This window comes from Lissotriton vulgaris, chromosome 2_1 (genome assembly GCF_964263255.1).
Source record: "Lissotriton vulgaris chromosome 2_1, aLisVul1.2, whole genome shotgun sequence".
Lineage (NCBI taxonomy): Eukaryota > Metazoa > Chordata > Amphibia > Caudata > Salamandridae > Lissotriton > Lissotriton vulgaris.
The window spans coordinates 1,099,177,442-1,099,465,799 of NC_141687.1; the positions used below are offsets into that span (position 1 = coordinate 1,099,177,442).

General features: G+C 45.3%; 1 protein-coding gene and 1 pseudogene across 2 annotated transcripts; one reads left to right on the forward strand and one right to left on the reverse strand.

The window, feature by feature from the left end:
- Positions 1–9,855: 9,855 nt before the first annotated feature.
- On the forward strand, positions 9,856–243,130 carry TBCEL (tubulin folding cofactor E like). Of its 2 annotated transcripts, none has more exons than XM_086956794.1 (8): positions 9,856–9,996; positions 178,344–178,485; positions 182,453–182,592; positions 184,558–184,739; positions 191,681–191,937; positions 199,689–199,815; positions 209,732–209,848; positions 241,280–243,130. In XM_086956794.1, exons 2-8 carry the CDS (start codon positions 178,353–178,355, stop codon positions 241,596–241,598), a joined length of 1,275 nt encoding a protein of 424 aa, XP_086812920.1. In that variant the 5' UTR covers positions 9,856–9,996; positions 178,344–178,352; the 3' UTR covers positions 241,599–243,130. The 2 variants fall into 2 exon arrangements, with proteins under 2 accessions (XP_086812920.1, XP_086812919.1); XM_086956793.1 differs by lacking the exon at positions 9,856–9,996 and adding an exon at positions 168,632–168,878.
- Positions 120,250–121,449, reverse strand: LOC147731653 (metal transporter CNNM3-like; annotated as a pseudogene).
- Positions 243,131–288,358: the final 45,228 nt, after the last annotated feature.

Here is a 288,358-nt window from a genome sequence, read left to right on the forward strand (position 1 = left end):
TTATCCTTCAATGTGCTGACGGGCACTATGTCCATACGATTCTCCCCAAGTACCAACAAACTCTGTGACTCCCTGTTCCTGGGCAGACCATCCCTGTGTGATCCCTCAAAGCCCTGTGTCACCACTAGCCGCATTTGTCCAATCCCTTCCAATGTACACCTTTCCCAGTTGCCAAGCTACATCACAAGTTGCTGTCCTTCAAAAGGCCTCTAGAAGCTCAACAGGAACTGTGAGTCCGAGCCCAAAATGCCCCTCCATGTCCACATCACCAGGCTGCCTCCCCCGCCCCTTAGATCACCCAAGCTCCAAATGCCACCACAAAAAGTCACTAGACTAAACTGCTCCCTCAAGACCCCACAATCAATTCAAGTATTCACAAATTGTGGCCACCAATCTAAGTACTTTTAAGTGGCCCAAGGCCCCCACATGCACCTCTCCATCTGTCTTCAGTGATTCCAAATGCATCACTCCCTTTGTCCAACAAACCCAATTGCACCTTCAACTGCGCTAGCCTGAAATATTTCCTCCCTACATCTGGAGGTGCTGTATTCTCGTAAGACGAAGGAGCGTTGCTCCCTACCCCTTCCAACTGCTCCAGTACTGCCCTTTTGAGCTCTCCAAGCTGCAGTAATCATGGCCCACATAGAACCCCTCCTTGTGTCCTCGTGGCTACAAAGCACTACGCCATTTGGTAGACAAGTGTCATTAGTTACTTTATAGAACCCCTTGTCCCAATTACCACATGTTCTATTTTCCCACAACCCCCTTATAGTACCACCAAGTGCCCCAGCTCCTAATGCTCATTTCAGAATGCTCCAAGCTTTACCTACTCCTTCCAATTAGTGCCAGGATATTGAGTGACCTACAAAGAACTTGTCACTGTCAGACCCAGCTGGCCATTCATCATTTCCAAAAATGCAGAGCTTACACCAGCCCCACGCAAGTATCCCTATACATTGACCGACTACCACGAGGCCATACTCCATCTGTGCCTCAGCTGGACCCGCTCTATACAACCTATTTACAGCTCCCAGGATCTCCAAGTTTCTCTCTGTTTCCCATCTTGGTCTGTCGCTCCTTTTGTGTCCCTCAACTCCTGCTTACCCTTCCAAATCGCTTAGGCCCCTGATGCTCCCTCAATGCGATCCAAGTTCTGAGTCCTCATAGCTCTCTTGGAGCACCACCAGCAATTGTGTTTCCATCTTCCTGCTGCTTCAAGCCAACACTTCTTGAATGATCCGCCTAGGTCTCCCTCACTTACCAGCCTCCAATTATCACCATGAGCAGTATTACCCGAAGACCCTTTTATACCCGCCTTGTGCTGAGTCCATATGCCCAGCTTACCCTGATGTACTCCACGCTGTAGGCCCCTGTTGCCCTGCTTCAAAGCTCTAGGTGCTTCTCCAAGTGTTCATAGGCTTCCTGTATGTGGTGCTCATTTGATCGAGCTCTCTCTTTTCTACCCAGCTGTCCCTACTGTCCTTTGCTGGCCATGAGCCTCTAAAGGGAGACTTCTTGCTTGAGAACTAGGAAAACAACGACTTGTCTGAGCTCTGGCTCTGCCGTCAGCTTTATCCAGTGCTTTAAATGGGCCGGTACTCACCGGTACGGAGTACCGGCACTTCTTAGATTTGTCACTCTGAGTACAGCCACTTCTCTTCTGCCGAGGAGAGTACTGGTACTCATGAAAAGGGAGGGAGGCTCACTGACAGAGTGCGAATGAGCAGGAGGGGAACGTGTCTGTCAGCCAAGGTGCCACTTCTGTAGCCCCCATCTGAGCCCCTGCTGAGCTAATCAGCAGGGCTCATTTGAATAATGTGAGGTGCTCACTGTCACACTGTGCTTGACAAAGCAGGGTGGAGATTCATTTTACCTGCTAGTGTGCACGTGTGATTTTCAAAGCGCAGCACTACAGGTAGTGAAAAGTCAGTGCAGGGTAATACTTTAATCATATACATTTTAGCAGGGACAAGGGCGGCAAATTCTCACACTTCCCTTACTTTCTCTGGATCGGAGGGTTAATGCCCAGACAATGCGATGGAAGAGGCTCCTTGAGCGCTAATCTAACAGCTTTCTGCATTGAGGCACATACCTTCCTAAAACATGCCTCAATTACCCGGTCTGTACATAGGTTTTCTCTGATGAGACACCGCAGCAGGGCCGCTGTCTGACTCTGAAGAAGAGACAGGCTAGGGATCCCCGTGGTGCCAGGCCAGCAGCTCCTCTAGGTGGATCAATCTGACAGCTGTAAAGAGATTCAGCTAAGTCAGATATTAATTTAATAATCTCCTGCTGCTAACATTTAAAATGTTTGTTACGGAAATTATCAGGGGGCTCCAGCATGGCAGAGGGCCTTGCAAATGGGCACACTAGAGTTTTCCATCTGTGCTGAAAATGCGCTACGTTCTGTCTAAACTAGCAGTTTTGCTGATTTATTAGTTGTGCAAAGTGTTTAACATCCCAGCTTGACAGTGACACTACGAAGCAGCACCCTTTATTTTCTCAACACAGTTAGACGTGCCAAGTCAGAGATAAGCAATGTGATTATTGTTCCCGCTGGAGTGACGTCAGAATTCTCTCTACTGGCAGTTTTCACTCTCACCATTGAGTACCGTAGAGGGTTAATATGCCTCCTTCAAAAAAGCATATTGTATGTGGATAGCTCAGTGAGTTGCTGTTTTTTTCACAGAGATCCCTTTGTTACATGTGGTTTGGCCGCACCTGAAGCTGAGGTTGGGGTGGAGGGTGCTGATTTTATTTTAGGAATTAAATAATAACTTCAAAAGCACCTGCTGCAGAGTTTGACTTTCTTGTTGCTCAAACGAGTGTGATTTCTGATATTTGTCTATTTCCATTGACTTCATTTTATGATTTGGTCGCAAGAATGTGCCACTCTAAGTGTTGCACATCTAGATGTTAAAACCAACATCCCGCAAGATGACACTATCAAAATGTTGGAGGGCCTCTTGTGCACAGGCACCGGTGACTTAGAAGCCCATGAAAGGTTCATAATAGAATGTACTGACATCATTCTCAAAAATAACATCTTTCTTTTTAAAAAAGACCTATATAAACAGATCAAGGGCACCAGTATGGGAGCCACATGTGCTCCCAGCCTGGCATGCCTGTATGTAGCCAATTTTGAAGATAAACATATCTACAACAGTGCAGCACCTTTCTTTGAAAATTTAATTTCTTGGTCTAGGTTCATTGATGATATTTTTTTCATTTGGACAGGAACTGAAGAAACCTTGATAGATTTTATCACGTGGCTGAACCTGGGCGATCCAAACCTACGGTTCACGAGCAAATACAGTAAGGAGACAATAGAGTTTTTAGACATTAATATTAGAAATAATAATGGAATCCTAGAGGTAACACTATACACAAAACCCACGGATCGCAATACTCTTTTGCACTACAGCAGTAACCATCCAAAAAGCCAGAGAGATAACATCCCCTTTGGGCAATATTTACGTATCAGGCGAAACTGCACCAACTTACATGACTTCAATAAGCATGCTGACGATTTGTCAAAAGAACTTAGAGACAGAGGGTATCCAAATCACCTAATAAAAAAAGCATACAAGAGAGCCAGGTACTATAACAGAGATTCCCTCTTTAACACAAACAATGAGGAAACCAAGAAAACCAATGAAAAATTGATATTTGTCACGAATTACACCGTTGTGAGCAACAAAATCAAAAACATAATTAATAGGAACTGGTCATTGCTAGAAGACAAAGACGGCACTAAACCTGAGAAACCAATGTTCAGTTTCAGGCGAAACAAAACAGTAAGAAATTGCTTAGTGCACACATACAAGGAAGAAAGAAGCAATAACCAAACTACAATAGACAGAAATCCACTACCCACGGGAAATTTTCCCTGTAATATGTGCACAAACTGTGATGCCATGATGAAGGTCAACAAAATATCCCATAACAACGTAACACATAACATAAAGAGTTTCATCAATTGCAGAACAAAAAATTTAATCTATCTGATATCATGCCCATGTCAAAAAGTATATGTAGGCGAAACCTCCAGAGAATTAAAAACCCGAATTACAGAACACAAATCCGCAATCAGGACAAAAAAGAAAACCGCACCCCTTGTAGACCACTGGGTGACCCATAACCATGACGACCTAAAGTGGTGTGGGTTAGAAGTAGTACATCAAAGCCTGAGAGGAGGGAATACCCAAACGAAAAGAAAAAAGAGAGAACAGTTCTTCATGTCCCTGTTTAATAGTTTCAGAACAGGCTTAAATAATAAGGAGGACTGGGAAAGACTACTCTAAGACAGAATGTTAAGAATCATTGTATGCAAAGCAGACACTCTTTACAGCAACCAGAAATGAACTGCATGTAATGACAACAATAAGATGTGCCTATGCAACAATTTAAAATAAGTCAACCACTAGAGTATATATTGACTGTACCAAATGCGCTCATATAACAATGCGAAATGTTTTTCTATAGAACATGGATAACATACTGAATAATATATTGATTGTACGAAATGCGCTTATATAACAATGCGAAATGTTTTTCTATAGAATACGTATAGCATACTGAATAATCATGATGTTAATATGCAGAATATGGAACTGTAAATTGTACTGTATTATGGTGAGTCAATATGTTATGAAATGTAATATTCCAGTTACAGTTGCCTATGCGGTGTAATGGTTAAGTGCAAAAGCTCCTCCTATAGCCTAAAAATGAGGTAGTAATCATAAAACACTATGTGTAAAGACCAGGCACCCACAATTGAGAAATACGCTCCATATAGCATTAGTATCACTGGTTAAAAAAATTTTTTTCTTTCTCATTTAACACTAAAGCGATACGGTGCTGGGAGACAAATAGACCGCTTAGGACCCGTGACTGAGCAAGAAGTAGTTTAGTGTAAAAATCCTTCAACAGCGGTAATTGACTATATGAGAACCGCATCCCAATCTAAAATGACGGCCGGAGTCTAACAAAAACGGCGATCGCAAATAGAAGGAACTATGGAGAACGCAATGTGGGCCTTTTAAATACCGAAAATCAACATGTATCTGCAAGTGACCCCTTTTTTCAGCCCAAATAACAAATACACTTTTTTATATTCTTGTCCGGCAAAAATCTACGAGTCGGTTTTTCTATCACTAGAATAGCAAGCAAACGAATTTAAAACGTTGCAAAACAATAATTTTTTTAATTAAGGGCACCTATGAATACTTATAACATCTAGCAATATAAGTCGGGATTAAAATATGCCCGCAATGCACTTCCGGGTTAGCGAGATCAGAGGCAGCATAAAACCGGAAGCAGAGGACCTTTCCATCATTATCGATGGAAACCCGGTGGCAGAGGAGCAGGGAGGCCGTATTTTTAAGCCCAGGTATGTCAAACAATGGCGTCCCGTTTGTCTTTTTGAATCCAAAGGCCGTAAATTGCCGCGTAACGAGCGGGAGCCTCGTAAATTTAGTGGGGAATTTTTCAGAAAGAATAATAAGTATTTCATGTTATGGCAGGGGCTTTATAATTAATTGACAGTGGGGTAGGATCCTCGACCTAATAATAATTGACGAAGGTCATAACACCACAACCCATTATACGGGGGTCCCGTAGTCCAAGAGGACTCTTGTAAAATAAAACCAATTGGATCCCCATGAGGGGGAGAGTCACATCTCGGGGCATACTACTTAATGATGCCATGAGACATATTGTTTGGCAAACGAGACTAAACTAAAAGCACTAGAGGCTTACATAGTAAAAAAAAGCCCAGAATATCTAAAAAATGTAAATAAGGTATGAACCATGGGCCTAAAAATCCTTGTAATACGCTTTATATATTTACCCAACAGAGAGAAAAAATCTCCAAACAAGTGACCCTTAGAGCATCCAACTGAAGAGGGTACTAAATGGAGTAATAAATTGCTTCCTTTCTGGTAAGTAATTTATACTACACTACATAGGCGGAAAATCATGATAAACAGCCTAGATACATAGCCAGTATCATTTTTTCCTTTTAAGATTCCAATTGAAAAAAGGAATCACAGAAAAGCCGCAACAGTGAATATTCTATGATACCAAGTAACGGTGGCTCCTCTGCACCAATTGAAAAGGATTAAGCAAGCAAATGAAGGTAATCACACAGAGTCTGTTAATCACCATCAGATATAGCAAATCTCCAGTACAATTTTATACAATTACTAGCATTTGGTGTCCTTTAATTTTTCCATAAGGTCCTGCTCCAATTTTTTTAACGGATGCTTATCAGAACAAGGCACTATTATCACAGAGCGTCTTGGCAGCATTGAAGTCTTCGACCTGAAGGTACACAAAGTACGTGTAGGTGAAAGTTAAATAAATAGGCTGCATGAGTACATTCAGAGCCTTTCTAAATGTAAGAACAAGCTTGGAGACAGCGCTAAGCAGGGTAAAGAATGTATTTGTAACTTATATTAAGAGTCTCAGTTGACAAAACAAAATGGCAGATATATAACTATAGAGTAGGTAGATAATGAATTTTTAACAATGCACAGGAATAAGTATCTAAAATATGTCGTTCTGTTTGCAGATTTTGGTGTACCCTAGTCAAAAAACGTCCTGAAGAAGGTGAAAACTATTGTAGCAATCACCGAAACGCCGCATCGACTTTTTTCCTTTTTGACTTCTTGTGATTATGTATACTATGTTATGTGCAATTTATAAATTCACTGTTTTTATTGTTTTTAAGGTTTTTAATTTTAGAGTGTAACCCTGTATGGGAGGTACCCAATAAATTTCTCTATATATTTTTATAACACATTTTAGTTTTATTTGTTTTTTCCTGTGCCATTTAAGACCATGAAGTTTAGAATCAATGCATAGATACCCCTGTCTCCTTTAAGAGTTTACCCGGAACTCTCATAGACTGTCGCAAACATTTAATTTGAGGGTCAAATTATGTTGACCATCTAACACACAGGGTTTTGTTAAACTTTTTTGGTATTCGCTCCCCTCCCTGTCACTGAACCAGGGGAACCTTCCAACTTATTTTCCAGCACATCTAGATGTTGCCTGACTCTCGTAAATCCACTGAATATATGAAAATGTCACACATAAGCAATCTGAAACATTAGCTGCTAAACTCAAATGAGTGTCATTTCTGATATTTATATGATTCCCTAGTCTTCATTGCTTAATTTTGCTCGCGGGAAAGTGTCACTCATACTTGTTTAAATGTCACTCATAATTACAATGAAAATGTCACACATAAGCAATTTGAACCCTTGGCAGCTCTGGGGTCCATTCAGGCCCCGTGCTGTTAACCACATTCACACTATACTCTGCATTTGCGCAAACACGGGAATCATGGCTGTCCTCTGACAGTGGCAATTTAAAAAAGCAATGATGAAGAGTATAACATGGCTTTTAACATACCTGAGTATTTTGTGTGTCTGCTTAGGTTTGTGCGTTTGCCTGCATTTGTATGACTGGTTTTTGTAAGAAAAACGCGAGAGAGTGAATCAAAACATCTCAGGAGGTATTTTAAAGAAAATGGGTAGCACTTTGTGTGTACATGTCTGTGGCGACCAAGGTTCATGAATAACGTAGTAGGGAGGGTTGGTGGGTGAGTGAGTGAGTGGATGAGTGGATGGATGAGTGAGCAAGGGTGGATGGATGAGTGAATGGATGGATGGGTGAAAGAGGGTGGATGATTGGATAAAAGGGCGGATAATGGGTGTATAAGTGAAAGGATGGATGGATGAAAGGGAGGGAGGATGGATGAAAGGGTGGATGGTGGGTGAGTGAGAGGGATTGAGTGAAAGGGTGGATGGTGTAAAGGAGTGAAAGGATTGATGGATGAGTGAAAAGGTGGATAAAGAGATGGATGAGTGAAAGGATTAATGGGTAGGTTTAAAGATGGATGGATATGTTTGGATATGAAGGGTGGACAGACGGAATGGTGAAAAACTGAATGATGGATGGAAAACTGAATAGACGACAGAATGTAAAGGGTAAATGGTGGACATCAGCAGGTAAATGGTAGGATGAAAGGATAGATCAATGGAAGAGACAAGAAATATCTTCTGGGGAGGGGCGTGATGATTTGCTTCATTTGCTTGTTGCCATAAGAGCTTTCGTTTGTTGTGGGGGGATTTTCAGTTTCTTCCTACTCACGTGCTCAAAAATATACAGTATTGTGCCAAACAACATCAATTAACAGTATGGCATTAAGAAGGTGCAACTATTGCAAAAAAAGAAAAGTTAACGTATTATCACATTTCTCTTTCATTTTGTGTAATGAGTTAACCGGCTTTGTTTATATAAACACATTTATCATGCGTTTTGGTGTGTGCTGCAACTATTATGGAAGTTGTTAAGTATCATTATGTCTTACGCTTAGCCCCGCCCACTCACTACAACTCTAGCTCATTTTAATGAGTACCTGCACTTATTTTTCCTCATTTAAAGCACTGGCTTTATCCACAATTAATTGAGTAGTCACAACATACTTCCAGATTAAAGCCCATCACCGTGGTTATCACACAGTAATCTAACTAAATAATTGTAAGAATTGTCATGAGTCAGCATGGCCACCTCTAATTAATACTTGGACTAATCCCACCTGTGTCAATGTTCCTAACTAGGGGACTAACAGGCACACACACCATCCTCCAGCTATTAATAACACTTGCTTCTAAACTTACATGAGAAACCAGTCTAAACCGCTTACCCCTAACCTGGAATAACGTGATAATCCTCTTTTGTGACTAGGAATAGCTAACACTGGTACCTTTGAATAGAGTGCTGCCCACATGGGAAAGAAATCAGCGCCTCGACAGGCGCTGTGGCTGCTACATAAATGCCACTACAGTAGAATACAATCCTGACGAGAAGAGAAGCTGTCAAGCCTAATAACTCCTTTCCCTACCTCTAATACTGATTGAACAATCGCTTAACAACTCTCCTTCACAAGGACAAGCTCCTAGTAGCACCTCTTGCCTGCTCAGATGTTGCAGCTGTCACTTGGTGACCATAATTCTAAAGCTAAAATTCGGGACATTTCACAAAAATAGAAGGACTACAACTTAATTTACAGCGAGCCCACAGAATGACAGCGTTCCTCGACAGAGAATTACAAAATAGGCAGTTATAACATACATAAAATGCAATTTTTAAACCCAGTAGCTTGCCTGTTAATTACATTACTTTCTTGAAACAACTGCTAACCATCCCTGCTTTGTAAAACATAAAAAGAACCTCGCGCCGTTTTCAGTCGACCCTCTCTAAAAACGGGGATATGCGCTATATTTACTGAAATCCGCCGGGACAGCTGGTAAGAAAAATACCGACCCGCCTGGCAAATTCGGGAAGCCTGGTCACCCTACTCTAAAGGCAAGTAGACCTTCAAAACACTTGAAAGCCCAAACTAGCCCCCGAGAAGCAGTGCGAGTTGTGACACATAAGGCCCCATCCCCGTCTCCGATGATTATTGGGCGCACAGCCCTGTTGCTGTTCACTGTAGGAGAGGTGCAACACGTCATAGACGCCGTCTTCGCGGAGGGACCAGGACGTCACACTCAATGTGCTTACGGCGGCGTGTACACAAACCACTTTCTCACACAGGATGGGGAGGTTCAGGGACTGGAGGGAAAACATGCGCCCGTGACGCAGGAGCAGGCGGCTCTGTACTATCGGAGCCGCAGAGAGCTGGAGCAACCACAACAAGCATCCACGGGCTGGCGCGTGACGAGTGTATAAGCCGAATGCCTCGCGTCGACGGACTTCTCATAACAACTGCAGCGCACGGGGGTCTTTTGCAGATGGAGCACCGGAAGCTACGCGCTGATGATGAAGGGTACGGCCCGGGTGGCTTTCGTTGACGGAAGTTTACTAACATCAACACAACAGTTGCGTTCGCATGGGTCACAGGGATCTTGCAGGTGCTTCTAGTCCGGATGCTGCTCACTGAGAGAGACGGAAAGGGAGAACGCGCAGCCGCAGCAGCAGCAGGTACTGTCTGTTCAGTGGTGCCTCTGTAATTGTATCTGTTTGGATTTTTAGAACCCAGTGGGAACCCCGGCCGTTCCCAGACACACCACGGGAACCTGCGGCCTTATCCTCTTACCTACTCTACGGCAGGCTAGACCCGGGCAGCGATTTCATAGAAGTGCCCGAGTCATCCAGCCTTTCGCAGGGCAGAGCCGAAATATCAGTGTCACGCATGGACCGCACTGACAGCTCAGTGGCACAGGCCCAGGTCTGACAATGTGTCGGTGACATGATAAACGTGTGTCATCGCGGTCCGTAGAATAAAAGCACGTTTACATATGGGATTGCTCAGAGTAACCGTTTTCCATATACATTTACTTTTAGCACATTCGCCGATATCTAGAATCTGATGGGCTGCATTTCCATCAAAGAAAGCAAAAGGAGAGTTTTTCTGCACCGTCTGCCTGACCGTCAGTTGGCGGTCTCCGTGTGCCAAATGATTTGCAGTCGTGGGATTTCTCGCTCAGAATGCGTGATAACCAGGCTGGCCCCTTCAATGGCTGTACCCTTGCTACTAGGGTGAAGCGGGGAGGGCCTTACTCTATATTCCTGTAGGCTGAAAAATCCGATTGCATCGACGTGCGGATATTAGTTATGTAATGAAAAATAAGTCCGTATTCATGAAGGTAAACAACCAGTAGGCCACAGAAGTTCCCGTTATTAGTAAAAAGCCACAGAAGTGCCAGTTATTTGTAAACAAAAAAGACACACAGTTGATGGACGGAATGAAGAACAAATAAAACATTCACCCAGTCAATAGATCTGGGTTAAATGCATAGTTCTTTTGCTCACCATGCCACCACCCCAGTTTAGACCCAACCATATTCAATCAGTCTTTACCCTGTGCCTCATGGGAACAGTCCAGACCGAACTGCCAAGCCAGGTCCTTCCTGGACTGGAAACAAGCATCCTGGGACTGGTTTCGGGCCATCACCCCTCATCAGCCAGGCTAGCTTGAATCCAGTGGCACAGTGAGCCCAAGACCCACTTCTGGGCACTTGGGGCAAGGAGGACCTAGGATGGCAGTTCGGGCTGAACTGTTCCCATTGGGTGCAGGGTCAAGACTGATTTGCATATGGCTGGGTTCAAACTGGAATGGCATGGGGAGCAAAAAAACAATGGATTTAGGCCAAGATCTCTGTACTGGGGTGCATGTATGACATTTGTCTGCATTCTGTCCATCAATTGTTCTCTTTTCATTTGTCACCCTAAGTGTGACGGGTATGCCCAGACGTGGGTCCCGTGCTCTCCATGCCACTAAAGTCAAGCTATCTTGGCTGATGAGCGGTGAAACCCCAAAACCAATTCATTGTCATTTCCCCTTTCTTCTTCTTATTTGTGATCAGCACCCCCATCACCTAACTAATGCAAATTATTTGATTGCCTCTAGGTGCCCCCTTCCCCTCTTTTAATCATTTGTCCTGATGAAGACCCCATAATATGGATTTAATCACCTGCATGACGTATAGGGGTCGAAATCTCGACGTTTTTTCACACTACCTTTCAAGCAATGACAACAAAGAATAATTCTCTGAGCCCAGATATTGCTATGTTTGTTTTGTATTAATTTGCCATCGGTAGGCTGGATAGTTTGCAGCTATATCTGATGTGTGTATATATATATATAGTGCACATTGCCTTTCCTTTCCTACAAGCCTCACTAGCAGGTACTTCCTCCTGAGCACTCTATTCCCCTCTTCGAGCACCATTTTAACTAAATGTGCAGACAATCGTGCTGCCTATAATAATCATGTGATGATGAATAGAATAAAATCGCATTAATTTTCAACTCATGGTGATTTTTGAAAAATGTATATCTTTTGTACCATACAAATTTGGCTTCCACTGTGACCATTCTATTTTGTACTGTATGCTACCCGGGTCCAGTGGTATTTCGGGTTACCCCATTGTTATCTAACACTGCTGTGGGTTGGGCACTTGCGAATGGACTGTCTTTCTTTTCCCAGTGTCTCTCCTGGAGTAGCTCAAAGGCACACATCAATAGAGATTCCAAGCGCTCATGTTAAAGGACCTAGCTGTTTTTTCAAAACAATGCATTTTTTTTCTCCTTCCACATTTTATTTGAATTATTAGGCAGTACATTTCATAAGAATTAGTAATTTCCTGCTGTAAAGAGTGATCTGTATCTTGAATGTCTGCTTGTCTCAGTTGACACAGGAGCCATTTAGGTTAATCTCCAAATCATTGGAGGGGTGGGCACAGGGGGAGTGGGTTCCCTTGAATTGACATCTCAGAGAGATTATGAAGTGAGATGACTGACTTATTTCACTGTAGGTTACAGTTATGATGTGTATATTTAATCGTTTTTCTATTGATCTGTATCTTGAATGTCTGCTTGTCTCAGTTGACACAGGAGCCATTTAGGTTCATCTCCAGATCATTGGAGGGGTGGGCACAGGGGGAGTGGGTTCCCTTGAATTGACATCTCAGAGAGATTATGAAGTGAGATGACTGACTTATTTCACTGAAGGTTACAGTTATGATGTGTATATTTAATCGTTTTTCTCTTTTGCTTGTGTCTGCTGTTCATTTGTGTTTCATAGTTTATTTTAAACAATTAGCTTGATTCTCCATTATTAGCACCTAGATGGTGAATGAACTTTGGGAATTGTTCATCATATTTATTTCATTAATGCTGGCTATGGTACATAATTTTGAATATGAATATTTTTTAATCAGCATGGTTAGGATCTTTATTTTTTATATGCCTCACAGCTGTGATGTATTGGATGGTGCTACACTCACCCACTTTTGCATTCAGTGTGTGTTTAATATATTAGAAAAATAAATCTTCCTCTTACATTGCCATCCTTTCACATTGTGGTCCCCGTGCAGAAGTTTGAAGCAGCTGGGGTGCATGTAGTTATACAGGCACCCAACATGCCAGAACTTCCCTCTCTTCCCTATTCTTCATTACACTTCCCTTCCTCTCCACCACTTGAATGTAGATGTATGATGACTTACTTGTTATACAAACATCACAAATACCCTGTCATTCCCTTTTTAGGCCACAGCATAGCTGTAAGGTTTACCAAAGTCATCTTAGGCACATTCGAAAGTTGACCTAGTAATGCATACTGCCCGTTGCTTACCATTGGTTTTGTAGTTTGTAGCTCACATTTTCTGGCTTTCTATTTGCGTTAGGCGGTTCAGCTTGAGTTCGTCCTCCCCGTTGCTGAAAAACCTGGTTTACTGCATTCTTCCACAAACTCGCTTTCTGTAAACCTGACTTTAAATCTTGTTCTTATTTTGTCACATTTGCTGTGCATTCAAAGATGGTGGACAAATGTCGGGCTATGTATTCCAGGGAGCTTGGTGTTTATTTTACTTTCTCTGACTTCAAAGTGAGATGATTTATGTGACAATCATGCTGGCAACTGGAGGCCTGCTTGAGGAAGGCTGTACAATGTTATTTTTTTTCTAGAACACAGCAAGAATTAAATGTCTGTAAATGAACTGTGCTGGTAATCAAATCAATGCATTGGGTGATGACATTTCCACACATTTTCCTTTGTGTGCTGTATATCAGTAAAACTGTATGTGAGTGCAAATGTAATGTTCATTTCAGTTGAAGATGTGTTGTCTGTAATGGCAGTACACTACCATACCATGCGTACTCCACAATAACCCAACCCACTCTACTTTGCACCACGTCACTGCACTCTACTCTACACCATTCCACACTATGCCACTCCACTCTTCTGTGTTCAACTACACTCTATGCCTTTGTACTCTACCCCACACTACTTTACTGTCCACCACTGCGCTCTTAGCCACTGCACTCCACACCACTGTATCAATCAATCATAGCATTTGTAAAGTGCACTACATACCCGTGAGGGTCTCAAGGCACGGGGGGGGCGCTGCTACTGTTCAAAGAGCCAGGTCTTGAGGAATCTCCTGAAGGTCAGGAGGTCTTCGGTCTGCCATAGGCTGATGGGGAGGGTGTTCCACGTCTTGGCGGTGAGGTGGGAGAATGATCTGCCGCCTGCAGTCACTCTTCGGATGCGGGGGACGGTGGCGAGGGCGCGGTCTGCGGAGCGGAGCTGGCGGGCGGGGGTGTAGAGGCTGAGTCTGCTGTTGAGGTACGCTGGTCCGGTGTTGTGGAGTGCCTTGTGTGCATGGGTGAGGAGCTTGAAGGTTATCCTCTTGTTGATGGGGAGCCAGTGCAGGTCTCTCAGGTTGTGTGTGATGTAGCTGCGGCGGGGGATGTTGAGGCTCAGGCGTGCAGAGGCGTTCTCGATGCGTTGGAGCCGTTTCAGCAGTTTGGCCGGGGCTCCTGCGTAGACTGCGTTTCCGTAGTCCAGTCTGCTGCTGACGAGGGCCTGGGTGACTGTCCTTCTAGTTTCGGTGGGGATCCTCTTGAAGATCCTGCAAAGCATGCAGAGGGTGTTGAAGCAGGAGGAGGAGATGGCATTGACCTACTTTGTCATGGAGAGTGTGGATTCAAGGATGACCCCTAGGTTTCGTTCGTGGTCGGTGGGTGTAGGGGGTGCTCCTAGTGCCGTTGGCCACCAAGAGTCTGCCGAGGATGAGGACCACCGTCTTGTACGAGTTCAGTTTCAGTCGGCTGTTCCTCATCCAGTCGGCGATGGCCTTCATACCTTCATGGTGGTTGGTTTTGGCGGTGTGGGCGTCCTTGGTGAGTGAGAGGATCAGCTGGGTGTTGTCGGTGTAGGAGATGATGTTTAGGTTGTGCAGTCGGGCGACGTGGGCGAGTGGTGCCATGTAGACGTTGAACAACGTTGGGCTGAGCCTTGGGGTACGCCGTAGATGATCTCGGTGGCTTTGGAGCGGAAGGGGGGGGGAGTCGGACGCTCTGGGTTCTTCCGGAGAGGAAGGAGGTGGTCCAGTCCAGGGTCTTCTCTTGGATTCCGGTGTCGTGGAGGTGTGCTCTTACTGTGCGGCGGCAGACTGTGTCGGAAGCTGTTGACAGGTTGTAGGCGTGGGAGGGGGGCTGGGGACACTCTCGGTGGTGACAACAGGTGACTCAACAGAAACTTGACCAGTATATCTCTTCAAACTCGGTTTTATTTTTATGGTACGTTTTGTACGGAACGTTAGTCTCTCCCTCGCAAACTCGAGGTTATCCGTGGTGGTGGTCTTCGGTGCACGCGGGGCAACAAGCGCTGAAAGTTCTTTAGGCTTCCAGGGGGATGCAGGATGATCCTAGTAGTCGGGTCTCTAGGTGCAGCGTCGCGGATACCCCAGGCAAGGTACGGTATCAGGATTCAATATCCCCGGTGCAGCAGCATGGAAGAAAGAAGACGGACAGAGGGAGGCCGTTAGTCGATATATCCGACAAGCGTATGCACCCAAGGGGATCCCGTGGTTGTGAGGGGCACCGGTGTAGTTTACAAGCATGCTAGTGATTGGTGTTCGTACTGGTAGGGAGAGTGAGGGAAAGAGGGATAGGTACGGCACGGGTATCGGGTAACGGAAAGGGGGGGGTCGGGAAGCACAGAGGAAAAAGAAAACACACAGGGGACTCTTTACATTATTCACAAGGGGCACTCTTTCTCCCAACCCAAGCCGCCCAACGCCGCCGTACCTGGCTAAGCCACACTCCTCCCTCTGGAGCGTGGCACGGCGGAACACAGGGTCGTTGGCCTCCTGGCTTTCCTTCGTTTTCCCGTCTTCCGTTTTCTCCTCCGTTCGGTGTTCCTCGCGTTCTCTGCTCTCCTCCGTTCGGTGTTCCTCGCTTTCTCTGTCCCTCGGCTCGCCGATGACGTCACACGCCGCGTACAGGGCTTCCCCTGTTTTCAACCATCCAGGAGTGTCGATGTCGGTAGTAGGTGGGGCCTCACTGCAGTCATCATACGCCCACTTAAAGGGGGCTGTGGACGTTTCTTCGGTCTGATCCACGTCCCATTCATCCCTCGGAGTTGCAGTCTGTAGAGCAGAAGGGGCACAATCAGGGATCCACCAGTCTTCCCGGCATCCCGCCCGACCCCGTTACACAGGTCCAGGAGCATGAGGGCCGCGGTTTCTCCATTGTCGAGCAGGATCCTGATGTCGTTGGTGGCGGCGATGAGGGCAGTTTCGGTGCTGTGGTTATGCCACCTTACTCTGCACCACTGCACTTTACACTGAAACAATGTGCTCTCCGCCGCTGCACACTGTGCCACTGCACTCCACGGTACTCCACTCTTCACCAATGCACTCTGCTCCTCTGCACTGTACACCACTCTACTCTACGCCACAGCACACTACTCTTCGCCACTGCACTCAACTCTATTGTACTCTGTCACTGCACTCTACGCACTCTGTTCTACTCTACGGTCCGCCCTGCACTCTACGCCACTCTATTCTACGCCACTCCTCTCTACGCCACTGCACTCTATGGCGCTGCACTCTATGCCACTCTGCGTCACTCTACTCTGCTCCACTGCACTCTATGCCATTTTACTATACACCACTGCATTCTACGAGAGTATACTCGGCAACACAGCACTCTCGTCCACTTTACTTTTTGCCATTCTACGCCACTGCAATCTACGCCAATCCACTATATGCCAATCCACTATAAGGCACTCTAATCTACTGTACTCTGACTGCGCTCTATGCCACTTCACTCTACTTTGAAACCTTCTAATATATGCCACTGCAGTCTGACACTCTTTTGAACACTGCGCAACTTCACACCACGCCACTGCATTCTACACTACAACAATCTACGCCAATGCACTCTACCCCACTTTACTCAAAACCAATACACGCTATGGCAATCTACTCCGCAGCACTGTACTGTAAGCCACTATACTCTACTCTGCCACTGCACTCTACGCCACTCTACTATACTTCATTGCACTCTGTCACTTTACTCTACCCCACTGTAAGCCACTGCCCTCTACACCAATGCACTCTGCCACTCTACTCTATATCACTGCATTCTACAACATTTTACTTAGCAGCACTGAACTCTGTCTCCGAACTCTGACACCCCATTTTGCGTAGCTCTACTCTGCTTTAATCTACACTTCACCCCTCTATTCTGCTCCACTTTACTCTCTGCCACTGCACTCTACTCTGCACCACTCTACACCACTCTACTGTACGCCACTCTAATCTACTGTGCACCACTGCACTCTTCTCTGCCAGTGCACTCTACCCCTCTCTACTATGCAATACTGCACTCTTTGCCATTGCATTCTACAACACCCTTCAACACTGCACTCTACTCTGAAGAAACAATCTACTCTATGCCACTGCACTAGGTGCCAAACTGCTCTGCAGCACTGCACACCACTATGCTCTACGCTATTCTACTACACACTATATAGCACTCCGTTAATTTACCCTCACACTGTATGCCACTGCATTCTAAACCAATGCACTCCACACCATTTTACTATACAGAATTGCATTCTGGCATTCTATTCAGCAGTACTGAACTCTTTGCCACTCAACTCTACTTTACTCTATGCCACTGCACTCTACTCTGCACCATTCTACTGTAAGTCACGCCAATGCACTTTACGCCACTCTAATCTACTGTGCAGCAATGTATTCTGACACTACACTATACTCTACTAAACTCTACACCTCTCTACTCTGCATCACTCTACTTTATGCCAGTGTACCATACCCCACTCTACTATGCACCACTCCACTCTGCAACACTGCACTCTATACTACTTCACTCTACTCTGAAACTATCTACTCTACGCTACTGCACTTTACGCCACTCTACTCCATCGCAGTCAACGCTTCGCCACTCTAATCAACGCCACTATATGCCAATTCACTCTACCCTAGACCAATGTACTCTACCATGTACCACTCCACTTCACTCTACTCTGAACTAATTTACTCTATGCTGTTGCACTTTATGCCACTACACCACTCTACTCTGCACCACTTAACTCTACGTCACTGCTCTCTGCACCACCCTACGACACTGCACTCTGTGACGCTCTGCTCTGCATGAGTGCACTCTACGCCACATCACTCTATGCCACTCTACTTGACTCTGACACTGCTCCCTATACCATTCTACTGCTCTCAATGCCACTGCACTCTGCCACTGCACTCTATGCCACTCTACAGCACTGTACTGTGCTGCACTCTGTGCTACTGCACTATATGCCTCTGCACCACTCCATGCCAGTGCAGTCTACACCACTCTGCATCACTACTCTTTTATGCCACTGCTTTCTACCCTGCACCAGTCCACTCCACTCTGTGCTACGTCACTCTACACTGCAACACTGCTCTCTTCCACTACTCAACTCTACGCCACTGTACTCTGCATCGCTCCACTCTACGCCACTGTACTCTTCACCTATCCAATCCACTCTATTCTAATCTGCACCACAGCACTCAGACACTCTACTTTATACAACTGCACTCAACACCACTTCACTCTACTCTGAAACAATATGTTCTGTGCCAGTGTAGTCTATGCCACATTATTCCACACTACGCCACTCCATTCTACACTGCTGCACTCTGTCACTGCACTCTACACCAGTGTTCTCTGCACCACTTTACTCAATCAATACACTCTACGCCACTGCACTCTGCACCACTCTACTTTACTCCACTCCACTATGAAGCAAGGAACTCTGTGCCACTCTACTCTACTCACTTTACTCTATGCCACTGCACTCTTCTCTGCACCACTCTACTGCACTCCATGCCACTTTAATCTACTGTGCACCACTGCAAGGTGGCATTGCACTCTACACCACTCCACACTGCACCACTCCACTCCGCGCCACTCTACTTTGCATCACTGCACTCTGCTACACTCTACATCACTGCACGCTGTGCTGTGCCACTCTACGCCTTTGCAGTCTGTTGTGTCACCGTATTCTAAACCACTGCACTCCACTTCAATGCACTCTATGCCACTTTACTCAAAACTAGTGCCCCCTATGCCACTGCACCCACTCCAGCTACTTTGCACGTCAGCAGTTTGCACCACTATACTATACAATATTCTACTCCATGCCTCTACATCACTATACTCTACATCACTACACTCTATGCTACTCTATTTTACTCTGGTATGGGGAACTTGAGGAGGCCAGTGGACTGGATATTTCTCCAGATACTAGCATGCTCTCTTCGCCGACAGTGGCTACGGAGGTGGGGGCATCCTATGCCATGGTGGTTAAGAGGGCAGCCGAGGTCCTTGGACTGGAGCTGCCCTCGGTGCAGGTCAGGACTAATCTCTTGACTCGGGTGCTTCAACCTGGGGCTTCCACGTCCGAACCCCTGTTGCACTTTAATGAGGCAATTATAGATGTGCTTCTAGGAACATGGTCCAAACCTAGCACAGGGGCTCCTGTGAATAGGATGTTTGCATGTCGCCATCGCCTATCTCCAGGCAACCCAAAATTCCTCAGCCAACACCTCACCCTAGAGAGTTCTCGGGCGATGTCCAAGCCAATTTGATGGACATTCCCTTTGACTGAACCCGCCGTTTTGGGGAAAAGCCAGACTCTGACCTGGTCAGGTTCAAGGACTCTCGATCTACGGACAGATTCTTGGGCCTCTGCTCCACCTGTGGCCAATCTTCCTTCCGTGGCAATGGAAGGGGTTTCCGGCCGCATCAGCCATATCCCAGCCACCGTCCAGCACAGACTACCCAAGCCGTGCTAGGCTGTGGTGTAATCTGATCTCTGAATGGAGGCCAGAAGTCATTGACCACACTGCCCCGAGCAGCCGCAGCCTCCAAGCAATCCTAGGCTGATTCTGCAGGACCATACTACTCCAGAGAAGTCATCATCTCCCCCACTGCAGATCCATAACATTGGACAAGTGGGTCTTGCAGGTAGTCCAGATGGTCTATTCCCTACCTTTTCTTTGTTTGCCTTCTCCGCCCAATCAGGAACGGCTGACGGAGGATCATTTAAAGTTGCTCCAAGAGGAAGTTACGGCTCTCTTAGCCAAGGGAGCTATAGAAAGGGTCCCAATTTTAGAAGTAGGCAGTGGCTGTTATTTCCGCTACTTTCTGATTCCGAAGACAAACAAGGGGCTACGGCGCATTTCATATCTTTGGACCGTCAATCTTTCCTCAAATAGGAGAAATTCAAAAAGCTTACTCTGGCTCAGGTCTTGTCTGCCCTAGACCAAGAAGACTGGATGGTAGCGTTGGATTTGCAGGACGCATACTTTCATATTCCCATCCTGTCAGGACACAGGCATTACCTGTCGTTCAAAGTACGCCGGAAGCACTTTCAGTTTACTGTGCTCCCTTTTGGCCTTACCAGTGCCTCTCGGGTGTTCACCAAGGTGATGGCGATGGTTGCAACTCATCTGCGCAGGTTAGGGGTGTCAGTCTTTCCCTACCTCTACGACTGGCTGTTGAAGGGGTTCTTCCCCCCTGTCTGTCGTCTCCCACCTTTGGTCTATGGCGAACCTTCTGCATTCGCTGGGGTTCTCTATAAACGTGTTGAAGTCACACCTGGCTCCTTCTCAGATGCTCCCTTTCATCAGAGTTGTTCTGGATACTGTGCAGTTTCGGGCTTATCCTCCCGAGCAGCGAGTCCAGGATATTCAGGGTATGATTCTGATATTGCAGCCTCTATCCTGGATTTTGGTGAGACTGACTCTGAGGCTGTTGGGCCTCATGGTCTCCTGCATTCTGTTGGTAAGACATGCCAGATGGCGTATGCAGGCTCTGCAATGGGACTTGAAGTTCTAATGGGCACAGCATCAGGGAAATCTCACCGACAGGGTTCAGATCTCAGAAGGAACTGCGAAGGACCTGCAGTGGTGGTTAACGAACCGCGATTGAGTCATCGGCAGACCCCTCTCCCTTCCACAACTAGATCTCACAGTCATGACCGATGCGTAACTTCTGGGATGGGTCGGCTACCTGGGAGAGGTGGAGATCAGGGGACACTGGTCTCCAGCAGAGAAGGGGCTCCACATAAATTTGTTGGAGCTCCGAGCGATTCGGTTGGCATTGAAAGCATTCCTTCCCTCTGGCAAGGGGACGTTTGTGCAGGTGTTCACAGACAACATCAACGCCATGTGGTATTGCAACAAGCAGGGTGGGGTGGGGTTGTCGACCCTTTGTCGACAGGCCTTGCGTCTCTGGACATGGCAGGAACAGCAGGGCATAACCCTGTAGGTTTAACACCTGGCAGGTTCACTGAATGCCAGGGCGGACGAGCTCAGCCATCGATGCCTAGCAGATCATGAGTGGTGTCTCCAGTTGGTGGTGGTGCAAGGTCTCTTTCATAAGTGGCGAGAACCTTGGTTAGAATTGTTTGCCTCCGAAGAGAATGTGCAGTGTCAGCGGTACTGCACCACTCCTGCTCAGGGTTCTGAAGAAGATCAGAAGCGACCGAGCCCAAGTCATTCTTGTGGCTCCGGACTGGGCGAGGAGAGTCTGGTATTCAGAGCTTCTGAGAATGAGTATCGATCCTTCGATCAGACGGCCCCTTCAGGAGGATCTTCTGTCGGAGCAGCAAGGAAGGGTTCTCCACCCGAACTTGTCCACTCTGTGCCTCCATGAGTGGAGATTGAGCTGCAACAGTTGAAAGCCTTTGACCTTCCTCCTGACGCTGTAATGTTATTCTAGCAGCCAGGCGGACCTCCACTAGGACTGTATACGCCTGCTGTCTGCAGAAATTTGTATTGTACTATACAGAAAGGTCCACTCATCTTCTTCTTTCTGCTCCTCTTTCTACTCTCCTTTTATTTTTTCTAACCCTTGCTCAACAGGGCTCTGCCTTGGGAACTCTCAAGGGTTACCTTTCTGCTCTGTCTGCCTTTTTGCGGCTGCCAGACCAGTCCTCTCTCTTCAAGTCTCTATGGTGAATAGATTTTTAAAAGGGCTGGCTCACTTATTTCCACCCACGCCCTTTATGCCACAGTGGGATCTTAATTTTGTCATTACCTATCTAATGTGTGCTTCCTTTGGGCCTTTGCACATTTATTCCATCCGGCTGTTGACCATCAAAACAGGCTTCTTAGTGGGGATTACATCTGCCCAGAGGGTGAGTGAGGTGCAGACATTATCATGCTCGCCTCCTTATCTTATCTCCTTTCCAGACAAGCTGGTGCTTCCCACCAGGGAATCCTTTTTGCCGAAGGTTGTGACCTCTTTCTCTCTGGGTCAGTCCATCACTTTGGCCCACCTTCTTTGCTCCCCCGCATTCCTAAGGAAGAGCAGCGTCTCCACTGACAGGACACAAAAAGAGCATTGTCGTTCTACCATGACTGCACAAAAGCGTTCCGAGTGGATGACCAACTCTTTGTGGGAGCAAAGAAGTGAAGGGCAGTGCAGAAAAGGACCATCTCTCGCTGGGTCATTCTCTGCATCAAGATTTGTTATGCCTTGGCTAAGAAGCAGCCGCCTGAGGGATTACGAGCCCCTTCCACCAGGGGAAAGGCTGCGACTATTCCTTGGTCGGGGTATCCCAGTCCAAGACATCTGTCAGGCAGTGACGTGGACATCTTTGCACAAGTTAGCAAAACATTACTGCCTTGATGGGCAAGGGTGCAGGGACGGACATTTTGTCTGTTCAGTCCTGCAAGACTTTTTAGTTTAGGATGTGAGTCCGCAACCCACCGCCAGGATGGTATGGCTCGGGTATCTGATTCAAAGGTAAGGAATCTGCAGCTAGAAGTCTCTATCAGATAAACAAGTTACTTGCCTTCGGAAATGCATTATCTGGTAGAGACTCTATCTAGCTGCAGATTCCCTACAGCCCCACCCATGACTCCCCGCTTTGCCTACTGATATTGTAGAGCTAGGGTTACTCCCCTTTTCAGGGCCATAGTTTTGCACATGACTAAGTCAGTTACTTAGTGGCTCTGCACTTCTGGCGTGGAAAAAACGAAAAGTACTGACATCTGTGTGCCTGGTAACACCTATTTAGTCATGTGACGTCATAACCGATGCCGATGACGTCACGAGGAGCCGAATGGAGCCACCCGATGTTGCGCTTAAGGGGTATTGCTCAGCAAACGTTTCTGGATCCAGCCTGATGCCTGGGAAATTAAACAATAAGGAATATGTAGCTAGATATTCTCTACCAGATAATGCGTTACCTAAGGTAAGTAACTTATTCATCAGTGATACAATCACACTAGAAAACACCTCAAAGTGGCTACAACATACACCTACATTTTTATTAAACTGCACAATTTTCCTCTGATTTCCAAACAACTCTATAGAGTGGTACTCACCACTAACTTTGATAGGTCATGCATTAATCACAGTATCTGCATATTGGAACCAAGACTGTTGAAGGTGAGCCCAAAAGCTGCATCACATGCCATTCAAGCGCTACACACAAGACTTTCATACGACCAGCCAATGGGCCCAATCCAACACATCAGTACACTCACATCAACATATCGCCGCAATCTAAAGCCCTATCATATTTATATGCTACAGGATGGTATCCTCAATTAAGCCACCTCTCATCCAGTTATCATCCAACTTGCACACAAACACACTACGGGCAAACCTGTACACACACATGATAAAAAAGGAAACCTGCAGTGCAAACGCTGGTTCCCCTGTTGGCACCAATGCTCAAGATTCACCCAACATGCTCCTGCAGCACCACACAAGCTTCCTCAGGGAAGTTTGCACAGTACTGTAGGAGTATGGGGTAGAGGTTTGAGTAGCGAGTACTGCAGTAACTGCAAAAAAGTAAAAACAATAAATAATTTAAAAAAACGGAATGTGGGTTGGGTGTCTGTAGGGTTTGGGCGAAGGGATGGCTAAGGGCTGTGTGCAGCAGGGTTGGCTGCCTGCGAGAATGGGAGTTGACTGTCCATGGGGGATTGGTCGCAGGCTGATGGGTGTGTGCAGTGGCGTAGTTGGCTGAATATTATGAAAAATTAGAAAAAACAGTCATAGTTATGCATACTATAGTTAGTTTAAAAAAATAACGTTTTAGACATCCCCCCCCCCAAAAAAAAAATGTGTCACTAATTATATTTTCTTGTACTAACTATAACATGACCCAAACATCCCTGGCATGCATTACTTATGACCTTGCATATTACATCGCTCATGACATTTTAAATGACATCCTTGATGACATCTCAACTTATATAATTGATTACATTATTCATTTGCCCAGCAGGCTTGTTTGACCTAGAGAGGAAACTGTTGCGCCCGGTTTTAAAGGTATCAAAATCTAAGCTTTCACTAAGGATCTGCTTCAATAGGTAAAGAAGCCAAATAAAATTGGTGATTAGCAAGGTGACTAATTTTGTCTTTTCAAAAGCTCTCAAGTGCTCTTTAACTTTACAGTATGTGCTCTGGTTGAATTAGCTTTTTCCCAATGATTTCTCAATACTTTACTATTGAACTACTATCTTCGAAAGAGTCTTTGTTGATCAATGTTTTATTCATCAGCTATTTGAAATTTGGATGCAGTCTGCATGTTTTCACCTTAGATTATTTATCAGATTTTTCCTAAGTGAACTTTTTTCACTTTGTTGCTTAGGTCAGATCACAATGAAAATCCAGTTTTTTTCCTCTTTTACTTTCATATTTAAGTATATAGTAAATAGCCTTTTAAAACTGTGGAATATATTATAATTGGTACAGTTTTTAGGTCTCGCATAGGGTTGCAGCGCAGCGCTCTGCTTGCTTTGTGAGGCATGCAGTATACACCATAGTAGGGGGAAGCTCCGTCCACTTTCTAGCCAATATTTTGATTGGCGTCAATGATAAATTCTGCATTGTGATTGGTTTGTGGCTTGTTAGTCCCGCCTCCTGACACCCATGTCCTCATTTTTGTTCTTCCGAGGCTATCAGCCCCTTTACTTGAAAAACAGTTTTGTTTCCCTTCCTCTCCCAGTTTCCTCCTGCAGTCCATAACTTCTTGGACCACAAACACCCCCCACTCCCTCCCGTTTGTGCCTTCTTTCACGCCCGCACTTCCATTTAAAATGCAATAGGTCTCGCGTAAATACGAGTCCTATTGCATTTGTAAATGCTTGTTTTCTCCTGTGATTGGCTGAGTGACTTCGCACTCTATTTTGCCTGACCTGTCTGTAGTAGGGGGCCTCAGCAAGGCCTACCCTTCTCCCTTTGCTGCACAGAGACCTCAGACCTATAGGAAGAAGTTGGCACAGAAGCTGGAATAGAAAATACAGAATTTATTAAACCTCATGAGGTGGAACTATATTCACACAGCACCCTTCGGTAATGTATGAAGTAGCACACTGAATGGATGGAGCTTGGTCCTTTTATACCCTCACAGAGGCTCAAATGAAGGCGGTACAAGTACAAAATGCCTGTTTTAGGTACATATAAGGTCATACAGAAAATGCACAGTCAACAAGTGGGAGGAGCCAACAGTTGCTAATTCTGGTGAACACATCCTGACAGTTACAGACTGGGGACAGCTGCAAGGACAGCTGCAAGCTCAACTGAGCATGTGCGAAGCAGAAAAGGCTAAATATATCTCGTCTCTAGGCAGATTTCAAGAGCAGTTAACAGGAAGGTAGGACAGAGCACATGGCGAGCACATGGTAGCACATGGCAAACAAAATGGCTGACAGAAATACAAAATGGATTCCACAAAACGGACAAGATAGTCTCTAAATACAGGATGGCTTCTGCTAATGCTAACCTAATCGCTGCCAAATTACGACATGTCCAGTCTCTCGTTTGTGTCGTGACACGGGTCTGTTACCCGGAAGCGGAACCGGCTGTGAGAAGGGTCAATGTCAGCAGCATGGCGACTGTGATGCTAATGCACATCCTGCGGTGCGCTTTACCGAGGGCAAGCAGGAGCCTCAGCCTACGGACAAAGGGGATCAGGGAAGATATGTGCAGCCTGTGTCTCAGACTAAACTCAACACTTTACTTTCACACTACGTCGTCGTGATGTGCGCTTTGAGGACACCCCCCTGCTCCGGAGCAAGCCCAGCCCCTGGGATGCATTCATTTTCCTGACTTCGTGTTTTTTATTTTTTCCCACCCTCCCGCAGTCTGTGCCGTCTCGCCGCACACTGCCCACTCTTTCTTTACTCCCAGTAAATCCCTCCTTTTTAGTTTTAATTGTTCTTGCTCTGCCCTCCTTTGGCGCCCTAGTACTGTTTTACATACCCGACCCCCTCCCACGCCCACTTAGGGCGCCCTCACACACACCCTGTCTGTTTATAAGACTGAATGTACCTTACCCTAACCGGGACAGGACTGGGAATCCCCCGCCCCAAATAGCATATGCTTTTGATATTAATTGTTAGAGTGCCAAGGTACAATCAGTCTTATAAGCACTTGACGACGAGTCCTCTGGAACTCTCGTTAATCCAACATCCGTCGTAGTGGGATGTTACTGTTACCTTGAGGGGCACCAGAACTACAAGAAAACGAATGTGTTTGTAAAACAACTATTGCAATCTAGAAATCCTATGTTGAATTGTAGGTGCGATTGTCAAAACCACCGCTACCTTTGCTGTGTTATTGTGACACCCTGTCTGTTATTTCTCCCTGGCTGTCCTTTCTGCTCCCGTGCTGTCCTGTCTGCTACCTCCTTCTCCGTGACCCAGGATGGCACATAATACAATTTTATCGACATCAGGGAGAAATGTTTTATTATTTTCAGCTGCCGTTCACAGAAACTAGTTGTGCGAGTTTCTCTTTCAGTTAAGTTTGGTAGTGTTTTTCAATTTCTGGGGAATATGTGAAGTAAAGAACTAATATGACATTGTTTGAGTGCCCTACCTCGACCATCACAAACACACAGATTTAAATTTGAAAATGTCTGGCTTGACGTGCATAAGCACGCGCGTCACTGTGGCAATCTTAGGGAAGATGTATGCACTGGGTGCCTAGTCTAAAAGCAGGACAGCTTAACTTGTGGACTTCTTCCGACGGCATTTATTGTGTAGGCTCCCAGTGAGTAAATTTTCCCTAAGAATGCCACAACTTCATTCGAGATGCGAGCTGCATTGGTTTTTCTCCTCCATGCCAAAGCAATGAAAGTGCTCTGGTAGTGTAGTATGTTCTTTGAAGAGGTGATATTTCACGTTAATGGCATCCTCGATTTTAAACTGCACCAACAACCCCTAAAACACAGTTTGAAAACAAGCTTTATGTAGGGCAGCACTCCGTTGCGCAGAATGTGTACTCTCAAGAAGTTCTCTACCTCGAAGCATTTGCAAAATTCAAACTCATGATCAAAACATTCGCAGATGTCAGCGGAGATCGTTTAACTCTTGGACTTCTTCCTACGGTATTTGTTTTAAAAGAACAAAGTACAACTTGAGCCTAATGCGTTAGGCCAGCCCTGCAGTTTGTGGATGTAAACGTGCCACAAATCACAGGTGTAAATTGAGGTGTGTGCAGTCCCCTGTGTAAATTGCATATAACATAATTATCATTTCAGGGAGGTGCAACTCGGAGTTCGGTGTAATTTACACATTTGTTATATAACTACGGGCTAGTGGTGTTTAAAAAGTGCTACATTTTCAACCTGAAATTTTAAGCCCTCTTTTTATTTTTTACGAATTATTTATTTTCCTTCATTTTATTGTTGTATGTTTCATTTTTAGTACTTTAAAATGTAATCTATGCTTGACAGAAATGTATAACTGCCCTAACATTTTGCCGCTTGATAACAGCCCACCACCCTCATTAAACAGGTGGAAGGGATGGTTGAGAAATGTAATGCAGAGATCGGCATTCTTTTCCTGGGAAAGGTGCCCAGTCTTCACTCAGCAACCCAAGGCATGTGAGGGAAAAAACTAAAATAAATTGGCATAATTGATAATCGCCATAAAACCCGCCATGGCTTCAAAAAGAACCACTCACTTCATACTCTGAAAATGTTTAAACCCCCGTACGCAATGCCTCGCACTGTAAAAATGTTCAACCCACTCAGTGCACAAATGTAAAACCTGAGCCTCCCACAATTCTTTTCATTCGTTTAATTTTTAAAACCAGAAACAGAGCGCCAGCTTCTTCACATGGAGGTAGGTGATTTCATTTAAAGGTCCCAGTGTACATCACGACAATGTTGTCGATACAGGCGCCATGAGCTTGCGGCACATTACTAAAGATCCCTAAAACTGCATTTAAAGTGCAGCCTATTGGATGTATCTGTCATGTTTTTTCTCTATGCTTGAATTTTTACAAAAATTCAATAAAAAGATTTTGAAATAAAAAGTGCAGCCTTAATAATTAATGGCCTACGGCTGGATGCAGTACTTTACACAAGGTACAAAAGAATTAAAACACTTGTGTTAAAATTTTAAATGCACACGAACAGAGCTGTATGTGTTTATTATTTAATACTAAAAAGGGCATAGATAGTGTATAATAAGGGAGGCTTTCTGTACACATGCTTCTATTGCAGAAATTCATTTTTTACTGATTGGTCACACTTTACAAAATAAATACCTGTTTTCTTTAAAGCTTGGTTTCGCTGTTGTTGCAGTTTATATGAGTTCTAACTAGCAGGTCGTTCAGTTTGTCAACCCTAGAAGGACGAATAGCCGAGTAGTCCCACTCGAGATGCCAAACAAGTTGGGCTCAGATTGGAGTAGAAGGAGCCATTGCTTCAGTTGCATCTACCTTTAAAAGAACAAGCATTTGCAATGCAATAGGTCTCGCATTATTAAAGTTAGAGCTATTGGCATTGTAAATGGCAATGCCTTTTATTTATGTTTTTGCTTTTAAAACATAAATAAAAGGCATTGTCATTCTATGCTAATAGCTTAAACTTTCGCAAAAGTGAGACCTATTGCATTGCAAATGCTTGTTTAAAGGACGCCCTAGACACTTCTTCCCCCAACCTACCAACCTTCAGCGATAGGACAAAAATGCAAGCTTATCTTAGCAAGTCCATACCTGAATACAGCGTGCTTCGAAGAGCAGCACATGCGCTGCTCAGGATCGACGTCTCTGTTTTAATAGCATTATACAATATGCTCGGGTATACAGGAAAGAGCTGGCAGTGTTGGATAGTTGTCAGGGGCTATTCATTTGTTTTTGTGTTAAGCGCTATACATGGAACATTGTTTAATGTAATTGATACCTAGTGTTAATTTGTCCTTTTTTTTTTCAGTGACTTTGTGCGCATGCGTGCGTGTGCATATATGTATGTGTGTGTGCGTGTGTTTATGTGTTTGGGTTTGTTTGTGTGTGTTTGTATGTACGTGTGTGTGTGTGTATGTATGTGTGTGTATGTATGTGTGTATGTATGTATGTATGTGTGTGTGTTTCTGTGTGCAGATTATAGGTTCACATCTCTGCTGGGCAGCCTCTGCCTTTCATCCTTTGGTAACCATTAAGAAAATGGAGAACCCATAAGGCATGGACCTGGGTATATATTGATATAAACAGACAATGGTCCTGAACCTATAGATTATAGTGATTAACTTAATCAATTATTAATCAATACTTTATGTGGAGCAACCCTACGCAGTCTGCTCTATAATACTCAATTGCTTAGTATAATGAGGTAGACCTACACCACGGTTAAAGAAAAATATTTTCTGTTTTATTTTTAAGTTTTCCTCATTTTGTTAGTAGTTCATATTTTACACAATATATCTTTTCAAGAATACCAATTATTTGACACCTTGTATATAGTGCAAAAAAACATCTAGGATACGTATGCTTATGTGTTACAATGTTCTGATTGCAATAACGTTTAAAAAAAAGTTTTGGCCAGGTACTCAATACGGCAAATCATATGTCCGATATTGTTTGTTAAATAAATGTGAATAATTTTTGTCCACTACTGTGCATTTCCTTTTTGCTCACTTGTTTCACCTTTCTGATCACGCCTTTTCTTTGCACGCTCTTCTTGGGGCAACCACCTTGTTTTTATCTATTCTTGAAAAGATATATTGTGTAAAATATGAACTACTAACTAATATGTCCTCCATACACAACATCTACAGCACAGCTGCTTTGCAAGCCTCCTCACACGCGGGGCGCAGTACTACAGCACAGACAGCAGTGAGTGACGCAGTTTCCCTTTAATAAGAAAAATAGAGGTACCCCCCCCCCCCGAACGTACTCACACGCCCTTCCCTCTAGCTGTATTGAATTGCCCCTTTGTACTCACACACCCCTCTGGCTGTACTCATATGCCCCCTTGTACTCACAGGCACCCTGCGTGTACACTCACATGTACCTCTGGCTGTACTCACATGCAGCTCTGGGTGTACTCACAAGCTTCCTAGCTGTACTGGCATGGCATGCCCCTTTTACTCACACGCCCCTCCGGCTGTAGTCATTTCAGCCCATGTACTCACACACACCTATGCCGGTTGTACTCACATGCACCCCTGGGATACTCACACACCTCTCCGGCTGTACACACATGCCCCTTATACTCACACGCCCGTATCCCCATTGTACTCACATGCCCCTCTGGCTGTACTCACAAGTCCCTTATACTCACACGCCCCTTTGGTGGTACTCACACGCCCCTTTGGTGGTACCCACACGCCCCCTCTTAGTAACAACTTATTCCAGAGGACTGGGGAAGTAAAACAAATTCAGAGGTCCCTCCTTCATGAACATTTATGAGCTTGCAGAAGGACACGGGGAAACGGTGGCCAACGAAAGCGCCTCCCGTCTAAAAAGGAACGTAAAGCAGAGGGAACGTGCACAGCCCTGAGGCGGCCAAGCAGACCAGTTAAAGCTCTGCTTATGAAACGGCATACCGGCCCGAAGCGTGTTGGCTACACACAAAACCGTTACGTGGCAATAGCCCTCTGGTTTTAATTAAATCTGATGTACTCCGAATCTCGGTTCCATTTTAGCCCCGAGGCATCATATTTCCGACCACCAGTTGGCGGTGGAATGTTTGGAAGTTGGCGCGCGTTCAGGGATTTCGGAGTAAAATGATCGGCATTTGTTGCTGCCATTTAAAAGCAGACTTGATTTCTTCAGCCATCTCCCACTGCCTTTCTGATGCCTATTTGCATGTTTTTTTTTTTTTAATTTGTTTTTATTGCAGAATTAGAAACCACAGAATACAAAGGTTCAACCAGTCCACTCGCAATGTCCCCCCGTTCAAGCATCAAAACATATTACCTACACAGCCATTCAGCCCGCATCCCGGAGGCCGGGCGGCGTAGTACCTTAAATAGCAGGAAGGCATCACGGTGGGCGTCCCTTAGGGACAATGGTCGATAGGTCATTTTACGTATCCGCATTTTACCCCCCCGCCCACAACAAAGAACACCGTCAGCCATCCCACATACGCAGGCAATGCTACCAGCCGCTTCCCGCCCCGCCCCGTGCACTGCAGGGTCCCCCATAACTCACCTGTGCTCCTGCACCACCTCCCTCTCATCACCCACATTCCATAGGTCCTCACAGCTCAGTGTCGCCAACGCGATCAACCAATCTCCTGGCTTCCGACCCACCCCAAACACCCACTAAACAACCCCCCAGTGCCCCCCCCCCGGCAGCTGCTAATGGTGTGTGTCCCGTCCGTAAGTATAGTATGGATCCCGCTACAGTGTCAATGACGACTCCGAGTTAGTACGCCTCGCGGTGTCCACAGGTCCCTTTCACTCAGTCTTCATCCTCCACTAAAGAGTCACGCAAGGCTTGCACCACCAATTCCCACGCACGCGCTGCATCCAAGGCTTTCTCATTACCAAGCTTGACAGCCTGTTTCATTCGGAGCACACTCTCACAATCAGACCACCGCAAAAATTCATTCTTCCACCTCCTCGCCGATGGCCCACTCCTGGACTTCCAATGCCATGAGATCTCCCTTTGTGCCAGTATCAAACCCAAATCAATGAATTTGCTCGTCACCTTAGTGTGTTTGGTATGCGGGAACCAGAGTAGCAGGCACGCCGCCATGTCGAAGTCCACCTCCCTGTCGGTTACTTCGTTTAGAAGGTCCCCCACCTCTGCCCAATAGGTCTCCAAATGCGGACAACCCCAAAACAAATGATCCATGTCCGCTGCCGGAGACGAGCACCTCGGGCACCGTGCGTCCTGCACCTGAAAGTACCGCCGCAGTTTTTCCGGAGTCAGATAGGCTCTATGTAGCACAAAGAAATGCACTTGTTGGAAACTCGCATTCCTCGTGCCTTTCCATGTGCGCCGAAGAATGTGGCTCCACACCGTGTCTGGAATGGGTCTGCCCACACTCTCCTCCCATTTAGCTTTGAGCCCCTGGAGCGGTTCCAGTCCCTCGTTCAGCATCCTGTTATGGAGGCAGGTCACAGCCTTAAAGGTGCCTGCTGCCATCACCACATACTGGCAAGCCATAGTGGTATCCGATTCTATGAGCCCTCCCTTCCAAGGCTTCTATATAGCCGCTACCACCGCCGCATGTAGCAGAAACCCCCCGTCTGACAGCCCGAACTGCTCCTGAAGCACACCGAAGGGCACCAAGGTACCGTGGACATACAGGTCTCCCACCACCTGAAGCCCAGCCTCCTCCCATTCCAACAATGGGGACCAATCACCCCCATGCGGCAGGGCCGTGAGCATGCCTATCGGAATTTCCGGCGCATAAGGTCGAGTTGCCTTCGCTCTCCTGAGACTCCTCTGCCAGCATAGCCTGAGCGTCCGTTCCTCCATAGTGAGGCCCCGCAGCTCCAGCTTTTGCTGCATGACGATGTAAGACAGTACATGGCGTGGTATCCCCAGCTCACGGTCACCTTCCGGTCCCCTAAACACCCGGGCTACATGTTGCGTGAGGATCTGAAGCTGCGCCGCCAAGTAATACAGTTCAAAATCAGGAACAGCCATCCCCCCCTCAATCTTGGGGCGCAGCAACGTGGTCAGCGCCACTCTTCGGCGGCCATGTCCCCACAGGAAACCAATTATCATTGTCCTCAGATCCCTAAAGATCCTCTGAGGAATCCAGATGGGTAGCGTCCGGAAGTAGTACAGGAGGCAGGGAAGTGCCACCATTTTCAAGAGAGCAATCCTACCCAGCACCGTCAGCGGGAGGGTCGACCAAAAGGACATACTGCCCCTCAGCGCCCGGATGCACCGACCAATGTTGCCTTCCAATAGGTCCGCAGTCACGTGGTAGATGCGGACTCCCAGATAAGTAAAACAAGATGGCTCCCAGATTACCCCTAAGTCACGAGCTGGGCCGGGTGTCTCCGCTCTCAGCGGGAACACGCAGGTCTTCGCCCAGTTGACCCTGAGGCCCGACAACTGGCCGAATTCTGATAACAAGTCCATCGATCCTTCCAGGGCCTGCTCCGTGTCGTCTAGGTATAGCAACAGGTCGTCCGCATATAGCGAGATGTGATGTAGCCGCCCGCCGCTATTTATCCCCGCGTATCTGTCACCTGACCTAGCGTGTACCGCCAAGGGTTCCATCGCCAGAGCGAACAGGAGGGGGGAAAGGGAGCACCCCTGTCTCGTGCCCCTACCCACCAGGTACGCCGCCGACACCAATCCACCCAAACGTACCCGCGCCGTCGCTGAGGAGTTTAAGACCTTCGTCCAGCGGCGGAACCCGTCACCTATGCCAAACCTCTCCAGCACCCCATCCAGAAAAGCCCATTCCAAACTATCAAACGCTTTCTCTATGTCCACGGACAAGACCGCTTGGGTCCCATCCACGTCCAAAATGGCGTCCATAATCCCAACCAGACGACGGATATTCATCGCTGTGTTCCTTGTAGGGATAAACCCCGCCTGATCTCTATGTACCAGGCCCGTCATGTGTGGGGCCAGCCTGGCGGCCAGAATCCGGCTCAGGATTTTGTAGTCCACCGTCAGCATGGACAACGGGCGATAGGACCTCACATCTGTTGCATCCCTGCCAGGCTTCAAGAGCGGCACAATCAAGGCTTCCCTCATGGACCCAGGCAAGCCCCCTGACTCATAAGCCTCCGTGTAAACCACCAGCAGTCTGGGCGCCAAGCTGTCTACAAACTGCTGGTAGAATTCTACTGGCAACCCGTCCACCCCTGGCGTCTTGTTCCGAGCCATATTTTTAATGGCCACCCGTATTTCCGTAAGCGTGATCGGGCTGCCCAACTCTTTCGCGTCTTCCTCATCAAGGACCGGAAGCTGCCTCGCCCCTAGATACTCCGCAATTTCCTGAGCCTCCACTCCCAACTGACTCTGGTACAATTCCTCGTAATACACCCGAAAGCATTCCAACACCGCCGCCTGAGAATACACCGTCTCCCCCAGTGCGTTGTTAATGCTAAGGACCGGGCAGCCCCTAAGTTCAGGCGTAGCGAGTCTGGCCAAGAGCGTGCCCACCTTATCTCGTTCAGCATGCGCTCTGATTGCGTATTGCCTGTAATCGTAGCACCTCAGCCGTACCGTTTCGGTAGCGACCACCTCCTTCGCTTCCAACAACCGGGCCTGTAAGTCTGGCCTGGCTGGCCTGCGCCGCTCCAAGTCTCTCAGTTTCTCCTCCGCTTTCGCAAGAGCATTCAATACAGTCGTACGAACATTCGAAAACCGGCCCAGACACACCCCTCTCACCACCACTTTCATCGCATCCCATTCAGTGGACCTACACGTGGCCGTACCCTCGTTCTCGCCAAAGTAATTATCGATACCCTGTTGGATAGCGTCACTAAACACTGAGTCCTCCAGCGTGTCTGGCCGGAGCCGCCATGTTGGAATCGCTGAACGCTCCCGCTGCCACTGGATATGTACCAATAGGGGATTGTGATCCGAGATGGTTCTAGCCAAGTATTCTGTGTGTGAAATCAATGGGGCCAGGGATCCGCCACAGAGCACTGAATCTATCCTCACATGTAGTGCATGGAGAGCTGAGTAAAAGGAATAGCCCCTGGTGTCCCTGTGCTGTTCCCGCCACACATCCAGCAACCCCCACCTGCCCTGCCAGTCCTTCCTATGCAAGGCCAACTTACGTACCGGGGAATCGACAAGGGGGGGTGAGACCTATCCAATACCACATCCGTAATCGAGTTAAAATCCCCCCCCAGTACCACCGGGCCCGCTTGGAAAGAGTCCAAGGACCCAGAAAGGCCGTCGAAGAATCGGGCCTGGTCAGTATTCGGCGCGTACACACAACAGAGAACCACATCTCTACCATACAGCCTCCCCTCCACCGCCACAAACCTGCCATCAAGGTCCACCACTTGGTTCAGCACCTGGAACGTATCCCCGCCCTCACCCAAATCAATACCCCCCTGGCATATGCTGAGTAAGTGGTGCCGAACACCTGGCCCCGCCATCTTTTCTGCAACGCCGCACACTCCTTTTTCGTCAGATGGGTCTCTTGCAACATAGCAATCTGCACCCCCCTTCTCACCAGATATGCGTGCACCTTGTGGCGCTTAACCATGGTACGTAGCCCCCGGACATTCCACGTTAGGCATTTTAAGCTAGGTAACGTCCCCATACCAGCTGCAATTAGTCCAGATCAAACCACGCCAGTTCACATCCCCCCAAAAGCAGTTGCCCCCCCAAAACAAACTCTAAAAAGAAAAACACCCCAAACCCCACTCCCCAGGACAGAGCCCACAAACCCAGTGTCAGCCCCAATCCAAACCTCAGTCCAACCACACATTCCCCTAACCTGTGGTCTCCACCACAGAAGGCCTTAAGGGCCCGAGGGGGGTGAGTTATCGCCGACCCCAGCTAGCGGAGTCCACGCCCCGCGCTCCCATCCCATCCTGCCGACGTGGCACCCCATCCGGCAACCCACCCATCGCCAAAAGGATACCGCCCTACCATCAGGTCTTGTCCAAGTCCCAGCACAGTCTCAACCATGAAATATCCCATCAGAAGTCTGGGGGGTCACCACCGGCCCCTTCGAGCTTTCCGATTCCGAAAGGTCCTCTCCTGTCCTGCTGCCTTCTCCGCCGGATTCCGTCTCCACCTGTTCACTGTCCTGCTGCGACCCCGTGATGGCCGCCGTCGCTGCAAGCGCATCTCTCTTTTCCGCAGCCATTTGAGCCTCCCGTTTCTCCCGCTGGCGCCTATTACGGGACCGGATGCGTTGCGATTTTCTGACCTGAGGCTGTGTAGACCGGTCTCGCCTACTTTTGTGGGACCGATCCGTCCCCGCTCTATATGACTCCAGCCACTGCCATGCCTCATCCGGGGTCTGAAAGAAGTGCGTAGTCTCATCCAGGATAACCCGCAGCTTGGCCGGGAAGAGCAGGGAGTACTGAATGCTCTCTTCTTGCAGCTCCTTCTTCACCGCCAGGAACGATGCTCTGCTTTTCTGGACCGCCTGGGTGTAGTCCGGGAAGATTGTAACCCTACTGTTCTCCACCTCAAACGCGCCCGACATCCGAGCCTTCTGAATGAGGAGGTCCCGGTCCTTATAATGGAGGAGCCGCACCACCATCGGTCGGGGGGGCGGCCAAGCCCCGGCGGGCGAGCAGGCACCCTGTGGGCTCGTTCCAACGTAAAGAAAGGAGTAAGCCCCTCCGGCGCCACCACAGTCCGAAACCAGTCCTCCATGTAGGCCACCGCATCCTCCCCCTCAATTCGTTCCGGCAGGCCTACGACCTGCACGTTGTTCCTCCTATTGCGGCCTTCGGCATCCTCCGCACGCTGTTCCAGCGAGTCCAGCCGGGCCAGGATGTCCGTAATTTTATGTTCCGCGGTCACTACCGACGGTTTCAGGTCCAAAAGCACCTGTTCATGATCCTTGACCTTATCCGCCAGCTTCGCATGATCTGCTCGCAGTAGCCCCAGCCCCGTGGCCACTTGCGCAATGTCCTGCTGCAACGCCTCCTTGGTCGAGGTAATTGCATCTAGTATGGCATCCAGGCGTCGATTCAGTCGCTGCTCCTGGTCCAACTCCTTCGGGGGGGTCTCGCCCACCTGGGATGGCGCCGCCAGGTCCCCCTGTCCGCGCTCCCCGGCCACCGGTCCTCCCTTGGCCGCCATCTTAGGGTACTGCATCACAGGCCAGAAGGCCCGTCCGGTCTCGGCACGTGAGCCGGGGCAACCCTCCCAATATTGAACAGGATCAAATGCCACTGCCGGTGCCCGTAGTACCAAGGGCCAAACGGGTGAGCCCCGTCAGACCCGACCCCCGTGAGCTCGGAGAAGAAGGGGAGGGGGGAGGGTAGCGGCCGGCAAGTGTCCTCGAGGCCCGAGCGGGGTCGAGTCCTCTGTCCCCCGGTCTTCAGGACTGTCACCGCAGTCCCCACCGCCTCGATTTCTCAGCTTCAGATCCTTCCGCCAGTGGGCACCAAGGCAGCTCAATGTCGCCGTCCGGAGTTGCCCGGCTGCTCCGCCGCCATTTTCTTCTCACTCTCGGCGACACCTCAGCCGTCGCCCAACTGGGTCTCCACGGGGCCAGCAGTCCCCCGACCACCTTCCATCAATGCCCAGTGGACCCCCTACACTTCGTAGGGCAGGAGCGTCGACCACGGGTCGCCCAGGGTGCTGAAATCAGGAAAATTAGCGGGATTCCGCGCGGAGCTGCGAGCTCACGCCGCCATCCCGATCGGCGTCCAAGCCACGCCCCCCGCCTATTTGCATGTTAAGGTCACAGAACAACCTCCGCCTGTCTGCACCAAATACCTTAATAAGGGTAATCTGACCGGGCAAAGTGCTACTGAACGCGGCTTTAGCACAGATTGGCATCGGGACCTTCCAAGCTAAAATAGCAGCAGCTTTTTATTTCTTACCCTCGAAGACCCTAAAACAAACACACAATGCAAATCAACATCGTTAACGAGTTTCAAAAATTAATCCAACGTCCTCTGAAAATGTTAGAATCTGGTCAAAATTAAATTGCAATGCAAAAATAACACACGCGAAGAACGAACGGCCCACCCACCTTCACCACTCGCTTCCCAACACCACGCAAGTATTCACAACAAATATGATCTATCCATTCCAATCCAATCCACCCTCACGCTTATGCACTCACCCATGCTGCCTCGGTTACTGCTGGCGCACTGGGGAATTTGCTACACATCTCCTTTCGTTAGGAAACTGATATGTAGAAGACCAGGAAAGCCCGGACATTCTAGATGTTTCATTATTCGTTCTTCTGTAGGTCAGTCGGTAATACATGTCTCGTCACTGCGCATGCATGGGATCAAGTACACCCACCCTCACCAAGCTAAAGCAATTCCAAATCAAACCACAGGAATTCCACTACAAACAACGTACATCCACTACACTACAAACAAATAAACATAAATAACAAACAAGATCATTCACAATGCCAAAAACTCAAACTTTCACAAATGCGAGACCGATTGCATTGCAAATGCTTGGTCATATAGCTCCTCACTAACCCACTTATTCGAAATCCTGGCTAAAGCCCAATGTTTTAAATTTCTTACAGAATGCCAGTTGCTCTCTTTTTTCGCTTCGTTGCTTGAGGTTATGTGTGTAGTGGCAAATCCTAGTGTTAATTTTGGCATTCAGTGGATAAGATTTTTTCAGAACATAGTATTTAAAAGATAGATTCTTAGTTAAGGTAGAAAGTAGGAGTACATACTTCACAGTGTGAACAAATAGTATATCTAACACTGATTGTAGGGAAGCAACAGGTTTTCCTTGTCGCATTGGCATTTATGTCCCGGACCATCTTCCATAAGATGCATGACCACTTATTCTAGTAGATGCATTTCTTCATTTACGGTTTTCTAGAGAATTTATTTTACTTTAAGCAGAATTTTTTTTTTTTTAAACAGACTATTGTTGCTGTAATGTAAATTCCAAACTGGCATTATTGTCTGTAAATGACACAAGTTCTTTATGTATAACAAGATCCCTCTTCAAAATTAGACCATTAGGCCCGTATGCGTGCCCCAGTGACTGTGTGATGATCTAGATAAAACTGTAAACAGTCTTGTACTTCAATGAGTTAATCAACATATACCACTGAGTTGTAGCCTTGAATCCCAACCTATCTTGCGGAAGATGAAATGTGTATCATTAAGTTGGGTAAAATATTAATTATCTGCCAATAGCACCAAGTGAAGCTGCACTCTGCAAATTCACATCATGGGTTAATTCACCATGATTTGGTATTGTTTACTCCATGATATGCTTATCAGTGATGTTCTGAATTAGCTAGTGCATGAGTCAAAAGCCCTAGAAATGGCGCTAGAGGTTTTGCTACTGGCACAATTACAGGCAGGGCCTTAGGAAAGGTCTAGCGGCAGGCAGCGGTTGGGACTTACTCCTCAGAAGACACAACAAACTGTACGAGTTCAGCCAAACCTGCTAGCTTTGTTGAGAGCATTACGTTTGAGAAAAGGGTCGAGGTAGTATTTGTAAATTTCAACATATAATCCACCACAACAATATTTCTTGTTATGTTCGTCAAGAGCATAGATTTATTATACTTCGTGACACATTCGTTAGATGTTTTTTAATTCAAAACATAAATATGTATTCACTCGAATATTTCATTTGTGTGTACATACAATAAATGCTTTTCAAATTAAGACATTTGACTTATTTCATGTATACACTTTTATATGCTTCCAATATGTGAAATATTTACAGTGCTCACAGTGTGATAGAAAGAATGTTTGGTGGGAAGAATGGGGGTGATTGGATAGGTGAGGGATAGGGTAAAGGTGTTGTGACAAGCACAATGACAAATATTTACAATAGAACCTTTACGGCCTTGGAAAGGTCCTTAATTCTCCTAGTATCATAATGCATAGGACATAATCAATGTATTTATTTCATTCCCATGTGTTTGACGATATGTAGAAGTCAACGTTTCGACCCCTATGTGATTAAGGGCTATTAGTTTCTCATTGTGGGGTCTTCATCAGGACAGGCGATGGTGAGGAGCACCTGAAAATAATAATTGAATTGTCATGTGGCAGAATGAGAGGGCATGGTAGGTAACGATTGGTACCTACTTGAAGGAAGAGCTATGAATGGACCCTCCTTGTGTGGCAGCAAACCGCTCCTTAGGATCTGTAAAGAGATGAGCAAAGTATTAAATAAGGGTCAGTCACTCATTTTTCATACTGTGGAGCAAGCACAGGAATTCATAGCCTCCCTTCACAAAGCATAAACAAGGGGTGCAGGGAGGAACTAGTTTAATGCCATATTGCTGTAATGCGTTTGTATACTTGTACAGTCCCCACCCCACGATCGGGATCTAGCCACAGTTGCATGTCTTTGCCACCACTGGGACAGTGTAGTGGGTATGTCCCACAAGTACAGGTGTAGATAAGTAGACACCGTAGACCAATTCAGGTACTTGTAGTTGATGTTTATTAGCATAAGTCAAGGTCAAGATTACAGCCCCATTAGGAGCAGCCCACTGGCCGCTCAGCCCATCCTTAACTGACACTCTGATGCATCCAACATTCCACACAGACTAGGATTCCAATAAGAATACACACACACAGGGCTGAGCAGCTGGATACAAGTACATATACATTACATGAGAATACTACATTATCCTCTCCCTTTAATAATTTAAAACAAAAGAACAGAAGAGAAAACAAAGAGAAACAATGCACAAGAAAAATATACAACTTCCAAGAAATCTGTGACCCAGGGATGAATATGAAAAAGCTTCACGAGAGGGAAAACAGAAATCTAAATTATTAAAGAAGGAAGAAAGCGAAAATAAATAAATAAACTGACACCATCCTCCTCCTTCAATAATTAACAAATTGAAAATAGAAAGGAATACATTAATGGCTCACAAAAGCCCACGACATTTAGTAAACTTAAGGGGACAACAAGACCCCAAACAAATTCATAATGAGAGAAACAAAATCATGGAAAATACTACTAGCATTAGAAGAATGTGGCAAAAATTAACTAAATACGCCACACCTCTAGTAAAGAAACACTGTTGGACTAAGACCAACGTGCAAAACTGTTCGCGACTAAAACCCAAAAGTCACGACAAACAAAACCTCCTCACTAAAAAGATAAAATCCCAAAGTAGGGATTACAAACTTCATGTGGTAATGGGACTGTAACCCACACCAAAATGAAAAGCAATAGTTAAGGAAAAGTGGGACTCGGAACCCACACCCATCCCAAGACAAGACAGGGATAACCTAATAATAAGGAGAAGCAATGGGACTGAGACCCATACCTAAAATTAACGCGTAAACATAGGAACATGGGACTTGGAACCCACACCCATCCCAAGACAAGACTGGGATAATCTAACTACATGAAGAGAACATGGGACTCAAACCCACACCAAAATGCAGCGCAAGAACATGGGTCATGGGACTGAAACCCACCCTAAAAAACTAGCGGGACTTGAAACCCACCTCACAGGGTAATGGGACTAATAACCCACTCCCAAAGTCATGGGACTGATAACCCACTCCTTAAAGTAGCAATAACCTATGGAGAAAACATAATGCCAACTGGCATACAGGGATGATGGGACTTAAAACCCTCTCCCACACTAGGAAAAATAAATCATGTTTTCTAATAGGAAATAGGACTAATATAACCCATTCCCAAAGCCCAGAAAAACAACTAGTGAACACTATTGACTAAGTAGGCATGCTGTCAAACCAGATAAAACTGTAAAGTATTCTTTTACATAAGAAAACATTTCATCAATAACTGTAAAATGAGGCGTGAATACCATTTTAAGACATATGATGGCAGTGTAACATAGATCTTAGCATTGAGTGCAGAAAAATGTGTAGATGAGAGCACACTAAAATGAACTTTTGCAGAGCCTCGCTATTTTTCTGTTTAAAGAAAAAAAAATGTCACTGAAGTGCCCTCCACATAAATAAAAAGGTATGCGTGAGCCATATGCGTGAGCCAACTTATGAAACATCTCTTAGACCTGCAATAAAAACAGACAAACGAAAAGTGCTTTATATTTGATCCCAGAAAGATGCTGAAAAATGTAAGAACTTGCCGACGATTACATGTCCCCCGACGATAGAGAATCAAATGAACACACCGGAGACACACCCAAGTTTTTCTAGATATGTCATTGTCCTCTGTGGATTATTTGCACTGAAAAACAGCATGGTGCTCTTACGTCAGAAAAATCGTTCCAGGAGCGTTGAAACCCCACAATAATACACACAATGTCAAGGATGAAAATACCGGTGCCGCTTTCACTGGAAACATGCTGCCAAGGACTTAGTCCAAAAATGAACAATCATACCGGTGCCGCTTATCAGCTACTTAACCACACAAAGTCGAGGAGGAAAATACCGGTACCGCTTATCAGTTTGTGTCCGGTGCCGCTTATCAGCTTGTCTCCAGTGCTGCTTATCAGCTTGTCTCCTCATAGTGCGTCTTCACAACTTGCCACCACACAGCACGTCTTTGCAGCTTGTCTCCTCGCAGCAAGTCGCACTAATCTGCTCCGCAATAAACCAACATGGCGGTACGTTAAGATTACGCTTGCCGAGTGGTTCACGGCACGTTACTGCTCTAAAGCGTAGATCATCAGCATCGACATTTGGATGATAACGTCACAGATGGTTGCTGATGTTTCCGCGTGATACTGCACATGAGGTAAATTCCACGCGCCGCTTCAAGTTTAAACATTAGCTCAACTGTCTTTTTCTTTTAATACGTGCTAAACGATGTTACTCCATACAACAAATTAACCATTTTTTTATTAAATCATTAGTCCCAAAATCGCTCTTGATACACATTCCTCAGCTGCTCGATCGCTACAGTTGAAAATAACCACAACTCTTTTTAACTGTTTCTGCCAAAAAAATCACAAGCCTTCTGTAAAATTCAGTTCCTTTTTAGTAGAATCTTCTTATCTTTCACACACTGTTTATAGTCCTTGAAACCGCCTCTTACTACAAGCACTAATTAGCCTCTCTCCTTTGGGAAATCATTCTTTTAGACAGTCAGGGAGTGCCATTCCAAGACACTCCTCTAAAGGGGTGAGGAGAGGCAGAGGAAGGAATGTGGGAGATAGTAGGATAGGCATGATGTAGTGGGAGGCACATAGGTAAGATGGAGGATGGGTGCTGCACTCGGGAAATCAAGGTGGGATGGGCCCTGAGGAAGAGGGAGCAGGGGGGAGGGTAGGAAGGGCACCGGCAAAGGGTGGATTAGGGAAAGGTTAAGAGGGGGTGAAAGGGCAAAAACAAAAGAAATTCAGCCACACAGCTAGGTTAGTGTGTTCATTTAGAAGTAGAAGAGTAGTCCATTTTCGTTTATTTCAGTTTAATCCATGGCCCATAGGCAGTTTAAAAATATATATATTTTATTTATTGATTTTCACAGTATAACGACCATAAAAAAACATCAGCCTTTGCACATTGTTACAGAATACACAGCAGCAAATTGATACAGCGTCACTCAGTTCTGGAATGATAGGGAAACATATATCATGGTAGGGACATGTAGTAGGTGTATTAACATCATATAGAATGCCATTAGTCACCCGTTTTAGTCAACATATATTCAGTGAATGGACCCCAAATGTCACGTGGCCGTGAGGCACTAGGCAGTTCTTCAGCATAACAGGTAAGTTGGTCCCGACAATATGCTATATCCCTTAACCAAAGAACTTGTTTAGGCGCAGGTCTGCCACTCCAGTGAAGGGAGACCCTGTGTTTCGCCAGGATTAACGCTATGGCCACTAATTGTTGATTGACCGCTTTAATTTGAGCACATTTCCTAACCAACAAATGTTCATATGACATTCTATTCGTTCACCCGCCATTTCTGTTAATGCAACCGTGACCTTCCCCCAGAAGTGTAGTAAAAAAATGTTGCGTTAATTTAATGGGAATAGTCACAAATAAATAAAAGAATTTTGGGAGGACTACCATTTTGATTAAAGCAACTCTATCAGCAAATGTTAACGGTTTCCGGATACATTGGGATATTTGCTCCTCAAGTCGAGATATTGCTGTGCCATAATTTGTCCGTTTACCGACCTGCGGGTCTTTATGAATCCAAATACACAAGTATTTTACTTGATCTGTACTCCATTCTAGTGGATATTCTAATTCAACCTGCATGGTGCATTCTGTCAAAGAGAGCACAACCAACATATTCCAATTGATTCCAAGACCCGAATGCCACTCAAACCGGACATACTCCCTAAAGAGCTGTTCTAGATACACCGCTGGCTCGCGAACATACACAATCATGTCGTCTGCGGACATGGATACCGCCAGTGGCCGCTGGTGGAAATGCAGTGCCGCCTGTGCATGTCGTTACCTCAAAATACAGGCCAGCGGCTCCAACACCCCTGCAAATAATAAAGGCGAGAGGGGCAACCCTGCCTAATCCCATTCCGTATTTGGAATGTGTCAGACGTGTGCCCGTTAATACGCACACGTGCCACTGGATCCATGTACAACAACTTGATCCAATTGGTATTAATGTATGGCACTCCTATACAGTGTAGCACTGCGAACGTATACCTCCGAGAAATATAATCCAATGCCTTTGCGGCGTCCAGTCGGAACGCCGCTGCCGGTAGTGAAGGTTCTAGAAGGTGCATTACTCCAAAGAGCGTCCTAAGATTATGTGCCGTGGAGCGAGTTGGGATAAACCGCGAGTGGTCGGGTAGCACCATGACAGGCAACAGCAATCGCAGCCTGGTTGCCAGTACTTTTGCTAAAATCTTTATGTCTGTGTTCATGAGTGACAGAGGCCTATAAGATTCGCAGCTATCTGGCGCCTTCCCTGGTTTCAGTAGGGCTATAATCAGCGCTTCACGAACGTGTCTGGAAGTCGTTGCTGTTCGTATGCTTCCTTGTACATTTAGTGGAGATAGGGCACCAGTATGCCGATGTACTCTTTGTAAAATTCCGCTGGTAGTCCATCTGTACCTGTAGTCTTGCCATTAGGCAGAGCAATTATGGCGTCACGTATTTCATCTACCGTAAGTGGGTGCATCAGGAAATCTTGTTATCCTTGCGACAACCACACCAAGGCTATATCTTCTCAGTATTGTGCTATGTCTTCGTCTGCTGCTGTTTTTCTACTGCTATACATGGTTTTGTAGTGTTGCACAAACGAATGAAGAATGCCTGGCGTGTCGAAATGAATAGTATAACCCTCTGCAATAGATGCGCTGTTCCGCCTCCGTTAAACGAATGCCTTGCTTGTCTAGTTTTGCTGTCAGAGTATCCATGCGTAGATTTAGGTTATCGATTTTGCTGTCGATTGTATGTAGGTTTTGTTGCATGACCAGCATCATACATTCCAGTTTGCTGCTGCTGCCAGCTTCTAGGTCCGTCTCAGTGTCTGATGCAGCCTGCGTCTGCGACTTTTTTTAGTCGTTTGGAGTCAAACCAGAGCTTGGACTGTAGCTGTTTGTCCGGCTTGCCCATCTTCACACCCTGTGTTTACAGCTGAGCTCCACACTACACCGCTATCCCTGGTTGTCAGGAGGGGAGCTCCAACTACGATCATGCTACCCCCGCAAGTGTTAGGGGTCAGGTAGGCGATGTTCAGCGTGTTCTCTTCGCGTTGTGACAAGAATATTCTACTTAACCTCAGCTGGCTCAGGATTATGCAACGCTTCCAGAAGCTAAAGGGCCTCCCTACATTGCGTTCCATCTGCAGCCTTGCGTCACTTTGCTCTGATATCCGTTATACGTTGGCAACAGATCGTCGAGCATTAACTCCTCGCCAATCAGGGCACCTGTCTTAGGCTCGTTATGTCCAGAGGGTTTTGCAGGATATGGGCGCAGTGTCCTCACACCACGCGCCCAACATGCGTATCAGTCATAATTCCCCAAGTCGCCAACATTCACAGCCAAATCCGCAATTGCCTGGGCGCCGTTAGGGCTCTTTCACTGCACATTAGTGGACTGTCCGCTCCTCACATCACCTGTGTCATTACGCAAGTATTTCAAGCGCACCCTCACGCTGGAGATATCACAGGCCCAAATGGCGGGTGCTCTCAATGCATAGATTATCCAGGCCACAGCCCATCAGCCACCCGTTGTGCAGCTCAACGTTTAGGGACTGAGAGGCTTGCAGACAGTCAATTGTGTTAGTATCAGCGCTCCTGTGACACACAAAATCTGGTTTGCGCAGCTGATAACTGGCACCCGGCAATGGCCTGCACTATCCCCACACCTCCAACGTGCTCCCCTACCTGGGCCGCAGGGGCGGGCAGTTAGCCGATGCTGGCGTTTGGCACACACAACGGTTTCATGCACTGTCCCAAATGCATAGCGGATGAAGCGACTACCTGCGCTTCGACGCCTTGCGACTATCGTCTCGGCAGTTCCATTGGGCGCTCCTGACGCAACTTTGTTTGGACTCTGAACACGCAGTATCCTTCACCAGGTTATGGACACTGCGCTTTGCCGGTCGATGCATACCTCCGCTGAAACGTACCTCCTGTAACACTCGGCGCCTACGTCCTGTTGCTGTGCCGGCAGCTTTTACCTCCGACAGGCTCTGCGTTTGATCAGCAGTCCTTGAGAGCTGCTTTTTGTCGCTGGTTTGTTAATACTTGCGTTCTGGGTCTAAAATATCCGCTATTGCGGCTGCACTCACATCGTCGTATTCAGTTCATTCAGGGGGTCCGAAATCGCAGTTTCATGTCACAGGATGGCTAGGAGAAATGTAGGATTTTGATCGGATATGGGCCCCGACCAGCAGACCTGCACTAACGTGCGGCCGTTTAGCTTCGGGGTCACTAGCGCCGGCCCATAAGCAGTTGAAAATTCTTTTATTGAATGTCACTGGCTTCAATACCAGAGAGACGCAGTGGGGGGAATGCTCACATAGTTTGATTTGCTTCAGACGAATATAACTTTTTTTTTACAAGATCCGCATTATAAAAATGGAGCTTCTCCGGGGAAAGTTCCTGTGTACATTAAACATGAATTTTATGCTTCGTCAAATGCTGCTATTAGAATGTGGCCATTCTGGCGGTAAAAGATTTTCAATGCAAAACAGTTACAGCCCACAGAGATTTTAGTGTGAGATGGATTTAGGTCTAAAGGAGGATTTTTACCGAACTGATGAACTTTGTGAGCTTTTATGGCCCAATAGAGGGTTCTCCTGAGACTCTAAAATCTCTATGATTTTGCGAGGATTGAGTCTGGTTTCTCTGTAATAGAGGGTGTTTGTGATATTCATCCCAATCTGGCTTTAGACTCCTCTTGGGGCAACAAAATACAGGAGAAATTGAAATCAAGTAAATTGCTACATATTCTGATTCTGGAGTTCGCTTTTATAGATTTTTTGGCGAAGTGGTCATCCAAAGAACCTGATATATACCTGAAGTTCTGAAAGATTTCATTTATTTTCTCAACTTGATTTTTTTGCTGCTTTCACGTGCTCTCTTATGAGCTCGTTCAGAAATAATAGCAAACCCTTTCTCAGACATGCTGTCATTACGGTAAGCTACTCTTTTCTGACCAGCAACTTGGTCAGACGAGATGGACTATAGACAGATCTTTAATCACTAATGAGCAATGGATGTCATATATGACAGGCTTTAGAGGACTTTCTAGAGCGCAGTATAGACATGGCCTCTAGGTTTGACGTATGGGGTGCGCTTAAAGCTTTTTTTTTTTTCTTGAGAGGCGATAGCCTTTTGATCCAACTAGAGGAAGTGGGGAAAAAATTAAAATCGACAGTTATAATTAACATATAATCAGGCAATAGCAATGTATTTAATCTCCCCTACGAGAAAGTCCAAGCCTGACCTGGCCCAAGCTAAATACAATCTGCAGAACCACTTTACTTCTCGAGAGATCTTAATTCACAACTCAGTCCTACAGAAGAGATACACAGAGAATGAACACATAGGTAAATACCTAGCATGCTCAACAAAAGGGATAGCCAACACAAATTGCATTGAGCTGATCCACGACTCCACTTTGGCCAAACTGGTATCTCTTCCACAAGAGATAGCTGATGTATTTTTCAATCACTATACAAGACTACCGAGATTCACAAAATACATCTACTGACACGGTTAAAAGATGACTAGAAGGGTTTAACATGTGCTCCATAACAGCAGAGCAGGGGACGCATTGGTTGGTCCAATTACCTTAGCAGAAGTTGCTCAGGCTGTAAAGGGATCTCCTGTGGTGAAAGCTTGTGGGACCAATGTGATTTCCGCAGAAATGTATAAGTGGTTAGCACCCCAATTGAGTACATTTCCAGTTGCTCTATATAATAATATCTTAGAAGGGTTACTCAACTCAGACTGTTCATTTTGTTTTTCAAGATCTTGGCAAATAGACTCGGACAAGTGGTTCCTATTGTCATACATCGGGATTAGAATGAATTTCTTCAAGGGAGCAGTATATCTATAAACACACACTACTTAATTCAAGCGATGAACGTTCTCACTGTGTATAAGACTAAAGCAGCAACCCTAATTTTAGATGCATAGTTGGCCTTCAATAGGGCCCAGTGAAATGTGCTAACCAAATTTGCCTATCGCCTAAATTTATATAGGTAATAATGAATTATGTTTCAATGCCAATGCATCCACAATAGTTTATAGAGAGTGAGGAGGGTCAATTTCGATTAGCAGTGGGATTCTCCAGGGCTGTCCCCTATTATATTTTTATTATTTATAGAACTCCTGGCTTGTGCCCTCAGACATGAGCAGACTATTTGAGGCCCTGTAGCAGAAGCAGTGAAGTTTAAGCTTTTCACAAATTAGATGGCCCTTTGTTTGGCAGCAGACAAAACCAATATTGCACGCGATTTTGCTCAAATTAGTGAATACACGGAAATTGGAGGGTATAAGATCAATTACGCAAAAACAGTGGCTCTACTTCTTAATTGTTCCCCAGAGGTACTACCAGTATCCATTAACCACATAAGCGCGGCGCGAATTTTTGCTCTGTGCTGAACGTTCTTAAGAACGGGCGTGGTCATGACGGAACTGCTCCGTCATGAGCGTCGAAGGGGTTAAGGTACATTGTTCCATCACACCAATAAGGTGTCTTAAGTATTTTCGTGACATCTAAAATAGAGGATTTATGTCAGCTTTATTTTAAGACAACTTTTTACAAAGTGCGTAAACTTTTAAATCAATGGCAAAATCTTCCTTTATCTAATATGGGTCAAGTGGCTCTTATCAAAATGTGTATCCTCCCTCTATTTCTTTTCATATTTGTGAATATTTTGCTTAAGGTTGCACAGACTTTCTTTGAAGCAGTTAATATAGAAATAAGACTTTTTACATAAGCATGAGTAAAGACCCAGACTGAAAATCCAAGCCCTGCAGTTAGATTAGGTGGAGGGGGTTTAGCCCTTCTGAATATAAAAATGTACTATAATGGGTCTTTACTCGACTACCTATCTAAATCATTCTCCGCAAGCTCACATTAAGCCAATTTATATTTGCAGGTCGTGTAAAGGAATCGGAGATAAGGATTACACCCTTTCTAAAGATCCCGAGGCTACTCAAAAAATCTAGATACAAGCCTCCCCATGTTAATTTAGATCGGTTTCATAAAGTATGGGAGGAATACAAGATCTCATGGTTTTATCCCTAGTTGAAATCGGCAGACTGTACCCACCTGGGTCTACGCTTGTCTGTTGGTAATTGTTCTTAGTATTCACGTTTGGGACTCTGTAGGCTGGCAGATTTTTTTCCACAGCAGTGAATTTGTGCAATGGCAGAGATTAGCGAATTTTTACACCAATCTTAATGCCTCTTTATTCAGCTTCGCACAAATCAAACACTTCTGCTCTGTATATGTAATGGGAAAAGAAATCCTAGCAGATAGTCTGGGGAAAGCTTATTTTAGCTCCAGAGTACAAGGGGTAGGGAATAGGTATAGATTACTTCATCCAAATAACGAGGCAATGGTTGCTCATCTTGTACGGTCAATAGAAGCCTCTACAAGTTGCTGCTTAGATTTTACCCAGTGGATGTTATATAATCGAGTGTGTTATAAGGGTACCAGAGCGGTAACTTGAGAAGGATGGCGCATCTACACCAAACGGATACTATACTATAACCCAGCAAAAATCCTTAAAATGTATCCAGGGGTAGAACCAACTTGCTTCAGATGTAAGCAGTCTAATGGGGATTGGCTGTATGTTATGTTTACATACGCCCTTTTAAAAAAAAAAAAAAAAATCTGGAAGCATATTTTCTGTTGAGATCAGCCAAAAGCTACAGCATAATCTCCCTCCCGATTTCTGTGTGGCTGTATTTGGTATTATGATATCCACTGGTGAAACGACCATTAGGCAACGTCAGATGGTTTTTATTTCCAGTTTGGTTGGTGATACTGGCCAACTAGAAGTCTGATGTGGTTCCCAAAGTTTCCCAATGGATCCAAAAGATGCATAGGGTATGCGCCAGAAAGGTTCTATAGACAAACTGAGTGGTTCTACAGCTAGAGTAAACAGGATATGCAAAAATTAGGAGTAAAATCTATCAACCTTGGATGATGTTGGGGAGAACAGCGCTATCAATGGTAGATAAACAATGTAGGACTTAAAGGTATGTAGGTGTTACAAATTTTCTTTTGGCACTTTAAAATAGATTTAAAATATAAATAATCATTTATGAATGTGATTAAACTAGAAGAATCTGAAGTAGAGTAAAAGAAAGGGGGAAAGTCATTTTTGTCCATTTTTTTGTTTGTTTATTTAAAAAAAAGGGCGGGGTGTGGACATAACAATGAATTTTCTTCGATTTGGTGGTATTGAAATAATGACATGTGGTTTATATGAGGTATATGCTGTTTGTGCTGCTACATTGGTATAATTTTTTTAAGAAGACTATGCACGCTGCTGCCAAATTGGGAAGTGTCCGTTAATGTTTGCTAAATGTTATTCAGTCAGACAGCACCTCCCACAAATGTAACACCTTAGCTATGTTCCTAAGGTAAAATGCTGATATTTATAATGTGTACTACTTTATCTCTGAATGCTGTGGAGTGCTCAGAGTGTATACAAGCATTTGCAATGCAATAGGTCTCGCATTAATTAAGTTTGAGCTATTGACATTGATAAATATTGCAACACCAATTGCAACCAAAGTCTATAAATTGTAGGCCAAAACAATGTGTGTTTTTTTTGTAGCAATGGTGGCCTGCTGCGCTTTATTTGAATATGTTTAAAAGTAAAGTGCGCCGTACTGCGATTGCTACAATAGTTAATTGTGGATGCGTTAACAATTGATGTGTGCACTGATGGCTGGTGGTGTGTGTGCCTGGTGGAAGTGCGCACTGCCGGCTGGTGGTGTGTGCCTGGTGGAAGTGTGCACTGCTGGCTGATGGTGTGTGTGCCTGATGGAAGCGTGCACTGACGGCTAGTGGTGTGTGTGCCTGGTGAAAGCGTGCACTGACGGCTGGTGGTGAGTACCTGGTGAAAGCGTGCCCTGACGGCTGGTGGTGTGTGTGTGCCTGGTGAAAGCGTGCACTGACGGCTGGTGGTGTGTGTGTACCTGGTGAAAGCGTGCACTGACTTCTGGTGGTGTGTGCCCGGTGAAAGCGTTTACTGACGGCTGGTGTTGTTTGTGCCTGGTGAAAGCGTGCACTTATGACTGATGGTGTCAGTGCCCGGTGAAAGTGTGCACGGATGGTGTGGTTGTGTGTGTGGTTGGGTGTGGTTGTGTGTAGTTGTGGTTGTGGTTGTGTTTGTGTGGTTGTGGTTGTGGTTGTATGTGTGCTTGTGTGTGGTTGTGTGTTTGTGTGTGTGTGGCTGTGTGTAGTTGTGTGTGTGTGTGGCTGTGTGTAGTTGTGTGGCTGTGTGTAGTTGTGTGGCTGTGTGTAGTTGTGTGTGTATGGCTGTGTGTAGTTGTGTGTGTAGTTGTGTGTGTGGTTGTGTGTGGTGTGTGGGTGCAGTTGTGTGTGGATGGGTGTGGTTGTGTGTGTGGGTTGTATGTGTGGTTGTACTCACGAACATACTGTGACTATTCACAGCAGTGTTTCAGTACTCCTAGAGACAGCAGTGAAGGTGTTCAGATTAGGCACTGCCATGCTCGTGAATGCCTTACCATGCATAGCAGAAGTCAAAAGTGCTTCGGCACTGCACACTGCCACCACCACATCACCAGTATTGGAGGCCTGAAAGGGAGCAAAGGGGTCCTTGTATTATACCACAGTCAAGCTAAAAGCACCAGTGAAGGTCTTACTGTAATCAGCAGGAGTCAATGGTGCTTCTGCACTGCACACCACACACTACCCCCACCATGCCACCAGTGCTGGAGGCCTGGAAGGCAGCAAGAGGTCCTTGTATCATAATAAAAGCACCAATGAATGACTTACCGTCCATAGCAGGAATCAATGGTGCTTCGGCAATACACACCAAAGAAAGCGAGATAATGCATGTGTGCGTGAGTGCCTGTGTGTGTGCGCGAGGGCGAGAGAGAAAGTGCGTGTGCATGGGTGTGTATATGTCTGTGTGTGAGAGAGCGAGAGAGCGTTCATGTGTGTGCATGCGTGTGAGAGAGCGAGAGCGCGCATGTGTCCGTGCATGGGTGTGTGTGTGTGTGTGTGTGTGTGTGTGTGTGTGTGAAAGAGAGAGAGAGTGCATGTGTTTGTGCGCGTGTGTGTGTGAGAGAGAGAGAGAATGTGCATGTGTGCGTGCCTATGAGTGTGTGTGAGAGAGAGAGTGCATGTGTATGAGAGGGGAGAGAAAGAGAGCAGAGCCTGCATGTGTGAGTATGCGTGTGTGTGAGAGAGAGAGAGAGCGTGCATGTGTGCGGGCATGCGTGTGTGAAAGAGAGGGAGAGAGGGAGCTTGTGTGCGTGAAAGAGAGAGAGAGTTGTAGGGAGAGCGGGTATATCCAATCAATGAGAGGAAAGGCGCCCCGAGGCACCGGTTCTCATGCAATCTTTTTGTGTTTTAGGTATTTCAAATGCTGCGTTTTTCGGGCTTCTGTAATATACACACGAGGGACAAGCGGGAGTAGAGCAGGAGAAGGTGCGAGGGAACGCACACACACCACCCTAGCCTTTCACAACCGCTCCCACTGCTGACTCCGCAGCTGCAGGAGAATCATTAACAGGCACCAGCCCTGAGCAGCTGGAATGAATGATGCACCACCACAGCTGGAGACTTGACAGGGAGCAAAGGCCTGCCTGCTGTCAAGCCATGGCCCTATTGAAAGCAGTGAGCACCAATGAATGCCTTACCATGCATAGCAGAAGTCAAAAGTGCTTCGGCACTGCACACTGCCACCACCACGCCACCAGTGCTGGAGGCCTGAAAGGGAGCAAAGGGGTCCTTGTATCATACCACAGTGAAGCTAAAAGCACCAGTGAAGGTCTTACTGTAACTACCCCAGTGCTTTAAATGGGCCGGCACTCACCGGTACTGAGTACCGGCACTTCCTAAATTTATCACTTTGAGTACCGACACTTCTCTACTGCCCGAGGAGAGTACCGGTACTCATGAAAAGGTCTGCTCGTGGCTGTGCTGTTGAGCCGGAGTGGGACATGTCACTGTCAGCCGAGTCTCCGCTTCTGCAGCCCCCTCCCGCCCATCAGAGCCCCAGCTGAGCTATTCAGCAGGGCTCTTTTAAATAATGTCCGATGCTCGCCGTCATGCTGTGCTTGACAGAGCTGTGTGGAGATTCATTTTACCTGCTAGTGTGCGCGCGTGTGATTTTCAAAGCGCAGCACTTCAGGTAGTGAAAAGTGAAAAGTCAGTGCAGGGGAACACATTGAACATAAGAAATGTTATCATAAAAAAGGGCGGCGGAATTTCACACGTCCTTTCTCTTGATCTGAGGGTTAATGCCCAGACAATGCAATCGAAGAGGCCCCTGGAGCACTAATCTAACTGTTTTCTGCACTGAGGCGCCCACCTTCCTAACGCCAAATGCCTCAAGGTCTGTTTCTTATATGCCCAGGCTGTGGCAGAATATTGCCTTTCCTGCCTGCCAGCCGGTGAGTGCCAGTGCACCCATTAAAATCCCCTGCTGCATGGAGTTGAAGGAGGAGGCCGGTGTTCGAGAATCCATCACCTGCACACCTCCTCCTGACCTCTGCCCCAGACTCACCACGCCATTGTGAGTCTCATGGTGGCAGCAGAGGGCAGAGACACTGCAGCAGGACTCCCTGAAGAAGAGACAGGCTAGAGATACATGCGGTGCCAGGTCAGCAGCTCCTCGGTGGATCGTTCTGACAGCTGTAAAGAGATAATTTCATATTCTCCTGCAGCTGACATTTAAAATGTTTGTTACGAAAATGATTATGGGGCTCCAGCACGGCAGGGGGCCTTGCAAATGGGCACACTAGAGTTGTCTGTCTGGGCGGAATATGCGCTACGTTTTGTCTAAACTAGCAGTTTTGCTGATTTATTAGTAGTGCAAAGTGTTTACCATCTCTGCTTGACAGTGACACTACAAAGCAGCACCCTTTATTTTCTCAGCACAGTTAGACTTGCTAAATCAGAGATAACTCATGGGATTATTGTTGCCGCTGTCGAGAAGTCAGAGTTTTCTCTACTGACAGTTTGCACTATGACCATTAAGTAGCGTTGATGGTTAAAGTGCCTTCAAAAAGGCATATTGTATTGTACTGTATTGTATGTAGATAGCTCAGTGAGTTGCTGTTTTTGTCACAGAGATCCCTTTGTTATATGTGGTTTGGCCGCACCTGAAGCTGAGGTTGGGGTGGAGGGTGCTGATTTTTATTGAAATTAAATAATAGCTTCAAAAGCACCAGCTGCCGAGTTTGACTTCCTTGTTGCTCAAATCAGTGCAATTTCTGATATTTGTCTACTTCCATTGACTTCATACCATGGTTATGCTCGCTATAATGTGCCCCTCTAAGTGTTACACATCTAGTTGTTGCCTGACTCTCGTAAATCCACTGAATCGATGAAAAATTCACACATACGCAATCAGAAACATTAGCAGCTCGACTCAAATGTGCCATTTTTTTATATTTATACGATTCCCTCATTTTGCTAGTGAGAAAGTGTCACTCATATCATTGTAATGTCACTCATTATTACAATGAAAATGTCACACATAGCAATCTGAAACCTTGGCAGCTCTGGGGTCCATTCTGGCCCTGTGCTGTCAACACATTCACACTATCCTCTGCATTTGCGTGAACAAAGGAATCCTGGCAATCCCCTGGCAGTGGCAATTAAAAATGCCATACTGAAGAGTATAACATGGCTTTTAACATATCGAAATCTTTTGTGTGTCTGCTTATGTTTGTCTGTTTGCCTGCATTTGTAAGCCTGTTTTTTTAAAGAAAAAAATGAGAGAGAAAGAATCAAGAAACTCTCTGGAGGTATTTTAAAGAAAATGGGTGGCCCTTTGTGTGTACATGTCTGCTCTGCGACAAAGGTTCATAAATAGCGTAGTAGGGAGGGTTGGTGAAGGAGTGAGTGGATGGGTGGATGTGTGAGCCAGGGTGGATGTGCAGATGAATGGATTGATGAGTGAATGGATGGGTGAAAGAGGGTGGATGATTGGATATAAGGGCCGATGATGGGTGGATAAGTTAAATATTGGATGGATGAATGAAAGGTAGAGGATGGATGAAAGGGTGGATGATGGATGAGTGAAAGGATGGATTGGGTGAAAGGGTGGATGGAATGAAAGGGTGGATGGTATTAAGGAGTGAAAGGGTTGATGGATAGATGAGCGAAAGGATTGATGGATGAGTGAAAAGGTGGATAAAGAGATGGATGAGTGAAAAGATTAATGGATAGGTTTAAGGAAGGATGGATAGGTTTGGATATGAAGGGTGGACAGACGGAATGGTGAAAATCAACTGAATAATGGATGAAAAACTGAATAGACAACAGAATGTAAACGGTAAATGGTGAACATCAGCAGGTAAATGGTTGGATGAAAGGATGAATGGATAGATCGATGGAAGAGACTAGAAATATCTTCTGTGGAGGGTCATGATGATTTGCTTGGCGCCATAAGAGCTTTGGTTCGAAGTGGGGATATTTTCAGTTTCTTCCTACTCACTTGCTAAAAAATATATAGTATTGTGCTAAACAACAGCAAATAACAGTATGGCATTAAGAAGGTGCAACTATTGCAAAAAAAGGAAATGTTAATCTATTATTGCCTTTCTCTTTCATTTTGTGTAATGAGTTAACCTGCTTAGTTTATATAAACCCATTTATCATGTGTTTTGGTGTGTGCTGCAACTAATATAGAAGTCGTTAAGTATCATCATGTCCTGCCCTTAGCCCCGCCCCAAGCTCCGCCCACTCACTACACCGCTTGCACATTTTAATGAGTACCTGCACTTATTTTTTCCCATTTAAAGCACTGAACTACCCCCACCACGCCACCAGTGCTGGAGGCCTGGCAGGGACCAAGGGGTCCTTGTAAAATAATAAAAGCACCAATGAATTACTTACAGCGCGTAGCAGGAATCGATGGTGCCTCGGCACTACACACCAAAGAAAGGGAGAGAATGCATGTGTGCGTGAGTGCCTGTGTGTGTGTGTGTGCGCGAGAGAGAGGGGGAGAGAGAGAAAGATCGTGTGCGTGTGTATGTGTGAGAGAGGGAGAGAGCGTGCATGTGTGCATGGGTGTGTGTGAAAGAGAGAGAGAGAGTGTATGTGTTTGTGCGTGCGTGTGAGTGAGAGAATGTGCGTGTCTGTGTGTGTGTGTGTGTGTGTGTGAGAGAGCGTGCATGTGAGTGAGAGAGGGGGGAGAGAGAGAAAGCAGAGAGCCTGCATGTGTGAGTATGCGTGTGTGTGAGTGCGAGAGAGCGTGCCTGTGAGAAAGGGAGAGCGTGCATGCCTGTGTGTGTGTGTGAGAGAGAGAGAGAGAGGAGGAGAGGGAGACAGAGAGAGAGCGCGTGCATGTGTGCGTGCATGCATGTGTGAGAGAGGGAGAGAGCGCGTTGGTGCGTGAGAGAGAGAGTGAGTTGATGCTGCATGGCAGAACATGTTGGGGATCCCACAGCAACCCTCGAACCCCTGTAGGCATGCATGTGTTTCGTGGAAAACATGAATTATATGAGTCCAACTCGAGGTTTGGAGGCGTGTGTAGGGCACCCTGCCATTCCAGAACAGTAGACTGGGTGTTAACTCTGATACCGGTACGAGGAGCAGATACCAAATGTTATTCACGTATTTATTAATGGAGTTTTATAAAGCGCTAAGTGATGGTATTAAGGTGACTTCCGCGTAGTTCGTGGTAATTATGGCACATAATCTGGTCAGACCACAAGCTACAGAAGGATGCGAGTTCCACTAAGCCCTCGGTGCCCTAAAAAGGGGTATTAACCCCCGTCCCAAATTAAATTTTAATTTAACTGTTTTTGAAAGTTAAGAACGTACACAGTATCAAATGGCTGGCCGAGAAGGGAGGGGGCAATGCGAGGAGCCAAAATGAAACTGACAACAAACAGTAAGGTCAGTGCATTTAAATCCAGATTTTGGCTAGCATCTCATTAACAAGGAACTCTCAGAACTTCGATTTCGACAGTGAATGCTACATCAAACTTAAGGCGGTATAAGGTTTCTGTGTGCAGAGTAGGTGAATTAAAAAAAAAGTGGTTGCTTTTGTCAGTGCTTGTTTATTATTTCCTTTCAGTTGAAAGAAGCAAAAAATTGTTTTTCTAACTAATGCTGGGTTAAAAACGTCTTAACCGAGTTGTGGCACTGATGTGCTGTGAAATCACTTATCCACAACTTTTAACGGAAGTGCCGATTAATCATACTCATGACAGCACCCAAATGTTTTAGCATCCGGTGGTCATGGCAAACCACTAAAGACACACCATTTGATGGGTGATTATGAAGATTATGAAATAGACAAGGTGCTGTCATTCTTCATTCAGTTCCACGGGGAGGAACAGACTGAAGGGGATTTGCATCTCAAACACATGCATTTAGGCGCTGCTCCTAAGGAACAGGACCTATGCTTAATCCACCCTATGTGATGTTAAGAGATACAAAGGTGTCACCCCCCACGCCCCTCCCACGTCCTGTTTGCATTTGAGAAGCACCTCGTCCGTCTGCCTGTCTTGGGTTTGATTGATGTACTGGCTCGAGATTAGATGCACAGCTGAAGCTCCAAAGATAATTGTTTGCCTCTCTGTCAATCATATGGAAAATAGGACGGCAACGCGTTCTTTGTAGTTTGGAGTGCAGAAGTGATTTAAAGCGCATAGAAGATGTGTACCGTATATTAGAGAAGATGCTTGAACAGTACCATCTCTCCTCACCACAAAACTTACCTCGGATATTCAAGGTGTTTGTAAATTAGGGTCCGTATAGCGCTTGAAACTACTGGTGTAGCTCCGCCACAAAACCTACCAGTGTTATTCAAGATGTTTGTAAATTAGCATTCGTATAGCGCTTGAAACTACTGGGGGTGGCTCCGCTACAAAACCTAGCCCTGTTTTTGAAGGTGTTTGCAAATTAGCGTTCGTATAGCGCTTCAAACTACGGGTGTCGCTCCGCCACAAAACCCACCTCTGGTATTCAGGTGTGTTTTTTTAATATAGCAGTTGTATAGCGCTTTATACTTTAGAGCACTGTGCTGTTGAGGCTATCCAGGCTCTATGTATGCTTTGGTGTACTAACTCTGGAAGTGTGTGTGTGTGTGTGTGTGTTTTTGCTCCTGTTGTATCACTGCAGGATTGCTGCGCTTTGACACGAGTATGGCTCAGTAGGGTGCTTGGAATTATAGTGATGACATATTGTATTTGTAGGCACAAAGACCCCTATAGACCCACATGGCATCTCTGTAGAGATGAAGATAAAGTTGACTAATACTTTGGGTGCCCACCTGGTAAAGTCCGTAACTAGTGGTTGCTCTTTAACTTCCGCTAAGTAGACTGGTGACTGACGCTGGGAGAAACCAGTAAAAACGAGCCTAACCGGGGCAGAAAAAACGCAGCCGCGAAATGAAAGTAAATAAACGCGGCTGCGAAATGAAAGCCTTTGATGCAGCAGGGAGCGGAGCGGATCCCTTTGAAGTGAAGCTGCTGGCGGCACCATGCTGGGGAAGCAACAGATGGCTGGCTTTGATGTGGTGATGCGAGGCAGGCAGACGAATAGAAGCGCGTGCACGGCAGGCGCGCAACACCCATTGAACTCACTGGGCTTCAGCCCCCCCCGTCGTGTGTGGCAGCCCGGGATGAGACAGATCCCGGGCACACACAGAGCCGCACCCGAACGTTTCACAGGTCGTTACAAGACCATTTAAATGTTAATTAGGCCTTGCAGTTGTTTCACCCCTTCTAAGAGCCCCTGCAGCCCCACGCTGCCTACTAATGAAAGGTTCAGCCCCCCCGAAATTTTTTATTAGCCCCCCCCGAAATTTGGCTCTAGTTGCGCCTCTGGTGCATGGGACGCATGCACTTCTGGAAATCCGCATTTTTGAGAGCTTAATTTAGCTCTTAGCTTTGCCTCAATAGTCTCGTCCTAGGACGAGACCTAAAAAATAGCAGTGGCACAGTAGCCTTTCCTACCCAGCAACCTGGTAGGGCATGGCCGGGCTAAACGCGGTGGAATGTTTTTGTGAAAAATTGATTCAGGGATACAGCTTCTTCAACATTAGTCCTTGTCTATCTCAACAAAGCTCTCCATTTTCTTTTCCTTATTTTGTCCTCCTCTCCATTGCTGTCTCTGCTTATCTGTGGGGTTTAAACCTTCTTCCATCTCCATCACATTCTCTTGCCTCACCTGACTCTCCTTGGCCGTCATCATTCTACCCTCACATATCTACATCTTTTTCCGCAGCTCCTGTCCTCTCTTTTAAACTCCTGTCTCTCCTCGGTTCATCATGCGTCGCCGTAATCCTCTATGCTTCCCTTGTCCCTTTCCCTTCAGCTTCCCGTCTCCCTCCGCTTTTCTTATATCCTTCCTTGGCCATCTTCTCGGCACCCCCGTCTCTGTCTTCAGACTATCTCCTCCCTTCTCATTTTGCACTTTTTCCATCCTTGGCTTTGCCCCACAGCTCAAATGTTCATCCCTCCTCGACCTTCCCTTCAACCTCCCCTGTCCTTCTCCGCCTATCTCTGTATTTATTTTAGTTTTTTTCTAAACGAGATGACCCTGGTGCGACAGGTATACACTGATGTGGGTCTTGTGCTCGCTGTACCATAGGACTGGCGATGCACCTCATGGAGTATCCCAACAAAGCCAACACCTCTCTGCGGTTGATTCTGATCCCGTCTAGAGAAGGCATAGCCTGGAATTTCTGTCGGGGCTGTTCTAGTCAGGGCAGTACTAAGTCAGATTTCTATATGGCTGTTCTACGTGTGGAGAGGCTAATGGGCTAAATAAGGTGAGTTAGAAGGCGCGTGATTAATTCAAGCATATGACTCAACATTTTTTTTGTGGATCATTGTTTACCATCAATCCCCCCCAGCCCCTGCTTCCCCAATAGTGAGTGCCCTCATCTCCCTTCTTATCCATTCATCATTCCCCACTCTCACCTCTGCTTTCCTTTTTATTTCCTCAGCTTCCACGTCTTTTTCGCTTTCCGCGCTGTCTCTTCTTGTGGTTTTACTTCTGCATCTTTGTCTCTTCAGTTTTCAAGTGTCCTTGTTAATATTCCATTCGTCTTTCGCAGTTCCTGGCTCCCGCCTCTTTTCTCGTCTTACCCATCTCTTCCCCCGTGCAGAGTGCGGGAACTGTGTCCCCGTGGTTTATGTTAGTGTTTTACTTTTACATAACAACCTTTCCAGTTTCCACGTTAGTAATTTGCTCGTTATCCCCTGGAGCCTGAGACGGAACCTTTCCAAATTAGTAATGTGTATATTGTCACCCGAATCCTGAGAGGGATGGTGTCTTGATGCTGTGGAAAGGAAATGTAAATACGTGGTATGATGACGTAATACATTGCCCCCCCCCAAAAAAAAAACTGGCCCCAAAATAGCAGTAAAACAAAAACAAAGTAAGACATTCCAAGAAAACCGGTAAGTGTGAGTAAGTGGTTACGTTTAAACCGAGGAGTGACGGGTACAATGATACATAATACATATATATTAATATACGTAGCTTTGTATATATTTCTAGAAAAATGTAAATAATATATATATTATATTTGAAAGAGAAAGGAATTTGAATTAATGGGGCGGTTGGCCCGCCCACCAATTGAAGCGCAAAGGTAAAACAAGTTAAGGGATGAAGTGGAGGGTAGTTAGAGGACGGCTCCCCTTAAAAAATATATTTTAACCCCATGGCTGCTAGGCGTTTTCCCGTCCTGCGCTGGGTTTTATTATTCTTCATTATTTTATGACGAGCTGGCCTTGTCATCCGCGCACGGCAGGTAAGCGCCATGTCGAGCCCAGCTCGTCATTAGCCTCGAAGGGGTTAAAAAAAAATAGGTGAAGCAACGCTGCCATCTACTGGTTACAAAACAGAAAACCTTCTTACCTTAAAATATCAATGAGGTATTTTTTTCCAAACGAAATAAATCGGATCGAGAAATTAATTACTCCTTTATTAATTCCAGAGATGTTATGTTATGTTATGTTAGTTGCATTTTAATGCGCACAGCTGCTCCAGCGAAGGAGCGTCCTGGCGCAGGGAAAGGTAAACACAACACAACACTAGGTCCGGTAACAAAAAGCAAACAGTAAAAGCTAGAAACAATTAAAACAGGAAGGTTTTCAGGGCCCTACGGAAAGACATTAGGTCATTCGAAAGGCGGATTTCCAAGGGGAGCGCATTCCAAAGGGTTGCGGCTTTCACGCGGAAGGAGCGACCCCCCATCCGACTAAGTCTGAAGCGGGGGACGACCACCAAGGACTGTCCAAGGGATCGTAGTGAGCGGGTAGGAACATAGGGAGAGATCAGTGTATTCAGTATTCCGGGTGCCAACTCTCTCAGAATTTTAAAAACCAGGCAGAGAGCCTTGAATTGGATACGCTTGCATATCGGGAGCCAGTGCAAGGACCGCAGGGTGTTAGAGGTGGGGCAGGTTCGAGGCAGACCAACCACCGCCCTAGCCGCCGCGTTCTGGACTCGTTGTAAACGGAGAATCTCGGCTTGGTTCGCTCCTAAAAGGAGAGAACTGGCGTAATCCAACCGCGAGATGATCATTGCTTGAATGACCAGCTGTCTTGTAGGAGCATCGAAGAATCGCAGCAGGGGTCTTAGCCCGCGTAGTACTCCAAAACAGCAGGCCGCCACTCTCTTTGTATGAGTCACAAAGCTTAGCGTGTGGTCAAGCCATACTCCGAGATTCCTGAGTTCCAGGACAGGGGCCGGCGCTGATCCCAGCTCTGGAGGCCACCATTCGTCCCCCCAGTGGTCCGCTTCCCTTCCAACGATCATCACCTCTGTTTTTGACGCGTTCAGCTGGAGACAGTTGTTATTCATCCAGCTGGCCACCTCTCTCAGTCCACTTCGGAACCTGAGGGCATCCTGCTTGGCATCCCCGCTGATCGTAACCGCCAACTGAGTGTCGTCAGCATAGGAGACCATGGTAAGGCCCCATTGCCTGACGACCTCAGCCAGCGGCTGCACGTACAGATTAAAAAGCGTGGGACTCAGCGAGGAGCCCTGAGGGACCCCCAGGTCCAAAGGATGGTACTTGGACTGAAAAGGAGGGGTGGCAACGCAGAAGGAGCGATCACTGAGGAAGGAGCGGAACCACTGCAGAGCTGAACCACAAATGCCAATGTCCTGCAGGCGGTGTAGCAAGATGCGATGGGAGACAGTGTCAAAGGCAGCGCTCAGGTCTAGTAAAATAAGCGCTGCCGTTTGACCTGCATCGAGCACACTTCGCAAATGCTCAACCATTGCCAGAAGGGCCGTCTCGGTGCTGTGGCCAGCACGAAACCCATTCTGCGTGGGATCCAGGACATTCACAAGGGTCATATGCTCCGTGAGGGCCCGATTTACATGGGCCTCCATAACCTTGGCCGGCCAAGGGAGCAAAGATATAGGGCGGTAGTTTTCAGGTCTCGATGGATCCAAAGATGGTTTTTTTAGGATCGGGGAAACCACCGCTTGCTTCCATTTGGCAGGGACCAGGCCAGAGGTTAGGGAGAGGTTAATCAGGGAGCACACTGCTGTGCGGCCCTGAAAAGCAACGTCCCTGAAAAGAGCAGATCTTACCGGGTCTGCAGGCGATCCAGACTTGACTCGCAGGGCCCACTTTGCGAACTCCTCATTGGAGATGGTAGGAAGGGAGTGCAGCGATGGACAGCTGCTAGAGCCGCTCCAGGGAATCGCAGGAGACAGTGTGCTTGGAAACGCCAGATAGATCTTCCTGACTTTATCCAAAAAGAAGGTGGCTAGGGCTTCACAGTGGGCAGTGGAACTGTCCAACTGTGGGGGAACTCTCTTTGCCATTAAGTCTTTTATGGTCTTAAAGATGGTTTTAGTCGGGTTAAGGCTATTTCGAAATTCGGCTGCGTAAAACGCCGCCCGGGCCCTGCATATAGCTCGATGGTAAAGCTTAACTAAGGCCAGGTAGATGGATTTCTTGTCGGCATCGTACGACTTACGCCACACCCTTTCCGCCCGTCTGCAAGAGGACTTCATTGCACGCAGCGCGCTGTCATACCAAGGGCTAGCCTGCCGGGGACTGGACTTGCTGGGGATGATGGGTACCAGGACGTCCAGCGCCCTGGTAATCCAGTTACAGAACCGGTCATAGCCCGAGGTGGTATTCAGCAGGGGACCTAATGGCTCAGCACCCAAAATGCGGTGAAGGTCCTCTAACCTAAGTTTGTTCCAGTGACGCCGGGGTATCCGCAAAGGAGGCGGTATAGTGGGATTAGCAGGGAGGGGAAGCCAAGCAGACACCAGATAGTGGTCAGACCATATCACAGGATCAACCGCCACAATCCGAACATCAGAGAGAGTGGTAAAAAACGGATCAAGGGTGTGGCCGGCCACGTGTGTAGGCTGAGAAATAAGCTGGGTCAACTGCAAAGCCTCTAAATCGGCCAAAAAACCACTGATGGCCAGAGACTCTAACCTATCAAAGTGGAGATTTAGGTCGATAATAATAAGGGACCACAATTTGGAGCCCTATTTAATAGGGCGACTAGCAAAGTTATTGGTGAGACACTGCACTTGAGGCAATGCTCCTCTATTTTGGTTGGCTTTTCACCCCAGCCTGTATTTTATACTTATTTCATAACACACAACTTGCAGCTAGATGGATGCTTGAGGGCGTTTATTGTGTTCAGTGCTATCTACTGATCTTTAGGGCGATCCACGTGCAAATTTCACTTTGTTTAACAAAGTTGAAGAAGGTTCTACTCACCTTGTTCCAACACGTCGCTCAATATCAACCTGACATCTTCCTCTCTCAACAGAATGGCACCTTTTTAATCTGAAAGGTCATAGGGTGAAAAAATCTGGAACTTTGATAATGGTGACAAAAAATAATATTTAGGAGGCATGGAAGGTAAATTGATGGAAACCACATGATTTTCCAGTAACATACTGAAAACTAAAAGAGCAACTTGCAAGAAAAGAAAGCATGCTGTCCAAAGCTATTCACTTCCGTAACCTCTGGAGAGGCAAGGATCCTGCTCCTTATCTTCTTTAGATACTCCTGACATTACTGTAACCTAGAAAACTTTTGGTCTAATTTCAATATAGTTATAGATGATTTTCTCAAAGATACCATCAAACAAAACCCCCCAGCCATGCTGCAGACACATCAGTAATTCAGCCAATTTCTTTGGCTTTCAACTACAATGAATCATTACAGGAGCGGCCACTCGTATTGCAAAGTGGTGGAGCGGGGGGAGGGGAGGAAAAAAAGAATTACAAAGAAAAATGCACTGATCTGCACAGACAGCCGGTGCCTTCCTCCCGACCATCGTCGCCCGAATGTCCAGGAACTGCTGCACACTGCGCTGGCTCCCAGCTCCCGATATTATTCTCAACATGTGTGCAGTGCTGGGATTGGTCTGAGCTCCTCGGTTCTGCGCTCCGACATAGACAGGGAGTCTGTGTTGGTTTCTCCACCCCGCTGTACAACGCATATAGGTGGAGAAAGGCCAAGTGCGCATGACTGGTTGGCCGTCATCAGAGGGACGGCAAACTGTCATGAGCCCTTGGTAAAGCACACCACTCCCTAGTTCTTCAACTGCAGCGTTAGTGTAGGTGGCCACGCCCTCCCTCAGCTCGCTGTTCCAGCCTTCGGGACAAAAAAATAAAATTGTAAAAATGTTTTATTATCATTTTATTTTTGGCATTTGCCTATGCTGGGTTTCAGCAGGGGTGGGGGCGACTCTCCTCCATCATTACGATGGAGCCGCCCCAGCGACATTTGAACACGGTTGTGTGCCTGACCTACTGAAAATTGGACATGTGAAACTTCTCATTTAAAGAAAAAAACTGCTGATGCAAACTGCCATTATCGGGCTACCAGTTCTCCTGATAAATAATGGAAAACTGTGTTGTATCTCATCTCAAGAATGATCTGCAAGAAAACCATTTTGTTGGTGACTACCAGTCAGGGTTCAGTGAGGACCAGAACATTGAAACATCAGTGTTGGGTGTGATAGACCACACCCTAAAAATCTTCAAAAATTGATAGTTACCTTCTGATTCCTTCGGAAGTGGCCTTGGTCTCCGAAACACTGGATCATAAAATTCTCTTCTATACCCAAATCAAGGTTTAAAATGTTGTCTTGGTACTAAAATTATTTTGAATCCCATCTTTCAGACAGACATCAATGTGTTAAGATTACGGCGTCTCTTTCTAAACTGACCCGCGTGTCCTGTGGGTAACTCCAATGCTTAATAGGTGTCATTGACAATTATCACCGAAAATAATCAGAGATCACAGAGAGCTGTGCTGAGCTGTGCTGGAGGACGCGCGCGCTGGGAGGCAGTTATGCTTGCCACGGCTTTGACCGTCTTCGGCCCCTCCGCCTCTCCCCTGGTGCGAGCTGTTTTCTGGTGGTGACTTGCTCATTCCCTGCCCCCCCCCGTGGAATGCAGAGCGTGGGCGCCGGGGTCGTCAGAAGTCGCTGAGATCTCCAGTCTCTCCGGCAGCGGCACAGTCCGCAGCCACACTACCACAAGAGACCGCGGCGGGTAAAAAGCGGGAGCGGCCCGGTAGCGGTTGGAGCCGCTGCGAGGCTCTCTGCAGCGGCAGGCAGGAGCCGCGGGAGCACTCGGACAGCTCGGGAACAGCCCGGAAGCGGCGGGGATCCGAGCGAGGTCCCCTACAGCGTCAGGGGTATTCCAGGAGCATTTCTCCTTGCTTACATACACTTTGCACAGTACTGGTGGGCTGCAAAGTCCGTCCTCTCAAACACTGGTAGTAGAATTTAGATTGTTTGGATGTGTAGTGCTGTATCCCCTGACCATAGAGTGGACCATAGCGTTTCCTGTTCCGGAGTGCCGCACTGCAGAGTGGAGCGAAGTGAGTGGACGCGCTGAGTGGACGCGCTGGGGCCACCGCTCTGACCAGCCTTGATCTCCTCGTCTCCCCCCTCTGCAACTTGGGCGAAGCGGCTCCCTGGCTGGCGTCTGGTGTCTTGCTCGCTTCCCGCCCCCTCCCCCCCCTGCTACCCGCGGAGTGCCTGGAGTACGGAGCGGGAACACAGGGCAGGGCGGAGTACCGCAGCGCCCCAAAAAGCGGGAACGGCCGGGTAGCGGCGGGAGCCTAGTAGCGGCAGGAGCCGCTGGGAGGCATCTCGGGAGCATCCCGGGGGTCAAGCACAGGCACGGCAGTGGCAACGGGCAGGACCCTCCATATACACCACTGTCCAATCAGTTGCAGCAGCAGACGCGGGAATTGGGGAGCCAGCAAAGCAAAAGTGGACACTCTGCCTCAGCCCGCCCCAGCGCCAGCCAAGCCCCTTCCATGAGTTGTGAGTAGCGGTTGGACCTGCGGTTGCCATTCAGTGCGGCAGGAGGCGAGCGGCGGCCGGGAGAGGTGTAGGAGCAACTTGTGCTTCCGTGTGAGGGATAGCTGTAGCTTCTCATCGCTGGAGTCGTAGGACACTGTCCAGTGCAGTGAGTGGATATTTGCGGACAACCTGTGAGCAGGTCTTTTGTGGGGCATGACTGCTCTTAGCAATTTTAGTGACTTTAGCGCCTAATTAAAGCACTGTGAGCACTGTTAGTGAAAGTGAGTCACAAGGCGCAAGCAACTTAAGCAGCATAACCCACAGCAGCCTACAAAGCCCACAAAAGCCCCTAAAACGCCGCTGATCATGCATAAAGATAAAGAAAAATACCGTAAACACCTTAAACTGTACAACATAGTCTAAAATTTAAAAGAGATCGAACAGTCCGAAAAATTCTCCCCAAAAAAACTTGAAGCATGAGATCAGGACGTGTACGCGGGGGTCCCAAAGAAGCTGCGAACAAAACTGTGAGGCGGAAAAGGAAGTTGAAGACCCCGGATGGCATAGAGGGACAACCACAGGTCAAGTCGTGACCTGTTACACAGGAGGATAACACCATAATTGAAATTCTATATGACTTTGTGAGGCTAAGCAATCCAGCACCAGGGACTCAAACAGCAAAACGCCATCTATTCCAGCCAAAAATTGATACTAAATTCTGTTTTCTTAAAAATGCAGGTGACACCCTGCTCTCATGTCCCATGGCACCTGAGGGTCTACCAACACCTCTCCTGCCCTCAAGACAAGAGGATCGTTGTAAGGAGGAAGGGATTGAAGGGTCTACCGCCCAAGGAGGAAAGAGGGAAAGGCAAGGGTCAGACAGCCCAACAACAACTACATACGGCCCAGCAGTCGCCGTAAAATGGAATTTCAAAACCCCAGAGAGAGAGCTCACTGAACCGCACTCCGAGGATTTACCAACATGTGCGCAAGACAGGGGAAACGGGATTGAGATCTATGGAGCAAGGGAAGAACAAGTAAATAATAGTGAAGTATCAAGTAACAACAACCGCAACCCTGCGAAAGCCCACAACAACACAATGGCCTCAACACACAGGCCCACCAACCAACATAAAAAAAACGGTGGAAATTGCGCATCACTAGAGCCATTAGCCATCTGTGAACTAGACAACCCAACAGTAATCTTACGGTCTGGACTCAAACCCGATCCTGCAGAGGGAACCCTGGAAGCAAACACGGATGACCTAAAGGCAGAAAGGGGACCTTCTGAGAGCTTAAGGGACAAGCAAGGCTCAGAAGATGGAGCTTGCTACATCTCAACACAACAACAACGCGACCCGGCGATGCCCCAAATCAGTATATCGAATGACAAAGAAGAACCAGATCAACAATCTTACCTAGACGAGGACGGGTGGGAGGCACTGCTTGCAAACCAAGGAGAGATACCAACAACAGACACAAGCGGCAAAATCAGCAACGAGGCTGGAAGCCCTAAAGTGGATATGCAAGGCACCGATCACAGCAATGCTTGGGCAAGCTTACTTAAAACTGTGAAACTCCTATTGGAGGCCCTGCAATATCAGACTGATAAAATGGACTTGCAACGAACCCTTCTGAACACGCTGGCTGTCTATGTTGTAGCAATTGACGGCAAGCTGGGGAATCTGAATAAAACGCTGGAGAGCACTCTTGATCATACGTCAGTAGAGCATCGAACCTGCGGGTGCAGCCCAATTGTGGACAAATTAGCAACTCTCCCGGCCATGCTGACGGATTTATGCTTACAAATCAAAAAGGCATCAAACAACGTCCACACCCGGCCCACCGAAGAGCAGACCATGCCTAGCCACTGGGAAGACACAGCAAGCAACCAGCCGGGGGAGGCCGGCAAGGAGCACACACTGATTACAACCAACAAATTGGGAACCACTACCAAAAATAACAACAAACCACAACCTACAGTACCTTCTCCTAGCCACAGCCATTTGCCACCACAGGCAGAGGCACAAATCTTTGAACTGAAATTAAATGCAAAACAAAGACGCGCACAACAACGAAAAGGTCGGAAACATAAGCAAAGTCCCACTAGGAATGTCTTCCAAAGACTCTTTGGGGCATCTTCACTGCAAGGAGGGACAAAGCTACACTCCAATGGGTAATCATCAGCTCTCGAAGGAACAACGCAACAGAACACTCCCACACCCTGAAATAACCGCCACTAAGAACACTACAAACATGACTAGTGGCGCCCAAGACTTCTTCAGCAGAAAGAAAGAAAACCGCATACTCGAGGATGCCCGAGGGGAGGCGGGAGCCAACCCTTCCCAGTCCCCTCGAGTTGGAAACCCTATCACTAACCAAATCAACATCAGAACGGAAGAAGACAAAGGGACGAGAATCCACATTAAAACGATAAACCAGGGCACTAGACACACCGACAACGCCAGAGTTACATTTTCAAACAATAACATCGCTGCGGCGGGGTACACAAACCAGGGGAGTCTGAACATCCAACTCAGCGAACAAACAGCTAAAGGGGAAAATGGAAAGCTCAGAACAGTCAGCTTCTGCCCATAGACGCAGCAGCCACACAACAATTGGCCAATAAGCACCAGACACCTCAATAATTAAATCTCCTGATACCCCAATAACAAATTAAAACCAGCCAGAGTTCAAACTGGCAAAGAAACTCATGCCACATAGAAGGAATCCAAATGACATTGAATAGCGTACTGAACGAGGCCAGTAGGCCAATTCCTCAAAACCAATTCGGTGTCTGCAACTGAGCAGGGGCAAGGGACACTAATGCAATAAGGTTCATACCTGAATACACCTCTAAAGGGAGGTATGGCATCTTGAACCGAGGTAACATACTGCGGTTACTATCCCACATATCGCAACTAGCAGATGTAAAAACAACAGACTTGGAGTCAATAGAATTTATTAATTGCGGTGACGTAAAGGCAGGCGAAAAAACAAGAGCTACATGGACCACTGTAACAACAGCACTTAAAATACTCTCAGAAAGGGACATCCTAAAATCCTGGGGGATAACCATCGCCCCGTATTATAAACCAGGTTACCCAGATCTGTTAAACCCAGCCCCACCGAGAGTTCTGTGACAGCATCTACTAGACCAACTACATCAGTTCTGAGAGGAGCCTCCGGGTATTGCAACATGGACATGAGGCAACAAGCAGAGCAACTAAAGAGCCACAACCATCACCTGCAAGCTCAGGAAGGAGACACACGATGGTTCGCCAGAACCATCAACAATACAAAAGATTGATGCAATCTTCGCTCACTATATATATGGGAAAAGAAAAAATGGACACTGTACGGATCTGCTCATGGAACATAAACGGCCTCGTCAACAAAGTAACTGATGTCGACTTTGTCACCTACGTCAGGGACTTCGACATTGTGGCACTACAAGAAACATGGGCAGAAGATCCGCCCCACCTTCAAGGATTCTTGCGCTTCCACACAAATGCCATCAGGGGGGCAAAATATGGCCATCTGCAAGGAGGGTTGGTCATATATGTGGCGAACACAATTGCTTGTTCTGTTTGCATCTTTGGCCCTCCACTGCAATCATCACTAGCAGTTACTATAATTCTCGCAAACCTCGACAAACAAAAGGGACATGAGTATCATGATTAATAAACGTGTACATTCAACCGAAATTAAAAACCAAACTAATTAAGGAAATGTACAAGTTTGCGGAAACATGCCTAAGAGAGGGTCCCACAACCGATCTTATTTTAACCGGGGACTTCAAATTATTATCTAAATGGGATCCTCGTCGAAAGAAGTGTTGTTGCATAACGCAAACTGGAATATCCCGCTGCAAGGGAAACCGGAAACGTGTAAGCAAACCAAGATCGGAAAAACGATCTTGGAGGATTTAGAACATCATAACCTGAGGGCTCTAAATGGCAGACTGCCAGAAGATAATCCTCCTGTTGCCACACACAACTCTACAAAAACCAACTCATTTCTGGACTACACTTTTGTCTCTTTTTTTACATTTTTTATTTTTTGAAAACCTTTATTGTGCAGATAGTAGCATACAAATACGGGCCTACAACCACTTAGGCCGGCCACGGAGCATTCTGATAAGCACATAAATCAATAAAGGGGTTTCACGGCAGTCACCCAGTATATTGCGAACAAGTAGTCCAATCGTAGAGGAGCTGAGAGTGACCATCGGATGCAGGATCAAAGATGGTTGAGTTTATAATAGAAATTATAGCAGGATCAGGTACAGTTTAATCATCTGAGTGCCCGTTGCGGGCCACGAGTCCAGCAGCAAAACACTAAGGCATCAATAAAAACGGTTATCAGCAATAGTCTACAGCAAGCAGAATAGAGATGCCGTATTGCCAATCAGTACCCATCGTAGCCGGCCACGTGCACACAGACCACCAATTTATCATACTTATACATAATTGAATAACCAGAATGGCAAAAGGAGTTAGTCATTCTCTATACTGACCCAGAAGATAAGAAAAGGGGGGAACGCTGAAAAAGAAGGAACGCCGTGCTGCTATACGCGCCCCCCACAGCGATAAGGGCAAGCAAAATGACGGGACTACGTTAATGGGGGTGGGGCGCTCAAGTCAGGATATCTGTACAATCAATATCGTATAAAGTAAGAATACCTCATCCCCCCCCCCCCCCCCCACAAGCAATCACACCGTGGGAAACACGCGCAGCCACGGCGTCCTAAGAAAGGGACACAAAAGAGCCGTAGAAACTAAAAAAGCAGTCAGAAAAAGACCCCAACCCACCCACCCCACCCTGCATCCCTGCTGAAGGCTACAGCCTACCCCCCCAGCAGCGTGCCTGTCGCCCTAATTAAGAAACCCGAAATATAGGAAAAGGTAGAGAGAGGGAAAGGGAAACAAAGGAGACAAAAAGGAAAAATAACCAGGGGAGAGGAGAGCCATCAATCGAGTCATTCGGCCCCTACCCCCCGCCATCACACACATTAATGCAACATCAAAACGAAATCGACATAGTCTCGGGTATCATAAACTTTCGAAGGAATCGTCCGTAGCACCATGGTAGAGGGCACCCATCTTCTCCATCCACCAACCATTAGTCCTCCGGGTCCAGAACCAGCTCACCCCTGTCCTTTTCTAGCCATCGCTACCACGCGTGGTAGAGCAGTGGGCAGCAAACAAATCAAAGTGAAGAGGCCGTATGGTCGAAGCAGGACAGACCATGGGAGCAAACCAGAGGCCTCCAGCAACCAGAGGCCAGGCAAGAACTTTTTGCAGCAGTCTAGACGTTTCAGCACCGACAACTGGAGCGACAAACAGTGTGGCTACAGTCTCACCGCCCAGGAAAGTAGAGTCGTCCCCGCAGGATAACACTGAGGTCTCGCCGGGGCAGTTCGAATCGGCAATCTACGATGTCCCCGATCAGTCGGGCAGGAGCGGGCTCTGACGTGGTGACCACGCCCGCGCCCGCCATGATCAAGGCGACCCCGGGATCAGGGGCTGCTGGTGCATAATCTTGCCGATGCACAGTGACAGCACTCCTCACGGCCACAGAAGGGGACGAAACAGCACACACTCGGAGTCGAGCCGCGTCCATGAGGGACGGCCCGACAGCAATGGCGGCCGTCCTTCTCTCCAGCACAAGGGCGTCGAGGGCCAGGGTCGCGCGCAAAGTCTTTAAGGCATCAAGAACATCACCAAGCGTGGGCTCCCGCTCACACAACCAGACCCTCGTACCCTTCAGCGACACAAATTCCCCGCCCTGGTTCAGTCCTAAACTCAGGGCGTCGGCCGCCATCTTGCAGATCCAGCCGCGTCCCCTTGCGCCTCAACTTCTGGAGCGGGCTCTCAAGCAAGGCCACCGCGGCAGCCCCGGCTAGCCCCAGGAATGACAATCTGGGTGCAGAAAGGAGAGCCACCAATAGGGGGACCGCCAGCGTCACCGCCCCGCGGGCGCCACACTCCGACTCTGGGCGCAGGGCTTCAAGATGGCCGGACAAGGCAGCAAAGGGGGGAGCCTCCTACACGGTCTTCCCCCATCCACGGGGTGCCTCACCTCACCACGGGGCCCTCCGGCTCCTGGACCGGGGCCGATCCGTTGCAATCGGCATAACCGCACCACGGCCTTCCCCAGCCAACCTCTCCTCTCCACCAGGGGCCGCTGTCGACACCATCTCGCCGGCTGACCTCCAGAGGCAAATCCCCGGTCTCTACGCCGCGGAGGCCCCTGATCAAGCAGGGGCGTAACTTCGGATCCGCCGCTCGCAGGGGCTCCCGGGACAGATGGTGAGTACAAGCCTTCCTTCGTCTTTCCGTTTCTTCCCGAGTATGTCGTCTCGGGGCAGGATGTGTTGCAGGATATATGTGTTGGGCAGGAAGGCTGGCGGAGCCGAGCTACAGTGCGGCCATCACGGTCGCAGGCTTGGCTCCTAAAGCACCTTTGTTTCTTTAAGCCTGTTCCACCAAATCACATCTTTCCAGATGGGCAATAAAGGTGACGGCAATCACCGGCCCCAAGAAATAGCTCTGAGAATAGCGACCTCAACATTTGAACGCTGCCGGGAGCCTCAAGGAATAACAACTACCATCGACCTAAGACGAATTAAATTCAAATTAGCAGCAAGCAGCGCGATGCTAGAAAATGCAAAACAACTTTTTTTCTGAAAGGGTCGGAAACGGAGAAGTCGAGAAATGGAAAAACTTCTTATCTGGGATGGAATCATACGCTACCAAGGTTAAACCACCAAACCAGCAAAGATTCAGTGGCACAATGCCCATGTCACACATGGCAAAACAAGGAATTAAGTATGCAAAAAAAAGGATTAACCAACTTCTGAGATACCTTCGGGACAGACCCAGTGATAAAACTCGACTGAAAGCATTACAGAATCAAAGGGCAGCCCTTAAAAAACTGAAAAGGAACGCAAACAGAGCTAAGGAGGAAGATCTCTGGGCCAAATTACACGCCGACGTCAAACACAACAACAGGTCCAGATTTTGGATGACCATAAATCAATTCATCAATAACAATCATGATGGAATCTGCTCCTACATCTCTGAGGAAGTCTGGGCAAACTACCTCAGGTCCCATTTCCACCGAGGCAGTGACCAGAGAGACCATGATCAAGCAGATCGAAACGAAGTAGATTGCCAAAAGACACACAAGTCCTGGGCGGAAAACAACCTCGCCGACTCTGAGAACTCAGGAACAGTCACATCTTCCTAGGACCCCCAAACCATCCATATAGATGCCATCAAACGGCAGATAGGAAAAGGGAGAAGAGAAGGCGCCCCTGGCCCAAATGGGCTGCCACCAGCATTGTATAAACAGGAGGCAACCTTCTGGGCAGAAGCCCTGGATCCACTTTTCAGAGAAATTAGAACACTGAATACCCTGCGTAGCTCATGGAGAGGTTCAATCATCTCCCCCATCTATAAATCCGTCAAGAAGTCGGACCCACAAAACTACAGACTAGTGGCATTATTAGACCACAAAGCTAAATTTTTTGCTGGTTTGCTATTGGAGGATCTCCATGCCTGGGCAGAAGAAAAATCCATAATTCCCCTACAACAGACTGGCTTCATAAAATCGGTTGGGACAACGACAAACATACTAAGCATGGCCATGCTTATGGACAAGGCTGAGGCCACACGGTCGTCTCTATTTTTATGTTTTATTGATTATAAAGCCGCCTTCGATCATGTCAACCGCACCAGACTGTGGTCCAAACTACACAGCTGGGGGCTGCCACAGCCTTTACTCAAATTTACATACGAATACGTGGCTACAGGTGAAGCTGGGAAACTGAACGCATCTATCAAGGCGCATACCGACGGAAAAAGGGCTAAAGCAGGGTTGCGTCTTAACACCCACACTTTTTAATCTGTACAGTGCCGATTTAGTCCCGCTACTAACCAGCTGCAACTCTCATGCCCCGAAATTAGGGGATATTTCATTACCTTGTCTCCTCTACGCAGATGACATAGTCCTCATCAGCAAAACAAAAGTAGGGCTACAACATCTCTTAAACACAACGCAGGATTTTTCCCAAGCAAATGACCTGATCATTAACCTTGGCAAAACAAGAACAATGATAGTCAGGAGGAAAAGACGTCAAACTGCTGCCTGGTTCTGGGTTGAGACCAGAATAGAGGACACAATGGAATACAAATATCTAGGCGTGAAGTTGGATACAGGCGTCCGGTTTGTGGCACAGAAGAACAGCAAAAACCACAAAGGTCTAGCTCTGTCAAGTACCCTAAAAACACTAAACTCTAAATTAACAGGCCCATCGATCCTACCACTCGTTGAGGTTGCTCAGGCAAAACTCCTGCCAACAATCACCTATGGCAGTGACGTACAGAAAGGGAAGGATGCAAAAATACTGGATGCCACAGTAACAACGGCATATAGGGTCATCTTTGGGCTGCCGAAATACACCTCACCTGCCCAAATCAGACTCGAATTTGGCATTCTGAAACAATCACTTGCTAGACAAGGGGCCTTTATCATCACTTGGGACAAAGTGCGAACGTTGGCACGCTAAACGAACAGTTGTGGAAGGAGCTACAATCGCACCCCGCATTACCAGCTGCGGAATATCTACACAGCAGCCTTCATAATTTGAGGCTAAACCAGCTCTGGGAGATACCGACAACCACCCCTACTTTTAAAAAATTAGTGTGGAAAACTGTGAAACTCCTTTCATGGCTGGAGTACAAGGATGCACTATCAAAGAGATCCCACGGCTGGATGACCCTGAACACATACACGAAGCCGGGCATACAAAACAACTTCAACTTGGGTTATGATAAAAACATAAAAATTGCTTTTATGAGATATAGGCTCGGACTGCTCCCTTGGGCCGAGCATCTCCCTCCCTGGCTTCGGATCCAAGCTGGCTCTGCGTTCCGCCTATGTGGATCGGCTCTGGAAGACATGCTGCACCTACTATGCTCCTGTAAAGAACTTACAAAGGAACAAGTTAAATTTCTCAAACAACCTTTCAATCAATGAGGGATCCGTACCAGGAGGCAAGCTTTGCTAGCATATTTTGAACCAAGCGACCCACAATTGAACTGTAGAACAGTAAAATATCTGAGACTGTGTGGCAGCAAGATGCCAGAATTAATGACAATAGGAACCGAACCAGAAATAGCACTTGCATAAACGCAAGGGGTCTGTGAACACGGAGTATATGATTCTGGAATCCAGACAATACGGCTATTTAGATACAAGAGTTTTAATTATGTACATGACAGTTCTTAAATGAGTATATTTTTGTACTGCAATGGTTTTAATTAACTATGCAAATAAAGTAAACTTGAACAATGCTTAATAGTGGCACCCTTACTTTTCAACATTTCTATTGGTCAATAGTAAAACAAGTGGTTCAATTCAGTGTCATCTCTATGTCAATGATACTCAGTTATACTCTATTCAAAACCTGACTTGCAACAAATCAAACGTGGATTAATGTGATCCCACCTGCAGACTTTCATTCACAAATCTTGCATCAGCCAAATCCGTATGGATCATTTTAGCTAAACTGGTTTTGTTTGCGTTTATTTGTAATCAAACACAATATATTTTTCTTAGATAGCAAAACATTTAATAAATTTTGTCTGCATGTACATTTTCAGGGCACAGACCTAATACACAGGACTCTACCAGACTACTCATCTCCAGTTTATTTAAGCAGTCCTTGAAATCCTTCTTTCTCAAGAAATACCTTTTGACGTGATATCCCTTATTATCAATCTAATAGACGTCTCCAGGCAAATACCACAAAATTGAGGAGTATCTTTTAGAAAGACTCCATTTTGATAACTGTATCCTGTGCCTTTTTTTCTGTTCTTGAAATCGTTGAGGTGATACAGCAAGCTAACTGTATCTCACATGTATTTTTTGTTTTGCAACATGTGGAACAATTCTGTTTATTGCCATATTTTATATAGACTGCTTTATAAACTGTATAAATGTGATGCCTCTGGTGCAATGTTCACGCATATATAAAACTTCCTAAAATAAATAATCCGGTATGCCCGGGTAAGGGCACAAGTTTGACTTCTATGTTGTTTCCTGGTTTTGGTAAGGAAGGACTGGATTGTTTGATCATGTCATATGATAGAGCGCGCAGGTCACCCGAATATAAATTTTACCAATATTCACCTGGGCCCATAATTCAATTATACCTTTTATTCAATCAGGTATCCTTGGCTCTACTATCAGTTTATTGTATTCCACTAGGTCCTATACCATTGACTTGTTACTGGCACCTGTAAACCTCTTGGATAAATTAGGTAGCCAATAACATTTGCACTCAATTCAATTCAAATAACTTTATTTCGATTCCACAAGGAAATCATAAAAGTATACATCAATTTAAAAGCACTTGAACTACCATAAAATCACAATACATATTTACATGATTCTATAATAAAACCACAGTACATAATTACAAAAGTCTGATTTTCGAGAACGTTCAATATCGGTTTCTGATCACCAGAGCTGATCTAATAAAATTCAATACAGCATTACAGGGGTTTGCAGTTGAAAAAGATAACAAAAATTCATAACCTTCTTTATAATAACACGTTCCAAGAGATAATAGTAATGGTCTAATAAAGGTATTTCTTGGGACCTTATACAAAGTGCAAAAAAGAATAAGGTGCAGAGTGTTTTGCGAAACCTTATTATTACAGGGGCAACAAGGTAACTTCTCCCACCAACCCCCCTGCTTTGGAATAGCAAAGAGGAAGTGTAAAGTGCCAAGGCAAAACCTTGTGAGATAAAAACGCCATTGCGTGTTCATAATATATGATAAATAAAAGGGTCGAACTAGCCTTCCCCGAACACGTAATACATAATCATTCTTCTTTAAGGAACTCAGATTAACACTATAGGCATTTTTGATGATTTCCTTAGTATCCTTACTAAGCATGCCAGGATTTGTAAACATGTTGCCTAACCCTATTTTATAAAAGGTATCCCTGACATATCGGAGCCATGGGATTTCCCTGTAATGCTCAAGTTTAAGGCAATCTTGAAGGATATCTTTTGTCAATTTCAGTTCATCAGATTGCCAAACTTTAGACCATAATACTAAAGGTGCAACGTGAATGATATCACTTACAAACTCAATTCCAACCTCTCTGTGGCAGAATATATTTGATGTGCCCAATGGGACAGATAGTAAGCGTTTTAGAAACTTATTCTCCATAATCTGTATTTTTTCACAATTTTGTGACCCCCAAACACCAGCACCATAGGTCAAAGCAGAAACACATTTAGCTTTATACAAAGATGTTATTTCAGCTATACGTCGTTGTCCTAATTTACTTGCAAAGCGAAAGAGAGCTTCAATTGACTGTGTAACCTTTCGAACCCGGGCTGACATCAAAGGTTCCCAGTTCAATTTTTTATTAAAATGGTTTCCCAGATAATTGAAGTTATCAACTTTCTCTATATTAGAATTCCTCACCCTGTATTTGCGGATTTTTACACTTTTCAAACCGCAAGTCATGGCAAAAGATTTAGTAAAGTTGACCCCCAGATCTAATTTTCCCATAAACATATCAAAAGCATTCAGACAAATCTGCATGCTATTGGGAGTAAGGGCCATTAGGACAATGTCATCTGCATATGACAACATTGGAATTCTTTTACCATTTATCTTCGGAAAATCAGCACCAGTTTCTAATAGAAAACCCTCTAAACCATTTGTATAAACCAGAAATAAAAAAGGGGCTAAAATACATCCCTGACGGACGCCTTCAGTGGATAATATAGGTCTAGTTTTCTCTCCTCCCGGGCCATATCTAATTCTGACCATTGTGGCAGTGTGCAACCTGCGGAGCAGAGTGACCAAAGGCTCCTCGAACCCCATAGACTCCATCATACGCCACAATTTATCCCTACATACTGTATCAAAGGCGCTGGACAAGTCCATGAATGCCAAGTGAATAGAACTATTCTTGGCACCCATGTACTTGCCCATGATCAGTGCTAGGTTCAAGCACTGCTCAGTAGTTCCTTTCCCTCTTCTAAAACCATATTGGGATTCTACAATAACCCCCCGCTGACTCTGCCCATGTTTCAAGACGAGCCAATATCACCCTACCCATTAATTTGCTTGACGCGTCTATTAATGATATTGGCCTATAGCAACGTGGGTCAGACTTGTCCCCCTTTTTAAAAATAGGCACCACAACTGCCTCTTTCCAGGAGGTCGGAATGGGCCCCAGCACTAATGCCTTAAAAACGTTCAAGAGTAATGGGGACCAGACCTCCAAATTATGTTTAAAAAGGTCTAAGGGTACTGCATCAGGGCCAGGGGCCTTTAGAGCCGCCCCCTTAGTCAAAGCTAGCTCCACGTCCGAAAGCGTTAATGAATCACTGAGTATCTTTGCTGATTCCATGTTAACATTACTATATTCATCCTCTCCTGTGGTAGCAGTCTGTAGTTTCTCATTGAGATTCAAGATTTTACTATAATGAGCTACCCAGGAGTCTTCAGGTATATGCACTCTGATGGTATTATCTTCCCCTGTTTTTAGAAAAGGCCTATTTATTATTTCCCAAAAAAGTCTATTATCCCTTAGATCAACCGCTTTATCCAGGTCTTCCCATGCTTTGGTCCTCAAATCATTTTTCCTCTTTCTAACTGCCTCCCTATATCTTTTCCTGGTCAATCTAACCATGGCCCACATGCATCATTGTGTCATTTTGCATTTCTTAATTTGCGAAAAATAAGGAATCGCAAATTAAGAAGTGCAAAATGCTATGCATCATTTTTTTCGGTATTTCTTTGTGATTCGGTAAAAATCGCAATTTTTACCGAATCCCAAAGAAATACCGAATTCTTAAGTTAATTTTCGCAATTCCCATTGATTCCTATGGGCCAAAAGGCCCATAGGAGTCAATGCAAATTGCGAGTGGCACTTAGAAAATTTCATGGGTGCAGGGGGGGGGTCCAAAGGACCCCCCCATGCACCCCTGAAATGTATTTTTCGCATCATGTTGCACACACACATGTCCTAAGGACATGTGTGTCCGTAACATGAATGTTGAAAAAAAAGCATTTTCAACATTTTAAACACTTTTTCCAAATTTACCGAGTGGTTCAACCACTCGGTAAATTTGGAACCCTAATTGCGAATTTCCACTTCTAAAAGTAATGATGCATTGCTTTTAAGAAGTCGCACATCTGCGACTTCTTAAAAGCACCCGCAATTTTAGAACTCGCAACAATGTTGTGAATTCTAAAATTGCTTCATGCATCCCAAAAAGCACTTTTGCATTCGCAAACGGCCGATTTTAAGGAATCGCACCGTTTGCGAATGAAAAAGTGCTTGATGCATGTGGGCCCATGTCTCTATCTCGTGGGTCTCAGCGTAGTGCCCTTGTTAAGTGTGTTTGAGCAGAAGAACATTCAGCATCAAACCATTTAGGCCCTTGATGTTGATTCCTACCCCCTATCTTTACAAGAAGATCTGTGGCGACATGACCCATTAATATTTCGAAACTCTTAATTATGTAATCTGGATCGGATATAGGTGACAAACAAGTTTCTATCTGATCCGCATTTTCCTTAAAAATATCTATTTCCAGTTGCCTCACAGGTACTTTATCCCACCTTAAAGTTACACCCTGATTATGACTGTATACTATAGGTTATTCCGGACACAGTTTTCTTTCGAGAGCCATATTAAAACTCAGGATTAGGGGATTATGGTCACTAGCTGGGTTCGCCTCAATTTTAAAGTCTTTCAAGAAATGGAAAAACCCCTTAGAAACGATGGCAAAATCGATTGTACTCATTCTGCCCCCTGTACCTTGAAAGGTAGGTATATTCACTGCACCCGAAAAACTGGGCATATCGAAGATACATAGATTATTATTCATGACGATACTATTTAGAGCCTCCCCTTGTTTAGTATGGATAAAATGGGCCATTGGTTGGTCAGTTAGATCCATCAGACCACACACCCTGGACCCACTAAATTTACATAACTCGCAATTAAAATCGCCTAACCATATGATGGAAAGAGGGAAGACCCTATTTGCCACCTTAACAATCTCTTCCTGTAGGTTATCAATAATTACGGTTTCATGGGGGGTCAAATATATTATAGTACCAATTTATGAGAAGAAGAGTTTCGGGAAATAAATCCTTGATCATGAGTAATTGGTACCAAGGTGATTCTACCACTCTGCACACATGTCTTAAATTATGCTTTACAGAGATCGCTGTCATAAGCCCACCCTTAGCTCTCCCTGATTGCGATGGTATTGCAGGAACATTAAACATTTGAAAACCATCCAGGCTCTGATCCACAGAACTCCATGTCTCCTGTAAGCAGACTATGTCAAAAGAATCAACATAATCTACCCAAACCGGATCCTCTAATCTTTGCCCAAGGCCCGCTATATTCCAAGAAATTAAACGAAAACAGCTAGCCTCCTCTCGATTACCTTCTTTTACCAGTTGTGTTTTCATTATAGGATGGGCTGGATTGGTGACGGTACAACGCGTACCGTCACAACGCGTGCTGTTACAACGCGTCCCTTACAACGCAAGTCGTTACCACGACTTGCGTTGGGGGCGCGGATATCGAATAGTATAATTTACTATTCTAACAGCAGTCCCCGTGGACACTAGGGAAGGTGTTGGAATAGTAAATTTACTATTTTTAATCTTCTAGCGCCCTCCAGCGCAAGTCGTGGTAACGACTTGCGTTGTTACGGACGCGTCGTAACAGCACCGCGTTGAAACATCCGCGTTGTAACGGATGTTTCCCGATGGGCTGGCTCACACCCCTCTACCATATTTCTTGTACCATTAATTCCCAAATCAACGTCATCATGAGTATTTATATCACTAATTCCCACATCAACGTCATCATGAGTATTTATATCACTAATTCCCACATCAACATCATCATGAGTATTTATATCTCTAAGAGTACACATGCTATCCCCACACCATTGGTCTGAATGAGAATTGAGATTTGATTTATACAAAGATCCCATATTTCCTTGAACAATATCATTCCCATCACTACCATAGTTTACACGATCGTTATTTTCTTCAAAGTGGGTTTGGAAACTTTCACTAGCCCAAAAATTCTCTACATGATTTATATTATCATTAGTTATTATTTTCATATCACTGCAGAGGGTAAAATGGTGTTGGGACACCGACATAGGCATAGCATCCGCAGCCAGAGAAGAAAAGGTAGACTTATTGTCCCAGGCTAATATTTTTTGTTGTAGAATTGGATTCAGTCAATCATTTAAATTCATAGGAGTCAGCGGATGGAACATATTTGATAATGGAATATTCCAAGAGTCCTTTGGATTTGTAGGAAGGTCATTATTTGGCCTAGGGTACATATTAGGGTGATTTAGCGAAGGGAAGAAGTTAACATTTCTATTAGGGTAGGTAGAAATAGGTTGTTTCCTAAGTTGTTTTCGATGGTAAGGGAAGTCCAAACCATATCTATTCCGGGGTTTATTCGAAGAGAACATCATGTTTTCCGGATAGAAATATGTCCGATTCCGAGTTGACACTCCTCCATCATTACTACCCAAAAACCAATCGCTTATATAAGATACCACCCTATGGTCCCTAAAATTGACTATGATCAAGTCACCCTCTATATCCTTAGGACGTATGCCCACCCATTGACACCTTCTGAGACAATGTCTCCATTCAAATGAACAGGTAGTGGCCTATTCAAACGTAACCAGTGAATCACTTTGTTTTTTAAACTAATATTCGATTCCACAGTTCCCTCTGGGACAGCAGGAACGCCTGTTAAAATGATGACAAAATCAAAAGACTCCGGCGGCAAATCTACTGTATCTTTATAATTTAATTTACCTCTATTAGGATAATTTGTTTGGGAAGAAGGTATTTTATTGATATGAACATGCTTCGAAACCACTGAAGGAGTATTTTCTTTACTTGTGGTTTTCGAAGCTGTAATCGCAGATATGCCTGCTGCAGTAGTGGGGTTTTTATTAGCAGGTACATTATTTGATTTCTTAGAGGGATTGTGTTGTCTGATTTGGTTATTTTCAGATTGTTTAGTTGTGGTTTTGTTTTCAGTTACGGTGGCTGGGGTGGTTAAAGTTGGGTTCTCTGGGGGCGTAGGCTGTGGTAAAAGGCAATCCAGTTTTTTATCCAGCCTTTTAAGCCTTTCGACAAGAGGAAGAATAAGAGCCTTTAAGAGTTTTTCAACAGCCTCCAGAAGCCCATTATTAGGAATGATTTTATGTCCCATGTCTACATTCCTTTGTATTACTTCTGTCACCTCTGTAAGTTTTGCACTCGTATAATAACCACAGACTCAGGACATTTTTAAAATATTATCTAATCATCAATAAAGGTCATGATCCACAGATTGAAAGCAATAAGACTATCAATAATCAAAATCAGATATAGTGTATAACTGCAAAAGATGTATTATGCCAATCATTTAGCAAAAGAATAACGGGAAGGTAAGAATAATCAACAAGCTATTTAATTAATCAGACTTCACATAATTTTCTAAGGGTGGGTAAAGAATAAAGAACATACTAAAACACAGCTTTCGCAATTATCAACGGTTGGGGAAAAAGGAACACAATGTGCAATTATGAAACCAAATTTTATCATATAACTATAGGAAAGGTAAAAATGGAACACGCTATTAAATCAAAGAACCACGTTTAATTACTTTAAAGGGAGGGTGAAGAAAAAGGAAACATTTATGCAATCACGAATAACGTTTTGGCATTTAACTACAAGGATGGTAAGAAAAATGGAACATACTATTAATTCAGTAAACACGACTTTATCATTTATCCAAGGAAGGGTACGAAAAGGAACATATGCAATCAAAGCTTTAGCACCTTAGGGATAGTAAAGAAAAGGACGCAAATTATACTGACAATTACCCACACAGATTTATATTTACCTAGAATGGTGTGAATACCAACCCTGGCCACGGGTCAGTTGAAAGGACAGAAGAACCCCAAAGGCTGCAGTGCCAGTAGGCCAGCAGGTGCAGTTCAGAAATCAGGACAGGAAACCCCAGATTTGGATCAGGACCGGACCACCAAAGGTTAAGACCAGCACCCACACTTCAGTTGCACCGCCTGCGCTACTCCCTCTCTGCAAGTAATCCGCCAAAACCCCGATTGGGTTACAGCATTCACCAGCAAAGTGCTTCGCCAGCACTTCAGCTTCCCTGAACCCCGAATGGGTCAGCAAATCCTCTGACAGAGTGCTCCGCAGCCCTCTGCTCTTAATCACCTATTGAGTGCGTTGGGTCAGTGACAGGTCAGCTATTCGGGCAAGTAGGACAAATTAACTTGCTAAGCCTACTCTAGTTATACTATTTTCCAGGTCAGTGTACCACCCCCCAATGTTGCAAGTGTGAGGATCCCCAATTTCGTTTGGACAAAGGAGGAGGACAGGTCCTCACACCACCTAAATTTTAGACTTTTACCGTCTCCTATTCAAATTTCGTTCCCGCCCATCAAATTTCAGGTTCTCATGACATTTTATTCCACCCAACAATGGATGTTATATTGACCAATACATTGTTTAACATTGTATAAACTTGGGTTCAGTAGGGCGCTTTCCCAGGAGCATCTTCTAGTCAGTCAGCTCCTTGGCTATAGTCCAAATGTCACTGTTCCTGAGACTTGAGAATTTCGCGCAGCCTCAGTTTCAACAAAGATTGAGTACAACGGTACAAGCCAGGCCAGTTTTCAAAGTGTAACATGAAATGGAAAAGAAACCGTTTTAGAACACAGAAATAAAGGAATACACTGTATACCGTGTATTTCTACACTATACCCATTACTTAATAATAGACTGTAGCATTAGGATTAGGCAGAACAAACAGCTTAGCAAAAGCAGCAGTGCAAGCTTCTCGCATGTGAGAACACAGAGCAGCCATATTAGCACTAGTGCGCAGAAGCCACAGTTTCCCTCCAAAGCTGCGAGTACGTCATGTCACGTGAGTATGACAGACGCATGCGCAGTAGAAAATCCAGCGTAGCAGCAGCCATTTTAAATGCAAGCGTATTATGGTTAGTAAACACATAAGCAAGATTCACTCGGACACCCGATATCAATGTAAAAGGTCTAAAATTAGTAAAACAAACATGTTGGTTACATAGTTAACGTTATTCAAGGTTCATGAGTACGAGCAAGTCGCTTCGCGTGCGAATCCTTGCTCCATCAATCCCCTCTTTGATGAAATTTTATATTCTCACTAATTAATGAAACAGATGCCAACTTTTCACATTTCACCCAATTCAATCTCTTCAAACTTTCTATTTTGCTTCTTCTCATTATTATTATGAGAGTTTTTCATTTTCTTGTAGATTCTACTATTCATTTCCTCTAATTCAAGTTCGTCAATATTTCTTTTTACTCCTCGCCTATCTACGGAATATTTCTTTTTAAGTTTTCGACATTTGCAACAAATTATTATTCCTAAAACTAATAAACCTATTCCCGCCATTGGCATCCGTATTTTACTCACAAGACTTTTACTTAGATTAGAAAACCAACTACCTACTGAGGAGAGACCATCAGTAAGCCTCTTCCATGAATTATCAACCTCTAGTGGTTTGAGCTCTTTTTCCAAATTTGTAATATTTCTCACATATCTCTTAATTTTAACACTTTTGTCTGGTATGTAAGTGCAACAATGTTGTGCTTTCAACATTCTACAGACTCCGCCCTCCTTTGCGAATAACGTGTCAAGAGCAAGTCGATTTTGTAAAACCATAGATCTGATTTCAACCAATTCGGTATTGACCATCAAGAAACCTCCAGCAGTGTCAGTTGATAACTGATCCACTACTGTTGACAATTTGCAGATTCTGTGTGTATTCAGAGCCACTCCCACTGTTGGTATCAATGCACTAAATATATCACCTACTTCTTCACCAAAACTAGCTTTTTTACTGTGTACTAATCCTTTTGTTTCTTTATTGTTTTCAGTGATTTTATCCACATGATGTATCTTTGGGAAAACTATTCCAAAATAACAGCTCCCATACCAGTGATCTGGTAATTTGTAATAAGCCTTTTTCCTACATATATAATAAACTCCGGGAAACACAAGTTCAGTTCCATCATTGAAACCCCAACCCCCAATTACCTTATAATTTAGTTCACATTCATTGGAACCAATGAATGCATTGTTATAATAACTAGTCTTTTCTCTGTGAAGACAGAGTTTCCCCTTCTTTTTGAAATCCAGCAACATAGCAGCATTAGCTCCGCCATTTGAGGTGTTCCCTATACTTTCAGCCCATTTAGGAATTTTATGATTCTTATCATTCGCCTTTCTTTGGAAAGTCTCTCTACTTTTCTCAGCCATATTCAAAAATATATTTTCTTTTTCTTGTAATAAACATGTTAGATTATTTTTGTGTGCGCCAGCTATATCTATTGTACCTATAGTTAGGAAATATTCACTCATGTAACGTGCTACATTTCTAGTTGTATGTACAGGATTTAGGTTTCTTCGTATAGGAAGTTCAGAAAATATCACATCTAGATTAGAATAATAATACCGTAGAGGTCGTTTCTTATAGAATAAACTAGCTAAAATACTACATGAAATTCTATGGCAGGACCGGAGGCGAGGATTATGCTTTTCTTTCTCCGCCATTTATTAAAATACAAAAACACAGCAGCCCAAGAAAAGCTCTTATTGGAACAAAAATCATCTTTTCCAAGAAAAACTTGTGAAAAAACCACCAAGTATCATAAATTTAGTGCAAACGTCTCAGACTTAAACTACAAGTCCCAGTACTCCAACTTGTAAGGACCCGAGGGTAGTCCTTTCACAGTGTCCATTATCCCTAGATAGGAAGTCCCCTCTCTCTGTCCTTCCTCTTTCTTCGCTGCTCACGCAGCCAGTTAAGTGTTTCTCTTTTGCTCTTGGGTTTTTTGTTGGGTTTGCCTCAGGTTTGGGGTTTTCTTGTTAATCTTTTGGGGTCTGTTGAAGCGGTTTGGCAGCTTTTTCTTTACAGAGCCCCGAGGGTGTCGCGGGAGCGGTTTTCAGCTTCCTTCGCGACCTTTATTCCCATTGTTGTTGCGCGGCGTGTATCGGCCGCTAGAGGGCACTGCGGCATCTCGTTGGTCTTCAGCGCGGTTTTCTCCTCAGAGGAGCCGCGCTGAGGAGACCAACGAACGCAGAGCCTTGCCCTCGTGCCCCCTCAATTACGTCTGGTTCTGTCTGGGTCTGTAGCCCTGATTTTAGTGATTGTGTTCACTTCTACGCCCTGCTGAGGGTCTGTATTGCGTTTTTACCGCGTTTATGCCGGTGGTGCCGGTTTGAGCACTCCTTAGCTCCTGGTGTGGTAGCGCGCTGTGGGGGGGGCAGACCTGGTCCCTTGTGGTGGGTCAGCGTGCTGTGAGGGGTCTGAGTGCGCCCTAATTGCGGTCAGTCCCTGACGCCCAAAAGCTGTGCAGTCCTTTGGTCTGTCTGAATACCTGTTGACCTCCACTTCGCTGGGGCAGTGTTTGGGAGCCCTTTGGGTGTCTCTAGGTCACGTTAACGGGGGGATTGTCTCTCAGGGTGACTTTAGTCATGGAGGAGGAGTACTATGAAGAGTCCCATTCATACCTGAATGATGATGAGTTCTATCAAGCGGTTGATAGTTCTATTTACAGGTGTGTGACTGAGGTGGTTGGCCCTATGGAGGACCGCCTTTCAGCGCGCATTGTAGAGGAGTGCGCCAAGTTGGCACGTGCTGACCTTCCAGGCCCTTCAGGGGAGGGTCCCCCAGCCCTGAAGAAGCCTTGCAGGGAAGGGCCTTCGGAGTGTGCCCAAGGGGTGGATAAGGGCGCCTTTGAGCGTTTTCGGGACGCATTCTTAGCTAAGGCGACCGCGCCCCCCGCGGAGCAGCCCTCTGCCCCTGTCCCGGTGGCACCTTATGAGGTTGTCCCTTCTTCTCCTGACAGAGATTCCCCGGATTCGGATGAGGATGGTGAGTCGGAGCGTTTCTGGCGTCCTTCGGGCTCGGTTGCTGAGTTGCCTCGGATAGCTCGGGCATGCTGGACCCGGATGAAATTATTCATCCGCGGTCAGCTGCGTGGGCCCCGGGCGACAAGGTAGCCAAGTTTGTTGCGAGCAGGCTGCGCAAACCGCTGCAAAAGGAGGCCAGAGGATGTTTACGGGGGGAATGCCCTAGACCATCTTTAGAAGGCAAAGTGGCCATGACTCCAGACCTTGATGCCAAGATGGCGACATTTTTGGCAAAGGTCATGAAGGACCCGCGCAAGGGCATAGACCGTTCTTGGCGGTCCTAACAAGATAAGTTGTTGGACGCGGTGGGTCTGATCACTAAAATACTGGATATGCGGAGGAGGCAAAGGTCACGGGTGCAACCATTTCCCTTGAGGTGCTGTCTAATTGGACGCAGAGGGTGGTTATTTTCTTGGGTAACGCCAACTGCGCCCTATGGACAGAACGCCGACGGTCCTTTTTAATTAAGCTTGACCCGAAGCTAGGGGACCTAGCCTCTTCGGAGGCGGGGGCTGTGGCCCAAGGGGGTCTCTTTGGCGAGCCCTTCATTAAGGAGTTGGGCAAATTCGTCTCCACCTTTACCTCGCTGGACAAGGCACAATCCAGCATTAAACGCGTTTTCCAACAGCGTTTTTCCTCCGGGGCTGGCCGCAGCAGGGGCTGTGCGACCGGCCGTGGTGGGCAGAATACCGGCAACAGAGGGCAAGGCTCCGGACGAGGGCAGTATAATACATCTGCCAACTATACAAACTTCTATCCCACCAGAGGACAGCGCTTTGGAGGTCGCGGCCTCAGGAAAGGTGCCGGAAACAACTCCGCTACCGGTGAGTGTAATTCCTGCTGACCAGGTTCGCGTTGGCGGCCGATTAGCGGCCTTCTGGGGGGAGTGGGCACATCTCACTGCGGACGCGTGGGTGTTACAAACCGTCCGCGGTTTCCATATAGAATTCTACGATCAGCCTTTTCAGGTGAGTGCACCTCCGATGGTGTTCTCAGAGTCCGATGCGTTGTTGATAGACGAAGAGGTCGCGGACTTGCTTCGCAAAGGGGCCGTTCGTCGTTCGACACGTCATCCCTCGGGGTTCATCAGTAACCTATTTCTTTTGGACAAGGCCGGCGGAGGCCGTCGCCCAGTCATCAATCTCAGAGAGTTCAACGGGTGGCTGGTGTATCGCCACTTCAAGATGGAGGGGATCCATCTTTTGCGCAATATTCTTCTCTCACAGGACTGGTTGGTGCGGTTGGATTTAAAGGACGCTTATCTGGTGGTTCCCATTCATCCCCGCACCGTTGTTTCCTGAAGTTTGTCTGGAAGGGTCAGGTGTTCGAGTTCGTGGCCCTTCCTTTCGGACTATCTTCCGCTCCGTGGTGCCTCACAAAAGTGTTGCACCCGGTGATAGAGTTTTTGCGCGGTCAAGGCATTCAACTCATCGTCTACTTGGACGACATTTTGCTTTTAGACCAATGCCCTCAGAGGTTGCGAATGCAGTTACAGCTGACAGTGTCACTTTTACAGAGGCTGGGGTTCATTATCAACGAGGCCAAGTCGGTTCTTGTTCCCTCTCAAAGGATAGAGTTCTTGGGTTTCATCATCGACTCTGTCGAGGCCATCCTCAGTCTTCCAGCTCGCAAATTGTCCAAGATCCGGCATGTGTTGCGACAGACAGTGGGGAGATCCCACACGTCTTTGAGACAGATCGCCAGAGTGGTGGGCCTTTTGTCGATTTTCCCATGGCCGCTTCATTACAGGGCCCTCCAACGCCTCAAAGCCTTTCACTTGCGCAGAGGTTTGTCTTACCATCAAGTAGTTCCTCTCTCGGAAGAGGTGAAGGAGGAGATGATGTGGTGGCTTTCACACATGGAGGCCTAGAATGGTCGGGCGATTTTTGGGTCGGTCCCGGATTTGGTTATCGAATCTGATGCCAGCAGAGCCGGTTGGGGCGCACGCTGCGGAGAGTTTTCCACAGGCGGTGCCTGGTCGCCGGAGGAGCAGAGGTTGCACATCAACTGTCTGGAACTCTTGGCGGGGTCCTTTGCCGTTCGTTGCTGGACGAAGGATTCGGTGCAGTCGTGCGTCCTGCTGAAGATGGACAATGTCTCAGCCGTGCGTTATGTAAACCATCTGGGAGGTTCTCGGTCTCGTGCGCTAGCAAATCTAGCGAAGGAGTTTTGGACCTATTGCCTGGACAATCATGTGTCCGTACAGGCAGAGTACTTACCGGGCCAGTCCAATCAGGTGGCGGACTGGCACTCCAGATATCTTCGGGATTTTAGTCGGTGGAAGCTGGATGTTCAGGTTTTTCAATGGCTGAACGGCCTTTGGGGTCCTTTTCGATCGACCTCTTTGCCTCTCGGTTGGACCATCAACTTCCGAGGTTCTTCAGTTGGAGGCCGGATCCGGCGGCGGAAGCCACGGACGTGTTTCTTCAGGACTGGAGCCTGGAGTCCCCTTATGCGTTTCCTCCCTTCTCCATGGTAACGAGAATGGCGGCTCAGCTTCGCCGCCAAGGGGGAGAGCTGGTCCTAGTGACACAGTTCTGGAGGTCTCAAGTGTGGTTTCCAGTTCTACTGGAACTTTCTTGGGATTCTCCAATCCTACTCCCCCAGTTTCCTCACCTGCTTCTCAGTCCGGATCAGGACCCTTATCACCTCCTCGTGCAGGGTTCTCTCCACCTCATGGTATGGAGGCTTTCAGGGGACGCTGGTCGCTCCCAGGGCTTTCGCGACCGGCTGAAGGACTTTTGTCAAAAGCCTGGGCTCCCAGTACGTCGAGGCGCTACAAATCCGCTTGGACTAAGTGGGTGCGTTGGTGTCTTCGACGAGGTCGGGATCCCTTGGTCGCATCCTAAATTTTCTAGCTGAATTGGCTACGGCGGGTTTAGCATATCGCACAATTAATGCCATGCGTTCAGCGATTTCTGCTGCGCATCTTCCGGTGGACGGTTCCCCTGTGGGTGAACATCCTTTTGTATGCAGGCTTTTACGAGGAATCCGGTTGTCCTTGCCGCCGGAACCTCGTTACTCCGTCCTCTGGGACGTGAATGTAGTGTTGAACTTGTTTCTGTCCTGGCAGGCTAATAGATACTTGTCGTTAAAGGAGCTTTCGGCCAAATTGGCCATGCTGTTATGCTTGGTGTCGTGTCGCAGAGTGTCAGATGTTCGAGCACTGGATGTGTCCGCACGGGTGTTTTCGCCTGAGGGCGTCACCTTTACGGTTGGCCGCCGCACGAAATCTGGCTCCAGGACGATTACGTATCCTGCTTTTGTGGATGTTCCAAAATTGTGTGTTGTGCACTGCTTGAACGCGTATGAGGACATCACTTGGGATCTCCGCCCTCCGGGCGAGAGTCAGTTGTTGATTGCCTTGCGAAAGCCACACCATGCAGTCTCTTCCCCCACCATTGCCAGGTGGGTGCGCTGGGTCATGCAGGAAGCGGGCATAGATACTAAACGTTTCGGAGCTCATTCTGTCAGAGGGGCCATGGCCTCTAAGGCTTTTGCAGTAGGCGCACGATTGGAAGACTTGATGCGGGCAGCGGATTGGTCTTCAGAGTCCACTTATAAGAAGTTTTACTTCAAACCAGTGGTGGATATTGCCCGTTTGGTGGTGAGTAAGCTTTAAACTAGCATAATCCGAGCCTCCGGTCCTGCCATAGAATCGAAATTTGCCTAGCTAGTGTAACGGTAAGTTTCAATTCTATTAAGGACACGGAGGCGAGGATTATCCCACCCAGATCTTCCACAGGTGACGTCCCACCCGTATTTCAGTAAGTACGTAGATTTCCAGTTTTCGGTACTGTTGAATTCATGCCTGAATTTGTCTCTGCTTATTTTTGCTGGCATGCATCTTGTTGTACAAAGCTGACGCAGATGTGTTTTCTCACTAGGAAATGATGGTGCCAAGCAGGACCAGTGAAGATGAAGCGTAATTCGCGAAGAAAGAGGAAGGACAGAGAGAGGGGACTTCCTATCTAGGGATAATGGACACTGTGAAAGGACTACCCTCGGGTCCTTAGAAGTTGGAGTACTGGGACTTGTAGTTTAAGTCTGAGACGTTTGCACTAAATTTATGATACTTGGTGGTTTTTTCACAAGTTTTTCTTGGAAAAGATGATTTTTGTTCCAATAAGAGCTTTTCTTGGGCTGCTGTGTTTTTGTATTTTAATAAATGGCGGAGAAAGAAAAGCATAATCCTCGCCTCCGTGTCCTTAATAGAATTGAAACTTACCGTTACACTAGCTAGGCAAATTTCGATTCCATATGTTAGCGGCAAATGGTGGTACGTCACACCTTCAGCTACCGAAGTGGCAGGTTCATACAAACATAGCAGTCTTCTATTTCCATTGCTTCTACATAGTGTACTAATAGGTTTGCAAATACATTTAAATGTGTTCTGTTTTTGATTCTATTATATGCAGTCCTTCCTCATCTGGTGCTTCTAAGTCTACTTTTCGTTGTTTAATGCTAAGTGCTTTCTCTTGTGTATCTACTCCTTTTGGTGTATCTAATGTCTGTAGTTCGTCTGTATCTATTGGCAACTGTCCATTAATGTCATTCTTTGTCTCTTTACTCATCATGTAAGGAATAGCTATTGTTAGTTCTATCCAAAGTATAAGTACTATTGCTATACTACATAAACATACTCTGCAGCATGTTTTTAAACAATTTCTTTTCGGTCTTCCATTAACAGTATGATCAGCCATTTTTTGACTAAAGGAGATTCAACCTCTCTTTGTAACTTTTACACAGCTTTTACCCTGTGCAAATTTTCAGGTGGGTCTCACTTCTTCGTCAGTTTGATCCGTAATCAATTCTTCATCATTTTCGTCACTTATTTCCAGGTTTTCAAAATCTTCCAAAACAATTTAGGTCCACTCAGGGCCTTTGTATTTATTGATTAGTCTCTTTAGTCATGGATTTCTCCTTCTTGGTTGTATTACAGGTTGATCAGTTTGACTTGTAACTTTGTTTACTTGTTCAGGTTCTTCATTAATTGTCTTTAAACGTAGTCTAAGTCTTTTGACAAATCTAGGCCACTTGTCTCCTTTTCTGAGTCTTTTAGCTGGCACTGTGCTTTGCCCCTCTTCAAATGTTTTTATTTTCATTCAGTTGTGGCACATCTATTTCAATGCTGTCTTCCGTTTTCCTCTCTGTCGGACTAGATCCAGGTCTTATTTCTGTTTCTTCGGCCTGGTCACTAAGCTGGCCTTGTTCAGGAATCTGTTGAATTTGACTTTTGTTTGTTTCACCTTCTTCGTCCTGAACACTATTGTCTACTCCTGTCTGCTCCTGCTCAAGCTCTTCGAACCCTTGATATTATTCCGCTTGAGCCTTCGCCCTAATTTCTATGTGTCCCTTTTCAGACTCTGGAGTTCTTGGTGGAGTGTCGATTACTGGATCTTTTCCTATCTGGTCCTCCTCAGAATCACTTTTGACTTGTATTTCTAAGATCGAAGTACCTTCTTCTACACCTGTCTCGTCCTCACTATCACTCTGTCTATCTTGATAAGCTTGACTTCTGGTTCTCACATATTCTGCAGGTATGTCGACTGCTGGAATCCAATCATCTTGACTGGTGCTCGGTTGTTCTTCTTCAGCTACTCCAGGATCGATATCTTGAGACCCCTCAGCTGCGCAACCTTCAGCCTCAGTTTCATCAGGTTCAGTCACCTTTTTCGTATGACTGGCATGAGTCCAGTGTGGAACTCCTGCACATTTTACAGCTGTGGTGGTAACCAAAATCACTTGTGGTTTTCCCCACCTTGGTGCAAGGCAAGATGTTCGAGTATGTTTCTTAAGCACTACCCAATCACCTGGGTTCAGGTCATGTGCTAGTGTTGCTGGTCTGGCAACAGCGTCTTCCCCAACATGATGAGAGATAGAACGCACTTGGTCAGCCATTTCTTTGCAGTACTCCAGTACTAAATCATCAGATATACTTAGCAGCTTGTGTCCTGGCACCCATGCTTGCCTCATTGCTCTTCCCATCAGTATTTCATGGGGACTTAATCCTGTGTTCCGGTCTGGAATACTTTTAAGTCCCATCAGAACAAGTGGCAAAGCATCTGGCCACTCCAATCGAGTAGACTCATGAATTTTTCCCAGTCTTGATTTGATTGTGCCATTCAATTGTTCTACCACTCCCAAAGCCTCTGGACGATATGCACGGCGCAATTTAATTTTTGTTTTTTAAAGGTTTTATAAATAAAATTTTATTAAAGAAAAACAGAGCATATCAAGCAATAAATGGACAAAAGGATACAAAAGACATAAGATACAATTCGGCCACATATATGTCGAAGCTGGAGGATCTTTAAAGAGCAGCCCTCACCCTAACTATCCCATGACAACAAAAAATATCAAACAATATATGAATACACAAGGACAAAAAATGAAATACATTTCAGCCACATGTATGTCTATTTCGAAAGATCCCTAGGGGGCAGACCTCGCCCTATGCATCGCCATGTCTGCAGTAGGAGAACTGCAGATCTCGCCTCTGTATATGTTCCACGGCCCCCACTTCTTGTCCCACTTTTTGGGGCAGCCTCTTAATTTATACATGGTTTTCTCGGCCAACAAAGCCCTGTCCATCTCTGCCACCCATCGGATCACAAGCGGGCGGTCAGGAGAGCCCCAGTGCATTGCTATGGAACGTTTAATTAGGAGGCAACCTAGGGCCAACCACTGGTGTTCTATGTCAGTCAGGTCAGTCGCCTCCCAAACATTGAGGATCCCTCCCCGGGGAGTGAGTGGAATGTGTTTCCCCAATGCCTCCGTCATTATCTCAACAGCCCCTTACCATAGGCGTTGGATCACCGGGCAGTCCCATAAGGTGTGATAAAAAGTACCTGTCATGCCGCAGCCACTCAAACAGTTGGCATCGGGGTGTCTGCCCAATTTAGCTAGTAACGGGCTGGACATGTAAGTTCTGTGGAGTATTTTAAGCTGAATCAAGCGGAAGCGGTGGCAGATGGCAGATTCCCGTGGGGACATCAGCGCCGCCAACCAGTCAGTATCCTCTAAGTCGCCCACGTCGCCCACCCACTTGAGGCGCAGAGCTGGAAAGGAATCAGGTAAATTGTTACAGAGCTTGCGGTAGGTACAGGAAATCGCCTTAGTCAGAAGGGGTTCAGAAAGCAATCTGTCCTCTAAGGGTGAGGCTTCTGGGAGGGAGGAGAGGTCGGGTATGTTTGTCTAGATAGCCTTCCCTGTGTGAGAGTGTGGGCTTCTGTTGCAATTCTGGGAAGGATAGAAGTTTCCCTTTGTGCATCAAATCCCCAACGGTGGCTATGCCAATAGTATCCCATCTGTCAAATCCCGGCTGGAAACATAGGAGGCCGAGACTCTGCGAAGACCAAAAGGCTGTCGCCCTAGTGAACCTGTTGGATCAACCAAGGCTCTTAGTAGCGCGACGCCATATGGCCACCGTCTGTTGCATGGGACCTACATAGCGATTACGCTGTGGTCTGCTGTATAAAGCCCCCAGGTAACCCTCACGTCCTGTCTGATAGCGTTCGAGATGGAATGCCGGGTCCGTGGGTGTACCGTGGATCCACTGATTAGTGGCCACCAGTTGGGATGCCCAGTAATACAGGCGCATATCAGGTAGAGCAATGCCGCCATCGTACCAACCCTTAGTGAGTTTACGGAGGGCGATGCGAGGTGCCTTGTTGTCCCACAGCAGTAGGCGAATTTCTCCCTCAAGAGTGGAGAAAAAGGAATCTGCAATCAGAAATGGGCAGTTCTGGAGGACATATAAGAAGTGGGGAAGCGCCAGCATTTTAAATAAGGCAGCTCGGCCAGGGAGGGACAGAGGCAGAGATCTCCAATGGGAGATGTCGTTATGTAATCTCTGCAGGGGGCCTTTAAGATTGCGTTCATAAAAAAGTTGGGGATCCAGGGTGACAAAAATGCCGCGGTACTTAAAACCCTCAACCGCCAGAGGAACGGAATATCCTCTGGGTAACGTAGGCGGTGGGCCATGCAACACACACAGTGCAATTTTTGCTTAATTTTGAATGCTTCACAAATTAGACCCATTATTTCACTATTAAAATGTTTTCCTCTATCTGATTCAATTGTTACTGGAAAACTGAAACGTGGTATCAGCTCTCTAAGTAGAAGTTTGGCTACAGTAATGCTATCTTTCCTGCGTGTGGGGTAAGCCTCCACCCATTTTGAAAACAAGCAGACCATGACAAGTACGTATTTTAGTCCTCGACAAGTTGGGTAACTGAAGGAAATCAATCTGCAAACGTATAAAGGGGCCTTCTGCCTTCCATATCTTTCCTGGTAACACTACTGTTTTCTTCCCTGGATTCATTTGTTGACAAACCAAACACCTCTGGCAGAGTGCCTCTGCCATGTTCCTGAATTTCGTATTAAACCATGACTGTCTGAACAGACGTATCATAGCATCTCTTCCCAAATGAGAATCTCCGTGAATCAGCCTAGCCATAGGAGCAAGCAGACAGTCGGGAAACACTGGCATTTCATCAAGATAAACAATAACACCATCCTCATCACTTCTCCGACAGCCTAGCTTCCTCCATTCTTCCCTTTCCTTTGGTTCTGCTGAATTCTGCAAATCTCTCACTTCTTCCCACATATTCACACCTTCTAGCAACATAAGTTGGCAGCTGTTTTCGCCCACCTCAACTTTCTTTTTAACAGCCATTTTATATTTTGCACAATGATGGGCTAACTGGCCAGCATATCGATTACCAGCTGTCACTTTGTCATTGCCAGATTTATGCGCAGCACACTTGACCACAGCCACTTCTTTTGGCAACTGGATTGCTTCCAGTAAATCCTTCACATATTAACCTTTTCTGATTGGAGTACCTGAAGAAGTCAGAAACTCCCTTTGCAGCCATAATTGCCATAGTCATGCACAACCCCGTAACCATACTGGCTGTCAGTGTATATGGTTACTTTCCAATTTTTCCCAAAAATGCAGGCCTTGGCCACGGCAACCAATTCGGCTACTTGTGCAGATTTGACTCCAGGCAAGTGGTATGCTTCCACTGGACCTCCCAAAGTGCACACCGCATAAGCAGCGCTCAGGCCTCGTTCCTCATGTCTCATACTGAGCCATCCACAAATAGCTCATAGTCTGAGTCAATTAATGGCTCTTCTCTTATGTCTGGTCGTGGTTTTGTACTATACTCGGTTAGATCAATACAGTCATGCTCAACTTCTCCCTTCACTTCTGCAGCAGTATGTGAATTAGAAAGTAGTGTTGCTGAGTTCAGAATATTACACCTAGCAATGGTTACATTTGCTGCCCGTACAAGGATTCTCTCATACTTAGTCAGCCGACTAGGTGTGAGATACTGAGTTTTAGTCCTGGTTAGCAAACTTACAACTGCATGTGGAACATACACAGTTACAGGGTGTCCCATAATAATGGATTCACTTTGCTCTAGGCTCATGCAAGTTGTGGAGAAGTGTGGCTCACTGCTTAGAAGCGGCAGACCCTGAAGCAGAGGTCGGTCCGGGACCAGGGTTCAATTCCCGACGCGTCAGGGTCTTGGGTCAATGTCGGCGGACTCAATAATTCTAGCCTAGGTGCCTACGCTAACCAGGGGTCCCACTCTGCAACTCTGGGCAATAGCTTGCTTAATCTCCACAACGGCCCCAGCAGCGCTGGGGATGCCTGGCTTCACCTTGGGGGTGCCCTCTCACAGGGAAAGCCAGGACGGGTTCCCCAGTGGTATACAGCGCCAGGACGCCACGTAACGAGGTAACAGTGCGCTTTACAAGTTTACATACATACATACATACAAGTTGCAGCTACTGCTTTCAGACATCCAGGCAATGCAGCTGCCACTGGGTCTAATGTTGAAGAAAAATATGCCACAGGACGTCTTACCAAACCATGAATCTGAGTCAAAACTGAAAGTGCACAATTATCTTGTGTGTCACAGAAAAGTGCAAAATCCTTTGAATAGTCAGGAATCCCTAGTGCTGGAGCTGTACACAGGCATTCTCGTAATTTTACAAAAGCAGTCATGCTTTCGTCATCCCACTCTACTGGGTCCTTGGCTCTTTTCTTTGTCATTTGTATCAATGGCTTTGCTAGGACTGCAAATCCTACAATCCATTGCCTGAAGTATCCTACAACTCCAAGAAACATTATAATCTCTTTTTGGGTCTGAGGCAAATTAATATTTCTAATGATTCTGATTCTTTCTGAGGTAACTCTTCTGACACCCTTTTCTATCTGTTGCCCCAGATATTTCACTGACGTATTACAGAATTGCAATTTTTCTGGTGACACTTAATGTCCTCCTTCACCTAAATGATTCAGTAAGGCAATGGTGTCAACAACACAGTCATTCTGAGTTTTAGATGCCACCAATAGGTCATCGATATACTGGACCAAGACTGATTGTCCAGGCAGTACCAATGACTCAAGGCACCTTTTTAAAATCTGATTAAAAATCGAGGGACTTTCTGTGTACCCCTGAGGGACACGATTCCAAACGTAAACATGACTGTCGAATTCAAATGAGAAAAGAAATTTGCTATCTAGATGCAGTGGAATCGAGAAAAATGCGTGACACAGGTCTATGACAGTGAACAATCCAGCCTCCCACGGTATCTGATACAGAATCACTGCAGGATTTGTCACGACTGGACAGCAAGGTACAACAATCTTATTAATTTTGCAGAGGTCTTGTACAACCCTGTACTTGCCACTCGGTTTCTTCATACCAATTATGGGTGAGTTGCATGGACTGCTCATTATTTCCTGTAAAATGCCTGTTTCAACCAAACGCTTTATTTCTACTGCAACACCTGCTTTTATTTCTGCACTCATTTTACACTGTTGAGTATTTGGGTAAACTGCATCTTCTTTAATAGTCACTTTTATTGGGTCAACATTTACCATTAATCCTACATCTTTTCCAGTAAAGTCCCATACCTCTGGTTTTACCGTCTGTTGCAGTTCTTCGGGTAAGTCCTTTATGGTCAGTCTTTTAATTTCTGTCTCTTGTTTGGCTAACATTAATTTGTAAATTCCATCTTCGTCTGGGGTTTGAATTTCAACACCACTTGGAGTGCAAAAGATGGTGCAATTTATGTTGCACAACAAGTCTCCTCCTAACAGGTTTACCGGACTTGAATCGCAGACAACAAATCTATGCATTTCTTTAAAGTTACCTATTCTGACTTCCATAGGTTCTGTAACTGAGGTACTAATTTGTTTATTAGAAACACCCACTACTTGGATTGCTTCTCCCGAGAGGGGTAGGTTTGGAATGTCTGCTGTTCTCACAGTAGAACGGGTAGCACCAGTGTCCAACAGAAAGGTGACATCCTTTCCTTCAACCTTTCCTTCAATGTATGGCCCTGACTGGTCTACCGGCAAGGAGGCACCAAGCACGCACTCCTCGTCCTCCCCCTCAGGCACCGTCAGTAGGGTTCATCACAAAAGAATGTATCACTCAGAAGAAATTGTGAAGTTGCTGTATCTCTTTTTTTCCCTTCCTTCCCAATTTGCAGTATCTACACTCTGTTGTGCTTTGCTCCTGTAATTTGGCATAGGTGCTGAGGGTACCTGGTTTTGCTGGGTCTTCCGTGGCACCTCATTCTGCGTCTGTGGATAGAGTTGTCAGCGCCGGGACGCCCCGTTGGGGCCGCTGTGCGCTCTACAAAATACTCAAATAAATAAATAAATTGCCACTCTGCACAGCCTTACACTCGTTCTTCCAGTGCCCCAACTTGCCACACCTGTGACAAGGAAATTTCCGTTTTGCCTCATCTCTATTGTATTTTCCCCTGGGCTTTCCTCCACTTCCATCACCCTGATTCTGGTTATTATTCATCTGATTCAACTGTTGTTCCTGTTGCTCTGCTAATTTTACTTGTGCCCACATGACATTTTCTTTTAACTCTTTTTGTTTATTTTCTAGCTCATCTTCACAATATTTAGCATATTTATGGACTTGGTCCATGGGCTTAGCCTGCCAACAAATGTTATTGTCTTTAATCAATTGTGAAATTTCTGGTCTTAATCCTAACACAAATCGATAAATGAAATGCGTCATATCCTTCATGTCTATATTATCCAATCCAATGTACTGTTCGAATATTTGTAATAAATGTTCATAATGTGCATACACTGACTCGTCTTTATTCTGGGTGGTTCTATCTATTTTCATCCAGTCTGTTTCCTTTGCAGGCACCTTCCCTTTAAGGTAAAGTATTACCTGATTATATTTCTTCATGACCTCCTCGGAAGGTGCCCCTGTCTTTGGGTCTCTAGGGTACTCCTCACTAGGCCAATCAACAGCAATTTTGCATTCCGTCCACAAATCTAATGGAACCACAATGTCAAATAATCCATCTAAGTCTTTCAAAAGACACTTTGAAACTTTTACAAATCTCTCAACCTGTCTGTACCATTCTACAGGTTTTTTACGAAGTTTTGGGAAATCATTCGTAAATGACAAAATATCCTGTCGGGACCAGGGAACATGCACATAGCCTCCACCTGGTACCTCTCGCAAGGGACATCATTTTCCCACTTTTTCTGCTTCCTTTAAAACATACTCTGAAGTCATTTGTTTTGATCGAACCTCTTCTTTTTTCATTTCCCATCTGGCTTTCCATTTGTCTAGTTCTGCCCATTTTTGCAATAATGTCATCAACTCTCTTATCTGCACCTTTCTTCCTGACACATTCATGTTTTCTAAATTCTTGTCAGAAAATTCTGCTCGATATGGTTTCTGCAATACTTTAGATTTACCAATGTCAATTCCCATGCTAGCTGCAGTGTCCATTAGTTTTTCATGATACACCCTTGTATTTCTTTTACAAATGAATAATAATTCATCTTCACTAAGAGTATTTAACCTGTCCAATCCCACATTCCCAGCCATCAATTCCTCCAATTCAATTCTCAATTTATATACATCTAATGGCTTTGGCTGTGTTTTTGGTTTCTCTACTTCTCTGGTCCATCTGTCTATCTCTTCAGGAGTTACTACAGTGGCACTTCTCGTACCGGAAGATGTCTCTATCTGTACTTCTCTCGAATTTAAAGGAGTGGTTTTCCTTATTGAACTACCTTCTGGTTCTCTTATTGGTAAACCCATTAAGGAGATTACTGACTCACATTCACTTGCCTGATCATCTATTATCAATGGTTCTTTCCTTGGCTATACTACCGATGTAGTTATAACCGGAGCTTTTGGACTAGCTTGCTTATCTCCATACAAAGGAACAACTGGGCTGATAGTTACTGGGATTGTCTATGCTTCGGGACTTGTATTTAATTGAAAGATTTTCAGAATTCACTTCTCTGTTTATTTAAAGCTTCTCTTTCTCTTTCTTGTAATACCCTTTCGATGGAGGTCTCATGTACCACTGGCGGAATTAAAGGAGGTTTTAAAAATGGGGCGTTCGGATTTACTGTACTTGGTTCCTCATTTTAAGGTAGTGGATTTTTCATTAATAAATCTTCCATATATTCATCATCTGAATCACCACTAGTCATTAAATGTTTGGTTTTCTCTGTCCTTTTACTTCCTGTGGGCTCTTCTAAAGTTAATACAGGATTTAACCCCTCCACTAACATGTTCTGTCTCCATTGTTTCATTTGTTTATCTTTGGATTCCCATGGAACTTTAGGGTAGGACTTACTCAATCCTTTGTCAATTCGGGGTCTGTCTCGCTCAAAAGCCTCAATCTCCCATTCTTCTAGTGCTTCATATTGCGTTAATCTAGGTCTAGGATGTAAATCATTCATTAACTCCTTAAATTTAACAAAATTCTGCCATTAAATGTGCCATCTAAGGGAAATGCCAAAATTCCTTCATCTTTAGTGTATTCCACCCAGTTCTCTAACCATACACAAGTGTGGTAACCCCTGTCAAACATCATAAATGATGTGGGAGTATTCGGTGGTGGAATAATAACTCCTTCTCTAGTTTTGATTGGTTTATCTTTTTTAAAGAAATTCTTAACTCTGTTTACAAGCAAAATTTTTCTCTCACTTCCGTACATTTTGTAAGGTCAGCCTCTTAGCATCTGTTCTCTAGGAAACCCTAAGTATCTTCTATCAGGTCGAGTTTCTGGATTAGTTGGATACCACATATATTTTGCAAAAATTCAAATCGTGCGATAATACTTAATTCTGTTTACTAAATGCCTCCAATACTCGTGCGTCTTTTATTGACCAATCAACAATACGGTTTCAAATAATTTCAACCAATGAGTGCGCGGCCTTTCTCGTGGGACGAGTTCCCACGCTCCTGTGCACACCCCTCCTTTACAATACCATCTCAGCTTACACGCCTGCTGTCTCGGCCAATACCAGCACGGCTCTGAGTGACGTCCGTGCAGTTCCGCAACTGACTCCCTCCTTCACAAGGTAATGCGAAAACTAAATTCTCTTATTTTAAAGTGCAATTCTATTATTCAACAACGTAAAAACATTTGTTACTGTACCCGAGTGACTTGAAAGGAAAGATATATTTCACTGCAAGTAAATCCCTTCCGTTTACTTTTCATATACTACGAGTAGATCCCTTCTGCCTACCCTTCACACAAGCATTAGAGAACCTGCTACTCCTTCGGTCTCATCCACTCCAGGATATATACTAAGATCAAACTTTCACCAGCGAACCCCTTTGCTATCAATCAAGCTCAGACGAACCTGCTACTCCTTCCGTGTGACCCTTTCTAAGTGATATCACAACAAAGGTTTTGCTAGAGAACTCTTTCCTATCATTTATTCACACATGCATACAGGAACCCTAAATAGTGCTTCCGCTTTACCTAACCATGCACTAACTTCATACAGGTAAGTGACCTCACTGTGATGTGGCTTCCATTTGCCACCCGCTATTCGGCACCCAGGGATTCCAAACAAACATATAACCGGTACGAACGATTTTGGTTAGTACATAAAATTCAATATAGCAGCATCAAAATCAATAAAATTTCAAAACATTTCAAATATCACATTTGATCAATGGACATAATCTCATAACCAACTAACTAACTACCTTTTTTTAACTAATCCCTAACCATAACTCTGTTACCAAAGAAATATACTGATAGAGCGCGCAGGTCACCCAAATATAAATTTTACCAATACTCACCTGGGCCCATAATTCAATTATACATTTTATTCAATCAGGTAACCTTCGCTCTACTATCAGTTTATTTTATAACACTAGGTCCTATACCATTGATTTACCAATCCTTGTCACTGGTACCTGTAAACCTCTTGGATCAGGGAGTTAGATTAAATTAGGTAGCCAATAACATTTGCAATCATATAATAACCACAGACTCGGAAATTTTTTAAATATCTAATCATAATCAAAGGTCATGATCCACAGATTAGAAGCAATAAGACTATCAATAATCAAAATCAGAAATAGTGTATAACTGTGCAAAAGATATATTATGCCAATCATTTAGCAAAAGAATAACGGGAAGGTAAGAATAAGGAACAAGCTATTTAATTAATCAGAAGTCACATAATTTTCTAAGGGTGGGTAAAGAATAAGGAACATACTAAAACAACATAGCTTTCGCAATTATCAACAGTTGGGGAAAAAGGAACACAATATGCAATAACGAAACCAAATTTTTGCATATAACTATAGGAAAGGTAAAAATGGAACACGCTATTAAATCAAATAACCACGTTTAATTACTTTAAAGGGAGGGTGAAGAAAAAGGAAACCTTTATGCAATCATGAATAACCTTTTGGCATTTAACTACAAGGATGGTAAGAAAAATGGAACATACTATTAATTCAGTAAACACGACTTTATCATTTATCCAAGGAAGGGTACGAAAAGGAACATATGCAATCAAAGCTTTAGCACCTTAGGGATGGTAAAGAAAAGGACGCAAATTATACTGACAATTATCCACACGGATTTATATTTACCTAGAATGGTGTGAAGACCAACCCTGGCCATGGGTCAGTTGAAAGGACAGAAGAACCCCAAAGGTTGCAGTGCCAGTAGGCCAGCAGGTGCAGATCAGAAATCAGGACAGGAAACCCCAGATTTGGATCAGGACCGGACCACCAAAGGTTAAGACCAGCCCCCGCAGTTCAGTTGCAACGCCTGCGCTACTTCCTCTCTGCAAGGAATCAGCCAAAACCCTGATTGGGTTACAGCATTCACCAGCAAAGTGCTTCACCAGCACTTCAGCTTCCCAGAACCCCAAATGGGTCAGCAAATCCTCTGACCGAGTGCTCTGCAGCCCTCTGCTCTTAATCACCTATTGAGGGCGTTGGGTCAGAGACAGGTCAGCTATTCGGACAAGTGGGACAAATTAACTAGCTAAGCCTACTCTAGTTATACTATTTTCCAGGTCAGTGTACCACCCCCCAATGTTGCAAGTGGGAGGATCCCCAATTTCGATTGGACAAAGGAGGAGGACAGGTCATCACACCACCTAAAATTTAGACTTTTACCGTCTCCTATTCAAATTTCATCTCCGCCCATTAAATTTCAGGTTCTCATGACGTTTTATTCCACCCAACAATGGATGTTCTATTGACCAAAACATTGTTTAACATTGTATAAACTTGGGATCAATAGGGAGCTTTCCCAGGAGCATCTTCTAGTCAGTCAGCTCCTTGGCTATAGTACAAAGGTCACTGTTCTCGAGACTTGAGAATTTCGGCTGCCTCAGTTTCAATAAAGATGGAGTACAAGGGTACAAGCCAGGCCAGTTTTCAAAGTGTAACAGGAAAGGGAAAAGAAACAGTTTTAGAACACAGAAATAAATGAATACACTGTATACCATGTATTTCTACACCATATCCATTAATTTATAATAGACTATAGCATTAGGATTAGGCAGAACGAACAGTTTAGCAAAAGCAGTAGTGCAAGCTTCTCGCATGTGAGCACACAGAGCAGCCATATAACCACTAGTGCGCAGAAGCAACAGTTTCCCTCCAAAGCTGCGAGTACGTCATATCACGTGAGCATGACAGACGCATGTGCAGTAGAAAATCCCGCTTAGCAGCAGCCATTTAAAATGCAAGCATATTATGGTTAGTAAACACATCAGCAAGCTTCACTCGGACCCCCGATATCAATGTAAAAGGTGTAAAATTAGTAAAACAAACATGTTGGTTACATAGTTAACGTTATTCGAGGTTCATGAGTACAAGCAAGTCGCTTCTCGTGCGAATCCTTGCTCCATCAATATGTGAATTCATTTGGTGATGTAACTTCAGTTCCCAATGTAAAGTGGTTATGAAAATCATAGTCTCACCCCTAGGCACCATGGTACCCTTATTGGCAGCCAGAGCAGAAAAGTATTAAACTGAATGAGTATTCAGTCGGAGCGTTCGGTTTAACCTGCAATGGCGCGATGGACAGTTGGCCTAACATTGATTTTCGCATCCTTTGGTCCTCACCTCTAGTAATGAGAAGATGCTCATCTGCAGCTATTGTGATCGAATCTTGCATTGTTGCTGCCCATGCTGTTCGTGTGAGGGAAGCTTAAGTTGATGCTTTTTTAACTGTTCTTGTTTGTTGTCTGAGGGAAGCTTGCAAAACTGTTGCCAAAACAACACATCTTTATGTGTGGAGGACATCAAAGGAGTGAAATGGGACAATTAAAATGTTAAGATCAAATATACAGAAATACATAGACTTTTATGTCTAGGCTCATGTGTAATATGCAAGTCAATTGCTGCACTACATGTCAGATTAGTGGGCTAATAGACTGCAGAGATGGGGTGGAACCTGCATGTCTCAAATTCTAATGACAGCCTGTAAACTTAATGGTTATTTGCACCTAGTGCAGATATCTGTATATATCATTCTTTCCTTAGATTTTGGTCCTAATGAGAAGGTGTCAGTGTGTTAATGCACTAAGTGCAGTGATTTTTGTGTGGCGTAATAACCACAGGATCCAAACATAGTATACAGAATAGTGGGTTCATTACTCTTCAACAGAGATCTTTGAGAACCCATGCGCCATAGGTTCAAGTCTTATTGAGATCTGTTATGTTTTGTAATTAAAAATGGTACGCTTCTCATATTTTACAGGTGCTTGAATGCCAACCAGTGGCATAACGAAACTTGAGGGGGCCCCTGCAAAGTACATGTAGGGGCCTACCACGCTGTGGAACCATTTAGGAGCTCTCGGCCCGGGGCCGGCCACTCCTACGCAGTGCTGGAGGGGGCCCTCTGGAGCTTGGGTCCCACCACACCACTGGGTGTGAGAGGGCTATTGTTTTGTCACTGGTTAGAGGATAGGTGAATGAGGGGGTCTGGTAGCTCAGTGGACTAATCTGTCAACTGTAGGGGCATGTGTTTCACCTCATACTCACAGATTCAAATCGTAGCAGGTCCACTCAGACTTTCATCCTTCTGGTGTCGATAAAATGAATACCATTGAATGGGTATTAATAAACATCTGTAATTCAATGCCAAGATACCCTTCTTCTTGAACGTGTATTTTACAAATAGATATGTTATATGAGAGGATAGATACATGGGTGGATGAAAGGATGGCAGAGTAAAGGGACATTTTTGAGGATGGATGGATGGCAGAGTTAATGGAAATCTGAGGAAGGGTGATTAGATGGTGGAGTAAATGAAAATCTTAGAGGATGGATGTATGGATAAAATGGCCAATGGATGGAATGGTGAACGATTGAACATTGGATGAAATAATGAATGGATGACAGAATGTAAAGGTGAAATGATTGATAGCAGAAGGTGTATGGGAGGAAGAAAGGATGAATGAACAGTTGCGTGGATGGAAGAGACAGAGGAGCACTTCTAGGGTGTTTTGGACTCACTTGCTTGGTGCAGTCAGAGCTTTCGTTCAAAGTGGTAGGATATTCTAATTTTCTGGCTACTCCGTTACACACAGGCATGCCTCTCACTCTGCATTTACCCAGCTGTTCCTCTTCCCATGCATTCAGACTGACGTGCCTCTCACCCTGCATTCACATTCACACACTCCCCCTGAACTCACATGACTCACCCTCTACTTAAGCGAGCACACCTCCCACTTTGCACTCACGTGAGCACACCACTCAACCAATACTCACACAGGCACACCACTCACCCTGCACACACACACTGACGTGACTCACTCTCTGCTCACATAGGCACCCCTCTCACTCTGCACTCACATGGGTAGACCACTACTCACTCACAGAGGCACACCCCTCCTTGTGGACTCACATGGGAACATCCTCCCCCGTGCACTCACCAAGGTTTATCTGTCATTGTGCATTTACAAGAGCTCAAATATCCCCCTGCATTCTCCTTGATGCCCATGCATTTACAAGAGCTCAGATCTCACCATGCACTCACATAGGCTCACCTCTCACCATGCACTGTCACACACTCACCTTTTCCCAAGCACTGATATAGGTACGCCTCTTACCCTTCATCCACACAGACTACTCTTGCACATAGGCATGCCACTTACCCTGCATGAACCTCAGCTCATGTCTCAACTGGCACTCACAGAGGCACACCCTGCATTCACAAGGTCTGTAGTGCATCAACAGAGGCCCCCCTTTCACACTATTCACACGGCTCAGCTGTCATTCTGCTCTCACATGGGCTCAAACTTCACTCGGCGCTCAGACAGGTATATCCAGGGCTTTTGGTGGTTCTCGTCTCACCGGTGCTGAGCACCGGCAGTTTTTCAAAGAAAGCCTCGAAATGGGTCTCTGTCGTGTTCTGGCCTGGGGCAGGCGGGCTGCAGTGACAGCAGGCACATCTATGTGTGCGTGCTCACACTGCTCACTTCTCACAAGTGGAGAAGTTATGGCTGGGTGCTTTAAGTGGGATGAAAAAACTGGTGGGTCTCTCAAAGGGGCTTGGGCAATGTAATGTAACACGTATGCTAAAAATCTGTTCTTAGCATAGTGTGTCGCCCGACTTGTATTTTGCTGTGTCTGTCGTTGCATCCAGATATGACACAACAAGTAACATCATACCTACAACAAGTCAGGCCTATTGCCTTTGTCAGTGTTTGTTAGTTGCTTAAGATAAATAAGCAACAATATCGCAGGGGGAACCCATTAAACCAAGAGGCATCTGGAATAAAACGCTAAATACACAAATGATGCCTATGTTATTATTTGGCAGTAATTCTTTAGGAGGACCGATACCATTAATTATCTATCCTTAGAGCTATTCTACTCAATGAACTAAATCAATCTAGAAATATGGTTTTACCCTCATTCATCTAATTTCCATCAATAAAATTCAATAAATAAAAAAACAAAGAACAAAAGTTGGTTTGCAAAATTCATTTAGTAAACCATATCTTTTTTATAAAGAAAATCAATTCTCTTTTTTCTTATTCTTCTCTTAACACATATATATATGCACACATTTAACATGTATGTCTATGCATATCTACAATATCTATATACATAGAAACACAAGCAAATGGAAAAACATGACAGTGAAACATTATCTTGAACCTTTTTGGTGGTTCTTATGCCCAATTATTCGAAAAAGGAAATTATGGCAATTAATTACAAAACCTCATTCCTTATACTTAGATCACCACATCCACATATGATAGAGCATTTGAAGGTACAATCCTTTATCCTTCTTTTATATTTTAGCTCCTATCCAATGTTTTTTTTATATCTTCCACATTCTATGGTGGTGCCTTTGCAACAAGAGTCGACGCGTTTCAGCCTTTCGTTAATTCAGGCATCTTCAGGACTTTGGGCAACAAAAACACTCTTCCTGCATCCATGTACAGTCAGGAATACCTTATATTCCTCTGTCCGACATCATGCCGGCCCGCGAAGTGGAGTGCGGGACTTCTTATTGTTCCATATGGCCAAAGACACAAATTCTCAGGGAAATCTGCGTCTTGTTTTATTCTCTCTGCAGCCACAATAACGCTGTGCTGGTTAACAGCGCACCGCGGCACACCCACAGCGCGACTCCGGAATTCAAAGGGACTCACAGTCTTGTTTCTTCATGCGCTTTCAGCCTCAATACCGCGGTGTGCGTGTAAAGGCAACAGATTTTTAGCATACGTCCTTTTACGAAAATAACAACCATTGACAAAGCCAATAGTCCAGACCTTTTGTAGGTATGATGTGACTTGTAACATATATCTGGATGCAATGACAGAAACAGCAAAATACAAGTCAGGCGGCACACTATGCTAAGCACAGATTTTTAAGCCACGCTATTAATTACATTGGACATGCTCCTTTGAGAGACCTCCCCAGTTTTATCATCCCACTTAAAGCCCTGGGTATATCAGTCACCCTCCGCTCAGACGATCTAATCTCTCACGCTGAAAACACAACTTCAGGTCTCACCATACACTCACAGTGCCACATATCTCAATCTGCACTCGCAGTCACACCTCTCACACTGCATTCAGTCACATCTCTCCGAGCGCTCACGTGCGCATACATGCCTCCACAGACTCTTCTGCCAGGTGGAAGAAAGGGTTTGGATCGTTGGTGTAGGTGGGACTTTCCATGCAGAGCTCAGGCTCGGAGCAGCTTCGCAATTCCAGAAAAAAAAGCACAGGAAGTGTTTGCAAATTTAGCAGAAAAACTATTCTGTTTGGTTTATGGAAAAAAAGTTGGACATCTTGCGTTGTGGCGAGTAGAGCGAGAGTGCATTAGCGTCTCGTTTCAGGCTTGCCATTGCTAACATAGTAGTTTCAGCTAAAACGAAGGATATCAATGTCTTTCTTGACATGTGACCTGCCTGCTACACAGTGGTTGAGTTGCAAAAAATAACTCGCCATGAGGCTACTTCGACGGAGGGCCCCATTGCGCTATGTGCTGATGGAGCCCCTCACACTTACACCAGTAGGGGCTGAGGGGGCCCCCTCCAGTCTGTGTAAACTGGGGCCCCCTGATGCCAACAATATATGCTTTGGAAAATAAAGCAAACATGTTATGTCTTAATTAAGTGTGCTTGTGGGGCAGAAATTTTATATGCGGTTACCTATAGTTGAGGCACAAATAATTAATTACAGGAAGTTTTACTCTTTTTATTCAGGCCCTTGCTCTGCTATACTGACCACAACCTCTGTGTTGCACTCAAGATCACATAACTCCAGCATTCGTGCCACTTCCACTCATTCCACGAAATCGCTAGGGACCACACCTTTATTCGCGGGGGAAATTACCCTGCTTTTTTATTGCTCCTTTTTAAAAATGACCATGTCTGATTTTCAACCGAGGCATCGGATGTGAAGCCCGTGATCAGTGTCGATACCTAGAGCACCCATAATGCCCTACTTGCAATAATTGACCTGGCAATGCCCCTCATCTACTTGCATTGGCGAGGCGCCAACCATCTAGCTAGGATTCAGTGTGTTTTTTTTTCTCTGTCCCCCATCTTTAGTGCTTGTTTTCCCCTGTATTCTCATCTGCGGCTTTGCTTGTTTCTTGTAGCACTTCATAAGAGTGCCTGTGTTTCCAGCTCCTCGCCCTCGGCCCCACAGTGCCATATTTTGCACGAAGGGATTACAAGGGGCAGGTGCTGGCTGGCACTAGGCACACTGGGCCAGCTGCAGCATTGAGAGCAGGTCTGCATGTGATGTGCCGAGGCAATGAAGAGAATGCAGGTGAGAATGCAGGTGAGCCTGCTAAGAAATAGATGCTGCTAGTGACAAAACGAAACCCAGTGGTTCAGGACTGTGCTGTGGTGCAACAACCAGGCTTTTGCGCTTGGCTGCCTGTGATCTGAAGTCGCATCAGTCACCCTTGTTATGTCCAAATGTCACCTAAAGAGCACAACTGCTGATTAGCCTGTTTCAGGGCTATGTGGTGTGCACGCCACTCAATGCAAGGCGTAGCACCTTATGGACATGGTTATCAGGTTACATGAAATGGCAGAGATACTTACCGATTTGTTTTCTTCCATTTTCAGTTTTTTTTTATTACTTATAGAAAAATGTTTAAAGAAAAAAACTTGTAAACCAAATCTCTTCCAAACGCGCTGGAATTTTGGCAAACCATGAAATCATCGAGGCCGAGTGAAGTAATGCTCTAATGTTTCACGCACAGGAACACACCATTTCCTCGAATAGTGGTGAGGGATGCCTTTGGCTCTGAAGTCTGCCACTTACACTCGAGACCTCATCTTCTCCACACTTGTTAGATATTTACTATAGGTAATTTCCCTTTTCTTGACATTTTCCTGTTTCACTGCATTAAGAATGCAAAATATTTAGGGGCAGGTGGGAAAATGGTTTGTGCCCCGCTTCATTATAATTTTTTTTCTTGGCATAATCTTTTGTTTTGGTGTGCTACTTAAAAACCCAGTCTATTTTTAAGAACTGTAAATAACCAATGTTACCATTACCCACTTTCTTAATGGGCACTGCACATCAACCGTTCAAGGCTGAAGGGCTGAGTTGACCCTCCTGGGACTCTAAACTGTTGCCTCAAAGTCATAGCAGATGTAAGTAGCGAGTGATTAATCTAAAAGGATGTGGCATTATTGCTAGAGCTGCCAACTTAGGAACTGGGAAACCAGGTTTGAGTCCTGGTGTCTGCTCAATATTATTTGATTCTGGGCAAATCACTTAATCACCCTGTGCCTATTAAAATGAATCAGACAGGTGTTCATGTAAAGCGCTCCCATACCTTTGGCCCAAGATTGCAATATATAAAACTGCCAAACAAGAACAAGCTGCCTTGTCACCATTACTACCACCAACACCAGCCCCCTAACCACAACCACTCTACCATAATCACTAACCTTATTTGCCAGTCCAATTTGGATCAGTAAATAGAACGAAAAAAAAAAGTTTTCACATAATTTGTTGGCGCGTGGGTGTGTCCTGCACACGTCTGCAAAATTACATGGCCTTTTTGGCGTAGCTCATAGTTTTCCTCTTTAGCCATGCTGTTCACCATCACTAAAAACTTTCAGCAAAGGTGATAGTTGCCAAAGGCAAGAACAATTGACTTTGCCAATGCTTGTTGGTAAACGCCAGCACTATTATGTGTATTTGTGAAGCACACCGCCTGTGAGGGTAATCTGCCGCTGAGTAGATGTGTGTGCCTAGCCCCGACTACAGTAGGTTGATTCATTGAAAAGCCAGGTCTTCACCTTCTTGTGGAATTCAAGAAAAGAGGAGGGTCTCTGATGTGGAGGAGGAGGCCACCCCACATTTTGGGAGCAATGCCAGAGAACGCCAGTCTTCCTGATCTAGTTCTGTGTATTTGTGGAATATGTGCGAGTAGGAGCCCTACAGAGCAAAGGTCTCTAGGTGGCTGTTGGAAGGAGATGCAAGTATGCAGGTAGATGGGGGCCTTAGTTGTGTAGTGTCTTGAATATGTGTGTGTGATGAGTTTGAAGTTAGCCTGTTTGTGTATCGGGAGCCAGTTGTGCTACCTGAGGTGTAGTGTAAGGCAAGTTCTGTGTGGAAGGTTGAAGATTATTCTAGCTGCCAAGCTCTGGATGTTTGTAATCTTCTAGTGAGTGCTTGGTGTTCCTGGCGTATGGAGTATTCCCTTAGTCCAACTTGCTGGTTACTAGGCCATGAGGGACAGTTTTTCTAGCATTGTGTGGGAACCATTTGAACACCTTCCTCGGCATCTTCAGGGTGTGGAAGCAGAATGCAGTGATGTCTTTGACTTGTGCGGTCATGTTCAGTTTGCTGTTGATGATTATTCCGAGGTTCCTGGCATGGGTGCTGGTTGTGGGTCTGAGTTTGGCCGGCCGCCAATAAAAGACACATGGTGAGTTGTTCTTGCAGAAGATCACTACTTTTGTCTTGAGGGTGTTGAGCTCAAGACAATTGACTTTCATGAAGTTATCAACTTTTGTCAAGCAGGTGGTGTTGTTTGAGATGGAGGGGGTCTTGACCAAGAGGGTGAGTATGAGCTGTGTGTCTGCATAGGAGAGGATGTTGATGTTGTGTGCATGGATGACATTTGCCAGAGGGATTATGTATGCGTTGAAGATTGTGGGACTGAGCGATGAACCTTGAAACACTCTGCAGATGAGTTTGAAGGCTTGAGAGTGGGTTTTTGGTTGCCACTCTAGTTCATGTGCCTGATGAGGATGGGGATGAACGACTGTGTTGATATTACCTTATTGTGTCTGTTGGTTCATTGTTGAGTTCTGAGCTCTTATCCTCACACTGTCTCCTTGAGAGGCCTGTGACCACATGCCCTTACTGCCCTGACAGTCAGAAAGGGTTGTACTTGGCTCATCTGCAGATTATAGCCATTGTAAGAAGGGCCCCAGGAACCACTAGCAATTGGTTTAACCATCATGGCGGGAGCCTAGTAACCCCTGCCTACTCTGCACAACACCTTTCCCCACCCAGTCCATACGAGGTTTGACAATCTCACTCCACTCTGCTCCCCTGGTTCCTTCTGAGCACTCCCGTTGTCTAAACGATCCTCTTATCTTTCTTCAGATTAATTTTCACACTCTTTTACTTACCTTGCCCTCTCCCTACAACTTCTCTGCTTCTCCACCAAGCCCTTTGTCTCTCCTAAGGCCCCCACCCAAATCTGGCCCATCTCTCTTCCTCGTAACGTTCACACCTTAGCTTCTGCCTCTCTACTTTTTCCTCACAGCCCCTCCCCGACACATCTCTCTATCTCCTCTCCCAGCACCTCGACTCAATCAAGCCCGTCTTCTGTTTGTCTCTCATCGGCAGTGTATTGGTTTTGGGCCAGCTTTAGTTCCTTTAATCTCATGGTTTATTAATTTCTCCCTCCTCCAACTAAGGGAGAAATTAGAGCATGCGAGTGGGACAAAACGCGAAAATGAACGAACTTGTTTGAATCAGTACGTACATTTTCACTGAAGGCCTGTGAGCTGAAAGCTAAAAATAAATAAAAAAAATCCTGTTGCTATTTGAACCAGGAACAGTAAATAGAATGATATGACGTGGGTAAAATCCAGAAACTGAAGTGTACCGAGTGTACTAAACCTCTTCAGACTCTATATCGTTTAAGCACCCTTTTTGTCAGGTGTTGGTGGCAGCACCTTAGAAGTACTCTGCTTTTAGCAGTCACGCTATGCTCTGTATGAAAAGGTCGGCACCAAAAATAGATTTTTTTTAGCTCTAGTGTGTCTGTTCTGGTTCATAGAGTTTTTTTCAGTTTAGTGTTTGTCGGTTTAGGAACCTGTTTATCCGCTTGCTCCTGCCCACGGGTGACAGACAGCGGGCTATTCACGGGCTTCTGTGGATGAAGTTGGCACAGTAACAGACGCGACATCTCCTTAAGACGCCAACATAGCAGAAGGAAGAAAAACTGTCATTACCTAGACAACCCAACTGCTCTGCCTGAGTGCATTCTGTACACGAACTGGCTTCCTTTTTGGTAAAAAAAGCGGGCCCGCGTGTTGCTTTAAAAAAAAATCAATATATGGCCTGTGATCTCTAAGGCACGAGGTCTCTGCCGCGCCAACAATTGCCACAATAAGTTCAGTTATAGGAAACCCTGAGCCAGCTGCCTGCACATGCCGTTTTCCAGACCTTCTAAAGATCATCCTTCTTTTCGGTGTCACTGGGAAACTGAAGGTTGTTGATGTTTTTGAGCAGAATGCAAGAATTCAGTAGGAATTGACATAACCTAACTACTGTCCCAGTACTGACCAATGAAGTGCGAGAATTGACTTGATGACTTTTGTGGCAGATTGCAGTGTCTTTTGGCTCATCACTTCCTCAGAGATGTGTAGTTTCCAGTATTAATAAGGAATGCCTTCTGTATTTAACCAAAATCCATAAACATAGGTTGCCTTACACTGCGAGTGACAGCATTTTTACAGCACCTAAATAAAACAAGCATTTGCAATGCAATTGGCCTCTCATTACCAAAAGTTTGAGATATTGGTGTTGCAAATAATATCATAGTGTAGAGCGGTGCAGAGTGGAGTGGTGCAGATAGATTACAATGGTATGGAGTATTGTGGCATAAAGTGCAGGTCATAGATTGTTTCAGAGTAGAGTGAAGTAGCATAGAGTGAAGTGGTGCAGGGTAGAGTGCAGTGGCATAGAGTGCAGTGGAGCAGAGTAGATTAGAGTAGCATAGAGAGGATTGGAATAGAGTACACTGGTGCAGAATGGAGTGGTACAGATTAGAGTGCAGTGTTGCAGAGTGGAGTGGCATAGAGTGGAGTGGTGCACAGTAAAGTGGAGAGGCCTAGAATGGAATGGTGTAGCGTGCTTGTGCTTGGAGTGATGTACAGTGGAATGGAGGGCATTGGCATAGAGTAGAGTGGTGCAGATTAGAGTGGTGCAAAGTGGAGTGAAGGGGCTTGGAGTGGTGTAGATTGGAAAACCGAAATCGAACCCTGGTGAAAGGATAGGGTCACTGGAGGTACAAACTCTAGCTGGACACTCTGAAACAAATTAAGTCAGGATCCAATCATATGTGACTTACAAACAACAAAGTGCAAGCCCGCTGTTGGTCACGAGGCACCCAGGCCTCGAGGCACGAGAGGAGCGGCTGGAGGAGGGGCCACACAGAGGATGGCGCCTGCTAGCTGTGGTGCGCGGCAGAACAAGAAGCTATTGTACTGACCATCTCTTGACAGGGCACAGTCACAGTCGGAGGTGTGCCGTGAGCCCGTTTAAGACTGCTGTATTGCGAGGGCTGGCCGCCTCTGCCTCAGACGACTTCCCGCCGGAGACGTTGGCCCAGTGCAAGGTAATGTTTGTTATATACAAGGGAACCCCATGCAGTTGAACCTGGGGTGGAAAGATAATTTTATAGAACAATGGTTCGGAGTAGGCCTTATGTGGTCCTTAAAGGAAAACAGGGTAACAGCGAGTATTTAATAAATCGCTAGGGAGCATTGGTAGTAGGAAAAATGAGTTATTTATTTTTACTCTTTTCTTATATCAAAACACAAAATATTAAAAAATATATATACACTGTATTTCAGGTGCTCAGGTGAGTAGTACGGTGCAGGACGTGACATAAGTGAACAAAGTGAACGAACTGTCACACTCAACAAGGATAAACACACACAACAATTATCTACAATGATACACGTGAAATTCCTTGGGTAGGTCGACGGCGTTTCGATCTATATTATTTTAGATCTTCATCAGGACAGTTGAGCCTCCTGAAACTACAGAAATTTCGATTATACTCTCTTTCTTATATGTATTTTACTGGTTTTCCTACAATTTTAAGTATAGCATTGTTTTTGGTGCTCCCAGAGAAAATTAAAAATAAAATTAAACATAACAATGAATTCTCAAGCATGCACATGTTCAAGTTAACAAGCATGCATTTGCGAGATGGAATAGTTGGGGGGCTCCCAGTTAAATTGCCTAAAGTACTGCGTGATCAGGCATTCCACGCATGCACTCAGCCAAGACACTAACCAGGAACACATGCGTAGAGCAACCCCCACCGCGCATGCTCGGCCCGGACACGCTTCCTTGTCTGCGCGCGCACCGCCCCCGGCACGCTTGTAATGGAGTCCGGGACGCTCACTCAGTTGTGAGCTGCTAGGAAGAGGTACTCTGACCCCCCGCCTGCTGCACCGTCCTGATAAAATTAAGTAAGTGAATCACCCACCCCCTAGCTACTCGGTCATCGCGCTAACATTATTAGACTTGTATTCACCGCGCTTTAACCGGTAACGTTCTTTTAGTTTTCAGGCTTCTACAAAAGCGACGAATGCGCTGTGTCAAAAAAACCCCGATTAATTACGTAAGTGTATCGCCGATACAGTGGCAGCCACCACCTGTATCTTTAACTAAACTTAACCATTTACTGAACAGCCTTGTCTTTTAGTTTCAGACAATTTTTCCTACCATAGCGACGAACGCGCCTTGGCAGCGATTTTGATTATGTATTAAAACCCAATTTTCAGTAAGTAATAAAAAATCCCCCCTCTACTCGAAAAAAGACTATGAACACTCATAGAGCTCTAATAACTTTTATTCCTCTGGTTTTATTTCTCCATAAATCCAAGTAATTTCCACGCACTGGAAGAAACAGCTACCACCAGAATCCCCAAGTAGAGCTTGGAATCTAACTTAATTTAATGTGAGTCTTCGGTTTATAAATAACTATGGCTATTCCTTAGCCTCTCCTCTAGCGATAATCTATTGAATATTCACAGCTACTGAGCCCTAACCACGCTCATTACACTACCTACAGATTCCTTGAAAAGCTGCGACATGCGCCCAGCTGCTCTGCACAAGTGACCATCCTTGCCCTTTCCCTTGGCAAGGTATAGGAAGCATATTAATTTATAACATCCATTCGCTTTACATGCATGTGCGCATCACCTAAGCCCTAAAAAGCGCAGCGCACCTGGGTGAAATTAGATCATCAGCCCCCCAACTATTCCATCTCGCAAATGCATGCTTGTTAATTTGAACATGTGCATGCTTGAGAATTCATTGTTATGTTTAATTTTATTTTTAATTTTCTCTGGGAGCACCAAAAACAATGCTATACTTAAAATTGTAGGAAAACCAGTAAAATACATATAAGAAAGAGAGTATAATCGAAATTTCTGTAGTTTCAGGAGGCTCAACTGTCCTGATGAAGATCTAAAATAATATAGATCGAAACGCCGTCGACCTACCCAAGGAATTTCACGTGTATCATTGTAGATAATTGTTGTGTGTGTTTATCCTTGTTGAGTGTGACAGTTCGTTCACTTTGTTCACTTATGTCACGTCCTGCACCGTACTACTCACCTGAGCACCTGAAATACAGTGTATATATATTTTTTAATATTTTGTGTTTTGATATAAGAAAAGAGTAAAAATAAATAACTCATTTTTCCTACTACCAATGCTCCCTAGCGATTTATTAAATACTCGCTGTTACCCTGTTTTCCTTTAAGGACCACATAAGGCCTACTCCGAACCATTGTTCTATAAAATTACCAGTGCAAGGTAAAGCACCGGCTGGATCCTGAGTGGGGGAGCCAACATCGCTCTGCCCCCCCCTCCCCCGGCTGGGGGATGTGTTTCGGCTGTTTTGTTGGAGCTGGGACAGCTCTTGTTCACATCGGGGGAAAATAGCTGCGCTTAATTGCGGGACCCGGGGAGAGGAGGTACGAGCCCACATCAGCAACACCCCCCACAGGAGCTTGAAAGGCGGTTTGGCGGGCTTGGATAGGGGGCAGTAGTGGTTGAACATTGCTTTTCCACAACCACTTGGGGGACGCACAGGCTAACGCACCGGAGTGAAGCGGCTGCATTTACTGGCGGCCCACTAGACGCACATGGCAATTCTCTTCCCCTCTGGCTCCGGCATAACGGGAAGGACAGTCGGACAGCTGCCACCTCCCCTCCTTGTTGTGACTGTTTTGCGTCTGAGGGGGTGAACAGACCCTAATCCTTGGAGACCTGAGATAATCCTTTTGGATGCCCTGAGATCTACACATTGGAATTGGCGGGGGCTGCTGCCGAATATTGCAGATGTGCCTCATGTAGGCTAAGCTCCACTTGACATAATACTGGCACAGCAGGGAGACTTGCGCTGTTGACCACTATTTATCTGTGGCCATCAGGGGACAGAGGAGGACGGGACGGGCCACCCTCCTTGTCTTTGCCACAAAAGGAGGTAAAGAGAACAAATTAACCACCAGTGATTATTTTTATGCTCATCTGGGACTACCATAAGGGACTCTACATTGTCTAGCAAGGTTCTTTCTTGGTGTGTTGTGGCCCTTGTCCTAAATATAAAAAAGCCTGATACACCATGGCTTGTCTTGGGGTCCCCAATAATACTAACTCTCAGAGGGAATTGGTTACGGGGACTTTTGACCACTACTTAAATAGGGCAACTTCGACCATCGATTATGAATTAGAAAGAACCGAACGACATCTCTCTTCAGATATAACACCTAGTAAGCGATCCCCTTTACAAACAGTTGACGCAGCACAAAACTCTTCTTTTTGGGAGGAATTAAACAAGATTGTTAATGCCATGTACGCTCCTGTGGGATCGGGACGTGGACAAATTAGCGTGCCAACCTGCCCTACAGTAAACACAATTCCCCAGTCTAGTACACCATCTGAATTAAATGAAAGTCTCCTCGATACTCCTCTCTTATTTTCACCTAAAGATAACATGCAACCGACACTGCTCCTTCAGGTCCCTTCTGCCAAAAGAAAGCGAAATGGGGCTAAACATTCGAGGAGCTCAACAAAACATCACAAATTGTATTCAAGCCCCCCATCGGTTATTACCACTACCCCTAAGGCACCCAAGATATATTCAATACTGGAAACCCCTGCACTTTCTCCACAGGCAACCCTATTAATCCAGATCGAACTCCTGGTTAAATCTGTAATATCCCCGCTGATAAAAAAAAATGAACAGCTTAGGGGAAAGGCTCACGGGTATAGAAGAAACGATTAAGGCAAATTCGACACTCATAAAAAGCATGGTAGGGCTTAAGCAATCACAGCCATTAGCTGTCACCGAAGCGTCCAAAGCTACTGCACATACTAATTCTGTCCAAAATCAACCACTAGTCCCACGTATGCCATCTTCAAATAATCAGAAAGCAACCACAAAATCTGTAATAGTACGAAAATAAGGAACCCATATTCCATGAGGGGACAGTTGCTAACCAAGGCAATATACCAAGAAAAAGTCACCATATACACTTACCACCGGAGGCCGCTCCTTTTGTGTGCGTCCTCTCGGGAGTGCCTGTACTTACAAAAGGAAAAACCGAAAGGCAACAGGAACTAAAAAACAAGGTATTGTGCTGGTTAACAAAAAATAGACCCCTGCCATCTAACATCGACGGAAGAATATTAAATGTTAGAAGGGTGGGCTGGCTAGGACCCCTCCCAAAGGATATAACCGGAGACTTGATTTTAGTACATTTTAGAGATGAACATGTTGTCCCTTACCTTCAAGCTTGGCAGCCACAAATAGGAGACGGCCCTATTGTAACTTGGGAACTGCGTGACTTTTACCCCAGTACATCATACCTCCCACCATTAAGATCAAATGCAGAGATTAACTACCTGATGGGCAGTAGAGGCCTTGCATTGAGTGGTTATAACATTCCTATTTCCAACCGCTTTGATTTACTTTCTGGTTTAGATCAGTGGGATCGAATGTATATGGACATTATCCCTTAGGAACTCCATTATTTTGTGCCTAATATGTAAGGAACTATAACTACAACCTATGTTACCTAGTCCTTTTAGACCCAAAGAGTTTTTATACAATTTTATCTGTTGTTACAGTTCTAGCACCTTTTATGATTTTATATTGTGTAAGCCAACTACCTTGGATGTTTTGTAACAGTTTGCTCAGAAGGAAAATATGTCACTTTTAGGAAATCTTTTGTAAAAACTTTAGTGTATATGTAATTCTATGCTATATGCTTTTATGGTTATATCTATAACCGAATAAAGTACTTTGAACTGGTAAACAATGGACCAAATGCATTCCCAGTGAAGCTTTCTGAATGTCCCCAAGAAGTCTTTAGCAAATCAGACAGCTGTGCTATTTGGTAGGTTACGAACTAAAAATGGGGTGGGTAGTAGTGTTGTGTAGGCACAGAAACTTTAGCTTGCAAAACAACTAATGTGCTGGCCATTGCAAAGGTACAGCAAGACCTAAATAGCATCCAGTGCTCTCAAACACCAAACCCTGCTGTAAGCAAATCTTGGTGATCAATGTGCGGGATTACAAGACCTAGACTTTGGCCTCACCTCTCTTGAACTCCTCCAGCACGGTATCGAGCTTGGTGACTTTAAACATAAAAGTGCAGTGGATGGTTGTAGAACTTGGTGATGGCGCTGAGGGTCGTTTAGTCATCGGGTCCACTGTTCCAAGGTCCTCGACATAGAGAATGTCCACAATTTTTTAGTTCTTTTACTCATAGACAGGGATGCAAGTATAGCCGCTCTGCAAGATCTGTGACATGGTGCTAAAGTCACGCATGGCACTAAGCAATAAGCAGTCCTGCCCCGGCATCAGGGTGCCCTTCACAGTAATATTCCTCAGAGCATCTTTGCTGAACTCCTCCTGCACAATCTCGTTGTAAGACTCACCATTGTGCATCATGTCCACCACTTTGTCTGACAGCAGGCATGGACTGATATTGTGATGGAAGGCCAGATTCAGCAGTTTGCCAAGTTGGGAAAGTAACGACCATACACAAATGTCAGCCAGAGGGTGCAGATGCTCAGCTCCATGCCCCAGTGTGAAGCAAGAGCTGCTGTATCCAGCTCACCTGGCAACAAGAGACAGCCCACTGCCAAAAAAATGGCAGGCCCTGGTAAACCCAGTGCCAGGTACAGCAGGACATCAGCTGCTGCATTGGCCACTACTGCCAGGATTGATGTGGCAACGAGGGCCACAGTGCCACATCTTTGCAGTCGCTCCAGTCACTTTACATTGAAACGCTCTTTCTAGGATCCACATTAGTGCAGTACATGCAGCTCTACTAGTTCTAAGCCTAAGGAGCTAAGCTGCAAGCCATGTGCAAGGCTTCTGCCTGAGCTGCCAGGACACCTAGGAGCCAAGGTGGAGTACTTGGAGCCAACTTACCATCAACTACCACCACAGCACCAGCAAAGGTATCCCAAGGCTGGTCCAAAGCTGCCCTTGGGCAAATGTGATCTAGCCATGCAGGAGCCCCTTCTGGGACAGCCGCAGTCACCAGTCCCCAATACCCTCCCCATTTCTGTGGTTCCAGCTGCAATAGCCCCTCATCTTGGGGCCCCAGTCCCCGGCAAGCTGCTGAGAAACCCAGCCAGGCCCAGGACGCATTAAGTAGTCTCTTTCCATTAAGGCGAAGCCTGAAGGAGCACCCAGGGGCACACAGATGACACCCCCAATGAAGGATGCACTTTGGAGATCTTCGAGTCGCAAGCCCAGCAGTGCAGGGGGCGGGGCCGTGTTATAGGGAAGTTATGCGTCCGCCATTATTGAAGCTCAAAAGCAAGTAAAACAAGGGGCATCACGACCCTTGCCCAGGGGTCCACACATGCTGTGGCTAGTACGGCTCATTCACCTGCATTGACAATCAACCCACTTGTGAAATGAAGCGCAAACTGGAGGAAGGCCTGACAATCTGCTATGGAGCTGACCTCTGACAGTTATGTTTCACCATTTCCTGTCTGCAGGTAGGGTTCATGTTATGTGGAGCTGTAAATCAGGTAAAGTGAGATAGAGAGTGAAATGAGGAATAACCTACAGGCCACACTACACTGTCTTCCTCAACTCAGCAGAAAGGTCCTGGTTAATAATCGCGGCACCAAGTAAAGAAATAGAAAAAAAAATCAATTTCTTTACCTTTAGTATAATCGCGGCACCCGTGCTTAATTTTAATGTTATAAGTAAAGCGCGGGTGCCGCGATTATACCAAAAGTGAAGGAATAGAAAAAAAACTGCTATTTCTTTACCTCTGGTACATTGCGGCACCCTCGCTTTACTTTTAATGTTATAAGTAAAGTGCTGGTGCCGCGATTATACCAACAGTAAAGAAATAGATGTTTTTTTCTATTCCTTTACTTTTGGTACATAGCTGCCAAGGTTTCAGAATGCTTAAGTGTGACATGTTGATAGTTTCAATGTACTTATGAGTGACATTCAACGACCATGAGTGACATTTTCTAGTGACCAAAATCATGCAATGATATCCACGGAAATGGAAAAATATCAGAACTAACACTGATTTGACCAACGGGAAACTGAAACTCTGCAGCAGGTGCGTTTAATCCCATTATCTCTAAATAATCTCCACCCAAAACTCAGTGCCAGGTGCTGTTGAAACACAAGTAATAAAGGGATCTCTGTCACAATAGTAGCAACCCACTGAGCTATGCACATAAAATTCAGTGTAAATGATGGCAGACTATCTTTGCAGCAGGCATATTAACCCTCTGTGCTGCTTTATGGTGAGACTTAAAACTGCCAGAAGACATAGCTACGACCTCTTTCCGGTGGAAACATTAATATACAGGCTTTTTCCCTCGAGGTGCACAAAGGAAAAGTGTATCCATTTGCCAGCCACTATGCCCTGCTGGAGGCCCCCCTCTTGTAACATTTTAAATTTGAGCTGCGGTTGGTTATTACATTTATTTGCTTCTTACCGGAGACTCCGAGATCAGAATCATCCAAAATGCAATCACTGTGAAAGAGAGGAGCTGCTGGCGTGTCACTGTGGAGATATTTAGCCTTTCTTTTCTCAAGAGTCAGAGAGCGAGCCATGTTGCTCTGCCTAGGCCTGTGGCACCTGCTCTCACTGTGAGACTCACGCTGGTGTGGCGAGTACGGGGCATAGTTGAGGTCAGGAGGAAGTGAGCAGGTGCTCGATTTTCAAACACCGGCTTCCTCCTTTAACTCTGGGCCAGGTAGGGCACGAGGATGAACAATAGCAATTAACAAACTTACTCCTGGGGGCCCGGCCGGCGCGCAGGAGACTGCACATCCTGCCACCGTATCATGCGCCGGACGGGGAGTTCAGTTGCAAACGACGGAAGTGAACACCGGACACAGCTCCTCCCTAAAACACCAAACACAGTATGTGTTGGCTCCGTGGGGGATAAAACAAGACCTGGAGGGGGGCTGTGAGCCGACCTGCCTCAGAGAGGTGACTCCAGCGCCTGGCTGAATCCGGAGCGCCTAATAAAAGCGGTCACTGACTGGGGGTGGCGCCTGTTCAAAGTTGCCAAAACACTTGCATGCCAACCCCCAGATAAGCACGGCTACATGAGGCAGTCTTGTCAGCCGTAGAAGGTTCACACAGCCAGGCCAGAGGGGCTGCAGCCTCTGCTAATGCATAGTTGAGCCCAGCCCCACTGCTACATGAAGTACGCTAGAGAGGAAATGAAAGTCTGTCAGTCTCAGTAACTCCATTCTGGCAGAGTTCATTTTGCCAGCGGCTGTTGGTATAATCGCGGCTCCCGCGCTTTACTTTTAATGTTCTAAGTAAAGCGCGGGTGCCACGATTATACCAAAAGTAAAGAAATAGATTTTTTTCTATTTCTATACCTTTGGTATAATCGTGGCACCCGCGTTTTACTTATAACATCAAAAGTAAAGCGCAGGTGCAGCGCTTATACCAAAAGTAAGGAAAAAGGGCACGATCATTGCTCCTCCCACAGCCAATAGGCCGTGGGAGGAGCTATGCGCTCACCTCTGGCCAATTGCGTGCAGTCTTTTACAATAAGATACACGCAAAGGCCAATGGGGGAGCTGAAAAGGACACGCACGAGCGTGTGTGATTCCTAAATCAGCTCACATTCCCTGTTTTTCACCTCCAAAATGCCTTGCGCTGCACGTACACTGCCGCGCAGTGCACCGCTAGGCGCAAGGCCTAAATAGTTACAAATTAATTTATCATAATGTAGTTTAAACCATCATTACTCAGCTTCATTAAATTGGGAACAAGTCCAAGCTATCAATTTTTAGCTCGCAACTTACCAGACAGCACAGCTGTCTGGTTTGCTAAATACATGTTGGGGACATTCAGAAAATCATCTGTTGATTACCATTGGCTTTGTGACTTGTAACTCACAGTTTCTGGATTTCTATTTGCTGGCTTTATGTGCTTTAGCCTGTCCAGCTTGAGTTTGTCCCTCCCGTTGCCCAAACATTGTTTACTGTATTCTTCCACGAACTTGCTTTCTGTAAATAGGCTTTTAAGTCTTGTTCATATTTGCTGTGCATTCAAAGACAGAGGTCAGACGTCAGGCTGTGTCTCTGAGTGAGCTTGGTGTTTATTTTTCTTTCTCTGACTTCATAGTTAGAGGATTTATGTGACAATCATGCTGGCTAATGGGGAACTGCTTGAGGAAGGCTGTATAGATGTTCATATTTTTTTTCTAGCACACAACAAAATGTAACTGTCTGTAAATGACCAGTGCTGACTATCAAATCAATACATTGGGTGGATACATTTCCACACCTTATCATTTTTGCTCTGTATACTTTTATCAGTAAAACTGTATGTGTGTGTTAATGTAATTGCCATTTAATTGAAGATGTGTGATCTGTAATAGCAGTATGTTACCATACCATGCATATTCCATGTTACCCCACTCCACTCTACACTACGCCACTGCACTCTACTCAGCACCACTCCACACCACACTACGTAACTGCACTCTTCTTTCCAATACTCCACTCTACGCCGCTCTGCTCTACACCGCTCCACTCTATGCCAATGCACTCTACCTCACACTTCAATGCACCACTGCACTCTATGCCACCCTACTCTGTACTATTGCACTCGGTCACTGCACTCTACACCACTTTACTTGAAACCAATGCACTTTACGCCAATCTAGTCTGCACCAAATCACTCTGCGCCACTATACTGTACTCCACTCTGCTCTGCAACACTGTACTTCACACAACTGCTCTCAATGCCACTCTACTCTGCTCCACTGCACTCTATGCCACTCTACACCACTCTGCTCTGTGCCACTGCACTCTACTCAGCTATACACCACCTCACTCTAGGACCGTATACTCTGCAACACTGCACTCTACGCCACTGAACTCTAGGATAATCCACTCTAAGCCACTCTGATCTACTCTGCACCACTGCACACTACAACACTTTACTCTACTCTGAAACAATCTACTCTGCCACTGCAGTCCATGCCACTCTTTTACTCTGACCCACTCCACACTACACCACTCTATGCCACCGTACTCTACCCCAGTGCACTCTACACCACTTTACTCAAAAACAATACACTCTACGCCTTTACAATCTATGGCAATCTACGCCAATCTACTTTGAACCACTGCACTGTACGCCACTATAATCTACTCTGTCATTGCACTCTGTAACTTTACTCTGCATCACTGTATGCCTCTGCACTCTACACCAATGCACTCTATGCCACTCTACTCTACACCACTGCACTCTACAGCATTCTACTCTGCAGCACTGCGCTTTCTGCCACGAAACTTTCTGCCAGTGTACTCTGCACCTCTCTACTCTGCGCAATTCTACTGTATGGCACTGTACTCTGCACGATGCCACTCTTAAGCACTCTATGCCACTCTAATCTACTGTGTATCACTCTACTATTTGCCAGTGTACTCTACCCCACTCTACTCTGCACTACGGAACTATTCCAACTGCACTCTACACCAGTCAACACCACTCCACTCTGCAACACTGCACCCTATGCTAGTACTCTATACCACTCAACTCTACCCTGCACCACTCTACGCCACTTCACTCTACTCTGAAACAATCTACTCTGCACCACTCCGCTCTACAGCACTGCAATCAACACTGCGCAACTCTACGCCAAGCACGGCACTCTACTCCACTACTCTGTGACTGGACTCTACCCTACACCACTCCACTCTACTGTGAAATAATTACTCAGTGCCACTGCACTCTATGCTACTGCTCTAAATGCCTCTTTACACCACTCCATTCTAAGCCGCTTCACGCTACTCTACGCCGCTCTACTATAAAGCACGGCAGTCTACGCTGGTGCACGCTACATCACTCAACACTGTTGCGCTCTGTCACTGCGCCTCTCAATTATATTCTGCACCACTGTACTCTACGTCACTGCTCTCTTCACCATTCTAATCTGCACCACTCAACCTTGCACTGCTCCACTCTACTCTGCAACACTCCACTCTACACCACTGTGCTCTACGCCAATAGACTCTAAGCGTCTCTGATCTACTCTACACCACTGCACTCTGCGACACTCCACTTGATATCACTGCACTCTACTCTGAAACAATCTACTATGTCTAATCTACTCTCTCTCTGCAGTCTACGCAACTCTAATCCTCTCTACGCCAATCCATTCTATGCTACTCCACACTAAACCACTAAAATGTTATGCCACTGCGCTCTACATTAATGCTCTCTACACCACTTAACTCAAAACCAATGTACTCTTTGCCTCTGCACTCTATACCAATCTATACTGCAGTGTACGCCACTCTACGCCATTGCACTCTGTCATTTTACTCTGCACCACTCTATGCCACTGTACACAAATGCACTCTGCGCCACTCTACAATCCACATTTGCACTCTACGACACCCTAATCTGCTGCACTTCACTGCCTACCACTGATTTCTATGCCACTCTACTGTGCGCCACTTTACTCTGCAACTGCACTCTACTCTGTAACACTCAATGCCACTCTACGCTACTCTAATCTTCTGTTCACTGCTGCACTCTGATACTACACTCTTTACCACTCCAGTCTAAGCCATTCCACACCACACTAATACACTCTATGCCATGCACTTCATGCCACTATTCTACACTACTCTACCCAGCACCACTTCACTCTATACCACTTCACTCTACACTGAAACCATCTACTCCATGCCACTGCACTCTACTTCACTTTGCACTTTATCTAACTGTACTCGATGCCACTCTACGAGACTACAGTATATGCTATGCCACTGTGCTTTAAACCACTTCACCCTTCACCACTTCACTCAAAACCAATGCACCCTTTGCCACTGCACCTATGCCAACTACTTTGTAAAACTAGACTTTACACCACTATATTCTACAACATTCTACACTATGCTGCTGCACTATACGCTACTGCACGCTATGCCACTCTATTCTACTCTGCACCCCTGTACTCTGTCACTGCTCTATGCACCACTCTACGACCTTACGCTCTGATACTCTACTCCACTTTATGCACTGCACTCTACTCTGCACCACTCAACTCTATGCCACTGTGCTGCACACTACAACACTGCGCTATGCCACTTTACCCTGCGCCACTCTACTCTACTCTGCATCATTCCACTCTACGTTATTGCACTCTACTCCACTGCAATCTACTCTGCAACGCTCTACTCTGTGCCACTGCACTTTATGCCATGCTTCATCACTGGACTCTCTGCCAATGTACTCTACATTACTTTACTCAAAACCAATGCACTCTACAGCGCTGCACTTTACACAAATTCACTCTAGGCTAATCTACTATACTCCACTCCACGATATTCCACTCTATGATGCTTTGCTCTATTAAATTCTTCTCCACAGACACTCTAATTCGCTCTATGCCACTCCACTTTACAGCACCCTACTCTATGCCATTCTGCAACACTACTCAACTCTGACGCTCTATGCAACTCCGTCCCTGCCACTCCATGCCACGTTACTTCACTCTATTCTGACACACTAATTCTCTCTACTCCACCCTATTCTATGACGCACGACTTCACTCTACTCCACCCTATTCTATGACACACAACTTCACTCTACTCCACATTTTGCCATTTCACTGTATGACAGTCTACTCCGCTGCACACAACTCTACAATACTCTACTCCACTCTATACAACACGCTCTATGCCACTACACTCTGCTCTTCACCACTCAACGACAGTGTATGGCACTACACTCTACTCAACTCTGACACTGTGCTCTACTCTGTCAGTGAACTCTATGTCCTTCGACTACTACACTCTACTCCCTCCATGATTCTACACAACACTGTATGCTACTCCATGACACTCTACTTCACTACTCTCTGTGCCACTCATCTCTACTGTATGCCACTACACCATTCTATGGCCCTCTACGCCACTCCATAACACTCCACTCCATGCCACTCTCCTTTATCCTACTAACATTTAGCCATGCTGAACAGCAGCCACTCTGGTGTACAACATTGCTAAAGCAAATTGGCAAAGGCAATGGCTCTTGTATAGGCAAGACCTATTGGCTTTGTCAATGCTTGTTTGCTATGTATTTACATACACACCTTGGCCATATTAATTTATTTATCTTAGTCAAGTTGTCTAGGAGATTGCACTGTAAAATGTATTGGTTTCAACCTAACATATTTGAGATCTCCAGTGTTTCCATAGGTGTCTGCCTTATATCAAAATCATGCTCTCACCTTGTATTTCTCTGTATGTCCAGATAGTGTCAAACTAGACAGTGCTGTCCTGGCACTACTTCTGGTATGGAGGACAGTATCTCATCCCAGGCTGTGACCTCAGCCCATTTTAGCATTTCTCTATGCTGTGCATCATAGCTTGGAACCCTATGGGCCCTCCAACCTGTAGTTACTTGTCGCTTCCATGGAAGAGACAAGAGCAACGAATCCGGCTATGTTTTTGGCTTTCAGTGTCTGGGAAAAGGCTTTATATACAGACCTGTGTAGCTCTTGTGACATGCCTATCATTATCTTTTTTAACCAGTTACTGACCTTTTCCTAAAACCCCTGTAGTTCTGGGCAGCGTCAAACCATGTGATAAATATCATATCTGTTTTTCCCACATCTGGGGCATTTGACCTATGTATCAGCCTACATATTGTATTGTTTGGGTAGAATATATGTCCCACTGACATGTTTGAAATAAATCAAATTAAATTGTGCGTTTCTGGAGACTTTTGGTGCATACCTTCGAATACTTCCCCAATTTTCGTTTCTCATAGTGTTACCTATGTCTCCCTCCGCACATTTAGGGCTACTTTGGGCTGGCCTAGTAGCGCATGATTCATTAGGACTGGCGCTTTATGTTTTCTGTGATGGTAGATATCACCTTCAGACCCTTGATCTTGAGGGGCTCGCTTTGTCCTCCGTTCCAAAGTCTTCACTGGGTTCTCCCTATAGGGCTGTGCAGTAAGAAGCACTCCTCCAGCTTCCTTTTGAGCAGTCTAAATGTCTGTGAACCATTGAAGGGTATCTCAACTGTTCACGTTTCCCACTATCTTGGCCCTACTTAGTTGCCTTCTTCAGTCTCTTTGCCCCTTGGCATCTATAAGTCTCTGAGAGGGATTTTTGGGGTGTATGGTATTTGAGTGTCCATTCTCAATAACACTCTTGTCCAACAGTACTGGAATACATTCATTCACCTTTCTTTACTTATGTGTGCCTCCAAAACCTCGATTGGTACAATTTGTGTGATTTTGAAATTGTCCGGTAGCGCATGATACATTAAAGGTTGCAGATTTATGTATACTATGGGGGTAAATATCAGGCTCTTGAGCTTGGGGGTTTAGTCCGGCCTGAGCTCCAGAGTCTTCATATCAATGTCTTCATAGCTTCATGAGGTAAGACGTGCCCTTTTTTAGGTTTTAAAAGTATGCCCATTTTTCCAGGTAATATAGCTCAAAATCCGGGGCAGTCATTTCCACGATCCCTCCACCTCTCGTGTTGGGAGCCATACCTTTCTCGGCACTACTCTACATCTGTCAGGGCCCGAGATCATATCAGTCATAGTTGTGTCAATTTTCTGATACTGCTCCTTTGCAGCCCTAATGGGGAGAGAGGCAAATAAATGCAACAGATAATGTCAAAGACATAAGTTTTAACAGAGCTATATCCTCCCTAAGACTGACAGTCGGCACCTTCCAAAATGCTACAGTCCCGCTCACTGCCCTGATGGTCGGCCCTGTATTGCCTTCTAGTAGATCATTTTCTGTTCTATAAGTTTGTAACCCCAAATATTTCATAGTAATTCATCCCTATTTCAGTCTGCTCAGCAATCAAGGGACACGTGCATTGCTGGACTTTGACATACCTGGTATACACTGTAGTTGTACCTAATTTGCTCAGGAGCAATGACACATGAACAAACCTTTCCAGGGCCATCATGCCTCCCCTCTGCTTCTATGTATTTATCGATTATATGTGGCTCATAGGACAGTGATGCCACTGAATCGGCCCATCTGTTGTATCACGAGGCTTGGTGGCAACAGCATACTTAGTGGGGACAAGGGGTATTCCTTGCCTTTTTCCCTGTCACACAGAGTATTCCTCCAATATTATCTGGGTCTTTTCTGACTCGTGCTGTGGGTTTGCTTACAACAACTTTGTTCAGGCAGTGAAACCCCCTGGAGAGCCTCATTTTCCCCATGATGTCTTATGAGAAAGGCCCATCTCACTATGTCAGATACTTTTTGCTATGTCACTTGATAGTATTATTTACTCCTGGGTGTGGGCTGCGGGGTGGTGAAGTACAGTTATTATTCTTTTGTTATATTCAGCACTGTGTTGCGCGCTGGAATATACCTGCTTTTGAGAAGACTGTAGTAACCTTTGCATATATTATAGCAGTCTGGTTGCTAATATTTTGCTCAACACCTTGTAATCCGATTTGAGCATTGAGAGGGGCCTGTGTAAATGTGTCTGTTATGTCCCTGCCATGCTTCAGTATGAAAACAGTTAGAGGCTCTTTGGTGGTGTTGGGAAGTCTCCAATCTCTCCTTATGGTGCTGTACGCCTTTTCTAGGACTGGTGCTAACAGGTCTCCATACATGGTGTAGAACTCTGTTGGCACACCATCAGATTGACGTACCTTTCTCCTCCTCATACTCTGTATTTCTGTTCTCACCTCTTCATCTGAAATGTCCTCCCACAGAGTCTCTGCCTCTTCTTGAAAGATGGTATAAAAGTTTGTTTCCTCCACATAGACTTTTAGCATTTGAGCTTCAGTCTCCTTGCTGGATATAACCCTTCATGGTACTTAACCAAGGTGCTACTTATCGTGGTCTATGAATATACCATGTTCCCAATCAATATTTGTACACCCAATATGGGTCAGTGTGTGTTCCTGATAAATGACTGCCCACAGAGTTGTCGAATTAATACCTCCTATAATGTTAATACTGTGCCCCCGGATTCATGTGTTAAAGGCATCCCACTTAGCTTGTTATGGGTGAATACGATGTCCATGATTACCGTGATGTGTGCAGGCCCGACAGTGGCAATACCAATAAATACAATGTCAACGTATGCTATAACCTGTGCCTGCACGACCATCCAGTGCCCTTCAGTGCAGTGGTAATGTATGTCATGGCCTGTAACCACACAGTCCTAAACCATGCTAAAAAACAATACCAGTAAAGCCAATGCCTATGTACGTTATGACTTAAGCAAACTTAACGGTGTGAATACCAGTAAAAAACAATGTCAATGTATGCTATGACATTCGTAAGCACAATGTTAAGGATGTCAATAAAAATCACCCAAGGTGACCTCCCCATCGACCCTCAGTTAGAGATCCGTGGTTAGAGAAGTTCTTCGACCCACGCCAATCGAATAGCAGGTCACAGGTGGGGTCTCTCTTAACCTAAAGACAAATTTGCGTCCAGGGAACAACCCTGATTGATCCCACGTAGAGATAGTTGTACCACAAACAGATCTGAGGAAAGTGGCCCCAATAAAACGCGTTTGGCCAAGTGCTCCCGTTCCCCAAAATACCACAAAACTAGATACCACTTCTAGATAGAAATACTCAACCAATCAGGACACGACATACACACTACATGTTGCGATCACGCGCTTCTCATGCTGGACATATTCACACATACACACTGGCCCACACTAGCTCTCCCTGAGGTAAAGAGCCATCCGTGTCCTTATCAAATGCCTGCATTTGTTGACTTATGGCTGAAAGGCTTTTTTATGTAGAAAATTGCTTTGTTGTACTTTATGAACTGTATATTACAGCGGCCAAAACTTTGTACACTTAGCGACTTTGAGCAGACGCACTTGGTTGAGGTTCTCCGGGCTGCAGTGTTTAATTAAACTAACTTGTTCCTGTTTTGCCAGATATCTCTTGTATTTTCATTTATTTAAGGTAAACTCATATCCGAGCAACAAACTAATACTGATGAGACCATTCCTGTGTTATCCTGAAAGGGGTGCTATTTCTCCTCCCTAGTGGATTGCTTAAACACATGATCCTCTAGCACCTCTGGTTTCAATTTCCAGTTTATGATTTCTTTCCTAGTTCAGCCCCATTTTACTGTCATGATAAATGGATTATAATTCAAGTAGGATCCGGAAAATTCAACATAGGTCACAGCTGTATGTATTTAAGGGAAGCATGTGAATTTGTCCAATCGTACATGTAATTTGTGCATGCCAGATAAATGGAAGACATTCTTTCTATTTGGGTGATATGCCCTCCAAAAAAATATCCGGTGCCACTGGAATTGTCAAATAGTTGGTGCATTTGCTGCTATGTTCTTTGCAGCAATGGGAAGTCAGGGTGTGACTTGTTACGGTTAAGATCTAGAACACTTTAAAAATGGACACCCTCTGTTGTTGGATAATGAGTTAAGCTGACCATGTGTTTAAACATTTCCAGTAGAAAGGAGGGTTGGTGAACATTCTGAGCAAAAATATCCTTACCATTCAACCTGCTTCTCACAATTAAGTTTCTCCCCTCTTTACCTTTGAATTTTCCTATCATTTGGACGGGTGGCCCAGGCCTCACATATAAGATTTCTCCTCTAGTTTAAAGTGAGTAGTGTGTACTAGAGTGGGCACCTCCAGCATTTCTGCAGTGCCATCTTTAGGCAGGTTTCTTGCATAAATGCTGTTTGTGCCCCAATCCTCAAAGTTAAAGACTTTACATTATAATTTGTGTCATACTGTTGAGCCCCCGAAAATTCTATGTGAGTATCATTACAGCCCCCGGGGTCTTAGCTATCTTTGATATGATGGATATGTGTAGTGTGCAGGACTATTCTCCCTACATTATGCCCCTCATGTATTTCCTACAGGGGTTTCTTTCCAGTGACTTCAGTATATGCCAACACATTTCTTGCCAAAAACTTCCCCATTGAAGACCTTATAACCAATAAACATTTAACCTCCCTTGTCTGAAGAGCTGCAGCCCCCTTCACATCCATAACACAATGAATAAGTCCACATTACTACAATGGCCTGCTGCTGAGCTGTGGGAAAACAGCACCTGTCAAGTGGAGGGGAGTCAGCAGCTACCTAAAAAGACAGAATATTTGTTGTTGAGCTCCATGCTTTACTACCTGAAGGGCCGTGAGGAATCTGGTACCTCCAACCATCATTATTTTAAGTTTTAGTGGAAAGAGTAAGGCTTATTTCAGCCCATTTCCGTCAGTTTCCACTGTGCCTCTGTGAATGAAGTGATCTGCTGTTGCATTGCAGCTGTGGAACCTGAAAATATCACAAATGTACTATTGTTCACAGTGATGTGGCCTTTTAGTCTTGCCTGCTGCAAAATGTAATCCTGGTTCTGGAAGTGTAGTAGGCTCACCACCACTGGTCTCTGGGCTTGGGGGAAGGGGGCTTGTTCCATGGTGAACAATGTTGTCAAGCTTTCGGTGCCACTGTTTGCTTAATACTATCATAAGGGTGAGACCATGCAGGTACCATCAGTCTTTTCTGAGATACCAACTATCTTGATATTGTTCCTGTGGAACCGCCCTTATAATAGTCTGCCCTGTATTCAAAATAGCGGGCCCTGTCCGTGAGGTTCTGCATTTGTTTCTGTACAGTTTCATTGTCTAGTTTCTTCTTTATTAAGGTCAGCTGGTCATTTTAGTCTTTCAGCTATCTTTCTTTAATTGTCTCTAAATAGGGACAGATCTATGACCACTGTGTCAGTTTTAGCTTCCATGGCATCTCTGGTGAAGGGGATTGCGGCCAATATAGTGACCAATTTATGTATTTCTACATAAATTGACTGGTCTGTTAGTGCAAGCAATACATGGGGTCTGTTCCCTCTGTTCGTTTCTTGCTGCTGCCATCTGGTTTCCCTACTTTTAGGATGCCTGCCCATAGTTCTTGCTCACCATGACTCTGTGTCCGGTCTTGTTCCGATAATGAAAGTATTCAGAGCTTTATTTATGTCTTCAGGCACAGTTATGCCTTGGCGGCTGCTCTGCCTCAGCAAAGGTCTACAGCCATTGTTTTTCACCCACTCTCTGATTCCTCCTGCTGGGGCTGGAGGGATTGGTGGACCATAGCTTGAAGGCCCCACTTTAAGTCCATATGCCCTATCAAGATGCAGTTACTTTAGGGTGGATTTTCCCTCCCAGCTGGTCTAAAAAGTGGAGAAAGTGTGGTTATATCGCTTGTGCAGCAAGCTGACTTTGCTGCACATTTTTATTATCAGGTTGCCTAGGTTTATTAGTCTATATCCTGCTTGTGTTGTTGCTGTGCACTATCTCTTGATCTGCCTGTCAACCTTGTCAAAATTGTCATATTTGATTGTAGGTGCTGCAATGACTTCATTGCAGCACCTGAGTCTTGCACTGTTACGATGGAGGGTCCGATATTATGATGACTATTTTCAGGTCTACACCTTAAGCCCCAGCTTAAAAACACATCAGAGCTGCACTCTGTTGCGCTTCTTCTCACAGCCATTTGCAGATCCCATAATTATCTAAAAAATGGTGTTCTGATAAGTCTCAGTGGCATCTCTCAAGACATCCGGATCCCCCCCCCCCGATAATCCTCCCTCCCCTACCCCCAAATCCCACCCTTACCTTTGTAGAACCACAGGTACTGGCCCCGAGCACAGAGCTCACTCCCATCTGTTGTCTATGTTCCTGCATCAGGCCTCCTTGTCCATTTGCAGTTGCCAGAGAAAACTCCTTCTGCCATTAATGCCGCAAATCTGGCAGGTCACACCCAGAGGTGCCCAGCTGGGTGGTACCATTCTCACCGTAGGATACTCTGCCTTGGCAGTGTCCAGGAGAAGTGGAAAGTCCGGAGTCCTAGTGCCACAAGCTGCATTTGGTATGCAGACTTTGTGGTGCTTTTTAGGTCTCGTCTAGCGCAGCGCGCAAGCACTGCTCCAGGAGAGGGCTCTTGGAATCACTTCAGACTTCCAAGAGCCTTCTCCGTGTGGGTCGACCTTCTCCCACACATTCCATTGGCCTTTGCGTGTGGCTTTAAAAAATTGAAAGCCCACAACTGGCCGAAGGCAGGACATGATCCCGCCTTCTCTCTAAATGTTGACTCCAATGGCCTAGAGTTCTCGGGAGCGAGCAGCAGCGCGGCGGGTGTCAGCTGCATACTTAACATTCCTTTCGGTGCATGCACACCACACATGGTCTTGTTTTTTGTAGGCTCCATACACTATACTGTATTTTATCGATTATCCGATGTTCTCGCGCATTGTTTTCGCATAGTCCGTTCCTCCCACATACCCCTTGATCATGTTACTTTAGCTAGTAGATACATCTTTGCTGCCCTTCCATGAACCATTTACCATGCTCTTTCGATCCTCGTTTGCCCCACTCTTCCATTTCCCCTATATCTGTACATACATTTTCCTGACCTCTTCAGTTATATATACTTTTCATTATGGTATTTGGTTTCTGTTTTTCGCCTCAGTGTTACCGGCCCCCATCTGCTGCCTGGAAGGGCAGAACCGTGCATGTGTTTGCTTTTGTTGTGAGCGGGCGCGGTGCCAGGCGTAGTCCTGTGTATACTGCAGCCAGCTGGGCTTTCCAGAGCAACTTCCGCCACGCACACTAGCCAGGGCATTGTCTGTGCTGTGTGGGGTGGAGCCGGGCAACCCAGGGCAGAACTCCGATCGGCCCTCAGTCCGCTTCCTATCTGTGTGGACATTAAGATAGCATGGTGGGTTGAGTGCCGGTGGTCGGTAACCAGCTCTGAAGGTGGGAATAGACTGTGCTGCAGAGCCGCACTAATGACGAATTGCAGCTGATGTGGGATATTCAGGCCTGGTGGAATGAGTGTTGGTGGTGGTGGTCTGTTTCATCTTTCTTTGAGTTGTTTAGTTGTGGTCATTTTTTAGTGTTTTGTGTAACATTCGTTCTTTGCTTACACAGTGGAGCAGTGAGGTAAAATGCACACCACTAAATTCAGCACATTTATCGCCTTTTTATAATGGTACAGGGCTTTTTTAAATGCCATTGTTCCACCACGCTGCGTTATGGATTGCCATTCTACCACGTGTACAGCACCGCAGCACTTTAGGCTTCTGGGCGCCCTGTCTAGAATGTTGCTGGATGTTACTTTACCTATTCGCCTCCCTTATCTGATTGTTCACCAAGGCACTGGAGAAAATAGCTGGCTGCCAAAAACGGAATGGCATGATTTGTGCACACTCTGTGTCAGCACACTGCCTCCGGCTCCTTGTGCACATGCTGCGCCCGGTTCACGCACACTTTCAAAACAACATTGTCATTTCTGGGAATCTTAGGTGTGCATATCATCGAGTTGATAGCACGCCCTGTTTCCTCACAGTGACCTGGTATTCCAGAGAAGAAACAACTCAGTACCATTTCATTCGGTAATAATAATAATGCCTGTTTCCCAGCACTTAGACACGCCAGAAGAGCTTTGTGCGGCACTATATGAAAACAGTACTTTGGAGTGTGTACGTGCCTGTAGGCTTTACCCTGCCAAGCTAATGACAGGTTGAAAACGCGAGGCTGCTCACAGGTCTGCAGTGCCTGTGCGTGCAGTTTGCCCTGGGTTCAGAACGTTTCCACAAGGCCCTGCGTGGATTCGGTGCTTTGCCACTTTTTTCCAGGAGTGTGAACCCGGGTGAGAATACGAATGGAGAAGCGTACTGAGGCAGTTACTTGCTTGCATGGCTCCGATCTCTTTATTAGGGCTATCAAATTCTGCAGAGGGGGGACGCAGCCAGAAAAAGATTTCTGCCCAGGGTCACGGCAGGCTGCCCAAGGGCGGTTCTGCTGGGACCTCTTTCTCCTGATTACCCAGGCTATTCCTAAAGTGCTTGAAACAGCACAACCCCTTGCTCTAGTGCGACCCAATGACTCCATCCAGCCTGGTGTCATTGTTCGTGGAAACCAGGTATTTTGCATAACCCTCCAGGGCCGGGGGGACACTACGGGGCGTCATTAGTGGGGTGCAGAGCACTTACCATAACTTTCCACTTAGTTCAGAGTACTAAGGGCTTTTTAGGTCGAGGACTGCGTCACACTGCGTAAGCAGTGGGCGGAGCTCCGAGATTTTATGTTTCTTAGTAAGGGGGCTTGAACCCGCCCCTCTTCTCCATTGGCTAGCCTCGTAAATGCTAGCCAGCCATTGGAGGAGAAGGGCGTCACTCCCTTTAAGCCCTGTTTTTTTCGGATTCGGGGGCGTGTTTTTTGCGTTCTTTCTATATGTGACGTCATCCATCACTCAGCAAAAAACATGCCCCCCAGTCTGAAAAGGATGGGGCTAATGTTTGCACAGCGTTTGTGCAGTTACCCCTTCTGGATAGTTGGTCATTTCTTGTGCTCAGCACAAGTTCTGAGTGTTTCCATTATTAGATTTCTTGGAGATTAGAGATGGAAACCGATAACAAAGACTAACACACTGAGGAAGATTCGAAAGCGTGTGGCAAAGATTTCATTAAAGTCATGTTCAGCGCTGGTTCGGAAGAAACGCAATGGATCTGTGAAAGAAGACCAGAGCGCTGTATTTTTAGAAGGAAAGGGTGTTAGTTTCATTCAACTGTTTACTCGGCCTGTGTGAAATGTCACATTACCTTTCCGAAATGTCGATAAATGTCTGCAGTATCGGCTTTGTTACAAAACAGAAAGAGGACTGTCCTCTCTGCCCCCGCAGGGAGCACCCACAACCCGATGACTAGTATTTTGAAGGGAAATACTCGATATTTTTACTGGAAGCAAAACTTTCAGAGTCCTTGTTCACACTTTTGACTCAGCACATTCGCCATTTACCAAATAGAAGCAAGAACCTTTCTTGTGAAATATCAAAAATATGTGGTGTGGAGAAATGAACCAAAAGCTGATGCCAAAAATTGGAGTGGATGACTGTTATTCTGTGGTACCCGGTTGTAATTATAATTCGATTTACATAGCGCTTACTACCCCTGACGAAGGGTTGAAGCGCTTTTTGGCGAGTAGCACGCTACTCCAGAACCCAAAGTGGTGGATTGGTTTAGGGAAATCTAAGTTATTAACTCCAACGGTGGACATGTGAGTCTGTTGGTTGGATTTAATAGGATAAGGGAAGAATAGTTTTGGAATAGTCGTGAATTATTGTTGCTATTGCACTGGCATCACAGGAGTGAGCCCTGGGAAGGAAGTTACAATATAGTTCACCATTTCAGCTACGCGGTGCACATTCCCATAAGAATTGCACGAAACATGTTGCTCCTGTTGGAACAGAAGCTCTCCCATTGCAGGTCTTTTTATAGATTTCTTTTTTTTTAAATTTGCATCAATTCTTGTAGTGAGGGAATACAAGACTGATGGATCCAGAACAATTATTGATTACATTTCCGATTACATTTCCTATGTCATCCATTCTCAATGGTTCTTAGAACAAGTCTTAGTTCACTTCGAAAAAATCACTAAAAATGCATCTCTTCTAAGGACTCGGGGGGGATCCAGGGATCTTAGATGTTTCTGAGAAAGGGAGGTCAGAAGGATAGTCCTGGAGATGAGAGGGCCATTCTGACTCTTACCTGAAGCTCCACCTGTACGCGTTAAGGAGGGCTGTCTTTGATGCTCACACATGATGAAGGTTGTGGAAGACATGGGCCTCTACTGTGGTTTTGTGGACAAGAATTAGGAGAGGTGGGGGCCCTGGCCTATCACAGGCCCACTACACATGGAAACATGTTGTGCTGGCTCAAAACCTACAGTTCCATGTGTGCCTTGAAAGCAGCTGGTGCAGATGCAGTAACGGCCTTTGATGTGAGACTTTCTCTTGCAAATGCAGTTGTACACAGACGTCGAACCGCCTCCATCTTTCACAATAGCTAGAATGCGATGCACTGCATTGGCAAGGGCCGGACATAGAGTTCTGATCTAGCATGAATTATGTCTTTTCACATTAAAGCCACTAAGCATGTGGGACCTCACAAAATAGATGTATACTCAGGTTGCTGTGTTTTGGGGTGTTCACTGTTCCTGATAAACTGCTTTTCATGGAAGCGCACATCTGTCAGCTACTGTGGCAACATTTGGTGTTGTGAGCTTAATACACAAACTGGAAACAGTCCGATGCACAAATGCATCTACCCACTAACCGATTTACCCGCCTGCTCACCCTATCATTCATCCATTTATTCATTTACTCACCCATTAATCCACTCACTGCCTTATCCATCGGTTCACTCATCTACCGACTCACTCACTCATATACCTAAACATCTGTCCACCACATCCACACCCACCCAATAACTCACCCATTCATTCACCCATCAATACTTCTTCACTCGCCCCTCTGTTTAGTAATTTATCCATCCATCCACACACTCACCCATCAATCATTCCATTTACTGGCCAGCTCTCACTCATAAATTCATTCAGTCATCCTTGAATTCACCTACCCACTAACTTATGCACCCAATCATTTACCAATCTACACATTCAGACATGCTCGTAAACTCAAGCATCATCAATCAACAAACACACAACTCTTCAGTCAGCAGTAGTACTTCATCCATCCGATAAATCCCCTATTCACACATACACAAATTTACCCTTCAAATAACTGACTCATCTATTTTGCCATCCATTTACCCACCCACTCAGTCACTCATTTACCCATCTTCACAAACAGACACATATAAAATTTCACCATCAATAAACACAACACTTTGGCCAGGCACATCACATCCCTTCACATGCTACTGAATCTGCTATCCACATGCTCACCATCTTGCCCTACAATATATCACTCATTCATTCTTTTACTCACTCATTCACTCACACACTCACAAATTCAATCGTTGATTCACATACACATCTGTCTGTCCACTAGCACAGCAATGCACTCACTCATCAATGCACTTGTTGACCATGTCCTTAATTACGGTTGATTCTTACATATTTAGCTACCCACTCATCCATCCATACTCCTCCATCCACCTATTTCCCTGTGCATCCACCAATTAACACATCCTCACAACCTCACCTAAATTCACCAATCAATAACCAAACTAACAACTAAACAAAGCACTTAAAATGTGGACTCCAGAAGTTGTGGTGATACGCCAAAAAGGCCCCCAGAACCTTGAGATAATATTTTAGGATTAGCCCATAGAACTGAAAGCAGTACTTCAGAGTAGCCCTCAAACTGGATGCAAAATGCCAGAGGTGGCCCCCAGAACTGAACACAAAACGTCACAGGTGATATCCAAATCTGGTCATCATACCACCAGAGCCACTCTCCAGAAGTAGACCTATTTCTCTGGATGTTGGTTCCTGAAGTGGCCTAAGGAAGGGATTGGTCATTGCATAGTTATCCAACTACTGATCTAGAAGTCCAAAAGCTGCCACAATGAACACACTAAGATTTGGGCCTATTGGCAAGAAGTCAGAGGGATTTCGGTGGGGGATGGGGAGCCACCAAGTACTGGGGAATGGTGGCTCTGTGTGTGTGTGTGGCTCTGTGTGTGTGTGTGGCTCTGTGTGTGTGTGTGTGTGTGGCTCTGTGTGTGTGTGTGTGGCTCTGTGTGTGTGTGTGGCTCTGTGTGTGTGTGTGTGGCTCTGTGTGTGTGTGTGTGTGTGTGGCTCTGTGTGTGTGTGTGTGTGTGTGGCTCTGTGTGTGTGTGTGGCTCTGTGTGTGTGTGGCTCTGTGTGTGTGTGTGGCTCTGTGTGGATAGCTTTTTTGTAGGTGGCTCTATGTGTGGGTAGCTCTGTCTGTGTGAGGGTGGCTCTGTGTAGGTGGCTCTATGTGAATGACTCTGTGGGTGGCTCTGTGTGTGTGGCTCTGTATGTGTGTGTGGGTGGCTTTGTGTGGGTGGCTCTGTGTGGGTGTAAATGCAATAGGTCATGCTTTTGCGAGCGATTAAGCTATTGGCATTGTAAATGACAATGCCATTTATTTAACGATTAAGCTATTAGCATTGTAAATGACAATGCCATGTATTTATGATTTTAAAAATGTGTAAATGCTTGTTGGCATTGCACACCAGCGGCGCTACAAAGACATCAGTTACCCCTTCGATTTCCGGTATGGCCCACTGCCCAGCGGCCCCTGTGGAGAAAACAGACACTTGGGTCCTCTCCTGCGTGTCCCTTAACATATGAGCCTGGCACCGCATATGCAACTGTCACTGAATGACACGTGTTCTGATTATTGGAAGCCCGTTATCAACTTGCCAAGGATGAAAGACTGAGTCTGAGTTTTTAATCAGTTACCTTCATCTCTCCAAGTAGGGGTTTAGTCCACTGAGCTACCTTATTTTCTCGCTATTTTCTAAAAAGACAACCTTTGCTAATTTTAATGACGACCGCATTGCTTAGGAGTGTAGCTGTTGGCATTGATTCTGCTTCGGGAAGGGGACTTTATTTGCAGTTAAAAGCTGACAAACCACCCTCAAAGGCATCCAGCATAGTTGTACCATGGAGCTTATATGAAAATATCAGATCCTCGTGATTATACATCGCTGCGTAATTGGTGCGCGACCAAAACCTCCTAAGCAGCTCTCAGCGGGGCGGTCACCCAGGCAGAATCTGACCTCACTTCTTTATGCAGGGGACAGACCGCACCTCATGCGGTTTCCAGAGTATGCACCCGGTCTCGGTTGTCGGCAGGGGATCTTAGTTTTATCTGGCCCAATCCAAGAGTCATGAATTGGCCGATGAGGCACTTGCTAACGAGTTTAAACTATTGGCATTGTAAATGACAAGGCCTTTTATTTCTGTTTTAAAAACTACATCTGAAAGAGACAAGTTAGTGGTAGATTCCATACCTTAGAATATCTCCCCAGGCGTCCGACTTGATCCGGAAAGTTTTGTTAGCAGTACCCCTGCGCGCCAGTAGGTGGCGTCGTGCGGCTCCGCATCCGTCGCTCGCGTCATATGCGCCAAGATTACGTCAAGGAGAATACTTAGGCGTCACCCATGGGCGCTGATGTCAGTTCTTTCTTTTGACTACTTTTGAGACTTTTGTCTCCTTCTCTTGTCTCCTGGTGCACGTAGGGATTCCCGGCTTTAAGTCTTGTGGGTCGTGCTGCTGTAACATCTCAATGGCATACCCCAACGATGTGGGACTCTACTGCCTTGAAACCGACCATGACTCCAGGGACTGTCCAGACTGTTGAGCCATGGCCCCGAAGGCCTTCATGGAGTGGTGCCGGAAGTTGCTTGAGGTCCGATACTCCTCTCACCACCCCTCCGGGTCTAGGGGCCGTGTGCGTGACCGCTCGCAGGTCCGGAGTCGTCACTCCTCGAGCTCTAAGACTTCGCCTTCATATTCCGGTAAGCGACACCATAAAAAGAACCATGGACCGCCGTTTTAGGCCTCGAGCTCCCGCGGGCGGGCCCGCAGTCCCGTTTCCAGATCCTATCGGCCCGGCGGCACCGCCTCCGGCGCCACAGGATCCAGCGCCGCCCTTGCATCCGTCCCCGGCTCCCCTACATGCGCCATACTGGGTGCCGTTTATCCCACCCCCACCCCTGCCCCGGTTCTCAGATCATTTCGTTCCAACCTGGGATCCACATTGGGATACGGCTCCGGCTCGGCCCGGGCCGGCGCCGTTTTTGGCGTCGTTTCTGATGCTGCTTGCCCACTCTCCGCCACAGCCGGCTCCCTCTACTCCGGAGCCGGATGAGGACTGGGACGGCTCCTAGGACCCCCTTGCACAGCAGTGTGACTCAGAGCAGGATTGGGTAGACGACCTTCAAGATGCGGGTGAGCTTGATGTGTCTTTTGACCCGGGGTTTGCCTCCTCTCCGCCTACTATGTAGGAGGGCGCTTCCTACACTGTGGTGCTGTTTCGGGCTGCGGAGGCTCTCCATCTCGACCTCCCTACGGTGGCCATTAAGACCAATCTCCTTACGGAGGTGCTCCAGATGGCGTCTACGTTGTCGTAGCCGTAGCTCCCTTTCAATGAGACTTTCACCGAAGTCGTCTTGGGCACTTGGCTGCGGCCGTCCTCGGGGGCACCGATGGATAAAAACGTTGCTAGGCGTCATCGCCCGGCGCCTTGTGATCCTGCCTTCTTGACCACTCACCCAACACCTGAGAGCCTGGTCATTTTGGCCTCGACGTCGCAGAGTGCCTTTCCCACGGCTCTGCCAGATAAAGACTCTTAAGAGGCTGGACCAATTTGGCAAGAGGTTGTTCTCCTCAGCCAGCTTGGGGTTGCGGTCGGTTAACACTGCCTGCTTGGCGGGCCGTTACTCCCACGCAGTGGGGGATTCTGTAGCCGCGGTCTTGCCTCTGTGTTCTGAGGAGGTCCAGGCTGTCCTTTCCCAAGCGATTGCGGAAGGCAACGATGTGGCGAAGTTTGCCATCAGGTGTGGTTTGGACACCGCTGATTCGTTGGCCAGGGCAATTTCCACGACTCTCGCCCGATGTCCAGGGCTCGCTCATGGACATGTCCTTAGATGGCTCCCGCCTCTTTGGTGACAAGGCTGACAATGCCCTGGAGCGCTTTAAAGACACTCTGGCCACGGCCAAGTCTTTGGGTCTTTCCACAAAGAACCCTGCCACTTCTGGGTTTTGTTCCTTTTGTGGCCAGGGCAAAGGCACCCAAGCACGCTCCTCCACAAAGCCTGTGCAGAACCAGCGCAGCGACGGCCGTGGATTCCGCAGGGGTGGGTCTGGTAACCAGCATGCTGGTCAGTCCACCCTACCCCCGCTGCTTCCGCCTCTAAGCCTTCCTAATCCGAGCTTGAGGGAGCACCCCACGCCGGTGGGTGGTAGGGTCCGTCACCATCTCCACCACTATCGAGAAATTACATCGGACACATGGGTACTGCAGATAATCTTCCAGGTTTACTTGCTCACCTTTCTGTCCTCCCCTCCAGCCATGCCACCTTAGTAACACCGTATGCCGGGGGATCATTTGGCTCTTCTCCGTCAGGAAGTCACAGCACTCCTGGCAAAGGGGGCCATCAAGTGAGTTCCTGGTCAGGAAGTAGGGAGTGGTTGTTATTCCCACTACTTCCTGGTCCCCAAGAAGGACAAGGGGGGCCTGCGCCCCATCTTGGACCTCCGGGACGTCAATCGCTTCCTTCGGAAGAAGTTCAAGAGGTTGACTCTGACTCCTGGCTGCCCTGGACCCTGGAGACTGAATGGTAGCGTTGGACTTGCAGGATGCTTATTTTCACACCCCGTCCGGTGTTGCCTACGGTTCATGGTGGGCCAGGAGCATTTCCAGTTTGCCATGCTCCCCTTTGGCCTTACCAGCGCCCTCGGGTGTTCGCGAAGGTGATGGCGGTGGTCGCAGCTCATCTGAGCAGGTCAGGGGTGTAGGTCTTACCCTACCTTGACTACTGGCTGTTGAAGGCAGGCTCGCCCCAGGCAGTCGTCACCCACCTCCAGACTACGGCCGACCTCCTGCATATGCTGGGGTTCTCGATCAATATGCCGAAGTCGCACCTGAGGGCCTCTCAGAAGCTCCCATTCATCGGAGCGGTTCTGGATTCAACGTTGTTTCGGGTTTATCCTCCGGAGCAGCGAGTCTGGGATATTCAGGCTATGATTCTGCTCTTTCAGCCTCTATCCCGGTTTCAGTCAGGATGACCCTCGGCTTCTGGGCCTGATGGCCTCCTGCATCCTGCTGGTGACGCATGCCAGATGGCATATGCGGGCTCTGCAGTGGGACCTGAAGTTTCAGTGGGCACAGCATCGGAGCAACCTGTTTGATCACATCCAGATCTTGGAGGGCACTGTGCGGCAGTTGCAGTGGTGGCTCACGAATCGCGATTAGGTTAGTGGCAGATCCCTCTCCCTTCCCCAACCGAAGCACACAGTGGTGATGAATGCGTCCCTCCTGGGATGGAGAGGCCACATGGGAGAGGCGGAGATCAGAGGCCTCTTGTCTCCGGCGGAGTCCCGGCTCCATATCAACCTTCTGGAGCTGCGGGTGATCCGGCTTGCACTGAAGGCATTCCTTTCCTCTGTCCGGAGAAGTGTAGTGCAGATGTTTACGGACAACACTACCGCCATGTGGTATTCCAACAAACAGGGTGGGGTGGGGTCGTGGATCCTATATCAGGAAGCTCCGCGCCTCTGGACATTGCTGGATCATCAAGGCATTACCTTGGTGGTTCAACACCTGGCAGGTTCGCTGAACGCCAGGGCGGACAAACTCAGCCACCGGTGCATGGTGGATCACGAATGGCGTCTGAACTCTGACGTGGCGCAATATCTGTTTCTGCGGTGGGGAGAGCCTGGGTTAGATCTATTCGCCACCGACGAGAACGCGCAATGTCATCAGTTCTACGCTTTGGAATTTCAAAGGCGGCATTCGCTCGGAGACTCTTTTCGTCGCAAGTGGAGCTGCGGCCTATTGTACGCCTTTCCGCCTATACCACTTCTGCCTACAGTGCTGTAGAAGATCAGGCGCGACCCGGCCCAAGTCATTCTTTTGGCTCCGGACTGGGCTCTAAGAGTATGGTATCCCGAGCTACTCAGTATGAGCGTCGATCCCCGATCCGTCTGCCTCTTCGGTAGAATCTTCTGTCTCAGCAGCAGGAGGCGGTCCTCCACCCGAACCTGTCCAGCCTCCGCCTCCTTACATGGAGATTGAGCGGTGACAGTTGACACCTTTCGATCTTCCTCCCGAAGTCTGTGATGTCCCGGCAGCCAGGCGTCCCTCCACCAAAACGGTATAAGCCTGCAGGTGGAACAGATTTGTGGCATGGTGCACAGCAAAGGCTGTGGATCCCCTTTCTGAAGTTCTTCTGTTCCTTCTCTCTTTGGCCCAGCAGTGCTCTGCTCTGGGCACTATCAAAGGTTATCTTTCGGCCATCTCCGCCTTTCTATGGCTTCCAGATTAGCCTTCTCTTTTTAAGTCCCAGGTTGTTAACCGTTTCCTTAAAGGCATTTCGCATCGTTCCCACCTGTGCCCTTCATAATGCCTCAGTGGGACTTGAATCTTGTTTTGACTTTTCTGATGTGTGCTCCTTTTGAGCCCCTTCATAACTGTCCTTTGCGTCTTCTCACCTTGAAAACGGCTTTCCTGGAAGCTGTCACCTCTGCCAGAAGAGTGAGTGAGCTTCAGGCTCTTCCAAACCTCCTTTCCTTTCTGTTCATCCGCACAAGGGGGTTTTGAGGACCCGTCCTCCTTTCTTGCCAAAGGTTATCACGGCCTTTCACATCGGGCAGACCATCACTTTGCCCACCTTCTTTCCGCCTCCTCATCCAGGGAAGAGGAGAGGCTCCACTGTCTGGACCCTAAACGTGCACTAGCATTCTATCTGCAGCGTACGCAACAGTTCCGGGTGGATCAGCTTTTTGTTGGCTACGTGGACGCCAAAGAAAAGGTTGGGCTGTGCACAAAAGGACCATCTCCAGGTGGGTCATTCTGGGCATCAAACATGTTACTCCTTGGCCAAGAAGGAGCCTCCTATAGGACTGCGTGCCCATTCCACCAGGGCAACTGCAGCCACTACTGCCTTGGGACCCGGCATTCCCTTGCAGAACATTTGTCTGGCAGCTACGTGGGCCTCGCTGCACACGTTTACCAAGCACTACTGCCTTTCCAATCCCGAGGGACAGCTTCTTTGGCCGTTCTGTGCTCCGTGACTTCTTGTTATAATCTTGTTCGCAGACCCACCACTGGGGTTGGTATTGCTGGGGTATCTTTTCTAAGGTAAGGAATCTATCACTAACGTTTCTCTTTCAGATGCACAAGTTACTACTTGTGTAATGATATGTAAGAGACATTAGTTAGTGATAGGTTCCTTACCGCCACACCCATCCTCCCCGTTCTGCAAACTGATTACTAGGGTTAAGGCCATCCCCTTTTAGGGCCCTCCTTATATGCACCAATGGTCAGTTTCTTGCATAGCTCTGCGTTTCGGCGCGGAAAGTCGTGTACAGAACTGAAGTCAGCGCGCATGGGTGGCGCCTATGTAGTTTCCGTGACGTCATCTCGACGAATATGATGCCAGCGATGGACGCGGAGCCACATGACGCCACCTACTGACACGCAGGGGTACTGTGAAGCAAAACTTTCCGGATACAGTCTGACGCTTGGGGAGATATTCTAAAGTAAGGAATCTATCACTAACTAATGTCAGATATATTATTACACAAGTAGTAACTTGTGCAACAACAAGCATTGGCATAGCCAATAGGACTGGCCTTTGGAACCTTATAAGTGTCTAGATATCCAGCACAATATCCTTGATGAAACAACATCAACTGTTGCCTGGCTAAATACTTATAAGGTCCCAAACGGGAGACCTATTGGCTATGTCAATGCTTGTTTGTTTTTTTTGCTGTCTGGCATTTTGATTTGTACACTACAGCGCCTAATTAAACAGTGCTGGAGCTAGAGGTGGCAAAATGCCTGTGGGAATTGAAACCCATAAAAAAAAAAAATCACAACTGCAATAACTGTGGGGCAAACACCAGCATCAAGAGTGTGTTGATGTGTGTCCCATTGTGAAATGTCTGCAAATCGCTGTTCATCCATACCCCTCCACTTTTACTGCATTTGTCCAGCAATACCTTTGTGTTGCAGGCTTGTTTACTTATCTCCCGACAGAATCAATATTGATTTGCTCTTTTTGCTTACTTGCTACCCTCATTCCAGCCTGTCAACAACTTGGGGATTTTTTGTTCCCATACACCTGGGGCTATTTTTCCCACACTGCCTAAATAACTGTACCACTCAGGGCTTAGGGAGCTCTGGAATCACACATTGAACACCAAGTTCACACAGAATTTTACCAGATCATGTGCACAACCTTGTAAAAAGAAGTGCTCTACATTGCCAGGGCTAGTTGGCTAATACTTTATTTTGCCAGTGTTTTTTTGGTTTTGTTTTTTTGCTTTTCATGCTCTATAACTTGTCGTTCTATACATAGCTTTGACTTCCTGTTATAGAAGTGTAAAGCCAGTTGTACCTTTTTCTTTGCTCCCATAAGAACAAAATTTACATGTGATGTGCATTTAAACAAAAAATGTTTCTATCTCTGTCCAAAATACCCTTGCCTCCGAACCTACAGGTAGTACTCTATAAAACAATTGTAGGAAATCCGCCTTTTCTGCGTGGTCACCCCAGATTTTGGCTTTAGAACTCTGTGCACTTTACCACTTTTAACAAGTTTGAATTGTCATACTCTTATTAGTAAATTTAATTTATCTAGAAGTCACTAGTATATGGGGCAAAATGTACCTAGGGCCAAGACGTTAAATGCCACCAGTCGACTGCTTCACCTACCAACAGTGGCTGTGCAAACATGGCTTCAGGTCTACCATTGTAGCCTGAGTATAGCAGTATAAAACCTGAAAACCGACCAGTCAAAATAAACCCCTTTGAAAGGTCAAACCCTCTATTTTAAATATTAATCGGTGCCCCTTATATGTGCCTTGAAGTGCTCAAGAGAGGGGGTACATGGTATTCAAAAGTAGGACATGTAGAAATGTACTTTTAGCATGGATTTACAGTAACTTTTACCCAAAAGCTGGTTTTCACTGCAGCACACCTAGCTGTCCTATGTAGAAAACCAGAATACGGATTAAAATCCTAGTACTGTATTTTGGGAATGGGACTAGCTAGAAAATATGTCAACAACAATTTTTAATAGTTATTAAAAAAAGATTCAATGGTTGAGTTAGATTTTTATTAAATATGAGGGAAAAGTAACTTTTAGAAAGTTACCCTTTCCCTTCCTCTACTGTTAGAAGGCTAATTAGCATAATTTTCTGCCAGCTCCCAGCCAGTGATTTGCCTTCTAATAGATGTGAATGGTGTTAAATGCCTACCTGGTGCAAATGGCAGAGTGCCTCTGACTCATCTATCAAACTCTGCTGTGAGTATTCAAAGATGACTCCTCTGAACTCCGCAGAATATGCAGGGTGGGGCTGTGTGCTTCCTTTTAATAGTACAGTGTCATATTCTGCTTGGGAGCTCTACTAAGCCACATGTAGCACTTTAAACGTAAAGAACTGTTTGCCAACCCACTTCTAGTGTATCCACTGTCTGGCTTCTGAAGGACTATGCTTTTGTCCTAGCAGACTTCTGTCTCTGGATTTTAGATATAACACTTGGGGTTAACTTGAAAGGAAGGGAACAGAATGCCAAGAAAATGCTTGTGTATTTACCATTTGATTGCCAAATGGCTCTGTTTTTGTCCTGCAAGACTTCTGTCTCTGAGTTCATTATTGGTACAGTGGCAGCCGCAAACTGGATTTTATTATTAGATGCGAAGGACACTAGGATAGCCATTGTACATTTCTCCCCCCACCTCACTTTTCTCTCTCTGTATCTCTCTCATGCTCTCTCTCACGCTCTCTCTTTCTCTTCCCCCCAAACCCCTCCACCCCTCTGCCCAAATTTAGCATGGTCAAAGACGTTCTCCGTCTTGAAAACGCCTAAAGTGGGTAGGGTTGGCCCAGGAACTCGGACGAGTCATACCCACCCATTAACTAGTGACAGGCACAAATATGACACCTCCAGGCCCCCTTTGCACAATACAGCTGGACCTGAGGAAGAACAGAAGAGGACTGGACCAGCTGTCCTCTCGTACCTATGGCAAAGAAGTGGACTCCAAGGGGCATAAGGTTTACCTCCTGTGTTGGGCAATTCTCAGCTGACCAGTGCGAACTAGACCTACACTGGACCCTGTTGTTTTCCTGTGCCTGGCACCCTGTGACTTTCTAAGCACCTCCCCGGAGGGGCTTTAGAAGTGTACGCCTGTGCTGAATTTGGACTAGAAGGATTAATGAAGAAAGTAAAATGTTTGACCAGGATGAACCTGGTTGTTGTATTCGACTTGCACTCCATCGCAGTCTGCCTCAAATTGTGCAAGTTCACGATCTACTGTGACCATTGACTATCATTTGTGTTTTGTGCTTGTTGGTGCCATTGCTTCTTAAAACTTTAAAGTTCATACCTCCAGTTCCCTTTCTTGGATTGTTGTCATGTTGTAATTCTGTTTACTAAATTCTGTTTTAATTCTAACTCTTTTTCTAATGTGGTTTGATATTTCGGCGTTATTACTGTTTTAGAACTGCATAAATTGCCTTGTGTTAAGCCACCCCAACACTGTGCCTTAGCTTTGAGCAGATTGAGCACAATTGTATTGAGTGACTTTGTGGGTTCACGCTGACATGGATTGCTATTAATTTTTTGGAGTGGTAGTCACCCCCCCCCCGCCCCCCAACTAATATCTAAATTTCCTACAAAATGTATATGCCGCGGTTTATTTCTTTTAAAATGTATGCTTTTTATTTCAGACATATAGCAACGCCATTTAGACAGCTGTGTGTATTTATTCTATGTTTTATTTTTGTGGCATGAGCTTATAAAACTAATCATTGAACCATCTTGCCAAAGCTAGATGTATTGGCTTTGCCATTGACTGTTTGCATTGCTTGTGGATTATGCCATTTACTCCTTCAGGGTAAAATATTTTTGCTGAGAAATGAATTTCCTGTTTAGCCCAGTTTCCCTGTTTCAGTCCAATAATGTACCTTTTATTTGGCCCAACTGGTTGCATTTTTAGGTCTGGCTTGACAGCACGTCTTCTTACCTTATATGATCAGCCTAGAGAAGAGGTGACTGGGTACGGTAGGGAGGGGGTTGGCTCTGTCCACATTTTGGTGGACAGGAGTATGTTTTGATTTGGCAGAAGTTGTGTGCTTCCACAAAAATATTGCTTGCCCCACAAGAGCTATGATCATTTGTTTATCAAGCTGCCAGAGTTCATCATAAAGTTTAGGTGTTGTGTTACAACTGAGCTTGACCTTTAGGCCAGACACATGCCACTTCAATGATGTATGTCTCCAAGATTATTATAGTGTTTCCTCTTCTCTAGCAGCAGCACAGATGGGAGGTGAGTAGTGAGGAGGAACGGTTTGCTGTATTGCAGCCCCGGTCACCTCCCCTCCCCTCCCCTCCCCTCCCATTTTGATCATTAACTTCAGAGATACCTTAATATGGCACTCCTTGAGAGAATGGTGATTTTCTTTCTAATTCCAAGTTTTACAATGGGCAGGAGAAACAATTTTATTTTGCCTCCCAAAAGTCAATGTAAATATTAATTGTAATGTATTCTTTTATTTTGAAAAATTACAGTATTATTATTATAGTTTCATTGCTTAGATTTAATATCATTATATATTCTATTAATTTACTGATTTTAATATAGTGTTATTGTAAATCACCTTTCCCTGAATCCTAAAACCCCCTTACTACCCATTAACACGATCCTGCCCTGAACTGTGAAATACCCTTACTTTTTACCCTACCGATCTTTGAAACCTAAAGGTCCCTTACAATCCCTTAGTGATAGCATTCCCTGAATCCACATTCTGCTTAGGCTATGCTTCTCTGAACCCTACAAACCCTTTACTACCCCAGAATGATACCCATCCCTGAACCTTAAACATCCTTACTAGCCATTAATGTTATCCTTTAATGATCCCTAAAAAGCCCTAACTACACCTTACAGCTATACTTTCATAATCCCTAGAAAACTCTACTACCCCTTAACACTACCCTTCCCTGAATCATATAACCCTTTACTACCAATTAATGCTTCCCCCAAAATCCCCTTCCCTTCACCCTAAAACCCTCTTACCATTGCTTAGACATATCCATCCCTGAAACCTAAAAACCCTTACTAACCCTTATTGCTACACTAGCCTGTACTTTCCAAATACATACTACACTTACACTCCCTATCCCTGAACCCTAATGACCCATGCTACGACTTAACACTACTCTTCATTGAACCCTAAAAACCCCCTACTATCTCTTGATGCTTCTCTTCCCTGAGCCCTACAAACCGCTTAACTGTACCTATCCCTGAACCCTTCAGTTTTAGCTTCCACTTAACGCTACACATCCCTGCACTATAAAAAGCCTAATGATCATATAAAGCAGCACTTTCTTGAACCTAGAAAATTCCCTTCAACCACCTTAACGATACCCATTCTTAACCCTTATAAAAAACCTTACTACCCTTGAACGCTACCCTTCCATGAGCGCTAAAAAAACATATCCACCTCTTAATTTTACTCTCTCCTGAACCCTACAAACTCCTTGCTCCCTTTAACGCTAACTCTCCCCAAACTCTATATAAAACTTTTTTTAAATCACTGTATTTAACACTACCCTTCCATGCACTTGAAAGTTGCTACTCCTTAACTCTGTAAATTCCTGAACCCTAAAAGCTTTTTATCCTTTAATGTTACCTTTTCCTAAACCCTGAAAATGTTGTGCTAGTGCTAAATGCTACCCTTCCGTGAACTCTAAAGCCCCTTATTACCCCTGTGCAATAACCTTCCCTGAACCCTAGAATCCCATTAATGCTACCCTTTCGTGAACCCTAAACCTCCCTTACTAACTCGCAATGCTACCCTTCCTTGAACTAAAAACACCATTTATTACCGTTCCCTGAACCCTAAAAGTACTGTATAATCCTTTACTGATACTTTTTGCTGAATCCTATAAGCTCCTTATTACGCCTGAATGCTCACTCGGGGACTCTTCATGCTGAAAACTGTGAAAGTCTGAGGGTGCATGTAGGAAATAAGGTTATTGGTTGAGGAAGGAGTGAAACCCTACTCAAGCAACAACCACAATTCCTGTTGGTATTAAACACAGGTAATCCCCAAATTATCCTGTGCTTAACCCTCTGGGAGCTAGGCACAAATGCAGAAGGCTTTAACTTAAACACAATGCATGAAATACTTATGCAGCACTTCAAACAGTAATAAAGTGAAAACCCAACACTAAGAAAACTACCACACCAATATAGAAAACGTAGAGTAAACTTTAATAAATTAAGATAAAACTGCAAAAATCCATTAAGTAGAACCAGAGATATGTAATTTTAAAGATTTATGTAAAATTAGTGCCTAAAGTGCCTATTGTGGTTATCTGGTCACGCCGGACCGAGACAAAGTCACAAGTTTAGGCCAACAGTGATGGAGCATAGGCCGGATACATGGACCATGTTAGGCCTGCTGAAAAACATTACCTTACATTATGGTTTGCGAAGCTTTTCGAGATCCCGCATCGAGGATGAGTCGCGCAGCGACAGTTCTAAAGACCCTGCTTGGCTACAATGCGGAGTACTGTGTTGTCTTCGAGGATGCTGTTGAAAAGGGTCTTTTAATAGAAGGCCTGCATCGAGGTTGCGTCGTGGCGCATCTGAGAAAGCTGTAGGCTGAGATGTGAGGTCCTGAATTGGGATCCTTCGCGCTGCGTCTGTTCGGCTCACAGGATAACAGCTGGGCTGGCAATGCACCTTCAGGCCCACTTCCAGGGGTCGAGGACTGGGTTGCACTTTTCACCACTTGGGGAAGGGGAGTAGGACTAGCAGCAGACAGGGCCCAGGTGGTTGACGCCTTTTCTCTCCCTGAGGCTCTGATCAAGAGGCCAGCCAACTAGCCCTTGTAGTCACTCTGGTGGTTCTGGGTCCAGTCCTTTCTACTCAGGGAGCAGGGCAGCAGAGTATCACTTATTAAATATAATAAGATCACCCACTGTTATCCCATGACCGAGGTAGGCCTTGCAGTAGATAAAAATTAATGTAATAGTTTTTCAAGGTCATGTAAAACCTAAAAGTGCATGTACAACTCTCTAAATACACTGCATCCTGCTCTCTGGACTATTTAGTGCCTACCCTAGGGGTGACTTTTTTGTATTGAAAAGTAACGTTTAAGCCTGGCAAAAGGTTTATTTTGCCAGGACTAAAAGGCAGCTTGAACTTCACTCACAGGCTGCAATGATATGCCTGAGACCTGTTTAAAGGGCTACTCTAGTGGGTGGAGCAATGGGTGCTTCAGATCCACTAGTGAGCTAAAGAATGATGGTGAATTCAACCCAGATGTGTGATTGGGGATGAGTGTCTGAAAATGTTTCAGTGCTCTGTCCATTATCTCCCTGCGTTTGCTTTGTTCGCCCTAAGTTGGCAGGGTATGCTCAGATGTAGATCCCTTGCTCATTTTGCCAGCGGATTCAAGCTAGCCTGGCTGATGAGGGCTGTTAGGATGCTTGTTTCCCGTCCAGGGAACACATGGCTTGGCAGTTCAGGCTGGACTGTTCCCATCAGGCACATGGTTTTGACTGATTTGCATATAACTTTGTCTGAACTGGGGTGGCAAAGTGAGCTAAAGAAGAATGATGGATTCAACCCAGATCTGTGACTGAGGGTGAGTGTCTGAAAAGTTTCAGCGCTCCGTCCATTATCTCCTTGTGTTTGCAGATCCACTAGTAGCTTTTAAATTATCAGCCCTGGGCACACACAGTACAACTTTACTAAGTACTTACCAGTAAACTAAATGTGCCAATTGGGTGTAAGCTATTTTTACTATGTTTAAACTAGAGACCACATTCACTAGTACACAGGGTCCTAAAGCCGGCAAAAACAGGATGACCGAAGACAAAAAGTTGTGGGAAAACCATGCCAAGGATGTCTGGTCCAACCGTGAACTACTGGGAAGAATTGGGAATCAAATTGCTGATTACCTCAGCAATTTGTCATTTCTAAAGTGACCCTCAGGGTTTCACGTATGATCCCCATTACTTCTGTCACCACTACTTCCCTCCAATTGTCAATGCCATTGCTATTGTCAACTCTGTGGTGGAGTTATTGGATGTTTTCATAATGCCCTTAGAGGCATCGGGCAACAAATAAATGCTTACTCCTTTAGGAAGTTTTTGAGGGAAGCTCTTTCAGGACTACATTCTGCTGTTTTTAGGTCTCGCCTAGACGAAAGCAAAGCGAAGCTTTGTTGTCTAGGGAGACAACTAATGTTGCCACTTTCCGGGGAATGTGGACTGCAGACTGTGACGAGCTTGTCCTCCTGGAGATTGTAGCTCGTGAGCGCGCACGTCGCGTCGCCGTGCCTGATATTCCCATGCACAGAAAGGCTCCCGCACGCATGCGCACATACACACTGCATACACACACACGCACCCCACTTAAAGAAAGGCTCACGCACGCGCACATACACACACTGCATACACACACACACGCACCCCCCCCTTAAACAGACACACGCACAGACAGACACACGCACGCACACACGCACGCACAGACACACTACAACAGACACATGCGCACACCCCACCCCCACTCACCCCACCCCCACTCACCCCATCTCTCCCTCAACACACTCACCTGTTCTGGCGGTGCTCGGCGGCGGTTCTGGCTCTCGGGCGGCGGTAGCGCTTTGCGGGGCTCTCTCACCACATGAGAGCCCCGCCTTCCCCATGCGCCCGGCCGCTCTTCACCCGGTCCCCCATCTCGGGACCGGGACTCGATCAGGAGCCCTCGGGGCTCCTCGGACAGTGGCTTTTCTCTCGCGCCGCGATGGGGGCGGGACTTCCGGTTGGGGCCGCGCGGCGATTGGCCGGCTGCCCAACTGCTTCCGGGTCGTCGCAGGCAGCGCGGCGGCCCGGCGGGAAGCGGGAACTTGAAGAAACTCCGCTGGAACACACATTCCAACATGTAGCAAGCAGCAGCTACAACAACGCAAAGTGGTTTTTTTTCTTTTTTGTGTATGAAAACACTTTGAAATATGTGCGCTACCAGTTGTAGAAAACCTTCTCAGTGCAGAGCGATAACGTGCAGCATTAACACTGTAGTGTCCTGCAGAGGAGACCGCCCCTCAACCTCTGCCGCAATCCCATGCTGTCGGGACACCCACCCTGCAACGGACAGTGAGCGAGGCGCCGTGCCTGCCAAGCCTTCAGCCCTTCTCTCGCCCGCTCCTGCGAAACTCAACACACGGGCAGCGGAGCTGACGGTGATCGTAGGCCCAGCAAACTCCGTGCCACCTAGCAATACTGCGAACCCCTATTGTCGCATTCAAGTCAGTCTGGGGAACGTACAGACAGTGAGGGGAGAAATAAAGGCTGCTGCTGCCTGATGCGAAGCCTGCCCCCCTGTGAGCCGGACGAAAAGGTACACATGCTGCGTGGCCCACACGTAAAGCACCTCCGTCACCCCCAGCGAGCTAATCAGCCCACGTGCACCATCCCTGCTGGGCCCCTGCTACCTTCCTCAAAGTGGTCCAGAGGTAGGCGCGCGGCCATAGGTTCCGGCCTGGCAGCAAGCGCCTAGACCCAGCGCCGAATGCCACCACCGGACGGCCCCAGGCTCCAGCAGCACACAGAGAGAGCCGTGGCAAACTCCGTGAGTTTCAAAAGTGGCCCATTCGTGGATCCGGCCAGCGGCTCCAGCCCGGGTGGCCTACCGTCAAAGGGGGGAGCTGCTGCAGTACACGGCACAAGCTCCGGCAGCGCCATCTAGCGGTCGAACGCAGCACCGCACCACGGGTCCAGCTGAGAGACTGCCACCTCAGTCAAAGAAGAAAACACTCTTCCGATACAGCCGGGCTGTCCCGAAGCCAAGGGCAGCCCGATGAACTTCACACAGCCCCTGCACTGCGAGGGCCCGCGGACACATAAAAAGGCAACTCTGACAGTAGGTCACTGCCCCCTAATAAAGTAGTCATGGCCGGCAGGGACTGTGAAACAGCCAGCACTATGAGAGGGCCCTGAGCATGTGGAGCATCTGGGGGCCGATGGGATTAGCTCAACTATTGGCATTGTAAATGACAAAGCTATTAATTACGTTAGTTAAAAAAAAACACATAAATAAAAAATTTGTCATTTACCATACCAATAGCTCCAACTTTCCTAAGGCGAGACCTATTGCATTGCAAATGCTTATTGTAAAGGGAGATGTGTTACATTGCCGTTTGCTAGAATAGAGCATTGCCCTACTAATGGAGTCATTTAAGAATGACATATGTTTTGCTGATCTCCCACAGTTCAGTAATGCCTTTACCACAACCAGTTATCATGACATGACTGGAAATTTAATGGTCAAGTGCAAGCTTTGTTTCATACTTTTTTCCACAATTATTGGTGTAAAATTAACCCCAGCTTTATGTTTTTGCCAGTGGCGTACGGTACATTGAGCAGGAAGGGGGAGGGTGTGCCGCACAAGCACACATACACGCTCACTCACACCCATGTATTCACACATACGCATACAGGTCAGCCAGTGAGTCCCTACCTCACCTTAGAGTGGGATGGGGTCAGTGAGAGTTACTGACCTCGCCCCACTCTGTGACGAAGTGTTAGCAATAAACACTGGGCCCAGGGCAGTTCAAGGCTTACAAATCAAGTGAAAATCACAAAAACCTAGTCCAAAAGGCAATAATTTTTATAAATCTTTGGGCATACATGGATTTGTCAAAAGATCATTCCAATCACACTCCTGAATGTAGAAGTAGGTGTCGTGCTCAAGATACTTGCCAAAAAATAATAAAAGTAGCCAATCTCTGATAAGTCTAACACTAGACAACACAGTACAAACATTCACTAGAAAGACGACATTTGAAAAAATGTGTGAATAGCTAGAAGACACCTCACGGGCGCACCACCAATGGGGCTCCTGGTTGGTACTCACCAGGGTAGCCCTGTTCTCATCATCGGTGTCAACACAACAAATACTGTGCAAACAAGAATAAGAACCTTTTTATTTCGCTTTCAGCTCGCTGCCGACATGTTTCATTTCCATGAAACATGTCGGCAGCGAGCTGAAAGCGAATCGATAGGTAGTATTCGCTTCTCTCCTTTTTATGTATATATGTTCACTGTTGGCAGACAAGAGGATACAAATAAAAAGGTTCTTATTCTTGTTTGCACAGTATTTGTTGTGTTATATGTTGAACGTTGTTAGTCCTTGTCACATATACGTTTGTGTACACTGCACCATTCCCTGTCTTTTTACTTTTGGGAGTCGGACACGTTTGCGTTAAGCTAGTTGACACCGATGATGAGAACAGGGCTACCCTGGTGAGTACCAACCAGGAGCCCCATTGGTGGTGCGCCCGTGAGGTGTCTTCTAGCTATTCACACATTTTTTCAAATGTCGTCTTTCTAGTGAATGTTTGTACTGTGTTGTCTAGTGTTAGACTTATCAGAGATTGGCTACTTTTATTATTTTTTGGCAAGTATCTTGAGCACGACACCTACTTCTACATTCAGGAGTGTGATTGGAATGATCTTTTGACAAATCCATGTATGCCCATAGATTTATAAAAATTATTGCCTTTTGGACTAGGTTTTTGTGATTTTTGATTGAATGAGTGGAGGGCGACCTAGTCCTACAAATCCCTCTTAACTCCTAGTATTTGAACGTTACAAATCAAGTGCCCAGGTCCAAGGCTTTCAGTAACCCTTCCCCCCCTCGTCATGAGGAAGGCCGTAAAACACTTTTGCCAGGCTGAGGTGGTCATGCTCACAGGGCTGTGAAATCCTCAGCCTGGCAAAATTCAGCCCAGGCAGCCAGGCACATGCTCATTTACCACAAGTACAGCACCTGGCTGCCTACCCTGAACAACAAGAGTGTCTGCTAGGCTGGACTTTGCTCAGCCTGACCGACACTCTTCTTGGAGGGGGAGGGGGGTGGAGGAAGAGGTCATACTGCGGCTGGTTTGTGCTCTAGTGCCTTTTAGATGTGGAATGCATTCTTTGTTTCTTAATCCAAAAACAGTGTTCAATGCACTGAAAGCCACACATTTCTCCAGGTTTTTTCACAATTCCCCTTATATTCTAAATGGCCCACAAAGTAGTGTGTTTGTTAATGTCAAAATACACCATATATTGGTGCATGACTGTTAATTTTTGTTGTAATAACGGCCTATTTAGATATAGTAAAGTAACTTTTTAGGTCTGGCTTGACAGCACAACTGTCTATAAGACATTAGCAATTCTTAAAAATAAAAACCATTGAGAGGGCTTTGACTTAGCTCTAATAAGAGGAATTTTACTCTTGCAACTGATGCTATCTGCTGGTGGTATATAATTTTGCCTTCCAGGAAGTGCTTCTATTAAAATGTGTAAAGTATTATTCTAAATTGGAAAAATAAACTCAACTGTGCTGTTTATCGCATTCATTTATTGTTCTCATATATATGCTTTGTACATAGTAAGCAATATGCTGTGCTACTTTTTCCCAGCACTGACATAGCCAGTTGTTAGACCCGGGATCCCTGGTTGGCTGAGGTAGGTACCTTAGGCCAAATAGGGACCCGCGGTTCAACGTCCGGGAAAAGGTCACCTTCAGAGATAGCCCCTGCTCACCCCTTTGGTGGCTTGGCACGGGCAGCCAGGCTTATCTTCAAGGCAAATGTGTAAAGTATTTGCAACAACGCTCACAGCAACCCATTGATGACACCTCAAATATACTCCACACGAGTTTTATCAAAAAGAGTATACATTTAATGTAAAAAGATATACGATAAGACCACACAATATAAATCCAACATATGAATTTGTGTACTATCTCTCCTGGCCGGTTGTTAGGCCAGCCAGCCTTTGTAAGTTCTGGTGATATTAATGATTGTGTCTAAACATTCCACTGTAATCCTAATACCATGTTATGCAGTTCATAATTCTAGAATCAGTCACTTTTGCATTGTAAAAATACTGCAATGCATAACACAATAATCGGGCACTTTGCAATGTAAAAATAGTGCAATGCGTAACGCAACAATCGATCACTTTGCAATGTAAGAGTAATACAATGCGTAATACAACCACCACGTACATAGTTATGCAGAAATAAGGCAATGCGTAACACACTAATCAGGTAGTTCGTTATGCAGAAACAATGCAATGCATCATACGACAATCAGGTAGTTCGTTATACAGAAATAATGTCATGCGTCATACACTAGTCAGGTAGTTTGTTATGCAGGAATAATGCAATGCGTCATACACTAATCAGGTACTACGTTATGCAGAAATTATGCAATATGTAATAAACAATCAGGTACTCGGTTATGCAGAAATAAGATAATTCGTAATGCACTCCGTCACCGATCACAGTGCCTCAGGCAGTCTCTCCGCCACTTCTTCTGACTTGCAGTCAGTTTCTGTCAACAGTGGACCCCAACACGGGTATGGTGTAGCAAAAAGTGCAGCTCCGCACTCCGGCCCCGGTACTGCCCCTCTCTTGGCAATACAGCCGCGATACGAGCCGAAGCAGAAGCTTGCGTTTCCGGAATGAGAGAGAGGCCGAGAGCTTCCCCCCTCCGAGCCCGTCCCCGCCGTAGCAGATGACGCGTTACCTGGGGGGCGCAAACTCACTCTCCTCTCCTCGTCCAGCAGTTTGGGCCTCCAATACAATCTTTGTGAATTGGCAACTGCTGGCTCGGGGCGGCGGCTGAGCTCCTCCGGGGCTGCCGGTCCGGGCCGCTACTGCTACAAAGATCTCAGGCTGCCATAGGGCACACGCACACACAGCGTCGCTGAGACTCCCTTGAGCTTTGGGTGCACAATCACCCGGTACTCGACACGAGGATTTCAGGCTGCATGAAGAACACACGCACAGCGTCGCTGAGACTCACTTTAACTCCGGGTGCAAGTTAACAAGGCAACCCTCCAGAAGGTCTCAATCTACACAAAGTACACACACACAACATCGATGAGACTCCCTTGGACTCTGAGTGCACAATAACAAGGCAATCCTCATGAAAGTCTCACGCTGCACAAAGCACACGCACACAGCGTCGATGAGACTCACTTGGATTCCGGTGCACATGATAACTGGACATCCTCACAAAGGGTTCAGGCTGCAAAAAGTGCACGCACACAGCATCGCTGATCCTTGCTTGGACTCCAGGTGCCCACAATCACAGGGCACATCTTACGAGGGTCTCAGGCTGCAACAAGCTTCTGGACACTTTTGTATTCCTGTGTTCCCACAACAGGGAGCCAGCTCACCTCAGGCCCTTGGAGATAAGTTACTTCAGGACACAGCACAGCAAAGTCCTTTCAAGCAGGGGGACACAGCACACAGCAAAGTCCCTTTAGCCTTGCCTTGGTTAAAACAGCAAATTGCAGACCACCCCGAGAACACACGGCAAGGGTCAGTCCTTTCCTTCAGTCTCTTCAGTTGTTTCTTCCTTGGCAGAGGTTCCTCTTGACCACAAAGTAGCTCCAGTCTTGTTAAATCTTGATCAAGCCATTCTCCAAAACTCAGGGGCATCAGCTCTCATAGTTATACCCCTCAATGGCTTCGAAGTCTTTGTGCTCAGAGGGCACTGACCCCTGTTCAAACCAGTTCTGGGTGCCTCCCTGCCAGTGACACCTTCTTCCTTTGATTAGTGGAGATCTGGGTTCTCAATCACTCCGCAGGAGATGGGACCATTGTTTTATGGCAGTAACCAAGGTCTCTTTACCTCTAGCGGCTACTCCTCCCCAGATACAGGTCCGCCTGTTGCTGTCTCACCTTCTCCCCTGTGTCAGGACATTCCCCAGATCCTATCACTTTCAAACCCAGACAGTCAATCCATAACCAGGCAGAGAGACACAGAAATGTCAGAGCACAAAAACCCAGCCACTTCTAAAAGAGTGGCTTATAAACACACAATGCAAAAACCACTTTCATAGAAAGATGTTATTACATTGTGAGTTCATGTATACTAAACTTCACCTCTCCATCTTAAGCCTTTGGGAAGATAGGCTGGAAAACATAGTACACAGCCTTCCCATTCTATCCTCTGGGCAGGATGGCTTTTCAACAGTGAAAAACGAGATGGAAACTATTTCGCTGTCAGGACATGGTACACACCTTAGTACATGTCCTACCTTTCACATGCACTGCACCCTGCCCATAGGGGTGTCTGATGTGCATAGAAAGGGAAGGGTAAGGTCTAGCAAGTGAGTGCACTTGTCAGAACACCATGGCAGTTTAACAAACTGCGCGCAGGCACTGCAGTGGCAGGCCTGAGTTCCCTTTTGAAGGCTACTTGTGTGGGTGGCATAATTAGTGCTTCAGGCCCACTAGTAGCATTTGCATTACCTTCCCTGGAGCACATAGTGCACTTTACTGGGGACTTTACTAGTAAGGCAAACATACCAATCATGGACAACCACTTACCATTACACTTTATACAGGGAGCACTTGCACTTTGACACTGTTTAGCAGTGGCAAAGTACCCAAAGCATCTAAGTAGGCAAAACCATTTCAGAAAAAAGGTCTAGGGAGAAAGCAAACACCAGTAAAACAGGCTTTTGGGTTTGAAATGTGCCCAAAGGGCATCAAGGGCCTATTAATAGGTGAAGCGCCTGTACCCAGGCATTGTTCATGCTGGGACTGATCCTTGGGATCAACAAAAGGAGAAGAGGGTTGCACCGACTCGCTGGGAGTAGTGGCACTTGATTGCGGGAGACTGCGTGCTCCTATCCCAGCTGGGTTCTTCCGGCTGCCGGGAAGTCATTGTCTTCCCTAGAGGCGCATTCCTGGCTGCAGGCGGACTTGAGTCACCGGAGGCAGGTATCTGGATCCGCCGCCCTTTCCATTGCAGGGGTAATTGTCCTGGTGCGCCAGCTGGCTTTTCCGTCATGATAGGGCTAGCCCATTGCCTGCAGATTATCGCTGCTGGGTGCCGCAAAGCAACCATCCATCACCACCCCCTTTTGTACCGCTTTTGGCCACCATAAGTGTGGCAGGGTATGCTCAGACGCGAGTCCCTTGCTCACTTTGCCACTGGATTCAAGCAAGCTGGGCTGAAGACGGCTGGAATGCCAGAAACCGGTCCTCTGAAGCTTGTTTCCGGTCCAGGGAAGACATGGCTTGGCAGTTCGGGCTGGACTGTTCCCATGAGGCACAGGGTCAGACTGATTTGCATATAGCCATGTCTGAACTGGGGTGGCAGAGTGGGCTAAAGAACGGTGATGGATTAAACCCAGATCTTTTGACTGGGTGTGAGTGTTTGATTGATTCAGATGCTCCCTCCATCACCACCCCCTTTTGTACCGCAAAGCAACTCTGGGCACACACATTGTGGGTGCTTGCCGGTGGCCTCCCCTTGTGGCTCTGCCAGACAAGCAGTGTTGGGCCCTCTGTGAGTGGTCATAGGATGCACTGAGCTGTAAGGATTCAGTTCCCCTCTGAGGTGAGAGGCATCGGCTTGAGCTGCATCAGGCCAACAGAAGGAAGAGAGCGAATGCTGGCCTCGCCCCACCTCCTGCCTTAAAGGGTCAGCAGTGCGATTTCGGAGCTGGAGCAGAGCCCCGGGCCTTAAAGGTGCAGCACTTTGATCACCGGGGGCGGCAGAGGACAACTGCATTGCTCAGCGACACAACTCTGTTCGGCTGCCCAAATGCTGGAAAAAGAGGCCCTGGGCAGCATTGAATCTCCAGCGGCAGCAAGGGTGTGAGAATCCCCCCCCGCCCCCCCACCCCCCACCCACCCCTCCACTCCCTCTTCCTCACTCAGCTAATCAGCATAACCGTAACCACCTGGGCACAGCCTAGAAAGGTGACTCGATACATGGGGCAGCTGATCAGTGTTACCACATGCACCCAGGGACAGCCTAAAAAGGCAACGCGGCCCGTGGGGCAGTGGGCAATCTGTGGAAGGAGTGGACGAATGTGGGGACAGCCTGGTTAGAGGTGACATAACCCACGTGTCTAGGCAAGCTGTGGTCAGCCCTTTAAGAAGGGTGACGCAACCCAAGCTGCTGTGAAAGGCCCAAAGGTGGGGCAAAAAAGGGACAAGGACTAGCAACAGTTGGTGGTATGGCAGAAAGGATGTCTGAACCAAGCAACAGTATGCAACAAGAGGACATTGAGGCGTTAATAAGGACGGCGAGAGAGGCAGCAGGGACAGCTCTAGGCTTGTGGCGGCCCTGGGCAGGGAGCGTAGGTAGGGGGCCCCGGAAGAGGGTGTCCGGGGGTGTTTGGAAGTGGAACAGAGCCAGAGGCTGCCAAATCCCTGCCAGGGGCTGCCACGCAAATATGTATCCATCCTCAGAGGATTATTATATTAAGGATATATATTGGTGTGGTGGCCCCTGGGATTTGGTGGCCCTGTGCAGGTGCACAGCTTGCACGTGCCTAAGGCCGCCCCTGGAGGCAAGCCACCACTCATAGCAAAGATTGACTGTTGGCCCAGCTGAGAGGTGGTCAGGTGGTCTAGTGGCCTGCAGGAACCAAGCAGCCAGGGCATAAGTGAGGAGAAGAACAAAGTGTGCCAGGCAGACATCGAGGAGACAGAAGAACCAAAGAAGCCCTGTCGCACCTACGTCAGATGAGGGAAAAGGACAACAGGACAGAGCGAAGATGGGCAGACATCTCAGCCCTCACCTGATGCAGCACCCAGTGCCAGCAAAAAGGCAAAGACTACAGAGGAAGAGCAGATTTGTGCGATTGTGCAGACCTGCTCAAGATCATTTGTGCCACTGCTGCTCACCAACAGTGGTGGGGGCTGAAGCGGCGTGAGGGTAGCAAGGCAAACCCAAGCGCTGCACAGAGTGCAGCATTACAGGGTCCTGGCCTAGTTCAGACCATTGAGGAGGCCCCGTCAACGAGCACAGTTCTTCTCAGACCCATTTGAGGCAAGGGGCTCCACTGCAAGGAGTTAAGCCAAGGTTCAAAAGCAGGCTAGCCTAGCACCAGAGGCATACAGGAGGGGCACAATGGGTCATACAGCGATGGTAGCAAGTGCCCCTCGGCTAGCTAGCCTGGTACCTTTCGCAGTAAAGGAACATATTTGGTGCAAAGAATTTATAGACCTCTTTTCGTTGCTGGAGATACAAATTGAAGGATTAGACCTCATGACATGCAACAAAAAGGATGAGGATAGGAAGGGTAGAGCACGGGTAAGGAAGGAGAAAAACTTTGATAATTGGCTGATCGTTATCAGGATAATGGCATGTGTGATAGTTGAAAAGTTCCCCATTGTGCCAAAGATTTGTGGTTATACGAAACAAAAATTCACGAAGCTTATAGACAGTTTACAGGAGAGGCGTGGCTAGGTTATGATAAGACCTTTAGGATAAAAATTCCAGCACACCCAGATATGGAGTGGGATGAAGACGTTTCTACCTATATGCACAAGATGATGGTAACCAGGGAGCCCAGACCAGAGCCTGGGAGAAAGGACCAGCTCTTTCAGAAGGGCCCTTTCAAGGGTCAGCTGGAGAGACAGAAGTCCTTCTATAAGCAGAAGCACTTTTCAGGTTGTAATGGAGGGGCATCAGGGAAAAGCTCCACTGCAATATGTTAAAAGTATGACAGGGGAAAGTGCACCTGGGACCCGTCCTGTAAGTTCAGTCATGTGTGCTCAACGTGCAGATGGGGGTGCACCCAGCAGTTGACTGCATGAAAGGCAAAAGCGAAAGAGAAGACATGAAAAAAAGTAGCACTGGGGAAGCAAAGACTGGAAGATGATGGGGGGCTTTCACCTTGATCCTCTATCATTACACACAGACTAAGGGCCTTATTATGAGTTTGTCGGTCCTCCTGTCGGCCCTCTACACCGGCAGGAGGACCTCCAAGCCCGTTGTGCGCCCGGATTAGGAGTGTGCATGAAGGCAGTGCTGCGGCAGTCTCACGGCGGCAGCTGTGTAAGGCTCATAGGAGAGCCTGAACAGTAGACTGCAGCCATCATTGCGCCTGCAGCATGTTCCTTCACAGTGTGGCATGCACCATGTTGTGCATGCCACACCGTGCAGGAACAGGGATGCAATTCCAGGGGGGGACAACGTGTTCCTCCAGGCCCAGATCTGGCTGGGAGCCCTGTTGGGCCCAATTCCTGCATGTCCGCCATCCTTTTCATGGCCCGCTCACCACCATGAATAGGGCAGTGGATATGTAGGTTATACATATTGAGGCCTTTTGCAGACCACCGGCGCAGCGGGATCCTTGATCCCTGCAGCGATGACGGTCTTGTGGCGGCCTGACAGCCACACTCCAAATACGGCAGGCGGACCCGCACCTCCATACTCTGAATAAGGCGCTAACCATTATGGCTAACCATTATGTCAATAATGCAGACGCACAGTTATGTGAAGGATTCCAAAGAGGTTTGAAATTCCAGTGATGGGGCAAGTCGAGACAGGTGAATCGAAGAACCTGTGCTCTACTTCGCCCAGAAATAGAGTGCAAGAAAATATTGAAAGATAAAGAGTTTGGCAGGATAGAAGATCTCTTAGGTGTAGGGAGGCCAGCTGGTTTGGTTGTCTCCCTACTGGGTGTGGTGCTTAAGAAGGAGCTGGGGCAGTACAGGCTCATTCACCAGTTGTCATTTCCAGAGGGCGAGTCAGTTAATGATAGGATCAACCCTGAGGACTGCAAGTAGTATATGCATCAGTAGAAGATGCAGTTTACTTGGTGGGTGCTGCCAGGCAGAGGGCTTTAATGGCGAAAGCAGTCATATAATCTGCCTTTAGGCTCCTGCCAGTCCACCCTGACAGCCACCACCTCCAGGGTTTTGAGTTCGATGGGGAGCTGTAATTGACAAGGAGCTGGCCATGGGATGCTCTGAACCTTGTGCATATTTTGATAATTTCAGTACCTTCCAAGAATGGACCCTGCATAAAAGACACCCAGAGGGAGGCAAGCTTCACTACCTGGATGACTTCCTGTTTGTGGCCAAACCAGGGGGTGGAGAGTGCAGGGACCTACTTGACATTTTTCAACAACTAGCATCGGAGTTGGACACCCCACTGGCTGCAGACAAACCCGTGGGGCCAGCCACCAAAATAATTTTCCTGGGGATTGAGCTGGATTCCGAATTCCTTTAGATAAGGTCCAAGATATGAAAGACTAGATCATGGTGTTAATAGGGAGGAGAAGGCCACCCTGGACGAGCTGCAGGAACTGATTGGTAAACTGAACTTTGCAGCCAGGGTTATCCCAGTGGGGAGGGTATTTGCAAGAAGGCTGACCTAATTAACAAAAGGACTGGGAAAGAAACACCACCATGTCAGATTAATTTCGGGAGCAAAACAGGATTTGAAAGCCTGGCTATTCTTCCTGCAGGATTTCAACGGAGTACTCATATGGAGAGAAGGATGGGTCCCAGACAAGGAGCTAGTCCTGTACAGACGCAGCAGTCCGCTTAGGCATTGGAGCTGTACTAGAGGACTTGGTGGTGCGCACAGCGATGCCCCCCCCCCCCCCCCCCTCCACCCCCAAGCTGAGCAGCTGCAGGGATAACTAGGAGCATTTCATTTCTAAAATGGTTCCCAATCGTCTGACAATTTGAAAAGCAAGGCTAACCAACATGCAGCTGACACTATGGTCAGATAACCAAGCTGTAGTTCACCCCATCAGTACAGGATGGCAATATGCCCATTAGTTCTGAGGCTGCCCGAAAGACTGGTCAGGCTACAGCCGATAGGGAACCTGGAGGTGAGGGCGAGACATGTCGAGGGGATAAGTAATGCTAAAGCAGATGCACTCTCGTTTCCACATGGGGAAATTCAGGGAGCTAGCTCCCACAGCAGAGTGTCATGACTCCCATCCCAGAAGAACTGTGGTTCAAAACCAGATCTTGGACACAGGCACACTTGTCAGCGATAGCCCAATTTGCCAGGCTCGCCACCAGGGATTTTCCCACCGAAACTCCTTACCTCAAAGCAGAAATGAAAGGTTGGTAGCACCTTGAGGGGGGTGAAGGGGGTCAAGAAGAAGCCCATTGAGTTCAACACTCTGGCACGCCTGCTAGCGGTTTTGCCGGAAATGTGCACTGATGCATTGGAAGCAGAGGACAGCACCCATTGGAGACCCGAGGGACTGGTGCAGTAAATGGCTCCAAAGGCCCAGGAACTGTGATCCCCTGGAGGGGACACTAAAAGTGTAGGAAATGACACCCTGGCTCCCTAAGACTAACGGAGAGGGGCGTGTGGGGGGGACCAAAAGGGCAAAGAGTGGTGCGAAAACCGCCAGCCAGTGGCGGCACCGTGAGGGCTTTGAAATGTGCCCACAGGGCACCAAAGCCCTATAAAAAGGAGAAGTGCCCATACCCAGTTATTGTTCGTGCTGGGACTGTGCAACTGTGCTGTTTATCGCATTCAGTTCTTTTTCTCATATATGCATTCTACATTGAAAGCAATATGTGTTGCTTCTGTTTCCCAGCACTGGCAGAGCCAGTAGAACACGGGCTTTAATGTGGTATAAACATTTGTGCATACAAAGCATGCACACAGCATTTGTGAGTCCCTGTGTTTACGTTGTTTGGTACAGTAAAGGCCAGACCTATTGGCTTTGCCGTTGTTTTTGGTTTCTTAAAACTGGTAGAGTCGGCACTTTCGCATCGTGCTAGGGAGACTGCAGGGGTGGAATATTGACAACTTTGTGAAATGGGAGTTTTCCGATCCCTGTGCTTTTTGGTCCAGTTTGCTTGGACGCCAGACTCGAGGTGCGAGAATGTACTTTTCCTGCACTCTAGCAGACGCGTTTGTTTTTCTCTGCGTGTTTATCTGTTTGGTTTTCCGTTTCTGACTGGAGTAAAGATTCGAGTTCTTCTTGGCAGTGCTTGATGTCTTGGCCAGGCCAGCAGGAATTTCCTGCTGTCGGCATGGCGATGTCAGCCCAGTGGTGGCGTCATGTTCGGTTTATCGCAGCCAGCGGCTTGGAAGCGCCCTGCTATTCTTAGGCACGCGCAGGCCGGCGCATCGTTGCTATTGAGGGCCCACAGGCTCTTTTCGTGGCGCCGCCTCCCGCCTCCGAGAGGCGGGGCCTCTTTGTTTACATCGGTTATTGTTTTGGCTTGCTCGATTGGAGGCGGCTTGCCTTGAGCTTTGCTCTCTTGTGGCTTGCACGCAGGCGGACATTCGACTCTTGAACCCGGGGCTGAGCTGACAATGGTGCTGTTTTGGAACCAGGTGGAATATACCTGTCGGTCGCTGAATGCTAATCAGGTAGGCCCCGCCGCGGCCGGTGTTTTAAATGCTCTTAATACAGCCGTGTGCGGCGCATCTTGTTTTCGCAGTCAGTTTAAAGGGGAGCAAGGGCATTGAGAGGTTTGCCGATCACATTGTGGTGAAGGTGTGTATGACGCGATAAGAATACGATACCCCGTGGTTCCTCAGCTGAACTGCTGTGGTAGCTAGCGTTCCGTTGGACAACCGTCATTTTCTGCTGTGTAAGATTCAAACAAATGTGTTCATCTCTATGATCGCAAACATTACTTACGTGTGTTCTTGGTTTCAGCTGCCTTGGCTTTAAACAGGTTTCGAAAGCACTGATAGAAAACCGAACATTCCAGCCAGTTTGTTGATTTCATGCTGGGGCACTGAGTAGAAAAGCACTTTGTTTACAAGCGGTGCAGGTGTTGCTGCTGCTGCTATGAACACATCTGTTCTACGAGACGAAATGGCAGGTGGAAATACAATACATGTACTTTATTGGTGGTACATAGGGTTTAATACGTCCGATTTAAAGTTTGCTTGTGAATATACAGAGCCGGAGGCCCTCCTAAACGTTGTTGTGCTTCATGGGCAGTCTCGTTGAAGCTGGGAGGATTCTATGTCTATGGATCGCAGTTCTGTGGGCGGGACGGAGGGCGGAGACTGCATCTGTCTGTTTTCAGAGTAGTGCAACATGAGACCTTTAAACCTGCACCCAGTGTGTCAACACAGACCGCCCCCTCCCTGGCGAAGTTACAAATGTTCGGTATTTAGATTAAAAGTGTTCATGTACTTTTCTAAGTGGACCTATGAGAAGATAGGTTTTGTATACTGTGAAACTGTTAAATCAATACAATATAATACAAAACAAGCGCCTGATGTGTTATGCAACCAATATCTTTTTATCCTATGTTGTGTGTCTTGGTGTTGCTGAGTTCTGTCTTTATCATGTCTTGTGAAGCCTGTATTTTTTTTTTGTAGAATGCTGTGTGTTTTAACTAGGCATTTAGAGTGCGGACCGTTCGCTTATCTGTCTGCCTAGACCCGTGTTTTGTTTATATGTTTATAGAAGCTTCTGCCTTTTGTGCTGTTAGACTGGCATGTCTCCTGTCTCTGTTGAGGCATGTGTAGTATGTGAAAGTATTGAACAATTTGGGGACTTGAACTTCAAAACCGTTGACACTCTAGCGCTGTATGTTTACACACTGTACTCCTAGCATTCTGTTTTGAGTTTTTAGACGACTATTTTTGTTCAGTTCCTTCTCTCAGTACTTTACTGTGTCTCCCGTTGCCCGTGGGCATATTGTCATATTTCCCCAGATTGTGATCTGTTTCCTCAGAAACCCTTTCTATTTTATTGTCCGGTCTTGTGCATAGGACCGCCTCAGCTAGAGAGACATGCAGAGAGGCTAGCTAAGGGTTGGTCTGTCATTAACCCCTCTTGGTAAAGTTCAAGTTAACGAGGCTGCTGGCATGTCCTCTCGGGGCGGGGGTCAGTTACACACTTATGTTAATGTATGCTCCTCGAGACAGTATTTTTACCTGCATCCGCCAGACGACGAAGCTCGATTTCCACAGAGGATATGAGTCTGACACAACTAGGTGTAAATATTCTTTTTTTTATGTTAAGTCAAACCGAACTCGTCCAGGGATGACGAGCGCACATTCGTGTGTCTGTTATGTTAATTGCTGCCGACCCTTTGTCTCGCTCTTAATGGGGACAATGCAGACAGGGAGGTCTTTTACAGTCTATTTGTCGTTGGGGGCTTTTGGGGGTGGGTAGGTCTCCTAGTGTCTCGTTGTCGTCCCGTAGGCCCATCCACACACTCCCCCGTTCGCAGAATCATTAGCCTGTTTGTGGGGGCCTGCCTGTTAATGATTTTACTTGGGCTCGGTGTGTGTGTGTGTGTTTTTTTATCGGTGTATGCCTGCGGCGGTGCCTAAATCTTGCATTCAGTCAGAAGATATGTGGCCTAGCGGTGCTGTTTACTAGGATGGCTGCTTCCGCTCCAGCAGATGACATACAGTGGTATGTCATGCTCGCGTTTTGGAGTAGCGCAGCGTTCACTGACTAGTCACAAGTCATTTTGTCCCTTGGCACATCTCTCTGGCCTTGGTGTTGTGACAGTAGACGTTGCTGCTGTTCTTCAGAAACATGTAAGCTAAGGGCTGTTCTAATCCAAGAATGCCCCCAAGGGCAGGCAGTCCTACTTTCTCCCGAGAGGAGTTTGAGCTGAAGCGTTGCAACCCCGGGCGATGAGATTGGAGGTAGCTTGTTTTTGGCGGCCCGAGAGGAGGGAAAGGTTTGCTGGGGTATTTGGCATTCCTACACACGTTCTCTTGGCATTCGTTGCCATAGCAGCTCGAGTGCAAGCATCCCCAAACGGTTAATTCAGCACGCCCTCCGTGTGGCCTTTGGGAAGCATGTTGACAACAGTCGCAGTCTAAACTACACAATTACATTTTCAGCCCAAAATAGTCCTCCTGTTTCCCTTCCAAAACCAAAACGTTTCTTCACTATCCTGTTTGTTTCTATGCCACTTAAGCAAAGTTTCCTTTACCACCCTTACTATTTTAGTGAGTTAATTTTCTTGCTCACAGCGAAGTAAGATTTGCGCTGCTAGCGTATTTGCACCATCATTTCGGATCTAATGCAGGCTTCTTCAACGAGTAGCTCGTGAGCTACTGGTAGCTCTCCTGTTACCTATAAGTAATCTCTTGTGAGAAGTGTGGCTCAATGATTAGAGCGGCAGACCCTGATGCAGACGTCTAGCCCGGGACCAGGGTTCAATTGCCCGCCTCGGCGGGTCTTGGGCTCAAAATTCCACGGACCTGATAATTCTCGCCTCGGTGCCTATTCCAATCATGGAGTCCCACTCTGCAACTCTGGGCAATAGCTTGCTTAATCTCCACAACAGCCCCCACAGCGCTAGGATGCCTGGCCTCCACCTTGGGGGTGCCCAGGAGTGGACGCCTCACAGGGAAAGCCAGGATGGGTTCCACAGCGGTATTCGTACAAGCGCCTTGAGACCCTTGCGGGTGGGTAGTGCGCTATACAAGTATCAATTTACAATTTTTTTACTACATTAGGTTTGACTTGGTTGAATTCATATATATATATACAAAAATTGAAATGACCCATGTAGAGGCAGTCCACATTGACAAAACATTTTTACATTACTGGTGAATATATTGCCTGATGCACTGAGGTGACCACTGCTGGTAATCATGCATATAGTGCGGATATATGATGTTACCACGCGTACTTTTAGCACGCATACCATTACCACGCATTTTTTACAACGCAGGTCATTTTACAACAGAAACCTTTACAACGCAATACACTACAACGCAGATACTATTACAACGCATACCATTACAACGTAAGTATAGGTAAGTATATAATATTAATATATAATGTTTGTATTATTTAATTTAATTATTTATTATTAATTTTATTAATAAAATTAATTTAAATTTTATTATTTGTAAATATGTTAAAAATACCCCTGTACCCCAAACCCAGCCCTAAAACCTAAAAATACCCTGTACCCCAAAACCCAAACCCAGCCCTAAAACTTAAAAATACCCCTGTACCTCAAAACTCAAACCCAGCCCTAAAACCTAAAATTACTCCTGTACCCCAAAACCCAAACCCAGCCCTAAAACCTAAAAATACCCCTGTACCCCATAACAAATACCACTAATAAATGTTTTTAAAAAAAGATAAACTTACCTATAATTATACTTACGTTGTAATGGTATGCGTTGTAATAGTATGTGCGTTGTAGTGTAATGCGTTGTAAAGGTAATCGTTGTAAAATGACCTGCGATGTAAAAGTATGCGTGGTAATGGTATGCGTTGTAAAAAATCTGTGGTAACAGTTACATACCATATAGTGCCCACTAATTCTTTCTTGTTTCAAGTGGTCGCTTTTAAAGCTCTAATATTAGGATCGTGGGATGATTGGATTGAACATAAGTAGCTCTCACTACAGAAAAAGTAGGAGACCCCTGATCTAATGGCTGATGCAGAATTACGTGTCTTAAACTGATTTCAGCAGGGTGTTTCTATGAAGATTGGTGTTCTGGGGGAGAAGGTTGCTCATAGTGCATTAAATATCTTCAGCTGGAATTTTTTTTTTTAGCAACGAATAAAGATAAAAGTGAAGGAAAATATTTCTAGAATGTACCGTTTTCAGCAGAAATCCCAGAGTGGACATTTTTATTCACTCGGAGTGACCCATAAACCTTCATGAAGGACTCAAAGTATTCTCTATTTCATGCACATCTAGTTTAAGCCTACCAAAGAGGTACATATTTAAGGGGCTTGCTGTGGAAGGCATGCCACCATAAAGTCTATTGTGAACCGAAAGTAATTTGTACTTATTGAACTGTAATTGCATTTATTTAGTGCTTATTACTGCTTTTTAGACGTTGAAACACTTTTCAGTGGGTAGCATGCTCTTCCGGGAATACAGGGTCAGTGGATAGTCCATTGTTTAATTTAAGTTTTCCCCTTCAGTCTTTTGATATAAATGATTTCATTTGTCAGCCCAGGGTTCTTCTGTTTGGAGGTAATAGGTGATAATCTTGTGCTCTCAAAATTACCCTGATATGCGTTAAATCTAAGGTCCTTTGGCATTGAAATTCTTTTGTTTTGGTAACCAGTGTTAAACTAGAAATTAAAAGATAAGGTATGGTTATTAATTAAGTGATTACATTAGAGAAGTTGAAAACTTGTAGCTGGTTTAAGATTTGTGCTTTTGTGCAGATGATTGTGAAATGCGCAGATAAATTAGAAGGAAATTCTGAGTTTATGTTCTGGTGGTAAGCTGCAAATTGGCCCGAAAGAAGAATAATGCAATGTAGCAAACAGTGAAGAAGAAGAGTAGGGCAAATGAGGAGAGGTTGTTACGGAAAGAACCTGCGAAGAGGGAAGTCATGCTCCTTTTCATTCTTAGTCTTAATGTGTCCATAGTCCTGACATGCGTGAGGTGTTGTATGTTCTGTCATCTTGGCCGTAGGTTTGCTCTTCGCTATTGTTGAGTTACATTCTTTGATATAAACTGTAATATATATAAACTGTAATCCAGTTATGTCCATAATTCTAGTTTTCATACTTAGCGCCCTCACAATGTACAAAATACTCAGTTGGACTTTTTGTCCAGTTGAGTGGTCTGTGCACCAGTGGAGAGTTGAAGGCGTGGACTGTCTTTGTGGCTTGTATAGACTGTTTTGTTCGAACAAGGCTTTGGGCATGTGTTGACCTTAGGCCTGCAGAAAGCTATGTTGTATGCCCAGTGTAGGAGATCAGTTATCTTCAATAACTCAACATATCTGTGTTTTATTTTCTATATTGATAATAGTTTTATTTTGTTTTGTATCCCCCTGAACTTGTCACATTCGGATATCCTCTCATCAGTCCTTTGTTTCATGAGGCCATTAGGATCCCATAAATTAAATCTTCCGCTCAACCCGGTTTTCCGTTTGCGCAGTACCCACCTGTAAGCGACTGCAAGTTGACGTTCAGCGAGCTATAAAACATTAACAATACATAAATAATAACTAATTACTTCAATGTTCTCCAGTTTAAATAACTGTAACCTGGTAAAAGGCAACACTTGTTTTTAATCTGAGCTAGAAGTTGCACAGCTGAATTTCTGAGCTAGAAGGTGTTGGGTTTACTGGGTGTATATGCTGTTCTTTTTTGTCGGATAGAGAAGCGAGATACAAGATTTGCATGCGTTTTCCTAAGTTCTTCAGAGGTATGCTTACTACCGTCTAATGAAATGTAAGAACACGAGGATGGATGGTCATCCTTAAGTTATCTAATTCACGGGGTAGTAGGAGCTGTCCCTGTTATTTGCTGACACACAGGTGCCTGTTTTACCATACGAAGTATAGCTAAGGCTACTTGATCTGGTCAAAAGGTGGGAAGACTCAAGGGAGAGTGTTTTACCCTCTCTTTTTTCACACGGAGAATATTGGTCATGCAATGAGTTGCATCCTGTTGGTAACTTAGGGCCTGATTTAGATCTCGGTGGACGAGTTACTCCGTCACAACGGTGATGGATATCCTGTCCGCTGAACTACAAATCCCATTTTATTCTATGGCACATATTTTTCGGACAGTATATCCGTCACAGTTGTGACAGAGTAACCCGTCCACCAAGATCTAAATCAGTACCATAGTCACTTGGGACCAGATTCACATCTACATCTGCAAACCTATGTGGAACAGATAAGCACATATGGTAGCATTTTTTAATACAAATCCTGTTAATTAATTAAAAAATGTTGCCCGCATAAAGTAGAATTATAGTCTTAGAAGTAAACCCGTTTTTACGATGGGAAAGAATACCCACAGGGTTGATGGCGTTGTAGAGGACAGCTAAGTTACTTGTTACAAATAGGCTATAGGTTTTAATTTCAGCATGTCTTTTCTTGTTCTGCCTAAGTGAATTTGTGAGAGACCAAGCCTGTGAATCTGTGACCGTTACAGATACAGTTGTAATCCAGGAATTCTTTGTGGATTCCATGAATGCCAGGCATTTGCTCACAGCATAGGTGTAGTTTGAATGGGTTCATTTCTGAGTTTTAGCGTAGTAGTTTTTAGGTCGGTTTGAGCTATTGGTGTTACATTATTATTATCACATCAATAGCTCAAACTCTCAGTAATGCGAGACCTATTGCATTGCAAATGCTTGTTTAGGCTTTACTGTTGCTGCCATTTGCCACCCTATTATTCAGTGACTTGCCTTGTCCATCTTATAGCTGCAATTCCCTTTTAACATTGCCAGTTTACTGGTGTCCTTCCACTGCTCACTTTTAGGTTAGTCCTTTTTCTTTTGTCTTACGCACTCCATGAGAGTGCATGTGTTTTCTAGCTGTCTCCCTAGTGTGCTTCTCTACCCCTCCACTTTCCATGCAGCTCTCTGTCATCCGTGTGTTTTTCTCTGATCGCTCTGTGATGGACTCATCCTGATGTGCTTCACCCCTCATTTTCATACTGTTTTCTCAACCATGTACTTTTCTCCCCCGCCACACTTCATAGAGTGCTGTCTCTCTCGCCTGTATACTTTTCTCTATCCCTGTGTTGTGCTTCGCCCCTATCCATGCCCCATGTTCTGACCCTTTGTGTTTCTTCCGCCCCTTCTGTTGCCGTCACCCATCTATGCTACTTTTGAATGTTTTTTTCTTTTTTTATTTACTGATCCAACTCGGATTAATAACTGTAAAGAAAACCAAAAGCACCCGCATCACTTTGTAGGGGCATGCATGCGCAGTAGGCCCACCAGCAAAATGGCATGGGTGGTCGTGTCCTAGGTGTTATTTTTATTTTTTATCCATGCTGCACAGCGTTAAGGATGTAGTACCGAACAGCATCACTAAAAGTAAATAGACACAAAGGTGAAGCCTGTTGGATTTGCCAATGATTGTTTTTTTAGTTTCCTTACTTTTTAATCCAATTACGTCAGGAAAGTTCATCGTATAAGGTAAACAACCCATCAAAAGCATGGGTGTCTTTGGTTCAGTCCTGTGGCAACTACTGTTTTTGGGACTAACACTTTTCCTGCAGGTCTTGGGCAGAATTAAAGAACATCACAATTCGTGATCCTGTTTCCCATTGTTTTCCTGCCCTGTTCTAATGGCTGCGCGTTGTATTAACCGTGTATGGCTGAGCAGCTGTCTCAATCGTCCCTGTATTGGATTTCACAGATGGTGTATGTGCACGGTCCATACAACTGTTATCAACACCAAGTAAGAGATCCTTGGAGCTTTGTGCAGGTTAAACTGGTTGACTGTGCCAGCTGGGGGTGTCACAGCCATCACTCTGGTTACACTCTATCCACAATGGCAATTTCGACATCTGCAGTCTCTTTTCAATGACTCACGAATTTCTGTTTGAGACCTCAGGGTTGTATCTTCCTTTACACACAGCACCTTGCTAAGTGATCTGCCTTTGCACTGGGCCCTCTATGCTTCAAGTCTGGCCACGCCTGTCTTCAACCTAAATTATCCAGATTGGGCAGGCTAAGGATTAAGACAACATGCCTATCCTCATTTTACAAAAATATTCCGGGCTTGGATAGCAGAGCTATCCCCCAGTTTACCTAGCTGAATCAGGCTTCCTACCATGAATCTCTCCCTAGTTTGCAGAATTATTAACGTGTGCTTGTTAGATAGCACAGATATCCATTACTTGACACGACTGTTACAGATGCAGGATTTAGACAGCAGGTCTTTCCCTTGTTTCAGAAGTATTACAGGCTTAACAAGTAGGGCTAGTCCTCACTTAAAACAAATGCGACAGGGAACATTTTGACAGTGGACTGTCTCCACTTTACACACACCCTACCAGATCAGGATTTAGAAAGCAATGATACCCCTCAGTTTGCAGAGACGCGGCAGCCTTAGGCTTTAGACGGATGGTCTTTCGCTTACCTTGCAAAGATGTGGCTATTTTACGGTTACTGTACCAGTTTATATAGATAAGAGCAAGGTTCAGTCTGACTAGCTCAGTTTTACAGCCTGTATCATCCGCCTAGTTGACCCATCTCGTCTGAGTCTGGTCTGAAAGTACTCAAGACCCTCCAGAAACACAATATAAAATTATGCATCAGAATTGGTCCTGCGTGATTATCATCTGTGCCCTAGAGAGTATCACGTTTGGTAGTGGGATGAGTGTGCTCGTCATCAGTCACCCCAGGTAACATTGAGATCATGAATAAAGCACCTTGTGAAAGCAATCTCAAGCTCTCAACTAGAAGAAAGTCCCACATACCAGTATGCCTCTCACAACCTTGTACAGAACCTATCTCTGTCTGACTTGTAGGCCATTCGCTCATCGAATCTCACCGCCCCGTTAGAAAAGGGGCCATATATACTTCTCACTCCCCTTTGGGTTGTATATCTCAGTTAGGCTGCTATTGAACTGCAGGGGCTTGCTTCAGATTACTTTGGTATTTCCATGGCCATGTATTATATAGCAGAGCAATCCCTGATTCAAATGTTAGATTGCCTTGGTTAGCATCTTAGTCATCTGCCCTATCCCCACCAGTCCCCCTCCACCAATAATTTGTGAGTCTGTGTGATGGCATATCTAGCAGTGCTAATGGCTTTATTTCACTCTGGTGCCTTCCAAAGCGCCTCGTCTTTGGGAGAGTTGCCTTTGGCACCTGCCCAGATACGAGCGCTTGGACTCTCAAAGAGTTCCAGTGTGTCTTGTGTCGCCAGAGACTGCAGGTAACATCTGACGATCACAACGGACTGCCAGCGTGGAGGGGTTTGTAGTGTAAGGCCACAGGCGCAGGTATTAAGTTGCCTTTGTTTTCGACCTCGTTTGAAGTTTAAAGCCAGGCCAGCTGGGAAGCTGAGGCCCGCAGGTGTGGGCACCCCACCGCATAATGACAGCTGGCTCGACAAACGCATCCTTTGACTACTTCTGACTTTTTCCCCCGTCGTTGTTTGCAGGACGGCGAGATGGACCCATCTACCGGAAGGAGTTTCATGCAGGTCTTGTGTGAGAAGTACAGCCCGGAGAACTTCCCGTACCGCAGGGGCCCTGGCGTCGGAGTGGTGGTCACGGCAGGGCCGCAGGGCTCCCCCATGAAAGGTAGGTGGACCAGAAGTCACTTGTGTTGCTGCTACAGTCCTGTATGGTCTCAATTTCAGGAGGTTGATTAAATAGTGAATAGATAGTATGGTTCGCAAAGCAAGCCAGTGCTCGAGGCAGCTCAACCAAACCTGATAATGGGGGTAGGTCTGGTGGTGGGGTGTCGAAGTCTCACCCCAGTCCTGGGAGAAACCTCTTTCCCAGCGTGGCATCAGTTAAACTGGAGATTCACTTTCTGTATTTTATGGGAGACTGTTATTCCCGACATTTAAGATTTGTTGATAATGCCCTTCAGCAATGGACGCCCAAGCCTACATCCCTTTTCCCATACTTTTGTATTAGCTGTTTCCCTTCTGGCACAATCTTTTAAGAGGCATTACACTCAAGCTAATCACAAACGGGTTCTGACTTAAGGCTCCTGCACCCATCAGCCAGCTATTCCAAATAGTTAAACATATAATACCTTATTTTTATTAATATGGGAGCATCCTTCAATGTCATCTTTCCAACCCCCCCCCCCCCCTCCCCTTTTTTATTTGCATAAACTTGTTTTGTCCCCAGCACTCACCGATAATTCTGCATCATGACACTTTGTTAAGAACAGGAAACGTAAGAACCTTGAGTACTGTTTTTTAGAGGTTCTGCCTTCGAATCTTGCTTCTCCAGCTGTTCATCTTTCTTAGTAAGTATAGTGTATTTCATATCTATCTCAAAGTTCATTGGTTGCAGTGATCCCCTCTATGTGCTTCTTGCTCCTTCATTGAACTGTTTAGGGCCGTGCCTCCTCCACATTCTCAAAATTAATTCTAACCATGTTGAGTTTACTCCTTCCCTACACTAACTACGAAGAATTGTTTCTCTCGTTGTATATCTGAACGTTACTAAAGATGGGAAGCGGAAAAATCGTCACCTGCCGTCCTCACATTGATATGACGAAATAAAAAGAATGGTCCACTAGAAGACTGAAGTTTTCTCCCTAAATATAGACGGAGGATGATAGATTTAGCATGTTTGCTATGTTGATTTTAAGCCGTGTATTTATGCCTTAATGATAACAAATGTATGTAGACAGTGGTCTCTTGTAAGTCAAAGTTCCAACATAGTGATTAAAAAAAAAGTGTGTAATATTCATTCACAAGTACAAGTTGCTTGTGGCTGGCGGGAGTACCCACCTTTGGCAACACACCTTCCCACCCCTTGTCCTATACCTTCCATTACACATTAGAGTGGGACTCCAGATCGGTACGGGCTACCAACTTCCTTCGACGTGCCGGCAGTACTTTTCTATTGCTCCGATCTTGCTGTGAAAAATAATATTTTTCCGTATCCCATGTTTGAAGTAAGATGTCTTTCATTAACCTTCTTCATACCGTACAAACTCGAGACTGTGACCTCTGTCACAAGGGACGGCATAGCATCGCCCATCCTTCAGTCTGCAGTGGTTCCCAATTTTGGCCAGCACTGCATTTGAGGAAATCGATTTGGCATAAAATTCCCTTCAAGGAATATCACTTGAGTATCTAATCTCCCGTCTGATCGGACCCTCTCCTGCCAGAGCATTATACCCCATGAGCTCTGCATCGTTAAACGCGCTGTGCCTTTGAGAGCCCGGGTTGGGGCTACTCATTTTCAGTCCTTGCCCTCTCCCTATGAAGCGCTCTACCGCTGGATCTTTGGTGGACCCCTTTACTGTACTCGTGTTTAGAAAAAAATAAAACCTTGCTTATCTACTCATTTTCTGAAGCAGCAACTTTTAAGGCGTACCTTTGTTGGTTGCCAAGTAATATTAGTTACACCAGTGCCTAATTTGAGCCGGTGCTTGTAGGTGGGCAAGACGACATTTAGTTACACTTTTATCCAGAGCAAACGAGGGAAACACAAGGGAGAAGGAGAAAAGTGAAAAAAGCGTGACGTAGCGAGAATGCAGAAACCTGCAAGAGTGAGATAAAGTGTGCAATTGACAGCGAGTGTCTGGTGGTGAATTTGAGGCATGTGGTGGAATCAAGACTACGCCGCCTTTGTAATCAGCACACGCACCTCCAATAGCTTTGGCCATGGGCTTCAGAGCAAACTTTGTGCCCCACCACTTATTCTTACACGTTAATCTCTTGGTCACACACCGTCAGTCTGTATGTACCAGTAAAGCAATTTACCATTTGTAGCAGATAAAACGTACATGTTTCCCGTGATGCTCTCTTATAGCTTACACAGAAAAGATTCACGTTAGGAAAAGACAGAATCTGCAAGTGAGGAACAGGCTCGATTTTTGAATCTCCCGCACTCTCTTCCCTGAATCAGTCAAGACGTCTGGACTAGTGCATCGGAGACGCTTTAAAAGCCAATCTGATACGGAGCGCCTGCAGACTATTAGAATCAAATATCACACTTATTCTTGGTAAAAGTGAAAGTAAAGCACATACATTTATGATGAAAACTGATATATTATTTGTATATCTTCTTCCTACAAAGCTTTTGCTACTAATAACTAGCAACTAAAACGTTTGCCATTGTCATATGTGAAATGCAGCAGTTGCATACCTGATGCCAGAGTGGAGCCGCCCTCAGCTAGCACAGCTCACGGCCTGTGGCAAGATACCCTAGGGCCGATGTCCTTCAAGCCATGATCCTGCCTGGGGGAATAAATACACTCTGTATCTCGGGTGTAGCGTAGTCTTTGGTATCTTTTAGAAAATATCCTTGTGATTCTGAAGCAAGTGCAAAACATAGCTATGTCCAAATAAAACACAATTTGACGTCGTGTACAATGACATATTTGTGTGCTTTATTGCACAGAATGCGGCGATCTAAAACCCAAACTTAACTGGGAGGTAACCATGAACTATCGGAAATATTTCATGGAGTCCTGTGCAAAAAACAGGAATCATCATGTTGATGTCAGCATCCGTAGCATTTTACATAGCTTTGTTGTTGTCGGGGTTACTAGGATTATGCAACAAAGTTATCTAATTTATGCTGCACATTATTTTCCTCATTTTGTGCAAGAATTTATTTTGGGGTGAAATCTGCAACTTATGTGGTAAATTATGTAGCAAATGATGCCATAGATTTGCATAAACCAACTGGCCAGTGTCCATTTTCTTCTTGAAAGGTAAACAAAACCTACATTCCAATGAGTGCCCGTTGTAGTTGCACTTTGAAGAAAACAGCTCTTTCAAGTCAAATTCCCAATATAAACATGTTATATACAAAAAAAACTATAACAGATAATGGGTTCTGAGGATAATCATAAAGTACCTTCAGGCTTTTGATTCCAGCAGAACCCCTCAATGAAAATATTACACTTTTTTACGCAATTAATTGTTACATTATATGTATGTATGTATATATATTTATATGTATATATATATATATGTGTGTGCGTATGAATATATACACATAGAAAAGGAGTGCATTATTAATATATAAATATATACCTTTTTTACTGATCTATATGTGCAATACAGTAAATGTAGTTGCGTACCAAAGGCCATAAATTAAAGATTATACAGTGCCCAATCTTGTATATACATCCGACTCCTTCCTAGTGGCTAAGTATTCTGAAGGCGAACAGGTGCTTTTCAGATTGTTGTTGACATAACTGATACTTTACCCATCAGAAGTTCTAGGAAATCCAGATATAAATGTTGCTAACAGCATACTCTACGAGGAAGAAAGTCACACTCCTCGTACCCAGATGTTCCGCGATGCCTATTGGAGTTGTGATTGGAGAAGCGTTTAGTGTACACATTCAGTTAGTGGGACATGACTGCCTTTCGTTTCAGCACCCACATTCACCACACCACTCCTGCTCGTTGCCACTCTATGGTTGTCTGAAGGGCGATCTCTTGCCCTTTTGATTTTTTTCAGCTTCTACCCCGATTGAGTTCTAATGGCTTGGGTGGGTGGTTTTGGTGGGCGCTAAAGAAGGTAATGCCAGCTCACTGATGATACTGTCCATTGGTTTCAGATCGTCTGAATCTACCCAGCATCCTAGTGTTGAATAGCTGCGGAATAACCTGCGCAGGAGAAGAGAATGAAATTGCAGCTTTCTGCACCCATGTGTCCGAGCTCGATCTCTCTGATAATAAGCTGGAAGACTGGCAAGAGGTAAACTGGCACTGAATGTTCCTGCCTTAAAGGGCATGGCCCTTACCCATGGGTGTCTCCATCGTGGAACTCTAAAATATCATTAAGAATACTTTATCTTACTCTAATGTGATGGTCTCTGCGGAACAGAATCACTCCACTTACCTGTCAAGAAATAGCTACTTGGCTGCCTGTAGAGCACATAATGCATTTTGGGGTACACTTGTGTTCAGTTTTCACATACACACTGCTTGGAGAGGGGGCAAAAAGGGGATTGGCTTTGGTGTGTACAACTCCCCACAGCTGTGGTGTGCCTCGCTTGTGCCTTGAAATCAAGCTGATATGGGATGGTTTGGTGGGAACTCCGCACATGCTACTGTTTGGAATCACAAGCACACAAGATTACTGCGGGGTGGCAGGCTCATGTGACTACATGTGCATTTTAATCGCTCCCGCTTGGATGATTCTTAGTACTATTTGTCTGGTGATTGCTTTGTCGAAAGCTTGTCTTGTGCAGCCAGGAGGAGCGGCCAGCACACAGTGATAGAATTAATTACAGGCTAGATTATGAAATGAATAAGGGAGCCCCCATTATTTATTTAAGTACATTTCCCATTCTTAAAGTGGTCTAGTATTTTAGTTTGTGTCTCTACTTTCTTGTATTTTTTTTCTTGTTGAATTGTTTTTTGCATTTCACTCTTTATTGTGCTTCGATGACATTTTGTCTCTCTCGGCTCCCTCTTGCCTATGTATCACGTGATTAGAAAGAATTGTGAAAGCTGCACTGTTAGTCTACTGCATCTGTTCTTCAGTGGGATCCAAGACTACAGGGAGTTAAATGGGCCTGTCTTCAGTACTCGAACTGCAGGCGGTCCTTAACTATGACCTGCCACCCACCTCATCCTCATCAGGTAGTCCTTAATCAGCTTGCTCAAGAGGTTCTCGGCACTCTGCTTTGCTTTGTTTTATGGCATAAAATTTAATTGAAGACAAAGTGGATGTGGGCGTCTTTCTTTTGCAACATGTTGAATACTTATCATGAAGGAAAGGATCCTTGCGCTTCACCTCACGTCTGTTATATTAGCCAGGTGAGAGAATGTGAAATGGGTCTTCCAGGCCACAATGTAAGAGTAATCTCAAACGTGTGTGTTACAATAAAAAAAAACGTACTGAACTCATTACAAGCGAGCTTAAACTCAAGGAGATCTGCCCTCTATTTCATTATGTAAATACTATATGCTTATTAAATAAAGTAACGTGAGTGGCATACAAAGCAGCACGTTGGCCAGTGGAGCACTTCAACCAAGCACCTGCCCCTGCTTTCTTATCTTTATCATAGTGTTTAACTATAGTAGTAAAATCCTTAAACAAGTGATAGCTGCAGTAACTTTGAGAGTCTGGTGAATAAGTATATATGTTTTATAACCCATTGTATTTCGTTTTTCCTTACAACTTACATTTAAAGTGAATAGTATTCAAAATGGAAGCTGCTGGGCATTTAGCCTCATTTTCAGAGTTCGCATTCTTAGTCTGGGGATGTCCACTTCACGAATTCTATGATGTGGTGCAGCCGTTTGCCTGGTTAAATTGACTATTTTAATGTCTATTTCAGTGCCAAATTGCACACCACAGAATGGCATCTACTATTCATTTTTGGAATTTTTGGTGAAGTGTGAAAGAACAGGGCATTTGTTTTTCACCTATAGATTCTATACATTCGTAGGTAGAAATTTAAGCCAGCAGTTTGTCTACTGTGTAGGTAGTGTAGAATACAGAGTAATTGGGAGACTACATATGTGAAGGCAAGTGGAGATGCATGCCGACCGACATGGCCCCTTTACAGGAGCCTCCCTTCCCTTTGTTCTTCAGTCACTCAGACGACACACAGTGCCATTTCAGTGCTGACAAAAAAGACTTAACTCCAGTGATTCGTGCCTTTATTGCATGCTTGCAACACTAACACAGCTTTCTCTGTTTCTTGTCAAGGTGCGTAAAATTGTGTCCAATGTTCCTCAGCTGCAGTTCCTAAATCTTAGCTCCAACCCTCTGCACCAGTCGACGTTAGAAAGAAGTTGTGCAGAGTCTTTCTCTGGGGTCAGCAAACTGGTCCTAAACAACAGCAAAGCCACGTGGGAAACTGTGCACACCCTTCTGCAAGAGTTACCACAGTGAGTAGGTGTGAGTAGGGGGGTGCTGTACAAAGCTAAATTAAGGCATAGAGGGGGCAGATATGAAAGGTGTGTAGGACTGTAAGACATTTTGAGAACCCCAATGAGGGTATGCAGCGCTAGAAAAGGGTAAATGGATAGTTAGGAGTTCTCTTTTGGCTGGAAGACGAGTTTGGGGCAGATGTGGGGGTGGCATATGGATGATGTGGATATGTGAATGGAATCAGTAGAATGAAAAGAGGAAACTGAAAGAGTGGTTAACGGTTGGCGTGGCTTTCAAGTGGATTGGAGCTGATACATATATGTGGAGGTCTGGAATAGTCTCATAGGGTACCTTTAATACGCAAAAGCAGGCCTACGCAAGGAAGGTATGAGATGCTGACAGATGTGGCGAGGAGGCAGAGAAGAGGCCTTAACACACTGAAGGAGAATACGTGTGTCCATAGCGTGTGGGACACCAAAAGAGCCAGTGTGACGGTAGAGTGAACTGAGATATGAAATGATGGGAAGTTGGGCACTGAAAATATAGTGTGAGGTACGTCACACTTGCACATTCCAAAAGAAAAACACCTACTCTTCAGTAGGTGTGAAGAGGCCCATCTATACGTGTTTATATGACAACCCTTTATTTCAGTAAGTTGTTCAGCATAACACGTTTCGAATCTTACGAGACTTAATCATATGTAGCTGGTATGGACGTGCATCTGTTTTGCTCTCTTTTAAAGGGGGTGAAATATTCACCAATGCTGAGATAGGACTACTATTTTTCAGCATATACCATTGTGTTAAAGTGGCAGTGGGTCAATTATTGCGGGAATCAACGATGAGAGCACACTGCTAGCCTCTCCGCTGGATCGCCCTTCTGCATGTTTCACCAAGGTTTGTGCAAGTAAGTACTCGATATTTCCAGTATCTCTAGACATGAGGCATGGCTCGTGTTTCGGGATAGTATCCCTCATCAGTAGAGAAAAGTTCTGGGGTGGCAGAGAAGGCCGCCAAACAAGTCACAGGCCTCGCTGCCTCTCAGACGCGCAGGTGCATCTCCAAAAGCTCGTCAGCTTGGGGGCTCACGGGAGCCCTATAACAGGAATCAACGATGGGAGCACACTGCTAGCCTCTCCGCCGGATCGCCCCTCTGCATTCTGGTATATGCAGTTGTGTGACTCGAAGAGCTAGGAAAAAGTTTGTGAGTGTTTCACCAAGGTTGGTGCAAGTAAGTACTCGATATTTCCAGTATCTCTAGACACGAGACATGGCTCGTGTTTCGGGATAGTATCCCTCATCAGTAGAGAAAAGTTCTGGGGTGGCAGAGAAGGCCGCCAAACAGTCACAGGCCTCGCTGCCTCTCAGACGCGCAGGTGCATCTCCAAAAGCTCGTCAGCTTGGGGGCTCAGGGGAGCCCTATAACAGGAATCAACGCTGGGAGCACACTGCTAGCCTCTCCGCCGGATCGCCCCTCTGAATTCTGGTATATGCAGTGCGTGTGACTCGAAGAGCTAGGAAAAAGTTTGTCAGTGTTTCACCAAGGTTGGTGCAAGTAAGTACTCGATATTTCCAGTATCTCTAGACACGAGACATGGCTCGTGTTTCGGGATAGTAGCACTCATCAGTAGAGAAAAGTTCTGAGTATGTATCTTAACCAAAAAACAGTGCCATCTTTGCACATTTTCCTTAACTTTGTTGTTGGACATGATGTCATTGCACTTGAAAAAGTGTTTGCCACTGCATTGATTTCGCTTATTTGTCGGAGGTCTCTCCGACCACAACAACCCGAATGCTTTGTAATTCTCCAAGAGAAAATGCTCAACATCTCTGTGTCTTATACTTAATCTGTTACTTTCAATCGCACATACCAAGGGAAGGTGGAATTCCATTTATGGCTAAGTCACTCGGTAAAAAAGTTGGAAGCAATTTCCTCAGCAAATACCAACTTGCCTGTATTTAGTTTAGTCATCACGACGTACAAGGGCCTGTGTTTACACCTACTGAAGAGTAGGTGTTTTTCTTTTGGAATATATATATATATATATATATATATATATATATATATATATATTATACACACACACACCACACACACACACCTACACCTTTACAGCAGGCTCCTGAAAGAATCGAGTACGTGCTTGAAGAGGTAGGGGATTAAAGTGAGACTGAAGTCGCTTACCACATGAGTGAGAAGGGATATTACTAATTGAGCTAATGAACGAGTTCCATCTGGGTCTTCATTGTAACTGTCCAGCAATCAAATCTACCCTTGTGGCCCGAGTTCCGTAGGATTCATCATATTGATGCCAAAAGGAAGAAATCCTGCCATGCGTTACGACACCCACACTGCCCTAAGCATACTGTCTGAAGTTCACTGTTCACTACTGCTCTTTTAGACCCTGCAGCACCGTGCTTTTGAGTTGTATGTTTAGTGGTGTAGCTCTAACATTTACGTTCAGCTGTTAAAGTGTTCACAGACCATATAAGCCACCTAAGATAAAAAAGAAATCTAAGAATAACATTGACAGTTGCATGCTACATCTGATGACTTTCTTCCTCGGATACAGGAAAGTGCCTCCTACACCCTGTCCCCTGGCTTATGAATGCTTGTGTTCTCTATAGAGTTAACGGTTGTACACTGAACTGAGGGTGGATTTTGGTTTCTTAGTTTACTCCGCACTGTGCATTCCCTACTGCTCATCTGTGGTGAGCACTCCCGGGCCTGTAATACATACAATGTCCCAGGGTGCAATGGGCATGTGTGCCCATTTTCTGCACCCCCTCGAGCACTGTTGTAATTAAGACGAGGGCGCAAAAGCCTGTGCACTCTCTTTTGTAATACAGATAGTGCAGGTGCACATATAGTGCTGGCACTATTCTAAAGGGTGCTCCCTCATTTGCATAGGGGTGTGACCCCATGCAAATGAGGGAATTGATTTGCCTCTGTACCTGTGCTGCATTATGGACTTAGGCGCAGACACAGAAGCTGTCAGGAGGTGCATTAACTTGCACCACAAGGATCTGGAAAATAGTCTGTGCACCACCCGTGGTCCCAAGGTCCCCCTAGATTTGGTTTTTTTCCCTTCTAGATATCCTCCTGAAGGTGGGTGCAGTTGCCCGTCTCTGTCCCCTCTTTGAAGTGCAAGCGAGTGCCACCTGTACAGAGAAAGATGGAGCCGCTTCTTTACACAGCTAGTCACCCTTTTAAAAATGCTCTGCTCTGAGGGAGGCCTATTATTTGGGGCACATCTATAGCATGCTTACTGCAGTTTATGCTGGTCTTGGATTTATTTTTATTAAAAAAACATGCTTCTGAGAGCAGCGCTTGAACTAACTTCTTTATTAGTGAGTATTCTAATTGACGTAACTTTTCTTTAAATTTAATGTATCCTTAACATTATTTCGTCCATATGAATAATGTGTTTAAATATTTTCCCAATGCATTTTGAGTCATGAAGCTCTTCTTCACGGCACCTTTACCTATGGTACTGTGGAGAAAACAAAAAACATTTTTCTGAAACAAGTGAAACATGTATGCATTAGCATTAAGGTTCAGGGGGCTTGCATGAAATCAACAATCTTTAGGTTACTTTGCCCAAATTTTGGCTCGCCCCATAAGTTATTTTTATGTTCTAGATTAGATAAATTGCTGTCAGCGCCATAAAGGCTGTTTCACAACTTGAATGACCTGCCTCCAAGAGGGCATGTCTTCTCTCCCTTGGTGAACAGTTGTGATTGTTGATAGGAGGCATGAATTGGAAACATACTGTAGGGCCACTTTATGTACCTTTCCCTTTAGATTGTACATCAATATTGCATGCCCCCATTACTTTGTCAAAAAATAAAACAGTTCAGATTGTTGATATTAAGCTTACCCATTGTATGTTCTCGTTGTGTGCACAGGCACTTTCCCTGTACCAGAGAAAGGACTCCAGGGGCCATATTACAAACAGTACAACAGGCATGTGCGCCTGTTTTCTGTACCCCTGTGGCACTTTAGTATTGCAGAAGGAGCAGGCGGTTATGCCCCCTTTTCTGCAAAACAGGTAGCACTGGCGCAAATAGACTACCAGCGCAGTTTTCAAGGGAGTTCCCTCATTCGCATGGGAGCGAGCCCTAATGCTAATCAGGGAAACCTCCTGCATCTCTGACTCACTGTACCCTATTACGGCCAAGCACACACAGGATAAATACAAAGAGGCCATCAGGAGGTATTCTGACTGTGCGCCACAAAAAAAGGTGGTGTGGAGTGCAAAAAAACGATGGATTTAGGCCCAGATCCTTGTACTGGGTTGAATGTATGACATTGTTCTACATTCTGTCCATCAACTGTGTTTTTTGCAATTTTCACCCCGAGTGTGCTGGGTATATTCAGACGTGAGTCCCAGGCTCTCCACACCACTGGAGTCAAGCTATCCAGGCTGAACAAGGCTGATAGCCAGAAACTGGTCCTTGGATGCTTGATTCCGGTCTGGGAAAGACATGGCTTGGTAGTTCGGACTGGACTGTTCCCATGAGGCACAGGGTCAGAGCTTATTTTCATATAGCCAGTGTCTAACCCAGGGTGGTGTGGAGTGCAAAAAAACGATGGATTTAGGCCCAGATCCTTGTACTGGGTTGAATGTATGACATTGTTCTACATTCTGTCCATCAACTGTGTTTTTTACAAAAAAAGGTGGCACACAGTCCATGCGCTCCTGAGAGAGATCCCTGTAAGTGGGGTAAAGGGGCCCCATGGACCGTAGAGTCATATTCCGCAGGTGGGAGCAGTCACTCCCTGCAACTGCCTCTAGGGGGATCTTTGCCCACCTGCACAGAGGAAGGAGGACTGGATGTTTCAGTCAGCCATTCAATCTTTCACTAGCATGAGTGTGCAGCTGCCCTGGGGCAGCAAATTGCTCACTATGGGCCACACTGTTTCTTTTGCACCCAGCACATCTGTTTAAAGGTGCAACGGAGAGAAAACTGAGGTCTTGATCTTTGGCAAAGATCAAAACATATGGTCCAGTGATTGGTGGCCCCCTTCCTTGGGAACATGTCCCATGCCTGTTAAATCAGCCCGTAATCTGGGAGTGATTCTAGATACTTCACTTGTCATGACACAGTAGATTAATCGGACTGTGTCCACCTGTTGGGGAGTCATCAAGATTCTTAGAAAAATAGCCCATTATCTTCCCCCCCTGGCTCGTAAACAGACCATGGTGGTCCTTCTGGCATCACGGTTAGACTACTGCAATACACTGTATGCGGGAATCAATAAGAGCCTGATTCTACGCCTGCAGCCCGTTCAGAATGCGGCGGCCAAATTTGTTCTGGGAGTCCCTAATACCTCCTCTGCTACTCTTGCTAGGAAGAGTTTGCACTGGCTCCCAATTCATCTTAGGATCACTTTCAAAATCTTATGTCTGGTCTTCAGTGCCTTAGCAGGTGGGGGTTCAGAAGCCATTGGCTCCCTATTGGTCCCCTACATCCCCAGTAGAAGCCTCTGGTCTGCTTCTAAGAATCTCCTAGCCGTTCCCCGAACAAATAGAGTCAGATGGGGTGGAAGGGCTTTCTCTTCTATGGCCCCTAAACTGTGGAACGAACTCCCCTCCGAATTAAAAGCACTACCTTCTTTGGTTCTTTTCAAGAAAGCACTAAAAACACGGCTTTTTATTGAGGTCTATCAGTAGCATGTTTCTTTTCCGATGCTCCTATTTCGATAATGTTTGGTTAGGCGCCTTGACGCCCGTTGGGCAAAGTTGCACATTATAAATTGCTTTTCATTTCATTTCATTTTCATTTCACTATGGCACAAATGGAGTCAGTGTGCTTGTTGCGGAATACAGGCCAAGAGGCCGCATTATGCAAAGTGCCTCCGGGACCTAATGGGTTTGTGTGCCCACAGGCTGTATTGCAAACAGCACCCTGGGGCGCAACTGACGTGTGTGCCAGTTTTCTGCACCCCATGGTACTGTAGTATTACAGAAGGCAATGCAGAAGAGGCTTGTCTGCCCTGTTCTGTAATACAGATAGCTCTGGTGCAAATAGAGCACCAGAGCTATCTTCAAGGAGCGTTTCCTCAGCATGTTGGGTGACCCCACACAAATGAGAGAATCACTTTGCCTCTGCACCCATGCCTGAATGCAGACTCTGAAACAAACAGGCCCTTGGGCGGTGCACTGACAATGCGCCACCAAAAGGTGGCTCATTGTTGGTGCGCTACATATTATACCCAGACAATCTTACTTAATGTCTCATGGGGCGGTTGGTGGTAATGGTACTTCCACAAAAAAAATTGAAAGTCCCATCCACTCGTTCTCTATAAAGGCTGTGTTTGGGATGGGAGAGCCACTGCTTGCTCCACCATCACAAGCACATGGCGGAACAGTCCTGAAAGGAAATGGCTTGATAGCTAGTTCTATTAGTTCACGGGTCAGCAGCTTGAATTGGCATCAAGGAGCTAATGAAGTTTCCTGAGGTGGGTTTATCGGGAAGGCCGAGGATCAGTCTGGTCAGTCTGGCTGCGGCGTTCTTTATGGTCTGGAGTCTCTGTAATGAAGTTAATGTAATTCCTTAAGATAAAACCATGTACTGTGGATTTGTCTTCAGAAAGCATGGGCAACAATGCTTAACAAGGTTGACTGCATATTTTTTACGGCATGGGCACCGCTATTGCCTCAACTGCACCAGAAGTTTGATGTCCGTGCTGCCAAAGCCTTAACTCGACAGCAATTGGATGAGGTACAGTGATGCATCATATGAACAGCTCGGGGCTTGTGGGTGCTTCCTGGGAATAGTTTGCTTGGATGTTGGATGATCATTTTCTCTCCTTTCCTGGGATTGGGAATGTGCTAAAATTGCGACTTATGTCCTAATTTGCAACGGAAAGGCTGCATTGCTTTGCAGAGGTCCTGAATCTGAGACCCCACCTGTCTAACTCATTCTCTCTCTCACTCTGTGTCGCTTTTTAGGTTGGAGGAGCTCTTTCTGTGCCTTAATGACTACAACACCGTGATTTGCTCTCCGGTTTGCTGCCATTCTCTGAAGCTGCTGCATATTACAGACAATCAACTGGAGGACTGGAGCGAGGTCCGAAAGTTGGGAACCATGTTCCCGAGCCTGGACACTCTAATTCTGGCCAATAACCATGTCCTAGCCATCGATGAGGAAGACGATTCCCTAGCTCGGCTCTTCCCAAACCTCCGATCTGTCAGTCTTCACAATTCAGGTACGGTATGCATGGCGCTGCAGCATTTCCTTCACTCGCCGTGTACACTGCACAGACTCACCAGTGGTACTGTGTTCGTGTCAGTGTCCTCACACCCCAACACAGAGGCACCACTTTCAGCCCCCTCACGGTAAAATCGGCCCATTCCAAAACCACGCCTTGCATCTGAAAATGTTGCAGCAATTCACTGCAATTTGTTATGCTCTGAACCCCCAAAGTTCCTGATGCAAACAAGATGGTGCAAGAACCTCTTTTTGCTGCTCATGATCGTTATTATCTTATGAACTCACACACTGTAGTGTTTGAACCTTGGAGCCTATGCACGCCACACGCTAAATAGCCACAGCAGAGTTATCGCTCTGCAATACTGGCTCATTCGAAGCATGCACAGTGCAGTAACGACACCTCAAGACCACAGACTGCAGTAAAGGCATCTTCAAAATTCCCAGACTTCAATAGTAACTGAACATAAGTCAGCACTCTGCACTTTACATTTTACTTTTACATTTTAAGCATACACATTATAGTAACAGCACTTCTACACTGCAACAGAGACGCCTTTTAAACATTCACAATTCAGTAAAGAGATCGCCCTCTGCAGAGTTCACATCTTCAATGTCAGTAAGAGGTTGGGAACACCCAGAATTTATAAATACAGCCGCACTGATAAATTCTACATAAGCACCCTGCAGGAATGACACCTAGAATGCATATGTAACATTTTCCTGCTTGCTGTTGGTTGATCATTTCCTATCATCTTTTCTCCTTGTTTATCATTTTGTCGTAATTTTATGGATAACTCATTTTTTACTGTTTCTTTGACCTCAACTCATAATTTACTAATGAACCTTGAATTCTTTACCTTACCCCTTTACTAATACATACCAATTTACTTTGTTTTTTTATTTAATGATGTTACCTTTACTAATCCCCCTATATAACCCATAACCTTATTCCCTTGCATCCTTTTTCTTGACTTCTCATCCTTTATCCCTTACCGTATATCCCTTGCCCTTAAACCCATCTCTATAACCTCTTTACCAACTTACCCCTTCTTTAACCCTTTAACCCCTTGCCTGCTCATGACGGCCCCCGGCCATCCTGCGTCACGGTGGGCATGTGCTGACGATGTCCGGGGGCCGTCCGAATCTTATGTAAATCGCCCGCGCAGCGCGAACATTTGCCGGGCATGCTAGGGGTTAACCTTAACCTTTTACCATTTATCCCTTACTCATAACTCCTTAGGCATTTACTCTTACTCTTAACCATAACCTCTTATCATTAACTTCTTACTTATGTATTTTCTCATTCTACGACTGAAAATTAAATGATAAACTATGAGATGATTAGCAATAAGCATTGTAATCCAAGAGGAAATAACATGCCAGTGAAATAGATGCAAACAAATGTTCCCCGTTTACAGCAACAGGGGTGCCTTCTAATAATACATACTGCAGTAATGACACCCCTAGAGCAAATGTACCACAAATAGAGCACCTTCTAAGTTACACACTACATTGATGATCTGTCTATAGAACATAACGTGTATTTGTAAAGTGCACGTTCACCCAAGGATATCTTGGCGCTGAATAACAGATGTTTATTGTTACCCAACTCAATGGTGCTCATTTTATCGACCTCCGAAGGATGAAAGGCTGAGTGGACCTGCCCGGATTTGAATCTGTGACCATGATGTCGAACACAGGCCCCTACAGTGGATGTATTAGTTCACTAAGCCACCAGACCCAGAACACATTGTCTGTAACAGGTACAACTTTAAGTCTATGAACTGCATAAATGGACCGCAAGGAGACCTTTTGAGTGTAAACACCGCAGCACTGACTGACTGACTGCAGGACCCAAGTGCTGCATTAATGACACATTGAGATCATATTTGCTGTACATTGGAACTAGATACTTCAATAGTAATGTCACATCAAGAATGCACATATTACAATAGAGTTGCCTTCTAAGTCTACACACTGCAGCAACTACTGCTCTAGATTCCACATTCTCCAGTTATTACTCCTTAAAACCGCTGTATTGCGCCAGGAGAACCTGAAAGTAAAAAATGCAGAGTAAGTACCGCTCTGGAACCTGTGTACTGCTTCAGGGCCCCCTACGAAGCACATTATACTATTGAAGGGTCAGCAGCTAACACACTTCAATTGGGACACCTTTCAGTTATGCACAGTGTAGGAATGATTCATATAGAAAGCACACACTGCATTAATGCACTCAGCACCTATAGAGTGAAATGGAGGCACCTGCAAAAGAAGGCACACTGCAACCCTTAATCCTACACACAATGCAATTACACCCCTCATAACCCATGCACTAGTGACAAAACCTATGTATGCGCATTGTAATGACGACACCTCTAGATGCGTGCACATAGCAGCACTGTTACTTAAGAATCCTCAGACTTTTCTAATCATGTCTTCTGACCCAAAACACTGCAATTGTGACTCTTTGCAAATATACATTGGGAGTATATACATTGGCACTGCTGTATGTTGTACTAAATGCAGCAATGTGAAGTATATGTTGGAGAAGTCTGAATTTATTGTGATTTGATTAGACTGCCATGGTCCACCATAATCATGCTTTTCAGTGTGCTGTAGGTAGGGTCAATGTGTGGAAACACTGACCTGTGGCTGTGTTGTGGCATGCTTGCTTGTGCTTGGGTCAAATGTGAGCCAACAGAGTTTGAGTCCTGACAGGTTTATTACCAGCAGTTGATGCAGAGCTGTGAGCATTTTCAGACCACCAAAACTCTTGTGCTAACAGCACTGGGCTGTCCGAGAATGACATCTTACTGATGTGGTTAGCACAGTGCGGAGTTGTGATTCTGTGAGTATTGTAAGCCAGATGTGTTTGGGTGATGTGCTTTCTTTCTACAATTCGGGTTTGTGTGGATGCAGGTCTTACAGTCACGGTAGGTGCTGGCGCAGTAGTTACCGAAAGGGGGGATATGTGATGCTGTGTTACTGCTGTACTGTAAATGTGTATTGTGGTTAGCAATGTGTGGTGATGCTGTGGTAATCAATTTTGGGGCATCTAATGACGCTTGGGTACCAAAGAAAGGATATGTGATGTTGTGGTTCTCACAAGATAGATGTGTATTTTTGTCTTATTAAAGTTGTATGCTGATGCTGTGATCGTCCCTGTTGGGATCTGTTTATGCTGTGGTTACCACTGTTCGTTGCCTGATTACTCTGTATTTACCGGAAGTAGGATGTGTATTGGTGTTGTGATCATTATTGTAGCCACATGCGATGAAAGTAGTTTATAGAGTTGGGGACCACGTTATAGCACCTAAACATCTTGACACTCTGCTCCTTACTCATAGGTCCCTGTGCAGCCTGTACTGTAGATGCTGCCTGCTAATCAGCCCTGTGACACTTCCGGCAGTTAATGGCACCCAGTAATCTACTATTATACATTGCTTGGGGAACCTGAACCCATTTGGTCCTGGTGCTTTGCTTGCAAAATCCCACCCAGCTTTTCCTAACACCTAGTACTTGAAAGCAGAAAAAAACCTTCTCTAGTAATCTGCCCACAGAGCCCAACTCACTCTGCTCAAGCTGTTGGCACCTATTGTTATGTCTGCAGGACCTAACTCCCCTATTCCTTGATCCTGGGACACTGCAGATTCTGACCATGTAATATTCATATCTGATACCGTCTTAAGAATGACACCTTTCCTCGTGGATCCTGACACACTGCCTGCAAATATTCACCTTTCTTCCGCTTAATGCTGGAGCACTTGAAGCTGAACCTGACCTTTCGGCTCTCTGGCTTGGTAACACTGCCTGCAATCCCTGCAATGTCATCAATGAACTGTTCATCTTGATTTCCATTATTGGTCAAAAATAAACTCAAAATACTTCAATAACAGCAGGCTAATACCGAGCTCATTGAGCAGCACAGAGTGAAAGTGGTTGTGATGAAGGTGGGTGCTTGGATACCAAGCAGTACAGAACAAAAATGACACACATTACAAAAATCTGTCACTTTTGGGAGACCCTTGTAGTGGAGCGAGGGCTGCGGTACAGACACCCAACCTTGCACAGCACAGATTTTTTATTTTTTATTTAAGAGGTTTCATATAGCGCTGGCCAGACCTGAAGGTATCGGAGCGCTTTACAGCAGATCGCAGAGAAATCACATAAAAGAGACAAAGGTAAACATAAGTGTTCAAAAGCCCCAGTGTGCTGTGCGTCCAAGGTGCGTCATTGAGGTAGAGAGGTGCAGAGGTAGTCTTGATGCGTGCACAAAGTCTTGGGCTGGATCTTCCTCCGAGAGGCGGTGAACGAGGAGGGGTTTAGTGAGCGGGGATGAGGTAGGGAATGGTGGAGCATTGGCTGGTGGCTGCAGAGTGCAGGCTTGGGTGTTTCGGATTTCAGTTCTGGAAGGCACAATTGAGGTAGAGGTCTTTTAGGAGTCATTTGAATTTTATAAAGGAAAGTATAGTCCTGATAACGGCAGGGATGGAGTTCCAGATTTTTGATGCGTTTCCTGCGAAGGATCGTGGCGCGTTTTATTCGTTTGCATGTTTTTAAAGGGATGAGTAAGAGGGCGTTGGAGCTCCTGAGGTTTCTTGACTGGCCAATTTTTTTGTTGAGTTTGGAGGCCAGGTAATCCGGTTTCCCTGTGTGCAGGGCTTTGTGTGTGAGGCAGGCAGTTCTAAAGCTTGCACACATTTCCTCTGGGAGACATTTTAGTTCTCTGAGTGCGGGAGATAAATGGTCATATTTTTTTACATCGGTGACCATTCTGGCAGCAGCATTGAGAGTTGTTTTGAGTGGTGCTAAGTGGGAGAGAGCTGTAACGGAGAGGACTGCGTTCCCAGAGTCCAGTCTAGATAACACCAGTGGTTGGGTGGCTTGTTTGAGGTCCATGGATGAAGTGTGTAATTTTGTTGAGAAGCTTCAGATTGAGGAAGGCACTCTTCGCGGAGATCTTAATGTGTTTGGTCATGCTTAGTTTTTGGTTGAGGGTGCTGCCTAGTGATTTTACCGAGTTAGCCAGGGTGAGATTACCGTTGAGAGCATCTATTGCTTTCAGCCATTCTACGATTTGAGGGTTTTCTTCTTTGTTGGAGATGAGGAGGATTTCGTTTTCTTCTTGATTGAGTTTAAGGTGGTTTGTTGATAGCCATTGTTGAACTTCTCTAATAGTGTTGTTGAGCCTTAGAATGTCGTTAATGGAGGTGGTTTCCAAGTAGATCTGGGTGTCGTCTGCATATAGGCGGAAGGGGATGTTGGCTTTTTTCAGAATGATGGTGAGGGGTTCCATGTATATGTTGAACAGTTGAGGGGAGAGTACTGAGCCTTGGGGGACTCCTCTGTTGACGGGCAGTAGGTCAGACGTAAAAGATTTGATTTTTATCCTTAGGGAGCAATTGTGAAAGGAGGAGGAGAACCATTGAAGGACCACCTTGTCCTACTCTGTCTTTGAGAGCCTTGATGAGAAGATTGTGATCAACAGTGTCAAAGGCTGCCGAAAGGTCTAGGAGGATGAGTAGGCAGCATTGGTCAGTATCAAGGGATTTGAGGATGTCATCCACGATGTTAAGGATCGCGGTTTCGGTGCTACGGCCTTTTCTGAAGCCCCATTGGTGATGATTTAGCAGGTTGATGTTGTCAATGTGCTGATTCAGTTGACGGAGAACACATTTTTCGAAGATTTTGGCTAAGAAGAGGAGATTGGAAACCGGTCTGAAGTTGTTTAGGTCGTTGGTGTCTAGGCCTGGCTTTTTCTGTAGTGGTGTGACTTGGCCGACTTCGAGGCAGTATGGTATGATGCCGGTTTTTAAGGAGCTCTTTATGATTTCACACCATAGTGGTGCAAGCGAGAGTTTCACCTTTTTGGTAATTTGGGTGGGTACATGGTTGAGGATGTGGGATGAGGGCTTTGAGGAGGAGATTAATTGAGAATCTCCGCTTCAGGTACGGGGTCGAAGGAGCTCCAGGCTTTCGTGAGGAGCAAGCTAGAGGTAGTTTCAACTGCTGGGGCTAAGTTTTTGCAGGAGGGATTGAGGTTGATGTCAAGTGATAGCTCAATCTTGAAGATTTTGTAATTGAAGAAGTTGGCAAAGTTGTCACATAGGTTTTTGGATGCCTGGACTGGGGTTGCAGAGGACCTGGAAGTTTGCTGCTTGATGATGTTTAAGAGTTTTTTGGCCTGTTTTTCGCGTTGTCAAGAGCTGTGCAGAAAAAGTTGGTTATTTCGTTATGGATATGTTTTTTGTACTTTCTTCTTGCTGTTTTTGAGTTTCTCGCAGAGGCTAGAGGAGGGATTATTTCTCCATAGACGTTCTGTGGCTCTAAGTTGCCTCCTTTCGTCGTTAATGTCCTTGTTAAACCAGGATCTGGAGGAGATGTTCCTGGATTATTTCAGGGGGGCTAGTTGATCTAAGATGGAGGACATAGTTGTGTTGTAGTGGGATGTGAGTTCTGTTGTGGAGAGACCGTCTGGGGAGATGGGCAGGAGGGTGCTTATTTTTTCTTCTAAGTCGACTATGATGATCTGTGTTAGGTTTCTTGTCCTTGTGGTGGGGTCTTGGATGGGACGTTGGCACATGATCGGTTGCGAGATGCGGAATAGGATTAAGTGTGGTCTGACCAGTTGACCGGTAGGATGTGGTCTATTGTGATTATGTCATGTTGGGCGATGATGGCATTCAGGGTTGCCCCTCTGTTATGAGTTTATTTTAAGCAGTGCTGGGTAACTTCATACAGTAGAAGGAAGGCTCAGATTTGTCTGGATTCCCATAAAAATACTTTTGGAATGTCTGTAGTATTTGTTGGATGTCAGGGATGCTGGGGAATACAACGCTAGTCTCAAGAGTGACACAAATGATGTCCCGCACCCCAAAATCTGACTGCATGTCTGGAGCTAGAACTGATGTGGTAGAGGAAATAAAACTATTTAAAAACATGGACGTGGTGGTCTACCACTGTTACCTTGAGGACGTGGAGCAAGTCTGTTGCATGGGTGGTGTACTAGGACATCGCCAAATTAATATGCATAATCGATTAGTGCTCACCCACTGCTGCAGCTTAGCCTCAACATACAGAAGACAGAATCCAAAACCTGGATGTTGGGCTGGAAAATATATACAAGCGAGAGGCATCACTTGAAAACAAATGCTGGATTCTCAGAGTACTGCTGTAGGGATTGAGTTGCAGGTGGGGGAATGCTAGGTTACAGCATGAGGCCAAGTTGTATGGCGGGTACCATTAAACAGTGGGGGTATGGACGTATCAGAAGAACATGAATGATCCATTTATACATTGATTCTCCATGTATGTGTGCACTGGTTCTAACAGCGGGGATGCCGTGTGGCTATGATCAGCAGGTGTGTCTGTTTATGCATGTGTAATTGTGTGTGCACCCTTCCTTGCTTATCATGGCAATGGAGAGTTAAGTCACTGTGGTTATCGCAGTAATGATACATGGTGGTGTATTTGTTGTGTGGGCACTATGAATCCGAGTTTGAAAATGGATGCCTTTTGAAAATATAGAATTTATATGTAATATGCTGCAAAGCTGAAGGGGGGCATTCTTCTGAATGAGGGCGTGGTTTTAAGTAGGTAGTCAACTACACATATATTTTAGTGTGGCTTTGAAGATATCTCCACTGGAGTGAATGCACAGTAACGGGGTTCTCTCCCAATTTGTCACAGATTGTATTTTGTGTCCTGCCTGTGCATCATTTCTAAACCCATTATTTTTTGAAGCAGGTCTGAATTCCTGGGAAGACATTGATAAGCTCAATTGCTTACCCAAACTTAAGGAGGTGAGGTTATTAGGAATCCCACTACTGCAGTCCTACAGCACGGAGGAGCGCAGGAAGCTGGTAATAGCAAGGTGTGCCCTTTCAGTCTATCTGCTCTGTGAATTAAGGTTGGTGACTGGGTGTAATGTTTGTGTGGGTGATTCGACCCTTCAGGGTGTAAGTGCAGTGCTTCATGCTCTGGAAGGGTTTAGGATGATTTACTTCTACAGTGAAGGATTTGCTATTTGTAGGGTTAGATCTAAGATAGTTGTTATGTCTATATGCTGCTTTCTGGATGCTGGTAGGGATACAGCTATGCTCGGCTGGCTCTGGAAGAAGTTGGCAGATTTGCATGTTTTTTTTGTTTAAATAATGAGATTTTACTTGATTGTTTTGTTTGAGAGTTTGTGCTGAAGATTTTACTGAGAGGTTTTGTTGGTGAAACCACAAACACTGATTCTAAGACCATCTGATTGATCATCATAACAGTGTTTCTTTCCCTCCGTCAATTCCTAAAACACTTACTTATTTCATGTTCTTTTCCACGCCCTGTTCTCAATTCCAACAATGCGTATTTCCCTAAACACGAACTGTATGTTTTCTGCCACTATGCCATAACTGAAATTGTATCTGTGTGAGTTTGAATCTTTACATTGGTTCGTCTCTGATCATTTTGTATTGCGCGGTGTGAATGTATTTTCTAGAAAGGCAGACAGTGGACGAATGAGGCAAACTGCATGCATGTTCATTATATTGCTTTGACTGTATGCGGTGTGGCAATTCCTTCTAATATCACATTTCTGTGACCTTTTTAGTGCATCAGAAACACAAGCGGGCTACAAAGGAGACAGTAAACAACTTTACACAGTAAATGGAGGGAATTCTAAAAATATATATATATATTTTTGTAGCAACCAATTTACTTAAACTCTTTGTATGTGTATGTGTTATGGCCAATATAGTGTACATTTCTTCTCAACTCTATAACTGCCCTAAAATATTAATGGCTGGATTCATTTGCACAGATAGGTTTGCCTACTTCAATCTGTGCTTCTGGTGAGATAGCGTAGGCTAATGAATTAATGAAAGATGATAATAACTCTCTTTACTAATTTGGAAGTCTACGTTGACACATCACTCTTTCTGGATGCACTTTACAGTACCAGTTGAAAAAACTGCTTCATAATTAGTTGTAATCCTAATTTATACTCAGAAGAGCTAAATGCAGTGCTTAATCAGTTCTTTGATAATCTTTTAGTAAGGAGCAGTAAAAGTTTGGATATGCCCAGCATTTGAGTAGAGGTGCCAAATTGTACCATTGAGCTGTAGAGTTAAACTTTAGGTGTTGAAGACAAAATAAGATGAGTAGCTGTGTACATTTACCATCATATAGAAAGCGGTGGGTTATACTAGTGTTATGAAAAGTTCCTGTGGGAGGACCAAATAATCTATACAAATTTAACATTGGAGATGGATTATAATATGTTTTAAAATGCATGGTTTTTGTCCAAGAGCATCCAGTTTGGTCATGTGTTAGGGAGAAACCAGGATCAGAACCCTTAGTTCCATAGATAATAACATCGCTATTTAACCACTTCCCCAACCAGGTGATAAAACACATTTAGTCCTCAAAACCTAATACTGATTAAAAATTGTTATGTTATAAATAGAACTTCACTATGCCATTGGAAGAAACCTCGTCTTTTAAAAAGCATAGAGCTATTTTATCTTTTATTTTAATAAAGAAAGAAAATGAAGAAAATAAGACTTTAATTAAATATTCAATAAATATAAAACTGTTTTCAGTAAGCAAGTGATTTAACAATATCCAAAGGACATAAATTACCAAAATGCTAGTTACTCGCAGGAAAATAAAAAGTAAAGTGAATGAACAGCATAACAAAGGTACTGTATACTTTCAGGAAGATTGAAAAACTTTTTTCTTGACAGTGGGGTGAGGAATTCTGTCCTCTAAACTTTAAAAGGTATTTTAGATGTGCCCTTTCAATTAAGCTTAATGTGTCCAAAGTCTGTTGCTAAAAGTAGACCAACAAGCATTCACCTGGCAAATAATTCCCATTCTAATTCTAGGCTCCCAAAAGACTGTTACTGAATGTTTTTATGATGTTAATAATCAGCATAAAAATTACTGATCACAAGACATTTAAAAATCACATGATTTAAATCAGAATTTAAAATCACAAGGAAACAATAATCATTAAGGAATCGATTTGACTTCATAATATTAGTCATCCAAGACAAATCTACTATACAAAAAGGATACATTTTGTGTTGTACTTGCAACTCTGGAGTTGGGATGAAGCTTTAACTATAAAGAGATCCAAATATGTCTAGGACGTTGAACATATGAATTTTCCTATTGTCTATCAGTTTTTGTTTTGTCACTAATATCCTCAGGAGACGATAAATTATATTTTATCGAAGCCTTTGAGGGATGAGGGCATTCATTTAATAAGGAACTGCAAACCATGTCTCTTTTTTCCAGGAACCTTAAATAAGGCCCCCTTTGCAGCCTCAATCTAGAATGCTTTAGAAAGCAGAGGGGGGAATGCTTAGAATTCTCTTAGTTGTGGAAAGGGTAGCAGATTTTCAACCTTAAATACTCTGGGAAACCATTCTAGGCCTGTGTTCCATTTTTGCCAGCAAATAATTATATTCTTAGCCATTGTCCTTTTGTTATAACATTGGTGAATTATACTATTATTTTTTTCTCTGCTAAACTGAATTTAAATGTTGGTGAAAGTAATCTGCAATTAATAATAAGGGCCTAATTTGGATGTCAGTCGGAAAGCCTCTGACCGCAGGTCGGAAGCTCTCCGACTGACATCCAAGGTTTCAAATCCAACTGCCGTATTACAAGGACAGCGGTTGGATTTGAAACCCGCCAGTCAATCCGGCTTCCGATGGGCTCAAGAAGCCTGTTGACCAGTCGGAACAGCCACATAATTATGAAGTCAGTTTCTGACAGGCTTTCCTTGTCTGGCTTTCCGACTTGGAGTCTAGAGGGCACCTAGGGTGCCCCTTTGTAATTCCCTGCACCGTGTGACGGTGCCTGCCGCACGGTGCAGAGATTTACAGTGACTCTCATTTCTCTATGGGAGCTTGTACAACAGCACGTTTATGATCGCTGCACAAGCTCCCATAGTGAAATGGGAGTCTTTGACTGCAACATGTGCAGTTGCATCATAATTGTGGTTTGGGACCGCCGACCCCTTGTGTGGTCGGTTCCGAAACTGCAGTGATGTCGGTCGGGGGCAACTCCTAATCCTAATCAGGCCCTACAGGTGCATATGGCCCAAAATGTATGGTGTTTTAGATTAAACTTCATTGGTGGCTCTGAAGCTTGTGAACCAAATATCCAAAATCTGACTGAGGAATAATAAAAGCTGAGAGACAAGGTAAAAGTCAGGAAATTTCACATCATTCTGCTGCTTAAAACATTTCCATACCTTTGGTGAAAATGTTTGTAACGTTAATACAACTCCTAGAAAAAGTAAATACAAATGGGAACATTATCAACTTTAAGGTACATTAAAATTCATTTTGCATCACAATTATTTTTCTGTGCAATTATTTCTTCATTTAACAACTTATGACAAAACAATTACCCCATTTTTTTGTGATAAGAGCGAGAAGGAAATGCCTGTGGCACTCAATGGCTTTCAATTTTAAGACTTAACCAAGAGACAGATTAGACACCTGGATCAATAAAGTATTTAATTTAAGTTTTGTTAAACATTAGCTCTGTTTTTGGAAAAATTGGAAAACTACTCTAAATTATTCAAAGATATATTTATATAGAAAACCAAATATTTTTTATCAAAAATGTATTACAGCGTAAATTCATAAATAGTGAAACATAGAACGCTTTTAAATATAGAGAAACAATAAGGGCACTGTTAAAGAAAGAGACAAACACATGAAGGGGAAAAAAGACATTTAGAAAGAAATAACACCAAAATCTAAAGATTGAAAGACTGTCAAGAACCATTGCTAAAAAGAATAAAGAAAAAAGAAATGGAAGTGATGGAGAAAATAAAGTGAGAAGCAGCAAGCACCACCTCCATTTGCATCCTACCAGACACAGAGGAGACTGGACAAGACTGGGGGAACAGCCGCAAAACGAATCTCTGAAAAGTGATGGGGGGGGGGGGGGGAGAGAAAGAATGGCAAAAACGATTAGTATTAAATAAAAACAACTTGCTATGTTTAAAAAAAATTATAATCCATAATTTATGCAAAAAACTAACAAATATTAGGCTATAAAATGAACTATAAAATGCCTAATCACTCAATACCGCTTCTTAAAAGCTCTTAAGACAGGCAAGATCATCCCACTCATAAACAAACCTACACCTAGGCATTGGTGACATAGCCAACCACAGGTCCATCACTCACCTGCCATTTATCTGAAAGGGTATTGAAAAAACTGTTTACATTCATCTCTAAGATCAAGTTAATGCTTACCATCTTCTACATGACTACCAGTCCAGCTTCAGATCATGCTGCAACATTGACCTACATTATTCTTTGTAGGCAGCTGCATTACACTTTCTAGACAGCACCATTTTGACCACAGATGAACATGACTCCTGTCTCCTGATATTGTTCAACCCCTGATATGCCTTTAACACAGTCGACCATCCCACACTCATACACACCCTCTCAAATGGGAATCCCTGTCAATGTCCCTCACAGTTCTCCCTCTACCTTTCCAACCTATATCAATTTGTTCACCTAGGCACCTCCAGCTCCAAAAGATTCCCCTCACAAGTAGTCCCCTGGGTTCCTTACTGTCCCTTGGCATCTTCAACCTCTACATGGAGCTGTACTTTACTAGTAGGTAAAAAAAGATTTACCAGGATGTTGATGATGGACAAATCCACTTTAAAATCCTCTGATTCAAACATCCAGTGCCTCAAACGCTGCCTGTGCATCATCCAGACATGGATGTCCAGAGCCTACCAGACCCACTAAATGTCAAGCCACTTGGAATCACTCTGGACACCAACTTTACCCTCAAGAAACATATTGCCAAAAAATCAGAAGCAGCTTGGTACCAGCACTGTCTTCTAACGAAAGTGAAATCATTTCTTCAGAGAGCGACTACAAAACTGCTGTTAAAGAACCCGTACACTTGCATCTGGATGGTGGTAATACCCTACTCAGTGGCCTCCAAAACTCCACACTGGCACCCTTTAAGGGCATCGACATGCTGCAACACGTCATCGTCATCCGGGGATTGAAGAAATATGATCTCATCACGCCCATCCTGATTGAACTCTTCTTTACTGGCCTGCACTGTCTTCAAATCTACCTTCATCATTTACAGTGCCACAACAGCCATCAACCCTGCTAATCTTGCAGACAATCTATCTCTTGTGGTTCTCGGTACACCGGCAGCCAGAACACCATTAGGCTGCAGAGTAAGGAGTCAAAAAAAGAGAAATCAAGGCAACAGGCCTTTTCCATTTTTGCACCCAGGATCTGAAACAACATCTCTCTATCCATTTGGATAACCTTATCGATGTTGCATTTAGGAAAGAGCTGCAGATGCACCTCCTTATAGAACACTACATTGCATTGAAATGGATTAACCATCCACAAACCAGCTACCACTCCTATCACTCATGGACTGATTTTATGCTTGTTTTAGTCTCTGTACAGCAGCTACCTTTTGGGTAGGTGAATGCTAACGAGATACCGCATTCATACAAACGCACATACACTCACTGATAACATAAATCAGAAAAAATAGGTCAAATTGCAACATATAATATAAAAGACTACTTAAATTTTTTATTTTTTCTCGCTGAAATTTTTTGATATGTTCTTTGAGCTTCATAGAATTCTTATGATGTATGCCCTTATTATTGTGAGCAACTTAAAAAAGAAAGAATGTGGAAGACCATAGAGTTGGCTTTCGACCCATAATTTTCTTCTACCAAACTGTGATTTTGGTAACATCAGTTGAGAAAAAAATATTATGTCTTGGTCATTTGATAACGCTTCCAGGTCGTGGGTGCAATCAGGGTTCACACACAATTGGACATGACCCAATCATTGTTGTAGCATATGCCTATCTGATGGTTTCACCCAAGGACCACCTTGCGTTACATAAGTGTTCTAGATATGAGATAGGTTCCTGCTAATATAAGTGTTTGAGGTCCATGGGTAAAGGAATGCAAATTCTGATTGGCGTGGCAAACACACAAAATAAGATGCTTAGTATATATAACTTCTTTTGCTTTACTTCATTAAATATAAGTAAACATCAAGACAGCTGACATATGTTTCGTCCAAATGCCAGCCGACCTAGGGCTTTTTCAAGGCTGATACAAAAGTGAACAAACCTACACAGGAACATTAACAACATGGGTTGTGCCACTAAACAGATGGTCAAAAACAGTCAAACGTCAAATGGCGGTCCTAGGAAAATGAGAAGCAGGAATAGAAAGTTAGGCAAAGGGAACAGGGGAATCAGGTAAGGGTAAGAAAAGGAGACAGGAAAGACTGGTATAAGACAAGAGCCGGTATGGGGTAAGTGTAGTACATATATGAATAACGATAGTAATGTGTAATTTTTAGTGCAATATCAATATGTGCAAAGAGTGTTTGTAGGTATAGATATCAGAAATAAAGAATAAGATAAGACATGTGAATAAAGGATAGTGTTATGTAAATACAATTTTAGTACATATCAATAGGTAAATATAGGTAAAAGCATCAAAGATAGTAAGATAAATATATATATAAGAGGGATAACAGAGGGAAAAGGGGAACAACATATTCATGAAATGATATTCAAGATAAAGAAACATGTAGCAGTTTGTTGATATAAACACAGTACACTAAAACATATTCACAATACTTGATTTAACCATATCAGCATATTAGTGACTATCTAGAAGGATATAAGAAATGAAGTGACATGTCAATATTGGTGGGAGCTCAAACAGGAGCGCTCCATGAATTCAGAGTCCGTTAACGTCAATAGGACTTATAATAAGTACATGGGTTTTGAAACATGAAGCCAGTAAGTGAATCAACGGCCTGAAACCTCAAATGGAACCATCAGGAAAATTAAGCATAAGGTTACTCGCAAAGTATAGAATAGTATCTGTTATGTAGCCTTCAAAGAGCATATAGTTCATATATATGGTCAACAGTGAATGAGACCGAAATTGCGACTTACCAAAATTTGATAGCTTCTGAATGCAAGATCTAAATCCTGAGAAAGCAATCAAGAAAAGGGAAAAGAAAAAGAAAATAAGAAGCACAGTTCACCATACACCAAGGATATACAAATCACCGTGGCCATTTGAATTGCTTTCTTTTTTTGGGGAGACCATCACACGCTTAATGACATCCATATATTCCAAGAATTTTTTTATCATGCTTCTAGGTTCATTATTTCTGCTATGTGATCTTATACCCATATGGATCACACTTTGAATATTGAGTCCTTCAATTTGTCAACAGTGTTTTGTAACTATGTTTCTTGCATAAAAGGTAGTAACGGTGCAATGTATTCCAGTAACATTTTCCTGGTTAAGCCCGAAGTAGATTAGTCAACCAAATTGATGGCATTCATTTTCCTAAATAATATTCACAGTTTTAATAGAAGTTCAAATGTTATTTGTTCTTCCCATAAACTCCATGAGAAGAAGACTTGGACTAGAAATGAATTCGACAGGAGTGAAAAAACATTTAAATAATCCGGAATTGCTATAATCAGTACATAGGAACGTTCTAACACAGACCAAACTGAAGTTTCCACACCAGTTACGGTTAAATTAACCTACATACACATATCCTATTGCAAACGTTTAAAGATCTTTGAGCCTGATTTAGAGTACGACAAACTGCTTACTCTGTCACAAAAGTGGCGGAGATCCCATCCGCTATATCAAAAGTGCAATATATCCAATGGCACTTGTAATATGGCGGACAGAATATCCATCACAAATGTGGCGCAGTGACCCATCGGCAAACTCTAAATCAGGCCCTTTGTTATTAATTATGTGTCTTCAGGATCGATATAAAAGAAGCACGGTCACAGACATTTTTTATCAGCATGGATAAATCTCACTCAGCCTGACCTCCATCATGCAATGGCTTCTGCTACTGCACACTGAGGAGATGAAAGCAGCCAAAACTCACACTCATTGAGAATTAGTGGCACCTTGATAAAAACATTCTGTTATGGCCCTCAGTTGTCACCCAGAGCAAAACATGTAATGTAGCTAGACCTGTTTTTGTACATATTTTTCTCGTTCATCATAGTAGCACATGTAACAACTTATATGCTGAAAAGTGCAAATATATCATACCCATTGTCAGAGGATCGCATTTTCTAAAGAAGTATAGAAATGAACCCTCTATCCCTATGTTTGTGACACACATTTTTTGTGTAACTATATTTTCATTTGTAAGAGCGAGGTGGGAAGTAGATTAGCCCATTTTGCTGTACCAGTTAGTGAACTTTTAGCTTTGTTGATTTTAGGCTTTCAGTAATTTTTGGATCACAGCAAATGTAATGGTTTCTGACAGTAAAGTCTTTCTTTTTATTGCCAGTATTGTGAAGCAGTGTTGACCTTTAGTAATGTCTACATGTAAGGGCCATGCCTGGTGTCTATCTAGGCTTGCTTGTGTTTCTTTAATTTCCATTGTTGTTTCTATTCCTTAGAGTGTGCATGTTGTGACAAACAGCCTCAGTTGTGCATACATTGCCCAGTACAGGTCTAGTAACTTGCTCTAATGCTATTTGGATTCCATCAGTGCAGGGAATTTAGAGATAACCAGAGGGTACTTGAAAAAATGCACAGTCTGCTGCCTAATCCACTGTTTGTTGAAAATAGCTCTGTTCTGTTATGTGGCACGTAGATACCTGAGATTTGCTTGATTTCCCCTCCAACACCATAAACCCACTGCATGCTTAGATCTAAACCTGTCATTATACCTTAATGTTAAACTAAATCTTACCCTAACCTGAAACTTAACCCTAGCCATTGCCTGCTAAGTAACCAAAAATGCAATCTCCAGAACAAAGCTGAACCCTAAACTTGAGCCTAACCCCAACTCTTGCCCTTACCCTAACTCCAAATCAAAGTTTACCATAAGTGACACCTTAATCATAAGCCTTTCTCTAGTTCTTAACACGACTCTAACTATAAACCTATCACTGAGCCTAACCTTGAGGTACCTTTCACCCTAAGCCTAACTCCTGGCCTGTCCTCAAACTCTTACTGTATTCCTAAACCTAAACTCAAACCTAATACTACATTTTCCCACAACACCAAGACTAATTCTGTCCCTTATTTCAGCCTAATCCTAACACTGAATCTTATCCTAATCTTGAATCTTGATGTCAATGCTGTGGTGTCAACGTAGTTGTATGTAAATGCCCTGGTATCCTATGTAGTGGTATGTATAGACATAGAGGCTTTTATGTTAAAGCACATCGGTTTAGTGTATATTGTAAAGTTGGTGGCCAGCTGAAAGATGATATTATTAAATTTAGGGTGACATATGCATGTGTACCATAAAATGAAAACCACATCAAAAGGTTTTGAGCTTAGTAGACCACCCTTGAAATGTAGAATATTTTGGATACTCCTTGGCATTTAGTGAGGTTTTGTCTGTCCGCACATGGTTGCAGAGTGTTGCAACTAATTCTGAACAGGGAGCTATTTCTCACTGTTCATTAAGTATCAGCTGGGTATTCTGGTGGTTTCTGTTTGATGGGATGTTATTTGTTTTGCATCTTAGTGGTGTGTTTTGTAATGAATGTGTGCACTCTGGATGAAGTTATGTAATGTCATTGATGTGTCATGCATCAAAAGTAGGGTGGTGTAGTGCAAGAGGCTCTGTCAGTGTGCATTATCCTGGTGTGGCCTTTGTATGTAGCTCAGCTGTTCAAGTCCATGTTCACTGTACACATTTGCGAAAATGCCTCAATCTCTTTTTTCTGGTGTGCCTTTGCAGATTACCTTGTGTCTCCAAATTGAATGGAAGTGCTGTCACTGATGGTGAGAGAGAGGACTCTGAGAGATTTTTCATCCGATACCATTTGGATCTGCCTCAGGAGGAGGTTCCCCACAGGTGAGTGCTCTAGGAAAAGTTTGCAGAATGTGGACCAACAGCACTAAATGCCATTGATGGATGTAAAAAGAACCTGTGCCTCTGCTGAGTCCTGGTCCCTTGTTAAGGCCTGACCATCGACTCTAGTGGCCAAAGATAATTGTTGTGGGATACTGCCCAAGATATCTCGGCAGAACTGAATTGATTCCTCCAGTTCACTACTTAAAAAAAAGTTTTTTTCCTCCCATCATGATAAAAGCGCAACTGCCACAGATGGTAAAATGGAGGCATGTGAGAAGGGAACATCCTATTGACTTGAAACTGTATTTTTGTGAATTCAAGAGCAAATTGGGACAGTCAGATTAGGAGAAGAGTTTTGATAAATTACTGGCTTTGTATACAACAAAGAAGAAATGGTACTATGTTGTTGTATGGTGCCTGGTTAGGTAAATTCCCTTCAGACAATACTAGGGCTACTGAGCAGTGGGCCAGAGGGGCTTGGATAGTATGAAATGGAAACTAAGCTCCATTAGAAATTAAAGTGCTTTGAATCCTTTTTAACTAATTGATATTATTGCTATAAACCAGAGTGTCCAAATGGTTATGGCCGTTACTTATACTGCAAGCTAAAATAGACTCTACCCCAACACAATCTGCATACAATAATTAGAGGGTACCAATAATCACTGAAAGAAACATTTTTATGGGATCTCACTGTGGTACTCCCAGAAAACCACTAACTCAAACAGTTTATGGTTGCATCAAGCAAAGAATTCTCTAGACAAATACTTGAACAAGCAGAGTCGTGAGAGGAGTTAATGAAGTCAGCACTGCAGAAACCACGTGAAACAAGAGTGGAAAGAGACCAGTCCACACTTATACTCTAAGAATATGTAGAAGCAAGCAAAAATGGACAGCGTCCTATTAGCATACATAACAGCCAGGAGTATGTTGGTACTGTATTTTTGGTACTGATAAGAGACCGAAGTAGGCAAGGCTGTATAAAGACAATGCCTTTTTAGGTCTCGCCTAATGACGCAGCTCATGCGTTGCTCGCCTTGGTTAGACCTATTGTTGTCGGTTTTCTGTCGGAAGGGGGACAGGAGATGTGCACGCGTACGGACAGGGGATGTGCACTCGGTATGCGTGCACATCTCCTGTCCCACATTGTTTTCCAGGACAACGCGCGCATGGCACGCTTTCACTTTCCCTCCCTCTCCCTCGTGATGTCCTCACCGTCACAGTCACTGCATGTAACAAGCATTACATTTCACAGGCCACTTTCAACGTTCACTCACGCACTTAAGCTTATTTCCAGCTTCATCTGTGCATTGAAAGGTCTCACAAGAGTGTAGCCACTCGCTCGCCGCCTCCTATAAGGACTTTTCTCACAGTGACACAGCACACCTAAAGCGCTCTCCCCCAAGTAGGCTGTTCTTCCCCACATGTGGCGGTGCGGTTCAAGTTGCTGCTATGTTGTGCTGTGTGTGTGCGGAGGAAGTGACACCCAGTTTTCCTCGGCCCTTGGAGAACTTGCAGCTCCGCTCCCTACAGTACATAACAGCTAGGAACGAGAAGAACTGCAATAAGCTCCGGGATTTTCTGGTCAAGCAGGTCAGAGCCACTCTACCCTCTTGCTAATGCACACACACCTACTTCCTGCCAACCTCAAGGATGGCGGGCTCCAACATCTGGTCCCCTGCGCTTTTGTATGTAGCAGCCATTGAAATATTTTCTACACAGCAGCTACAATATTTGCAATTGGCATTCACTCACACAGAGATCAGACTGCACATCTCTGTTCATATTACAGCTATTTTTTTGTATGCAAACCTGATCCCTTTTAAAGAGATCCTTTAAAAAAGAGTAAATGCCATATTAATTTTGTATCTCATTTTACATCGTCTCTCCAATGCTGGGAAGCTTTTGCCAGTTCCTCGTTCTGTCACTTAATGGTAGCGATATCACGTCAGTTGAAAAAATAAAAAGACAAATATGTGAACTTCAAACACCAAGTGTTCCGTTCTGTACTGCAGCAGCAAAGCACCCCTTTTCTTTAAACAGGGACTTTTATTTGGTATTCCCCTTTAGACAGTAGTCCTGCTGTTCACTACTTGAGATATTAGAAGAACACCGTTTATTTATCTGGAATAGTAGGAAACATTCATAATCTTACCCAATAACTTTGTAGTCTATTGCTTTTCTAAACATTTGTCTTGAGCAAGTCTCATATTCTTCATGTTACTGTAGTCGGCAATATTCAGTGTCAGTAGAAGACTATTGTATTTTATAGCTTTGGCTTATAATGCCTCCAGTTTGTCCCCAGGCAAGCATGTATTCCTGAATCACATAGCATGGGCCAGTGTGTAGTAACTGTATAGCGCTTCAATCCCTGTTTTTTTGGGTAGGCGCTGGGAGATTGTGATTTGCCCAAAATCACAAGATTTATTTCTCTCTTCACTCTACCGCCCAATTATCTCTCCAACTTTAACAACCTACATTGGAGAAGTGTGGCTCAGGGGTTAGAGGCGGCAGACCCGGAAGCTGAGATCGGCCCTGGACCAGGGTTCAATTCCCCGCCTCGGCGGGTCTTGGGCTAAAAAATTCCACGGACTCGATAATTCTCGCTCCGGTGCCTTCTCGACTCACGGGTTCACACTCTGCGACTCTGGGCAATAGCTTGCTTAATCTCCACAACGGCCCCTCGTGGCGGGATGCCTGGCTTTCACCTTGTGGATACCCTGCCGGGGTTATCTCACAGGGGAATACCAGGACGGGTTCCCTAAGCAAGCGCTTAGATACCGACCTCGGTCAGTGATTTGCGCTATATAAATACATGTACATTTACATTTACATTTACATCTAAACTCTCTCTCTCACTCTACCGTTCTCTATCTCATTCTCTCTCTCTCTTCACTCTACCTCTCACTGAAATATGCAAAGAAGTCTATTTCTCCAACTTTACCAACCTACCTCTAAGCTCTCTTTCTCTCTCTCTCTACCTTTCGCTAACTCTCTCATTCGCTCTCTCTTCACTCTACCTCTCACTTAAATATGCAAAGAACTCTAACTATCTCTTTATACCATCTCTCTCTCGCTTTCTATCACCTTTGCACTGGCGCTCTCGCGCACATGAGTAAAACACAATTCCATTACAATGTTTATAGCGCTCAACTCTAAAAAAAAAAAATGCGAGACCTATTGCTTTGCAAATGCTTGTTGCCAGAGGGGGCAGTTAAAGCTCAGATGAGACATGGGCTAAGGAATTTCTAGCTTCCAGGGTAGGTTAGAAGCTAGCGAAATTGCAATCCTGTGGAGGACACGAAGTTCACGAATGGAGAATTGCACAGGTGCTACAGTTCAGTGCAAAACATTCCAGCGGCATGATGATTATGTGAACAGATGCTTGTGATCATTTTGACAAAGTGAACTTGTAAAAAGAAAATCTCAACATTATTGTTTAGCATTATTTTAGGCAATGGTGTGTTCTCAATGAAGAGATTTGGAGACCACTGGTATAGGCCTATTACTTGAGAAAATGCCTCGCTGAAGACATTTCTGAAATCAATGAATGCTGATTTCATACCACATTGCACATGAGAAAGCGGAAGGAGCAGAAACTTACTTGGAAGCAGTAAGAGAATGTGCCTAATGGAGTAAAAAGGAGATCATGGCGAACTGTTGAAATAAGAGGACTGGTGGGAGCAACCATTAGAATTGTTAATTTTAAATGTTAATTATCCGCAAACCTACCCTACAGGAAAAAAAACAGTTGAGAGTCAAAATAGTAATAGCAGTCTTATTTATAAATGGTGTCTATTTTAGGGTGACCTAATAGAGTAAGCATGTTATATATTCGGACGCGCTGGGCCAATAGTTTAGGTGTACAGATTAAAGACATGTTGTCCTTCCACGAAGGATGGCAGTACATGCATGATAGTAGTTATTGTGGATGAATCTACCTGTAGTACCAAGTTTGCACTGCCTGTGGTGTTCCTTTGAGGTGAGGAAACACAGACCTGGGTTTCCGCTTTCGGGAGGAGAATGCCATGTGGGTATAAAATCTCTAGGGGCAATATGAAAGGTTCATCCTGTGAATGTTTTTGTAACAGGTGGGAAGGCCTTTAAATGGACCATTGAGTCCTCCTTTAGGAATGCTTCTAGGAAATGTGTTAAGAGGTCAATATGAGTGTGTGCAAGGCTTGCCGGAGGCAGGGAGGTAGGTCGATACAGTCCCTTGGGGTCAAGAGGTGAGCGTGGGTAATTGAGGCAAAAGTGATGGCAGGGAGTGGGATTTCCCATAACTCATGACCAACTTTGGAAGAGGTGCTGGGGGAGGGACATAATGGGCTCCGATAGGTTGCTGGGAAGCATGAATGACAGGTTCTTAGAAAGCCTCTAAGGCCACCTGCTACGTTCATTAGCATACTGAAATGTTAATGCCATTGTTGCTGGTGGGACTGTTGGTAAAATATGAAGAGTATGCCTTCTTATCTGAGAGCTAATGGTTTCTAAATAGGACGATTGTATCTTGGTGCTATTGTGAGAGCAGGGCAGCAGCCGGTATTTGGACACTCTGAGCTAATGAAGGTATGCTTTGTCTGCCAGGCCTGAGGATACCCATGGGGGTTGCCCAGGTTACCTGTTACCTCAGCAAACAGAGGTTCCCTTGTGTGATGGAACATTCTTACATTAAACAAATTTCCCCCGGGTCCCAGGTCCTGCCAGGCTCCATCATCTGCAGACAGCCACAGTGGCACAGTATTGATCACATGAAGCTCCTTCCGAAGAGGGAACAAAAAGCGCATTCTCTGCAGCCCAGCACTCAAGGCCCTGAAATGCTACCTCTCCAAGCAGCTCTAGCTTTTTGTCATTTCAATGACTTGCTGATATGCTTTGCCTTGTCGCTACTTTCCCAGCCCAGCAGAGGAAGCGGACCAGCCATTCGTTTTGCCCTCTTGTGTAACAAGGATTCAAGTATAGGAGCAAAGAGTGATCAGCGCAAGAGGCTAATGTTAGAGGATGGATGTTGCATAGTCGCTGGCAGGTTTCCTTGCTTTAAAGGGACTTTACGGTCATTGAGTAGGTTGAGTAACATAAAGAGCTGACTGACACAAATTAAAGATTGGTTTGGAAGGTGGCACTTAGGACTGGGGGCAGTTTGGGGTTCATAAACAAAATGAGGGTGCTAAATAAATTGGCACTGTGCAGTATGAGAATGCAGGCACCGATCTGCCATGGTCTCCTATGTCGTTATTGGTTAGCTGTACATTCTTGAGCACATCCCAGACTCCTAAAAGTTTAGAGTTCTGTTTACCAAAGCTTCTCTGTGATTGTTTCATGCAATTTTGGAATCTATCCAGGATTTGACAAGAAAAACATTTAATTGGTTGTCCTTTTATTGCATCGTGTTTTTGTGGCATTCTTTCTTTTGCAGTCTTGTTTTAATGTGATTTGCACAATTTACGTTCCAAGTCTACTGTATATTAAATGGTGTTTATTTAGGTTTTTATAGCATGCGTGAAATGGTTGGATTGTTTCTTTAGCCTCTGTTGAAGCTCCATCTCCCAAATCACACTGACATCTGCTTGTGAATGTCATGATGCACCTTTTTGAGCTTTCGTTTCGACGTCTACTCAAACTGCAAACACATGAGGATGCAGTTAAAATTGCCGTTACTGCAGCAACGGCTTTAGTGAGATCATGGCCTTTGCTATCGGCATGCATTCACTAATCCATCAAAGTATCGTCATCCAAAGAACTGCGCCCAGCTTCTTGCCTTCGGTGGTGTCATAATCCCTCTTAAACGAATTGCTTCCCATACATCTTCCATTTGGGCCTCGTGTTTCAAGGTAGTAGAGATACTTTTCTGAAACTGTGATTCATTTTCTGTTCTATGTTTCCATGGTTACTTCACACTGTGAAATAAGTAGCAAACTTGACTGTGAATGTATTGGGCCTTATTCTATTAGACCAAATTCAGCATTTCATCGCAGTGGTCTTTATGATCGATATCTACCGAGATGCTCATCTGCATATGCTCATCTGACGTCGCTGTGTAGATTCAGATACCAAGAGTGGTCCTAGTTTTAGCTGGGAAGGCAGATCATTTTATCTTATATTTTATTTTCAGTCTCGACCTTCATGGCCTTCGGGCTCTCTATTCTATGCATTTTTGCGAACCTACACAGAGAATGTAATATTTAGTATAGAATGCATATTTCTGAATTATATCCTCAAGTTCGTGTCTCTTCTCTGCCACATCGATAACACCTTAGCGTGCTTCTATTTTTCTCCTGTCTAGTGGCCTTTTCATCTTATTTGACGAAATGGTCCATAATTGCAATTGTCATTTAGACATCACGCAGTGTGGAAAGGGTTTCTTCAAGATTTAAATTTATGGTGACGGGGAGACCTTGTTTGTATCAGAAAAACAATCCATATGATAATAGTGGCTTGCGTATGGAACTATAGCTGCTTTTTATACACCAGGGGTTTCTAATTGGAGTGCTTATTAGCTGTAATTCACATATTCATTTTTGGATCCCTTTTATTTGCATCTGAAGATTTTTTTTGTTCTTTAGCAACCATAAATACGTAACTATCACCTTGCCAAGTAACATGGCAGGATTTGCAGAAGACTGGAGTCCTGCCAATTTAACAGCTCGATGTGTTAAGGGCGTCATCACCTCCTCCATTCCTCAGAGAGCTGTGAGGCAGCATCACACAAATCTCTATTTGGCACTTAAATGATTTTCCATGGAGAACTAATTCTCCCGGGTAGTGTACCAGACCCCAAACTGTTGGACTACTTCATGCAGTTTAATTCAGGGACATACATGAAACCAAATGATTTCTCAAGCATATGTAAAACAAGCATTGGCAAAACCAATAGGTCTTGCTTATTGCTAGAGCTATTAGCGTTGGCAATTTGTGTTGGCCATTATGTACACCAGCATAGCTGCTGGTCAGCATGGCTAAATGTTATTAGAGTGGAGTGGGGTAGATTGGCGTAGAGAGGAGATTGAGGTAGAATGAAGTGGGGTGGATTGGGGTAGATTGGAGTTGGGGCAGATTGCAGTGCGGGCAGATTAGCTTGGTAGATTGGGGTGGGGTGGATTAAATTTGTTTAGATTGGGATAGATTTGGGGTAAATTGGTGTGGAGTAGGGTAGATTGTAGATTGGGATAGAGTGGGGTAGATTTGAGTGGAATGGGGTAGATTGGGGTACTGGGCATAGATTCTGAAATTCCTGGGGCAAGCTCTACCCACTAGATTGGTGACCAACCAAGTCTACATATTAAATACAAGAACAGTTTAGTAGGTAGCTAAAATGATCATGAAATTTCCAATAGACAGATGTACTCCAACAAATAACTTTATTGTGGAAATCTTATTCCAAGTTCCGTTTTCATACTTCTGAAAACAGTACAATTTCAAAACCACATTTTTCATACGTCCTAGTCTAATGAACAGACATTCTTAGAAAATACTTTGGAACTCATAGTTATCAAAACCATCATTATCCAAAGCCTGTGTAGGCAATGTTTTAATGTGTTTTCACACAAAATATTTAAAATGTACTTATTTTCCACTCTTGTTTTCAGCCAAAACGTGTTTTGGGGAGATACCTGCAGCTTCTTTACGGCTGAAATAACGAAAATAGAAAGGCTATTAACATATATATCATGACATTCTTGGTCATTCTCACAAACGCTCAAATGGGCATGTTGTATGGCTAAGTAGACCATGCACATCATAGTCAACATTGGAGTAGCAGTCTTCATGGTTACTTGGAAGGACTCAGAGGAAGGCCCTCTTCACGGAGAGTCCTTATTTTTGCCAATAAGGCACCCCAAGAACACTGGCTCTTTTTGGATACCATTTCTCTCTAATCTACGTTAAATACGCTAAAATTCCATTCCATTCCAAAAATCTTTATTTCGATCACATGATCATAAAAGATATACATAGCATCACATTTTTAAAAAATACAGAAAATTTAATTTTGTGGTTGATAAAAACGCATTAAACAACATTAGTGATCAAAATAGATAGTGGTGTGCCGGGGATTCAAGTCTGTCGAGAGTCGCCAAATCTCTTAATGCAGCGATTTCGGGCATACCACATTGCAGTTAAAAATTTGGATAGAGCAAATACAGTAGTTGGGGCTAAATCTGTCTTTAAATCTCTGTAAGCGGGTAAAAATGTTCTGAATCCCATATTTTTAAGCAAAGGGACGAGCCAGTATTTCCTGCTTTTCTTGTAGGCTCGGCAGAAAAAGACCACATGTACATCATTCTCCTTTGTATGGGCACATACGGGGCAGATTTCTGTGGGAGGGCGACAAGACCATGTTGCAGTAAACGATGCCAAGGGATGTGTCCCATATCTCCATTGCAGGAATAATTTCCTAGTTAATACCGGAGTCATGGCATCTAGGACACTTTCGAGTTGGTAGGAGTCTTTGATTTTTATGAATTGTTTGGTCAGTGATCCATCACGGGTGCCTTCCACAGCTCGGGAGAGCATTAAATCGTAATAGGCTCTAGATAACACCTTTCTGGGAGTCCTGTTACTTGTGTTTACTGGATCCGACCATAGTTCAGGAAGACCAATTGCCTCGAAAGTTCTCTTAATATAGTTTAACCAAGGTGTTCTAGTGGCGTTGGGCAACAATAGGAATTCATGTAGCTCAGCTCTATAAGTTGAGAGGTCTGGACTGCTCCAAAGGCGTCGCCAGAATGCTAAGGGTTTAACCCCTTCGCTGCTGGCCCGTTTCCGCCGCTGTGCGGTAAACAAATGAACAGGGGCAGGCCATGACGAACCCCAGCCGTCATCAGCATACGAGCACCGTAGTGCATGACGGCTGGGGTTCGTCATCAGCATACAAGGGGTTAAGCCCCAGCTCCTCCGCTATGGGCCGGAGGCCCATATCCAGCCTTAGGGGCAGAATTGGAGTACTCAACGGAAGAGCTGTGATCTGCCTCAGGAATTTATTCTCGGTGGTCAATAATTTTGGCGATGGAATATGACCCCACAGCTCGCACCCATATATGACCCCGCCACCCCTCCCCCCCCCCCCCCCCCCCCCCCCCCCCCTGTGTCTTATAGATTTGGATAACAGGGGTGAGTGGGCGGTAGGGTGATTTACTCACTATTCTCATAGTACCACCCGCCTACTGAGCCAGTTTGATGTTTGCTTTTGACTGGTGTGCCGACCACGTTAAGTTTTCATTGAGGGTTATCCCCAGATATTCAATGGTGTGGACCCGTTCCAGTCGGACTGTACCCAGGAGGGGGGGTGAGCGGTTAAGGGGCATGGGGTTGAGAATCATAAATTTGGTTTTCTGGGGGTTGATTTCGAGTACCCTTTCTGTGCAGAACTCCAGAAAACCGTCCAAGACTCGTTGTATGCCCATCGGGGATTTGGACAACAGCAGGGTGTCATCCGCAAACATGATTGCGGGCACCCTGCTGCCAGTCAATTTTGGGGCATCCGTGTTGGCAATCCTGGTGAGGTGCGCGATGACCCTGTTCACAAAGAGGCAGAACAGGGTCGGTGCGAGCACACAACCCTGTCTTACCCCTCTGGGAACAGGGAACCTTTCGGTTAGGTTGCCACCTCTACCGCACCTAACGCGCGCAAAGTTGTTATGATGTAATCTCACCAGGATTGCCAAGATGTCTCTCGGGACATTCATCTCCTCCATGACCTGCCACAATTTTGCTCTTGGGACCAAATCGAAGGCAGCACGCAAGTCCACGACAACCGTGTACAAGGTGCTGCCCTCGATTAATGCTGTCCTCCAATATAATAGGTTCAGCCTAAAAATGTGGTCAATTGTGGACACCCCTCGCCTAAATCCCGCCTGGTAGGGGGTCAGGATGTCAGTCTCCTCCAGCCAATTCTGTAACCGGTCTAGGATCAGTCTGTCGAAAAGCTTTTGGGATACGTCAATAAGGCTGATCGGGCGATAGTTGGCTGGGAGCAGGGGGGATCCCTTTTTAAAGATAGGAACAACCTCTGCTTCCAGCCAAGTATCCGGGACCTCCATCCCCCTAAGAACAGCGTTAAATATCAGCATAAGGTAGGGGGCCCATGTCCCTGGTTCCTGCTTGAATAAGTCACCTGGTACCCCATCGAGCCCTGGGGCTTTTCCTGTTGACAACCCAGCTATGGCCACCCTCACCTCTTTTTCTGTAAAAAGTTCTCCTTCAGAATCAGTCGCTATAATATTGTGGGATTCATTCAGAACCCCTTCCTCTGTGGCATACAGTGACTGAAAATGATTTTGCCATATACTGGGGGCAATGTTGGGCTCAATTGCCGAGGATAGATCCTCCGTTCCATTAGACACTATACACCAGAATTTGCTTGAATCTCTGGTGGAGAGTGCCCTGGAAAGTTCCTCCCAGTATTGTTCGTCCCATTCAGCCTTGGCGTTCACCAGGAGCTTCCTATATGCCCTTCTCCTGGATTGAATCTCTTCCCTGCATTTGCGTGCCTTTATTGCAGATAGCAATTTGCTTTTGGAGTCCCTGCATGTGGCATTGTACCACGTTCTCTTGGTTATTATACCGGTTTTGGCCCCCCTTTTGAAAACCGGTCCAACTCCATGGTGTTGATTAAATCTGCATGAATCTGCCCTAACAGGTCTCTATTTTCCCCTTCACCTAATTTTTCCCCAATGGAAAATGCCCTCTCTAAAAACGGAGTAATTCTGGCGTACAGTTTAGGTAACTTATCGCCACTAGTGGCCAGTTTCGCCCACCTTACTCTCCTCCGATTATTTTCCAGGAGTAGGCCTGACTTATCGCTATAAAGACCCGGGCCCATGTCCTCGTTGCCTGGTAGGGCGTATTCGAGCTCCAGGGCATTGTGTTCACTATCCCGTCTATCGATAACCTTGAAGTCGATGATTTGTGACCACAGTGACAGTTTAATGAGAATGTAATCTAGTCTTGATTCACATCCAGCTTTATTGTAAGTGCATTTGCTTGGGATGTCTGATTTACAACGACCATTACAGGCCCTTAGTCCTTGGTTTAAAGTGAGGGCAGTTATCTGAAGAGCTAGGGGAGTCCAAGCTCTTGGTGGGGGTGCCACCGTGACCGGAACCAGCCACCGTGAATCCTCCTCGAAGGAGGGTCCATCACGGAGGCCTGGTAGCGGCTCATAGTGTGAATTGAAATCACCTCCCACCACATAGTGAAGTTCCCCTGGAATGTCACTTAAAAAAGCAGAAAGTTCCTCTATGGTGTTTGATTCGCGTGACGTGGGTGTAGGTCTCGAATACACGTTTACTACCACCAATTTCGAGGAATTTGGCCACTCTAAGAGGACAGCTAGTATGTCATCTGAGTCTGTCGTTAGACAGCTGGCATGGCAGCCCAGATCGGATGCTACCCAAGTTGCCAGTCCTCCAGATGGTCTACCCCGTCCCCCCCACTTAGCTGGTTTAGAAAACACTGGGAACCCCTGGAATGTGAGTTCTTCTCGCGCCCAAGTCTCTTGAAATAGGCATACACTTTTCGAGTTAATAAAGGAAGCCCACTCCTGACAGTCGATTTTGTTGGCCAACCCAGCCACGTTCCATGAAGTCAGAGTCAAGGATTGGGGTCTGGTAGGAGGTGGCTCTATGTCGGGGAGGTTAGATTCAATAGTCTCATGGTTGACCATGGGATGGGGGGGACAGTTGCCCCTGGACCAGCCCTGCATTGATATTAATATCAGGTGAGTCCACTAAGGGATGCCCTAGATCTTGATAAAGTGCTAGTTATCTCTGTACCCATGGAACCTGCACTTGTTCAAGGGGTATAATGTCATCTATCTGATGGAATTGGAAGTGATCTCTCCCTTGTGACTCAGACTGTCAATCAACCATTTCGAGGCTGCTATATCTGTTGTGGGTTGGGAGGTAGGCTGGATAATGCATTCTATGAGGCCCCAGAACTCCTCTCATACCACCCCCCCCCTCCGCCCCTCCTCCTGATGTTAGACTCCCATCCTACTTCTTCACCATACGGTAAGAAAAATTCAGGGACTCTGCTCCTGTGAGAATATGGATCCCTTCTCTCCCTACGGCTGCTCTCCCAATCTTCCATCATTTCCTGATGTTGCCCCTATCTCTGATCTTCTAAAGTATATAAATTTGAAGGGTAGAAGAACGAGAGAGGAAGGGCTTGGATGTTACTACCTTGGTCGTCAGGGGCCCAAGTGCAAATGTAGGAGGCTGTGCTAGGCTCTCTAAAAGTAACCAGGACACAATCTCCTCTGATTGATTTTCTAGTGTATCCCACCCAGGTGGCCCGTCTGACCATAATAATGTCACCAGTTGTACCTTGTGGGAGCGGTCTATATATAGGCAGCCAACTAATGACTTTATTTTTAAGGGAAGGGATTGATTCTATTGCCATAGGTTTTAGTTCGGGGACCCCTGCCAGGATCACTGTGTAGGGGGATGCCTCTGGTGGTAAGTTCACAGGTTTAATTTTACGGGGATGTTTTGATTTTTCCCTGGAGGTGTTGATTCGCTCTGTGTTACCGCCGGGATTGTAGCAGTGTCTTTTGGTCGTGCAGTAGTAGTTGGAGATGGGATCAATGCGTGCTGGATTTTTGGAGGGGCAGTGTTTGTATTCGGGTTGGCCAGGGGTTGGGGGGTCTTATTTTGGTTCGATTTGGATTGTGGGTCTTGAGTAACAGTAACTGGGCCCTTTTTCTTCAGGGTTGTAGTAGACTCGGTTCCCCTTTTGGGCTTTGGATCCGTGCCCCCTTTAGCTCCTTTCAATTCTATTTTCATGGAGTCTGCTAGTTGGACTGTAGATTTTTCAATGTTAACCAACCTAGCTTCGATCTTAATCAGACGAGCCTCAAGGGGACTCAGAAGGGACCTAAAAAGTGTGCCTATATCTGCCAGTGTGATATCATCACTAGAATTTCCCATGGAGATATTGTTTGAACCAGATGGTATGGGCATGGGAATGGTGGCTGGTGGTGAGATTAATACACTGACCATATCCAAATTAGTATCAGTGATACTGCCTTTAGCACCATTTTCCCTGGGTGGATTTGATTTGGGGGGTTTTGTCTTACTACCTCCCTTATTGTGACCCCCTTCCTCTTTTTTTGGATAGCACCTTCCCTAGCCCCCCTTGTTAGGTTGGAGCTATTCTCATAGTCATTAACTACAACTGTATTAAGTTTGAGGGTTGGGAGCGGCGTTTCAGATGGAATTTGGGGTGTTTGGCCTGTGGGCAGAGCCATTAGACTCATGTCCTCAAGATCACTAGGGGCCTCAATTGTGAAATCTGGGTTTGTGGATGATTGACTAGGTAGCTGGTTTGCCCCTCGATCCCCCAGTTCACAATTCGTGGCTTCTAGCCTCCCATCCGGAGTTCTGGCTTGGGCCATTGGCCCCATCGATGATCTCCTAACCCAGTCTATTTCCTGGGAAATTCATCTCTCGAGTACTTCAATTTCCTCAATCAGAAGTGACCCAGCTTTAACAAAGTAATTGTCAATGGTACCTTTAGCGGCTCCAGCCACAGCCATGGAAGATTTACTCCTGGTTTCTCAGGTGCACATTGCAATAGCTGGTTGCTCCGTTCTTCGTGTGGGATAGACGGGCAGGAGGAGGGGCCCGGTCCGGTCTCTGCTGTCCTCGAACGGCCTCAAACGGCCCGGTCTTCGCCCTGCTCTTTGACCCGCGCGCGTCCCGCGATGCGCGTCCGATGCCCCTCTGTTATTGGTGGAAAGGAGGCGTGGGACCCAGGGGGCGGGAGGCGTGGTCAGGCGGAAGAGCCCCAGGTGCGGCTCCAAGAATGCCGCGGCGCCTGGGACTCGCAGTCCGCCTGTAGTTCTATGCGCCCGTAGATGATTGCCCCAGCTACTCCGGTATTGAGGAATTGGTGTTCTGTCTCCTCTGTGACAGTCAGCAGTCCTTTGCATCTTCTCGCGGCGACTTCGAGCGGTACCCGCGAAGCGGGGGCCGCGAGTCGTTATGTAGGACCCAGGGGGCGGGAGGCGTGGTCAGGCGGAAGAGCCCCAGGTGCGCCTCCAAGAATGCCGCGGCGCCTGGGACTCGCAGTCCGCCTGTAGTTCTATGCGCCCGTAGATGATTGCCCCAGCTACTCCGGTATTGAGGAATTGGTGTTCTGTCTCCTCTGTGACAGTCAGCAGTCCTTTGCGTCTTCTCGCGGCGACTTCAAGCGGCACTTAATTCAATTAAATGAAACTAGGTATAGATGTTCTCACCAATTTCTGTCATATACTGCCTCTCATTAAAACAGGTTTGTTTCTCTTCAATGATATCCTTTCTTTAGGGTCAAATAATCCATGCATAAGTTTACAAAGTTCTAGATGTAGAGATGGAAAGAATTGAGTTGGTTTAAATACACTAAACAGTATCCTAATTACATTCAGAAGGTGTCCTGACAGTCGTCCCCCTATTCAAAACACAACAATCTTCCCGACGGGTCTTTATCCTCACTCAGCGTCCGAATTCAATGTAACTATGGAAAAAGCACCCATATCCATTTCGACATATTCAGCCTGTGTGAAAACTGTGTCTAATCACTATTTAAATTACTACTCCCATTGCCACTCACCCTTCAATATAATGAAGACCGGATTGGTGCAGGTAGATTGGTTTGAAGTGGGTCGATTGGATTGGAGTAGATTGGATTGGAGTAGATTGGATTGGAGTAGATTGGATTGGAGTAGATTGGATTGGAGTAGATTGGATTGGAGTAGACTGGATTGGAGTAGACTGGATTGGAGTAGACTGGATTGGAGTGGAATGGATTGGAGTAGATTGAATTGGTGTGGAGTAGATTGGTTTGGAGTGGAGTAGATTGGAATTGGAGTGGAGTAGATTGGGATTGGAGTGGAGTAGATTGGGATTGGAGTGGAGAAGATTGGGATTGGAGTGGAGAAGATTGGGATTGGAGTGGAGAAGATTGGGATTGGAGTGGAGTAGATTGGGATTGGAGTGGAGTAGATTGGGATTGGAGTGGAGTAGATTGGGATTGGAGTGGAGTAGATTGGGATTGGAGTGGAGTAGATTGGGATTGGTGTGGAGTAGATTTGGATTGGTGTGGAGTAGATTTGGATTGGTGTGGAGTAGATTTGGATTGGTGTGGAGTAGATTTGGATTGGTGTGGAGTAGATTTGGATTGGTGTGGAGTAGATTTGGATTGGTGTGGAGTAGATTTGGATTGGTGTGGAGTAGAGTAGAGTAGATTTGGAGTGGAGTGGAGTAGAGTAGAGTAGATTTGGAGTGGAGTGGAGTAGATTTGGAGTGGAGTGGAGTAGATTTGGATTGGAGTGGAGTGGAGTAGATTTGGATTGGAGTGGAGTAGATTTGGATTGGAGTGGAGTAGATTTGGATTGGAGTGGAGTAGATTTGGATTGGAGTGGAGTAGATTTGGAGTGGAGTAGATTTGGATTGGAGTGGAGTAGATGTGTGTGGAATGGAGTGAAGTAGATGTGTGTGGAATGGAGTGAAGTAGATGTGTGTGGAATGGAGTGGAGTAGATGTGTGTGGAATGGAGTGAAGTAGATGTGTGTGGAATGGAGTGGAGTAGATGTGTGTGGAATGGAGTGGAGTAGATGTATGTGGAATGGAGTGGAGTAGATGTGTGTGGAATGGAGTGGAGTAGATTGATTGGATTGGAATATATACAGTAGATTGGGGTGGGGTATATTAGTGAGGGGTAGATTGGGGTGGGGTAGATTAATGAGGGGTAGATTGGGGTGGGGTAGATTAATGAGGGGTAGATTGGGGTGGGGTAGATTGGGGTGGGGTAGATTGGGGTGGGGTAGATTGGGGTGGGGTAGATTAATGAGGGGTAGATTGGGGTGGGGTAGATTAATGAGGGGTAGATTGGGGTGGGGTAGATTAATGAGGGGTAGATTGGGGTGGGGTACATTCATGAGGGGTAGATTGGGGTGGGGTAGATTCATGAGGGGTAGATTGGGGTGGGGTAGATTCATGAGGTGTAGATTGGAGTGGGGTAGATTCATGAGGTGTAGATTTGAGTGGGGTAGATTCATGAGGTGTAGATTTGAGTGGGGTAGGTTAGTGAGGTGTAGATTTGAGTGGGGTAGGTTAGTGAGGTGTAGATTGGGCTGGGGTAGATTAGTGAGGAGTAGATTGGGGCTGATTTGGGTGGGGTGGAGTGTTGTAGATTGCAGTGGTGTATTTGATGGAATGGATAGATTTGGGAGCAGTGGGGTAGATTGCATGTGAGATTTGGGTTGAGTCTGGTAGATTGGATTGGAAGGAAGGGGGTAGATTGCAGTGCAGTTTAGAGTGGATTGGGGTAAATTAGACAGGGGTGCATTGGAGTGGAGTGAAGTGGGGTAGATTGGAGTTGGTTAAATTGGAGTAGATTGGATTAGGGTAGATTGGAGTGGAGTGAAGTGAAGTGAGGTAGACTGGGATAGATTGGAGTGGAGTTGATTTGAGTGGAATGCTGTAGATTGGCGTGGGGTAGATTGGCGTGAGGTGGGGTAGATTGGCGTGAGGTGGGGTAGATTGTGGTGCAGCAGGGTAGATTGTGGTGCAGCAGGGTAGATTGTGGTGGAGCAGGGTAGATTGTGGTGGAGCGCGGTAGACTGGGTGCAGTGGAGCGGGGTAGATTGGGGTGCAGTGGAGTGGGATAGATTTGGGTGCAGTGGAGTGGGGTAGATTGGGTGCAGTGGAGTAAGGTACATTCGAGTGGGGTAAGTGACGTGGAGTGAGTGGCATATATTGGAGTGGCATGAAGTAGAGTGGTGTGCCGTAGAGTGTTTAAAGTGGAGTGATGGTGTTTTGTCGTGGAGTGGAAGTGCGTAGACTAGACTGGAGTGGCGTACAGTGGAGTATGCATGTTGTGGTCGTGCACTGCCTTTACAGACAACACATTTTCAATGGAAATGAAAATTGCATTTGCACCGGAGTATAGTTTTACTGAGCACAGAACACAAACAATATTGTGTGCAAATGTCATCACCTAGTGTATTGATGTTATTTGATCGGATTCACATATTTGTTTGCACCACGCTTCAGAATTACAAAACATGTCCTTCATTTGTACTTATTTACTTCAGCACAGTTTTTCTTCTTTTTTTCGGGGGCGGGGCGAGCAACAAAAATAAAATATCCTACACTCTCTTCTCTTGCATGGATACATTCTCTCAGTTTGAAGTCAGAGAAAGAAAAGTAAACGAACGCCAAACTCCTTTGAAAGAGAGAACTTAACATTTGACCTCTGTCTTTTAATGCACCGCAAATGTGACAAGATAAGAACAAGATTTAAAGGCCTGTTTATAGAAAGTGAGTTCGTGGAAGAATAAGGTAAACATGCATGAGCAGCGGGAGGGATAAACTCGAGCTGGACAGCCTAAAGCAAATAAACCCAGCAAGCATAAAACCAGAAAATGTGAGTTACAAAGCCAATGGTAATCATCAGGCGGCTTTCTGAAGGTACCCAAGATGTCTTTAGGAAACCAGACAGCAGGGCTATCTGGTAGACTTCGACGTAATGAATCCTTTGGCACCATTTGTCTTTTTTTATTTTATTTTAATTAGGATTGCTCATTTGCGAATATGCTTAATAGACTTTCTAGGGCTACTTTTAGCTCTCTGTACATTGCTACCTGAACGCATTTCATTTTGGCCCCGTCTGGAACGAAAGGTGCCAGACAAAATATATTGAATTTCAGAGTGGTGTTTTACAGGACAGGCTTTTTTAAAGCCACTGCTGTTAAGGAGACAGGTCTAGGAAAGATCCTATCAATGTCTGTTAAGGAGGCATTAACTTTTTTCAGTTTAATTGCTTCAGCATGCACACATTTCATGGAAATTAAGTAAGGAATGTAAAAAAAGGACTAACAATTGGCAAAGTGGGCGGTTAAAAAGGGTTAAAGAGAAAGGATAATGTTAACAATACGTTTTACCATAAAGTAATGCTTTACTAAAATAAAAGTGAAAAGGCACAGGATGTGGGAAAAATGAAATTATAAAGGGCCTCTTCCCATAAAATTTAAAGAGAATGACTAAATGGAGAGAGTTTAGAGGTTTACCTCGGAATTGCTGAAGAAAAAAGTAGATTTTTGCAAATTATTATTACATTTATAAATCCCATTGTTCATGATCTTCATCATGCGTTATTATCAAAGTATTTATTCGTCTCGAGAAAGACTTGTAACAGCCATTACAGGTTCTTTTATTTGGAGGTCAAACTTCTATGGTGAAATTGTACTTTTTGTGAGCCAGTGATTTCACACAAGTTGCCTTCAGGCTGAGATGTCTTTCTTTTAACCCCTCTGAGTTACCTCGCTTGAGCATGTTAGACATGTAAGTGTAGGAGGAATGCTGCTTTTCTAAAAAAAAAACATTTATTTTCTAGCATGGGAAAAAGTCTCTTTGAAACTGAATCTTTCAATTTTTTCCATCTGAGACTTTCTGGCTTGCTGAACATTGCAGAAACACACCAAGATGCCCCTAAAGGTATTTTGGGTCCTCTGTGCTTGGAAATGCTTTTACGAGCCAGTTCCCGAAGTACAGGAACCCCTGGCTCACCCATTGTTCTGAGATGAGGCACTATCACATCCATGCATGCCTGCACACCCTCAGGCAAACACTTATCGCAAAGAGAGGCAGCCTGATTTCACTATAGTGTTTTCATCTTTTGAACCTCTCATTATGTAAACCAATCATACGGGGATGTGGAAATTATCGTTAACCGAGGTAGATTTCAACTGCCCTAATCTTTTACCCAGATGTTATGTCCCTTTGTTGCCTTATGATACCTTCTTCAATTTTTTTCAGATGTTTGTTCTCTCCCTCCTTCCTTTCCCTCACAGTTAGAGTAAAATCCTCCCTTACCTGCCTCTTGTTTTTACCTCCACTTGCCACCAACATATTCCTTGCAAGATTAAGAGTATGTTTGAAGAAATTCTGGGGTCCGGTATGTGTGACATTTTTCTGTTTAAAACCCGCTACAACTGCTGTAACTCTGAAGGTATTTTCTTAAAGAAAACGTCTTCAGCTCGGATATTCATGTTAGCTGTAGGCCATTGTTCCAAATATTCTCTCCTTCACATCTCTTAACTTTGACTGCCAGCAGGCAGGAAGAACTTGTTTTGAAGGGCACGGACTCTTCACAATTTCTAATGTACATTTGTTCCTAGACATCTATTTCCTTTCCCACAGATTGAAATCTATTGTCCATGTTGAGGGGAGAGATTTGTGCTCGTTCAGCCATGTAATGATCTACATAAACATATGGCTATCTTACATAGAAGCATGTTGTAGCTAATCCCCTTCTTCTGGTCTGTCTCCCACCCTCCGGTTCAGTCTTACTGGAGGTTATGTGTCCTCCTTTGAGACCCGGTTACTAAAAACAGAAAAGTCAAACTGACAATTGAAGCATTGACTGCTACGTTCTTCCAGTACATGCTATTGTTATTCCTTTTGCGTGCTGAAAGTTGTTTAGGTTTTCAGGATGATGCTTTCTCACAAGGCTAACTATTTAGAGACAAGTCAGTATAATGGCTTTCAAATGTGGTTATGTCACACTAACAAGAAGAGCATTATGGCAGACATGACCGGTCCCCCCTGAGAGGCCTAGAGGGTCATGAAGTCCTTGTCTTGGGCTCATGGAATAATTTCCTCCCACTCTGTACGGAAGTGAACTCTGACTTTAAGGGCAATGGCCTTTCTTTTGGGTGACAACTCTATAATCACCAAGCAGTTCCTGTCATCAAGGGAGGTAGCACTCATGCATGCCTATAATTTTAGGCTGCTGTCACTCATCCGGCGTAACACAACTATGCCTTTTGGTGGTGGTACCCCCAAGTGCAGTCGGTGTCACAGGAAGGCAGAGGAAGTCAACCTTTGAATCCAACTTTGAGCACCACTTTAACACTACTTATGTGCACAACAGACTGTAGGCCAGATTGAGTACTTCCAGCCCCACATGACTTCTCTCATAAAGGAACTTTTCTACTCAGTCTTTTTTTTCTTGTTTTTAAAAGTAAAAAAAGAGCGGTTAATATTTGGACCTTAATCACAACGCTAACAATGTCCATCCATGAAACTCATTTTAATATAGCAATCCTTCGAGGCAGAAAAGGCCAGTAATGCATTTGTTCGATAGAGAATTGTAGCTGCAGATTCCTTACCTTCGAATTGTCCCCAGGCATCAGACTGGATCCTGAAATTTTACAAAGTACCCCTGCATGCGAGTAGGTGATGTCATTCGGCTCCACGTGGAATTGCCGGCGCCAGAAGTGGTGTGCAGTACCTATATAGCTACCTTTTTAGGCACCACCCCAGAGGGCTAAAGTCAGTTTAGGACTGCGCTGACTGGCGCAGAGAGAAAAGAAGAGAGATACCCCGCTCATTTCTTTACTGTCTTTTTGCCAACGTTTGTTACAGCCTGGCCTTCTGGTGTGGTCCTGGTGTGGCATGGATGTGCACGAAGAAGTCTGGATTCAAGCCCTGCAATACCGATCATAGGCAAGTCGTTGACAGTCCTGCAACTCGTCTGTCACTAGTGCCTTGCGTGTAACCACGACCTGCTTCAATTGTCGTACCATGCACCAAAGTCCTTGAGGGAGCGATTCCCTAATGCCTTTTGCCTCTTGATGTGCGATACAGCAACAGTCTCAATCCTGGTAGAGAGGAAGGTTCCGGGTTCTGTCGCAGAGCAATTCATCTTCGTTACACTCTTAAGTCGTCCCACTCTGTTAAGTCTCACAAGAAGAAGAAGAACCGCAAGAAGTCGAAGAGGTCTTCAACTTCACCCCATCCGTCAGTCATCCAACGAGACAAGGGAGTGTTGCCAACCAAGTCCTGGTTCCAAGGTTGAGCCTGGGCCTGGGCCGTCTCTGTGCCTTCCCAAGTTTCCAGGAGCCGAAGCTACCCCCTCCCAACTCTGAGAATTCTATGAGACCATGTATCTCATAGTTTGGTGGTCGATCCCCGCTGGTGCAATTTCAGGCCCCACAGATAAGGGACGTGCGATACTGGTTCCCCGCCGACAGGTCACCCTTGGTGTTAGTCAGGGCCCTTGGATCCATAGACTGGTGCAGACTGGCGCTTTTTGTGCCACCTCGACCTTCCCCGACACCAGTTCCCCAGTCAACACTCCCGGCACTGCCAGCAGCACCATCCCCATGCTTATCCTGACTCCAGCACGGAGCTGGAAGGGCATCACCCAATGCAGACTCAGCGCAAACTGGAGCCTTTCCTTCCAGGCCGGAGACTGAGCCCTATTCCTATAGGCTACAACTTGGGGATGATTGGGAGGGGCCAATGCACCCTAAAGAATACCAGTCCCTAGACCCTGATATGTAGTGGCGTGAGATTTTGGTGGATGCCAGTGGACTTGACACCTAACCAGATACTGACTTGGTCTCTCCTCCTAAAGTTGCTACGGAGAAGGGAGCCACATTTGATATGGTGGTGAGGAGGGAGGCCGAGGTCCTAGACCTTCAGTTGCCCTCCGTGGTTGTCACGACTAATGTCTTGATGGAGGTGCTTTAATCGAGATTCACTCCTTCAGAAAACTGCTTCCCCCATTTAATGAAGCACTCACAGACCTCTTGCTCAGGGTCTGGCCCAAGCCCTGCACAGGGGCTCCTGTGAGCAGGACCATTGCCCGCCGCTATCGCCCTGCGCCAAGGGAGCCCTCTTTCCTCACCCAACTCTCCACCACGGAGAGCTTGGTGGTCCAAGCCTCCCCCTTCTTAGTAAATCCTGGCACATTCCCTGCCACCACAGAGGATGGGGAATCCAAAAGGCTGGATATCTTGTGTAAGAAAATGTTTTCTTCTGCCAGCCTGGCAATACAGTCTGTGAACATCGCATGCCTTTTGGTCCATTACCCCATTCCCTTTGGGACTTGGTTGTGCAGGTGCTGCAAATAATCCGGAAGGAGGCCAAGGTCATAGTCTCCCAGGCTATGGCTGTTGGAAGAGACACAGCTAAGTTCCCAATCCTATGATGGCTGGACTTGACTGACTCACTAGGTAGAGAGGAGTCTTCTCCGGTTGCCTTACGGCACCACTCCTGGCTGAGGACAATTGGCTTTTCAGGGGATGTCCAAGCTTCGCTTATGGACATGCCCTTTGATGGCTCCAGTCTGTTCGGGGACAAGGAGGACTCCACGCTGGAGCACTTAAAGGACAGCAGGGCTATGGCCAGGCCCTTGGGCCTTTCCATGGCTTCCCATCAACTCCAGTCCACTTTTTCCTTCTTTCGTGGCCGCAGAAGGGGATATCAGCCATGTCTCTACCCATCCAGCCACCACGGCCCGCAAACTTCTCAGACCCTGCATGTCCGAAGATATGACATACACCAACCTTGTGGGTCAGGTATCCAGAGGTCATCCTTCTCCACCACAACAGCTTCCAAACCTATTTAGCTTGTCCTCCGACCATCATGGGCAACCAGTGGACAGCAGAATACACCTTCACCTTCACCTTCACCTCTGGGCGCCAATAACATCAGGACACTGGGTTCCCCTTCGTGTCCACCCTTCCCCTCCCATATGCCACCCACTCACAACAGGTGGATGGAGGACCACCTCTAATCACTGCCAGGAAGTGGTGGCTCTTTGGCCAAGGGAGCCATGAAGAGGGTGCCAGCATCAGAAGTAGTTTGTGGTTCCTATTCCTGCTACTTTCTGGTGCTTTAAAAGGACGGAGGCCTTTGACCTATTCTAGTCCTGCGCCCTCCCAATTTCTTCCTGAAAGAGGCGAATCTCAAAATGCTTACTCTTGCACAACTCGTGCCTGCAATGGACCTGGGAGACTGGATGGTAGCATTGACTAGCAGGACGCATACTTCCACATCCCGGTCCTGCCTGCTCCCAAACGCTAACTGTGGTTCACGGTGGGTCACAAGCACTTTCAGTTCACCATGCTCCCCTTTGGCCTTAATAGTACCCCCGATTGTTCACCAATCAATTAGTGGAGTTATATAGCACAGTTAATCACCCTAGAGGGTATCCAGGCGCTTGAGGATCATGATGGTTCTGGTGGCTCAGTCGAACAGCCATGTCTTAAGTTCTCTCCAGATTTCCAGTAGAGAGGTGGATGTCCGTAGCTGCGGAAGGTCATTCCAGGTTTTCGCTGCGAGGTAGGGGAACTGTTCTCCTCTGTTTGGGTGGATGCGATGGGTTTGGTCAAGGGACAGCAAAGCGGAACGCAGTTGTTTGGTAGGATGGTGGAAGTTCAGGCGTGGTTGATGTAGGCTGCTCCTTGGTTGTTCAGTGCTTTGTAGGCGTGGGCCATCCGCTTAAATTGGCATCTGTTCTGTTTAGGGAGCCAGTGAAGTTTTCTGAGGTGGGCGGTGATGTTGGTCCGTCTGGGGAGGTCGAGGATGAAGGTGTGAGCATGGTCTGGAGTCTCTGCTGAAGCTGTGTGGTAATCCCAGCATAAAGTGCGTTGCCGTAGTCTAATTGGCTGGTGATCAGGACCTGAGTGTCAGTACACTTGATGTTCACGGGAGGTAATATGAAGACTTTTAGTAACATGCAAAGTGTGAGATAGAAGGCAGAGGAGACTGATTTGATCTGGGACTTCAAGGTCAATTTGCTGTCCAGGATTATGCTGAAGTTTCTAGCGCGGTCGGTGGGTTTGAGTGATGGTCCTAGTTTTGAGGGTCACCAGGAGTCGTTCTAAGGGGATGGTGGTGTTGCTGAAGATCAGCACTTCATTTTGTCTGTGTTGAGCTTCAGACAGGTGTCCTTCATCCAGTTGGTGACGCTCTTCAGGCACCTGTGAAAGCTGGTTCTTGTGTTGGCGGGATCTTCTGAGAGCAAGAGGATGAGCTGCATGTAGTTTAGTCCCTAGGATCTAACGATGTAGGCCAAAGGGGTCATATAGGTATTGAAGAGGGTGGGGCGGAGGGAGGATCCTTGAGGGACACCGCAGATGTTGTCCTTGGATTTGGAGGTGAATGGAGGTAAGCGGACCTTATGAGTTCTTCCCGTGAGCAAGGAGGCAATCCATTAGAGGACATTACCTTGGATACTGATGTGATGCAGTCTTCTGGTCTTGGTGTAATGAGTTACAGTGTGAAAGGCCGCTGAGAGGTCGAAGAGGATCAGAGCCGCTGTTTATACCTGGTCGACTAGGGCTCTGATGTCATCAGTGGCCACGATCAAGGCAGTCTTGGTGCTGTGGTTGGCTGGAATCCTTATTGGGAGATGTTTAGGAGAAGGTACTGCTCCAGATATTTAGTGTGTTGTCGGTTGATGGCTTTTTCAAGAGCTTTGGTGGGGAGGGGGAAAAGAAAGATGAGATGATAGTTATGAAGTTTGTTTGGGTCAGCAGATGGTTTCTTGAGTACTGCTTTGACTTCTGCATGTTTCCAGTCTTTGGCAAAGGTTGCCATGGCGAGTGACGAGTTTTAGAGGGTGGTGAGCTTGCTGCGGATCCTGCGGTTTCTGGGGGCTTGTGAGTGAACGGAGTTCATGATGGTGGTGGTGTCCTAGTGGGTGAGCTGGTCTCTAGTGGTCACTCTGTGTTCCCTATTGGTTTCAGTGAGAGTGTGAAGGTAGCCTGAGGTTCTAAGTTCTTATAAATGGTGGTCATTTCGTTGAGGGGTGATGCTGTTTTCTGTGGTTGCGGGGTCGGAGAACTCTCCAACAATGTGTAAGAGCTTTGCTGTGGTTGGAGAAGGAATCCATGTGGTCAGCTAAGACTTTACTCTTTGTCTCTCTCAGCAGCCAGTGGTATAGGTTGAGGGTGGTCTTGAATGAGGTGTCATTGCTTGTGCACCATCTTCTTTCCAGTTGCATTCAGTAGCGTTTTGCTGTCCTCAGCTTTTGGGATACCATCTTGCCTGCTTGGTGGATCTCCTGTGTCTGCTGGTCTTGATGGGATGATGTTGATGCAGTTGGCAGTCTGAGTTTAGGTTTTTAACAGCTTGGTCCAGGTTTGATGCAGTGTTGGAGCATGATGTGCTGAGGACATCGGCCCATCGGCTCTCTGATTCTTTGCTCCAGCTGCGGTGGGAATGCTGGGTGGCTAAGCGATAGAGGTGTGGTTGCTGGAGATGTTGAAGTGTATGATGGAGTGGTCGGTCCAGCTGAGTTTGGGGACGTGGCTGTACTTGACCCTGTTTCTGGAGGTGAAGATGCCAGTGGTTGCAGCTCATCTGCGGAGATCAAGGGTGCCAGTCCTCCCCTATCTCGATGACTGGCTGTAAAGTCAGGCTTGCTTAGGCAGTTATCTCCCACCTCCAGACTATGGCGGACCTCCTGTGCTCGCTAGGGTTCACTATCTCTGTGATGAAGTCACACCTGACCCCTTCTCAGATGGTCTGTTTCATTGGAGCTGTTCTGAATATAGTGGGGTTTCGGGCTTATCCTCCCGAGTAGCGAGTCCAGGATAGTCAACCTAGGATATCCTGGTTTCATGTGAAACTACCTCTGAGGCTGCTTGGGCCTCATGGCCTCCTACATCCTACTTGTGACACATGCCCGCTGCTGTATGCAGCCTCCGCAATAGGACTTGAATTTCGAGTGGGCGCAGCATATGGGGAATCTCTCAGACATAGTTCAGACCTCGGAGGGCATTGCAGAAAATCTGCAGTGGGGGCTAACGATCCGCAATTGGGTCGGCGGCAGACCCCTCTGTCTTCCCCAGCCAGACCTGACAGTAGTGACAGATGCATCCCTCCAGGGCTAGTACGCCTACCTGGGAGAGGTGGTTATCAGAGGCCTCTGGTCTCTGGCAGAATCCGGGCTCCACATCAACCTGTTGGAGCAACGGGCGATCCAATGCATTGAAAAGCTTTCCACCATCCATCAAGGGGAGGCTAGTGCAGATGTTCACAGACAACACCACCGCCATGTGGTACTGCAATAAGCAGGGCGAGGTGGGTTTGTGGATAGAACCTTGGTTAGATCTGTTCCCCACCAACAAGAACACACAATGTCTGCACTTTTCGCGCTGGAGTTTCTAAGGCGGCTTTTCGTCTTGAATAGAACTCCGGCCTCATGTGCGCCTTTCTGCCAGTACCTGCCCAGAGTTTTCAAGAAGATCAGGAACGACCGAGCCCAAGTCACCCTTGTGTTCCGGATTGGGCCCAGAGAGTTTGGTATCCCGATCTCTTGAGCATGGCCGTTGAACTCTGATCAGGATGTCCCTTCTGTAGGATCTTCTTTTGCAGCAGCAAGGGAAGGTTTTCAACCCGAACCTGTCAACGCTCCACCTTTATGTGTTGAGATTGACAGCTTTCGACCTTCTGCCTGAAGTCTGTAATGTCATCTTTGCAGCCAGGTGTGCCATCACCAAGACGGTATATACCTCCCGTTGGGGCTAGTTTGTGGCATGATGTGCAAAAAAACAGGTTGACAACCTCCCTCCCCCTTTCTGCCACTCTTTCTCAGGTCCTTCTGTTTATTCTCTCTTGCCCATCCGTGCTCTTCTTTGGGCACCTTAAAATGCTGTCTTTCTGTCTTCTCAGCATTTTTAAGGTTGCCTTATCAGCCATCCCTTTTCAAGCCCCCTCTTGTACTCAGGTTTCCGAAAAGTCTCCACCATTTGTTCCCTTCTTCACCCTTCATCACGTTTCAGTGGGACCTAAATTTAGTTCTGACTTTCCTGATGTACGCTCCTTTCGAGCCGCTCTACAACTGTCCTTTGAGGCTTTTATCCATCTAGACGGTCTTTCTAGTGGCAATAACATCTGCCCGGAGGGTCAGTGTGCTCCAGGCTTTGTCATCTAAGCCCCGTACCTCAAAATCTTCCATGTGATGCTAGTCCTTTGCACTAGAGCTTCCTTCCTACCGAAGGTGGTCACTTCCTATCACCAGTCCATCACCCTGCCTAGCTTTTATGCTCCATCTCATCCCTTTAAAGATGGAGGAGTGACTTCAACAGCCGGACCCAAAAGGTGCATTGTCGGTGTACCTTGACTGCACAAGAGAGTTCCAGGTGAATGAACAGCTCTTCATTGGGTATGTTAGAGCCCAGAACGGGAAGGCGGTACAGTACTGACCATCAACCGAAGGATCGTACTTTGTATCAAAATCTGCTACGCTTTGAGCAAAAAGCAACCCTCTGAGGGCTTGCATGCTCATTTTTCAGAGCCAAGGCTGCGACTACTGTATTAGCACACCGTTTTCTGGTTCTGAATATCTGCCAGGAAGCAACATGGGCATCTCTACACATGTTGACGAAGCACTACTGCCTCTACAGTCTGGTTCATAGGGATGGACACTTTGCCCTTCCGGTCCTCCAGGACTTTTTACTGTGAAATTGTTTCGCAGACCCACCTCTGGGGAGGTATTGCTTGGAATCTATTCTAAGATAAGGAATCTGTGGCTGGAAGTCTATTATCAGATGAACAAGTTACTTGCCTTCAGTAATGCCTTATCTGATTGAGACTCTTATCTAGCAGCAGATTCCCTAACGACCCACCTAACCTCCCCTCTTTGTGAATACATTTCTAGGGATGGGGCTGTTCCTCTTTCAGGCCTTTGTTTTCCACACCAGTGGTCAGTGTTCTTCGTGGCTCCGCACTCCTGGCATGGAAAGTCTTGAGAGGAAACTGACTTCTGTCTGCTGGGGTGGTGCCTATTTAGGCACTGCATGCATCACTTCCAGCGTGGATGAGTACGCCTGTCGGAGACAAACTAAGCCACCTACCGACGTGCAGGGACACTGCTCACAAAAACTTTCCGGATCCAGTCTGACACCAGGGGATATTTCTAAGGTAAGGTATCTGCGGCTAGATAGTCTCTACCAGATATGGTGTTAACCGAAGGTAAGTAACTTGTTTGTTGAAGAAGCTACCACTATTTATAAAAGTCATATGTTGGTCTTAAATGCTACTGCCTACCAACAATATGTCAGTCTGCAGCAGAACTACACGACTGAGATCACAAAATATATAGACCTCCGAGATTTCAATCTGGTTTTAAAAACTATGACAGAACAAGGCTGGCAAATGGACATTATTTTTTGTTTAGCACACTGAACTCATGCATTGTATGGCAGCCCAAGTAGTGCTCTACAAAAGATTACAAAAACTTAGTTGTCAGTTGTTGGACTTGGCCCTTCTGGCAGGTTCACCCCTGAACTTTTTGCTTATTCAGGTGAATTGATGGTAGTGATTTTTGGTTTCTGCGCACTTTACCACTGTGTCCCAGGGTAAAGTGCGTGCGTGTTGTGAGGTTGGCCTGCCCTCCCATAGGAATGCATGGGGAATGTATGTGTCCATGTTAGTTCCTGATGCGTGGGGAGTGCAGGTGCGAGTTTGGTATGTGCGGACTCGTGTGATTAAATGCTGCACAATGATGTATGCGGCGTGATTGTGTCTAGTGTGGAAGTGCCACTTCTAGAAGTTGGCATGTTTGTGTAATTTGTGTCTGGCGTGTGATTGGCTGGTGAGCCTGGCTCCAGGAGTCTGGATGGGTCTGCCCCGATGGTGAGTGGAGAGATTAGCATGCTGATGTGAGGGAGGGGTGCACCTGGGACCTGAATAGGGCTGGGCTTTCCCCACACAATGCTGGCTCCGCCCCCTGTGGTGCGACTGATGACCCTAGCCTGGCCAGTGAATGGAAAGGGTGGCTGAGCACAACAAAGTGCTCCAAAACCAGCTGCAACTGGTTTGCCCCCACCCTGCACCCTGAGACAAAGGGAAAGGGTGTATAAAAGAGGGGCTGTGACCCCATGAAAATGTTCTCTTCCTGATCCAAGCTGAGGTGGGCCTGCTGCTGCTGCTCGGCGCCTTAAGGACCACCACTGGGGATTGCCTCCCTGCCTAGGAGGACCCTGTGAGCTGGCCCTGGGCCCAGCCTTGTCCCCCACACCTCCTGGAGAACTCTTGCTGGAGTATGGGGCATCCTGGCGCTGGGGAGCGCTTTGCCCCTACTTCTTGGTTCCTGCAGCGCCGGGGAGCGCTGGATTTGTCCCCCCAGGAGCGCTGATTTAATGGCCACTTGTCCCTGTTTGTTCTAGGGGAAAGCAGGAGCCCATCCTGCATTTTGGCCGCCGTGGGAGCCGTCTTCGCGGCTGCCCCTGCCGCATATTTTGCCCTTGTCTATGGCGCGGTAACCTAACCCGCTCATTGCCGTGATTTTGCGGTGTTTATAGGTCCCTGGCAGGTGCCCACCCCGCCAGGAACCTTGTGCCAATTCCAGAGGGAGCCTACCCCTCAAAATCACCGCCGCCGGCCCGGAGAGCGATTAGGAGGCGCTGTCCCGCCTCCATACCCCGGGGCCGTGCTGCAATTGGTTACCGCAGCGACCCGGAAGTGCTTGGCCCTGAACCGGAAGCCGACGGTAGCCCACCCCGCGCTCCGGTGTAAAAGAAGGTTGCCGCCGCTTGGAGCTTCCGAGGTTTCCCACAGAGACGCTGCAGCCCCCGTGGTCGAGGGGGGGCCGAGGCGCATTGTCGGCGCTGGTCCCCACTGCCGGATAACCCCGCCGGCAGCCTCCGCAGTGCAGGAAGAGAAGGAGGCCGAAAGGGAAGCATAGTCCCCAGAACCGCCCGGTGAGTCACAGAAGGCTGGTAGGGGCTCCACGAGGGTAACAGAGGGGCCTGTCCCAACCTGGCTCCTGTTCCGAGCGGGCCCGCCATTGCTGGCCGTTCCAACCTCAGGGGGCATTCCTGATTGAGCCTTGAGAGGCTCGGGGGCATTTGGTTACCTGGAGCCTGCGAGACTCGGGGGCATTTTGTTATTTAGAGCTCACGAGAGGCTCAGGGCACCTTTGTTTATTTCGAGTCCCCCATGAGGGACTCCAACGACCTGGGACATACTTATTTAGAGCCCACGAGAAGCTCCGTGGCCCAATTCAACTTTGAGTCCCCCGAGAGGGAGTCCAACGTCTTTGGGGGCATTTTGAATTGGTAGAGCGGGCTGCTCCCACCTTGCCCCACATTTTGTTCTTGAGCCCAGCGAGGCTCACGGGGCCACGAGTGTTTTGGGTCCAGAGCCCCGAGGCTCCAACGTGTTGGCCCCATTGTTTCCACAGCTGCCCAGCACTTAGTGGGCAGCTGCTCTGTTTTGGCCCCCTGACATTTGGGACACAGGGCGTCCTAGCCCCAGAGAGGTCAGTTGGCCTGGGGACAGTTTATGAGTTTAAGCCTATGTGATTTCTGCGCAATTGTTCTTTGCTGCACCTCTGAATGTGTTTTTATGCGTCATGTGCTTTTCCCTACACCACTGAATGTATGTTTATGCATCATGTGTTTATGCCCTACACCTCTGAATGTTGTGATGCATCATGTGTAATGTTCTTATACCTATACCCCTTAATGTATAGTGATACTTAGGTGGTTGTTCTTCCCAGTACAGGTGTTGCTAGTGAGGTCCTGGTTCCCTGCATGATATTTTCCTAAGCTGGTTAGGTTTGCGTAGGTGGTACTTACCTGTTACCAGTGATTACTGGTTGTGTGCTACATTTTCTATTTTATGCTAAAAGTGTTCTATGTTCTAAGTGTTACTTCTACAAAGTGCTAATTCTACCAAGTGCTAGTTTTAAAAGTGCCTATTCTTGACAGTGGTCCATGTGGCCCTGTCCCATGTACATAATCCCCCTGTAAATTCTGCCTGTGCCTGTTGGCACATTGTAAAGAATGGTTTTTATCTAAGGTGTTTGCTATAATACAAAGGCTATTTTTATATATAACCTTGTGTGGAGTTTCCTTTGTAGTGGGCCTTGGGTGTTGTTGCAGGGGGTGCGTGCGCAAACACTTCACCTACATTGCCTCCGGGATAAGCCTTATTGCTCGCGCCACGTTGCCCAGACGGTGGGCAGGGGTTATCTTTGGCGTGTAACTCCCTTGCCCTGACTAGAGTGGTGGTTTCTGTCGGGCTTTGGCGCAAGCCTCAGCCAACCGTAAATCCCATTTCTAACATCAGTCTTGTCCTGTTACCATCTACCTTTAGCGCAGCTTTAAGTTGGTCAACAGCCTATTGCCAAAGACTTGCATATAACCATCATCATCGTCTTCAAATCCTCTTTATTCGGTCAATCATGGCCATAAAAGACACATATCAACACAGTACACTTGAAACTGTTCATAGAATTAGTTAAACCGCATCATCATCATCATCCCCTGCAATATTACATAGCATAAAAATAATGCACCATTGTTTTCTTGGCTCGAATTGTAGCTTTAAGAAAAGCACTCACCCTAAAAAAGATAATTGGCTAAGTCAGTGATTGCAACTTTTGCAAGGCCTGTACGCGTCTACGGTACCCTAAAGTTTTCAATAGGGGGTTAAGGAAAAGTCTTTGCGAATAACTAAAATTGTTGCAAAAGAACATAAAATAGTGACTTGTTTATCCAATTACCAAACATTCTTCCCTAATTGGTAATTCCTGATGTTGTACATTTGAGTTAAAATACCTTTGAAATGTTTATTTTATTTTGAAGTATGCATCATTGTTTCAAACGCATATGAAATGGATTTTGTTCATACGTTTTTCTAGGTACCAGGAACTAGTGAAAAAGTATGGTAAACTTGCCCCACTGGCAGAGGTGAACCTCCGGCCCCAGAGCAAGGCCAAGGTTGAAGTGCACTTCGAAGAGAAGATGAAGGAAATGAGCATCCGCCTAGACCAGACTGTGGCAGACTTGAAAAAACAACTAAAACCGGTGGTGCAGTTATCCACTAACAACATGCGCTTGTACTACCTGGACCGTGAGGCGCCCTTCGGACCTGAGGAAATGAAGTTAAGCACAAGGGCCCTGCACTCCTACAGTATCCGCGACGGTGATAAGTTTTTCGTGGAGCCCAAGACGAAATGACCCTGCCAGCCCTAACACATACAGACTGACTTTTTAACAGGTTTTAGGTTTTGTTCTGGTTATTTTTATACACCGGTCTCTGCTTCTTGGCCAATGTGGTAACTTTGAGTGTCAAGAGGCACCGAAGAGAGCACGTTGCTTTTCTGAGTTCTTTGAAGTTGTTGATGCGTAGGTGTTGCTTCTTTCCCTCACCTCGCCACTGCTTTGTTATTCTTGTGAAATCGCATGAACAGAGTCTCTCTTGAGATCAAAGGGTGTAAAGAGAAATCCAGGGACTTGTGGAGAAATAGGCTGCTAAAACCTCTTTCTGACTCTTGCACGCTCGTTTAATTTTTGTCTGTCTTGCTGTTGTCTTTTACGTGTTTTTCCTTTAAATGCTTTCCCATCTTTCCGTGACTACTGTGTCAATCACGCTGTTCTGGTTTTCGTCTCTTTGATTTTTTTTCCTGATTTTCCCTTGATGTCTCCTTTCTATATTTTTGCCTTGTTTTGTGTTTTCGTTTGTTAATTGGATGTTGATCGTTAACAGCTAATTTCACTGTTTCCAATGCTATTAATTCCGTTCAAAGGTGAGCACATTTTAAGCATTTGGTGTGATGTTACAGAAGTTTGATTCAAAAGTTAGGTGATTGATTGAAGTTTGGGTGGGACCATTCGGCTCTTCTCCCACCTCGAAGATTCATTCTCTGGGACTGCAGGAGTGACTTTTCATGCGGAATTGTTTCCTTGGAGCTGTACGTTTTACTCCTTAGTGCAATGATCATCTGCAAAGAGTAATTTTACTGTGTCCCTTGCACACCATTGATGCAGAACTGTGATGAGCACACCCCCCTGCACATCATATACTTGGAAATGTAGTGTGCTGACTGATGCAGAGGACATGCCCAGAGGTCTCCGTGCTTGCCATGCACTCTGATCTAGCATAATTCTCTCTGCAAGAGACTTTGGGACAGGAGCTGTAATATTTTATTATTTATGTATAGCAGATGCTGAAATCTTTTATTAATTATTATTGTCTGAACAGAATATCTAAGTTGATTATTTACGGATTTATTGAGCTTTGTTAAATATCTTAATACTTACACTTTTTCCCCTCAATGTACAAGTCATTCATTATATTGCTATAGTATGTCACCTGTATACATACCAAAGCTTGTAGAACAGCCAGAAGGTAGATGATATATTCAAAGCACAGAATAGGAGGTTCCAGGACAGCGGTGTAACTAATGGGATGGGGTACTGAGCGTTGAAACAATGCTGAAATAGCTACAGTATGCTGAGCATAGGATAGGGGCAGTTAACAGTTGAATATTTAAGGCGTACTTGTACCATGCTGGCCATGGAAGGTGTGACTGCAAAGTGTAGTGATTAGCATGCTGAGCAGATAAGTTTGTCATGGAGAAATGGCAGGCATGGGAACTGAACTGTGAGTTTTGAGGAGAGAAAGTAATTGAGAAACGCCTTGTATTGTCTCTGAGAATTGAACTGCTATGGCCATAAAATAAAGCTGATAATTATTTATAGTTGGTAAACACTTGTTGGATACGATGGATAGTTTGTGTTCACGAGTCCTGTCCATCCAGTAATAACTCTTCATGCAAACAGAATGTCTTTTTAGTTTACCAATTATTTTACGGCGCTCATCTTTGTTTTCATCTCTTATTTAAGATGTAATTACCACGGGCATAAAAGGAGCAACATGGAAGCAAGCACAGAATTTGCTTACTTCTGTGCATCCTACACTGTGACTAGAACAATGATTTCTATGCCGTCGCTGTGATAGAATCCATTACATATTACAATTTGTGTCCCACTGATGTATTGAGAATCTTTATATGTACCTTCCACCTCATAGAATTATATCTGTGCCCGCAGTGTATTGAAATCATACTCATTACTCTCTGTAATTCAATCATACACAGTACCACTCACTGTAATTATATCAGAGAAAAGATCACACAGATATCGAAGAAGCTCAGGTACACCACATTGTCAGCAACATCTTAATAGCTACAGCTGCTGGGCAACTGGTGGCTTACAATCTTACAGATGTATGAGAAATCCATGAAGCCTTCCAGGTACACCACTCTGAAACCAAGGTAAGAGGCCTATATCGCAAAGAACCACCATTATTCACAGTCAACATGACAACAGATGATCCTTCTGCCTAGTAACCCAACGCTCCACCCCACAGGAGGTGTGCTGCAACAGCCCAATGAACTTAACACTGTACCTGAGACATATCATCTTAGGGTGATTCAGACTCATAACTAGAATTTAAACATGGCTCTTCCACTCTTGGTAATAGTAGGGTTGTTGTCAATGTCATCTTGGTCATGTAGACTATGCCTTTGGTTGACTCCCTAAAAACATTCATCTGGATTTCCCAGCCCAACCACTTATTGGCGTAATAAAGTGCCAATAATGGCCTCAAGCTTCAACAATTATACACAAAGAAGGGGTGAGGGCTCATAACTCTACTACCCCAGACCCCCACATGAATTCAAATGTATACACAAGAGGGGTGTAGAGTACACAAAATAAAAGCTACGAGACAAACGCAGAAAAATCCATCAATTGGAAAAAACTGCCCTCACTCACACACCGAAGTATGTGACATGCTTCATCATTGGGCCTGCTTACAATACGCCCTGGTGTAGCCACACTCAGGGTGGAGCATAAGAGAGGGGAAAAATAATAAATTCCACACAACACTACAGGTAACCAAAAGACACAAACAACACGTAACATGTAATGTGATGAAACCTGTGCCAATCACCCTGTGATTGAAATAATAGTGCGACAAAGGTGCAGTTAATAGGAAGTGCTAAAACTGATTCAGGGTGCCAACTAAAAGGATTACTTTATTAGACTTAACTTGGTACCCTTATCAGGATTAAAAAGAGGAGAAATAGGATGAGAAATGTCTTACTAGAGACTGAAGGATCTCTTAAGACTTCCCTCCAAACACTGCTGTGGTCAACATGTTTCGACCGATTTAGTCGTGCCAAAAATGGTCACCCCGGACTTCGTCAGGGCTGTCGCCTATTATTTCACTACTGGCCCTACCGTAATCCGGTTTCGTGGGCCCCCAGATATGAGCCGCTCAATCTAGATCCATGCCCTTCTCGTTGCGTGTTGAGGCTTGTCCCAGAATACGGGAACACATTTACGAGTCCATGTAATTTATGAACTCGAACTGGTTCCCGGCGGGAGGGTCCCTCGAGAACACAACTGTTCCGTGGGAGGCGTCCTTCCTCTAGCGCCGCTTTCCGTGACTTCTCAGAAAGCGGGGCTAGAGGAAGGACGCCTCCCACGGAACAGTTGTGTTCTCGGGGGACCCTCCCGCCGGGCCACCCACACACACACAGAGCCACCTACACACACAGAGCCAACCACGCACACACAGAGCCACACACAGAGCCACCCACGCACACACAGAGCCACCCACGCACACACAGAGCCACCCACCCACACAGAGCCACCCACGCGCACACAGACCGAGCCACCCACGTGCACACAGACAGACAGAGCCACCCACGCGCACACAGTAGCAAGTAAACAAGAGTGCCAATAAAGCCAACCAGAGGTAAGCAATGGGCTGGCTCCAAGTCTAGGCCCATTTAAAGTTGTCGGACCGCACGTGGAAAGCAAAGCAAGACTTCATGCTATCTGTTCGGCAAGACTTAGCCCGAGGGAATTCCAACTCTAAACTGAGGATCACCAGCATGGAGGGAACGAAGCAATGCGGAAGAAGAGGAGTCCGTGTAAATGCAAACTCCATGGAAACATGACAGAAACAATGCAAAAACCAAACACAAAATACACTGGTTTTAACCGCGTGTCAATTAGACGGTACTCACAGTGGCAGGGCATGAGGTAACAGCAACAAACAAAAGCAGCGACAGCACCGAGACATTTTCTGCCACAAATCAGATATCTATTTATCAAAATAGTACGGTCTGTAAAACTGTTCTCTTAATGCATGTTGAACCCTCCATTCACGCTATAATCAATGCAAAGAAGCAAATTACTTACTACACAGTAGGCTTTTTCTCATTAAAAAATTCTTTCCTCCTGCGTACATAGTTATCTTTGAAGCACAATCTCTGCTGCACAGATTATCCTTGTTTATACTACATCACTATTCAAATATTTATGAGAGTAAAGCAAACCCTGTAAACCTGTAACTTAATGCTAAGCTAACAACTGCTTATCATCTCAAAGAGTCGGGCCAGGATAGGAGCGGGTACGTTTAAAATGATTCAAACAGTCAACTGCACAGTACAACTATCAGAAGGCTCTGGCGGGTGATTTTAGGTCATTATAATATCATAGTAAAATGTAAATTCTTATCGCGTTGGTCAGGCTACAAAAACAGGTCAGGCCTGTGAGGGTAGCGTTCAGTGTCTTATGCTTTCAGATGACCAGAAGCATGAGAAAGGCCTCTCTTCCGTGAAGCACGACAAGAGAGGCCATTATTCAGAGCAGCCCTTCTCTTCTAACCCCAGGGTTACTGCGTGTTTGCCAAAAAGGAGTAACTGCAAACGTAGGTTTTATTTGGGTCTGGCAGTGGCCCGCCTTGGACGCAAACTCAATGTTTCTGTCATCCCCGGTCTAATTTCCAATGAAAGAGCCGGCAAAGATTTAATATATGAGGAAGGAAAGTGAGTGTCGGTATGAAATGAAGAAAGAGTGGCTTCGAGGTGCCCAGGGGAAAAGAAAAATATAAACATTTTTTTGGGAAGGTGGAAAAAACGGAGCTGGCGCTGCAAAACGCGTCCAGAGCTCATGAAGAAAAAAAACCCCACCAAAAACAAAGTTCAAACACTGGCCAGGAGGGTGGGCCAGACACGATTTAAAAGGAACTTGGGGAAAAGCAACGAGTGTGGGGAAAAAGCAAAACGTTTGGCCACATCTTCGGATCTTCTCGTATAATGCCAAGAGGGGAAGCTTAGGGAGTATTTTTATGTATAAGGGGAAAAGAATGCACCTCATTCAGAAATGAAGTAATGTATACAATGACCCATGCAACAGCACTGCTAGCAAGCACAACGAACGCGGGGGGCGGACAGCACAACCAAACGAGGGAGAAGGGACAGCAAGCACTCACCTGAGGACGACTTCTTCCGTCGGCGGTCGGGGGGAAATGGAAAAACAAAAGCGCCGCCAAAAAAAAAAGGAAACGCCCACCTCGGAATGACGAAAAAAAGGGGTGGGGTTTAAAAAAAGCAAGAAACGCCCACAAATCTGCTCGAGCCGGGGACAGAAGTGAGTGACATACATCTCTTCCAATGGCTAGCCTTCATTTATGAAGCTGGCCAATGGAAGAGAAGGCGGGTTCAAGCCCCAGTACTGGGGAACATAAGATCTCGGCTGCAGGACACTGCTGCGCAGTGTACGCTAGGCCAAGCCCTAAAAACATTATTACAGGTAAGTAGGCCTTCACATTGGAAAGGTACAACTGACACTGCTATGAAGCAATAATATTGTCAGACTGATCTGCTCACAATCGAGTAATGTAACCTAACATAAAACGGGTAGGGAACACACTTAAAGGAAAGCAGAATGCAGAATTCTGCTCATTAGTACTGATGGTGCAAGCATGTCCGTTGTCATTAGCACAAAATAGGAGGAAAAGCAAAGGTTTGTTATGCTACTCTCAAATTTTCAGCTCACATGGACACATCCTAATCTAGGACAGCGGTGAACCAAGTCTACCAAGCTCAAGGCTAGACCTACACTGGATGTTGGGGATGAGAGTGACAGTATAACAATTCAAAACATTAAAAGAGCTGAGCGAAATAACCACTCGATGTATATTCTAAAGACATAATATTTATCACTACTCTTGTCAAATTAAAGAATTCCATCTCAAGTTAGATTTAATATAAACAACCACCAAGTATTGGTACTCAGACAGAAGTTTGTTATAAGTTGCTTTTAAAGAAAACCTGTGAAAAATGTCCTTCAGAATGACAGGAGTGTTTTGTGAAGTTTTTGTAGGTGCAAATCCAACTCTTTTTTTGATGATGGATTAAGTATTAATTCCTATTTATTCCAGCACATTAATAAATTGCTACATATCAAAACGTGCCCAATCGCACCTGGAGAAATCCAGAATTTGTTTGCCTTATGAAGCGATGGTGAAAGCTCCGTATGCATACTCAAAGCATGCATTATTCTGAAGTCAAATGGGGCGAGTGGATTTTCCCTGTGAAGTGGTTTGTGGAACTTAATGCAAGTGAGATGATCTTATAAAATCGCATAATTTAGTGAGTATTCATACACATTGGGCAGTGCATTCCAGAAGCTTGTATTCACATCCATGTACCCTGTGCCTGCATAACATTGGTATATGTGTGACAGAAGGTGTGGGAAAGTGCTCAAAGTATCCCACTGCCATGGTTTAAAAAATAAAAAAATTAGAAAGGAGTGACTGTAGGAAGGTGGATACCTGACTATGGTTACCCCTAGTGTTTAGCTGTTTTTTTACTTAGTTGGCCTGGAGCCCTACTAATCAGGGCCCCAGGCTATCTGCTCTCTCTGTAAAATGGACTCCATGTACCCTAGGTACATCTCCAATTGGACATTGGGTCACCTTATCAGCCCCTGTACAGTGTACTATAGGTACCCAGGGCATAGGTGTATCCAAGGCCTACCAGGGGCTGCAGCATATCTTTTGCCACCCCTGGCTGGCTATCCAAACTGACACAACTGGCTGATCACTCAGCTGGGGCAAGGTTGTGTAAACACCCCTTGCTTAGATATAGGAGCCTTTGACCCGTGAATTCCCCTGTGTGGCTCTGTGACTTCTGGAATCCTGTTGGGCTGCTCTCCCCTTGCCAAGACTGACAACGGCTCGCCGGACCCGCTCTGCGGGTCCCGCATCGCAAAGGAGGGCTGCGGGGGTCATCTGGACCTAGTGGAGGTGTGCAGCGACTGGGGAACTTCGGGGGATAGTAGCTGGGCTGCGTGCGTTAGAGCGGGGACTCCATCTACTAGGAGTCCCTGCCTTGCCAATTTGCAACACCTGGCCCGCTCTCCCTGCTAGCACCGCCCCCTGCGTCGCCCACTTCCGTTATTAGCAGAACCTACATCCGCTGCGCGGGAGCGTCCCGGGAGAAGCCCGGGACAAGGGCGGGACCGTCTGCGGCCGTCAGGCCGGTTGAGGCTGGGCTGGGCCATTCCCCTTGGTTTGTTCCAACGGTGATCTCTCTGCTTGTCTTATTGTTACTTTTAGTCTCTCTCTGTGATTATTTTGACATCTCTGGACGGGGGTGTAATGGCTGCTCAGACATCCAGGGGAGGCAAGGATGGTGATAAACCTAATAGTGGTAGCATTTTGGGTACCATGGACAATTATTTCACAAGGGTCTCTGTTGCACTTGAACACCAGATAAGTGCTGTTGAGAAGAGATTATCAGCTGAAATCTTTTCGAAACGTTCTTCTCTGGGGGCAATCCAGCACTGTACCACGCCTGAGTCCCGTATAAGTCAACGGCTAAGTGATTTGGGTTTGCCCGAGACCAGCATTGAATTAGATTCTCTTGCAAACATCCTAGAGGAAAATAACTCCCTTATAGTGCCAGGTAGTGGTGATCCAGGAGAAATTCCCTCTTGCATATCATCTCCCAATGGCTCTCCGGTTTGTCTGGTAGTTGACTCACCGCCTTTAAATAAAAGAGCTACTGGCAAAAGGAAAAGAAGGGGGGGGGGGCGGTACGCACAAAATAAAAGAGCTAAAAGGTCAAAACCGACTAAAAAGGGGAATAACCATGTGGGTGAGGGGATTTGTATAGAGACTGATAACAGACTTCCCTCTCCATTACTCCCCCCAGTTGCACATGACGATGGGTCTTTGGTTGGGCAGGTTGAACACCTGCTTCGTTCCTTTTTACTCCCTATTATCGAGAGGCTGAAACGAGTAACTGCGACTCTGGATAAACTAGAAATCTCAGTTAAGGATAACTCTCAAATGTTACTCTTCCTGACTGATGGAAAAAGCAAGGGCAAACTTCCGGCTGCTAACCCAGATAAGGTGGTCACCAGCAGTAGTCAAGCACCATCTACCTGTAAATCTCTGCATAATGGAAACAAACCAGTGGCAAATAGAGATGTTGCCCTAGGCAGGTCAGGCGTTAAAGAATCATGCCCAGATGTATCTAGTGCACCGAAGGGTGCATTGCAATCTCATCAGGAAGTTCGGTCAGAACCTGATAGAATCGCTTCTGGGTATTTGGTTCCTAACAATTCTGATTTAGTTGTAGGTAATAAATTTACACTTAACTTACCTCCCCAAAGTACCCCCTTAGTGGTGATTATGACTAATGTCCCCCCTCTTCGAGCTGGTTTGACCGAGGGGTTCTACCAATTGAAGTCAAAGGTCTCCCACTGGTTCACAAAGAATCTAGAACAGGGCCATGAAATTGGATTAGACATACTCATGGTCCGTAGAGTAGGATGGGTGGGTCGCTCAAGGAAGACCAGAGAGGGTGACTGTATAGTTATTAATTTTAACAACCCGAGTACAGTTGGTAGAATACTAGGGGAGATAGAACAGCATTCATTAGAGAGGGGACAGGGTATTGAAGTCGTGCCCCTTGGGTTCTTCTATAGACCAGGTACTCAGGGAAAACCCTTCCATAGGCTCCCCCAACTGATGAATTTCCCTAATCAAACTCATCCTATGGGAAGACAAGGGGTGCAACCTCCACCTCATGTGATTCCATCTGGTCGTTGGTATGGGGGAGATTCCAGATATAGAGGGGGAGTTGAAATAACTAATAGATTCAACGTCCTCTCGGGGCTTAATGAATGCGACTGACTTGGTCGCAACCAAGTCGACAGCATCCCAGAGCACATCACCAGCCGCCCACAAGATCATTATCCCAAGGGGGTGGTACCAACTAAGGGGAATTCCAGGACAGTTGAGTATACTGATAATAATACAGTCCCTGATGTAACCCCGCAAGGAACTCACGTGGAACCGGCAACAAATGACATGGAGGGTGTAGGAAGCTTGGTTTCCTGGAATATAGCTGCTATCCGCCCTAAGCTGGAGTCCCAGGAATGGGTAGATTTTGTAAATTGCTATGATGTATGTATGTTCCAGGAGACTTGGATGTGTGAGCCATGTTTTCTCCCAGGGTATCTGAATTATTCAATCCCGGCAACTAAAGGTCAAAAGGGTCGACCGAAGGGTGGCCTGATTATATGGGTACGCCAATGTCTTCCCTTTTCTATCAATGTGGTTGAGACTGGTAGTAACGATATCCAACTTATAAAAGTGAGCATGGGCCTATCTGGGAGTCTGGATATATACAATGTATATGCCAGGGGCTCCAACGGGGGAAAATCAGTAGTTCTTGCGGCTCTGGTCTCCCTACTTGAGACATACTCCATGAATAATAATATCATTATTGCCGGAGATTTTAATCGTACATTTGAACCCCTGGACATATGTGATGATCTAGCCGGGATGGACGAGGACATGATATGGGGTGTTCCTAAACTAAATCTGGACCCTATCAAACGCTGGCCTGAGGATATCTTATGTTTGAATGCCATTTGCCTGGAAAGGGGCCTTAGGGCTCTAAATGGGCGAACGAGTGACAAGGAGGGGGCATGCACTTTCGATAATGGTAGAAACAGGAGTAGGATAGATTGTTTTGTGCAGTCTTCAACTATGGAAGGGAGTTAACGATATGGAAGTAAAGCACAGGTTGGAAAGTGACCACGACCCATTGTGTGTAACCCACAAATGGTGGTGGCCCGCAACAGGGAAGCCCTCTAAAGAGTGGATTGGTGTTCCCCTGCCCACATCCTCTAATGACATGTGACGGCTAAAATGGCCCACGGTTTTGGCTAGCCATCAGTCTATGGCTAGTATAGACACGGAGGTGGACAAGGCGATAATTGCCCTTGATCAAATAAAAACAGTTGTTCCTGGGTCTCAAGAAGTCACTGCTATACATGATAATCTTTTTAGTGCTATTAAATCTCATTTTCAGAAACCAGGTAGGAAAACCAATAACGTACCTCCCAGTTCTGCGAGGTGGTACAACGCTCAGTGTAGGAAAGCCAGGTTAGCTTTGGGAACAGCTATTAAAAATAGAGATCTATTGGCTATCCGTTGTGCAAGAAAGTCTTACAAAGATTGTATAGCCTCTGCTAAAAGAGCATGGGACGAGAAGCATTGAAATGAATTAAGGGAGGCTAGTAAGATCAAAGATTCTAAACTCTTCTGGAGCATTGTTAAATGGGGTAGTGGTGGTCTATCCAATTGCCCAGATAATAACGTTAGTGAGGAGGACTGGGTCAACTACTTTAAGCCTCAATATGCTGATAGCCATCCCGGTTCTAAGATGGAAGATTTTATGGCTGTTTATCCTAATGGTAACTTTTTAGGTCTCGGCTAGAAGCGAGCGAAGCTCGCTCTCGCCAGAGACCTTATTGTTAGCGACTCAGCTTCCCAGGAGGACAGCACTGGCCGCGCGCGGCGATTTGTTAAGGCCACGCGCACGAGAACGCGCTCGCGGCCAGGTGCTGTCCTCCTCGAAAGCTGCCTCCCTTCCCCGTGCAGGGCGGGCCGCCGCGCTGCCTGCGGCGAACCAGAAGCATTGCCGGCCAAACCGGAAGTAGGTGCTGTCTTGCAGAGCACCGCTTTACAACTCTCTGCTCCTCATTGCCGGAGACGGCTTTTCAAGCTCCTTGTCGCGTCTTGGCATAGAATTTTGTTTGTAACTAAAGTCGGGACATAAACTATCTGTCCGCTAATTCGTGTATATGGTTTCCTAAGAAGGTGCACCGTTTTAATTTTTTTTTTTTGGGGGGGGGGGGGCTAAATATGTTTGTCTGAACTCGATTTAGGACAACGAGAGACGGTGCAAGCATGGCTGTACTTCTCTCCCTCTCACCGGGGGCTTTCTGTTTCTCTCCACCTTTCAGTCTCCAGGGTGTGGTGTCACTGCGCCTGAACTCGTCGAACGTCTTCGTGTGCAGTCTCAGGTGGGCTCTTGTGCCTCTGCTCGGCAGTGTTCATGCGTGGTCACCCTTTTTTTCCTGAGTGGTGATCTGACTCGCTAGGTCTCTGGTGCCTCGAGCCATTCCTCTCCGTGGTTTAAGAAGGTGCACCGTTTTAATTTTTTTTGGGGGGGGGGCTAAATACGTTTGTCTGATCTCGATTTAGGACAACGAGAGACGGTGCAAGCATGGCTGTACTTCTCTCCCTCTCACGGGGGGCTTTCTGTTTCTCTCCACCTTTCAGTCTCCAGGGTGTGGTGTCACTGCGCCTGAACTCGTCGAACATCTTCGTGTGCAGTCTCAGGTGGGCTCCTGTGCCTCTGCTCGGCAGTGTTCATGCGTGGTCACCCTTTTTTTCCTGAGTGGTGATCTGACTCGCTAGGTCTCTGGTGCCTCGAGCCATTCCTCTCCGTGGTTTTTGTGGTCCTGCTGTGCTGCTTGCCAGTGATGTTCTCATAATTTGAAAGCTGCGGGACAGAGCGCAGCTGCTGTGTGTGTGGTTGCTGTTTTTGTTAAAGCTGCATATGGTGCAAAGGTTTTAAATAACTTGGATGGGGCCAACATGTACCTGTCACTTTCTGCATGCCTGGCAACCCATCGACCTTAAACTGTTTTAGGGAGTAGGTGCTGTCTTGCAGAGCACCGCTTTACAACTCTCTGCTCCTCATTGCCGGAGACGGCTTTTCAAGCTCCTCGTCGCGTCTTGGCATAGAATTTTGTTTGTAACTAAAGTCGGGACATAAACTATCTGTCCGCTAATTCGTGTAAATGGTTTCCTAAGAAGGTGCACCGTTTTAATTTTTTTTTTGGGGGGGGGGGGCTAAATACGTTTGTCTGATCTCGATTTAGGACAACGAGAGACGGTGCAAGCATGGCTGTACTTCTCTCCCTCTCACCGGGGGCTTTCTGTTTCTCTCCACCTTTCAGTCTCCAGGGTGTGGTGTCACTGCGCCTGAACTCGTCGAACGTCTTCGTGTGCAGTCTCAGGTGGGCTCTTGTGCCTCTGCTCGGCAGTGTTCATGCGTGGTCACCCTTTTTTTCCTGAGTGGTGATCTGACTCGCTAGGTCTCTGGTGCCTCGAGCCATTCCTCTCCGTGGTTTTTGTGGTCCTGCTGTGCTGCTTGCCAGTGATGTTCTCATAATTTGAAAGCTGCGGGACAGAGCGCAGCTGCTGTGTGTGTTAAAGCTGCATATGGTGCAAAGGTTTTAAATAACTTGGATGGGGCCAACATGTACCTGTCACTTTCTGCATGCCTGGCAACCCATCGACCTTAAACTGTTTTAGGCCTTTGCACACAGAGCGCTTTGACACTTCGGTTTGTCGTACGTGGATGGTTTGCATGCAGCATCGATCCCACGATGGGTAGTGTTCATCATTGCTGGCCTTCGGAGTTTTTCTCTTCCTCCTCAGTCTTTGTATCTGCCTGCCTCTCTCTGTCTAAATGGTTCTCTATTTCTTTCCCCTTGCCTTGCTCTCTGAGTCGGGAACTAATACAAGTGCATCATTCATACACATTAAGGCTTCTCCGTTGCCCCTCCCTCGTTCCCTGTGTGCCGACGTAGAGGCCTGATTCTAGGTCTTGGTGACCTGAGGCGGTAAACAGTCGCTGGTGTTTCGATTGTTCGCTCGGGTCCTCCTGGGCTACAAACAGCAGGGAGGGCAGGGATACGGGAGACGAAGAGTAACCTGAAATGACTGCTCATCTACGTGTGGCCTCCGAAGAGGTCTGTGCAACCTGCCTGAGTGCCTTTGATCTGAGCGCCCCTCCCACGGGGCCTCAAGCGTTGAACTGTCTCTCTCCAGTGTGCTGTTTGGGTCTGCAGCGATTTGCATAAGGCGGGCCTCTCTCCAGAGTTGCACAGTGTGCGAAAAACGACGAGCTGCAATGCTAGCCACAGGGATTCCACTGGTTTCGATTATGTGCATGTATTTCTCCCATCAGCGATTGATGAAAAGTCATCGGGGGCCAAAGGGTATGTGGGTCCCTGGTATGACGTGCCTCCGGATCCAAGCTATTCTTCGCTGACCAGGCCTAGCAAGGCTGAAACTGATCTGAGGTTGCTTGTTCTCTCTTCTGGAGAGGGGCCCTCGCCTGGCAGTTCACTATGGGCTGTACCCAGGAGGAGCAATGTAGTACTGCTTTACAGTAAGCAGGCCTCGCTGTAGAATGGCACAGTGTGTGAAAAATGATTGGTTGGAATGCTTCCCAGAGTGATTTACCATGTGGTTTAGACTATTTACAAACATTCTGCCATCACCTTGTGTGTGTTTAACCTGGATTAATGCAATTTGTGGCGTGGCACAATCCCATACCCAGATCTCGAATGGTAAGGAAGTATACCACAAATAAGTTCCCTGATCTGTGGGGCAGGCAATGCTTACTTTCTTTTGGTGGTTGCAGATGAGGAAGGGGGAGGGATCGCACCAGGACTCCTTTTTCATCAGACTTTGATGCTGGGCGAAAGAGAGGATATGAAAATATTTACAAAAGGAGAAAGAGATGAAAGAGATATGAAGATACAGGAAATACATGTGGTGGGAGAAAGAGGCGTGAGGTAGAATGAAGACTAGACTGCCTTAGTATTTCCCACATCCATATTCTGCAGCACTGACGGTGTACCACAAAGAAAAACATTGGCCTGCTGCGCGCACACAAGTGTGTGTCCATTTCTATATACGTAGCAAAATAAGCATTGGGCCTAGGTGTGTGTGGTACGCACAGTGCACATCTACTCTGTGGGACCAAGAAATGTACAGAACAATGAAACCAGAGCAGTGGTTTACGCATACTGTGCTAAATCCTATATTAGTGAAATGTCCCACAAGTGCCATACTGTGATCCATAGCACAAGAATAACACAGTTCATATTATTTTACAGTAGCCAACACAGAGTATTCACATCTGAATTGCGTGTGGCTCAGCGCAGAGTATTCCAATACTCCCTGTGAGAATAGGTATTTAATTTGTATATGTATGCATTGCAAGTTTAGTTGTTATGGCTAAAATTGTTCCAGTTGATCGTATCACAATAGTGCAAGTGTGCAGTACTCTAATGTATATTTTAAGATTACACTCACACAACACTCTGATCTACAGTAGAAGATTGGCACAGATATAATATTCATATATGTAGCTTGAGTGGCCCAATTAAACAGCCTTTTGAACTCTAGTATGACAATCACCTGTTCCTTTCATTTCTTGGATGAATGAGTAGCGGTCGCGTGGTATCTGTACTTTTATTTTGAAATGTAAGTAGTGAGAAACCAAGCATCCTTGCAAAAGCTGCATTATGACTGTCCTGCCCAGCAGGTGGCGCTCTGGTGCTCTGCAGCAAAACCGGGCTTCAGTCCATTACCAAATGCAGCCTATACCCTTCCCTCTTCGCATAGCCGCATCCTGTCCCCTACTCCAATAACAAACCATTGTTTGTTAACATGGCTGCCAACCTAACTGGACATCGCCTCAGGTCCCTTTCGAGTTTTAGACAAACTCCTGATTCACTACATGTATGCGTAGGTTCTCACAAGCGGCAGGGCCAGGCACCAGGCATGTGCCTCGTGCCCCCTCCGCAGAGTTGACGCTACGACTCTTGCCAGCTCCTTTGCCGGGGCTCCCTCTTGGTCAAGGGAGCCCCGCAACACTTGCGCAACCTCCTGCTGGCGGCCCCGGGGCTCTCCACCGCTCACAGGAGCCCCGGGCCGCAAGACTCATTTACTCCGCCTGCCTCCTCTTCCGGTGCGGACGCGGCCCGCCCCGTCACAGGCTACCTTGCATGACTTCTGGTGCGGCCGCAGCGGGATTCCGGGGGCATTTTCTGCCACACAGACCTCCACTAAATGCCTGAACTCGTGTCCACCTGTGCCAAAATGCTCATGGCCCGTTGTCAACAAGCCCGGTGTGATAGCTGATTGTACAGCTGCGTCTCTCTTTATCCATGCTGAGTGGGGGTGCTGGCCATTCAAATATTCATCTGTGTAGGTGTAAGAAGCGCATATAGTGATCCCGGCTGAGTAAACATGCGCACACTGTGTGGTACCTACCATTGCCGGTGCACACTGCTTGATTTGCACATGTTCAGGATACCTGCATGCACTGGGTCTGCAAATGTGGGAATGCATACAGTCACAACTGGCACAAACTAGGTTTGCGTTTGTGAGTTGAGTTAGCACCTCTCTAGCCCTGAGCATGCTGTGTGTCTATGAGGCATGCGCACACTGGGTGTGTGTGTGTAAGCGTGTACTGGCTGAGCGTGCGCACCTTGTGCCAGAGTGTGAACAGAGCCAGATCTATTCATAGTAGGTGTGCATATACAGTCCAAAAACTAACAATCAGCAGGAGTGTGACAGTGAGTGTGCATTAACTCAGCTCTGTTCATATTAGGTATGTGCCTGAGTGTGCGCCACCCCAACACTGCCCTGTTTGGAAGCATACATACAGCCACAAGAGTTTCATACAGTTGGTGGTTCACATGGGTGCACACTGCTGATATACATACAAGCTCTAGGTGCTGTATTACACCATGCCTGCATTACAAGTTTGTCTCTGATTTTGCACTACCCTGTCTCTACACATAATGTGTGTGTGTCTGATTGCGCACACATCCAGTGGGACAGGGGTTTAGCACTGCACATGCCTATATTTTACAGCAGAGGAGGTGACCATCCATGTCACTCTTCGGAAACCCATTTCATGATTCTAGTATACATTTGTGGAAGTGGTGTGATCCCACATAAAGGCCTCTTGGTCCTCTTAATAATTCATGTTCTGCATTGTGTTCAGCTTCGCACTATGGCACAAAAGTGAGCCAGCCGTACCTAGCGTATACTCGCTGTACATCCTCCAGTACACATTCCTATGTTTAGACAGCAGCACAGACATCAGACATGCAAGCGCATTCTTTTTAAAAACAAAAACATAGAAAAATAATGTCAGAAGCAATGCCAATAGCTCTAACTTTAACAATGCCGAGACCATTGCATTGTAAATGCTTGTTTAGTCATGGCGAAGTAGTGTTGGCCCTAAGTGCAATATCAAGAGGAAGAGCTCCCGGCTTGGATGGGATCCCGGCGCACCTTTTCATTAATGACCAGGAACGTTGGATATCCTGCTTTTGATTAATGCTGTTGCTAAGGGTGCAATTGTCCCGTCATCTTGGAAGGGTGCAATCATCCCTGTACATAAGAAAGGCGACAGGGGTTTGCCGGGGAATTACAGACCCATAAGCTTGATAGCTACCGTCCAAAAGGTGGTGGGGAAGATGGTGGTGAACAGGCTCATGGTCTGGGTGGATGAAAAAAATGCATTATTCCCTTATCAGGCTGGGTTCCGGAAGGCCACTAGTATGGTGGACCAGGTCTTCCGCTTCACTCGGCTACAGTGGCGAACAGTGGTGCTGGGCGGGGGCAGCCTGTACGCCGCTTTTGTGGACTTGCGGGCTGCCTTCGACCTGGTTCCCAGGTCAAGACTGTGGTCAGTATTGTGGAAAATGGGTCTTCCGGAGGATTTAGTGACCCTGGTTATGAGGTTGCATGAGGCAAATTTTGCCAGGATACAGTGGGGCAGTCAAGGGGAGGTCACTGCGGACTTCCCGGTTGAGCGGGGAGTTAGGCAGGGGTGTGCCATGGCCCCCCTGCTATTTTCCTTGTTTATTAATGGAGTAGTAGATAGAATGTTGTCTGCTAATTTAGACGCCCCTTCGTTGGCGAACATTAAGGTCCCAATATTAATGTTCGCCGACGATACTCTCATTATATCAAAGACCCGAGTGGCTTGCAGAGTCCCCTTAATATTTTTGAGGAATTCTGTGGGGAGCATGGCCTTCAAGTCAACGTGACCAAAACCAAGTTAATGGTTTTTAATCCTCACCGTAATTTCCGATCTAGGCTAACTATGAATCGGCGCCCACTAGAGGTAGTCAAAGCTTTTACCTACCTTGGTATCTATATAACCAATGATCTTAAATGGTCCCAGCACATTGATATAGCGGCATTAAGGTATAGACAATTAGCTGGAGCTTTAGGGGCTGAGCATAGAAAGTCAGAAACTAAACCAATTATGCCAGCCCTACAGGTTTACGAGGCAAAAGCCCTTGGCTCAGCACTCTATGGGGCTGAGTTGTGGGGATTTGGAAAACTTGATTCACTACAAAGGTCCGAAAATAAGTTTTTTAGGACAATTACGGGTCTTCCCAAAAGCACCCCCCTTCTCCCTCTTAGATATGAGCTGGGCAGAAAGGCTGTGGTCGATTTGGCAAAGCTTCGTCCGATACTGTATTGGAGACGACTCTGGACCACTCCAGAACTTAAGCACTATGCCAAAGGTTCTTTGGCGTTAATTAAAGGGGATCTTTTTCATAAAATTAAATGGCTAAAAGACCTCAGATCTTTGTTGTGTTTGTTGGGTCTCCAAACTCTTTGGGATAAGCCGTCAGGAGCACTATTGCCTAGTAAAATTACTGTAAAGGAGTTGTACTGGAATTATGTGACTGAGCGGGACTGGAGAAATACTGATTCTAGATCTATGGCAGGATGTTATCTGGAATCTAAAATTTCTCCCGATTACGAACCTTACTGGGACATAATAACAAAGCCACGGGATAGAAAGCTCCTATGCCAATTGAGGATAGGTACTCTTCCACTAAGGTAACTCACTGGCAGGTGGCGGGGTTCACTAAACATTTCTTGTCCCGCGTGTGGATCTGAAAAGGAGACTGTTGGGCATTTTTTATTCGCCTGTCAAGCCTATTCTATCCCTAGACATATTCGGTTAAAACCTGCATGTAAATATCTAGGCACCAAAAGTAGTATTGTAGCTATGAGAATTATTTGTACTAGCTCATACTTGCCATTGGCTATAGCAGAAGCGAAATTCCTGGGGTGGGCATGGTCTATTATGAATAAATTGATAGTCGAGTAACTGTTTATAGAGGGTGAGTTTTACTACTATAAGATACTTGATGTCGCTTGTATTTTATATTGTATACATATATGTACATGATTCTTTCCCAAAAATTCTTGTTTTTACCTGTCTGAGGCAATCATTTAATACTGTTTTAATATTTTGTATGTATTGTGCTTTTATGAGAAATGCTCGAATAAAGCCTCTTAAAGAAAAATATAGTATACCTAGATCTACATCTATATCTGGACACATATACACCTATAAGTCACTCCTATGGCAGGCCTTATCAATCCTGGAGGCTGAGTGCTTGGTTTTATGTGAGATGGTGCTCTAGCATGAGCTGAGCCTGCCTGCAGCTGTCGGGACCAACTCCCTTAGCTGTTCTGGGATATTGCCATACCATATACTCTTAAGTGCATTATAATCCTCGCGGTTACTTGCTAACTTTGGTTTGGCTTTATCAAAACATGTCGTGTAAGGTGTCATATGCTTTGGAATTCTACCCCCTCGCCAGTTCTGGCGACGGGGGTAGCATTCCACCCTTTTAGAGGGAGAAGACATGTTGCTTTGCTTTAACGCGGTTAAATCTAACCAGAGCCCCAGCATCACAAAATGGATGCTGCTGCCACAGACACGAGTCTGGCCTCCTGCTGCTGACCGAAACTCCAGCAGGGGAGGCCTGGACAAATGGTATTCTGTCACAGGGAGGTGTTAAACCACCCCAGACAGGAGATAGTGGATTGTAGCAGGGAGGGTTGAATGAAACTAGACTCCCCTGGGGCGCACAAGACACCCCATGCATAGTCCAGTTCAAACCGGTGCTGGGGCACTCCAGCCCCAACTTTGGCGCGAAACTGGACAAAGGGAAAGGGGTGTAACCACCCCCTTCCTGGGTCCCACCCATAGGAGGGACCTAGCAGGTGATCCAGCCCCTTGATTTGGAATAAAGGTAGGAGCTGTGCCAATGCAATTTAGATCATCCTGACTGAAACTTTGAAACGAAACTCTGGACCCTTCGACATCCTACTCAACGTAGAAGACTGAAGAATCTCCCTTGTGGTCAAGGAGTGGCCACCCTGTGCAAGCAGGCACCATCAGCGCGACCAGGCTTTCTTTGCCGTTGCTCCCGCCGGAGCTCGAACGACAGAGACCGACAAGACCTGGACTCCCAGACTTCCAACAGCCCGATTCACAGTCCTAGCAAAGCTTAGACCCGTGGAGGCGACGAGAGACGTGGGTCCGGCCATCTTGAAAAGTCGACGAAGTGCTTCCAGTGCAGCTCCCGAGGCACCCTCGACGCTGTGCTTTGGGGTTTGAGAAGCCCCAGCCCCGAGCAGCCTGTGCTCCAAAGATCCCCTCTCCACACTCTCTGAGTGCTGCTTGGGGCCCTTTTGCACTTTTCCTGCTCGACGTGTTGTCCGGTCGCTTGCCTGTTGGCTAGTGGCCTCTGTGACGACGAAATCCCGAAACTACACTGCTGGTCTGGTTGCTCCAGACTGGCCCCAGCTCCCCTGAAAAGGAGCCATCGATCTGACTTTCCCGGTCCGATTGCCAAGACATCTTCGAATCCTGCGTGGGTTGCCTTTGCCAAGGCTTGGTGACTCCGATTCTAGTACCGACACCGCCGACAGCAAGAGCCTTCGTGGGACAGCTCGTGATTACCAGCTGGTCCTCCTCGATCCTTCCTGGTCCACGTGGCAGCAGAGACAAACACCTCAACATCACCTGATTGCAACCCGACATCGCCTGGTTTCTTCCTGGTTCCTCGCTGGTCACTGGCTAGTGACCTGAACATTGTCCCTTCTGCTTTCAGGTACTCTACATCTTCTATCCACCTTTGGATCCAACCGGACTCTTCTCTCCTGGCCGCCTGCAGCATCTTCAACTACAGGCTCCATAGAACTCCACAACGAAACCCGACACACTTTGGCACCTATGCACCCACTTCCTGTGGGTGAGGTAACAAACTAACTCCGGTGCTCCCATAGGGGATTACACCTCTAGTGTCCTAGTTTAAAGTGGCTAAGTCCTAGTCCAGTCGGAAGTCCCCTAAACCTATAACTTTTTGATTTTTACGCACCATTGACTTGTATGGTAAACGCGGTTGCCTATAGACTCTGCACCCGTATCCTGTGGGCCTCTCCCGACCTAACCTTCGTTAGTCCAGTATAGGCCCAGCGATTCCCTAGGCCCTAGGCCTGTTCATTGTTCGTGACGTGGTACTTATACCACTTTCTTAATATATGGTTTGAGTGGCCACATGGCCTATCCATAATTGTGCAGCTTATTGTATGTTATACTGTGTTCTTTGTTTAACGCTTGTGCTCCTGTGCTCATAAAGAGTTAAGGGGATTATTCTAGTAATAAATACATATGTTTTTATAATATGTAACGTGTGTGGTGTCCTTTCATTTGGTATTACAGGATTGCATATGGTAAAACAGCTGGCTTCACATGCCCTCTTGAGTTTAGCCTAAGACTGCTTTTGTCCATGCAACCACTAGGATAGCTTGTCTATAAGGTTGACTTACAACCAATCACCATAAGGGTCGTTTGGACTGGTGCAAGGTGGTCACTAGAATAGTGAACACCATATACCAGGCCAACTTCTCACAGTGACACACTGTGCAATTGTTTGAAAGGGTACTGAACAAACAAAGTACTAAATTGGTGGGGGTTTTTGTAACCCTTCTCAAGTGTTCAGGTCAGACCTTAACTCTTAGTTTATCCATATGTAAATGTTAGGAAAGTATAGTCAACAAACATGAATGCATAAGTGAAGCACTCATATTATGAAAATGTGTGTGAAGCAACCTTATATTTCTTGTAATAGATGACCGATGGTGTAATTACTTGCTTTTGAAAGCCTGGCTTATTGTGACCATGGAAATCTTGAAAGAGTAACGTTTTCTTCCAGTATTTGAAGTGGAAGGGACTTGTGGATTAGCAGCAGAAGTATGTCCCACATAGCAAACAGAGCTTTACACGTAAGTTTGATGTATGAAGCATACTGCAAGCGGGTGCTGAGAAATTAGAGCATCTGTGGTGCGTACAACAGTTACAGATTGTACAGTGATGCTAGCAACCACATTGATCAAGAGCATTGTATTTATACGACATGAGCGGATCCTGAGTATGTCGTTCTTTAGCTCACTTCGCCACCCCACCTCAATTGACTGCCCCTGCCAATCAGTTTGTATGTTTGGAGACTGATGCATGAATTAATAATTTTCATGGTGGAGTAGAAGTCGGAGATAAGATTAGCATTTCTCTTGATTTCTTCTTAATCTGAATTGGTTGTTTGGTCATTCTTCACTTAGAGCCCTTCTTAGGTTTTGCCCACACAGCGCTTGCGCTCTGCTTGAGAAATCTATTCTTTTTAATATAAACTTAAAAGGGATTTATGTCACGCCTGTTCTCTTTTCTTGCTTCTCATTGGTTCCTGTGCATGCCACTTACCTTCCCTCAATTTCTATTGTCTGTAGCATATTTTCCTGCATTTACCAATGCTTGTTCCTCCTCTGCTTCTATTATAAGTTTCCCGCGGTCTAAGTACTTTTAACATCCGCTTTGGTGGAACTCTATTTTCATAATGTTTTGCCTTTTACTATTGCAGCATATTTATGTAACAATTTGTCACCCAAAGTTATGAAATGATTTGCATAGAAACACAGGATATTGTGAGGCGCTGCCAAGATTAGACTGGGATCCCCAGCTCTCGAGTCAGCAGCTCTAGCCCTCTGCACCACATCCTCTCCACTCCCGTGTTATCTGTCAGGGAGCGCTTTCCTTCTCCCGGACGATAATTGAAAACAGCTGTTTATTAATTAAATAGGCAAAACTGATGCATTACCAATGCTTGGTATGGAAGAGCAATAATCTGATTTTCAGCAAAAAATGTCTGTCGCCTTTGCCTGCATCTGGTAAAGGTGTTCCAGAATGAGGACCTCCTGCCCATTCTACCCAGTGGTGTAGGGAACCCGATAGCAGCTTAAGCAGGGTCTGCCTCTTGGCTCAATGGGCTGGTGAACTGAGTGCCACTAGAACATTAATTTGTTATTTGTGGGAAAGGCAAAATTCCCATAAATGTCACTGTCAAGGAAAACCACAACAGAGGGATGTGGCCTTCGAGCTGCTGCTCAGTGAAGGAACTAAAAAAGAAGAAAGATGAGAATAGAGAAAAACAAAGAGTGGGGGCAAATTGAAGCATCAGAGGAAAAGATGAGGGGAAAAGTATGGATAAAAGATGGGTAGTTTGAGGTAAAAAAAGAATGGGATGAGTAAGGAAGGGTGGAAGGAAAGAAAATGTGAATGGAAATCAGGAAGAAAAGGTTAAAGTTATAATTGAAGGGTGCAAGAATGGATAAGTGGAAGGGAGAAAAGATGGAAGGTTTAGATGGAGAACAGGTGGAAAGGTGTAAGGAAGAAAGAAGTGAAATCAGTGCTAGGTGAAAAAGTGAATGAATGAAAGATTGGAAGAAGAGTAAAATGATGGACAAACGGATAGTGTAAGGATGGATGGGTGAATATATTGATGAGTGGAAGGTTGAAAAGCAGGATTGATATATGAAAGGGTGACAGGATGCATGGTAGGAAGAAAGGATGGCTGAATGAGTAGATGAAAAAGGTGATCGAAATTCCTAGTTCTTCTGAATTCTGTGATCATCAATGAAGTCATGAACATTAAACTAATTACCCACTGAATGTGGAAGCCCTGGAACACTTTAAATCACCTCTGTGTAGTTATGGTGCAGAACAGCTTACCGCTAAAGTTTTTTCTTTGTTATTTGCCCTTAACGTGGACACACCAGAGTCATAGGGGTTCTGCAACACACCAGAGCACACTAGTTCCAAACGGAGAAGAGGTCCAGATAAAAGAGCGCTACTTTACATGAAAAGGGAAGAAGCAACTCTAAGGTGGGGGGGAATGAGTGACACCAGCAAACGAGAAGTGTTGAAAGTTCATAGCAGAAAAGGGATATGGAAAACATTTGAAAGAAGCAGCACAAAACAGACTTGATAAAGGCATGCAGAGTAGGGGAACCGAAAGGCAAGAACTAACCTACCTGTGAAGCTAGACTTCATGTCTGGGAAGGTGAGTTTGTACCACACCTTCAGCTGGGCGCCGAAAGGACATCATTAATAAATGTTAATGAAGCACCAAAAGATGCTGAACAAATTGATTTGGTCCGATCTGGTCAAACAACCATTTTTTTAAGTTTATTAGGACAAAAGAATTACAACAATGTGCAGAATATTAAAAAAAACAATGAAGGCAGTAGGTTCATATACAATGTAACAAGTGGGATTAGAAAATAAACAGAGTATAAACATGAATAAAAAATGCAAATACAGTCAAAAATAATGATAACATAAGCAATATTGTACAAAAGAAGGTATAAATAGAAATATAAATTACCACAAAGGAAGTCATAGAGTTTTAGTAACTTCTTGCTGCAGAGGTCTAGGGGTAGTAGAGCATTTAGCATGAGTGTCAATGAATAAAATGACCGGAGCCCATAAATCAGAGCGCTTGGATGCCAAATGTGAAGGATATACAAATGTAGTGTCTAGCCGGTGATTATAACAGACTGCATACCACCATGCTTGATAAGAGAGCTTACTGAAATCCATCCAGTTTCTCATTATTTGCTGGAAGGCTAATGCTATTAGGAGGTCAATTATTTGGACATTAAAGTTAGAATGTTCCCAGATTGAGGATAAGCTACCTAAAAAAATATGTAACGTAGAAAAGGGATGAGGGGACTGAAAAATCAAGTTTTGTTGATTCCACACCTTTTCCCAAAAAGGGCAAACAAATTTACAATTAAAGAGTAAATGGAATAAATCAGCATGTTGGGCCGAACAGGACCAACATTCATGTGAGACATGGAATGAGTGGAGAGTAAGAGGGGAAAATAGAAGTCTGTTATAGATAAAGAAGAGCGTTTGCGTTGTGTTTGCAGCCCTGGAAGATTTCCTAAGTTTAAGCCAAATTTTATACCAGACGTCAACATTCCAGGATGTGTGAAAGTCCTTTTACCACAATAATTCTGTCTGAGTTTTGTCTCTTGGTGTGGATGAGGTATGTACAAAACTGTAAATGGTAGAAGCTTTAGAATGAGAAAGCAACAGATAATCCAGTTTAACAGTATGAGTAGAATCGATAGAGCTGTTTAAAGGAGGTGGTATAAAAGCCAGGGAGGCAGATTGAATAGCTTGTGTTAGGAGGAAATATTTAGAGCAAAAAGATGAAGGAAAATCAATAACAATATGAGCCTGTGCAAAGGGTAGAAGGAAATCCCGATTATATAATTGATTGACCCAAATCAGCCCATGTTGTCTCCAGGTTTTCCAATAGAAAGGTTTATTGTTAATTAAGATGTGTAAATTATGCCATATGGGAGAATTAAGAAAAGATGACGAAGGTGTAGATGGAATGACTTTAGAAGTAAGTTTAAGTATAGGATTGGAAACGGATTGTGGTTTGCGTGTAAAAGATAGGTATTCCTGAAAGGAGAAGGGAGAAAGGAAAGATCGTTCTAATGTAGACCAGAGAGGACAAGGTGCAGAAGGGTCAGAGAGCCATCATGACGATTGAGTCAGCATGAAAGATTTATGATAAAGAGAGAAGTCCGGGAAGTTCGTCCCACCTTCCGATTCTGGACGAGTTAATTTACGAATAGACATGCGGGACTTCTTATGTCCCCATAAAAAAGAGGATAAAATAGAGTTAATTTTCCGAAAATGCTGAAGCGGGATAGACAATGGGATATTTGAAATTGTATATAAGACTATGGGAGAGAGCATAATTTTTATGGTATCCAAACGACCCCACCAAGATAAGTATAGTGGATGCCACTTTGACGTTAAAGAAGATAATCTTTGTATACAATTATCCATGCAACGCGATACCGTCCCCGCGACGGTTGAGGTAAAGTGTAGACCTAAATATTTGATAAATTGAGAACTCCATGAAAAACCTGAAATAGCAAAATCAGCACTAAAGGTGTCAAACGACCATTTAAAGAGGGGAAGCAGAAGGGTTTAATGTCAAAGTAAACATCTGAATCCGCACAAACATCTCTGCAGTTATTTAAAGCATCTTTTCTCTCGCCTTGCTACCCCGACTTTTAAAATGTGGATAAGGTGGATGTTTCCAAAACCTGACAACGCTGCCAGAATTCTTGGATGTGATGCTTTAAAAAATGTTTAACAACTTCCTTATCACAGACAGAACATTTAAAACCTGAAAGTCTGAATACAGCGGTCTACAGGGTGGGACCAGAGGAATAGGGCTTGCTAGTCACTTCCTCAGTTGGCTCAACTGAACAACTATTTTGCCAGTCTCTGCCTTAAAAGAAAAAATATGTTCAAGATAATATACATAGATCGAAAACCCCAAAAAGCGATAACGATCACAAGATACTGGTCAGTAGATGCATTCTTAGTAAAAGCAGTTTTCAAACTATTGTTGCTATGTTTGCAGAAGAAAGTCAGACTGTCCTTGCCTTGCATTCTTAGATATTTATTTTAATTATTTAACAAATGAGTGCGTTTAATTATCAACATACGCACTTATTAAGTGCAGGCGGTGTTGTGCCGTGGCGGAGAGGGGAGACCCCCAGGGACGGAGAGAGGAGGCCGGGCAGAGCAGCGAATGCAGAATACGAGGAATGATTATTGAAGAGGCATTGTCGCATCCTTAAGAGAAAGGTTGCGTTTATGCAGAGTGGAAGGAGGGCTCTTAATGCGAAGCGGGAGGGGAACGCTGCTGCGTGCAAAACTAAAGAAAGGTGGCGCCCGCTTTATGCCCAGGTGATACCACCAAGCATAAGCCAGACCCAAGAGCCATCTTTCACAGACTTTGTTCCGATATGGAGAGAGGCACCAGAGGAAGGGTGAAGGAAGTTGTGCGAGCTGGCATGAAGAGAAAAAAAAAAGTGTCCGCCATTGTTAATTAGGAGGCGGCTGCTGTGTTTTTATAAAAGCGGGCGCCTTAAGACAGCGTCTGCTTCGCAGGCGTCCATGCAGTGGGGGATGGAAGGGAGTGTGTTTACAAGTTATAGAGCGATGCCCATTAAGCAGGCGCCGAGCTAAGTTACTAAAACACGAAGGTGCGGCAAAGAGTTTGCAATCTGTGCATACTCGCGCTGCCGCTATTGTTACTTTATTAAATAAAAGTAAATAAATTGCACACAAACAAGTCATGCAGTGAGCCACAAATAAAACAAGGAATGCAAATGCAGAAACTGTTAGGAGGCGGCCGCCATTACTGAAGCTGGGAGCGCACGAGTGCCATTACTGAAGCTGGCGTCCTGTGAGTGCTGTGTTAATTGAGTAAGTAAATAGTTCTTTGAACTGCTAATGAAAGCTCCTGAGCTAGGTCACATGTAAAACGACCAGTCCTCATGGGAGGTAACCACAGAAGACTAAGGAGGGACTAATAAGCCTATTAACAAATCAGAAGCCAACATTTACAAAGGATAATGACGCAAGCCAATGAAAAATATGGGCGGCGCTTCAATTCCATACCTGAATACAGCACGTCTCGAAGAGACAGCGCAAGCACTGCCTAGGCGATACCTAAAAATGACATTCAAAGCGACAGCGTCTTTATTTTTTTTAAACTGATGCATTAAACTTGATTTTTATATCTTTTTGCAACAAATATCTAACAACCGATGTGTTTAATGTTGAACTAGGGATGCAATATTTATTTATCATGTTTGCAAACATGTGCTGATTTTCATATGAAAGAGCTACGCCCAAAGGATTTAAGTGCGGTGTGTGAAAGGTGACAGTCTGAGCATCTAATATGAAAAAAAAGTAGCCCGTGCCTCACACAATAAAGATATTGCAAGTCACCTTGGAGTTCGATAACCTTATAGAAAAACTACACCTTTGGCCTTGTTCCTCTATATGGTCATGGAACGTCTCTGTGATTTGTAATGTACTTAGAAGGGGTTCTTTATCCCATACATAACAGTGGCTCAGCCTTTTACTGCTTAACATTATGGGCCCAAATCTGACTTGGGTTGAGCGAGATCCCCATGGAAGATATTGCCTAGCACGAGTCAGAGCTCATGATGGTAGACTCCTTAGCGAATGTATCCAACTGTGTTTTCATGCGCAGACACATTCCTGTTGCACTCACGGAAACACAGCAGGAATATGAACTAAATATGTGGAGAAATGGCCCGGTAACTTAAGGTCCAGCACATTATTCCCCATTCCATGTGTCAAACTCAGAATTGCAAAGTACTGGGCAGAAGAAAAGGATGAAAATTGTAATTTTGGACCCTGTGTTCTTGTGCTCCCTCCCCTTCTCCACACACTCAAATCGTCCAACATGGAAACACACCCTATAAGGCAAAAGAGTGCCTACTCCAAATTTACTAAGGGATCGAGCTTCAAGCCACAGCGTTTGACCCCAGTGACATCACCAGAACTGGCAACACCAGAAGTGACAGTTACATATGGCACTGATGAAGCTACTGGACAGTTAGAAAAACAGTAGTTTAAAGCTTAAAGCAGCTAGCCTGGTCTGCCATAAATACTCCTGTTAAAATTAATATGAAGCTAGAAAAATGCAAGATCAATGCATAAACACTGAACATAAAGTAAAGTGTGGTAAAAAGGTTTTCCAGGGTGCATTTGGCTAATGGTGTTCCAGTCTGTAAGTGTGTTTAAAAAGTCAAATTAGTAGACAGTCTACAACAGAGAACAGGTCCTAAATAGCAGGAGGAATTAGCATATGCAATGTGCAGTGACATCACAGGACGTGATGTGAAAGAAAGTAACATCATAGTCCAATAATATCAATGATGTTAATGAGATCGAGTCAAATATTATGCTCTCTGTGGCAACAAAATATTCAAGTGTATTCACCTGGTATTTAGTAGATCTAATTGCCTGTGGAAATGTAATGTATTTGTGAATGCAGGTGTATCTGTGTTTAGTCAAAGCACTAAAGTGTGTCTTACACAGCCGTCCAAGTTCATTTAAAAAAGTAAGGGTACTGTGATACTGTGCACAAGGGGGGGGGCGGGCGAGTAAGCTTGGGGCAGGGTCAAAGACATAGCTTAAAAACAAAATAATCTGTAACTTTTTTCAGTCTTTCACCTTCAGGTATGTACATATAAAATAACAGCTTAAATCTAAAAGAAATAAATGCACTTTAAGTTCATCTGTGTGAACTTTACTATCAGACTTTATGAAACTTCTATTAGTTCATGCGCCGCAGAAGTCTGTGTCTGTAATCAGAGAGCCAGGAATTTAATACTAGTTGGAGCACTGGAGAATAATTAAGGGCATAACACAGGCCGTAAACCCCTTTAAATAGCACATACTTCCCAGCTTAGCTGGTAACTGCTTTCCAACAACACTCGCAAAGAATGCATTTGCTTCATCAGGATGTGTTCAAGTGATGCCACTAATCAAAGCCAATGCCAGCTTCCAAGCCCCCTTTACATTTGCAGATTGACCCATTGTGCACATTTCTTTCTTTCAGGTAAGCAGGCACCGTGGCAAGAAGGCTTGTTTAGATGTCTGCTCGCCTTTGGATTCACAGCACACCTCCCTCTCTGTTCCTTTTCCGAGGCACCTTCTCCAGCAATCTGAATGAAAAAAGTGTTCTGAGAGCGAGTACACAGCGGTCGCATACTAGCAGTTATTAACTGCATTCTGAGGAAACCGGTTGGCTGTCCAGATCTCGGCAACCAAATGAACAGACACATTTTCTTAGGGTCTTTTGAGCAGGTCTTTCTTCAATCTGAGTATGACATTTACGTGCATTAATTCCCTGACCACCTTGCCGAGACACGCATACATCATATAAAGGGTGCCGAGCTAGATATCAAACCAAAACGGAGGCAAAGAAAGGATTCTTGGAAATAGTTCTATGCACGGCTGATGAATACGAGAATGAAGAAAAAAAATCGCACTCCTGATCAGAGGCCACTATTTTAATCTTTAGGGAACTCCGGGGCTGCTATAGGCTGGTTCTGGCAATATGAAATGGATTACCGAAAACCGTGACTTGAAAAAATGGTTTACAATCTCTCTTTCCTTCTTTCATTTAGTTGCTTTCATGTGAAAAGGATCCAAAAATAGAACGTGTGGTGCGTGCGTGCCACAGCGAACCATGTGGTTTCAATTCTCGCGCCTGTGTCTGGGCACGATAATTGAAACCACATGACTGTTGGTGGGGGTAACTGACATCAATAGGACATGGGCGGAGCAATGCGCTCGCCTTTGGCCAATTGCGTGCTGTCTTTGATAAAAAGACGCACTCAAAGGCCAATAGTGTGGGCCAAAAGGAAAAGCACACACACAATCGTGTGCGATTCCTAGGTCCATTTTGAAACCCAGTACAAGAGGTCTCGCTGCGCGACAATGCTGCGCATTGCAACACAGTTGCGAGACCTAAAAAGTTAACTGGGGTCGAAGATGAATGTGCTTTCCCATTTCAGCTGCATTGGGAATGTTTGGCATGAAAGTTAGAATTTTACTGAGAAAGCCAGCTTTTATTGGTTTACTGAAAATCTGTTCTGTTGCTTTTGATAAAAAAAGCCTTTTAAAAAGGATCTTTTTGGGCTTTCAAACCTTTAAATCTTTGTATATCTTTGCAGTTGAAATTCGCAATTCAAAGATTGCGATTCCTGTCGATCACAGTTGAATTTTTTGTCATATTGAGCAGTGTGCATCAATTTGGGATCGCAATATTTACACTCTTGGAAAAAAGATTCACAGGAAAAGGGAAAACACTATAACACGTGTCTGATCTAAGAGCAGTGGTGATGGAGTGGGGTAGATGCAAATGGTGATGGAAATGACTCCCTACCAGTACTGTCCACAGTGCCACTTGAAGTACCTGTAACTAGACTGTCACAAGGTGTCTAAACTATGCCTCACCCTCTATGACCCTGCCTGCCTCGCCTTCTGGTTGAAGAAAACCCTCCGATACCAACGGGAGAGGTGTGGGCACACACAAAAATGTGACCGCAATCCACTGAAGATGCACCCGACATCTTCGCAAAGCAAGCCCTTCAAGAAGTCGAAAGTCCGGAAACCAACCAACAGGTATTCCAGCTATCACCAAGTCTAGGGGCAGTCTTTCTCAGTGACTCAGAGGATGAGGAAGAAGAGAGGGCGCTCTCGACCTCCGTGACCACCGGCCCCCAAACCAAAACCTCCACTGGAGTTGTGGGTATGGTCGGCACAGAACATAGAGCACCACCTCTGAGGTTGTCAGGGATCTAGCCCTGTGTCAATTTCATCACAGTCTCCAGGGCTTCTGCTGCCTTCGGGCTCTGGTCGGCAATGACCAAAGACCTCTGAGCCAACAAAGCTCCCACCCATGGTCATTGAACCTGCACGTCCATCGAGCCCCAAAACCCTTTACAAACTTTGACTCCACTGGAATGTGAAAACCTCTTCGACTCCAGCTACAAAGCCTCCATTGACTCCTAAGCCACCATCAGCATTGAATACCAGATCGACAGCCGGCATGGGATTAGCACAGTGCTATCCACGACAAGCTAGGAAGGGACAACATTTAATTTTTTTTTGTAGTATAATGCATTTGTTGTACAGCTCAGCAGTGTGCTAAACCTATGCTTATAGACTTTGCTGTAGTAATGACAAAAGACTTTGTCCCTTTCTAGATCAACGTGGATTGCACTGGGCTAATACTATTCTTGACAGATTTGCTGAAAAAAAAGACATTTGAGGTGAGCAGATTCAGTGCCACTGGTGTAGGGTGCTCAATACAGGTCTGCTCTCCGCCTAGACTGGGGAACTACCCAGAGTTCTCTGCTTCTTTTTTGCATACATTTTGCAACACTCTAAGCCTGAAAGGGTATTGTTGTGATATATATATATATACTTAAAATAGAGATGACAATATAGTTTGGTGTTGAAAAAAGGTGAAAAATAAGGATGTAATAGAAACTTCTAGCCAAAGAATCCTTATGGACTAGATCTGGGAACTTTTCGAGCAGCACCTCTGCAAGGTGGTAGGTGGCATAATTCGACCCAGCGTTGTCTGCGCTGGAAGTGATGTGCAGGATGCCTATATAGGCCCCACTCCAGCACACTGATATCAGTTCTTTTCTTTCCACACCAGTCAATGCAGATCCAGAGAAAGCTACCTCCTAGTCCGTTTGTTTTACTGACTTTTAAAAAAAAAATTTTTTGTGAACTTTTTTCGAGACTTGCCTCCCCATGTGTGGTGATGTCCTCAAGATAACTGAGATTTAAGCCCTGTGTCTGTGCAGACCCCCATATAGTATGCCTGTGGTGCTTGGAGCTGAACCACGAATCGAAGATGTGTGAGGACTTCTGCACTATGAACCCTAGGCATAGAGGGAGTGTTCCTTAAAGGTCCCTCCCAAGTCTTTCTTGTGGCTCCGAATTGGGCACAGGGAGTATGGTATCACCAACTCTTGAGCATGAGTACCGATCCTCCGGTCAGGCTACCCCTTCAGGAGAATCTACTGTTGCAGCAACAGAACAAGGTACTGCGCCCGAAACTGCTCATGCTCTGCATGCGTGCATGGAGGTTGACTGGTGACATTTGGCAGTTTATGACCTCTCTCCTGAAGTCTGTGATGTCATTCTGGCATCCAGGCATTCCTCACCCAAGGCAGTATACGCCAGCCTTTGGAACAAATGTGTGGCTTGGTGTGCATTCAAACAGGGTGATCCCTTTCTGCACCCTTATTTGCAGTTATATTGTTTGTTCGCTACTTGGTTCAGCAAGGTTTTACTCTAGGCACTCCTAAAGGGTAACTTTCAGCCATATTGGTACATGTGGTTGATGGGAACACTTTCTTGGGGTGGTTTACTATTTGCTCTACATGTCAAATTTCTATGTTGGTTACACACCTGGGTACCTCATTTGGCAGCAGGAAGGGGGCCTAAGGCGTGGGGAACGCACCACATAGTGCCGGGCAACCACGTCTATGCCACCTCTTCATCCGTGTGGAGGTGCTCTGGTAGCGATAGGGGCTAAGCCAACTGATCTCAAAGGTACATGTGCTCTGGCGGTTATTGCTATTGCCTTATGGCCCCTCGGCCCTGCTTCACAACCAGTCTCGGAGGATACAGCAGGCATGTGCTTGGCGTGGTCCCAACTCCCTTTCTCCCTGCATACCCTGTTGATAATCAAAATCCTCGTTCTTTCGGCTGCTTCAACTAGGAGGTAGTGTGTATGACATGCCAACTTCTAGGCTAATCTGCATAGTTCAAAGAAATTCCCTGCATGCTCCAGGACTGCCTCAGTGAAGGGAGTCTGATTGAATGGGACTGTTCTTGGCTGTGTACATGCAGTGCAGGATCTGCTTTGCTGGTCTGGGTTCTTGGGAAGAAGCTCCAAGGGAGGAGCAGGTTATAGTCCCGTTGTACATGCAGTGCAGGATCTGCTTTGCTGGTCTGGGTTCTTGGGAAGAAGCTCCAAGGGAGGAGCAGGTTATAGTCCCGTTGTCTGCAAACTCCATGAACATTTTTAGCTTGGTAATTGTGCCCTAATGTATTAGTTGGGAATGAGGGAAAGTATAAGAGCTGTTCCCTCATCCTGTTCCCCCTATGTCCAGCTCTAGGAGTTCTGTGATGGGATGCCGGCCATTGTACTTGAAACTCCTCGTATAGTTGCAGTGTGTTCTAATATGGGGACTGTCCCTACCTGTAGGCATGACCTAGTCACTCCTGTGTCCACGGTGGCGACGCTAGTCATTTCACTGTCCAGATCCGCTTCGAATCCCCCGGTCACCTGACTGTTCACCTGAGGGGTTGAGTTTCGGGGCGCTCTAGCACTGGACTGGGTTGATGCTGGGATTGTCCGGGCCTTGTGGCCTGTTGACCTCCCTTGTCTGGATCTAGTAGTTCATTGTTCATTGGGGGGACCTCCGGCTCCCTTGACTGGTGGATTGGTATAAACTTATGCCTCTGGGCCTCCTCAAAGATTGCCCATAGTTCTAAAAGTACCTCTCTTCTGGTCTTCTTTGCCGTACATATTTGGTCCAAATGTGTGTTCGCGTGTGCTCTATTATGTTAGTATCAAAGGGTCCCCCCTCTGGCCAGGGGGACACGTGTTCCTTAGTGTGTACATGCCATTTGCAGCAATACTTGGTAAGTTTTTTTAACCTGTGTGGGGAACCTAGTTTGCATGAACTTTACCGGTGACTCCATGGTAGCTGGTAACTTATTAAAGGACTGATATGCTCTATCTTGTCAGGATCATATAATATTAGATTCTACTCTGATTGTTGGGAAATAAATACACAGGGATTACTGGATGCAATGACTTCTATGAGCCCAATACTATGTATATTGATGCATCAGAGTAGACCATTCACAAATAAAAACAAAAAATACACATGAAGGGTCACAACCTGAAAGAAAGTGCAATTGATGGTTCAAAACGTGTGAATTCAGCAAAAAAAATAACACATATGGAAAAACTGCTGTAAGAATTTAGCCGTACCATCATAGTAACATTGAGTCATTAACAAAACACAACATTCAAGACAAAAGTGCAGTTGCAACATTTTACCAACACCAAAAAATTAAGACTACATCAATAGATGGCCACAATGAAGAAAAATAGAAAAAACTGACTGGGAAAAAATGATGATGCTGTCAAAAAATACCTTAGCTCGCTCTTTAGTGCATGTTACCCCTTGACACAGGGAGACTTCCGTCAGTATACAGAACTAAGTGAGCATGATAGTCTGTCAACATTGCTTCCAGCACAAAGATAACAATTTACGCAGAAACAAGGAACAAATTAACAACCACAGGTCCTCTTTGGCTGAGCACAAGCTACACCTAATCTCCAAGGTTCAAATATTCCCTAATGTCCGAATTACACCTTATATCACTACCAGGGGGCATGCTTACCATTTGTATTACACCCAGTGGTCCAAGGGAATAACACCATTCACTTTTTTCAGATACTAACCGTGTTACGAAACCGTAGCACTAAGAAAACCTTTTTAGACTTAAAAAAATAAGATCATGGTGGTGGCCTGATATCACACCTAGGGCCTCTGCCTACAATCTGTATTCTGCCCAGCGGTTCAAGCGGTGAAGCCTCGCTCCTGTATAACACCCAGGAGACATGCGTACCCTCTGTATCTCGCCAAGCGGTTCAAGCGATTAGCAACCTTCATCTTTCCTAGCTTGTTGGCTATCGAAAAAAGGTGACCTCCTCAGCATCGCCTCCCAGGCTGCCTTGTGACTATTCAGTTTGGACACATAAAATAGACAAGATGTCAGATTTCTGTCAGTAACTGGGTGATCAGTTTAAATTTTTGCACTTCTTTCTAGTTTGCCAAATACTTTGAATAAGCATTAGATATAGTCTCTTACCCAGTGACGGCAGCTTTAGGATGGACCTCTGCGCTGCGGATTCAGCAGAACTTTTAATCAATTGTGGCGTCCGCTCCTCTTTCTTGCTGTGCAAGTGTGAATCTCTCAGAGCGCATTCCAGTCCTTCGGCAGCAGTTGGTTTTGAAGCACCAATCTCCCCTATTTAGCTTGCCAAAATGTTGCACGAATATGAATTTACCTTGAAAAAAACAAAGACAAGAGGCGTTTGGCAAAACAGGAACAGTTTGTTTTGTTAAACACTGCGGCCGGGAGTGCAGCATACAGAAACAGGTCTGATGACTGACTCAAAGTACAATCATTTTGAGCTTCTTTATATTTATATCTTGGAGCATCATAAAGCACTTCACAGATCCAGTTTAGGGAGAGTAATGTGGGCCTAGTCATGGAAATATAAATTATTTCCATTGGATAACAAATGCAGGTGGCTCTTCACCATGCGTGGACACTATGCAGGCCAGTGGGTAATGTGTTCAGATGTCCGGAGTGGGGAGCATGCGATTGCTGCGTGCGCTTTGTCCTGATTGGGTGAGTATTCCTAACTTCATATGGCATCTAACTTTATTGTACTTTGGGAACGCGAGCCCCTCATACCTTGTGTGATTTATTGGGGCCAATCTCCCTGGACCATTGTGGTGGTGGTGCCCATCTGTGGGACTAATCTAGGCTTTTCCTGTTCACACATTTGTTCTGCTGGTTACGTGCAGTTGCCTCAGGCCTAGGTTGCAAGGCCTGCCTGACCACGTATTTCTGACTCTGGGTTGATGGAGAGGTCATATAGGGTGACATCGATTTGATTTTGTTTTTTTGACACATCTCATTGCATACATTGACATCGATATTAATAATACCCCAAAACCGTTTCTCATCATGCTTGTTTCCAGTTCAGGGCGCACCTGGCCTGGCAGTTCAGGCTGCACTTTTCCCATGGGGAGCAGGGTCAAGACTGTTTTGCATATGGTTAGGCCCAAATTAGAATGATGTGAGCAAAAAAAAAACGATGGTTTTAGGCCCAGATCTCTGACTGGGGTTGAGGGTTTGACATTGCTCAGATTTCCATCCATCAGTTGTTCTTTTTAAATTTGTCACCCAAAGTGGGACAGGTATGGTCAGATGTGGGTTCGCACTCTCCATGTCACTGGATTCAAGCTATCCAGGCTAATGAGAAGTGATACCCCGAAACTGGTCCTAGGATGCCTGTTTTTGGTCCAAGGAGGAACGAGCCTGGCAGTTTGGGCTGGACTGTTCCCATGGGGGACCAGGGTCAAGACTGATTTGCATATGGCTGGGCCCAAACTGGAATGGCATAGTGAGCAAAAAAAAATGATGGATTTAGGCAGAGATCTCAGAATAGAGGTGTGTTTGACATTATTCAGCTTTACGTCCATCATTTGTTCTTTTTGCCTTTTCATGTGAACCAGGCATCACCTTACCCACCTTCTTTTTTTCCGCCTCAACCTTCCAAAGAAGAGGAGAGACTTCACCGATTAGATCCAAAACAGCGTTGTCATTCTGCATTGATCGTACTAGAGAGTTCAGGGTGGGCGATCAGATTTTTATTGGATTCTTTGGGGCGAAGAAAGGGAAGGCCGTGCAGAAATGGATCATCTCATAATGGAGAGTGCTCTGCATTGAGATCTGCTATGTATTGACCAAAAAGCAACGCCCTCAGGGCTTGCGTGCTCACTCCACCAGAGGCAAGGTTGCAAGCACTGCATTAGCTCGTGGAGTCCCTTTCCTGGACACCTGTCAGGCTGCAATGTGGGTGTGTCTTCACAGCTTTATGAAACACTATTTTCTAGACTGTTTGTTCCTCCAGGACTACCTAGTTAAAATCTGTTTGCAGACCCACCTCTGGAGCTGTATTGCTTAAGTATCTATTCTAAGATAAGGAATCTATGGCTAGATATCTGTCAGATGAGCTAGTTACTTACCTTTGGTAACCCCTTACCTTGTAGAGTATCTATCTAGCCGCAGATTCCGTTACTGACACTTCCTTATCCTTCCCGCTCTGCAAACAGTACCCTATAGGGTAACCCTAATAAGGTCCTTTGTGTCTGCACACTGATACATCATCAACCTCTGTGGCTTTCTGCTTCTGGCATGGATAGCTTGACAAAAGTAACTGATGTCAGGGTGCTGGATGGCGCTTATAAAGGGACCACGCTTGTCACTTATTTTGCAGCTGGCAGGGAGCCGAATGATGCTACCTACCGGCGTGCAGAGGTTCTGCTTGGAAGGCTTATTCTAAGGTAAGTAATCTGCAGCTAGATAGAGTCTGTACCTGATAAGGCATTACTGAAGGTAATTAACATGTTCTTTAAAATCCTCTGAAATTCACCAGTTATAATTTACTGACCTAACACATTTGCGGTCCTGTCATGTTCTAACTTACTACATTACTCATAACATTTTAAATGGCATCACAGATAATATCACAATGACCTTATTTGAATATTGTGACACTGTCCTATAGGGCTTATGGACTTGAAGTACTTCAACAAGCTACAGCTGTTGACAGTTTTCTATTCACCTTAGTGAGATTACCCTCTTAAAGACTTGACATGACCCTCAATTTAAAGTCAATAGGTTGACTTGTATACTTTCGCCACTATAAGGACCCCTTCTGTTATGTACTACTTGTAATGTTACATAGTTTAGTAAAATACACCACGCACATTCTTGAGATTGTCATAATGGCATGCAACGTTAGAACCTGTCTTACAACACCAGTATGAGATAAACCACCATTGGGTGTGAGATCTCTACATTATTCAATATTCTGCAATGCTGCAAAATATTTTGTGAAGTTCTGGAAATAATCATGTACAGTTTATAGAATGTGTCCATACCACTGTGGTACTGCGATTTAACATGGATATGTTCAAAGATATCAACTGGTGGGTAATGTTTTGCAAAAACAACATTGGCCTTTCTCACTGATTCTTTAGTACAGGCTTTGACTTTAATCCACTATATACTTTCAAACTTACTTCTACAACCCACAACAGGTGGGCTCAGTCTTTAAATTGTTTAACATGGAGTACTTCTTCATCCTAGACTTGAGTGATTTGTAAACAGTGCTCCATATAACTTTTAAAATGCACAATTACAATTATCTTTAGAGCTTATGGTATTACCTTGCTTTCGTTCCATACTGTACTGATGGGCTGCTAAATGACATTATTGATAATAACGTAGTCATACAGTATAGAGTAATTGAGTGTACATGTATTATTTGAGATCATTAGCAGTTCATGTTGAGGGTGCAAGTTGTAGTTAGCTCAGTAAACTAAAACTGTTGAGTGTCTGTTTTTTTAACATTTGTTTTTACAGTATTGCAAAACCTAACTATAACAATTTTAATCTTTAGCTTTTTCAGTGAAGTCTGGGGTATTTTTTAATGTAAGCTAAGATCCTATTAGTATAGTGTAGGAAACCTCTTTTTTTTTTTGTTGCAGTCACCCTACTTTTCGCCTGGCATTTGATGAAACTTTAACTGAAGTACACTGGATTCCTGTTAAAGAAGTTCCCAGTGCCAGTGCTCTTTACCCAAAACAAGACAACTAGTTGTTTGATCCCCAAGTAACCAGGCCTTTAGCACCTCCGTAATTCCCTAGCAAGTGGTACCTCTGGTGCCTAGGGCATAGGTACTAAAGAGGGTCCCTAAGAGTTGCAGCATTTCTTGCCTAAGGGCCCCAGCACCAAACTCCTATAGACTGCCACTGATAGCTGCATGAAAGGTGCTCTAAGAAGTAAAACCACAACATGTCACATACCTGTGTGCCATGTCACCTAATACTGCATGTAATATTTGTAAGTCACCCCTACAGAAGACCTTACAGTCCTAAGTCAGGGTGCATTATATTATGTGTGGACATATCTGCATGAGCAGATTTGTCCCTGTGATGGCCAGTTCAATTGCTGCCAGTACAAGTGACCAGGTAAGCCATTTTAAGTAAATGTGCTGGACACTGGTCAAAGCGAGTTCCCCAGCTACATGATGGTTTCACTGAAACTAGAGATGTTTCGTATCACACATCTCGTATTAATAAACACACAATGATTCCAGTGATAGGTTTATTAATGCAGGGAACCTCACACATACCCCCTGAAAACCTTCCAGCAACTAGTGTGCTGACTGACTGGCCCTAGCCAGACTGCAACCACAGGTGAGTTTCTGACCCCCAGGGGTGAGTGCCTTTCCTCTCAGGAGGTAGGAACAAAGCCTGCTCAGGAAGAGGGTGTGTACGCCCCCTCCCACAGGACAACCAGTGAAAACGTTTTCCATAGCAGGGAGCTTGAAAGAGCCCACTGCCTTTGGTATGCAAATCTGTCTTCTCTCACAGTAGAGGATGACAAAAGTCCAGGGCCCATTTGGTACCTGCACAGGTAGGAAAATTTGTAGCCAGAGAGGCCTGCTCACTTTCAGGCTATTTCCACCCCTGAGGTGGCTACCTGAGGTGAATACGAACATCAGAAGTCTACCAATCTTAGGAACTCTGGGACAGGGTTATAACATCTTCCCACAGGAAGTGGTCATATAGGGGACGTAGTGACCCCAGAGGTAAGTAGCCCATTGGCTACAACCCTACAATCCTCTAACACCACTAAATCTAGTATTTAAGGGAGCACCTAGCACCAGGAGAGCCGATCCTGCTGACCCAAAGGAAGAACTGAAGAGCCACAAAAAGTAAGAACTGAGGACGAAGCAACTGACTTGGTACCAACCCTGCCTACCTGTTTACCAATTCCCAACAATTGTGCCAAAGTTGACTCACCCTGCACACTGCTATGCCCCTTAGAGCCATGGTGGCAAATTGAACGTGATTACTGAAAGTTAATTGTCAGACTGCTGCTGGTGTTGAAAGTATGTTTCACTCTGCATGTCAGAATGTCTTACTGAAAGGGATGAGTAAGATATTTGAGAAGCCATATAAAAGTTTTCCTGTTTCAATCTTTCTAGAGATCTAATCATAATTTCTAAGACAAAAATAACACCCTCATGTTGTTAGTTTCTAAATGAAATGGTTTCGTTTTTACACAGTTGATTCCCTCAGAATGGCTTCAGGTGTGTCACACGTTTGTCATAATAAATATTGTTAATGATCTAGTTGTTCATTAGTACACTGCGGGAAGTTGCAAAATAAGACTGAGGATTGAACTGACAGGCTCCTGCTTCTTTTGTTGGAAGTAGATGTTTGACTCTGATTATTAGACTTTGTTCACACATGGCTGAGGAAGAGAGTGTGAAGGTAAAGAAAATGTGCTCTTATTTTAGCTTGTGGAGCGCCTCCTATAACATCCATGAAAAAATCATGAGAGAAAGCACATTTCTTTTAAAGATGGTTCATCAAATGCCAGAAGAGGGACAGCATTTTTCACAGGTTAAAGTCACATTAGAACACACCACAATACCATAAATTAGAACCATTCCACCAACAAATATAAACCTTAAAATCCTGGCATGCACCACAATGTTTTCAATGTTGACTGTGTCCCAAAGTTCTTTAACCCTTTTGGTGCATAGGATGGCCCCCAACCCTCCAAGATCACGGTGGGCGTGTGCGGAGGATGGCCAGGGGCTGTCCGACCCACGCCCACCCTTTATTTCACCCGCACCGCGGCAAAATTCACGCCGCGGTCAGCTGGTTAACGGCTGCCACAACATTTACATCTTCCACATTGGAGAGAGCCCTGGCTAGATCTTTTCTCGGGTAGTATAAATAAACAACAAGAATCCACCAAATGGGGTGAAGTGTTCCCTACAATGGTGGGGAGCACAAAGTGTTTTTAAAATACCCCTCACACACCAAAAGGACCCTTGGTGTCATGCTTCATCATTGTGGTCTTCGCACCCCTCTACGGGATGCGGCATGCTACGACCTACGGCTATGCGGGAGCACTGATGTTTTGACTACGCGTGGTGTATGTGGGGATTGGGTGTGAGTATGTGGTGAGGTAATGTGAGTATGTGAATTTTTTTTAAAATACCTGGCTCGTGGGGTAGGTCAGAATAAATTTAATGAGCCTCCGGGCTGGTACTATTAAAATGGGTGCAGGATGAGGTAATAGTGTGATACTAAGCACAATACCTCTATGGGTGCGTCAACATGTTTCGGAGATCAGCTCCTTCTTCAGGACGGGGTGCACCACACCCCACCTTACTCACGTTACTTTAAAAAATTGTGTATAGTACAGAAAAGTGAAAAGTAGTACTATAATGTTCCTACTGATTGAATAAAGTTACGCTAATATGCAAGTAACCTAGAAAGAAAAAAGAAGACCCTGGACCTTCTGGGTAAAACCATTTTTCCTCCAATCAGGCTGCAGCTTGGAAAGGCTGTTCTGTCACAAAAGCAAGACAGAGTTGTACGCCTGAGGATGCACAATCCACACTTCCATGGGTGGAGATTGAGCAGCGGTAGTTGACTGTTTAATCTATCTACTAGGGTTGTGCATGTCATCCTCACAGCCAGGCACTCCTCTAAAAAATGTATTTGCATAGTGCACTGGTACAATTTTGTCACCTGGTGTGAACTCCACAATACAGACCCCTACTAGGCAAACTGTTGCATGTTTTGTTGTTTGTTTAACCTTTGACCCAGCAAGACCTTGCAGTGTGCACCATTAAAAGTTCTTCCGGCTTTATGGTCTTTATTTTAATGTTTGCTGGTCCAACCGTCCTTGCTTGGGTCACCTTTTGTGATGTGGTTCATTAAAGGTTTGACACTCATGTTCCCTCACACAGTGATGCAACAGTGTGAACTTAATTTGTTCTTGACGTTTCTCTTGTGTACCACAGGTGCTTGTTTCGTCTCCTTACTCTCAATGCCATCTTCCTTAAGCTTGTCGTGTGAGTGAGCTCCATTGCATCTGCTATACTCCATTTTCTTCTGAATGAAAGTATGTTGAGGACCAAGTCCTCTTTTCTGCCTACATTTGTGATGCCTTTTCAGGTTGGGCAACCCATCGCTCTCCCATTGTGATTTGTCCTGCCTCACCCTTCAAAAGAGGAGGACTCCATTGCCAGTACTCAAAAAGTACCTTAAGCTTTTAAATCAACATTACCAAAGACCACTGGGTAGATGGTTAGCTTTCTGCGGGGTTCTCTTGGGTAATGAAAGTTAAGGCAGTGCAGAAAAGGACTTTGTTACAGTGGATATTCCTCTGCATTAAGCTATGCTATGTATTTGCCAAGCAGCAACCTCTGGAAGAATTCAGGGCTCATTCCAGCAGGACCAATGCTGCTACCTTTGTTGGCACTCAAGGGGAATGTTTTTGATATCTGCCAACTTTGACATGGGCGTCAGTGCACACATTCACAGAGCACTACTACCTTGATTGCCAAGGCAGACAGGAAGGGCTTTTCGCCCATTCGATCCTGCTGGGCTTTTTAGTCTGAGGCTGCTCCACAGACCCTCCAGCTTGAGAGATACTACTTTGGTATATACTCTAAAGGCAAGGAATTTGTTGTTAGAAGTGGGTATAAGAAGAACAGTTACTTGCCTTCAATAACGCCCTTTCTGGTGGATGCTCTATCTAACCACAGGTTCCTCTTGGTCCTCTAACATCCCATTTCTGTGGAGTGGCCTCTTCTTATATTGAAAATGTCTCAAATTGGAGATCTGTTTACTGTTACAGACAATTGGTTTCTGCTCCGCGTCCGAGGGCATAAGAGTCAATCAGGAAACTAATGTCAGAGTGCACGGTGTGGGGCCTAAGGCTGCTTTGCAACTTCCATACAGAATTGGGTCAATGAGGAGCTACACAACACCCCTAAGCGGTGTGCATGAGCACTGCTGTAACTTCCTGATTTAGTCTGTCACTGGGGAATATGCTAAAAGTGAGAAATCTGCAATAAGATAGAGTATCCACTATGAAGAGCATTACTGAAGTAAAATAATTTGTAACAATTGGTTTATGCACATCTCTTGCTTCTTCCTGCACTTTTGTTCGTCTTGCTGGTCTTCTGTTGTATCTTTCAGCATCTGTCTTGCTTCTTTCTGTGCTTTTCTTCCTCTTTCTTTATATGTCTTACCCTTGTAGGCATAGTTAAAAATTAGCATTTAAAAAACACATTGAAATTCACTGAAAAACCCATAGGTTTCAGGCACATTATAGTTAGAAATTAGCATTTAAAAAACCTTTGGAATTCACTGAAAAAACCATAGGTTTTAGGGACGTTATAGATACAAATTAGCATTTAAAAAACCTTTGAAATTCACTTAAAAAACCATAGGTTTCAGGGACGTTATAGTTACAAATTAGCATTTAAAAACTTTTGAAATTCACTGAAAAAACCATAGGTTTCAGGGTCATTATAGTTAGTTGGACATTTCACTCGTACAAAAACATAGAAATTCCGCTGTTATAGTAAGTTGAGCTAACTATAACTCGCGCCCCTGCAATGTACTGCTGATGACGTCACATATAACATCATTCATGACATGGTCAGTGACATCACTGATGACATCTCAAATGACATCACTGGTGACATCTACGTGAAAATCTGATGCACCTCCTCACAGTCTAATATAACCTTTGAGACACCCACTGTAAAAATAAAGACTGCCAGTTTCGAAACCATCGACACACGAATACCAGTTACTACATACGCACTCACTGATTCCTAGGTCTACACACACATCCACTCATTAACCCATACAATCACTCATACATACAGTCACTCATCAATACAATACTATCATATGCACTCATACACTTATACAGACACTCACACAGCGCCAATCATTCATGGAGTTACTCACACACCTAGTCAGTCATGCAAAGAATCAATCACACTTCCATTTACTGACCTATAGAGTTATGCACACAACAGATCACATATTCAAACAGAAACAAACACATAATTACTCTCTTATACAATCACTGATACAAGTAAACAATAATCTATACAGCCACTCTCACATATAGTCATTTAAATACTTCAACTCTCATATACACTGCCTTTTACATATATAGTTACTTGGACATGTACCACTGAGACATCCATTTGCTCAGTAACACACCCATACGCACACTGACCCAACCATACAGCTGTTTCCACATGCACTATTGAACCCATACAGCCAGTGAATCAATCACTCAAACATGTATGCACAGAGTCATACACCTCCCACACACCCACACACACACACTCAGGCACCCATACAAATACTCGGGCAACCAATCAATAACCCAAATAGACACTCCTGTAGCTACTAACCAACCCATGGAGCAGCTTATACATTAGCAGACAGACTGATATAGACATTCACACAGTTTAGTCACTAACCCATGCATTCAATAAGACGCATGTAATAACTCACTTAAACAGTCAGTGACACACCTACTAAATCCTCCATCCAAACACTTATACACCCACTCATTCTTCGATACACCTTGGTATATATATAATACATATTTAAACTTTATAGAAACACACAGTCACTGGATGATATCATCAGTGATGTCATCAGTGATGTTATTTGAGATGTCATCAGTGATGTCGCTGACCATGTCATGAATGATGTAATATGTGATGTCATCAGCAGTGCATTGCATGGGCGCAAGTTATAGTTAGCTCAACTAACTATAACGGCAGAATTTCTATGGTTTTGTACGAGTGAAAAGTCCAACTGACTATAATGTCCCTGAAACCTATGGTTTTTTCAGTGATTTTCAAAGGTTTTTTAAATGCTAATTTGTAACTATAACATCACTGAAATCTATGTTTTTTTCAGTGAATATATATATAAATACGTTTCCCAAAGCATTGAAGGAAAAGAACCAGCCACTCCGGAACTGTTGCAAGGTAGCGATTTATTTATTTTTGGCAATGGACAAAAGATACTGCGTTTCGACTCACCAGAGTTTTGGTCACATGACCACAGCAGTTTGTTCGGCAACTAAATACTATGTCAATGCGACAACATGTAAACAAAATAGAAAACAGATGCTAGTTCTGACTTCAATGGCATTTTACAAGTAAATACATTGTTTCTCTCATTTTAATATTACAATGTTTACCCAGAGTAAAAAATAGACTGTTATTGACAGAATGTATTATTTCAAACACCTACGTTTCAAATTAACAGAAAATAAATAATATAGTCCTCTGTAATACCTGCACTAAGGGATACTTCATTTCCCTTAGTGCCATATAATGTTCAATGAACAACAAGTATGTAGTACCAGTGAAGCACGGGTTTAAGGTCTAATTGAGTAGATGAGTGGAATTCCAGATGGTCACTGTGTTAATCAGAATATGAATAAAGGTGGCAAGAAAGAACCACCTATAATAGATTTTTAAAAATCTTGACTGTTGAGACTCCAGAGGCTTCCACTACCCAGGATTCTTGGTACTACCAATTGCCTCATAAAGTCAGTTTTGTGTCCTGCTCATGTGTTTGAGATCCTGAAACACTCTGGGTATTTTCATACCTGTTTTTGTCTGAGGATTTTCTTACCAAAATCATTTCTTTTTGATTTTTCTTGTAGTCTTTACCATCTTGCAAGACCGGTTCACAGACTCCTACCAAGTATGTATGGTGGATTTAACATCTTCCCATTTTTTGAAGGAATGCAAATGTTTTATGAAACTGTTGAAAATGACGCTCAAGGACGGTGGGGGGGGCACTGACTGTGTGGGAAGTTGGAAAATTTTAAAGTGAAGGAGAAAGAAAAGGCAAGCCTCTGGTCTCATTGAGAAGGTGCCTGCAAACCCAACGAGCTCGCACAGAGGGAAATTCAAGAGGGAGGATGTCTAAAAGTGAAATAAAATGGAGATATTAACTTTCTTTCTTATTGATGTCATTTTTGGTCGATAACAATGACGAGGCATTACTGGAATACGACAAATGCACTGATCTAGAGAGCTTAATGAGCAAACTTAATATGGTTTAAGCGCCTTCTCCACAACATTACTATGTCGCATTCTTGATACATAAAGAGTCCGTTCATAAGGGACAAACTGGGACTGATTCACTGCTATATTTGTTCTGCCATGACTCCAAGTTTGTTACTGAAGACGTGGTATTACTGAATTCAGATCGGCTGATGAATAAGTATATATAAGAGAAAGAACTCAGATTTCACTCGTACCTGGAGTCGTGCGTTGGCATTAGATTAAGAAGGACTGTTCATCTTTGAACTTTGAGACAAGCCTTGAGGAAGTCCAGGAGGATGAAACACTTGTCGGCTGCCTTTGTTTTGTCTAGAATGGAATAAACTATATTGATCCCAAAAAGTCTACGACTATGGTTCACTTCGTTGAATGCTGCAAACCGAATTCTATCAACAGGATGTGTTCTTTTGGACTTATAGAGGATAAAATTAATAGTGATTTGGTGTGTTTCGGTGCATATGCTTTATATTGTTCTAGACTGCGGATGCAGATCTAGCAGATCGTTACCAAAGGTGGGTAGGTAAAACGGCACCACATGAGCACCCTTGTACTTAGATATGTTACAAACTGAATGTTTAAACATAACAAATACTGGCTCATAGATGTGCAGATCAGAGAGCATATCCACCTTTTGTATTCCTATCAATGACCATGATGCCAGTTAAAGATTTGGCCTAACATGCTTGCCATATATATCAAAACATCAGCATCGGTCAAGTAATTCTTCGACAAAGCATTCCAGGTGTACGACGAGGTTGTATTTCTTGTTGATTCTCTCAATGTATCCACAACATACACTATCCGTGCTAGATTCATCTGGTCATTGCTTAATGTTGTCCAACTTGATTTGGAGGTTTTTAACACTATCATTTATACCGGAGAAGGAATCTACAGGGATATAGGCAATGTTCTTCTATTGAGCCCTTGTGATCTCCTAGATTCATCATCTCAGTGGAAGATCCTTTGCAGTTTTCGCTGATGCCTCTTAAACTTCTTCTTCCTCCATAGAGGGTTTAAAGGTAAATTTATATCCCTCATAAGAAAACAGCATTTGACTGCTAGAAGGTCTCCTGGTGGCATTATTTTCCCAATATGCTATACGCATAGGCGAGTCAGATCTCTTCCACATTTGACATTTCTGTCACGCTTAGATTATGGGAAAACAGGTTGTCCTATACTCCTACATCTTTTGTAGGATCACCATTGAGAGTAATGCCAGTTAAAAACGTACCCCAAGCCAGATTATGTTATGGCCTGGGAAGTAAGAAGACAAACATGGGCCCCTGAAAGATCAGCTCCTCCCAACACATAAGGTGAAATGGTAGATGTGGCAGGCCATAAAATGTGTGGGACAACAGCCACTGTACTGGAAACAACTAGGCAAGTGCTCAATTAGGCCACTATAGTTGGGATGTCTTGGAAGGCTGTTAACCCTTTGTTGACACACTGCTAGGGCTTCACAGTCAGGATTTTCTTTAAATAGTTTGGGAGCAGTCCATTGTCTTAAACCAGGTAAGCAGTAAATCTATTGA

What these genes read in the sequence shown, in the direction of transcription:
- TBCEL (XM_086956793.1), top strand. Translation starts at nt 168,822, where the DNA reads ATGGTGCTGTTTTGGAACCAGGTGGAATATACCTGTCGGTCGCTGAAT. An exon ending in GCAGGGCTCCCCCATGAAAG is followed by an intron (nt 178,486 to 182,452) that starts GTAGGTGGACCA and finishes CATTGGTTTCAG; the next exon opens with ATCGTCTGAATCTACCCAGC. An exon ending in CTTCTGCAAGAGTTACCACA is followed by an intron (nt 184,740 to 191,680) that starts GTGAGTAGGTGT and finishes GTCGCTTTTTAG; the next exon opens with GTTGGAGGAGCTCTTTCTGT.